The following is a 288,358-nucleotide window of genomic DNA, read 5'->3' as shown; positions in this document are numbered from 1 at the left end:
TTGTATTAATCTAATCTTAGTTAATCCACAATTAGTCAAACCCTTCTAAAAGAGCTATGAATCCCACAACCTTGATCTCTACCCATCGAAATTTGTAAAACAAACTCAACTGTAATTATCCCAAACACGAAATGTTGTATTAACCTAATCTTACTTACTCCACGACTTGTCAAACTTCTGTAAAAGATCTATAGGTCCTATGACTTTGATTTCTACCCACAAAATTTGTCGAATGAACTCAACTATAACTATTTCAAACACGAGGTGTTGTACCAACCTAATCTCAGTTACTCCACAATTTGTCAAACTCCCTTAAAAGATCCACGAATCCCACTACTCTGATCTCTATCCACAAAATCCGATTATCCACAAAATTTGTAAAATAAACTCAACTGTAACTATTTCAAACACGAAGTATTGCACTAACCTAATTTTACTTACTCCACAATGTGCCAAACCCCCCTGTAAAGTGTACGACACCCACCGTTCCAATTTCTACCCAGAAATTTTCTAAAATAAATACAACTGTAACCATTTCAAGCACGAGGTGTTGTACTAACCTAATCTCACTTACTCCACGACTTGTCAAACTTCTCTAAAAGATCCACGAGTCCCACCACTCTGATCTCTATCCACAAAATTTGTATTATATAATAAACCCAACTGTAACTATTTCAAACACGAAGTGTTGCACTAACCTAATCTTACTTACTCCACGACTTGTCAAACTTCCCTAAAAGATCTATGAATCCCACGACTCTGATCTCTACCCACAAAATTTTCTAAAATAAACTCAACTGTAACCATTTCAAGCACGAGGTGTTGCACCAACCTAATCTCACTTACTCCCCAATTTGTCAAACTCCCTTAAAAGATCCACGAGTCCCACCACTCTGATCTCTATCCACAAAATTTGTAGAATAAACCCAAGTGTAACTGCTCCAAGCACGAGACGTACCTCGCGAAATTGGTGCCCGTTGAAAAGAAAGGGTGTACTTCCCGAGCGGCGTTCACTCGTTGCACGAACGAAAGAGAGAGAAAATCGAGCGTTATTTGTTTCACGGAAGTTTCATTCGACCCCTCCACGGCCGAGATTCCATTTCCTTGTCCTAGCTCGAACGAGGAAACGATCCCGTGTTCCGTCGCGGAGTTTTAATTATTCCAAGGAACGCGGCGGGACGCACGGCAACTGCTAACGAGACGGGCACCGATAACGTAAATTAGATGGCGCGCACGGATCGCTTATTAAAGGACAGGCTTGTTAGAAAGCTCGTCAGTTTTTATCGGAATACGGATTGGAAACGTGCCGTGGAATACATTTTTTCGCCATCGGGACGCGGTCCGCTTTTTCGAAACGAAGTCTGTCACGTTGGGGGGTGAGGGGCTTGAAACGGGGGATGGGGGCAGGGTGAACAGGGGTGTCGATACTCCCTCCTCTCCCGCACCCCCGCCACTGGAAAGTGCACGGCCGAGTAATGAAATCGAGAACCCGATTAACCCTTTGCGCTCTACAGTTTGTTTTTTTAGCAGCTGCTACCCGATGCAATTTCCTATGAAAAACACATTCGCGCCCAACTACGTACAGCCGCCTATGGTGATTACGAGACCTCTCGTCAATTTTCAACACCTCGATAACCGAAAACTATACAAAATTATTATTACCGTTATTAACGTACCGAGGGTATCGAAACGAACAAAAGAGGAGAGGGGGAAGAATTATCGCTGCGTATTGTTTCATCGATAATTTATTCGATCGCGGATTATTACACGGGGAGTAATAAAAGTAATAACGGTAACGAATGTACGGCAACAATGTTCCGTGAACAAAAATTTATACCCACGGGGATCGTTCTACGTTTTCTCTACTATTTTGTCATGATTTGTGGAAGAAAAATATCCAGCGTCCCTGAAATCGCGGTTTCATCGTTAACACATCCAGCAATGGGGAGACAAACGATTAGTCGATTGTGGAAAAGAATAAATGTTAAATTTGGGGGAATCGTTTAGTCGGGTATAGATAATTCGGTGGGACCTCGTTAATAGTAACTGGCGTGGTGACAAACGTAGGAATTTTGTTTTCTTATTCTATGTAAAAGAAGAGGAGAATTTTAAGTGATATTCATCGTGGAAACAATGCAAAATATAAGTGTATATTTACTACAGACTATTTACTAGACACGCACTATGTCACATTTACTACCCTTATAGTGCTCTACTATGCAAATATACCTATCCAAACAATTTTTTCCAAATTTCACACTTACACTTATCATAATCCATATGACTATTCAATTGTGAAAAAAAATAAATGTAAAATTAGGAAAAATCACTTAATAGATAATTGAATCCTACCTCGTTAATAGTAACTGTGGCGTGGTATCAAACGTAGAAATTTCTAAATAAAAGAAGAAGGGAATTTCAAATAAAATTCATCGTGAAAACAATGCAAATAGTGTATACTATACCACCAACACCTCCCATTGAAATATTCACTCTCCTATGCTTGCCACTATGTCACATTTACTACCCTTATAGTGTTCTACTATACAAATATACCTATCCGAATAAATTTTTCCAAATTTCACACTTTCGTTTCTCATAACCCACATGACTATTCAATTGTGAAAAAAATAAATATAAAATTAGGAAAAATCACTTAATAGATAATTGAATGGTACCTCGTTAATAGTAACTGTGGCGTGGTATCAAACGTAGAAATTTCTAAATAAAAGAAGAAGGGAATTTCAGATAAAATTCATCAAGGAAACAATGCAAATATTGTATACTATACCACCAACACCTCCCATTGAAATATTCACTCTCCTATGCTTGCCACTATGTCACATTTACTACCCTTATAGTGTTCTACTATGCAAATATACCTATCCGAATAATTTTTCCAAACTTCACACTTACGTTTCTCATAACTCATACAACTATTCAATTGTGAAAAAATAAATGTAAAATTGGGAAAAATCACTTAATAGATAATTGAATCCTACCTCGTTAATAGTAACTGTGGCGTGGTGACAAATTTAGAAATTTCTAACTAAAAGAAGAAGAGAATTTCAGATAAAATTCATCAAGGAAACAATGCAAATATTGTATACTATACCACCAATACCTCCCATTGAAATATTCACTCTCCTATGCTTGCCACTATGTTACATTTACTACCCTTATAGTGTTCTACTATGCAAATATACCTATCCGAATAATTTTTCCAAACTTCACACTTACGTTTCTCCTACCCCACTGCAAATTCGCTCACGATCGTCTTCCACGTGAATCCACAATCCTGCTAAATTCCATAAAAATCGTTAAAATTCGCTTTCCACATACCCCTCGCAAGATCGAAATAAATCGCGAGCAGAAGCAGTCGGTCCCACGATAATAGAGATACTCGGCCAGTGCTTCCCTTATTAAGAGAAAATATCAATTAATTTCACGTCAAGCAGGGGACTGATTATTCAAAGCTGAATGCTACTCGCGGGTGCAGCTAATAATGGTAAGAGCCCCGCAGGGCGCTCTGTATTAACAGCGAATTCTCAAAGCGTGCAACGCGGTAGATCACGGTAGGCGAAGTTCCTCCGTGAGGAATAGAATCGGTCAGAGACACGATACGAAGTCTGGAAAAGGCAGAGGTAGGGCCACGATGGGGGGGGGGGGGGGAGAGAACTGTCTTAGGAGTATGGTACACCGTGGACGCGTCGTCAAAGAGGCAGCTGTTACAGCGGGGATCCCGCGCGGATCTGCGAGGAAAACGCTCGATGAACGCTCCCCGATCGTGGAAACTGACTGTACCAGGCGATCTGCGACTCCTCACCGAGGTCTGGTTCGAACAGGCGAAAGGACAAACTCCATGGGAGATGCCCTGCGAGCAGGGCGAGACGAACTCGGATTAGACACGGGTTATGGGGGTCTGCGCGCCACCCGGCTTTTCGGCTCCCATTCTCTTCGGGATCCGGCTCGAGTGGATACACCGACTGCCTTCATCGACCGAGTTCCTTTTTTTTTTCTCTTTTTGCCATGGATGCGTTCGTTTCGTCGAGAAAATGGAATTCGGTGATTTCATTAGCCCCTCTACGGTAAGGATTGGGGGCATCCACCATTGGGGGCGTCATTTAACTCTAATTTATTCGTTCGATCCGGGAACGATGTTTAGGCTACCGATTTCAGGGGAGATGCATCCGATCCGAGGATACGGGAGGATTGGAGTCACTGATGGAGGAAGAGATCACGGGACCCGGGGTAAATTGGGATCACGGGGCTCGGTGTATCTATAATGAAGCAATTGGAACGTTTTCAGGTGTACACTAATTAATTTTCTGGAAGAAAATTATACTTTACTGTAGATCTCGATTCCAGTGATGTAGTTTCTATTAGGTTGTTCGGAAAGTCATTATGTTTTCCAAAATGGGGAATATATAATTTCATAAAATGTTTATACACTCTAAACAAATCGTGTTTCATTTTCACCGAAAAAACTAAATGACTTTCCGAACAATTCAATAGTTTGAATTTACGGTTTGTGAAAGTATTTTGAAAAGAATTTAATACCTTGGCCAGTACGATTTTGTTCATTTTTTCTTTATAAAATTTGAAAGCAACTAACGATAAGCGTAGACTCGTTATTTCCATTTCAGTGTAATTAAAAAATAAGTGCAGAGCCTGTGATTCCTATTTCGATGTAATTAAAACAAAAATTCACTCTAAATTCACTACCGGAGCGATACGGTAGTAAAAGTGCGTCAACGAAAATTCAATGGCTCGCGATTACGTTAATTAATTTTTTTATAAAATATAAAAAGTGTCTAACGAGAGCAGAGCCCCTCGAGTGCCCCATTCACTCGATACTAAAGTCGCTACTGACTCGAGTAATACTTCGGCGACTTTTTCCGGACGAGGATGACTCCCGCTTGGAACGTTATAGTTCTGTATAATCCGGATTGCTAAACGCGGAGGTAAGATAGGGATGACATTCTTTCCAAGGGAAAATCTTCGTGTTCGTGTGTAATCTGCGCTAATCGTGAACGATGTGAAATTCTTTGTCCTGCGGGATGACGAATCTTCCGTCGAGTGTTGAGTACTCAGTTCTTTTCTTAACAAACTTCGTCAACCGCGCAATAAAAATTCTCACGTCACGGAAAATCGACAAAAATATATATCGAATAACCAAAAACTAATTTCTCGTAAGGAAACAACCTTCGCGCGCAAACAATGGGGGGATGAAGAGACACGAACGAAATTATCGACCACCTCGTTATAACCTCTCGATTACACCCCGGTTAAAGAGTGATTCGAACGAGAGTTTCTTACGCGCGGATCGAGCGTGCAATCTATACGAGAACGATTAAACGAAACAAGAAGAAACGAAACAAGAAGAAACGAAACGAGAAGAAACGAAACAAGGAGAAACGAAAGGACCGGGAGGCGGGCAAAGGTGAACGAGTAGTAGGAAAAACGGTGACGATGCTTAATTCGCTGAAAGGCCACTTATTAGCCGTAGACGCCTCCCCGAGCGGAGTGCACTCGTGAACGTCGCGACTATCGCTCCAATTGTCGAAGACAAAGGGCCTGGGGAGCAAAGGGCACCGGCGAAGGTAAAGGGCGCGCTGCTCTCCGAATAAAACGGCCCATTTGGCAACGAGCGAAGGGTAAGGGCGCGCGAGAGCGAAGGGTAAATATGCAAGAGCCCTCTCGTTCGGCCTCCCCACCGCTACGCGCCTCGATCCCCCCACCCCCACCCCACCTAGGCCCGCTCGGCCGCGTGGGAGTCGGAACGCGAGAGGAAACTTACTTCCGAGGCTTATGGCTCCTCCGCGCAGTTGTGTTATTACAGTCGACCCCTAACTTCTCGCGAGGAAATATTCCCGCGCGCGCGTCGCTACATTCTTTGAAATTGTAACCGGGCGACGATCCACTCTCGAAATCTCCATCTTTCTACCCACCCACACCCCACCTCGATTCACGCCGGGTACTCGGGTGCTTGAAATTTCCTTTTCCTTCGATTTCGTCCCCAGTGGTGCACGACAGGTCCCGTAGTCGCTGTTAATTTATTATCCGCGCACGGTCCAATTATATTCCCGGCCGGCAGCGAGCGAAACGAGGGAAATCTTATAAATACGAAATTTCCAGTAACCGGGGTGGCCCGGACCGGGTCGAGTCGGGTCGGTCCGGAGTATTTCGCGAAATTCCAGCTCGAGAGATTACCGTGAACGGAATTCCGCGAGGGGGCGGCCCTGATGTAAATATGACGCGCGAGAGGGTCCGGGTGGGGGGTGGGAGGGCACCCGATGCTGGGGTGGGGGCATTCTTAACGTGCCACCGTCGCTTGTAAGACACGTATCGCCTCGATACACCCGAATCGACCATTTTTCCAACGGTCGACGACCGGATCCTTTCTATCGGGAAACAATAACTCGTCCGATAATGAAATTTTCTTGGAATTATTGAATACGGATAATAGAACCGGGGAGTGGGGGGAGTGGGGGGAGTGGCGCGGGAGAATTCGACGAGCAATAAACTACCGCCCCCAGACTTCTCCCGCCGGTGCGAGATAGGAAGAAAATATGTATCGACCGCCCCCCGGAAAATATTTTATCGTCGATTAACGAACACGCGGAAGTGTTCGTCGTTTTTTCGAGTAGCGGGTGGATAATTGTTCCGGAGTGGAGAGCACGGGGGAGGGGGGGAGTAGATTAACGCGCGATCCGGGTTCTTTTGATCCGCCATTCTTTCACCGTTTCGGAAGCGAATTAGTCCGTTTTCGAAGGCGAACGGAAAATCGAATTTATATCGGTTTCGCGACGATTGTTGATACTTTTGACGATGGTCCGTTGCGTTAGAGGGTATCAGGAACGTTTGTTCGTTGATCACCGTCGGGTTGCAATATCTAAATTGACTTGGAAACCGAAAGCGTAAGGGTAAGTGTATACACACTAGTCTCGCTCGCTGTTGCTCTGTCTCGCTCACTCCCAATGTACAGTCACACTTACTCTTTGTGTGACATCGACCAGATGCCATGTAATTATTATCGTATATTTTTATTGCACTCGCTCGTGAATTGTGTACAAATTTATGTAACTTTGTTATGTACAAATATAATGCATTTTTGAATACGAAAGTCTAATAGGATTCTCGAGCAGTCTAATAGGAAGATCAATTAGAAAATGTATTCCAAGTATAGAAATGTATAGATCGACCACTTAGAAAAGATTCCTGTGATGGGAGAAGTTTGGTCCAGACCTCCTCTCCCGCCAAACATCACCACAAACTCTAGCTCCTCGATGGCGCTTCATAGTATTCTAAATCGTTCAATCGGTCGTTAGTTTCATTCATTACTTATCAATTTTGAACAATTTATCCACTCACTTTCATCGTTCAATCTCATTCCCAACACTCCCACGCCTTCAGACACGCCTACTTCTTCAGACACACCCATTCCTACAGACACGCCTACTTCTTCAGACACACCCATTCCTGCAGATACGCCTACTCCTTCAAACACGCCCCTTTTCGGACACGCTCTTTTCCCCTTTGGCCATATCCCCTCCCTTTTTGTACACGCACCTTCCCCTTTGGCTAAGCTCTTCCCCTTTTTGGCCACGCTCCCCTTTGATCACGCCCCCTCTCCTTTGGACACGCCCCTCCCCTTTCGAACATACCCCTCCCCTGTTGACCACACCCCTTCCCCTCTCGAACTTATATAAGATTGTGTCATATATAACTTTCACTAACATTCAGAAACATAAATTGCGTAAAATGTTTTCAGCTGGGAATTTTTCAACATAGGATCAGTTTCCTACTATCAAATCTATGTACATTCTAGGCCCACTCGCTGTTGCTCTGTCTCGCTCACTCTCGGTGTACAACCCTATTTATTCATTCTCTTTGAGCGACCGGTTCGACTTCGACCAGATCCCGGATAAAATTATTATCGTACGTTTTTATTACGCGCACGTAAATACACCTATAAATATATACAGTATTCCAAAACACACAAACGTAACTTCGGATGCAAATTCGATACACCAAAGTAAGAAAAATATTTCTTACAACTATATATCCGATACGAGCCTGTTTCAAAAGTACAGCTATTTTCATACTGCACCAATTCTTCGACTATCTCTACAGAAATTGCTCGAACTGGACACCTTTGGCTCGAATGCGGGCTTCCGTGTGCCTTATCCTACACCTCGCGCGTTAAAAACCACCAAGTATTGTTCGAATTCGCTGGCAACTCTCTCTTGAATACGCAGTCGGAATACTTGAACGTAGAAAGAGCCGAAGGAAAAGCTCGCTTTATCGTGAGAATAACTGGAAGACAAAAATGGCTGTAACTCGGGAACGGGGTCATACCGAGCTTATCTTTACACGAACTTCTTTTCTTACTTCAACGTAAGAAGTTCCGTTCCGTAGTGAGGCTCGTATGTTTTGCAATACTCTGTAAATAAAATTGATAGACGTGCAGTTAGAAACGTCGTTATCGAGACCCGATTACCAATTCACTACCGACCCCGCGTTCAAGACCACTCGTTCAAGAACCTCGTTTAAGAACCTTGTTCCACTGGTTGTTGCACGATAACGGGACCCACCGTGACCGTTCGAAAGTTGGTAAAATTCAAGACGAGTGCAGTTCTCATTCGAGTTCCAGGTGCACCGTAACGTTCTTTGTTCGTGGCAACTAAATCCTGGCGACATTCTATGCTCTCGATTAACGTACTGCCTCGCGAGCAGCACCGGCTATCTTCCGGGCTAATACTAATTAAGCGTCGTCACTCATCTTTATTAACGCCCGGCGCGCTCAGCTCCCCTTAGACCGAAACGTACGTATGTAACGTAAAATCCCGCGCCATTTGCGCGACTGTACAACTACGCGCGGAACGTATAACGTTATTAACGTCGGCCAGTATTAACAAACGCGATAATCGTCGAGCTCGGGTGCGCTAACAAACGCGTAATCGTCCCCATCCGAAATGTTAACAAACGTTCCATCGTGGCCCCCGGTTAAAGTGTTGAAACGACCGTGTCGTTTAACGAATTTTATTAACAAACTGGCATCGTTCCGCGTAAAGTAGGTATCAACGAAGAAGTCCCATGGAAATATTAAAATTCCAGCGGCGATTGTACCGCTGGACGAGAACAAACGTTGCACCATTGTCCGTGTTCCCGCGTTATTGAACATTGTGCGTTCCCTGCAATACGATATGAAAATGTGCGTTAATAAATTGCAATCGTTTCGCCTACGGTATTAACAATATCTAATCTCGGTACGCGGGGAGATTAGATTCCGCGAAATTGCAACCTGGTTTAATCGTTGTTTACAGAGACGACGCGAAGGTAGAGCCGATAATCGAGGTGTATTAATAAATTATTACTCGTGTCACGAATATCGGTAACCCGAGAATAATTCGCGTAACGTGAATCGCGAGGTATTGAAAAATTTCGATAAATCCTCGAAAACCTTTACTGATGTCAATCTCTCCAATTTTTTGTGTCATCGAACAAGTCGATGTGAAACATTAACAGAATTCGAAGCCAATTAAAATTCACTCGCCACTCCGAATATTAACAAACATTATTAATTAATCGACGAATAATTAACATATATATATCCGAAAAATACTAAAACTCGCGCAATCCCCACGCCGGTATCAAAATTTCATCGTCCGTGGCGAACGTTCGAAACACACGGTAACTTTTCCACGCAGATCGCAAACAAATGCTCTTTACCTAAAATATATATTAACCATCGCTCGAAAATATCTCGCAAACTGTAAGTATAGTCTCTTGACTATATACCAGCACCGATTCGAGCCCTGATCTCGCGATATATTAAATATAAGAATCTTTCTCGTTCCTCGAGTACATTAAGAATCACCCTAATCATCCCCCTTGGAATGAATGAACTCTCGATCGTTTCGCTGATCGAATTCCCTCGTACGATAGAAATCGTTGCCATCCGTTACCACCAGGGGTATTATTAAAATTGGCTTATTAGAATCGACCGATTCGAATGTATCGCTTGTTTATATTCGATATTGATTTTCTCCGTTCACCCCCCTCGATGGGGGAACGCTATACAGCGAACGGGGTGGCGGTAGTATTCCAGGGCGCATTTTTATGGCAACCTCCCGGCCCATTGTGTCTGCGCGGTCGAGTGACACTTATAATATTTCACGGTGCAAATGCTCGCGGGGACTGTGAAAATGCTTTTCCTAAATTAAATACGAGCCACCGTTCCGCGGTTATCGTTGCTCGCTCGTTTTCTTCCCCGTCCTTTTACACAGCGTCTCTTCTTACAGTATCGAACCCGCCCAACCCCTGTCGACCATCGTCTCGATCGCGTAAATTTTTCGTAAATTTTTTTAGAAATTTTTTTAAAGAACGTTTCGTAAATTTTTTTACCCGGAATTTTTTCCGGAACTGTTGAACTCGCGATGGAAATATGGGAATTGTTGCGTTCGAAGTTTCAAAACCGCTAGATTGACGAAGATTAATACCGATCTCGATGGAACACGCATCCTGATTACGATAGAACATTTGCGAATGTATCGTGATCATTTCGCGGGTTGTTACACTTAGCCACGTGGTGGTTTTCAACGCCCCTTTCGAGTTTCCGGTTGGTGTATCGTTTTGGTGCGCGTTTGGATCGTAAGTTGGTATTCCTCGTCGATCGAATCGCGAGAGCAAACGCACCTGAAATTAAATTTCTTTGAGAAACTATCGACTTTGGATACCGATCTATAGCGTCTTTATCGTGAATATTTATTTAGGAGCGGAGGCTGCTTTAAACGTGGCCTCGAGGATATTTTACGGGTAATTAAACGTTGTAAGGGAAAAGGAATTTTGTTTCGTGAGAGAGAATTATACGAAGAGAGAGAGAGAGAGAGAAAGAGAATTGTGTTTGTTTGATGAGAAGAAATTATACAGGGAAGGTAAATAAATTTTGGTTTTTGTTTTGGAAGAAAAAAATTGTACAAAAAGAGAAGAGGAATTCTGTTGGTTTCGTAAAGAAGATTGTAAAGAAGATTGTAAAGAAAATTGTAAAGAAGGAGAGAAGATAGTGGTTTATTTTTCTTTATAATTTTTCCTTCGATTTAAACGGTGTACCACGGTCGCGTTCATTTTCCGTCACACTATATATTCCTGTAATCGAAGGATTACATCTGCCGGCAAAAAAATGGTAATTTATTACAGCGTTGTATTACTCCGCAACGTTATAAGTTACCACAGGAATATTTCTCCGGTCTCTGCAATACGTGTACGCGTTGTCGATTAACGCGACACGTTTCCATGTAAACCGTTGGAAAAAAAAATTATATTTGGCAACGTTTCAATCCCGCGCACAATGTAATCCCAAATACATACAGCGCTCAGTGTACAGACTTGATTATTACTCCGCTGCTGGAATTTTCATCGCGTGAAAAAATTATATTTCCATCGAAATCTTTTATTCGGCCGACGTTTCGGTTGCGTTTCAAATCCTCGACACAATGCGATGCTACGTATTCTGCACGGTGGCTGTATACCGATTTAATTATTGTGAATTTTTTAGCGAGCGAAAAAATGATGTTTCGATAAAAATCTTTTACATAAAGCATCGCGATCGGTGTATTGACTTGATTACCAAACCGTGAAGTATAGTATTGCAAGTTTTATCAAATACTTCCAATATTCCTGCATTATCGACTATCACTTATTTTGTTTTTTTTTTTTTTTATGAAAACAATTCGAAAAAATAATTTCGTTAAAAATTCTTTTATTCGTTCGATTTGTATTGTAATATCGACTCGAATATTCGTAATCGTTTAATTCGAGTCGCCTCGATATTTTCCGGGTTATCGTTTCATCGACACGTGTTCGAACAATGCTGTTTACGCGATCCCGCGCATTCTGACAAACGACGCGCATGCGTAATCGGTGCTCCAACTTTTCGGGCATCATTGGGGCATCACTCGAGTCACGAGTTATGCGATCGAGACGTTTCACACCTTTGCTTCGAAAACGTGATACCGCCGATAAGATCCTTTCTCTCTCTTTTCTTTTTTCTCGCAATCTTGCACTCTTTCTCTCTTTTTTTTCATTCTCTTGCACTCTTTCTTTTTTTCTCTCGTTTTTTCGCACTCTCTTGCACTCTTTCTTTTTCTCTCTCGTTTTCTTGCACTCTCTTGCACTCTATCCCTTTTCTATTGTTTTCTCGCACTCTCTTGCACTCTTTCTTTCTCTCTCTCGTTTTCTTGCACTCTTTCCTTTTTCTATAGTTTTCTCGCACTCTCTTGCACTCTTTCCTTTTTCTATAGTATTCTCGCACTATCTTGCACTCTATCCCTTTTCTATTGTTTTCTCGCACTCTCTTGCACTCTTTCTTTCTCTCTCTCGTTTTCTTGCACTCTTTCCTTTTTCTATAGTTTTCTCGCACTCTCTTGCACTCTTTCCTTTTTCTATAGTATTCTCGCACTATCTTGCACTCTATCCCTTTTCTATTGTTTTCTCGCACTCTCTTGCACTCTTTCTTTTTCTCTCTCGTTTTCTTGCACTCTTTCCTTTTTCTATAGTTTTCTCGCACTCTCTTGCACTCTTTCCTTTTTCTATAGTATTCTCGCACTGTCTTGCACTCTTTCCTTTTTCTATAGTTTTCTCGCACTCTCTTACACTCTTTCCTTTTTCTATAGTTTTCTCGCACTCTTTTGCACTCTTTCCTTTTTCTATAGTTTTCTCGCACTTTCTTGCACTCTTTCTTTTTTCTCTCGTTTTCTCGCACTCTCTCTCTCTCTCTCTCTCTCTCTCTCTCTCACTTTCTCGCACTCTTGCACTCTCCCTCTTTTTTTCTCACTCTCTTGCACTCTTTCGTTTTCTCTCTCCTTTTCTCACTCTCCCACTCTCTCACCCTCTCTCTCTTCGTTGTTACGATGCAGTTTTTTTCGTGCTCGTCAAGATTTGGAAGCGACGAGGCCCCCCCCCCCCGATTCGTGGAGGTGGGGAGGGAGAATAGAGTTGACGGCCGTTATGGCGTAATCAGTCCTAATAAGGTATGCGAGAGGAGGGTCGTAGAATGGCCACTTAATACAGAATAACTCCGTAATTCCGGGCCGTGACGCGAGGATGACTCTCGAAAACGTCCACTCGCGACGTAGGACGTTCCTCGAGGAATCGAAGCGGACACTCTCGGGCGCGCGTACACCACCAATTACGAATTCGATGCTGTCGCTTCCCGAAATCCGACCTGTCAAAATACATCGCGCGTTTCATACCGGTGTCGTCGACGAGGCGACCAATCGTCGATTAACGAATTGCAGCATCAGCGGGAATTTCGCAACGTTTGACGCTCTCTCTTTTTCGACGTTACCGGGGAAGATTTATTTTCTCGCTCGTGTCGAATCCAAGGATACGGACGTTTTCTTTAATTTTTCGGGGACAATTTTCGAACTTCTCAGACAGAATGTACAGAGTACGTGGAACAAAGGGGGCCATTTGTACAAAAAGTAGACGTTTTCTTGGTAGAAAAAGAATCGATTAACTTTAAATATTGACAACTTGGATAAAGTGAGAAAGAAGACATTCTATTTTGTCAAGGTCCAAGAATTTTCTTTAATTTTTAGGGCAATTTTAGAACTTCTTGGTAGAAAAAAAATTGATTAACTTTAAATATTAACAACTTGGATAAAGTGAGGAGGAACACATTCTATTTTGTCAAGGTACAAGAATTTTCTTTAATTTTTGGAGCAATTTTGGAACTTCTTGGAGAGAATGTACTATATAGAGAACTTCGACTAAAGAGGACCATCTGTGCAAAATTTATATATATTTTCTTAGTGAAAAAGAATGAATAAATTTGCAATATTAATAATTTGGACAAAGTGAGAAGGACATTCGATTATGTCAAGATCCAAGAATTTTCTTAGAGAGAATGTATAGAGTATTTGGAATAAAGAAAACCACCTGTACAAAAAGTTGTTTTCTTAGTAGAAAAAAATTACTAAGCTTGAAATATTAATAATTTAGACCAAACGAATAAGAAGAGATTCTATTGTGTCAAGGTTCAAGTATTTTCTTTAATTTTAAGGCAATTTTGGAGAAAATATATAGAGTATTTGAGCTAAAGGAGACCATCTATGCAATACATATATTTCTTTTTCTTAGTGAAAAAAATTAATGAATTAAGTATTAATTTATTTTTTTTTAAGTATTAAGTATTAATATCTTGGATAAAATGAGAGGAACACAATTTGAAAAAAGATTTTCTTCCACCTCATAAACATTTTTGGTGTCATTGAAAACGAAGAAGATATTTAGATGACCTGCTCATGAATGGTAAAATTGAGGCACTCGTGAGATGTTTGACGATTCAAGAATTTCCTTTTATTAAAATTACAAGAGTGTACGTCATACGTGTTACCCTATAAATGAGAAAATTCTATACAATAAAATTCAATGTACAAGATAAAGTAAGCATCGAAGAAAATAGCGTGTGATAATCGTTTTTCCCGACTAATTTGAAAGAGTTTTACTCGACGAACCCCGGTAGGAAAGCTTCTTACCCAAGTATACGAACATAGGTACATCGAAAGTGCACCTCACCGGGATTTCCGAAACAATCGTGCCACGTAACATCGAGGCGAAACGAACTGCTTACGATCACGTTTCCCGCTACCAGTCGCAGCGACTCGCGGCTTCCATCGACGGAAATATCATCGAAAGAATTTCTGTCTCTCGAAAACTCCCCATTACGAATATTCGTGACAAAGAAACGACGAACGAAGAGTCGTGAAGGCCGAGAGTTCCTTCGAAAATTCCCTCCAACCGTGACAAGGACTATTCAAATATTTGTATCTCTCGATTCGGTTATATTCCTGCAAAGGTAATTACATCACCGGATGTTAACTCAAGAATGGTACCCCGAGAACAAAGCGACCTGTAGTCAGAGATGGTCCAAATCGAGACGAAAATTTCGAGCAATGATTCCACCGATCCGTTATTACTTGAATAAAAAATACAATCTGAATTCTAAGATAAAGAATCTTACTATTTGAAACGAATACACGTAAAAAATATAGATAATTTCTAACCGTTACCACAAACGTAATATTCCTCGAGACATTAACGAGCAAACTTTCTTCTATGTGTACCAAGAAGTTTCTTTAATTTTTGTATGTACGGAGTACGTGCAACAAAGGAGTCCATTTGTATAAAAAGTGTACGTTTTCTTGATAGAAAAAGAATTGATTAACTTTAAATATTAACAACTTGGATGAAGTGAAGAGAAACACATTCTATTTTGTCAAGGTCCAAGAATTTTCTTTGTTGATTCAACAAAGCTGACTTAATGTTCCAAATACAGTATTGAATACTCACATTCGTTGATCAAAGACTGTACAATCTAATCTTCCCAATACAATCTGATCTCAAATTTATAATCTTCCACTGTATTTCCATATTTCCAATAACAACCTTCTCATTAAATATCTCGCGCAATATTCAATAACAAACGTAATCATTTCAATTCATTTCTTCCTGCGAAGGAATTATCGTCGCCCACGAAACACAACTCTCCAAATTTGTTTCGACTCTCCCCTAGGATCCACCGTCACACCCCTAGTCGTACCACCCAAGAACCCCAAAGGGTTAAAGAACCCGTATTTTTAATTCCCTCGGAGGTACCACACTGCTTCGAGACCACGATCCCCGGTTTCCGTCCCGAAGCGAAGGTTAACGTCAGCGGCATGGATAGCACCTTAGAGAACAAAGCACCTGGGGAACACCGAAACTCCAGTTTCTCGACGTCGCTTAATAGAATCGATCGTAACGGATAAAATTGCTTATCAACCGTACGAAGACGGAGCCCCGACGGCGACGAAACACCGTGGAGAACGAAACGGTGAACGCGTCGCGAATTTATCTCGGAAGCGTATTAACCGTGGAAGATCGGGGGCAGCGGTGTCTTCGTCGGAGGCGGCAGGCGCCAAACTCACGGGGCGTCCCGGGCGCAATTTGTTCCTTTTATCTCGGTGTGGCTGTTTCTCCTTTTTCCTTTTCTCTTTTTTTCCTTTCTTTTCTTTTCTTCTCTTCGCCCGGGCGAGCAGAAAGGAAACTACTCACTTAAGATAGGCTATCTGGCCGAGGCGGCCGCTACGGGACCGCGTCGATCCGCAAAGCCTCGCCTCCTACGGGAGTGCATCGAGCACCGCGCGTCGGGGCCGTGGCACGTCATCGTTCTAATTAATTCCAACGCCCCACGCTCGATTGATCAAGATATTGTGGCCGGCGCAATTAGCGGCTGCTCGTTCGACAGTTGATCGATGCACCGGCGCCTCCGCTTCGTTCACGATGGAAACCAGCAGGGAGAGAAAAAGAACACATACCAGCGAGGTACGCGTACGCGCGCACGCATATATTCCAAACGTTCCGGAGAGCGTCTACGTCCTCACCAGACGAGGGAGATCCTCGATCGGGGTGCGTCTTCGTCTTTTCGTATTCTATTCTTCTTCTTCTTCTTCCATTCTTCTGTCCTTCTTCCTCTTTCACTCTTCTGTCCTTCTTCTTCTTCTTTCACTCTCTCTGTCCTTCCTCCCCTCTCTTGGTGGAAAATAAATGACCCTCGAAATTGTAGCGCACGGTGGTACCAGTGTTCCGATAACGCCGGACCACGAGCTATCGCGTACGACGGGTATATCGACTCCTTGGGTCGAGTTGATTTAATTTCCCTTCTTCGATCGGGCTCCTCTTGTCCCTGCTGGTGCGGGGAGGGGGCACAGAATTTTACGAAGGACACGATACTACGACGTTTCCTTCGAGGTCGATGCTATCGTACCTCCCTCACCATCTTTTCCTCCCACGGACCAACCGGATAACGTTGTTTGCGAAGTTAACAGCGAAGTGTACAGAAGTCAATACTTTGGGTTAACGGATAGCGTGCATCGCTCGATCCGCGTGCAACGATGGGAGACAATTATTACATCGGGTGGACGGATCGGTGGGAGGGATGGAACGTGTCTGAGAATTGGGTGATTTTTGGGTGGACGATGGGAAACGAATTTTCGTTTCGGGACGTGTGATGGTGATTTGAGGTGCTTTCGGTGGAATTTTTCAAAGGGAGAGGGGGAAAATTTTGACGTCCGAAGTGTGAATTTGGAAGTTCTTTTCTTTGAAATTTGGAGGGATATTTTTTCGTTCCTACGAGTGAGAAGAATTGTTGAATTGGAGAAAATATTTTTTTGAAAATTGGAGAATTGGAGGAAATATTTCTTTGAGAATTGGAGAAAATGTTTTTTTGAAAATTGGAGAATTGGAGGAAATATTTCTTTGAGAATTGGAGAAAATATTTTTTTGAGAGTTGGAGAAAATATTTTTTTGAGAAAAAATTTTTTTGTTCCTACGCGCGAGGAGAATTGAAGAATTGGAATAAATATTTTTTGGAAAATTGAAGAATTGGAGGAAATATTTCTTTGAGAATTGGAGAAAATATTTTTTTGAGAGTTGGAGAAAATTTTTTTTTGAGAGTTGGAGAATTGCAGCTTTCCTACGTGTGAGGAGAATTGAAGAATTGGAATAAATATTTTTTGGAAAATTGAAGAATTGGAGGAAATATTTTTTGAAAATTGGAGAAAATATTTTTTTGAGAGTTGGAGAAAATATTTTTTTGAGAATTAAAAAATTGGAGGAAATAGTTTTTTGAAAATTAGAGAAACTACTTTTTTGAGAATGGAGAAAATATTTTTTTGTTAATATTCTCTCATATACTGATAAGAGAAACAGTGAGTTTTTTTTCATCTTTGAGAAATTTATTTCCGGAATGAGTTTTCTAAGCTTCTTTGGAACGTTGAAATATAAATTGTAAGGATAATCTTCTGCTCCAGTGAGTAACAAAATAAATCGATGAGAAACTTTATCTTTTTTTTTTATTCTTTATGAATTTTTTTTTGAGAACGTCGAGACGTCGATATATAAATTTTAAAGAATTGCAATTGAAAGCTACTGCGGTACAATCTTTTCTTAACCTCGTGACAAATTTTTATATCGTTATTCTTAGCAGTTTTGGCCTTCCATCAAACTTTACAGATGCTACGATGATATTACGCGATAAATTTAAGTTATGGGTCTGGGTTAGGTCTTTCCACGTTTACGAGAGAAGAATACGATCACCCTATGTTGTACACAGTCTCCGTATAAGTTTATTTGCTCTTTTCTCCGCTCCCTTTTTTCAATCATAATCGACTATAATTTACAACGTGCACCTGTAGCATCTTAACCTTCGAGCGTTCTCCCGTACGCCGCTTCGAGAAAAGAATCTTCAAACTGTACAAACTTTGTGTTTCTAATTTTCGGAGGTAACGAGAAGAATATGAAAATACGAAAACATCGATTATAAAAAAAAAAGAAACTTTAACCACGGAAAAAGTTTTAATCGCAGAATCACATTACTCCAAATAAATACAAATCAAACTTTCCCTTCCATACAATACTTCTTCTATCTTTCACACAATACACAAATATTTTCCAATTACACACACATACATTAAAAATAACACTCGATCAAAACATCAACTTTTACCCACTTGCTTTCCAATAATCTTCAAAAAATAAAATTACCCAAGTGTCCCCAAAAATGCTCATCCCAGAAATCTTTCAGTACCTAGCGTGAAAAAAGCGCATAAAAATGATCAGAATACCCCCTACGGAAACTCAAAAGTAAAAAATCAAACCTAAAAAATAAATTAAAAAATCAAATTCCATTTTCCATACCCCTGTCCGCTACAAAGCCACAAATCTTTCGCGCCCGATGTACAGCGCGCACCGAAACCCCTATAAACGCACTCTGGACTCCCCCCACCACTACGTTCCCCGCGACGTTTCGAACGTCGAGTCGCGCGAGATCCTCCGACCGCGTGGTCGTCAGAATTTTTCCGAACGTTTCGTCCGGAAAAGCCCTAAATTATCGATCGACGGTGGTGGGTTTCGAGCTACCCGCGGACGGGGTTACTTTGATTATTAAACTCGTCCGCACGACCCACAATCCCCCCCCACCCGATATCACCGTGCTCTTATTATTATTCCATTTGCTCGCGGTGGTCGGCGCAGCTCGCCCGGCAAATGTAATTTGCCCGAGAGTATCCTAAAGACGTAATGTTATTAACCGTGCTCGCAGCCGACGCCGCGGCTCTTTTCTGCTATTCGTGGCCCCCCCACCCTGCCACCCACCTCCCACTCCACCCTCTGGCTATTCAAATATTTGACCCGTAGCCGAGTGCGCGCGCTGCTCGCGCGTTTGCGCGCACTTAATTCCGCAGCTTCGGGATTTTCGCTCCGGGGCGATTCAGGGGTGGGGGTATACCCCCCTCCCCCACCACCACTCGTCGCTGAACCCCGATAAAACTATTACTTTGCGACGTTCGGCGATGGGGAGGAGCTATCTCGTACTTTTAAAAGGCCGATCGGCCGCGCGGCTACGACGGACGAACCATAACTTACGACCTCGAATCTTGCTCGTCGGACGTGACCTGACGGTGCAACGCGCGCGAAATTCCCAAACCTCCTGTTGGCCCACTGACGTGCCTCCGGAGGTCATCGTTGAATGAACGAAGCGGACCCGGTTGCTCCCGACCGTGCTGAAACACACCTGGCGAGCTACGGTCACGTATTTGCGCTCGTGGCGGACCGGTGTTTAGACGGACGATCGTCTAAGTGGGGGTCGGTGGTGATTTGAAGGCGATCCGAACGAACATTCGCTGGTAGGGTACAGAGAAGGGTGCTGGAGCAATCGTGGAGGTTTTTTTTAACACGCTTCGAGGTTTTTTTTTTCAATGTGTGTGTATTATTACCGTGGGATATTGTTATTATGATCGAGTCGACTGGTTGTTGGACTTTTCAATAGAGTTCTTCCTCGAAGGTTGCAAATGAAATTGCAGAAAGTATTTGAGAAAGTATTTAAGAAAGTTGTAAGAAATTGGTGGAGCTTTTTTTTCGTGCGTGTATTGTTACCGTGGGATATTGTTATTATGATCGAGTCGACTGATTCTTTGGCTTTTTAGTGTACTTGTAACGAGGTTTTCCTGGATGGTTTTCCTACAGTTCTTTCTCGAAGGTTGCAAATGTAATTGAAGAAAGTATTTGAGAAAGTTGTAAGAAATTGGTGGAGCTTTTTTTTCGTGCGTGTTTATTGTTACCGTGGGATATTATTATTATAACCGAATCGACTGGTTCTTTGGCTTTTCAGTGTACTTATAACGAGGCTTTCCTGGATGTAGAGTTCTTCCTCGAAGGTTGCAAATGTAATTGAAGAAAGTATTTAAGAAAGTCGAGTTTTTTTTTCTTAGATGTATTGTTATTTGTTATTATAACCGAATCGACTGGTTCTTTAGCTTTTCAGTGTACTTATAACAAGGTTAATTCCTGGATATAGAGTTCTTTCTCGAAGATTGCAAATATAATTGAAGAAAGTATTTAAGAAAGTCGAGTTTTTTTTTTCTTGCATGTATTGTTACCGTGAGATATTGTTATCATAACCGAATCGACTGGTCATTGGGCTTTTCAATGCACTTATAACGATTGCAAATGTAATTGAAGAAAGTGTTTAAGAAAGTTGTAAGAAATTGAAAAACAGGTCACTGATTAAAGCTTCTTTAAGATTGGTTCGCGTGTCGAGTATTTTTTTATACAGATATTGTTATCGCATTAATTCTACAGATCAGTTATAATTGGTCTTTAATAAAACTCATTTATGGCTCTTTTAAGAGAGCCAACTTTCCCTTTCTTGTCGATAAACGATAAAATCCACTCGCTATAATTTCCAATAATTTCCAATGAAATATTGTAACATACCGTTGAAAACTTTCCATAAATCGTAAACAATTTCTTTCTCTTATGTATTAAAACCAGCTACCTTTCCCCAAAACCAACATGAACCCATCGATCGAATGAAAGTTCCCAAAAGAAAACATCCACTATTGAAACAATCGAGTCGAAGTCAAAAACGATCAGAAACCTAACAAAAGAACTAGAAGAACACACGAAAAACCATGAAATTGTTAACCGTACACCGAAAGAAGTTCATTGGAAAAAAATAACAAAATTACAAGCAAAATCCTACCCTAAACTCGGGTGTATTTAAACAACAACAATAAGAATTTCACTGATACAATACTAATGGAAAACAAACGACACCAATGACTCTTAATAGCGAGTCTTGGCAGCGAAAGTGTTCGGTTTCGTTCCAACTTGAGAGACACGTGTACATCGTGCCGCGAAGGGTTAATATTTTCCTAGTCGCACGTATGGTCGCGACAATAATTCTCCGCGGGGCGAGGGATGGTCGTTCCCGGTGTTATCACAGCCACTAGTCCCCCACCCCGTCTCTCCTCCTCGTGGAAAGGTCTATTCGGTCGGTGGACCGTCGTGATAAAAGTGTTCTTGGCGGCGGCGCATGTACGCGCCGTATTTAACATTTTATTCCCAGAAGCGTCGCAGTTTTCCGCGATACGGGTAATGCGATAAATTATTCCGCGTTCCGCTTATCTTCGCACCCCCAACCCCCCCTCTTTACCACCACCACCTCCACCACCACCGTCGCTGCCATCACCGCCCCGTTTCTGTTCTCGTTTCGACCGCTTCTTCCGCGTCGTCTTTCTCTACGATTGGTCTCCTTCTCCGTCTTCTCTCTCTCTCTTTTTTTTTCTGCTCTTTTGGCTTTTTTTTTCTCTTTTTTTTCGAGCAAGACGGTCGTGCTCGCTTAATGTCGACGTTATTTAGCGCGCGCGCGTGGGAAAACGTTGCCCGGTTTGAGTTACAACCCGCGCCGAAAAGGAGAACGAAGAGTGTTTTGGATTAACGACGAACGGGGCGTCTGGATTCCTCGGCGCTAGGGCCTCCTCATAGGCTGTCGACTATGGTCGGATTAAAATCAAATGGCCGCTCAAGGACACTTCCACGAGCGTGCCTCGGGACAGTGTTTCCCAACCTGTGTAACCGCGACGCGCTTTTACGTAGCGAGGATATTTTATATTAGAATTCTATCGCGCGTGAGTAAATTTATTTAGTTACGTAAATAAATTCATTTAGTTACTTAAATAAATTTATTTAGTTACTTAAATTATAAGCTTTGTTAAATTTGTCAAACATGGAGTGTTTAGAAATGTTAAACTTGTTAAGAAAATGCAAAGTTTCTCCTAGTAAAGTAAGTAAATTTACTTTTTTTTTCCAAGTATACTCGGCTCTGTTCTATCACGTTAGCGATACGATTATATATATATATGTGTATATATGGATATTACGATCGTGGAATTAAATTGAAAGCTTTCGTCGCTTGAAGGTGAACTGTCTTGCAGCTTTAAAGAAAGATTCCTTTTTTTTTTGTTCTCTATTTTTGTTCGAATTTAATATTTTGAGAACACTGTCCTAGAATACTCGAGCGAGATTCGAAATATATGAAGATATAACGTTTTTACCGGAGCGTGTCCCGGTGCTTTGGCACGTACTTGTCGCTGGGGCGCTCCAATCTTTAGACTTTGTACACGTTTCCACCGAAAGAGGCTTCTTCAAAGCAATGGGTTATTTTTCTCGGACACTAATCCGATTGACTTAAAATGTTAAAACGTACGGTCAGTTTAACATTCTCTATCGTTGCAGGTACAGACTTCTTTTTGTCTAGTTTCTCGATAAACTTTTAAAATTGTCGACCTTCTTCCTTGAAAAATTTGCATTCTTTTCCTTGACAAGTTTAACATTTCTAAACACATCGTGTTTGAAAAATTTTACAAAGCTTAAAATTTTGAGTACGAGGACGCTTGTATTTTTTATACAAATTGAAAATCTTTTACGAAACTTTTCAAAAATATTGTTCAAAGTATATATTTTTAATGTACGTACGAAATATTTACATTAGACTACTATATGTATCCCCTGGAAAAATTTTCAAATATCAACTTTTTTCACCCCAGAAATTTAGTAGTTTTTCTTAATTACGATTTTTACTTCTTTCGTCGACAGAGTTCATAAATTATAGAGTATTGATAGCACAATGATTTTGAACGGTAAAATTTCTACACGCGCTCCAATCCATTCGGTTTCGATTTATACGTATATTATACGCGCAGTTGAAAAACTAATGGGTAAACACGAATGTGCAAAACGAACAGTTGAATAAATAACGAAAATTGCCAACGAGTAACACTGACGAAGTGAGAACGGTGTGTATAACGGTGGTTAATTTAATTCCGTGAAAACATCTGAAGCGGGAAAAAAATTTTGAATAAAGGGATTGCTTGAATCGAGTGCAATACATATTAATTTTTTCATTCCACGATACTCGATTCTAATATTCAAATATCGATACGGTCGAATTGCTTTCCATTTTGTGTGTTGTGGTGAAAAGTATAAAAGTGACTTGTGCGTTGTTTCGGGATCAACGATACGGGGGAAAAAAAAAAATCCAAGCTATAAATATAAAGTCGAGAGCGACGAGGGACTCAATTTTCCGTCGGTGCCATTAATCCTAGAGCAGCTGAAAAGAAGTGTAGATGGGAAATAGATATTGTGGGGATAAGCCTCGGGTGACCTTGAGCAACCAGTTGATTTTGATCCGATTATAGGCGGCCGCTTCGTCGTTGATGGAGTAAATGGAATTCGACCTCCGTCGAATTAAATATTTAAAAGCACATGATTAGTGTGAAATTAATTTGTCAGAAATTCACTACCCTTCGTCGAATTAAATATATGAGTACGTAATTAGTGTGAATTAATTTGTCAGAAATAAAATATATAAAAGTACGTGATTAGTGTGAAATTAATTTGTCAAAAGTACACTATCCTTCGTCAAATTAAATATATAAAAGTACGTAATTAGTGTGAAATTAATTTGTCAGAAATACACTATCCTCCCTCAAATTAAATATATAAAAGTACATAATTAGTGTACAATTAATTTGTCAGAAATACACTATCCTCCGTCGAATTAAATATATGAGTACGTAATTAGTGTGAAATTAATTTGTCAGAAATGCACTATCCTTCCTGAAATTAAATGTATAAGAGTACATAATTAGTGTGAAATTAATTTGTCAGAAATACACTATCCTCCGTCGAATTAAATATATGAGTACGTAATTAGTGTGAAATTAATTTGTCAGAAATACACTATCCTCCCTCAAATTAAATGTATAAGAGTACATAATTAGTGTGAAATTAATTTGTCAGAAATACACTATCCTCCGTCGAATTAAATATATGAGTACGTAATTAGTGTGAAATTAATTTGTCAGAAATACACTATCCTCTGTCGAATTAAATACATAAGAGTACGTAATTAGTGTGAAGTTAATTCGTCAGAAATAACGTAAAGTTTTTCATTCTGAAAATTAAGGTTGAAAATTTCTACATTCCTTCCCGATGAAACAGGTGCACCACCAATTCGAACGAAGTAATTACCTCGAAAGGTCACAAAGTCCCGGAAATACCCATTAATGTATTTCGCTCCTCTCGATGACTGCGATTATCCGAGCTCCGATTACGTTCTGCTTAAAGTAAAACGGTCGGTGAGTCAATGGTGTCTTTAAATAAATTCAATGATTGAATATTTTCAAGAACACTTAACGAGCGTAGTACGATCGTCGAAGAAAACGCTGAACGGTGCTCAACAGTGAGAAATGTTCAAAATTCTGTAAAAAAGAAAAAAAAAACGAAAAAGAATTTTCCTCGAATCTCGTTACCGAATCGAGAATTTCATAAAAGTAAAGCACCACGGATAATCGTTAATAAAATACGTATACTCGGTGCACAAAATGCTCGAATCAGATTCGCCGAATAATTGCTGATATAATCCAATATTTGTATCGCCCTTCGAAGCTCGTTAAGAAAATTAATACATAATTTCGCTCGCACGGTCTAATCGCGTGGATTCGTATTATTTATTATTAATTCATTTGCAGCTCGATTCCCCGCTCATTATTTTCCGTATACAGTTACCGAACGCTCCTCTCTCGTATAATTACAATAATAACGATAACAACACGGAAACATTCGACGAGTCGGTCCCAGCTCCGGTTCCCATACGGCCCAATGGGATAAATAATTACCAAGAAAGCAATAAACCCGCCTCGCATCACCGACTCCCGGTATCTAATCGATAGTCGTTAGCAGCTCCTTTGCTCGGAAGCGTCTATTACCGCGTCTCCGACTTTCCGAGGAAATGATTCATCCGGTCGTGGCTGCCGGCGTAGAATTTCCAATAACGAGCAATAAAAAGTTTCGTCTTGACCGTGGAATAATAACCACCGATTAGCTATCGCCGATACGGACGTTGAAAGCGTCAACGAGTTTACGCGCTGGCATTATCGATGCACCGTTCGCACGATATACGCCCCCGAAAATTTATCGTACCGACGCCCGTCGTCGCGTCGTCGTACCCGTTCCCCCAATCCTGGAACGTTAACAAGCGCGTCGCGTGCGCCTATCGCACAACGAGAGCACAGAGATTTTAATATCTCGTTAAATTCGTCGCGATTCTTTTCAGATTCGATTCGTGGCGCGAATAAATTCCCGCGAAGAGAAATTTGGAAAGGAGGATACGAAGAGAAACGAATAGAAATGAAATAATACGAAAATTGGAGGGAATGTTCCGACGAGAGCTCTTAGGTTAGAGGAACAAGGAGAAAGAAATCGAAAGAAAGATTCTTTGCAGATTCGTGGCGCGATTAAATTCTCGTGAAGAGAAATTTGAAATGGAGGATACGAATAGAAACGAATAGAAATGAAATAATACGAAAATCGGAGCGCAAACGCGAATGTTCCGACGAGAGCTCTTACAGTGGAGGAGCGACGAAGATGCAAGGAGGAGAAAACCGAAAGAAAGATTCTTTTTAGATTCGTGGCGCGAATAAATTCCTGCAAAGAGAAATTTAAAAACGAGAATACGAAGGAAAACGAATAGAAATGAAATAATATCAAAATTGGAGCGAATGTTCCGACGAGAGCTCTTAGGTTAGAAGAGTGACGAAGGAACAAGAAGGAGGAAATCGAAAGAAAGATTCTTTTTAGATTCGTGGCGCGAATAAATTCCCGTGAAGAGAAATTTGAAAACAAGGATACGAAGAGAAAGGAATAGAAATGAAATAATACGAAAATCGTAGCGCAAACGCAAATTTTCCAACGAGAGCTCTTACGATGGAGGAGCGACGAAGGAGCAAGGAGGCGGAAATCGAAAGAAAGATTCTTTTTAGATTCGTGGCGCGAATAAATTCCCGTGAAGAGAAATTTGAAAACAAGGATACGAATAGAAACGAATAGAAATGAAATAATACGAAAATCGTAGCGCAAACGCAAATATTCCAACGAGAGCTCTTACGATGGAGGAGCGACGAAGAAGCAAGGAGAAGGAAATCGAAAGAAAGATTCTTTTTAGATTCGAGGCGCGAATAAATTCCTGCAAAGAGAAATTTAGAAAGAATACGGAGAAAAACGAATAGAAATTAAATAATACCAAAATTGGAGCGAATGTTCCGACGAGAGCTCTTAGGTTAGAGGAGCGTGAAAGGAACAAGAAGGAGGGAACCGAAAGAAAGATTCTGCGTATGCGTGCGTGTGCTCGTAACATTATTTCTTTTTTTTTTTTACAAAACAAACGTGTTTATTTCTCATGGTTCTTTGCTGAAATGGAAAGTGGCAGTTTAATTTAATTAGTTCACGTAACAGATCGTGGATTACAATAAATGCGTGATCCGATGAGCGTATTTACAATAATACACAAGTACAATCGATAAATTGCAAAGATACTTTTCAGAAGTTTCGGAGACGCGCTCGAATACGGGGAACCCCGAGCACTTAACGTACAGGTACAACCGCGTGTGTGTGTGCGCCTGGCCCGCAACCTCGTGTGCTCGAAATAGTGTGCGTGAGTATTTACAACGTTAGATATACACAGTATGTACAAGAGGATCCTCTTCACTTACGGACTAATAAGCGTTTGGGCGACCGTTGCTTTATCCAAGACAGTCGTGAATCTTAGGAACGAGGTCTCGCGGAGAGACGTCTGTCTTTTCTCTCATTTCTTCTTTTGTGCTCACTCTTTCACTCTCTCTCTGTCACTCTTTCGCACTCTTTCAATATATCTCTCGATTGACACGCTGTAGGCGATTCTCTCTCTCTCTCTCTCTCTCTCTCTATCTCTCTCTCTTCGTTGAATCTCTTCTATCGCGGATTTAACGAACGGAACGACAGGAATGAGAACTAGGGACGCGGCGCTCCGTTTCTCGGAGTGGAAAAAAAATATATACGATTATATATTTATGTATGTATATATATATATGTATATTGCATAGTACGAAGTAGAGTTCGTCCCCGAGATTCGGAGTTCGAACGCAGCGACGTATCGTTCTCGCCTTGTCTCGTGTTTCTCGTCGGTCACAGGTACCGTACGCGCTACGATTCATCGCGAGGCAACCATAATCGCGTTACGGGACCAAGACGTTCGTACGAGGCGACCGAGCATCGTTCCAATCGGTCGTACGTGTTACCGGGCCCCATTGCGTCGTACGACGACCGAGAAGAATACAAAACTCCCGCTTCCCGACTGACACGTTATCGCGCGAACGCCAGGGTACGCAGAGCTCCCGTGTTAAATGAATTTCTCGAGGCAAACGCGTCCAACGATCATTTTCTACTCCTGAGAGGACTATTATTAGATCGCCGAGTCCCCGATAATTGATTTCGCGGCGAATCGACCGTCTGGATACACCTGCGCGATCTACGTCCCGACTCGGACCGGAACAATGGAAAAACGGTGACTGTGCATTCCTTGCCCGGACAATCAGGAATCCCCGCGATTTTTAATAAACGACCACGCCGCGTGGAACTCCCCCGGCGTTACCAGGTAACGAAATTTTGTCAAACCGGCACCGCGAACGCGGAAACGTTACTCGAAAATGGAAACGAAAATCGTTATCGAGAGAAAATTGACCAAACGTGTATCCGAAGTCTCGAGCCTCCCTTTAAACGAGTCCGAGTGATTCTCCAACTATTATCGGATTGGTATCGCGGTTCTATTCTTAGAGTCTTCGCGGAGTGATAACTTCGTGACTTCCAGGAAACTTACACGAAACACGAAGAAACTCGCGTCAAGGTCAGCTTCGTTACGAATTTTTCGACGAAACATCGTTCTTTCTTAACGACGAAGTCCACGATCTCGTTCGTTGGAAATCGACGACGAAACGATCGGAGGATCCCGGGTACCCGTGGAAATCTTCGCGAACGAAAATAATAATACTGTGAATCACCAGCGAACTCGACTCGCGTTTCGAAAGTACCACTCCGGAGACGTACGTTCAAGACGGGTGGATCCTCCGATCGATTCGAGCTCCAATTATTCGAAACTTCGATCTCCTAATTACTTCGCGGTTCGATCGGTACAGAAATTTTTAAACGATCGAAAGTCGTGCGCTGTTCGTTACGTGGACAGAAAAGACGCATAAAAAAGAAAAAAAGAAACGGACAAACGGTAGCGTTACGCGATTCCTCCTCAAACCGCAAGACCTCGGGAATCGAACGTAATCGCGTTGTCGATTTGTTCGAAGGGGATTCGTGCAACGATCGACGAGGGAAAAAATCGGGAACGTGATCGGGGGACACCCGTTGCATTCGCGAGACTCTGTCGTCATAATCGTCGTCGTCGTCGCGAGTTCACCGCGCGCCGATCGAACGTAAACTGGAACCGAAAATAAATTAAGGACGCTAGGCAAGAAAGCAACAACTTGGCGGCCATTACGAACGATCGTGGTACCACTCGCGATGAAACTGGCGGACGAGGAGCTCCGCGAAGCGACACCGGGAGGATGGATTTTTCAACCGAGATCGAAGCACTCGGACGTCACGAGATCTCGTGACCGTCACGAATTTGGAGCCCGCGACCCGACCCCGACCCGACCCCACTCGTTCGATCGGCGGATGCGCGCGCAGCCTAATTCTGGGCCAGTCGGCGCGACCACGCGAGCGCAATTTCTAATACCAGTCGTCGAGCCCTCTCAACGGGTTTGGTTAACGGTTTCTTTGAATTTGTAGCGTCTTAGGAAATTACGGAATTATCGTTCAGTTCGAATGAGACACTAATTTGAACAAATTTTGATATCGTGTGATCGTGAATTATTGAAACTGTTTCGCTTTATAGTGTGTTCAGGAATAGGTGTTTAGTATTGGTCGAGTACATAGAAATGTGTATTCGGTCTCTCAAATGTTTTAAACAACGATTAACGTATTTGAAACTTTGAAGGAGAAGAATGTGTCAAAATGCAAACTAAGCTGTGTGTAACGAATAAAAGAATTTTTGTTTGGTCGAACGAATGATTTTCTGTTGACTTTGTCTATAATTATTCTACATCGATAGAGCGACGACTAGGAGTAATTACGATCCCTCGAATAAACTATTTTATACAACGAAAAAATAGATACAGTTTGTGTCTTTCAAATGTTTTAAACAACGATAAACATGTTTGAAACATTGAACGAGAAGAATGTGCCAAAATGCAAACTAAGCTGTGTGTAATAAATAAAAGAATTTTTCTTTAGTCGAACGAATGATTTTCTGTTCACTTTGTCTATGATTATTCCACATCGATAAAGCGACGACTGGTTAGTAATTGCGATCGAATAATCCGGTGATCGTTCCTCGAATAAACTATATTATACAACGAAAATAATAGATACAGTTTGTGCACGGTCAAGTACTCTATCCTCTGATTCTGTACATAAAGAAGAAATGATAGCCAGAATGTTCCATCGTCGATTCGAAGCGACGAAAGAACGTGTCGATAATTGGGACGTTTACCTCATGGGCCCAGATGCAGCGGATGCGCGCGCATCCACTTCGAGCCAGGGTGATCTCTCTCTCTCTCTCTCTCTCTCACTCTCTCTCTAGCGGCAGCGAATCGTTCGGGCCCCAACCACGAGAACAATCGGAATCTACGGTCCTCGTTAACTGCCATTTCCTATAATCGCTCACCGCGTCCCGCTGTATACATACACAACCTTACACTCTGTACAAGGATCGCGCGCGAACGCGCTCGCGTTCTCCCGTCTATTACGTAAAAATAATTACTCGATCACGGTACCGGGTAACGGGTCGCGTTACACGGAAACGTCTTAAATAAATCTGGTCTGTTTCGATCGAGTCCACTCGCACCGAGCCACGCGATCGAGAAAACGATCGTTCGAATCATATACATACGGCACGTTTCGAGACAGTGTCGGCGTTACGTGGAAAAATTAAAAGAAAATCATCTCGAACGATCATCGTTCGCGGTTGCGCGCGAATGATAATTCACTCCTCGTTGAGAAATAAAAGGTTACCTCGTTCGTGGAATAAAAAGTACATTTTCCTCGCTTCGAATTGTAAATACGATAGCAAACAACACCACGGAGGGAAAGAAATACCATCTTCGAAGACCGATTAAGAAAAATACAATCTTCGAAAACCGATTAAGAAAAATACTACCTCCGAAGAATATTAAAAAAAAAGTACCATCTCTGAAGAAGATTCCAAGAACGAAAATCAAACGATCGATTCCCCGGAATACGAAACACAATCGTAACGAAAACCTAACAAAGCATACTTTCGCGTTAATCTCTCTGCAGAAGAAAAAAAGAAAGTGTACTTTCAAAAATAATACACACCGACACTCTCGACGTCCCTAACCTAAAGATCGTACCTGTAACCGTCGAACGATAATTTCCCCCAATCGGGTCTGCCGATTGGAAAACCGCAACGACGCAACTGTGAACGTTCTAGCGCCTCGCGATACCTTCTCCTCGCGAATTCTCGAGCCCGGTAAAATGATCCCCCAACCGACGATCCGCGTTTTCGAAACGAGAATAAATCCGTAGTCGATTTTCTACTGGAAGAGCAAACGGACCGCGAGCCGGATGTATTACTGTACAAACACCTAAAAGGTCGGGGGCGGGCGCGATTCGTCCTCGATGGTCGATCTCAGGCCCTGTCAGAGTTCGTGATACGAGGAGGACGCGTCCGATCGCGCAACGACGCGTACCGACGGTACTAGACGAAGTAAGTACGAGGATTGGCCGGATGCGTGAGTACCTCGCCGGGCGGCGCGGTCGGTACCGGTGGTTCCGGTATGGTGCTGTAAAGATGGCTGCCCCTGGATGAGAGGCTCGCTGGACGCGCGTTTCCGGCGTGTAACGCGCTGTAACCGCTGTGCTGGTGCTGGTGCTGGTGCTGGTGTTCCGCGCCGCTGTCCTCGTCCTCGGTCCTGCTGGACGCCGAGCTGACATAGGTCGACTGCGTGGGCGTGGGCGTGGGCGCGTGCACCGGCGCGACCAAAACGCCATTAGGCTTGGACCAGACGTCACCGGCGGAGGGAGCCGCGGTGTACCTGGCCGGTGTGCGATTTCGGTCGTTCACCTTCTTGCTGTCCCGTCGTTTCCCGACGGAGTCGGGCATGGCGAAACGTAGCTTCTCCCAGAACCTCTTCTCGCCCCACATAACCACCGTGCAGGTCTGCAGGAGCAGTTGGAGCTCGGGATCGCGGGCGGGTGCCTCGGTGGCCAACAACACCACCACGCGTCGTTTCCTCGAGCTGGGTCTGATGTTCTCCAGCGCGGTTCTCAACGCGGCTCGGAACTCGGCGTGTTGCCACTCGTTCGCGAGGAACACCGGCGAGAAGATCACCACTATGCGTCTGGCGGCGGCCGCGGCCGGTGGTACCGCCTCCTGGGGTCTGGCCGGCGGCAGATCGCGCCAATGGAGGCACAACGCGAGCCCGGATTGCTCGAGTTCGGCTGCCAGATACCTCGAGACGAAGTCCTCGTCCCTCTCGCTGTAAACTATGTAACCGTCGTAGAGACGGTCCCGTTCCTCGTCCGGCGGTGTGGTCATCTTACCGAGACGCAGACCGTAACGCGCGTGCGCCCACAGACGCACGTCTTGACGGAAAGCGAACGCCAACGCGACGAACAGACAGATCGCGATCACAGCGACCAAAGCACCGGCCAACAACGGCACGAAGTTACCGCCTAGGAGCGGTATCTCTTGTATACCCCGGCTGACAGCCTCGGTGGACGGATCGCCGCAACGTTTCATCGCTTGCGCCAAGGTCTCGACACCGTCGCGACAGTACATCTTCTCGGGATCGCCGCGGTGCTCGGCGAGCCAGCCGCGCAATTTCGCGGCGTTGCCGCACTCGCAGCTCCACGCGTTACCCTCCAGGGCGACTTTCGTTCGATCGCCGACGCTCGGCAGCGCCTCCCACGGTCGGAAATCGACGATACGATTGCTGTCCAACCGTAACACCTCCAGGCTCTTCATCTTGCGGAAGGTCGTGTTACCGACGGTCGCGATCGCGTTGTGATCGAGATAGAGCTCCGACATACGTTCCAGCTGATCGAACTCGAACCCGCGTAGCTCGCGCAGGGCATTGTCCTCGAGGTGAAGGACGCGCAGCTCGCTCGCACCGTTGAACGTGCAGTTGTGTATCGCCGCGATACCGCTGTTGTTCAGGTACAACACCTCCAGGCGACGTTTACCGATGAACACGTGGCTGCCGAGATCCCCCAGCTCGTTACCGTCGAGATAGATCTCGGTCGCGTCCATCGGTATGCGTTCCGGTACGTGTTTGTAACCGGCGTTCGAACAGTCCACGACGTTCGACGACCAGCTGTGATCGTGGTAACACGAACAATTGTCCGGGCAGGTCATCTCGCAGTCGCACGCGTCGAAGTCGCAGCAATGGCACAACGCGAAACAATGAGCGTCGTACGTGCACAGGAAATCCTTCGGTTTCAACGAGAGCAACGGTCTACGGGGTGTCGCTCTTACGTGTACCATCTCGCACGTGACCAGGTCCAGATCCATCACACGCGGATGTTTACGTTGACCGTCCTCCTCGTTGATCTTCGGCAACCATTCCATGGTGCAGTCGCACAGTATGGGATTGTCACCGATGTAGAACTCCGGTAGCTGTTGGTCGTCCGGCACCGGTTCGAGATCGAGGGCCGCCTCTTCGAGTTTCCTTATCTCGTTCCCGTACAACACCACCTTCTCCAGTCTCCTCTTCTGCACGAAGGTGCCCGCCGCGACCTTGCGTATTTTGTTGTTGTTCAGTACCAAGGTTTCCACGCTGTCCGGCACGTTCGCCTCGGCGATCTCGGTGATCTGGTTGTAGCTCGCGTCCAGCCTCGTTATACGCAACGTGCCCCTCACCATGTAATAATTCTCGAGCTCGCTTATCTGATTCGCGTGTATATCCAGCCACTCTATGCTGGTCGGCAGATGACTGTAGTCGAACCACAGCAGCTTATTGTCGGACACGTTCAGCCAGACCAGAGTCGAGAGACTGGTGAACGCTCCCCGTATCTCGGTCAGCTGATTCCCGTCCAATCTGATCGCGCGTAGCACCGGATTGCTACCGAACGCGCTCTGCTCCACGTGACGTATGTAATTGTTCGCGAGGTTCAACGCCTGGAGCTCCGGTAGCGAGGCGAACGCCTCCCGCGACACGTTCTCCAGTTTGTTGTCCTCGAGTCTCAGACCGCAGAGCTCGGCCAGTCCGTCGAACGAGTCGTTCTCGATTCTTGACACGTGGTTGTTGCCAAGGTCGAGGGTCTTCAAGGTACGTAGCACGCGGACCGCGTACGGGATCTCCGTCAGATAGTTCCCGCTCAGCGACAGATCCTGGAGACCGGTGAGATTGTCGAACACGTGACGGTGCATTGTACGCAGTTTGTTTACATCGAGGAACAGCTGACCCAACGTGGCCAGACCGACCGTGTGACCCGGATCGAATCTGGCGATTCTGTTGTGGGAGAGGGTCAACGAGTCCAGGTTGGTCAGCGAGCCGAAGCAACCGTCGCTCAACGTTTCGATCTCGTTGTGCTCGAGTTTCAATCTCTGCAGACTGAACAGTCCCTTGAACACGTGGGCGTCGATCCTGGTCAGACCGTTGAACGAAAGATCGAGGATCACCAAACGCACCAACCGCGAGAAAGTGTCACGGTTCACCCAACGATTCGTCAATTCGTTGCTGCTCAGATCCAACACCTGGAGCTTGTCCAGGTTGTCCAGTAACCCTGGCGCCAACACGGCCAACGAGTTGTTGCTCAGTATCAGTTCGCGTAGCTCGTGGGTCTTGGAGAACAATTCCGGTGGCAACGCGACCAATCTGTTGCTGGAGACGTTCAGCGCGCGCAACGCGTTCAAACCGGCCAGCGCGTGATCACCGACCACCGCTATCGCGTTGTCCTGGAGTTTGAGCACGGTCAAGCTCTGAAGATTGCTCAGCGTGCGATCGGGCAACTCGCTGAGATCGTTCCCGCTCAGATCGAGTACCTCGAGGCTCGGTGTGCACGACTCGACCCAATCGGAGAACCCCAGCGAGACGATGTCCTGTAACTTGTTGCGCGTCAGATTCAGACTGGAGAGGCTCTGCACGGGACAGAGGAGCTCCGACGGCAACGTCCAGAGATTGTTCTCGGCGAGATCGAGATGCTGGAGGCTGGTGAGACCGCGCAACGCGTCACGGTGCAACTCGAGATTCATCGGTGACCAGTCGCTGTTGTGAGTGCGGACCGAGAGGCTCCGCAAATTGTGCGCGGATGCGAACACACCGCCCGGTAGATAACGAATCTTGCAGTAATCCACGCGCAGCTTCTCCAGCCGCGGTAACGGCGCGAAGAAACCGTGGGGTCCGTCGATCTGGCTCTCGAAGAACAACACGTCGCTGCACTCCAACGCCAGCGAGGCGATCGAGTCCACTTGAATGGCCGAGAGATTGCCAATTAGACCGGGCACGTTCGCGATAGTCCTGACCCTACAGGCGAGCGCTTTTTCACCGTCGTCGCCGTCCTTCTTCCACTCGCAGCCGTTCGGTGCCTCCAGGCTGGTGATGCTACGACATTGTATCAAACCGGGCCGTAGGATCGTCGTCAGACACCAAACGATCCCCAGTACCGTGGTCACGGTGAGACGCGGTCCGCCGCGCAGCATTCTGTCGATCGGTAGCCGGGTGTCGCGTTCACGTCGACAAACTAACTTCGTGCGATCGCGATCCTCCCCCGTCGTCACGCACTCATAGTCACAGCACTTCGGTTCGACCGTACCCGGTCCGTTCCACACGGTGCTCGTGTAACGGGTAACGGACGACACGCGGTGGTTACTGCCGCTCGTACTCCGTCCGTCGGGAGCGGGACACCGACACCGACACCGTAACGTCTCGACGTACGCTCGTGGACGCGCGAGCAACGTAAACACCGATCGCTCGTGAACCACCGTCGCTCGAATCGCGCGAACGTTCCCATGAACCGTTTCACCCGACGGCCGGACAGACCGGTCACGCACCACACCGTCCACCTCGTGAGAAACTACGTGCGCGGTTTACCAGCAACGATACTACCGTGGGAGATGGGAGCGTAGAGCGCGACGTCGTTCCACCAGGAGCGTCGGAGAGCAACTGACTCCGAACACCGAGTCCCTATTCTATCGACGGTCACGCACCCTGCATGACTGCCAGCGTGCAGCTACCCCCACCGCTCGACCCCACCGCTCGAGTTCTGTACCCCCACCCGCGCTGCTCACCGAACGCGCACTCTCCCCACCACCGTGATCGCGTCGAGTTCCTCTCTCTAACGTTGTACCGTGCACACCAGTGACGCCCGGCTGCGAACCGAGCGAGAACGCTCGATGCGTGAGAGCGAACCAGAGAGCGCGTGTATTACGCGCCACGGGCGGCTTGCTGCCTCGCCGAAAGACGCAACAAACCAGCTGACTGACAACACACTACTTACTAGGTAAACACCGAACTGGTTCCTAGGCGTACGGACGCGCATTTATCAAGCCGCTTTCCTACCCTACCCCCCAGTTACGGTGGTGTTCTCCACTCCTCCCTCTGCTCCGCGCGAAAGCTTCTTACCACCGAGCCGATGTTCCGCAGCGCGGGGTTGTCGCCACTTAATGGCTCGACGAACCACGGCCCGTTGCGTTCGACGCTCGAACGGTTCCACGATGGAAGGAACCCCGCGATTTGTCCTCCTCGTGCCCCTGTTGCGTTCGGGGCCCGATTCGCTCCTATCGCTTACCCAGGGAAGTGGGGGACACTGTGGGGGTTGGGCTTCCTCGAACGTCTTTCGAAGCGTCTTCAACCCTTTTCATGAGCGTTTTTAGGTGTACGGAAGGTAGAGAGGAATATGTTTGAACGAAGAAAAGTATTTGGAGCATTTACGTAATGTAAAGTATTTGGAGCGCTATGGATATGTTTAAACAAAGTAAAGTATTTCGAGCGCTGTGGATATGTTTATATAATGTAAAGTAAAATATTTAGAGCGCTGAGGATATGTTTAAACAAAGTAGAGTGTTTAGAACACTGTGGATAAGTTTACACAGAGTAAACTAAAGTATTTAAAGCGCTCTGGATATGTTTAAACAAAGTAGAGTATTTGGAGCGCTGTGAAAATGTTTAAACAAAGTATAGTATTTAGAACGCTGTGGATAAGTTTACACAGAGTAAAGTAAAGTATTTGAAGCACTCTGGATACGTTTAAACAAAGTAGAGTATTTGGAGCTCCGTGGATATGTTTACACAAAGTATTTAGAGCTGAAACGTTCCGCAAAGAATATTTCGCGCGTAGTCACACTTGTCGAAAGTATACAGCACCGCAAGGATTGACCTTTATGTGGATCAACGACCACCCTTTCCGCACTTTTGCTCGAAAATGTTGTACGTCCTTGTTGAAATATCGCGAAACCGTTTTGGTTTCTTTGTACAATTTTCTGTTGATTTACGTCACGCGGAATAAAAATACAAAAATTTAAAATACTCGATATACGATACAAAATATAAACCACTCAATTGAAATTTATTTATTTATTTATTTATTTATTTAATTGTTACTTCGCGATTCGTTCTTGATTTTTTGCTAAATTATTCGATACTTATTTCATAGATTTTCATCAATGTTTGACATTTATGAACATTTTCATCATTTCGTACACGTGCGCTCGTATTTCGGACAGTTTCTCACTCGTTCGTGGATTTTACATTTGCTCCAGATATTCGTAATCAAATTTTCAGTTCCCGTCCTTTGAAACCGTCCTGTCAATTTGTTGTCACAATACGAACCTTGCACAAACGTCCAACGTGTTCTTTGTCAATGCACAAAAAGACTCCAAACGGAGCGCTGCTAAGTACGAGATAACTCGTACCGGGTAGTCAACGTGTTAACGCGATGAATTGTGTTCGAAGTTCTCGAAGCATTGTAAACGACAATTGAGGGGAACGGGCGATAAGTTCGAAGCTTTTGTCGACGAGGGAAGGATTCGTTTATTTATCTCGATTCCTGCTAGTCGATCGAATAGCAACAAACACGAGAGTATATAAGTAAGATCGTATCGCTTTCCTATATTAATTCTCCTTGATGTTTTCACAAATGTTGCAAGAATTCGAAAAAGATCCTACCGACTACGATAATTAACACCTGCCATTAACACGCCTCACGGCTACGATCCAGAAAGATTAACACTCGGTGATACGTCGTTTCCAACGTTAGAAACGCAAACTGGTATCGATAGTCTTCTCGTGTAAATGAGTTGAGAATACTATGCAGTCTCGTGGCAGGTGAAGAAACGTTTACCAGTTAGAGATGTAGGTTAACTCCCTTGCGTGGGAGATAACTGGAATTTTTACGAAAAGTCCTCCTTAAACGTCGATATCGAAGCAACAACTGTTCCTCGAGATGATTTCTGAGATCCAGGGGTAGTTCCATACGGTGAGACAATTGGCGCCATCTATGTTGCAGCTCGAGAACTACCACCATTCGAAAAGAAATTTTCTTTCGTACAATGGGAGAGAGAATTTCTCTTTGTTTCACCCTCTTCATCCAGGAGATACTTTCACACCTGTTTCCATCAACTCGGTAATTATAAATATGATAATTTATCATTGTGAAAAATTTTGGGTTACTTTCCATGATGGTACAAAAAAGACAGATTAAAATTTCTACTTCGTGCTTAAATTCGTCGACGAAATTTACACAATTTTCAAACACTGTTAACGTAATTCTTTCTCGTCTTTACAAATTAGATTCGTGTAACAAGAATGTTCGATCTTATTTTCAAGAATAAAATTATATAAATTCAAAGATTTTCGCGATGAGAGACAGAATTTAGAAATGGAAAACAGGAAAGAAAAATAAATCGAGAATAAAAATTGAAGTAAATACCGGATGGGTGATAATGAAAGAATCTGAAACAACGATACTGAAGAAAGTTTTACAAAATAAAATAAAATTGCACAAATTCAAAGATTAGCGCGATGAGAGACAGAATTTAGAAATGGAAAATAGGAAAGAAAAATAAATCGAGAATAAAAATTGAAGTAAATACCGGATGGTTGATAATGAAAGAATATGAAACAACGATACTGAAGAAAGTTTTACAAAATAAAATAAAATTGCACAAATTCAAAGATTAGCGCGATGAGAGACAGAATTTATAAATGGAAAATAGGAAAGAAAAATAAATCGAGAATAAAAATTGAAGTAAATACCGGATGGTTGATAATGAAAGAATATGAAACGACGATACTGAAGAAAGTTTTACGAAATAAAGTTTTCATTTCTTTCCGGATTAACTATCCGTGTCCGTTCGTGGAACACCGAGAGCTTTATCGCTATCGATGTTCGCCGATAGATGCAATCGGAAATAACGCAAGAATCGATTTCATCGAGCTGGTTTCGAACGATGGGTTGCTCATCTGTCGCCTGGTGGAACACGTAAGATGATGAATCACTCAAAGTGTACCGGAAGAGCATGTGGGATTATAAAGCAGCGACATGCAAGCACAATGACGAATGGAGACGGTCATTGATTTGGGCGCGGGATTTCCACACTTCATTACGTATTTACGACTTGTCGAGGTGATATCACTACGTCGTCCCTGTTTCCTCAGAGATTGACCACCTCGCGCGACAATTGGAATACTCGATCGGTCTGATGCAGAAAAAAGTCCCTTTACTGCGAAAACAAACGCTCGAACGGTAGAAAAATGACGGAGAAAAGGAAAACAAGTGTAAATAACTCTTCAAAGTTGAACGAAACGAGATAAAGGAAAATCTGAATCCACACTGAATCTCGGTGTTCTCGGTTGCGGTACTGCCCTTAGCATCGAGCAAACGGGACACTTCTCTGAAAGTTCAAGGCTCGAAAATAAACGAACATATTGTAACTGTACTGTCCGAAACATCGAATTTTATTTTAACGTAGTTTCGTTGTATCGACGTAATTGAGACACGTCGCGAAACATAGTTTCCTTGGAAAATATAAATTTTCAAAGTACCACCATTGTACACCGTGGCAGCCAACAGCTAGAAACTTCAATTCTATTGGAACAGAAATAGCAAACTGCATATTTACTATTAGTTACTTTTACACCTTATCAAAAATAAACTGTAACTCTACACTTGAAATTTTCCTTTTCGATAGATTCTCATAACTGTATACTATTCCAATAGTAAATTCAACTTAGAAACCATCTCGACAGATACGAGACGTTTCGCGAGATACAGTTTCCTAAGAAGTACGAACGATGATTTAGAATCAGATTCCTCTAAAAATGTTCAATTATATCGCAACAGATCTCCCTCCCGGACACCACTGACGGTACCGATCCCGATACTGCCAAAATTCAACGAGCAACGGAAAATGAACGTTTCCCTGTGCAATAGATCGTCGTTGACGCGAGTACCGGCGTCATTTGCATATGCAACTACTGCGCAACCGAAATGCCCGAATCGCGGTACACTGGTAGGGTAATTCGGGGCGAGTTATCCCGAAGAATTGTTTCCAGGAGTGTGGACGCGTGGACCGTTTAACAGGTTGATTTTATCAACGCCTCGCCAGCACACGGAAACAAGCAGTTACAGGTGGTCCAGCCGGAGTTTACAGTTTCGTTAGATTTACAGCACCGCGGAAGAGGCGGTGCACGTTTCGTGTGACACACTTTCCCGTTCGAGTCGGACACGGTTTCCGCCTCACGGCCCTACGACGACCCGACGACGAGCCATTCTTCGATCGTTCGACAATCAGCGTTATTAAACGGTGGAAAATCGAGCTGGAAGACCAAGCTCGCGTACCGTACAACAGCCGGAATATATTAACGCGTAAATCATTACCCGTTACGGCGGCTGGTCTCGGGATGCAGTGCTCGGAAGCATGGAACTTCATTACCGACAACTAACCGGGCAACTAACGCGGTACGGGACACGGCGACCGTACCACCATCGATCGAAATAAATCTTCCGTTGACAAATATTACGGAATACGCCGTCCGAGCGTAGTTTAACGTAAATAATTCTACCATTAATTCGGTGCCCTCTCGGTACGTCTGGGAACGTACGAGTAAATAAATATTGTGTACCAAGAACCAGTCGAGAATGTATGGAAATGGAGGTAGTTGACGATCGGTGGTGATTGGTCTGTTGGTGTAAGTAAGATACGGTGAAGGAATATTGTGCACGAGGAACGAGTTGGGAAAAGGGAGAGGTGACTTTAACGGGAATATTTCTGATATCCAGAAATACATTGGAACGAAGAAAATATTCAAACGGGGACAGGTAACGAACATTGGTAATTATTCCATCGGGGAGAGAAACGTGTAGAATTTTTCGAAAATCATACAGCGCACGTTCAAGCGGGAAAGTAATTTCGTCAGAAACGGGAATCTGTGTGTTTATAGAGCATAGTTCGTTCCTTCTTGCCTGAAGATGAGAGGGAAAGGAAAAGGTAACTTTTGCCAGGTTTTCCGCTCCATTTGCCCGTACTTCGTTCACAATTTTCAAATGCCCGTAAAGTATCCCCAATCCGGCTCGCGACGCTCGCAAAACTCTCGAGAGCGTTTCCAGGTGAAAATAATTGAAAAAAAAAGAAAAAGAAATGCCCTCTATATTTTAAGAGCGTCGTCCGCGTTTCTCGGTCGCTTACGTCGGTTACAAGCCGCCGCGATCCGCGCTTCGTTACACTCCTCGAGGCCCTGGCGATTTTCAGCAGGCGAAATACATTCTCTCCGCTACTGCCTGGCACTCGCGCGCCTCATCGAAGCACCGTGTGCGCGCGCAGCTCGCTCGACGCGATACCGTCCGACCGTATCCCCACCACCGCGACGATGACGTAACACGAGCACGGATCTTCGAAAACCCTGTGTCGCCTCACGGGCGAAATTTATTCCAAGTTAAGGAACAGGTCGCGAAGAACTTGGTACAATAATGCTTGATATATCCTCTTTAATATCCCGGTCTCGCGTCGACCTCGAACGTTGGAAAATTCTCCCCGGGGAAAGTCTAATCCTTTATTCCCGCGTACGAGGTCCTCTCCTCTACCCACCGTTCGTCCCCACCCCCACCCCCGCCTCTGTAGCGGAGTAAGGAACGGAGAGGACACGTTCCCAACGAAATCCTCTTTGCCGTAGCGAAGTTCGCGCCGTGGATCTTACTCAATGGGGAACCGAACCGTCTGGATGTCGTTCGTTCCCCCTCTCCCACCCCTGTACTCCTCCGTCCGTTCCCCCTCCACGGTACCACGTCCACGGAAGTCGTCTATCGGCCGTTCCGTTTCGCTCGTAAGGATTTCCGTCTCGGTCGCTGGGATCGATCGATCGTACGGGATGGGAAGCAGCTAGCAGGACGACCGAGCGGACGTTGTCTGCACTTTCACTCGGGGTAGAGGGGGTGGGGGTCGTTGGGGGTTAACGACGAAAACTGTACCGTGTCATGGCGCGCGCGCGAGCGAGCGAGCGACCGAGCGAACGCCACATTAGCATATAACCCGAACCGATGGTATCCGATGGAAAGTACCCGGTCCCGTCACGCTTTCGGTCGCTCCGCGGCGAGACATTCCTTCGCGTTTCAACGATAGTTAGAAAATGTGTCTGGCGTTCTACCAGGGCGATCGAAAGAGGCGAGACGAGTCTCGTTTCGACGCGAGACGGCGCAGATTGGCGACGTTTACCCTTCGTTTGCAAAGAAGATGCTTCCCTTCTTTGTTCATCGCGCGTGATCTTCTTGGGTCTGGGTTGTAAGTTTATGTTTTCGGTTGGGGAACCCACCGTGCGGATCGTTTCTCCAGTTGATGAGCTATCGATTGCGAATGTCAGCAGGAGTGGAATTTTCGAGAGGGAGTGTTGTAGGGCTAACTAGGGGATTTCTTGAGGGGATCGTTGTCTCGAGACTTTGAACAAGTTTATCTTTTTACTTAGAAAGGACAGGTGATGTACAATTCTAAGAGACAAGAGCTATTTATTAAATGATTTTGCAATGTCGTTAATTGCATAGCTCTGAAGAGGATTTGTACTATAGGGTGGCTATGGTTCTCTGCGGAGGATCATTGTCTTGAGACTTTGGAAGGGCATTGTCTTCGTAGATCCACGTGACATCTTGTTTACCCATAGAACACCAATAACGTACATCTATGACAGTAATCTACACCAGTTAACAAATTTTCCAATGTCCCCAATCGTACAATCTCGAGAAAAACCTGTATCTTAAAGCAAGGCTGAAAATACTAAACTACCACTGTCTCGGTATATCGGAAGGACATTGTCGTCGTAGATCCACGCGACAAGTAACCATCTTGCCTTACCCAGCGAACACAAATAACGTACAAATCTTCAACGCACCTATCGACAATTTTCCGCGCCCCGATCGTGCAATTCTGACCCAACCCAGACCCTCCAGGATCTTCTTAGACTAAAGACGATCGCTGTTAGATACCGACAGTGTCATCGCCGAACACACATTTTCGAGGGTGACTGTATTCGCGCCCCGTAGCAGCGAAATTCTTTCCAAGTAACGCTTCCGGTACAATGTTCTCTCGCCGACATCCCTAGACAATCGAGCTATCCGACGCCTCGGGCCACCCGGTGTATCGCGGAACCCGGCGTCGGAGTGCACCTCGACTCCCAAATCGTATCTCCGCGAGGGATCCATTTCAATTGCTGGCAGGAGCGCGGAGGGCATCGAAAGATCGCGGCTGATCAAATTCTCTCTCGCGCCTTCCAATCGTCTCGTTCGCCGCATACCAATGACCCATTCGCGACACGTGGCGAGCCAGCGGACGTGTCCGGCCGGCGGCCGATCGTGCGCAGGCCGCGGGGTTACCTGAAACTCGCCCTGGCAGATGCACCGAGCCGAAGACGAGCGGGCCGCTCGCACGCGCGGCAAACGGCGACGTTTCTCGTCCAACGTGCACCGTAGGACGGACGGGTTCGCAGGCGGAGCTTTCGTGCTGGAAAGACCGCCTGCAGACCGCCCCTGTGTGTTCCGTTTCATCGCCGTCAATGTTGCGTGCTACGGGGTACACGGCCGCGCGAAACGGGGGCTCCCGGATGGCGCTGACTCGTCCACAGTCGGTGGAAGAGGTATAGTGGAGTCGCGCCGAGTCGAGCGAGGCGTGAACAAGGTTGCGCACGAGGGAGCAGAACACTCGGTTCCTTAGAATCATAGTTTAGCTTCTTTCCTCGCACTGTCGCAGACTTGGGAGCTAGGGTATCGAAACTACTCGAGAATGTTCTCGTAAAGTTGAGTGCAGATGACTCCTCTAGCCTAGAACTATTATTTGGACGATGTTCTAACTGTTAGTTAAGAATAGGCACGGATAATGAATAGGGATAGTGTGTTTTAGGATTTCAATAGTTTTCAGAAGTTCACCGTGTTATTTCTAACGAGTGTACCGAACTTTGATCTTGAGAATTGGTATGGGCGATCGAGGTGTGAAGAAGGTTGTGTACGACGGAGCAGAACACTCGGTTCCTTAGAATCATAGTTTAGCTTCTTTCCTCGCACTGCTTCGCACTGTCTCAGACCTGGGAGCGAGAGTATTGAAACCTGCTGCTCTAGAATGTCCTCGAGAAGTTGAGTGTAGGTGACTCCTCTAGCCTAGAACTATTATTTGAACGATCTTCTGATCAGGTAGTTAAGAATAGGTACGAATAATGAATAGGGATAGTGTGTTTTAGGATTTCAATAGAATTCAGAAGTTCACCGTGTTATTTCTAACGAGTGTACCGAACTTTGATCTTGAGAATTGGTATGGGCGATTGAGGTGTGAAGAAGGTTGTGCACGAGGGAGCAGAACACTCGGATCTTTAGAATCATAGTTTAGCTTCTTTCCTCGTACTGTCTCAGACCTGGAAGCGAGAGTATCAAAACTACTCCAGAATGTCTTCGAAAAGTTTGAGGTCCTCGAAAAGTTGAGTATAGGAGACTCCTCTAGCCTAGAACTATTATTTGAACGATCTTCTGATCTGGTAGTTAAGAATAGGTACGAATAATGAATAGGGATAGTGTATTTTAGGATTTCAATAGAATTCAAAAGTTCACCGTGTTATTTCTAACGAGTGTACCGAACTTTGATCTGAATTGATACGATGGCGTCGATATTGCCTGCCAAATAGAGAGTCGTTGGGTTCGTTACGAGATATTTTCATCGGGAGTAGTGGAAGTTTCTGATTTAAGACGATCGCTAGGACGACGTTCTGGCTACTGGCTAGCATTAGGCTGACTTTTATAACGCTCGAGAATGGTCACGAGAAGTTTATCATGTCGCTTAAAGTGGCTATCTCGAGCTTTGATCCAAGAAATCGAGAAAGTCTTGCGTCTGTCAACCGAATGGGAGTCATTGAGAGTTCATCGAGAGTCTCTAGTGACTCATTTGCCACAGGACTGTATGCTTGACCAATAACAGATACGAATAGTGTTTTCTTAGGGTATCGACTGGAGTATCACTTCGATACCACTTGAGTATGTGTCAAGGGGTTCGCTATATCTCTTCTACTAACTATCCCAAGCATGTAGTTCGAAGAATCGACATAGTCTTGCAACTGTCTTCCAAGTGGGATGACGAAGTCTTTCGTTTCAATGGATATTCATTGAGAGTTTTAATAGAGGTATCTAGCGCAGGACTATCCCTAGGACTTTCAGTCTGATAACTAACACTGTGTCAATACTAAATAGAAGTATTATTTTCTTAGAGTATCGACTTCTACATTGTTCACGTATCTCCGAAAGGTTGCTCCATTCACCATTCTAAGCTCTAATCCCAACAATCGGTGCAGTCTTGCGCCAGTTCCCAAGCAGGAATCATTGAGTGTTTATTGAAAGTAGATATACATAGATCGTTGAGTGCTCATTGAAAATAAACATATTTAGACCATCGAGTGTTCATTGAAAGCACACATACCTAGTAGACATATCTAGATCATTGAGTATTCACTGAAAGTTTACATACCTAGTAGACATGTCTAGTTCATTGAGTATTCACTGAAAGTTTACATACATAGTAGACATGTCTAGATCATTGAGTGTTCATTAAAAGCAGACATATCTAGTAGACATGTTTAGACCATCGAGTGTTCATTGAAAGCAAACATACCTAGTAGACATATCTAGATCATTGAGTATTCACTGAAAGTTTACATACCTAGTAGATATGTTTAGATCATTGATTGTTCATTGAAAGCAGACATAACTAGTAGACATATCTAGATCATTGAGTGTTCATTGAAAGTAGACATACCCAGTAGATATGTCCATATCATTGAGTGTTCATTGAAAGCAGACATACCCAGTAGATATGCCCATATCATTGAGTGTTCATTGAAAGCAGACATACCCAGTAGACATGTCCACATCATTGAGTGTTTATTGAAAGCAGACATATCCAGTAGACATACCTAGGTCACTAGATGTTCCTTGAAAGTAGACACACATAGATCATCGAGTGTTCATTGAAAGTAGACATACCCAATAAACGCACAACAAAACCATCTCTACGACGACACTCTATCCACCAAGCAACCCTATAATACCAACACCAACCAGCACCAGCATTCCTCCAGCGTATCGACCGAGCTATCGCCTCGTTCGTCGACCAGTTGGTTGTATCATCCCCGTACCGATCGCACCGAGCAATAATCCAAGGAATCCTCGGTCCCGCGCTGTGTCTCCCCCTCCAAGTGGGAGTTCGTTCGGTGTTCCATCGAGTAGCCTCTGGAGGAACCCCACCGTTCCGACGTTAGAACGTCGAGTGAGCCCGGTATCGACAACAAGTCTGGCCCTGAGAGCCCCGTGGCTGAATATTTTAGAGAATCTCGGCGAGAACCATCTTCGCGGAGCTCCCCTAAATTGGCCGGACATCGTGGTTCCCACGCCGGCCGGGCGAACGACGCTGTTTCATCAACGATTTCGCTAACGAGCCTCTATCTATACGTCGGCCGGCCTGTTGGAGGATCGCTCGCTCTTTCGCTCGGGTAGCCGCTCCTCGGGTTCTCGAGTGGAATGGGACAAATATTTAGGTACAAACCAGGGTAGACGTTGGACGATCGTCGGGACGCTACTTACGTAGGAGATCGCTCGTGTTATGAATTCACTACCGCGCGAGTTGTCCGTTTCTGTTCACGAATTCTGAAGACTCCACGGATTCCTGGGATCGTTACGGATCGCGCCACGTTCGAGCGATCCCCGCGAAGATCGCCGTAATTTCGTAAATACCTGGAACGCCTCGAAGACCCTCCCCGATACCCTGTAAATATCTATAGCTCGTTCCGTGGCGAGCCATCCGAACCCAGAACTTGCCCGACAACAACCGACCAACTCGTCGCTCTGTCTACTCGAGCGCGTAACTTTCGAAGGTTTATCGAAAAGACCTTTCTGAAAGAGGCTACTGTTCCGTCGGTGTTACGGGGAGGACGGAGGATCAATGGAGAGGATTGTGAACGATCGTCGCCGCGATTGAATACCACGTTTACCGTGCTCTTTCGATAACCCGGTCAGCGATTTAAAAACAAATGCAGTCCGTGGACTCGATGAAACTCACGATCAAAGCGTTGATACCGGTGTATGCATTCGATAGCGAGGGCATACGTTTGCCAATTCGGCCGGGAAAAGTGTGCACACGCTGGATCAATGACACTTCCGCTAATGAGCCCGTGCACACGATATTTACATTTGAAAAAATTGCCCGTAAACTGGATACATTGAATAATTCGCGTCCTTCGTGTGGAAGGATCGCTGTGTAGAGTTCAATCGACGATAAACACGAAACGTCATTGATCCAACTGAGTCACGAGTGGAAACCGGGAAGCGCGAAAAGATTTTACGAATTGTTAAGAATTGGTGACAAGCTTTTCGGGGGAATAATCAAAGGGTTGTACTGTATTTGTGACTGTTTGGAGCGCGGTGTCCCGCGGTTTAGCACTGTCATTGTCACGTGGTTTTGTTTCACGTGATCCGTCTTGGTATCGGATACAGTGTAACAGAAAGAAACTGATGTTAGGAGTTTTATCGCGACTCTTTAATGGAAGTGTTAATCGAGTGGTTTGTTTGTATTTCAGCTACAAAAAAAAACCGGTTATCTCGAAGAAATTTCTTCAAGCGAATTTGAAAGGGACTCGATTGGCTCTTTTATTTCAATCTCTCGCGTATCTTTACATCCTGCGAGATATAATGTTTTACGTGAAATATTTGCTAAATTTCCTAGGATGTATTTATACATTTCAGAATATTTATACATTGCAGAATATTTATACATTTCAGAATATTTATACATTGCAGAATATTTATACATTCCAGAATATTTATACATTCCAGAATACTTATACATTCCAGAATATTTATACATTCCCTAGAAATAATAAATACATTCCTTAAAAATAATTTATATATTTTCCACGAATATTTATACATTCCCCACAAATGTTTATATATTCCCCAGAAATATTTATATATTCCTCGGGTATAGGTATACATTCCCTAGAAATAATTTATATATTTCCTAAAAATAATTTATACATTTCCTAGAAATAATTTATACATTCCCTAGAAATAATTTATACAATTCTCTAGAAATAATTTATACATTTTTTAGAAGTAATTTATACATTCCCTCGGGATATTTATACATTCCCTAGAAATAATTTATACATTCCCTAAAAATAATTTATACATTTCCTAGAAATAATTTATACATTCCCTAGAAATAATTTATAGAATTCTCTAGAAATAATTTATACATTCCCGAAAAATAATTTATACATTCTTTAGAAGTGATTTATACATTCCCTCGGGATATTTATACATTCCCCAGAAATAATTTATACATTCCCCAGGAATATTTCTTCATCCATCAGAAATATTTATACATTCCCTAGAAATAATTTATACAATTCTCTAGAAATAATTTATACATTCCCGAAAGATAATTTATACATTTCCTAGAAATAATTTATACATTCCCTAGAAGTAATTTATACAATTCTCTAGAAATAATTTATACATTCTTTAGAAGTAATTTATACATTCCCTCGGGATATTTATACATTCCCTAGAAATAATTTATACATTCCCTAGAAATAATTCATACATTCCCCAGAAATAATTCATACAATTCTCTACAAATAATTTATACATTCTTTAGAAGTGATTTATACATTCCCTCGGGATATTTATACATTCCCCAGAAATAATTTATACATTCCCCAGGAATATTTCTTCATCCATCAGAAATATTTATACATTCCCTAGGAAGTATACAATCGTCGTTAGGTACATACGCTGATCCTGCGACCGTAAGATATACATCAAAACGGCCATTTTACGGATACACGTCGAGTCAGGAAATCAGGGAAGAACAGACACCGAGGGGAGAGGCGTTTTCATGGCCGAGGATACGTAGGGGAAGAGTCCCCAGTCCCTGGTACAATGAGGTGCCTTAAATCTCTCCGCCAATGTAGATTTGTACGTACACGCGCGCGGATTTACATTGGAGCATCCTCGAGGGGTGACAGCGGTCCGGATCGGTGTCCGCGAATCAAAATCGAGCATTTGTGCCCCGATGGTACGGGGGGCACAGGCATTGTCGCACCCTGCCAGGATGCCATTAATCCGACACTCTGTGCGGCATCTCGCAATCTGCGATGTCAACGGGGATGTAATATTACTGATTCGTATCACGACCAACGATGGGGACCCATATCTGACTAACTTCTCCGAAGACACTGCATGAAATCACCGAGATTTCCTATAGATAGGATGAATTAAATAAGAAACATAAAAAAATAAAAAAAACGAATTAGGAACATTTAATCGACAAGCTTCAATTTTTTTTTTTTTAATTCAATGCACAGTTAAGGTTTTGAGAAACAGCAGACCTGAATTTTGTTCATCGAGTTGGTCACTTATGTTCAACGAATGCTTATCATGGTTAAAGATTTCAGAAAATATTAGAAATTGAAAAAAATAAAGAAAGTTTGGTTTTTCAGGGATAAACCAAAGGTATGAATAAAAATGTTTAAATGGTATCATTGTAGACAATGGATGTTTATGAAAAGCAACATTTTTTTATATTATATAGTTTTCTCCATTTGTGTCATTTACACACCAAAGGTTTGAATAAGAATGTTTAAATGGTAGCACTATAGACAATCGATGTTTATAAAAAGCAACATTTCTCTATATTATATAATTTTCTCCATTTGTCTCATTTACACACCAAAGCTTAGAATAAAAATGTTTAAATGGTACCATTATAAACAACCGATGTTTATACAAATCAACATTTTTCTATATTACACAATACTCTCCATTTGCATCATTCTCTGAAAAGTTTCACGAAATACATATTTCATCCGAAACATTGAGCTTAGTTTTTTTTAACAATTTCGCTATCTCACTGGCAATCTTTTCTAAAATTCATTCAACTATTTATAAACAAACGAAACATTCTCTCCCGTCTCTATTATTCTTCTGAGATTCGTTCGTATGTACCATCCTAAGTTTGGAGGGTACTTTGCAACAAATTTCGTACCGAACAATTTCGCTGTGTAACCGTTCTAAAATATCGTTAACAACATTAGGTTGCATCCATTTCGTAAGCACTCCAGCACGGCGAAGTGCTCGAACATTTATACCCTCGAAAATAATTGAACGTACGGGCGGAGTGTTTATCGTAAAAACAATGCAGTCGGCTAACAAGCAACCCGGAAACGTATTGCCGATGGCGATAACAATTGAACGATATCGAACGAAATTCATTAAACGGCCCCGATAATCTACTCGCCGCCGCAAACGGGGCATCGTGTAACGAACGATAAAACCTCGTGGAAGCGGTTACATCGATAATGCAACGTAATATTTTCTAGCGGTTTATCTGCCCGCCTAATAAAGCGAAATCGTCGTTATACGGGCGCGATGCACGTGTTTCCAGCGATCGAGCCTCGCGATAGCTGCGCTAATTACTTCATCGTCGTGAAATTGTTCCCGATTCCTTCGTGGGAAAAAAAAAAGAAAAAAAAAGGGTGCATCATCCGGTGAAAAGCGAGAGCGGGTGTTTAAGTCGCGTTCACAACGCTCCGCCTTGCGCAATTTTCCATTAACGAATTTCAACGGCCGTTAATTAATTCCTTGCGTCGGAAACGAGGGTTCGCCGTGGAGCCGTCTTTTTCAGCCGAGGCGGACTTCTCCAACGACTGAAAAGACGTCCAGCGAATTTTTCCTTGCCCGTTCCTTCGAATCGCTTATCTTCTTCGATATTGTGCTCTCGTTCGCGCAGGGGAGCAGAATCTTTTCTAAAATAATTCCTATAACGTGTGTGATTCTGGATGATTCTGTTGGGGAGCGTTCGATTATAATTGCGATGTATTATCAAGTTGTGTTGGAGAGTCGTTTTGGTTTCCAAAATGGAGTATATGTAATTTAGTAAAATGTTTATGTACTTTTAAAAAATTGTGTATCATTGTTACTATACGAGAAAGAAACGAAATGACTTTCCGAATAATAATTATTGCACTGTGGTTGTAACGTTGTTGATAAGGAGGAGTGAAATATTGGGTTGTTTGGAAAGTCATTTCGTTTTCCAAAATTGAGAATATGTAATTTAGTAAAATATTTATGTACTTTTAAAAAATTGTGTTTCATTATTACTAAACGAGAAAGAAACGAAATGACTTTCCGAATAATAATTATTGCACTGTGGTTATTAACGTCGTCGATAAGGAGGAGTGAAATATTGGGTTGTTTGGAAAGTGATTTCGTTTTTCAAAATGGAGAATATGTGATTTAGTAAAATGTTTAGGCATTTTAAAAAAATCGTGTTTCATTTTCACAGAAAAAAATTAAATGACTTTCCGAACAACCCAATAGAATCATTTTATATTGATTTTATAAAGATGGTATCAGAGTAATGGAGCATTAGAATAATATTGTTGAAACTTTTCGGTATTTTATTTGGATCCGTTGAGGAACAAATATGGAAAATTCACTTTGTGTTCAACGATACGAATATGTTGATAAACGAATAATTTCCAAGTGTTGATTTCTGTTGTTCAAAATTACAAAGGTTTCCCATTACTGACGATTCGACGACTTTGTAACTTTTACACAAATTTAAATTTTCCTTATTTATAAATATAATACTTCCGTCTTAGTTTTCAATTCTTTTCAACCCCGTTCCCTCAAAGCAGAACATTCTACTCTCAAATGTTCCACAAAATTGTAACTTTCGCATATTTCGAAACAAAATGCGTACGCTCGCGAATTTGTATTGAATTGTTCGGAAAATCATTTCGTTTTTTTTTTTTTTAGTGAAAATGAAACACGATTTTTTTCAAGTGTGTAAACATTTTATTAAATCATACAATCTCCATTTTGGAAAACGAAATTACTTTCCGAACAATCCAATATTATGTATTCCTCAATTGCTTCGTACAATACATACACTATCGATCGTGAAAGAAATTTCGAATCGTAACATTGAGTACCGTACAAGTACTCATTAACTTACAACATAGAGTATCCATTAAACGATGGACAAAGTACCATTAGTCCGATCTTCGATCGGATATCACCAAGACTCTCGAATCACCGTAAAATAATTTCGAATCGCCGTCTCCAGCCACGAAAATCGGAAGACGGTTCGAGTGGCATCCAATTTTTCGGCATAAAATCAATAGCTGATTCGGACCGCCCGTGGTGCAGGCCCGCGGTAAGCCATGAAAAAAAGCGTAAGAACGCGAATAAAGCACACCGGAGCACCTTGACTATTTACAATGATCGATCGCCGCGCAGCCGCGATAAGGATCGAAAATCCTGTCGGTCGTCGATTCCTTGGCCCCTTCGCGTTTTCGTTATTCGCATAAATCCGATCCATCACGGCCGTGTGCGCGCGCGCAGAAAGAAAGAAAGAAAGAATCAAGTGTCGGATAGTGAGAGAAAGAAAGAAAGAAAGAAAGAGAGAGAGAGAGAGAGAGAGAGAGAGAGAGAGAGAGAGAGAGAGAGAGAGAGAGAGAGAGGTCAGATCGAAAGCTCCAATGTACGTGTACAGTGGTTTTAAAGTGTTCCGAAGTGTTTCGGCCGCAAGAGCCGCGGGACGTCGATGCACCGCTGCGAGGTACACGACATCCCGCGGTTCTTTAAGGCGAAACTCACTGACAACAGCGACGGGGAACGTGTCAAAGTAGTTATAGAACAAGCCTCAGAGCTTGGCTCTCGTCCCGCGCGGCAACTCTGACAGGAAGACTTCACGAGGGGCCCACCCTGTGTCCCGTGATCCCCCTACAATCCCCCCCACCCTGCGCGCGACGCTACCTGAGACGAGGGCGCCATTTTTATTCCGCGAGATGCGTGTCGACCTGGATCTAGGAACGATTCGATGACTCCTATCAGTCCCATTTCTCGAATATCGGTCTTAAAAGATTCTTGGGTCCCGACTTAGGATTGTAATATTATCGAGTTCGGAAAGTCGTTTCGTTTATTTTTGGTGAAAGTGGAACAAGATTTTCTTAGGGTAAAACAAAAGTAAATATAATTTAACTTGATTAATGGATTAATATTAGTTAATTTTTAGAGTAAAAGTAATTTAATAAACATTTTATTAAGTTATGTATTTTAAATTTTGGAAAACGAAATCAGTTTTCGAATAATTCAATATTTATTACGACGAAGTGGCTTGTAATAGTATTTATTACGATAAAGTATAATAGCACGATTGCGCTGTGACAGGGTGATGAAATACTTTACTTCCGGGAAGAATGGCTTACTTCCGCTAACTGGCAGAAGTGGCGTTTAGTATCTTTTTTTTATAAATCGTGACACGGATAGTGATAATCGACGATAAGAATAGAACGATCCACGTGAGGGGATAAGTGGAAAAATGATTTGGAATTTTTTAATATTTTCTTAGGAAACTATATTCGCTTTTTCAATCATTTCTTGATGTACGAGGATTTTCGAGGGAAAGTAGATTGTTTGAGCTTCGAAACGACCCCTTGAAGATTATTGTACGATTATTTTTCACGAAGTTACAGCAATTCGAAGAAGGATAGTATCTCTTGATTTACTGTATCTAATTCTGTCTCAGCGTCACTTTAAGGTACTGTTCTAAGTTGGAAAGAAGACGAGTGGGCGGGCACAGAGGCGAGGGAGGTCCCTCGCTCCGCCTCTCCCCACCACTCCACTGAGTAGCACCAATGAAAGTGACCGCTTCGGCCAATGGTACGCCGCAGCTCCGTTGCGTGGCGGTAGAGGCGGAACTAAGCCACTGCAACCGATCAGACTTGCATTCTTTCCAACTACGAACAATACATTATTGTCTATTATCGTGCGAAGGAGTTTATTAAAATTAAAAGTCATCAGAAACGCTATAGCAAAGTATTACAAAACTTTCGAACAATAATTTTCTAAACCAGAGCACGGTGATTTATTTTTTTCACCATCGAATATAATTTTCTCTTTCGAAAGTCACACAGAGCTTCATTGAATTTTTTTCAAGCTTCCTTCGTTGTTACCTTAAACAAACACCGATTTAGTATCGAGTACCGAAGAAACGAGTGTTTTCCATCCACAGTGTTAACCGTGTCCCCTGCACGGTTTATCGTACCCGTGACTCGTGAATCGACGCTTTTTCCTTTTAATCTTTGGCATACGTAATTTCGTCGGAGCTCGCGTGAGCCACGGGCTGCTCGAAGTTCACGCGTGCACGTCAGATCCACGGGGGAGTGTGTTCGATCGCTAGGAGAGTTCAGGTGGAAGCGAGTTGCCATCGGGGGGTGCGTTTTCAACCCCTTCGGGCTCTGCGAGGATACCGTTCGGTGCATTTGTTTGGTTTAGCAGCGGAGCGTACGCGGGAAACTCCCGATCGTATATATTATACAGGGTGGCTACGCGCAGTGAGATCTCGTAAAATATATAATCATGAGTAATTATTATTTCGAAAAATAAATCGCATGGGAGGGTTTCAAGGGTCAGATGGGGCGTTTGGAAGAGATTTCCGAGCGAGTCGATTTCAGAGGTGGATTTCAAGGTCACCTTCCCTCTATGCACAGAATATAAATATAAAATAAAATAGAGGGTGTCCCGATCATCGCCGGTCGATTTGAATTTCGCGCTATTTTTAAAACGTCGCACCGATTCACCTGAAACTTGACGTGTGTTGTCTAGATAAATGGGAAATTAATCGCGGCAAAGTACACGGTGAAGAAACGCGTGCAAATTGTTCAGGCGTATTGCAAAGTATCGCGATTTTTGAAAAAAGTAAATCGACCGGTGATGATTGGGACACCTTTTATTTCATTTTACTTCTTTATCGCGCAATTTACGAAGACTGTTTCTTCCTATTTTATCTTAATTAATTGAAATTTATTTTCACCAAGAATTACGAGCAACTTAGATTAACGTGCTTTAAATTCTATCTATTCGCAATGAGAGATCGATCGTTGTAACAAAATTGATCGAAAAATCATCTGGAATGTACGTCTAACGAGCAAAAAGTCTGCGCACTTTAAAAGTACACAATAAAATATTAAAATTTCTAAATTAGCTTATTTCAAGCGGCAACTTCGCGCAAAATATGGAAGAATCGAGGGAACAGAGGATCCTTCGAATTGAATTTCGTTTCGAATATAAACTGTCGGTCATCGTCGTCCTTTACAAGAATCGCGTGACATTGAAGTTCTTAACGAGTTCGATTATGAGATTGATTTAATTCACGATTGAATATTGAATGCGATAGAACGCATCGTTCAAAATCAACGAGTCCATCGATTTACCCGTGGCAGCCAACAATAATGATAATGATGAAGATGACTATGACAGTTGAGATGATTAACGACTACGGTCCGGCGCTCGATTCGATTCGATTTGTCTTCGGGCCAACCTCGGGTAAACTATCGTTTAATCGCTTCGCCACTTTCGAACGGGATAATGAATTTACCACGGCAATCGAGATATTTTCGGGAAAGAATGCTCTCCAACTTGATCCTGATCGATGGATCCCACCTATAAAGATGTTAGTGAAAAAGTGGATCGGACCGGGGAATACTGAGATTTAATTCCATCATCGCTCTATCCATCATGTTTTTCCAACGATATTTCGCGGATCGTTTTCTTAGCACAGAGCAGTATTTTATGCGGGGTAAAGTTGTCTAAATTGCATTCTCGACATTTTTTTAAATTGTGATAATATTTTTAGTAATAGAATCAAAAAATTATTTGTACCGATTATTTGTATTGACTATTTGTATCGATTCTTTTACGAATTTTGTATTTAGTAAGCTTAAGGGTTGTTTAATAATTTCAAAAATCGTTTTAAAAAGTTGACACTCGTGTTAGATATTTTTCCAAACATTTTATGCACCCTTTTATTTTTATTTTAATAATAGACCCTATACATACGTCTCACATAGATACTTCTTAAATTACTCATTTTTTTCTTAAGAATCGTTCAGTAATTTCGAATATTATTATACAAATTTAAAACATTGACACCCTCCTTAAATATTTTTTCCAATATATCATGCATTTTTTTTTAACAGCAGGTATCATGTGTCTTACATGTACATATTCTTTAAATTACTCTTTTTTTTTCTTAAAAATCGTTTAGTAATTTCAAACAATATTTTACAAATTTAAAACATCGACACCCACGTTAAATATTTTTTCCAACATATTATGCATTTTCTTTAATAGCACGTACTATGCACCTTCCATGTATATATTCTTTAAATTACTCTCTTTCTTTCTTAAAAATCGTTTAGTAATTTCAAACAATATTTTACAAATTTAAAACATCAACACCAACGTTAAATATTTAATATCACGTACCATGCACCTTCCATGTATATATTCTTTAAATTACTCTCTTTTTTCTTAAAAATCGTTTAGTAATTTCAAACATTATTCTACAAATTTAAAACATCGACACCAACGTTAAATATTTTTTCCAACACATTGTGCATTTTCTTTAATAGCACGTACCATGTGTCTCACATGTACATATTCTTTAAATTACTCTCTTTTTTTTCTTAAGAATCGTTTAATAATTTCTTCCGTCAAATTTCCCGATGTCGTTAATATTTCACCGTGCAGCAACGCGACACGAGACCGTAAAATAATTTAAATCCATAAAGTTTGACATCGGCTTGTACTCTTTACCGGCTAGAAACCCACCGGCCCTTAAAAAATGGTTCTCGTCGTTGAATCGGTTGTAAACCGCGCTCATATTGTCCACGCAAGATGATATCGATCATTTCGGCTAGCGGCCAGTTTCTATTGTGAGTATCAATCAGTCACCGCGCGGACGTTTATTGTAACATTAAGACGCGACGGTCGTTAAAAAAAAGAAAAAAAAAAATGAGAGAAGGAGAGAAAAAAGAAAGAAAAGGCTGCGTAATTTATTTTACAAGTGCCGTGTCCTCTATTGCGGCCATTAAATTTGATGGGCCGGTGTACCGGAATGCCGACCATGCTAGATCCGAGTCAAGGATCTCTCGGAGGACCAGCGAGTATTTGTACGCGTACTCGTGACCAAAATCACTCGCACGGAAACACGTATCCGTGACGTAACGGATACCTTTCTTTTCCGCCGCTCTGTGCAAACCATTTTTATTTAAACACGATAATCCGGAAACTCCGGGTTTCCACTGGAACGGAGATCAACTTTACTTTCGAAATCTTCTCGACCTTACTCCGGACCAAATTCATTCGAAATAACAATTGTACCAAATAACAGATACAAAATATATTTAATTCGAATAATAGATACTCCGATTGAAAATTTGAACGTATTGAAAAAATATTAAATTATCAATTCTTCGAGTCAGTACGTGATCGTTCCAACATCGATTCCCCTGCATCTCTGAAAAATCAATGCACACGTAAAATTGTTTATTACAACAAAACGAACAGTTTCGACAGACAATACTTGGAACGACGTTCTTAAAAACCGTGCAAATAATTAAACAACCCTACCGCGTAAACACTTGTACCATCCCAGGTTCGATATTTGATCCGTCTATTCCCAAAAGAATTTTTCTTCCTCCACCCAATTAGAATTTAATTACGTTTAATACCCAACAATGTCCACAACGATTACTTACTTTCAAATCTCCAGAGCTTACGAATCGTTCGACGAAATAATATCGCGCGCCGGAATAATTAATGCTAACTGTAAGATCGCGATATTGCGGCAACGTTCAGACCGTTTCATACGAGAGAGATCCCGCGATAATTTATTGATGCCGCGGAACAGAGATAGGACAAACATTCGTCGGTTTTTAATAGGTCGTGTGTCCCGCGCAGGGGTTGAAAGACGCATAGGTGGGGGAGAGGGTTGGTGTGCGGTCTCCGACAAATTTTAGTCACGCGGCTTCGTGGGGTGGATAAATGACACTAATGCAACAACAAAGAAGGCACAAGAGTGCATATGGCGGTTTCGATGTTTATTCACCGGCGGTGATAGCACGCTTTACGAACGGAGACAAAGAGGGGACGGAAAAGGGAATGGAGAAAAAAAATGAAAGAAAAGAGAAGAGGAAGAAGAGGTGGAGAGAGATTGACGAAAACGATCCACCGCTGAGTGGTGCCGTTAATAATATCCAGTACACTACAATGGCCACCATGTGGCAGGTTGTTTCGCGGTAGACTGAATGAGGCTGATTAAATTGAAGGGTCGGGGGAAAAAAGGGACCAGACCGGGGCGTGCTTCGCAGAGAAGGGTTGTTACTCGTTTAACATTTGTGTGCGCTGCTCGAGACCCAGCGTGTCACGGTGCTACGGCCATTACGAACAATTATCCACCGATGTCGCGAGATAAAGGTCTCTCGGTTGTGTAAACGCGGCCGGCGACGAAAACGCTCGTGTCTCGGTACAATCGTATCTTTTTCACTCGGTTTGGCACGCGTCGCGCTCGTGGAACACTTTGGAAAACCCGTGGTACCCGTTACTTCGTTTTCATCGGGGAGAAGGGGGGAGGGGGTGAAACTTTTCGTGCGTGTGAGACCACTTTCGGGGATTACGGTTACGAGCTCAACGCGAGCGGTATCGAGGAGACCCGAACGTTGTTCGTGGAATTGTTTCGCGAAAATATTTTAAGGTTGGTCTGTAATGGTTTCACGGAAATTAATGTTTTATTTGGAGTGGACGATTTGTCGAGATATTGGTGGAGAAAGTTATTGTTGGTATTGAGATATTGTAAGTGGTTTCACGGAAATTAATGTTTTATTTCTAGTGGACAATTTGTCGAGATATTGGTGGAGAAAGTTATTGTTGGTATTGAGATATTATAAGTGGTTTCACGGAAATTAATGTATTATTTGTAGTAGACAATTTGTTGGGAATTTGTGGAAAAAGTTCTTTTTGGTATTGAGATATTGTAAGTGGTCTCACGGAAATTAATGTTTTATTTCTAGTGGACAATTTGTCGAGATATTGTTGGAGAAAGTTATTTTTGGTATTGAGATATCGTAAGTGGTCTTATGGAAATTAATGTTTTTCTTGTAGTGGACAATTCCACGGAAATTTGTGGAGAAAGTTATTTTTGGTATTGAGATATCGTAAGTGGTTTCACGGAAAGTAATGTATTGTTTGTAGTGGACAATTTGTCAGAAATTGGGGGAGAAAGTTATTTTTGGTATTGAGATATTGTAAGTGGTCTCACGGAAATTAATGTTTTATTTGTAGTGGACAATTTTTCGGGAATTTGTGGAGAAAGATATTTTTAGTATTGAGATGTTGTGTGTTCTTTAACGATTGAAATAATTAATTTAAGAGCCTGAGTGGAGCAACCGTGGTTGAACATAAATACATTGGACTATTGGTAATTATATTACGGATTGTTTGAAACATTTCGTTGTAGTGTTACTTCGAAAATATTTATTTTATAGGTACTTTGGTTAAGGTGTTGTTTCAAAAATGGTAATTTTATTTCACAACTCGAATTTAACTGTTTCTAGATTCTCAAACTATATTATTTCGGTTACAATGTTGCTTTAATCGGTTATATTCCATTTCATAACTGTTTAAAGACCGAAGAGTTCGAGTACTTCTGGCAGTTAGTTGTGTGGTCTCCTCGAGCAAGAGTCACGCTCTTAAAAAAGACCCTTTGCTGTTCGACATCATCGAGACAAAGAACGAGCATTCCAGGGCACAACAAACCCCCATGCTTGAAATTACCCTCCCTACATCCTCGTAACAGGCTACTTCAATTACAATATTATTATATTTCAAAAACACTCGTCTTATTTTCTAACACAGGTCTCACCCTTCTTACATCCTCAAAAAAAAATTACTTCAGTTACAGTATTATTTCGAAAACACTAATTTTATTTCATTACAATAGTATTGTGTTATTTGGAAAGTTATTTCGTTTTTATTTTGTGGTGAAAATGAAACACGATTTTTGTAGAGTGTATTTTATTAAATTATATATTCTCCATTTTGGAAAATGAAATCACTTTCCAAACAACCCAATATTATATTTCCAAAACATCACTTTTATTTCCTAACTCGAACCTAATTCTTCTCAAATCTTCAGACCACGTTACTTGTGTTATCTCGTTATTTCAGAAACTTAAATTTCATTTCACAACAATTTAAAAACTCACTCGAGCAATCGTCACGCTTTCAAAAAACCCTTTTCGCTCTTCAGCATCACCGTGATCCATCAGAGTAATAAAAAAAAAGTATTATTCCTTTTCCTATTAACATTAGAACTATCGCTAGTGAACGTATTACTATTTGCACCGAACCACATACGTACCTTCGAAATTAGATGGGGAAAAGGCAAATTAATTAACAAATATCGTTGATTGTCTATTTTCATAATTGTCCACAATATTGTAGCCATAGACACCGATAATAATTAAGTAATTTTAATAAGAAATTTAACAAGCCAACTACCCCTTTAGTAATTCTAGTAATAAGTGTCACGACCCCTCTTACAAAATATACCCCTCTTCAATATTACCTTTCCCCAAATCATACCCTGTCAACGTTACCTCAAAACGTAAAATTTCGCACGGTAAACGATTCGAATTCTCCAACTTCCTCCTCGAGCGATCATCGCGCTTTCAAAAAACCCTTTTCGCTCTTCAGCATCACCATGATCCATTAAAATAATAAAAAAAAAGTATTATTCCTTTTCCTATAAACATTAGAACTATCGATAGTGAACGTATTACTATTTATACCAAACCACATACGTACCTTCGAAGTTAGACAGAGAAAAGGCAAATTAATTAAATTGACCACAAATATTGTAGCCATAGACACCGATAATAATCAAGTAATTTTAAGAAGAAAAAATCTAACAAGCCAACTACCCCTTTAGTAATTCTAGTAATAAGTGTCACAACATACCCCTCTTCAAAATTACCCTTCCCCAAATCATACCCTGTGAACGTTACCTCAAAACGTAAAATTTCGCACGGTAAACGATTCGAATTCTTCAACTTCCTCCTCGAGCGATCATCGCGCTTTAAAAAAGACCCCTTTTCGCTGTTCAGCATCGTCGAGACAAAAGAACGAGCGTTTCAACGTCCCCGGAAGAACCAAAAAAATGGTATCTCTTCGACGACACCGGTTCTCCAATCTCGAGCGACGTTACTCCTCGGGGCACAATGGCGGTACGATCGCCATAGAGATTCAAAGTGTTCGCGAGATCTCGCGGCGCCCAGCCGCGTCTAGTCGCGTCGAGTCGCGTCGAGTCGCGTCGTGTCGCGTCCTCCAGGTTCCAGGTGACGAAAGCGTGGTCGGCGACCGTTAGCTCGTCCGTTTGTTCATCGCCGCGGTTATTCATTACCGCGTGCTCGGTCTACTTACCGCGACGTCGGCGCATAGAGAGAGACAGACACCTTAAAAATAAAAGGATGAGCCGCCTCGGGTGGAATGCCCATTGTGAATATTCTTTTCACGGGGCGGGAATTGGCCCCGGCGTCGTCACGACTCGTTTGCCACGAATGTCGTCCGAATGTTGCCGCGTGACAAAACGCGCGAGGGACTTTCTTAAGTCCGCGCGCGCGTTTTGTCACGCTTCATACGTGTATAACCGGGACGAACAAAGGGGGCAACCGAGAGGTAGGGGTAGGTGGGGGGAGGGCCCCCGCGGAATACACCGAGCGCCATAAGGAGGCGACGTTTACCAAAGAAATACTCTCACGCATCCGTCATGCTCCTAAGCCCCATGGCGGCGAAGAAACGTGGAAAAGAAAGACGCACGGGAGACCGACTGAGAGGGGGGGGGGGGGGGTGAAACAAATAAAGAACGAGGGGGACCCGTGGTTCTTTCGGGCACGATGAGCCTGGTTGTCGCGGCCCCGATATTTTAAAGTCGCCTCGAAGAACGATTCGGGGCACTGTCTTCGGTTTCACTTCACCGATCTACCTATGAATGGCCATGGAAACGAGCCCGTGGCTACGTAAGAACGTAGAACCTGGACTCTGAGAAACGTTAAACGACCGATGAAGAATGTAGCGTTACGAAATCGTCAATGTGTGTACACATCCATCCCCATTGTGTTTCGGTGTTTTCTCGTGTCTTTCTGATGGTAATACCGGTAGGTGGACAGGGCGATTTCAGTGGATTCGATCGAAGAGTGAGGTTAGGATTATACGGATCTTTGGCTTTTCTTATATTCTACTCTGCTAATGGAAAGTCACTGGGCTTCGAATCGTTGATTATCGTCGAGGAAGGTTCGTTTAACTTACGATGGATTTGGAATTCCGAAGGATGCTCGAGGAATTGTATTGTTCCATGGGAGCACACTTTAGGTATGGACATGCATGGGGAATGGTGAGTGGTCCGGATTGGGCAACCACTCTCCCAACCTGGACACGAGTGACTTTTGTAGATTTTTGAAATTGTTTGGAAATGTTTCTTCTGTAGTGTTGTAAGAAAAAAATATTATTCGACGATTTTTAATCTTAGGTTTGGATCTGGGTTAGGTCTGGTACTGTGATAAGGAGAATGTGATCGGTGAAAATATTTCCGGTTACGAGTTAAGAAAATGGCGACAATGGTTCAATTTAAGCTATCTTTTGCCAGGTGGATAGAGTTGTTTAAAAAAAATAAGAAATCGGTAAAGGAATATTATTCAACGCTTCGATCTAAGTTTAGGTCTAGGTTAGATCTAACTTAGAAAATATTTCCGGTTACGAGTTAAGAAAATGGCGACAATGGTCTAATTTAGGCTACCTCTTACCAAATGATCAAAGATCCTTAAACAAACAAGAAATGAGTAAAAGAATATTATTCAACGTTTCAATATAGAAGTTTAGGTCTAGGTTATTTCTAGGTTAGGTCTGGTACTGTGATAAAAAGAAAATAATCGGTGAAAAAATTTCCAGTTACAAGTTAAGAAAATGGCGACAATGGTCCAATTTAGGCTACCTCTTACCAAGTGATTAAAAATCCTTAAAAAAATAAGAAATCGATAAAAGAATATTATTCAACGCTTCGATTTTAAGTTTAAGTCTAGGTTATTTCTAGGTTAGGTCTGGTACTGATAAGGAGAAAATAATCGGTGAAAATATTTCCAATTACAAATTAAGAAAATGACGAAAATCCAATTTAACCTACCCCTTACCAAATGACCAAAGATCCTTAAAAAGAAATAAGAAATTAATAGAAGACTATTATTAAACACTTTTCAATCTTAGACTTAGATCTTCCTCAATGCAAACAATTCCATACCGACGATAAAAACCTAATCAAACCAAATTTAAATCACTTACAAATAATTTAAGAAACCCCAAACCCGAAAATCGAAACTCGGTCTCAAATAAAAACACTCTCCCCTCAATTGAAGTCCTCCGAGTCGCGATAAATACTTCCACTCTTCCATTAAAAAAAAAAGAAAAGAAAAAAATTCATTTCCCTCCAGAAACGTAGTAATCTCGCCCCGTTTTCGTAATGATCGACCGGAATCACGCGCGTTGGTGCACCTGCGTACTCGAATCACCCGTGCCCGATGAAATTCCGCGAGCTTTCAGCTTGCTCGAAAGACTTCGGGCCGATTTTCATAAAAAATTCACACGTGGCACGATCGTCGTCCACGTGGCCCCGTGCATTCAAAGGTCGTTAAATATCCGTTCTTGGGACGCGATCAGGGCTCGGTGAGGAGGGGGCGGGGGTGGTGGGGAGGGGGTTGGGGGAGGATATGTGTGCTCGCGCGAAATCCGATGCGAGGCCGAGAGCCGCGCGGAATTCGGGAATGCGAGCGATCCGCTCGGCGCTCGCAGCCCTGATCTCGGTTTCATTGCAGACGGCTCGTGGCGGTGGCGGTGCTCGGGGGAACGGGAATGGGGCCGAAAGGGGCGGCAGATGGGGCGGCAATCGGTTCTATCGGCCGTATGTCAGATGTTCATGCAGATGAGACCCGGCGCGGTCGTGTTTAATGCGGCTAATACTCGCGGCAAACAGCGTGAATCGTTTAGCGAAGCCGCTTACGATCGGGGACCGGCTCGTGATTGCCCTAAAGAGGTTTCATCGCGTGGATGAAACGGGAGGGGGACAGATTTGACTCGTTCGAGGGGCACTCTGGGGTTTTTTAGGTTAGAAAACCATGATGAACGTTTCATTTTTCCTGTGAAAGAGGTAATTGAATCGGGCTGAGTAGATACACTCGCGAGTTGTGATATGAAATTTGGGAAGTAGGTCTTAAATGAACTTTAGTGTGTTTATTATAGTTTGTTTATAATTCTACTATATAGTAGTCTGCTAGAATTGTAGTAGACTTTTTGCTGCAGTTTTAATTTATTTTGATATGAATTATTTTTCCGAAACAAGTATTTATTACTATTTTTACACGGTCTGGGAGCTGCTTTTGATTGCCCTAACAAAGATTCGACTTGTTCGAGGGTCACTCTGGTGTTTTTTAGGTTAGAAAACCATGAGGATCGTTTCATTTTTCCTGTGAAAGAGGTAATTGAATCGGGGTGATATGAAATTTGGGAAGTAGGTCTAAATGAACTTTAGTGTGTTTATTATAGTTTGTTTACAATACTACTATATAGTAGTCCTAGAATTATGGTAGGATGATGGCGCAAAAATATCGAAGTCTTTGAAATTTTGAAAAATATCCAAGTATTTCGAATTTTGAAAAATATGGAAAACTTTAAAATTGTTGATAATATCGAAATGTTTCAAATTTTGAAAAATATCGAAGTCTTTCATGTTTTGAAAAATATCGAAATATTTCAAAGTTTGAAAAATATCGAAGTCTTTGAAACTTTGAAAAATATCAAAGTCTTTCATGTTTTGGAAAATATCGAAATGTTTCAAATTTTGAAAAATATTGAAGTCTTTGAAACTTTGAAAAATATCGAAGTCTTTCATGTTTTGGAAAATATCGAAATGTTTCAAATTTTGAAAAATATCAAAGTCTTTGAAATTTTGAAAAATATCGAAATGTTTCAAATTTTGAAAAATGTCGAAGTCTTTAAAATTTTGAAGAATGTGACAAATATTATTGAAAAAAATAACCTACCAATACTTGCTGCAGTTTTAATTTATTTTGATATGAATTATTTTTCCGAAACAAGTATTTATTACTATTTTTACACGGTCTTGGTGCTGCTCTTGATTGCCCTAACAAGGATTCGAAGATCACTCTGCTATTTTTAGGTATGAAAATAACAATAGCCGTTTTATTTTTCCTGTGAAGAAGGTAATTGAATCGGGATGAATAAATACACTCCCAAGTTTTGAAATATAATTTGAAATAAAATATCTAAATAAAGTTCCATGTATTTATTGTAGCTTGTCTGTGATGACATTTGGAAAATTGTTAAGCATCTGGATAGAAAATTTCGTTAAGATGTTACTATAGAGTGATTATCGTAGTCGTACGATAGTCCTGGTACTGTGGTATTACTGTGTAGTAGTTCTAAAATTGTGGTACTACCATATAGTAGTTCTAGAATTATGGTAATAGTAGATAAAGTTCCTTTTTACTATAGTGTTTTTATGTACGAACGTCATAATCTTTGTTGTTTTATTTTCCCTACAAAAATGTAATTAAATCGAAGTGAAAATTAATAGACATATTCACAGTGAAGAATAATTGAACACTTTGTGAAAAATAATTTAAAAAAAGAAATATCTAAACGAACTTGCAAAGAATACACGTAAGTTTAAAAGAAATATCTGAATAAAGCTCCATACGTCAGTTTCTTTTTAATCTTCTATCGATGCAGTCTCAATTTATTTATATATAAATCATTTTCCCGAAACAATTTTTTATTGCCGTTTTTCTCCGTTCGAAATACGACAAAAGAACAAAGTATGAAGGAAAGTGTGTATATTAAGAGGTTATGACAGGACGACGGACTGGAAAATAAGGTAGCGTTTTTCTTTCCTCGATTTAAATAAATTTATCGAACCATTTCGTTACGCGGTAAGGGAATAAAGTGGGAAGAAAAGTGTATTTATTAACAGGTCATGACAGGATTGCACACCGGAAAATAAAGTAGCGTTTTTTCCTCGTCTCGATTTAGAGAAATTTATCGAACCGTTTCGTTATTTACCACCGGCATTTATTCCTCTTCAATTTCCTCGCAACGATAACTTATGCTCTACGTATTGTTTCTCGATGAAAATAAATTCACCACATATTCGCTCTTCATCGGTGTAAAAAATTGCAACACTATCAGAAAAATCATCGATGGAAGAAGATTGCAAATTGTCAATCGATAAAATTATCCTCAACGTGCTCGTAGAAGATCGAATGATCGAATTGGAAAAATTACCATAAATCTTTTTAAAGATCCAGAATTGTTTTACAAATTGCACAACTTGTGGTATTATACTTGCGTTTCGTATCGAAATAATTTCAGAAATGTTTCGTGAATTTACCAGCTAACTTGACGAAACCTTGTTACAGAAATGGAGATGGGATTGGAATCGACCAGAAGACGCTCGTCCTGGTAATAGATATTTGTTGTTGCTCACACTGTGTGTATAAGAAACGTCAACACATCAGGTAGTACACACTCGGTTTCGCGTGTACCTTTCGTAAATCTGTTCTAACCGCTATGCGATTACGGCCGGCAGTTTGCGGTCTGCCCGGGGACGTTCGCAAACGATCAACGATAAGCGACTTCTATGGGCCTCTTTTTAGCCTCGTTCTCGCCTTTTTGAATTCCTACGAGTCGATGGAAAGAGGTGGAAAGACGCGATAAGGTCTTCACCCCACGGTACTACCAGCGAGAATTTTCCTATTTCGAGTCACGATGGTAATTGCCCGCTGCTCCTTTAAACGTTCGAACATTATCGTACAGAAAATTTCCATTGCTCTCGACTGTGCAACAGAACGACCGAGGATGAACTTACTCGATATTGTTCGAACAGACATCGATATTTTTCGAAATCTTTCTTCGAAACTCGTCGCAGAAATTTTTTACCGGAGAATATTTGAAAATCGCGTCTTTGGATATTTGAATTTTATATGGCTGGAAAAGTGTCGAAGTTTTTGAAATTTTGAAAAATATCCAAGTGTTTCAAATTTTTAAGAATATCGAAATGTTTAAAATTTTGAACAATTACGAAATCTTTCAAATTTTTGAAAAGTATTGAAATGTTCCAAATTTTGAAAAATATTGAAATGTTTCAAATTTTGAAAAGTATTTAAATGTTTCAAATTTTGAAAAATATCAAAGTCTTTGAAATATTGAAAAATATCCAAGTGTTTCAAATTTTGAAAAGTGTTGAAATGTTTCAAATTTTGAAACATATCGAAATCTTTCAAATTTTGAAAAATATTGAAATGTTTCAAATTTTGAAAAGTATTTGAATGTTTCAAATTTTGAAAAATATCGAAATCTTTCAAACTTTGAAAAGTATTTGAATGTTTCAAATTTTGAAAAGTATTTGAATGTTTCAAATTTTGAAAAGTATTTAAATGTTTCAAATTTTGAAAAATATCAAAGTCTTTGAAATATTGAAAAATATCCAAGTGTTTCAAATTTTGAAAAGTGTTGAAATGTTAAAAATTTTGAAAAATATCGAAATCTTTCAAACTTTGAAAAGTATTTGAATGTTTCAAATTTTGAAAAGTATTTGAATGCTTCAAATTTTGAAAAATATCGAAATGTTTCAAATTTTGAAAAATGTCGAAGTCTTCAAATTTTGAAGAATGTGACAAATATTGTTGAAAAAAATAACCTACCAATGCTTGCTCTTTTGGTATAATTTCTTCCTTGGACACTATTTTCATTGTATTCGTGCCATTTAAAAGGCTGAAAGGGACGGAAAACTTGAAAAAAAGAATCGATTTAGAAAAAGTGTATTATAAATCAGCTCGTAAACGACCCTGAACCAATTTATCCGAGACAAAAGAAATTGGAATCGGTCCGCCAACACCGGAAATAATCAAGGTGAATCGAGTTACACGCATGCCTGTATACACACGTGCAATCGCAAATTACGGGTGTACCCTATTTATCTAAACGGGACGCCATATTGTTTAGCGCGTCAATGGATACAAGTTCTCGTTCTCCACAGGAAATCATTATACTTCGAGTGACGACATATTTCTTACAAGGGTCGGAAACCGAACTCCAAAAACGGTTTAATCGGATTCAATTCCTTTTACAACAGAGTACGATTTACAATTAAACTAAACACTAATAACAATATCAGACTTCTACATTTAAACAAATATAAACGAAAATTATAATATCACGTTAAATAATAATATTATCCAGTATATTAAAAGAATACAATCACAATACTAACGTATTTACAAACACAAAATTATTATTCTGCGATCCAAAAAATAATTGCACTTAACTATTACAAACATCTCAACCGTCACAAAAATGCAATTACACCCACCGAACAAATCTCCAAAACGATCCCAAAGAAATTCCCTCAGAAAAAACCACGAACCATTGAACCCCTACTCTGTTATTCCAGCTCGAAAGAAATCGTTCCACTACCCCCTCTCGAAAACCCCACACTCTCGTGGTTCGTAAAGTACACCCCGTCGCTTAAAAACCACCGACAACAAAAAGAGGCGCGCAGCGAGAGTATCGGGTACGGAGGTGATCGCAATTTATCTTTCTCGCACGATCCTCGCGAACTGGCCTCGTACGGAGGCGACAATGGCTCCCTTCGAGATCACAAATTCGTGTCTCGCAGAATTCCGAGAGCTCGAAAGGAGGATCCACGCGAGGACGCTCAAGCACTTCGTGTCGATGGTCGCTCGGTGACAAAGCTTCGCCGGATCGCGTTCGGTAACGGATACCTGACTTCGAAAATCCACGACACAAAGAGACACTGAGAGAGAGAGAGAGAGAGAGAGAGAGAGAGAGAGAGAGAGAAAGTGAGAGAGAGATTGAAAGAAAGAAAGTGGGAGAGAAATATAGAGAGAAAGAGAGAGACACATCTAGAAAAAAAGAGAGAGTGAGAGAGAGATTGTGGAAAACATCTATAGAGAGAGAGCAAAAGAAACTGGGAGGAAAATGTGGAGAGAAAGAAAGAAACTGGGAGAAAAATATGGAGAGAAAGAGAGAGACTGAGAGACACATCCAGAGAGAGAAAGAAAGGAAGTGGGAGAAAAATATAGAGAGAAAGAGAGAGACTGAGAAACACATTTAAAGAAAAAGAGAGACTGAGAGACACATTTAAAGAAAAAGAGAGACACATTTAAAGAAAAAGAGAGACTGAGAGACACATTTAAAGAAAAAGAGAGACACATTTAAAGAAAAAGAGAGACTGAGAGACACATTTAAAGAAAAAGAGAGACTGAGAGACACATTTAAAGAAAAAGAGAGAGTGAGAGAGAAATTGTGAAAGACACTCAGAAAGAGAGAAAGAAACTGAGAGGAAAATGTGGAGAGAAAGAAAGAAACTGGGAGAAAAATTTGGAGAGAAAGAGAGAGACTCAGAGATACATCCAGAGAGAGAGAGAAAGACCAAAAAGAAGAGAGAACAAACGCACACGTTTACACACGTTTGCACACGTTTGCACACGTTTGCACACGTTTGCACACGTTTGCACCGACCGGTGTAAAAATGGGTGAACTGTGGTCTTGGTGGTGGGGGGAAGAGTCTTTCAGAAAATCGTCGAAGCGTTCCCCCGCGGCTTTGGAAAAAGTCAGCTCGGGGCATGAGGCGGACGCACAAAGGCCCGCGCGATCCGATCGACGCCAATATTTTGACAATGCACCGGCCATCGACACCGGGATGGGGTGGGGTGGGGTGGGGGGGGTTAGCTCGACGAGGGATGCGTCTAACCGTGGAATTCAGCCGCGGGGTGGTGCGACATCGTGGCCGCGGTGGCGCCCCTATAGAAAGCTACGGTGTGTCGCTACTTGAATGAAAAACCGAAAGGGCAGGCGAGCAAGGCGGCGACGACATCCGATGTCGTTGGCGGCGGCGGTCGTCGCGGTGGTTTTATTGTCCGTAGATCCACAAAGTATCGGGGCTCAATACCCAACGAAACGCAATCTGGCAAATGTCTACCCCGGGCCAACTGCACCTAACCCCACCCCACCTTTTCTCCACCGCACAATGGCTTGTTGCCCGTTTGTTTATGTAATCCTATTATTCCATATTGTGCCTTTTAAGAAACAGTCGTACAGGGATCCTCACCGAGCGAAAGCGTCCGGAAGAGGGATTCGAAGACGGAAGGTCGATGAGGGATCGGTTTCGACTCGGTCGCACTCGGCTGGTTGATCTTTTCGTTGCTTTACGCGTTCGGGGTTTATTTGCGAACGAACAATCCTCGTTTGGAAACGTTCCGTTGCCACGTGACCCCGTGCGCGAGATTCCATGGAAGCGCATATCGGACGAGGGTTGCTATACGTGTTTCGTTCTCGTACGGAGATTTCGCGCGAGAGGGAACTTAATTTTTCTTTTTTTTTTTTTTTTTTATTCGTGCGAGGAAACCGAATTCACTGAGAGGGTTTATTTTTATGAAAAAAAGTACGAAACGTTGTTAAATGTAAATACAACTTTGTTTTTTTTTCGTTTTTGTGTACACGTTTATTTTTCTCGCGCGCGAACTGTACGTGGTATTGTACTGGGTTCGTTTTAATAATATAATAACGAAAATGAACAACTTTTTATCCACTACTCGTTGAAAAAATGCTTAAACTATTATAGAAATGTATTGCAGCGAACAAATGAAAATTATACGATGGTCGAGACATCGCGAATAAATCGTTGTGTTAATTTGTTATTTGTGTTTAAAATTCGGTGAAATTTACTACGGTTAGCGAAATAAACCCTATGGAAGTCATGGCATGGAAGAAGAAAAGAAAACATTTTCCCAGCAGGTGGTCGTTGATTGAAAACTTTATTATCGAGTGATTTTTGCATTTAGCGAGCGTTCCGATCGTGGACCGTGGAAAATAAAATTTCTTCTCAATTATGATACTTAATTATCGATCTACGACACCGAGCGAAGTATACGTACCGTGTTCGAAAATTCAGACATATTCGATTACGTTTAACTGTACAATTCGGTACCGCCTCGTTACGGGGGTTATTCTCGAATAATTTAAGGGGACACATATCGAGGTTCTAAATTAACCATGGTACCAACGTTCCAACCTGTTAGTACAGTTTCCATGCATGAAACTTTCACCGAAATTTAAAATCGCTGAGCCAACGCGAGCAATCGAACGCGTAGCAACTAAAACGAATATCGAATTGATATTAATTTCAATCGCTATAAATGATAAGATCTTCGATGCAATCTGCCAGTCATATCTCACGTGTTAAAAATACTACACACCGCACTTCTCAAATGAAATAATAATAATTCGAATTACGAGAAAGAAAGGAGAGATCTTACCGAGAATAAAACACTAAAATTATCGATAATTCGAATTACGATGAAAAAGGAAAGATCTTACCGAGAATGAAGCACCGAAATGATCAATCTCGGCAATTTTATTACACAAGTGTCCTTTTTACGAAGTTCTCTAAATAATTAAAATTGGCCACGGTGTAACGGTTCGTGAAAGAAAATTCAAATTCTTGACGCGTCTATTAACGCTGTCTCGAATATAAAGCAGCGTTCAAATTATTACTAGATACCGCCCAAAACCATAGTCATCGTTCTATTTTAAGGGAACCGCTCGGATTTATTTAATGTGCGTTCCCTTTAAACTCCAGCCAGATTTCCCCCGACCAAAGGTTTCGAGTTAATTCAAGTTCCCACTGTTAGAAACTTCAAAGATAGAATCGCTAATAGTACCTCCGACTAATTTTGACTGAGAGAACCATTCTTCGTTGGCACCGCCAGGCGTCGTTTGCAAACCAAAGTGGACCGAGGAAACGCGCGTACGTTCTTCGAGAAAATATGGTTACCCAATCGCGCACCTGGAAATACTTTTTTCAAGACGTTGAACGCTTGGTGGTCACTGGTGACCGGCGCGCCGAACTTACAACGTTTAGAAGGAACGAATTCTAATACTTATTTGTAAATATTTATAATTATTATTAATTATTAATAATACCTTTTATAAATATTTTAACTTGCTTTCTTCGAGAAAATATCGTTACGTGAATCGTACATCTGGAAATATTTTTTTCAAGAGGTTGGACGCCTGGTGGTCACTGGTGACCGGCGCGTCAAATTTACGTTTACAAGGAACGAATTCTAATACTTAATTACTTTGAAACACTATTATTAATTACTAGAAGTACTATTATTAATTACTAGAAGTACTATTATTAATTACTAGAAGTACTGTTATTAATTACTAGAAGTACTATTATTAATTGCTAGAAGTACTATTATTAATTACTAGAAGTACTATTATTAATTACTAGAAGTACTATTATTAATTACAAGAAGTACTATTATTAAGTAATAAGTACACCGATAAAATGTGTAATATTTCTTACAGTTATTTAAATATTAATTAAATATTATTCGTACAAAATATTAAATGTCGTATAAAAAATATTTAGTCTTTTTATAAATATTTTAACTTGCTTTCTTCGAGAAAATATCGTTACTGAATCGTACATCTGGAAATATTTTTTTCAAGGTGTTGAACGCCTGGTGGTCACCGGTGACCGGCGCACCAAACTCAACGTTTACAAGGAACGAACTCTAATACTTATAAACTTTGAAATACCATCGTTTGCGGTGCGATAAAATAACAAGTATACCGACAAAGTATGTAATACTTCTTAAATATTAATTAAATATTATTTTTAAGAAGTATTAAATGTTACACAAAAAATATTTAGTCTTCTTACAAATATTTTAACTTACTTTTTTAAAGAAAATGATTACTTGTCGATTGGCCAACGCGCCAAACTTATTTCTTTCATTATGTTTCCTTAAATCATTTACAAAGAACCCTAAATACGAGTATAAACTTTAAAACAGATCGTTACCTTCTTCTTCTATACTATAATTTCCTTATAAGGAATATACTATATTTCTTTATAAAGTTTATTCCAGTAACCGTGGCAAATTTCACTGATGTCCAAAGACGAAAAAAATCAACCTATAGCGATTTATTCGCGATGTTTATCTCATTTCATAATTTAATACGTTCGTTATAATATATTTCTAATTCTAAGCTTTTCGTCAACAATACCGTAAAATAACAAGCACCTCGACAGAATATCACAAAATATCGAGTCTCAGCTTTCCACTCTACAGTTCGAACAAAAATCCTTCAACACAGAAGAGTCTCTAACAAAACGCATTAACTCCACAAAGTAACAAAGCGAATACTATATATATTGAGTTGTTCGGCAAGTCATTTAATTTTCCAAAACAGAGAATACATAATTTAATCAAATGTTTTCACCCCCCAAAAAAATCGTGTTTCATTTTAACCAAAAATAAAACTAAATGACTTCCCTCACAACCCAACAACTACGAACGAACGAGTCTGCGTGAAGTTCACCAGTATATTATCAATGACCACGCGCCTAACGAGTCATCCGTCGAAGATCTATCACAATTGCGTCTCCGTGAATATTTCTCGCGCGAGTCGACTGTTGGTTGGTTCGGTTGGCTATTAAATTACAGAATTTTGTCACGCTTCGACGGGCCCCAGAAAAGCTTGAGAAACTCCTGGGCCGCGCGGGGTCAGGTATGTCGGGGAAATATATAAATAGGGTTCCCACAAAACGGGCAGAAGTCCGTCGTCGGTTGACAGGCAGCGGGGTGCGCGTTCGGTTCATTGTTGCCTCATTGTTGCAGATTCCTTCTCCTTTATACGCCCGTATCCGACTATCTGCTTCGCTTAAGGTCTTCGAATCGCCGCGAGAACGAGCCAGAGAGAGAAGAAGAAGAGAGAAAAAGAGAGAAAGACACCCAAAGAGGAAGAAGAAAAAGGAAAGAGAAGTATCCAGAGTGAGTGTACCTCCGTTAGAGAAACGCGGCCCTGAGAGTGGAAGGACGTCGAATTTAGCTCTCATTGTGAGCAACTCCGGAGACTGGACACCCCCACTGCGATGGAAATGCCCTGGACGTAAATAAAAAATAAAGGAAAAAGTAAGGAGCGACAACAAACCGCGGGGAGAACGGGCAGCGAGAAAAAAAGATGAGAGAAAAAAGGACGCAGCAGGATCGGTGTGAGAGGCGAGGAATAAAAAGGGTGTAGCCTTTCCTCTCGTCGAGAGACGTTCCTCTATCTTGAAAGAGAAGCAGCGTGTCCGAGACGAATCGTTCGGCTCGAAATCCAACGGTCCGGAGTGTAGAGGAAATGGTTATGTCGCCTATTAGACGACCGAGTTGCACCGGGGGCACCCACTGTGTCGCGAGAAACGTTAGTGGACGAGATGGGGGGGAATGGGGGACTCCACGGATGAGAGGTGGTGATCCACGAGCGTGGACGTCGCCCTTCGAGTCCTACGGGGCAAATTGGTACGTAATGAATGGAGACTTTCATCTTCGTTCGGTGAAAAGAAACGAACAGGAAGGAGGAGACGCGGTTTTTTCCTCGCTGCGCGGGATACGAAGCGATCGCGAAGTCGGCTTCGTGGAAGGTAATTCCCCACGACTCGCTCGGTCTCTCCCGGTCTCTCCCGGTCTCTCCCGGTCTCGCCCGTGAAACGAATCTACGGACATGATGGTTGACCGCGGGAGACTCCAACAACTTGATTACACCTGGACGCGATCGCGCGATCAAATCGCCTCTTTGTAACCGATGTCGGGGGAAAGTCGACGCGAATCGATCCATGCTTGCTACGAAATTAATAAAAAAATAAAGAAAATAAAGAAGAAGGGGAACCACCGTACGTGTGCGCACTTGCGTGCATCTCGGTTTGGCAACTGAGCGACGACAAACGCGCTACGGGGACCGGAATCGTTTTACTCCTTTTGCGAGACACAACGGACAAATTACCATTCGCAAGGGTTGCTCGATCGTTGGAGGTAATAGTTCTTCGTGGCCACCTCCGGTATCGTTTTTTCTTTTCGAGTAAATCCAGGTCCTCGATATTGTGACCGGTCGAAAGGGACTCGAGGAGAGGAAATTTGTTCAATTGGCGATATTTTTGGAAATTTGTTCAATGGGCGATATTTTTGGAGATTTGTTCAATGGACGATAATTTTGGAAATTTGTTCAATGGGTGATATTCTTGGAGATTTGTTCAATGGACGATAATTTTGGAAATTTGTTCAATGGGCGATATTTTTGGAGATTTGTTCAATGGACGATAATTTTGGAAATTTGTCCAATGGGTAATATTTTTAGAAATTTGTTCAATGGGTGATATTTTTGGAGATTTGTTCAATGGTTGATATTTTTGGAGATTTGTTCAATGGACGATAATTTTGGAAATTTGTCCAATGGGTAATATTTTTAGAAATTTGTTCAATGGGTGATATTTTTGGAGATTTGTTCAATGGTTGATATTTTTGGAGATTAGTTCAATGGGCGATATTTTTAGAAATTTGTTCAATGGACGATAATTTTGGAAATTTGTTCAATGGGCGATATTTTTGGAAATTTGTTCAATGGGCGATATTTTTGGAAATTTGTTCAATGGACGATATTTTTAGAGATTTGTTCAATTGGCGATATTTTTGGAAATTTGTTCAATGGACGATAATTTTGGAAATTTGTTCAATGGGCGATATTTTTAGAAATTTGTTCAATGAACGATAATTTTAGAAATTTGTTCAACGGGCGATATTTTTGGAAATTTGTTCAATGGGCGATATTTTTGGAAATTTGTTCAATGGGTGATATTTTTAGAAATTTGTTCAATGAACGATAATTTTAGAAATTTGTTCAATGGGCGATATTTTTGGAAATTTGTTCAATGGGCGATATTTATGAAGATTTGTTCAATGGGCGATATTTATGAAGATTTGTTCAATGGGCGATATTTTTGGAAATTTGTTCAATGGGTGATATTTTTGGATATTTGTATCGGTTGTGTGTACGTCAGTTTGGAAAAACACGTTGTATCGGAGAGGTGGATCGAAATAACAGGTGAAACATTTTTCAAATACGTAGAAACGTGATAAAGATTCGGGGAATATGGCGGTTATGTAACCTAACCTAGTTTTAACGATTGTTTCGATATTTTTGGTATCGATGTAAGCCCTTTCAATAACGGAGAATTGTACGAATGAATCCAACGGAGAGCGTGTTAGAATAATAACGAAGAAAGTAATATTACGAAAAGAGTGTGTATTAAATAGTAATATTTGGAAATGAGGTTTTTTCGCTGGAGCTCGAAACAGGGAATCTAGATGCGTGAAATTAGCGCTCTTAATAACGGACAATTCTGCAAATATACGTGACAAAGTGTGTCATAATAATAACGAAGAGAGGAATATTATAAAAGGTATGGTATATATAAAAGTAGGTACACTAACTAGAAATATTTGAAAATGTAGTTTTTTCATCGAAGTCGAGAAAATCTTAGAAAATGTTATTTTCTTTCTAGCCTCAATGTAAATCTCAATATCGAAATCTACAATTAAATGTAACAACGAGGATGTTAAAAATAAGAAAAAATACAATATTAAGTATAGAAAGAGAGTATATTATATCGAATAAAAATACTCAAAAATGTGGTGTTTTCCACATTTGCTTTCTGACTTCGATGTGGATCCTCTTAATATCGAACAATTCTACAAATAAATGTAAATTTAAAAAAAAATAAAATAAAATAAATATATACACAACGTGTGTATAAAAAATAATGAAAATAAGAAATACAATATAACATAAATTTCAGAAAGAAAGTACTTTGCATCGAATATTCGAAAATGTAGTGTTTTCCATTAAAATCGACTCTTCGTTGAGCGAATAAGAAACTCCAAATCGAAAATCCAAGTTGGAGAATTTCAGTCTCTTTCTGACTTCAATGTAGATCCTCTTAATGTCGAACAATTCTACAAATAAATGTAAATTTAAAAAAAAATAAAGTAAAATGAATGTATACACAACGTGTATATCAAAAATAATGAAAATAAAAAATACAATATAACATAAATTACAGAAAGAAAGTACATTGCATCGAATATTCGAAAATGTGGTGTTCTCCGTTAAAATCGACTATTCGACGAACGAATAAACTCGCAAACGAGGTATCCAGCTTCGTGAACTTTATTCACATCGCCCTGCTCGAAGGCAATAGGAATTCGCCTGCACACTGTTCGCGTACAGTCTGGAAACAGTTAGACGCGTAATGGCTGACTGATCAGAGGCTGTCACGCTGCTCACGCTGTACTTGCAATCAAGACTAATGTAACGACGATCGTGTGCTCCATGGGAAGAACGGATTCGAACGACGCCGAGTGCACCGTCAGTGTTTCGTCATACGTTTAAATTACCACGTGAAAAGAGCTAAACGTTCTGCCTGATAGCGGAATTGCCGAGAAGAATTAGCGTAGGCCATGGCCATTGCCCCTGCAATACGTCTTCCAATGTATTTTCCAACGGGGTTCAGTCTCGCGTGTAATTTAAATGTCGGATATTTGTCGAGTATTCGGATGCAACGATACAGTTCACCATTCGGAATTTAATTACCTGGAGATATTCGAAAGTAATCTAACAGATATATTTTCCTCGGAAACTTCTGCAAACCCAAAACCATGAACTTCGTGGAGTACGCTGTTGTGTTTTATTAACGAAGAAACGTACACATTCTCTTTATTTTTTCGTAGAAAGTAGTTGTGATTGAACACTCGAAACTTAAATTTTGTTAGGAATACGCGATACTGTATCGATTCGTTAACGAATAAATATATGAAAATTTGAGTGCCCGGTAATACGAACTTCTCGATACACAAGGTATCCCAGAAAATTGGATTCAAACTTAAGGAACGTATGAAAAGCAAATCTAAATAAATACAAATTTACATATACGTAAAACGTAAACCATTGTCCACAGAACCGCAACAAAGAAATAAAAACCGCTACAATACCAATTTCTAAAAGTATTCTTTCCGTTACTGTTAACGAACGACACTGGTCACCTGCAACTACCTTTACGTTACTTAACCTAAATGTTTACTTTTCTCAACCTAACGACTTACTCGATAAGTCGTGCGCAGACACGCGATAAACTCTTTTACGCTGTTAGATGTACAGCAATAGTTCAAAAGTTCTCGTAACTCCGGAACGAATACTCGATAATCACGTTCGTTGAAACATTTATCCCTCGTTTCTTTTCCCCGTAATACGAATCGAACTTTAAGCGTATCGAGATCTCGACGCCATTTTGTAACGCGAAACGCGCGGCTCGCGTACACGATGTTTCTCCAGTCGTGGCGCAAACCTCGCGACACCCCCATGATATTTTCACGAAAAGGAATCTCGAAGAAACGTCGCGGGTAGAGAGAATACGGGAACGTGTTTTGGATCGCGAGGACGTATCCACCCGCGTTTGTTTGTGAATTTAAGTAGAGAGCCGGTGTTGAAGATTTCAGACATCGTGGCTCGGTGTTTGGAACGTGTTCCGCAGGCGGTATTGAGTGTCGGTGTCATCCTAGAACTCCTGGGCTCTAGGTTCTGGTGCAGCTACCTGCAACGCTTCTCAAACTTTCCGAAAGCCTTGCAACAAAGAGCGCTGTTTACACCCGGAAGCGTCGCTGTTTGTAAACGAAAGGAAATACGAAATGAATTTCACGGAACGATGGTTTCTGTTTGGTTAATGGCGTTAAAGGTCGATAAAAGATGGTAAAATATTCGCGACTGCAACTACCGGTACCAATATTCAAGGAACAGTCTAATTTTATTTGAAAGTTAGATTGGGCCCAAGGAATAACGGGGATGTGAAAATATTTCAAACAGTTCAATGTTCCTTCTCGTTAATCTCGAAGAAGCTTGTTTACTTCTTTCTTCTACCGTACATTTTCATACTCTTCTGTTTACGCAGGATGAAAGTTTCGTTCTGTGGATAAATGATTCTTATCGGGATAATGGCGTTGACACTAGATGAACGTGTATCAAATATTTTTGTTAGAATGTTGACTATGAGAATCGTTGTTCGACGATTGATTTATTTTATATAATTTTATTTCAACCGAGAATACATTTAATACACAATTTCAAGTGTTTCTTCGTTCTCGTTAATCCCCCAGGAAACTTATTTCCTCTTTCTTTCTTTCTTAGTTTCATTTCTTTCCCTTCTTTGTCTTCTTCTTTCGTTCGTCCCTGGGTTTCAGCGAAGAGGACAGGGTCAAAACGTTTAAAATACACCCATACTTAAACACTATTTAAATGCTCCCTTCCGAGTAAATTATTCCCCCGTTTCGAACTTAACGAACGAATCTCGAAACTGGAGATACCAACGATCGAATAGCCGGTCGATACACCCGTTAAATACTCCAAAACGCACTATGGCTTTTTCTTTTCGTCGATTCCAAATTCAAAAGAGAAAAAGAGACGATCTCGAGATCCCACAGACCCGAAAATTCTTCCGTTTAATTTCACGCGGCATTGTACGATTCCGGCTTGAGAATTTTCGGTAGACCACACGCAAAAAAAGAAGGAAAAAGAGAAAAAAAAAGTCCCCACCATTCTCACCGTGACCAGGACTCGAGGTGTCGTCCCCCGTGACCGTTTAGAAGCGTTTCGCGAGTCCACAAAGTCGACCTTCAACCCCCCCACCCTCCCTCCCAATGAACGGTCCGCAGCATCGATCTTTGGGACCGATGGAAATATTTACTCGTGGCTCGAAACTCACGGGGATACTCGGTGGTTCGGGATGTTTGTACACAACGACGGGGCTTGTTGCGACTCACAATGTGTCTCCGTTCCCTTTCTTCTCTCCGCGCATCTGTGGGCCCACCCAAGGGGCCCGAGAGGCACCTACAGCGCCCCGTAATGCCGGAGTCGTTTCTTCGTCGCGGTGAGGGACGGTGAGAGGGAGGGGATGGGGACTATGGTTACCAGAACCTCGTCACTTAAGCCGGTAGCACGAGGAAGTGAAGTGCTTTGGAAGAGAGGGGGGTAGGGGGAGGGAGAAGGGGGGCGAGAAAAAAAGTTGCCCATTCGAGCGAATCGTGTCGTCGGATCGTGTGGCGCAATCTGTGCCCACGTCGTGGAAACGAACTTTTCTCGTGGGTAGGTATTTCGTAGCGGAAAAACATTGTTTCGATTTACGCGAACAACACCCTCCAACCGTCCCCTCCCTCCACCCTACTTGAAAAAAGAAAAATATACAAGGGGGAGGAGGTAAATTCTCCACGAGAGAATAATAGTTGCACGAAACGTTCGCGTCAATTGGTTGCGAATTTCACGTTGCGAAAAATCCTACTGGGGAGAATGGTGGTCCCTGTACCCCCCCCCCCTTTTCTGCCCCCCTGGAAGAAATTTTCATTCCGTTCGAACGCAGCGTTGAACGTTATTCTCATCCGCGCGACTAGAAGCAATTACAGACGAACGGAGCTTTCTCTCTTTCTCCTTTCTCTCTCTCTCTCTCTCTCTCGCTGCGTTTAAAGTGTAATACAAAATTGAGAGATATTTCCACCACGGTGTAAAATGTTTCACTGTAACTATCGTAATTGCTGCGCCAGTAACCTCCAATTCCCTGACAACAACCGCGGAAATTTTTCAATGCGTTTTTACTTCATCAAGCGAACCATCTGGTGGGAGTAACCTAACCGAAGGGGAGGGAGCACGGGACTGAAAATAAATACGAAAAATATTTATTGTACAACGAGGGCGCTTAGCTTAATTGCAATATTCGTCGATCGGGTGCATCGTTATTAATGCGTTTGCTTTTTAATACCAGAGTATTGCACTCTCTCGCACTCTATCGCACTCTTTCTCTTGCTCTCTTGAACTCTCTTTTTTTTTCTCTCGCTTTCTCGCACTCTTGCACTCTCCCTCTTTTTCTCTTTCTCTTGAACTCTCTATTTTTTTCTCTCGCTTTCTCGCACTCTTGCACTCTCTTTCTATTTCTCTCGCTCTCTTAAACTCTCTCTCTTCTTTCTCTTGCTCTCTTAAATTCTCTCTCTCTTTTTTTCTCGCTTTCTCGCACTCTTGCACTCTTCTTCTTTTTTTCTCTCGCTTTCTCACACTGTTGCACTCTTTCTCTTTTTTTCTCGCTTTCTCGCACTCTTGCACTCTCTCTCTTTTTTCTCTCTCATTTTCTCGCACTCTTGCACTCTCTTTCTCTTTCTCTCGCTCTCTTTTTTCTCTCGCTTTTTCGCACTCTTGCACTCTCCCTCTTTTTTTTCTCTCGGTTTCTCGCACTCTTGCACTCTCCCTCTTTTTTTTCTCTCGGTTTCTCGCACTCTTGCACTCTTTTTCTCTTTCTCTCGCTCTCTTTTTTTCTCTCGCTTTCTCGCATTCTTGCACTCTCTCTCTTTTTCCCTCTCATTTTCTCGAACTCTTGCACTTTCTTTCTCTTTCTTTCGCTCTCTTTTTTTCTCTCACTTTCTCGCACTCTTGCACTTTCCCTCTTTTTTTCTCTCTCTTTTTCGCTCTCTCGCACTCTCCCTCTTTTTCTCTCTCTCTTTCTCGCTCTCTTGCACTCTCCCTCTTTTTTTCTCTTTCTTTCTTTCTCTTGCTCGTACTCTCTATCCTTTTTTCTCTCGTTTTCTCGCACTCTCTTTCTCTCCCTCTCTCTCTCTCTCTCTCTCTCTCTCTCTCTCTCTCTCTCTCTTGCACCCTCTCTTTTTTTCTTTCTCCCGGTCGCGTTAAATACGAAACGGAGCATCGAACACGGCCATTTTCGTGTTTGATTTTCGTTGTTGTTCAAACAACGATAATATTACTGGGAAAAAGCCAAGAAATCCGCGCGCACACCCGTATCTCGAGCTACCCGTCCACGACCTCGGATCTCCACGGTTTACAGTTTATGGAAATCTGCATTCGCGTTTTAATGGAGAACGGCGCAATATTTATTTTCACGGAATGGAAAACACGGTGGAATGATTTTCTTTCGGCGAACGAAACGCGGGCGAGTCGCTTCGCGTTGGATTCTGTTTCAATGGCGGTGGATTCTACGCGATCTTGTTCGGCATAAATTACATCGGGAACAAAAACGTGCAAAAAAATTGGAAATTCTTTTCCTCGCATTTGCGTACGATTTATTGTATTTACGAGAGATTTTCGTTCCACTTCCGTTGCACCTCTCTGCGCTCGTACTGTGTTTCTCTTCAACTACGAGTGTGTTTTTCCTTTCATTTTTATGTTTCACCGGAACATAAACACGCTTCGGAGGTAAAGGAAATAAAAGTACTCACGAAGAAACGATGAAAAAGCCATTGCACTTCTCCAAGTAATCTCAGACGAGCACCAAGAAACATAATACGTCTCTGAGAACCATATACATATATATACAGACGATGCAACATTCAACGCTCACGGAAAATTAACTTCCATTACGATGATAAAAAATCTAATTCACGACACTCGTCGTGTAAAAAATGAAATACAAAAAATAACAAGTTCCATCGCGTCGTATCTGCCATCGACTCCCTCCATCGACTAATAATTATTACAATTACATTTCCCAAATCGTGAAGATCGACTGGACGAAACGAAAAGAAAAAAAAAAGTAAAAAAAAAAAACAAACAAACTCATCCTCGGAGTCGAGATCGTTCGGTGACTCAGAACACCCACGATTTCGTCACGACGAACGCGAACTGGTCGAAGAAAGGTGCGGAAGGATCGGGGCGAAACATAGATGAAAAAAGTAGTTAATTATCGGACAGGTACGCGTCGAAGTCGAGAAGCTGTCAGCTGCGCGTTCTCCCGAATCAATCGCGCGGGAATCACTCCCGTACGAGCGAATTGTTGCACGGTGCTGGCGAACTTGAAACGAGGAGGGGGGGTGAGAAAAAAGAAGGAGGATCGGGTTCGATAAAAACCGGTCGGTCGGCGCAAATCAAACTATTCAGTATTCTCATCGGTTCTGGACGAGCAGAACCGGCGAAATGACTCGACCGTAGACGCCATAGCCGATCACAGAAAGAGGACTCGACCGCTGACCGATGGGTGTTTTATCTCGCGTCTGATCTGACGCGTTTCAAACCTGTTCCAGGAGGTTGAAATTTTTCGAAGGTCTTCCGGCGGCCATAAATATTCCATTTTCACGGGCGAGAGGTTATCGCGGGCTTGTTAATTCTAAAACGTCTAATTTATTCGCGGTGCCCCGTCGGTCGTTCCCGTACGAGTCGCGCGACGCGCGTATTATAATAAAACGTCCGTGAGTGAATTATCGTCTAGCAGGTCTTTAACGCCAACGCCAATTTCGGTTTATTTCTCGCGAGTCTTTATCCCGCCGCGTAACCAACGGGATTAGGACGATTCGGATACCCCGTCCGTTATTTCGTAACGAGATTGTATTATGTCTTTATATCCCTCTAATAAGGCACGGGGCCGCGCAACTGACCGTCGATGGTTTTATTCCGTGACCGCCAGTTGTAATCCGCTTGTGAAATCGATGTAGCCGTTCTCTGATCGCGTAGCGGGAAGATACTCGATGATGCTTGTATCGAAATTGCATTTTTCAGAGGGAGGGGGAAGCGATTTGGAAAATAATATTGAAATTTCGAGTGATATTTTCTCTTCGAGTAAAATAAACAAAAAATTGAAGTTTTTAGTGATATTAATTTCGAACAAAATAAAAAATAATACTGAAATTTCGAGTGATCTTTTCTTTTTGAGTAAAATAAAAAATAATATTGAAATTTCGAGTGATATTAATTTCGAGCAAAATAAAAAATAGTATTGAAATTTGGAGTGATCTTTTCTTTTTGAGCAAAATAAAATATAATATTGAAATTTTTAGTGATATTAATTTCGTGCAAAATAAAAAATAATATTGAAATTTTTAGTGATATTAACTTCGAGCAAAATAAAAAATAATACTGAAATTTTGAATTGTCTTAGTATTCAGAAGGGAGGAAATTTTATAGATCGTGAGAGTAGAAGCATAATAGTTGCACTCTTGACAAAGAGAGAGGAGTGAAGTAAAAAGTAGTATCGGAATTTTTAATTACTTTTATGTTCAGAAGGGTGTGAATCTTGTAGATCGTGAGACTGAAAGTTTGATGGTTCTTGAGAAACAAGGAGGAGTGAAATAAAATAATTGAAATTCGAAATGCGTGTGCAGTGTATCGAATAAAAGTAATACGTTCGATTTTATTATTCGGGGTTGAGAATAGTTCATTTCCTCGGTTATTTAGTTTTCCTTAGTTACAATTCTCTCTCTGAAAGTAATTTGTGAAACAGTAAATAATTCGTTAATATTTTCCATCGAACTGCGTGGCGCACGATTCTCCGCCGAGAATCGTAAAATGTTTGGGCAAGACACTTCTTTTGTGCCTTCGATAGCTTTCAAGATACCATCGTAGGGATGAAAGTTTGAAGGGTAACTTCAACCCCTAAACTCGAGCCACCGCTAAAAAAAATACGTGTCGCTCATTTGCCGGCTGTTCCATAAACTCATGAAGTTGAAAAATCGACGTGGAACACTTTGTGAATGTTACACGCGTGGAAAGAGTTTCGAACGCATCGATTTTTCATAATATTCGTACATCGACACCCTATTACCTCGCCGAGAAGTGCCGTTAAATATTCGTGAGGAAAAGTTTCAGTGTTTTTTTTTTTTTTTTTTTTTACTTTGTGGCGCCGTGTGATCGACGGGATTAGATAAATTCCGATACCTCTTTTGTCACTTTACGATCGGATTACCGTGTCTTTATCCCTTCTAATAAGGTCGAAAGCGCGGACGAACGATCTCGTATACTTTCGACCGCGCGTTTAATTTATGTCGAAAGTTTACGAGATGAAGAAGTCATTAATGTCGTCGTTAAAATAAAAATTTGATAACTTCTCGTCTCGTCCTCGTTAAGATCTAAAAGAGGAATTCCTCTGTTCCAGTTAGGTTATTCTCATGCCCGAGTAACACCGTTTGACGCTTGCATGTATAGTTCGGCGATTTAGAAATGATCCCCGAGGGGCTGGCCTACTGGCGTTAGAAATGAGACGTAGAATTGTGTAGATATTAGATATCGTTTCATAGTGCTTTTATATAGTAATACTTAAGACTATGATAAACATTATCACTTGATAATCGTCTACATATATAGTTTGTCGATTTAGAAAACACCCTTGAAGACACAATACATAGAATAGCGTAGATATCAGTCATAATCGAACACTGTTTAAAAGTGGTAAGACAATATTAACCGATACTACTCGACAATCGTCCAAGTGTATAGCTCAACGAATTAAAAAAGATCCTCGTTGGGCTGGACCTAAACATGCCAATCAAAAAACGGAGTAAATGAAACGTAGAATTGCGTAGATATTAGTTATCATCTCATAGTACTTAAAAGCACTAAGACTGTAATAAATATTATCACTTGACAATCTTCCACATATATAGTTTGTCGATTTAGAAAACACCCCTGAAAGTTACACTCATGCATGTCAGACACAATACACAGAATAGCGTAGATAACAGTTTAAAAAAAATAAGCCCACAGAGAACAATGTTATTTCACAATGACCTACATGTATAGCCTGGCAACCTGAAAAAGATCCCCGAGGGGCTGGCCTACTCACGGAAAGAATGAGACATAGAATTGTGTAGACATTAGATATCATTTCATAGTGCTTTTAAGAAATAATACTTAAGACTATGACAAACATTGTCACTTGACAATCGTCTACATATATAGTTTGTCGATTTAGAAAACACCCCTGAAAGTTACACTCGTGCATGTCAGACACAATACATAGAATCGCGTAGACAACACACTTTAAAAGAAATAAGCTCACACTAAACGATGTTATTTCACAATGACCTAGATGTATAGCCTGGCAACCTGAAAAAGATCCCCGAGAGTCTGTCCGGCGCGTGGTGGGGGATCTCGCGTTATCTATCGAGTCTGGTCCAATACTGTTCAAAAGACTGTACCGTGGACACCGTTTCCTTCGTTACACTTTTTTCTTTCCTCACGCATAAATACATAGCAACCTCTCTCGACATTTTCTTGGCAACTGATTTGAAATTCGAAAAAAACGAATCGGCCCGTACCAACGAACTATTCCCCCTCGCCACATTTTTCTCGATCCGGTCGGCGTCGCTTAGGTGGGTAGGAGGAGGGTGGGAGCGGTCTTAGTTTTCTAAAAAGCGTAATTGTTTTTCTCCGCCGATCGGGCCAACCGAACGTCGCCGATCTTCGCGGTTTACCATAATATCCGGGACATTCGATTTAAATTCGCCGAGGTATGCGCATACGGAGGAGGCGAACTTCGGTTTTTAGACGCGGGCCCGTTTCGTAAAAACGTTCAGACGCTGAAGGAATCCGGGATAAATTTCGCGAACACGTATCAGGTAATCGGGTGGACACTTGGAGGTTTCGGGGTCCAGAAACGATATTTATGCGCATAACCCCGTGCATTTTTGTGGTAATTCGTTCGACCGCCGAGCGAACCGGCCTCGGTGTTTCGCGAACGATAAACAAACCTGGCCCGAGAACGGAAAATAAACCGAGTACGGGAAATTAATTGTCGCGATCGTCGACTACCGTTTCCCGAGATAAAATTAGACACCCTGGAGGATTTCGGGGCACACGGACGTGGCACAAGGTCCGTGGCGCCACCCAAGTCGAGGAATATTTTATTTGAAATTTGCACGTTGACCCCGCCTCTTTGCAGAACCATTCCGAGTGGTGGATCCGCGGTAGAAAAAGAGTTCGAAGAAGCTCGGTTACCGATTGACCCGTCTGCCGAGAAAGCCATTGCAACGAGTAGGGTATTAGTCAACCGTGCACCAAGGAGTTAAGCTTCTTTTCGGATCTACAGTGTACCTTCGGATGTAAACCCGCGAGCGTATAAAATAATAATAATATTTTTATTACATCGTAAAAAATGTATATCTACAGCGTGTGTGTGTGTGTGTGTGTGTGTCAACTTTGCTGCTACGTGCCAACCCCCACTGGGAACACGTTGTACACAGCTGCCTGATGTATATCGGCTATATTTTAACGAAACTAAACGAAATCGAGTACACAATGGGACGAGGATAAGAGGCGAAAAAATTGTACTTATTCGTATCTGAGAGAAAGGAACAAATTGGGGATTCTCGCGCCTATTCGTGAAACCTAACCTAACAGCTTGTTCGTAAAGTCATTTCGTTTTCCAAAATGGAGAATATATAATTTAATAAAATGTTTGTACGCTCTAAGGGTGATCTAGGATATATCATCGATGTCCCATTACCTACTTACAATTGATATAAAACTCATACCGGTAACACTTTCCAATCTGTTAGTATGGCGGGAAAAAATTCTGCCCTACTTTAACACCTGCAAGTAACTTTACATTCGAGAATTCATTATTTTCCCCTCGTATAACACAAAAGGCTCCTTTTTAGTACACCAATCGTCTACTAAAAAAGTGATTCCATCTCCAAATTCGCAAAAGAAGGAAAAAAAGAACCAAATCCCCAAGAAACATAAATGACTTTAAGAGATAACCTTAACGCTCTGGAACATCGAAGAAGCCTCTCGATCTCGTTCGAATTGAACGCCTCCGATACGATTCCAGAGACGCGTACGAGCGCGAATCGAATCGCGGACACCCCGTATAGCGATTAATAATACGGTTCCACGGTGATACGCCCCTTACCAGCGAGAAAATCAATTAGCCCGAACGAGAAATCGGCTGTTGGTCACCGGTAGCGCAGAGCGCGTCGCCGCGCGATCGAGGCGATTAATGATTTAGCTGGATCGCCGTGGGGGACGACGCGGTGGAAGAGGACAGCTAGGTTCGGGGTTAGGTGGCGGGGGGCGGAGTGGGGTGGGGTACGGCGACCACCGAGCCACGGAAACGATCGCAAATAAATCAGCAAATAGTAACCAAGTAAATATTCCGGGGCCCCGAAATTAACCATCGGTGAATGGGTTTAGGGGAAGTCATGACGGTCGCTACGGCTGTTTGTTCTGCCTGGGAAATGACAGCTGACCCGCAATCCCAGTGCTCGGAATCGCTTTGCAGAGAGGGACGCGGCGGGGCAAGGGAGGATGCAGCGGGAGGCCAGAGGGCGAGGAGCTGCGCTCGAGGTAGGCGGAGGAGGGGATGGTGGAGCGCCTCCTCCTCCTCCTCCTCCTCCCTACATACGATATAATGGCACGAAGAGCCAACGGAAATGAATCTTTCCTATACGCTCCTCCGCTAACAGAGTAATGCACTTTTGATTATCCGAACGTTGCTGCGTTTCTCGATCGATGTCCCGCTGTAAAGATCGTAGCGATAAAACGGGACTACTCCTCGACGAGGAGAGTGGAAACGGTAACCCGATAGAGGGCATCCTCCTCGGGATAATCCGCGACCAATCGCGCGACAAACTCTTTCACTTTGATCTTGCTCGTTCTCTCGACTCGATGTATTATCTTCGGTTGGAAAGAATGCCTACGGATCGAGTTTAGACTTCGGAATTGTCTATGGAAGTATTGTTTAAGGTTGTTTTGGATCACGGTTTCAGGGTACGTAACCATCGATGGTGATTAGTATCGGGGAAGAATGATTTCTGAGCAAAGGCACTCTTTGCGGTAGCTCACAGTAGGTGTGAGGTATGTTGTGTAACGATTAATAATTATTATTGCGAAATGGAGATTTCTAGGCAAAAGTATTCTTTTTAGTATCTCACAGTAGGTGTGACGTATGTTGTGTAACGATTAATAATTACTATCGCGAAACGGAGATTTCTAGGCAAAAGCATTCTTTTAGTATCTCACAGTAGGTGTAACGATTAATGGTAATTAATATCGCGAAAGAATTATTTCTAAGCAAAGGCATTCTTTGCAGTATCGCACAGTAGGTTAACGTATGTTGGTAACGATTAATAATTACTATCACGAAACGGAGATTTCTAGGCAAAAGCATCCTTCTTAGTATCTCACAGTAGGTGTAACGATTAATGGTAATTAATATCGCGAAAGAATTATTTCTAAGCAAAGGCATTCTTTGCAGTATCGCACAGTAGGTTAACGTATGTTGGTAACGATTAATAATTACTATCACGAAACGGAGATTTCTAGGCAAAAGCATCCTTCTTAGTATCTCACAGTAGGTGTAACGATTAATGGTAATTAATATCGCGAAAGAATTATTTCTAAGCAAAAGCATTCTTTGCAGTATTGCACAGTAGGTGTGACGTATGTTGGTAACGATTAATAATTACTATCGCGAAACGGAGATTTCTAGGCAAAAGCATTCTTTTTAGTATCTCACAGTAGGTGTAACTTATGCTGTATAAAAATCAATGGTAATTATTATTGCGAAACAACGATTTCTAGACAAAAGTATTCTTTGTAGTACCTCACAGTAGGTGCATCGTATACTGTGTAACGATTAACGATAATTACTATCGCGAAAGAACGATTTCTAAGCAAAAGCATTTTTTGCACCTCCTCACAGTAGGTATAGCGTATTCTAGGCAAAGGCCTACTATTCTGTCTAGTGCTTCACAGTAGGTGCAGCATACCGTATGTGTAACGATTAATGATAATCACTATTGCAAAACAACAATTCTAGACAAAGGCATTCTTTACAGTTCGTCATAGTAGGTGTGTAGCGTACCCTGCGATCGAACTGTTTGGAAATAACTGGATTTCGGTTATTCACTCGGGCAAATAAACAAAGGGAGCACGAAAATGGATGCAATTATTCATGTTACATTTAATACACACAGCTGATGTGTGGCCCTCGTTGTTGTATAGCACACCTTGCGTAAACCCCATTACCATGCAACAGGGCTCCCGTCGCTCCGCCGCCTGTTAATGTACTCTAAATCAGTTGCGACTGGTAAGGTAATTGCTATTAGAAGTAATGCAGTTTGCAATTATTTGGACGGAAATAAAGATGCAAATGTCGGCGGGACAGGATTTCAAGTGTCTGATCGATTCGAAGTGAATTGTAATTAAAAAAAAAGTCTTGATAGACAAACAATAACGAGTCTCTGAGAAACGAAGTAGCTATAATAGAAGAAAATACCCTTAAGGACTCGGTGATTCGATAAACAGGTATTATTTAAAAATTACCAGATCGTTCCTCACGAAGTGAAATAATTCATTGAATAATTTCCGTATAAAGTATCTTTTTTTTATCGGTCACAAATGTAGCACACAAAACGCCCCAATTTGACGTTAAACACGCGAACCGACGAATAAACAGAAAATTTGTCGGTGGCACCGGTAGCAGCAATGCTGGCGGCAATTACACATTAAGGGGACCTCTATCGAAGCGAAAATACCGGGTCCGAAATATAAAATATTACCGAACCTTTGAGGTTATGTTTATGTCGCGTCGTAATTAAATATTCAGTTACCCCAATTTTATGCAAATAGAAGCATTACGATATTAAAGTAACGTGATCAAAAAGTCCGTTTCAATTTTCGGTGAGCGCATAACCTCAAAATCAAATTTTCATTCCGACAATTTTCATTCCGACCTACTCGTTAAAATGATTTTCGTTTCGTTCAGCGATATTAATAACATTCAAATCGATCGTGATCCGAATTTCTCGGGCCAACTGTCAAAATTACATTAGTCTACATTTTCAAAAAACAATTCGAGTCTCCGTATATCGACATTGTTGCTACAACCGAGCTTCACGCCATTTTTCATGCAAACTGGAACAATTTAATGGTCGTTGATAGTTTCCTTATTCGAAACGATAAAAGTAGACTCACCCCGGTTACGTGTCGAAAAATCTACCAACACCAGATGTTTCGTTGTACCGCGTGTTCACGAAGTAATCCACCGTTTCAAATCGTTTCGCATTCCCCGTGAATTCTTTCAAAAACGATGCAACACAGCAAGAGTGGGGGCGGGGTGGAAGAGGGGTGGGGGGTAGCCTCCGCTAGCTATGTTACATAAAGGCATTTCGTGATAGCTTCATCGCTCGCGTGTGCATTTTCCGCGTCTCCGTAGCCGGGAATATCGTTGCATGTAGAAAATAGTCGTCTCGATGCGCACGCTATTGCGAGGAGACTCTTAATGCCGTGGCTTTGGAGAATGCGAATTTTTCGTGGAAACTCTTACGTGCACAGCTAGGCGAGACCGGCTTCCGAGGCTCTTCGTGCTAATCTTCGTTGAAACATTCGTTAGCAACACCTGCGCAAAGAAACTTTCCATATCAACGAGGAAAGTCTCGTGTTTTCCACAAGACGGGGTTGGTGTAGATCATTGCCCAGATTAACCGATTAAGTGTCAAAGTCTTGTTTATTTTCCGTGTCTTGTACTTGAAAATACTTCGTTCGAACGGGGGACAATTATTCCGTCACGAAACGAAAGTTTCACTTCGATGGTGCTACAGTACACGCGCGAAAAGATTGCATTTAGAATTACGAACCCTGTTTTTTCAAGATTCGTCTTGTTATAGGATTAAAAGAACACGGGGAATGATTATTCCTTCGCGAAACGAAAGTTTCACTTTGACGTTGCTACAGTACGCGCTCGAAAAGATTGCATCTAGAATTATGAACCCTGTTCTTTAGAGATTCGTCTTGTCATAGGATTAAAAGAACACAGGAGACGATCATTTCCTCGCGAAACGAATGTTTCACTTCGACGTTGCTACAGTACGCGCGCGAAAAGATTGCATCTAGAATTACGAACCCTGTTCTTTCGAAATTCGTCTTGTTATAGGATTAAAAGTACACAGGGGACGATCATTCCCTCGCGAAACGAAAGTTTGACTTTGATGTTGCTACAGTACGCGCGTGAAAAGATTGCATCTAGAATTACGAACCCTGTTCTTTCGAAATTCGTCTTGTTATAGGATTAAAAGTACACAGGGGACGATCATTCCCTCGCGAAACGAAAGTTTGACTTTGATGTTGCTACAGTACGCGCGTGAAAAGATTGCATCTAGTATTACGAACCCTGTTCTTCCGAAATTCGTCTTATTATAAGATTAAAAGAACACAGGGGACGATCATTCCCTCGCGAAACGAAAGTTTCACTTCAACGTTGCTACAGTACGCATGCGAGAAGATTGCATCTACAATTACGAACCCTGTTCTTTCGAGATTCGTCTTGTCATAGGATTAAAAGTACACAGGGGACGATCATTCCTTCGTGAAACGAAAGTTTGACTTTGATGTTGCTACAGTACGCGCGTGAAAAGATTGCATCTAAAATTACGAACCCTGTTCTTTCGAAATTCGTCTTTTTGTAGAATTAAAAATACACAAATCGGTCTCGTATGCACCTATGGAAGATAACTCTGAACGAATAGAATCCGTGGTAACTCCGGAAGTAATTTCTTCGGGTGCGAACTATAGAACTCGATACGGTCACGTGTACAATACACGTTACAAAACACCAACACAAATTTTTACGGACGTTTCACAACGGACAAGTGTCCAGAGACTGCGGATAGTGGAAATAAAAATCGCCGAGTGAATTATTCGCGAGTGTAATATTTACTTACGAGGGACGTATCGTAAAGAACACGTTTCACGGGAATCGAAGCGATCCCGGGATTGGATAAATACTTCACCCTACGCGAATCTGATACGGTCGGTAACGAAATTGCCGAGCGTGTAGCCCCGAAAGAATTGAATATTCAACGAAGCATTCGAAGTACGAGTTTAACGAAAACGTTTCGGTCGGGATCGGTGATTCCGTCGCGAGCGGAGCTTCTTAAAAATTCTAGGATGCTCATCGGCGTGGGACGTGGCTCGAACGAGGTCCATTTGGCTCGTCGTCACCGGGGCCCCGCTATTATGCGAAAAAAAGCGAGAGAGAGAGAGAGAGAGAAAGGAAGAAAAAAAAAAGAGAAACGAAAGACCGAATCTTATTTTCCATCTAATAGTGGCAGCGCGCTACGGAGAAAACCGCCACGCCTTCCTGGTCACTGTTATGGCGATATAATGCACAGAGACGGGCCGAGACTTTTTATGGCGGTGCGTGCGAAATTTATGTGCAATATGTGGCGCATCGTTCCAACGGAAAGAAGGGTGGGGTGCATGGGGGGAGGAGGGGGCTACGACGGGAGGCGGGGAAGAGAGAAAAAGGAAGGAACGCGCGCGGGAAGTCACGGAACACACGCCGCATAATGTCGACGACAAGAACGTTCCGAAAAAACCACTGAAATATTACAACTGTCGAGATTTATGCAGCGGTAAATATGTTCGCGGTCGTACGGTGTATTTAATTGGATCTTTCGCCCCTCGTACCGCCCCCCGCCCCCCACTACCGCCACTCCCCAACCACCACCTCCCTCGCTGTTTGCAAAAACGTCGAACGCCGATTCGTCGTCGATCGTCGCGCCGGTGTCGTTCATAATCTCGAGATCTGTTCGAATTCAACGATTCGTTTCCATCTGGGTTTTATGAACGTTTTGCTTTCTTTTTTTTTTCCATCTCGAGGGGCAACGAAGTTTCGCGCACAGCTTGAGTTTCGTACTCGATGATCGAAACACGCGTGACGAATGAGAATTCCGAGACACGGGAGGATCACGTTGAACGTGTTGTAATTGTTTCTCGGACCGCTCGAATTTATTTTCGAAAGTTCGGTTCTCTTTTCGGATAAATCGATTTCTCACGTGATACACCTCCGCGAGACATTTCATATTTCACGCGACGAAATCACTTTATCTCGAGCGGGTGTTCAAACACTCCGCCGTGGACCTTCGAACACGTTTTATTCCGCGGTTTCTTTACATTTTTCATCGGGTTTTCGTAGCTGCAGTTAAGTTACTTCCAATCGTAACTTTCACGGGCGATGGGGACGAGGTTCACAAGCTGCTGGAATTCGCGAAGTACTTGAATTCGAAACGATCGAACGTAAAAACTGTTGCAAATACGTTCAAAATGCTCGATATGTAAATTGAATTTTACAGGTTCAACGAACATTATTATTACTCGAGAATATTAATTTCAGAGAAATTGTTATTCGACCGAATATTATAAGTATGATTCTAAGTATGATCTAATAATATTATAAGTTTGATTCTAAAATTGATAGGGATGTTTGTACAGCAATTTTCAATTTTTTTTACAATTTTGCGAATCGATTATTCGCTATAACAAACTTTGACTAATGGAGAAACATTTTAAGAATCTTTGATCGCGCCACAGTTTAGAAATGAAAAAGAAATCTTCCATTTTCCGACTTTTTTCACAAATGCTCTTTGCCCTTACTGAGAATGTTTCTTTTAAATAGATAACTTTTCTCAGAGAAAAGTCGTTCGAAAATTTTTGCTCTGCACGCGTACGTATGCACGTGTACCAGTGACGGATAAAATGAATTCCGAAAATTTAAAATAAATCGCTCCACGAGGGCAGTTTGTCTTTTGATAGACCGCCACAATTAAGGATTAAACGCGGCGAGGTCCGCCATGTTGGGAGCCCCTCGACCGGGCCCATAAACAGGCCCTCCTAATCGCGTTCCTCGCCGAACGCATCTGCTTTCCCACACAAAGGGCCGGGGACCTCTTGTTTTCTATTTCCTCTTGCTCGGCTTATCAGCCGCGATCGCTGAAATCCGGGAGCATCTGTTCCACTCGCGGCGTAGTGCCCAGAGAAGAAACACGCCCGCAAGAAAGTGAAACGATCCGAGAGGGGGTTGGTAAAGGTCCGTGCAATCCGAGGCACGCACGGTTCATTTGGAGAGGTGCAATCTCGCGGTCCAATCGCGGGCGCAGCTTTTTTCTAAGCGCCTGGCGAACGTGGAACACGGGGCGTGTTGCGACCGAGGAAATTCGTGGGCGAAGGAAACGGATAGCCAGCGGGCTGTCGGTCGCGTTATCGTCCTTCTGGATCTCCCGAATCCAGTCGACGATCGATCAGATCGATCCTCGACTCCGCTTGCTCGATCGGACCGGACACGGTGCTCGCGCCAACCGTAGCGATGCGCTCGAATATATAACGCGAGTCTCGGATCGCCACGAATGACGAGAAGGTGACGAGAAGGTTTCGAAAAGTTTTTGAAACAAATTTTTGGGGGTTGATTGTTTCACATAGAGGAATTTGCATAGTGGGGAAATATTTTGAGAATATTTGAGAGAGTGACAATTTTGAAAGTCGAGAAGGTTTTGAAAATTTTCAATTTTTAAAAAAAATTTTTGGAAGTCGATTGTTCCAGATAGAGGAATTTGCATAGTGGGGAAATATTTTGAGAATATTTGACAGAGTGACAATTTTGAAAGTCGAGAAGGTTTTAAAAATTTTCAATTTTTGAAAAAAATTTTTGGAAGTCGATTGTTCTGTGTAAAGGATTTTGCATAGTGGGGAAATATTTTGAGAATATTTGATAGAGTGACAATTTTGAAAATCGAGAAGGTTTTGAAAATTTTCAATTTTTTAACAAAAATTTTTGCGTGTCGATTGTTTCACATAGAGGAATTTGCATAGTGGGGAAATATTTTGAGAATATTTGATAGAATGACAATTTTAAAAGTCGAGGGAGTTTTGAAAATTTTCAATTTTTTAAAAAAGATTTTTGTGAGTCGATTGTTCTGTGTAAAGGATTTTACATAGTGGGGAAATATTTTGAGAATATTTTACAGAGTGACAATTTTGAAAATCGAGAAGGTTTTGAAAATTTTCAATTTTTGAAAAAAATTTTTGGAAGTCGATTGTTCCAGATAGAGGAATTTGCATAGTGGGGAAATATTTTGAGAATATTTGATAGAGTGACAATTTTAAAAGTCGAGGGAGTTTTGAAAATTTTCAATTTTTTAAAAAAATTTTTGCGAGTTGGTTGTTTCGTGTAAAGGATTTTGCGTAGTGGGGAAATACTTTGAGAATATTTGACAGAGTGACAATTTTAAAAGGCGAGGGAGTTTTGAAAATTTTCAATTTTTACAAAAAAATGTTTGCAATTCAATTCTTCGCGACGACGGACTTTGCGTATTGAGAAAATATTTCGAGAATTTTTGACAGTGTGACAATTTTGAAAGTCGAGAAGCTTTTGAAAATTTTCAAGTTTTTTACAAATTTACGAATCGATTGTTGGCTATAACAAACTTTGAGTAATGGAGAAACATTTTAAGAATCTTTGATCACGCGACAGTTTTGAAATTAAAAAGAAATCTTCCATTTTTTGACTGTTTTTGCAAATGCTCTTTGTCTTCCGTGAAATCTTTCTTTTAAATAGATAATTTTTCTCACAGAAACGTAATTCAAAATTTTGGATCCACACGTATGTATGTATATGTACCAGTGATGAACAAAATCTAGATGAAAATTGCAAATAACGAATAAAAGATAACTTTTGCCGCATAATTTCCTCGATAAAAATTGCAGTCTAAAATTGAATCATATTGCACGCGCAACGAATACAATTAATAACCGAATAACCGTTGAATAAACGTTGCAAATAAATATTCGTGGGGAGTTTTCGTTCGTCGTCCATTATTCGGAAAAAAATATCGTGTACGTTCCCAGAGTCGAACGATTCACCTACCACTGCCGAATTAACTTAACAGAATAATAAAGGAATACAAAAATAAGAATGAAAAATATAGAACAGAAATTTTTCATTATTTCACCGACTGCCACCAAATATCAAAAACACGAGACAAAAGAGATTTACGCTTTTTTTTAGACCGACCGATACAAACTCGACGCGAAATTAAAAACGGAAATTTTCAAATATTATTTTCGTAACTGCTTCTAAATATTGAAAACACGAAACGAAAGAAGTATTTTTTTTTTTTTTTTTAAACAGAGAACCGATAAAAACTCGACAAGCTTGACGATCGGTGTCGACCGAAAAACGGTTTTTATAAATTGTCCTTTTTTTTTTTTCGTTCACCCCGAGGTCAAAATGAGTTTGACGCGTCGTATCGTCGAATTGTTCGAGAACATCCAAGAGATTCGAGCGTCTATCACCAGCCAGAGAGATAAGGGGTAGAGAAACGCGTCGAGGGATAGCCTCCCCCATTTAGAAGGCGGTGGGTGGTCGACGAAAAGTTTTGTCGTACAATAAATAGAAGACTCGGGCCCCTCGCATGCAAACGAAAAGATTCGCGCTGGCTTCGGGCTTAGATTCCGCGTTAGGCCGCGACTAATGGCCGTCCACTTTGTCATCCGTATGAATTTATATCTGTCCCTGGGGCTAGAAAGCCGCGGATACTTTTCGTCGATGGAAGTTCCAAGTACAGAGAAGTGGAAACTGGAATAGAAATAATCGTTGGATTTTCGAAAACTGAAATCTTCGAAGGGGAGGAGATTAAATTGTATTCGTTCTAAAATATTCTTTCGAGCGCATCGTTTCTCGAGTAACGATAAAATAAAAAATAAATAAACAAGCACCACTCGTACACTTCGATCGTTATATTTCGATGATTTGTGTAATTGAAATCCTCTTCAGTGACTGTGGAAAGAATTTAATATTCGATCACGTTTGATCGAAATTAATAATGATATTTTATAAATATAATTATACGGTGAAATCTCGGTTATCAATGGAGAACCGAAGTGTACATTTTTGCAATTATAGAGCTTCGTGCAATCATCGAGGTGGTAAATAGTAATGTCGTATAAGAAACGATTGAATATTTTATTAACATTAATATTTAACCGAAGGTTGATTGTTGAAGGGGCATCAAGGTGTATAATGCATTAACATTATCCGTATTCGATACTGATAATTACATTCTTCTTTCCAATTTCATTCGCTGCTAAGTGACCATTCCTTCCATTTGTCAATTATAATAATCGTGGTTTTTCTTTATACAAGGAGGAAAGTGTGAGAAACTTTGTTTAAGGAAAAATGATATAGCAACGCACTCGCAAGTTTCTCAGTAATACGAAATCCGATTGTCGTTCGTTTGTAAAGTGATTATTTATTATACTCGTAAAGAAGTGACTGCATATTGTAAATATAATAAATTCATTCTACGTCCAACGCGCAGTGTTCCGATCATTTTTCGTCGAGCGAGTAAAGTACCTTTAGTCGAACGATTCGTTCGAATTGCGTTTATTCGTAAATTTTAATAAATTCCCCTTTTCGCCGGGACAATTTCTCGTTATTTATCGAAATGATTATTTACTTGGCAATTTAAGTAAAAGCATCGAACATTTCGAACGAAATAAATACAACACCGAACGGGTAATAAAATATACAGTCAATAATGCGAGTAACGGATAAATGTTCATCGACGTAACAAACAAATGTTTGTTCGAGAGAAAGTTAATAACGAATTACGAATAAAACCAGCGAGTTTCATTTCTACGGCAACGAACACGTTCGAGCGACTCGAAAATACACGCGATTATATTTTTAAACGAAACAGATTTTGTTTATTTAACTGAGCGCGTAATTTGCACTTTGAGATGTTTCCTTGAGTTGACTTAATTTTGCGAATCCCCTTCGCGCAACCCCAAGTATGGATCTATATGACCTGCATTCATTTTTAATGATGATTTAAGGGGATCGTCGAGGGAGACATGCACGAAACGATTATTTATTAAGTAATTGAGCTTTGAGTTTGGTTTACGCATTAAAACGTAAGCATCGCGATGATGTAAGAGAATTCGAACAGAGATTCGAAAGAGAATGCAACGTTCGCTTTGTAAATTAAAAAAATGGTAACAACGTTACGGAGAAACACCGAGGTGCGATAATTTGTCCGTAGATCTTTACAAAGTACAAAACATATTAGCATTATTCTCGTATCTCAAATACCCTCGGAATACGATGTACTGCAAGGAGAAAAATGTACCTGTCCCAGCTTGAGAATAATGTAAGTACCATGAGTAAGTGGAGTACGGACACTGTCGAGTAATATTTGCGTAAAATATTGTTCTTTTCACTCAGATTTCTCTCAGGAGTAATTTTTCTTTCTCCGTACAATACATTTGGTACACGATCGAGTTATATACGTACGTACTCTTTTGTGAAAAGAGAACTTCATTTAATATATCATTACACGCAATAATTCCTTTCAGAAGTAATCTTTCTTTCTCCCTGCAATACATTTGTTATACAATCTCATTTCAAGACTCACAATCAAACTCATAATTATTCCTCCGTTGAAGAGAAACGTTTCGCCATCTAAATGCCAACAAACTTACAAAATCTATACTCACGTAAAAATTGGATTTGCTCAAATATTACAATAAATATTTTATTTACCGAAACATTACGATAAACATTTTATTTTCTTCAAATATTACATTTTACAGAACCCGAACGAACAGGAACGATTGGACAAACACCAGCGAATTCACGATCTACCCCCTAAGTACTTTAATCGAGGTACATCCACGAAGCCAAATACCTCGACCCTACCCACAAAAAATACCGAAAAATCGTACGCAGTATTCGAGCACCACAACGCACCCTCCCGCTCCTAAACCTTCTCAAACCCCTCGCAAGGATCTCGAGTCCCTCACTCGCCCCCCACCCCGCGACACCGGTGTATTATCGCGGGCCAATTATCATCCACGATCCACGGAGTATCTATCAGACGCGATCCGCCACGGATCAGCCGTCATCTCCGATCTTGCCTCCGATTCCCCGCTAAATAATGCACTATTCGATTCCAGGCCCAATCGTGGTCGAGAACCACGGGAGGGGATGAGTGCGCGCGCATGCGCACGCTCGCGCGTACTTATAAAGGGGAGACGACGCGTAGACATGTATCATCGCGTACCGACGCTGGTCGAGCGTGAAAACGCGCCCTTATCTCTTCCAGTCTATGGAAAGGGAGGGAGGGAGGGTGTGGGGGGGATCTCGCGAGGGTGAATCGCATATCGTGCCGCGAGTATTACAAATAAATGACGTTCCCGAGGCATCGACGCTCGACGTCGCTCGACGGATCCACGACGACCGCGCGCACCGTGAAACGAGGATGACGGAGGAGGGGGGCGGTGTGGGGGGGGGATGGAAGTCGTTTCGCGCGTGACTCAGCGCCGCGGTCACGCCACCCTCGAAAACATCGCGCCACTTCGATGCCCGATATTCCACCCCCTCCCGTTCACCCTCTTTTGCTCTCTCGCTATCTCGCAGAGCGCAAGGGGGTGCGATGGTGGGCGGGGGAGGGGGGATATGGCGGCAGCGTAGGATTGGAAATACCCTCGCGCGCGCACGGCATGCATTATAGATCCTCTCGGGCTCGGTCTCAGATTAGAGATGGAGACGGGGCGGGGGCGCGAGGAGCAAAAATAGTCCATGGGCTCGGAATGGCAATAGCTTTTACCGGCGTAAAGTCGAGCGTGTGTTTATTTTCAGCGGTGGCCCAAAGGGGGTGTCGGTTGAGAAGGAGGAAGAGGAGGAGGAGGAGGAGACGGTTGGTGAGTGGGTGGGGGGTGGGGGTGGTAGACGCGTCGCGCGTAGACGATACGAGGCCGCTCCTCCGGACGAGGTGACGAGGAGGGGGAGGGAGGGGAGGAGAGTCTCTCTCTCTGACGAATTTTAATGCGGTCGCGCCGAAGAAAAAGTTGCCAAAGGTCTGCTAGGGAACTGGTGTACTCGCGTGTATGCGTGCGTGTGTGTGTATCGCGCGCGCGCGTGCAAAACACCTCTGATCCTCGACGCGACAACAATCGACGATAAATAAACGCGTCTGCGCCGCGGTTAGGACACGGCACGCAATTATTCGGAGGTGCGCCACGGATGAGGACGCGTTATTCTTTACGCGGAATTCGCGCTCGCGAGGCTAGACCCTCGCGGAGAAGGGGAGAGGGGGGAGGGTGGTGCAACGTAACGTCGGGTGCCCCGAGGTCGTTTTATTCAGGGTGAATCACTCTGGATACGATTTTCCCCTTTAAAGCTCGCCATCGCGTATGAGAAACGGCGCGTACAAGTGTCCTCGCTTCGAGGAACGAATTCTTTACCCCGCATTCAAGGCTTGGATACCACCCACCGCTCTTAGCCGGCGTTCGACCGACTCTCTTTTTTCGGTGAGTTTATCGCGCGCGGGTAAAAGCACGCAGACACGTGGCACGTGTACGTAAATTTCACCGAGATCTGGATACTCGAGCGCGTGTGGGAGGTTAGGCGCGGCTTGAAATATTATTATTTTTGGACGAGCCGCGAATTTCGCTCTGCAACAGGAATCGTCATTTTTGTCGTTACCCGTTACGATTACGATTGATCGATAGACAGGCGTGGCTCTCGCGATCAAAATGAGTCTGGACACGATCCCGTTCGGGTTATTTTTAATTGTACGTCGAACGATATACTTCTGCAACATGCGATCGTTCTATTTTTTTAACGATCTGTAACGTTGTACCAATTTCTTACTTGTATGTGTCCGTTACAGTGGAAACGTTTGCGCGAGGTAGTTGTATTCTTTTTTAACTAGGTAAAGATAGATATTTCTTGGAAATGGCATCAGACTTCCTGGAATTTATAAATTCTTGAAATTGATGAGGGAGGGGGAAAATTTGGGGAATGTAAATTATACTGATTTTGTTTAATTTAAGTAACTTTATTTTTATCAAAGAATGTTAAACAAAACATGTGAAACCAAGTAATAATCGTACAGTGGTTAAACAATAGCAGTAGTAGCGATAGTAGCAATAATTTTACATCTACTACAAAAGTATCTGTATTCTACAGAGAATAATTATTGATTCCCAAGGAGTATCAATTACGTTTCCAGTACACTTAAACGATACATGGTCCATTATCAAGATTACAAAATGATGAAAAATCGACGACGAAGACTCATAGGGCAACGATTTTATAGAAAATCGTTAAAAATTATGACAAGCAATCACCAATTACTTGCTACTTCTACCTACACGTTAAAAGCAATAAAAGAAAATGTCGAGACAGATGCTTTCCAATAATCGACCTACACGAAATCTTACCTACCGAGAAAGATCGTCGGATCGCTGCCAAAATCGTTAAGCTCTGAACTGACAATGCCAAGTATTCAATGACAAGTAGCCATTGTTTCGTAACAGTGATACCGTTCTCCAGCCCTGAGGAATTTTCGCTTGCCATCTTCACCGTCGCTCACAATAATATAACAACAGCAAATACCCTCATCTGCAATTACAATGGACCACTTAGCGTCCTATAAATCACAAACCAGCTCTCGCGCCAGACGAATTACGGAAGTCGTTCTTTCCTCGCTACCCGGGATAAGAAAACTTTCTTTCCCGTCCTGTCCAACTACAACTCGTCCTGATCCGGAAACTGCCGCAGAAAGGACAGTCAGAATTGGTGGCTATTTAATTAGCGGCTGGGAAAGACGACAACTTTCCACTATTCACGTCGCCTCCCCTATCAGCGCGAACGAGGAAACTGTACCGTAAATTTCTTCGGACGAATGGTACGCAAGACCGGTTCAATAATTGGTCTCGATGATAACGACGGAGTAACAACGATACTCGGTGCTCTACCAGAAACGAAACCCAAGTATAGGCCCGAATACACGCGAAAGAATCATACCCACCATCGTTTATATACGGTATAAACTTATCTTCGGTTCGAACTTGACTAATTTAAAATTCTTATATTCTACATTGTATCTTCGTGAGAGTATTCTTAATGAATCGCTGAGATTGTCCCGTCAAAAATGAGTCCAAACACGACCCTATTCGGACGATTTTTACTCGCACGCGAATCGAACGCGTAAAAAATTTTCAAAAAATTTTCGAAAAAACGTCTAAGGAAAACTGATCCGAATACGGTCGTGTTTGGACTCAATTTCATCGGAAAAATCTCGCCAATCCGTTGGCAGTACCGTCGCGAAGATACAAGACCAAATACAAAACTTTCCAATTTGCATTAACTTCTATTACACCGATACGTATCTTACGTCGTTTTGAAGTTCAGCGACTGAACCAACCCAAATCTCCCTCGCTGTTACGTTCACTCCTGGCGAGATCTCACCTCGAAATAAAAGACTCGATTCCTAAAATAAATTCGCGACCAACCCCGCATACATGACCCTGGTCCCGTTTTTTTTGCAAATAATCGTCCACCATAGCGTACATAAAGCTCGGTACTCGACGAGTTTCGAGATTTATCGTGAAACGAGCACATCGTTTCGGCCGTGAATGATAACTTCGTTCGCGGTGCGTGCACCCGATAGAACCTAAAACCGACCGAACCGAACTGAAACTTCTCGGTGTCCGCTCGTTTCGTAAATTAATTCGCGTCACGGACGAGATTTTCTTCGCGATATCGATCGCGCCTCGCGATCGGTGTCGTTCTCGTCGCACGGTCCAACGAATAAAACCGTCCGACGGTTGCATCGACGCTGCTGATAAATATGTATCGTAAATCCATACGGAGGGTGGAATTCTATACAGCGTATCGTGCCAGTCGGTTTTTCGATGTAGGAAGGGAGGCGTGAGAGGGTGGGGTGGGGGGTGGGGGTGGAGGGCGGTGCTTTATAAAGTATAATTTTACTGCGCGCAGAGAGCGCGCCGCGCGGCCGCGTCGCTATACTACATTGTACGTTTTATGCGACACGAGCGTTTAACTTTCAAAACCGATCCTTATATCGGAGACATCGGAACGAATCGATAACCGTCGCGGCTCTTTCGCCTCGATTAATCGCCCGTAAATGTTGAAATTGATTTTTTTAAAAACTTACCGGCCTGCTGTCGCCGTTACCGTGCTCGCCCCCCCCCCCCTTCTCCACCCGGAAGCCGCGTTTAATAAACGTACGACCGCGAAACTTTTCACAATTATGAGAAAACGGCGTAATGCGGCCGGCTACGAGCGGGATTCCGGTTACGAGTGCATTTTAAGTAGTTTCGTTGGCCGTGCGCTGCGTAAGATTAGAAAACGGACCCGCGCTTATACAGGGTGACTTGCGAACGACCACCTCGGTTGTCAACCCGTCCCTAATCGGAATCGTGGACCATTAATACGAGACGGTGATCATTTCGTATTATACGTAATCCCAATTTGTAGACCGTTTCATATGTTTGGAGGGAAAATGTGGGTTAAGTAGGTTGAAATAAGTGAGGTTAAATAGGGTGAAGGAGGTTAGGTTAAATAGGGTGAAGTAGGTTAGGTTAAATAGGGTGAAGTAGGTTAGGTTAAATAGGGTAAAGTAAGTGAGTACGTTTATGTACTTTCTAAAGTGTCTGGAGAAATTCTTTTTCGTCGATGTCCTATTTTAAGGCTGTACGCGTATAAGAAGAATGTACAGTACGCGTACGAGAAGAATGCATCTGGAGCTTCGACGATTCCTATTCGTTCAGGACCATTTCAGGAGCGAATGGAATGTGCGTACACTGTCAGTACGTGTTTGAGGAGATGGTTCTTGAAGGTTATGGATCCCTCGTAACTCCAGACGCAATCTTCTCGCGCACGTACTGTGCAATAACGAAAAACACCGAGAAGTACCGCTACGAACCGCTCGAAACCCATTAAAATACTTACTGTTTAGACGTACATCCTCTCTTCTGTAATAGACGCGTACACTAACGGGTGTCGAAACAGCGAACGAACAGTTCGAAATTTTCCTCGAAGTTTTCCGTTGTTACTCGCTTGAAGCTACCCGCTTGTAACAGTTTCCGCTTACTTTGTCGAGCGTCACTTTCTCAATCATCGTCGAAACATTTGAAAATAAGTTTCTCGTAACCGGGGTCACGAAAGTTTTCGCCTTCGATTCGAATACTCGAATTGCGACGAACGCGTCGAATTCGTCGATCGAAGTTATTCTGGTGGTCGACGCCATTTTGAAAAGTACGTGGTCCGTAACGGTTTATACACCGACAGTTTGTCACGAAGATGGTACAGGCCACGGATCCGTCGTTGAACGTCCAAGTTACAAATTTTGGACGACGCTCGTTTATAAATATTGCCCGATAATGTTTGTCGGTCGTTGGATACCTTTAAATTTATCATGTGATAAAGTTAATAAACTCCTCGGCCTCTTTCGTCCCGACTCGCGAACCGTGCTCCGAAACTTCGACTTTGAATGCGCGCCAACCACGGGGCAGGTAACGGTTTTTCCGCCCGGGCGAGCGAAACTTCCGAGTTTATCTTTAATTTAGCACAGTTTAAAGTACTTGGCGAGATATCGACGTTTTGTTTATGGCGCTTAATTAAACCGCCCAGCCACGGGTTTCGAGTGGTTAGCGAGAACCAAGAACGGTGCTGCCACCTACAACGCGATACGCGAAGCGTATTGGCGGGAAACTACGATCGCGATACAGCCAATACGAAAGATACCTACCGTGTTCCCGCGTGGGCGCGCGCGCGCGCGAACGAGCGACCGGTCGACTGGTGTAATTAATTAATCCGTCTGGAAAGTCCAGAATTCCTGTTTCTGTCCCGTTACACGGTTCAACGTTGTGAATTGTGGCCCTGCGCGTAATTGGGAGGAAATAAACTAATCGTAGAATATTCAAGGAGGCAGCGGTAACTAGAGAGACTTTCCGTAATATTAAATTTTATTAAATTCTTTTTTACAAAAACACGAGTCTTCGTTACGTACTTGTAATATGTATAAAAATTAATTTACATGCTCGTTAAAGAGAGAGAGAGAGAGAAAGAGAGAGAGAGAGAGAGAGAGAGAGAGAGAGAGAGAGAGAGAGAGAGAGAGAGAGAGAGAGAGAAAGAGAGAGACAGTTATTAAGTTCGAGTTATATATTATTCGCGAGGAGAGAATCCCGCGTAAGCGTCGTTATAATTTTCAAGTAACAACAAGGGGAAGAAGTATTAATATTACAAGAATTAACAAATATATATAGTTTTTATTACTAAAAACAATTTTTTTCCTCGCTCTGAGCGTCATGCCGTAGAAAGCGTGGAAACGCCGAAACTGTTTCATTTTGCAGGAACGAAACTAAAAAAAATTGTTTTAAAAAACGTTGGATTCTACCTGAAAGCGATTGGGACGAAGGTACTCTTTAATCGTTTAAATGTTTCAAAGCATTCCCTTAAGGTTCCGCGCCTGAAACGCTTAGCATATCCACGCTTCTCGCGTTCAAACGTAACTAGAAATTGTGCAACTAGTCGTGACAGAGTAACATATAGCACCTGAACTTCGGAAACCACCGTAACCGCAAACGACGATTTCAGAGGCCTTCTCGAATCGTGCTGGAGAAGTATCCTCGTAACGCAAAGCTCGCGAAAAGTTCGATGGAGGTAAACAGTCTCGAATTTGTCGTCGATTTTACGGTGACGGTTGTTCGTAACAATAAGAGAAAGGAATGCTTTATCCTCGTATATCGCTATTAGAGTACAAAAGAGCATAGAAGACTTAACACGAAGCATGTGCTGTATCTATTCGTTAAGAGCTCGGTGTAGAGCTACGGGTTAAGGGTTCGGTGTAGAGCTACGCGTTAAGGGATCGGTGTAGGCCTACGCGTTAAGAGCTCGGTGTAGATCTACGCGTTAAAATCTCGATGTAGAGCTACGCGTTAAGTGCTCGGTGTAGATCTACGCGTTAAAATCTCGGTCTAGATCCACGCGTTAAAATCTCGGTGTAAACTTATACGTTAAGATTTCAGTATAGATCTACACGTTAAAATTTCGGTGTAGACCTACGCGTTAAGAGCTCGGTGTAGACCTACGCGTTAAAATCTCGGTGTAGATCCACGCGTTAAAATCTTGGTGTAGACCTACGCATTAAAAGCTCAGTGCCCTCCCCGTGGTTTCTGATTCACTCACACCTCGCAAAAATTACGAATCAAAGTGACCGCGTTAAGAGCTCGCGCGTAGCCCCGAGCTACGAGCTCTTAACGAATAAACACCGCTCATCCACGGAAACGAAATATTCGTGCGATTACTCGTAACGGGCGTCCGTCGGTCAGAGGGATCGCCCGAAATCGTAAACGATTGTGTGCATAATTTATATACACAAAGCACCTCGCGTAATAAAATATATATATATATACGGTGCTCCACGATTCGCGCGCGCGCGCGTCACCGCTCGAGATACGCGAAACGAAACGGGGAAACGCGTTTCACCGGGATTGAATTAAAACGACCCGGGGTAATTGGGATTAACGCTTCGAACCAGTAACCGGGGCGAGAAAGTTTGATTAATTCGGTTGGGGAGCACCGCACGATCTCCAAAGCTAGTTAACTATAATTGCCAACTTTCTCGTGAAAACACGGCCGACAGCGGGCATGGAAAAATCAGCGAGTTAAATAAGGGCCCTATTAAATATACCTTATACTTCCGCCACAATTATGCTGCTCGTTTATATCCACCCACGATTGCGAGAAGTGTAAAAATTAAAACATACTTTCCCCGCGATAATTAACGCCGAAAAATTGTAAGCTTACCGTTATTATTAACTACGAAGAACGTGGAGGTAGCGCGTCGGCTCGGAATTGTCGGGTTACTGCGGGCATTTTTCCGCGGATTTTCCACACGGTACATTCTCGATGATCGTTTACATATTATTTACATTGTCCATGCGTTGAAAACTCCAGCGCTGCATTCCGCGAAGCGAACGAGAGTCTGGGAGATATTGACCGATCGCTCAAGGTCGATGAACAGCAACCCCCACTACTCTCAAACGTAGACTACCTTGACCTTGGTAAGTACCAGTGTCCTGCTTAGAGAACTTTCAGAGAAATATATCTTACGAAGACCTGACCGAAGCGTACTGTAATTTTGTGGTAACTTATTTTGTAACATATATCGCATGTAGGAATAATTCGTTACGATTTCCCTCGTTTAGAAATTCGACAGATTTCGATTAATACGATCAAATTCTATTTCACGTGATTTTCTTTTCAAAAAAATAGTTTCAGAACGGTACAGTACTCTTCTTCGTTGCTTGAGAATCTGTGCTATAGTCTCGTTATTATTGGATAATTTTATCCAATAATTTGCTTCGCGCAAATATTAATCCTACTCGATAAAGTATCTCAAAACCCAATTCAACGTTATAGAGACAACTGTGTGAAGTTGGACGACCAATGTGACCTTGAGCGACCAATCGAGTTCGACCCAGCTACAAAATGGCGCTCAACATCCAAAGTTTAACCCCAAAACTACTCTCTCACTGAACTCGCGTTCACCTTTTACACGATTTCGATCCACATCGATCGTTACGATACGAATGCTCGGTCGAACCTCTTCTCCACGAATTACGGATCGACCCTTAAGCGAGTTTAACCTTCTCCAAAAAGGAACAACCATTCGATCGAAAAAGTGCGGGAAACTCCACCGAGAACAAAAGTCGAAGTGTCTACCCTCGACGATGAAAAATGTCCAAAAAAAAGTATTCCAAGTGTTCCAGTTTCGCAGCAACCCAACGTGTGGCGTCCTCGAGATTCCTCACACCCTAAGGATCCCTCGGTAACCAATCGGAACAGTTGCACCTTGGCCTGTTCCCTCTGCTACCCATCCGCGAGTACACCAACTGTTCGCGATCGTTTCTCTAGTTAACGGATAATTTACTGGCAAGTAAAGGCTAATCTTGCGGATTAGTTCTTTCGTCGTCGCATTGGATCCCCACCACCTCACGTGGAGACGGAGAAGACGATGGAAAGGGAATTGAAGCACCTTGGACGATCTTCCTGAGATGCACGCGACGTGTCCTAGTCCGACTCGGCCATTCAACGAATCGAACCAACGAAATGGGCTTCTATACACGACGATGCCTCCACCGTATAGAATCTGCCATCGATGTCCCTCCTCTACTCCATCCTCCCCCCTCTGGTCCTAGTTCCGCTTGCTGGAGTTGATCAGATACTTGCAACAGTGCGTGAGCAAGTGCTTCTCACCGGTGATGTCGTGGGGCACGCTTGTCGGGCTGGTCGATTCCCTGGTGTAAATGTCCAGTCCGTACTGGCCCTCTTCGGGAAAACTGATCGAGAAAGTCACCACGTCGTCGTCGGCGATCGAGTGCGTTACGTATTTGGAGAGGCGTTTCTCCTCGATCCCGTTCTTGTGCAACGTCGCCATGAAGTCGGTCAGCGGCCTCGACATTCGGAATTGGATCTCCAGCTCACGACCAGCGAACACCAACGCCTCCTACGATCGTTAAAAAAATGAGACTCGGGAATAGAGGGTGTCTCGGAACCGAACGATCCGCGTACGAATTTTCGACGTGTGGAAATGTTCGTCGAAGGATTGGTTTTAGATTGTGGTCAATTTTTAGGAAAACTAGAGATGGTAATATGATATTTAATAGTGTAAATAGAGAAATGACACTAAATTGTGGTCAAATTGTGCTTATAGTGAATAGAAAAGTGGAAGATGGTAATATCGAAAGACGATTTGATCTATATTATAAATGGAAAAATAATTTCACGAATATTTGTGAGAAACCCAATCTGAAATTATATGCGATAAAAAATGTAATCTCGTTAAAGAAAAATGAATAACCTTGAAATTTCATAAAATGCAACTTTAAAAGAAAATCATTTCCTTTTCGTAATATATTCCCCCTTCGAATAAAATTTTTCTTCTGCACTTTTTCACTATAATCAAAACTAAGAGATCAATTGGATTATTCGGAAAGTCATTTCGTTTTTTTTTGGTGACAATGCAACACGATTTTTTTAGAGTGTATAAACATTTTACTAAATTATATATTCTCCATTTTGGAAAACGAAATGACATTCCGAACAACCCAATATATTTAATTATCCATTGAGTATAAATTTCAAAAGCAGGTAAGTTACCCTGAACCATGCTCCGAACCTTCTTATTGCTTCTTATAATTTTCCAATAAGTGATAAAAAAAATTTTCCGATAAATGTTTTCCTTGCTTCCACTGATAGTGTACCGCAGCGTGATACGATCGTTCGATTCTAAAACACTTCGCACACGTTGCAATATCGCACTTTCTCGGGAGACATCGACCTACCTGATGCGTGATGGGTATAAGTCCGAAGAGTCTCGTCGCTTTGGTGGGGCCCCATTCCCCGCTCGCGCAGTCCGGCAATGGTACCATCACTGTTTGCAGCTCCTCACAGGCGATCTTAAATTTGCAGACGCTCTTGAACTTCATCGGTTCACCTGTCAAGTATTCCTTCGGCGTCACAGCGTTCGCGAATATGTCCAGAAGGAAAGCCCCCGAGCATGGCGCGTGTACACGAAACGCGACTATGTTGCCCACCACGGACTGTGAACACCAGTTTTTTAAAATAAGTAACTCTTTTCTCTGGTGCTGGAGGAACGAAATAATAAAAGAAATTTCCTCTTTGGTCAGTAACATTTACTTAAAAAATCATATTCGGTCAAATTTGGAAAAATTACACGTGAACACCAGTTTTTTAAAATAAGTAATTCTTTTCTCTGGCGTTGGAAGATCGAAATAATAAAAGAAATTTCCTCTTCGATCAATAACATTTACTTGAAAAATCATATTCTCTTAAATTTGGAAAAATGACACGTGAACACTAGTTTTTTAAAAATAAGTAACTCTTTCCTCTGGTACTGCAGAAACGAAATAATAAAATTAATTTTCTCTTTCCTTTGATCGTCGAACCAAACGCAAAAAATCCTCTTTGGTCAATAACAACTACTCACAAACTCATACTCGGTCAAACTTGGAAAAATTAACGAATCTCGAGGAACAAAATTTTAACCACCGTTAACATCTCTACTCTACCTCGAGGAAAGGTCTTTGCCCCTGCCTACACCTTTAAAAAAACTTATCTACGTTCGTTAAATTAACATACCCTCTGTCTCACCGCGTCCTCTTTCGGTTCAACGAATTAAACAAATACTTCACGGTGCAATGTAAATATTCCTACGCGACTTATCCAAAAATCTCTACCAAACAGTCGCGCAAAGTATCATTGGTGACGTTTCGAGAACTTGGTCGTATTTAAAATTCAGAATCCATTCTTAGAACCTAATCCACGTATAGTCCGCGTTAAAATTTTGACGAGGGTCTTCAAGCGTCCAAACAGCACCGTTCGATGCCTACACGGTATACCAATATTGGAGGTACGTTATTATTATCGCAAACACTGTACGTTGACACTAGAACGGACCCATGACCGAACTCTTCGCGTGTTCCCTTGCCCCGAGCCAATTAATTTCACTTCCAGGCAATTAATTAGCAGACGCTTAAACTCCCGTTAGGAGAGCACCCCACCATATCCACTCGTCATTCGATTATACTTTTCCAATTATTTCGCGACGAATAGAGCGAGTGGTAATTAACCGTGAGAGAAGTTTCCTTTTCGAACGTGCAATAAACGTCTTTGCTACGACTTCGTTCGTTCATTCGTTCGTGTTACCTGCATGACGAAACGTTTCAGCGACACACCGTCGTATCCGTCCCCGTCGTTGTCGTAAAACTTCAGGTTATAGTGAAAAATGAGGGACGACTGCATGTGCGCCGGCATGGCTATCCTGACGGTCGCGGCCCCCGTAGAATCCGTGTACATAACGGCGTTCGTGTTCGTATCCGGGAAGTAAAGGCCGTACCTGTCGAATTTACATAAATCGCGTCTTTTTACAACGGCGCGGTGCACACACGAACGTGGAACGTGCGTGTGAACAAATTGAAACGACAAATATTGAGATCGAACAAACGCTCGTGCAACAATTTAGCGCCCGCTGTGTTGCCACCGAGACAAGGGGGACAGTTGGTAACACTGAGACGTCCTCTTTCTGGCCTGCGATTCGGCAACAGATTCTTCGAATAATTGTAATTACGGTGACGGTTTAAACTATCGTTCGAACATTTACAAAGTAGAAAATTTACCGCGAGCAAGCAAATGGGACAGTATAATTGTCCTACACGATGAGAGCACGTGAACATATTCGAGGGAAGGAAAAACAATGCCAAAAGAGACACTATAGGGACATAGTTGTTAGAATTGGGAAATCTTAGCGTCCGCGGTGTTCACACTGAGATAAGAGGGACAGTTGGTAACACTGAGACGTCCTCTTTCTGGCCTACGATTCAACAACAGATTCTTTATAATAATTGTAATAACGGTGACGGTTTAAACTATCGTTCGAACATTTATAAAGTAGAAAATTTACCGCGAACAAACAAATGGGAGAATATAATTGTCCTACACGATGAGAGCACGAGAGTGAACTTGATTCGAGGGAAGGAAAAACAATGCCAAAAGAGACACTTCAGAGGCATAGTTGTTAGAATTGAGAAATCTTTCTGGTTTGTCATTGACTATGATTGAATAATTATAAGCACGTTGACGATGATGGTACAATTTCATTGGGAGAAGTATACAATTTTCTGTTAATAAGCATACACGACAATACGATCATCTTGGTATACGATAAATGGTTTTGTTATAATTGTAGTGGTCGTGTGTGTTACGTCTAGAGTCGAGGGACGAGAAGATTGCAATTATTCGAAGATTCGTCACGGTAAAGACAGGTTTGCCTTACCTGAAGAACAACGATCGCACGAAAGGCAGCTCCTCGAAGTCTTTGAGTGAAATCGGTTGTTTGAGCAACTGCCACTCCTCTTGTAGGGGAAAGAACTCGTATATGAATTCCCGCGGGTCCGTCAAGAAATAATGGTCGTCGTACTCGTATCTGCGTAACAGGAAGAGAGCGACGTTTGTAAGAATAATTGGCGGGAAATGTACGGTTGTTTGGCCCGGTGTTAGACGGGTCGCTTCAAGCACGTCACCTCAGGCTATCGTTCTTGGCTTTTGGTTGACCAGGACGAGGAACTTCTTTGGCATTGACGAGATGTCGTGCTCCCCAATTGCATTGAACGAATCTCCAAGCGCCGGCCACGTAGACCGCGTTCCAGCTGTTACGAAATCTGTTGTCCTCGAAACAGACGCCTGGCTGATAACCGGCCGATTTGCTGTAACCCTTTATCACTACGCAGTGCAGACCCGCGTAACTGAAATAACAGAAAACGTTCAGTACTGTATACGAGGTCCTCGTGACCTGGGGTACTCGTGGTTCGGATCTTGGATAACATCTAAGTGTCATCTAGATGTCCTTTCTTAGATAGCCTGGATAACCTCTAGGTGTCATCTAGATGTCCTTTCGAAAGAGTGGACCAACGTTTCGCCGACAATGCAGATCCTATGCAGAGATCCGAAGATGCAAGATGTTCTGTGTGCTGACGAAACGTAGGAACACTCATCCAAAAGGAACTTACAGGAGTTAAAGACAGTACAGCAATAACTCCAGATACGTTAAACTATCGTTCGAACAATCGTGTCGATGATACTGGTGCAAAGTGTGCTACCAAAAATAGTTATAGTCGACCCTGTTACACTTAATAGACTCCTGTAGCGTAAACTACTAAAGTTGTGTATGTTCGGTTTACCTTATTGGCTTTACTTTGCGAGGTTATAAGCGGTGTGCGAGTCTTAATTGATTGGCTATCCTTGACACGGAAACGTGTAGGTATTCTTAAAGATTCAGAGCTTCGTACCGAGGAGAGCCAACTTGTCAGATCTGTCTCTTAACAATGCGCGGTAAAATCTCTGTTACATAATACTGGTTATGTAGCAAGGAATAAAATTAACAAGAGAATGACTGATGGTAGTGGTGGAGGTATACTAGGTAAACAGAACTCCTCGTTGAATTGGTTATCTTGATTATTGCACGAATATTATGGTCCTAATGAGGATATGTATATCTTCCAAATGGGGATAGCCAAATCATCAGGACAATCAGGATTTTCAACCCTATTTTCTTACAACAATCCAGATCCTACTGTATATTTTCCTATTGGGGACAACTTATCGGGACTTCATCGTTTTAGGGGATGCTCCTAAGGGCACGTGAACAGACTTTGGTCACTTTGCGAAAGCATTATTCTTCCACCCTTCCAACCCTAAAATTTGCCCCTTGCGAGCCTAAACCACGAAGAATTGACATCGTTAAGGTGCTCGGTCCCTTCTCGCACCTGCATAGTCGCTTGAACAGAACGTGGTAACTCTCTGTCCCGTGTTTGATCCCCCTCAGCAACCCCATGGGCGTGTCCCCGCGCAGATTTTCATCGAACTGCATGGTGTTCAGATTCTTCACGGTGATCCATCGGAATATCGTCCTCGCTTTTTCTATATCTGATCCGCATCTGCTCACCAACTGCCGCACCAGATCCGTGAACGTTTTCTGGTCTTCTTGAGCTACCTGATTCACGAACAAAAAAGCGTTGATCAATAAATCGATCTCGATTAGAAATTCCAATCACGATCCTAAGTATAATAGGATTCGAAGAGAGTACAACTGTCTTCGATGCGAAGTATTTCTTCCAACCCTAATGTTTAGTTGGTTCCCTGACTCTTTCAACTAGCACGATTTATATTGGGTCGTTCGGAAAATGATTTCGTTTTCCAGAATGGAGAATATATAATTAAATAAAATGTTTATACACTCTAAAAAAATCATATTTCATTTTCACCAAAAACAACGAAATGACTTTCTGAACAACCTAATAAAAAAGGCTTATATACTGTTTTTTCAACGGTGTACACAGTGCCAATAAAATTTATCGAAAAGGATCAAAATTCTTGCAGCAATACTGGTGTTTTCGAAGAATGTGCATTATAGGTACTGTTCACGTGAGAGAAGATTGCATTTGGAAGCATGGCGGGTTCTAAGCTTCAGAGGTCGTCTCCTCAGGTCTGTACAGAACAGATACGCAATCTCCTCGCGCGCGTACTACCTACAGACATTTTTGTCTCCTGTTCCACTTTTTCCAAGTTCCACATTCGTCTCATTTTTCATTACTTGTCTTCCGTTAGACATAAAAATGATAGTAAATATTAAATCCGTATTTCAAATACTTGCTTCAAACTTCCCTTTACGAATGAATTGGCTCCTCGAAAAATTCCAACGTGAACTACTTACCATTCGTTCTCACACTTTTTTGAAACTCTACGTACACTTTTACTTAACCTCCTACACGGTATTTGATCCAACCTCTAAAATTACTAAAATGTATTTGAATTTACAAAAATACTCCTACGTTAATTCCCGTACGAATGTTCACGAATCCGTACATTGTTGCGGTTACGTGTCTATCTTTTCTACCGTGTTCCTCGGTGTATCCAACGAGAAGACGGATCGTAAATCGATTACCGGGAGATCTCTACACCGTAGGAGAGACGGATAAGGTAGCCGTATCGCGAATATATGAAAATATCGACGCCGATTCGAGCAAGCCCTTTAAAATTCCGTGACGGTAACCGGCGGAGCGCGCATCGTCGATATTACATTTACAAGAAGATCCGTCGCTAAAAGGGCGTCCTACGGCGGGGGCTTACCGAAATAGCTATCTGATCCATGTCAGCAAACTCCAGAGGATCATTGTAGATGTGATACTTGGCCAAAGCGGGGGGTTGGGGCGGTGGTGCGCGCGACGGATAAGGCATTGGAGGCGCTTCCTGGGCATAACCATCCCCCTCGTCCAGATACAGGCTCTCCTGACGCATATACTCGCTTCTCGCCTCATTGATCAGCTCCAACATCTCGGAGCTCTGTTTCTCCACCAACGCTGCGGTTGCCGCCCTGGAAATTGATGAGGAGTTACGTTCGCCGGTGAATTTTATCCTCGAGATTCGCTAACCGGGAACTCTTTCTCCGGTGTGCTTCGGAGTATTTTCTTACGAGAAAACTTTTATCATCGATGATCTGTCTGTTCTCTGGTGAAGGAAGGAGTCTGATTCGGGGGCAATTGGACGCTTCGAGGGCACGGGCGCCCGAATTCGTCCACGGGGAGCTCACGGGCAGAGCTACGGGCAGAGCGAGACGCGACGGAGTGGGGAGGTGCCGCTGGAATGGGGAGATACCGCGGGAGTGGGGAGATACCGCGAGAGTGGGGAGGTACCGCGGGAGTGGGGTGCACAAGCGCCTATGGCAGCTCCGCAGAGGCCCCTCGCGGGCCTGTTTCCCCCTCCACGCGCAAGTTGCCTACAATTCGGTACTGGAAGGAAGACGAGCGGAGCATCACGGAGACAACAAGTGTCCCTCGCATGCCTCCCACCTCACAATTAAATAATTCTAATAAACACGATCGCATTGGCCAATAGCACGTTACAACCGGATTGCACGTAGAGGTGAAACTGAGCTACCAAGATCTATCGAATCTTTTCTTAGCCTTGTCTTCTTTCCAGCTCTTAACAGTTCAAACGAGGTCTCGTGAGACCTCTGGGAGTTTCCAACTCCCGAATGCGACCCTATATATATACGCAATGTGTATCCGTGAGCTTCCTTTCGATGGACACACAGTCCTTTCATGGCTGCCTCCTAGTCATCACGCAATTTCTCCACCAACGTGGGTATATCGAGAGAAGGGGAAGTAGATTCACAAGGAGTCCCTACACTGAACAACAACGATCCACGTTGTCAGAGGAACCAAACGATTCTGAAGAGTCACCTACGACAAGTTAGTGTCTTCGAAGTTCCTAGACACGATACGTTAGTGTTGCGTTCGAAGGTAAGTGGGAGAACCCCAAAGGTCTCTTGAGATCTGACCTGGACGAGCAATATGGCTCGCGAGTACACTCGTGACAACTTCTCGTTTGTCTGGTCCCATTTCTGCAATTGCTCCCCACCAGTCTCTATCGCCACTATCACTCACACGTTATTCTTTGCTCCTCGGTCGCTTCACAGGGCAACGAGTCGCGAAATTCTTAAACGTTCGCATTGAAATTCCAATGCCTAGCCCGAGGTTTCGATCGCCATCGAATAAATGACTCCCGAAGGATGACCCCGCACCTCGACGGGAATCTGTAATTAGGGGATTCGCGGTGAATTCGTTCCACGGTTGAAAGGGAAGACAGGGACCATCCGGCCGAACCGCAGCTAACGGTTTAATTTATAACAATCCCGCCCGCTGGCTTCGAATTACCGCGGCCATGCGTGTTTTCTCGGCCGTGTAACCTCAACTTTACCCCAAACGAACCCCCTGCAAATTTGTGCACGCCTGTGTCTAACACGGAGCTACCCTTAGTCAGCGACTCGCTCACCGTAGTCAGCGAACCGAGTAATTCATTTAATTGTAGCTTATATGTTAAACAAAGATACACTGCTGGCTTTTAATTGACCTTAAAGAAATTTCTGCTCACTGGTGGCCGGATCAAGGGTCCACGATCCCATTGATTCGACGATCGTTAAGAAATATCTACCCCTCAACAGTCACCTCTACCGGAGGATTCGACTGGGAACGATCAAGCCTCTTATCCTATTCGAATCATCCAGGACGAGCACCGAGGACATCAAACTCCAATATCCAGCAATTGTAACGTTGTTCGTGATTGAAATGTTTTTTTTTATTGTTGAAGTTCGACACAACTACACCAGGAACACGACCTCGAGACAGTGGTAGATCTGTGCGCAAATATGTTCGTGAACGAAGAAGTGGTAGACGTTGAACAGTGTGGAAGACACTTTTACAGGTAGCAGTACTTCAGACTCGCTTACCGTAACCAGCGATGCGGATAATTTATTTAATTGTACCGTGTATCTTGAACAAAGATACGGTGCTAGGTTTTTTAACAAACCTGAGCGCCAATTTTGCTGAAATTATTCGCAATATTAGAGACGCTCCCGGATGAAGAACGAGAGGATTCGAGGTGGACATGGAACAGTCTTGAAGATGTCTTTGTAGATGGCAGCACTTGAGAGGTTTTTGAAAATGACCGTTATTCGTAAACGGAATTTTGCACTGTTCGTGATTGGAACTCTAACTTTAGGAAAGACTAAAACGATGATTTACATTACACGTGGCGCAAGGTCGTGTTGCTAATTAATAATACACTTTTACCTAAGGAAACAGAACATGGTGGTAGTGTTCCTTCGAGAGAATAAGTTACGATTTCTCCACGATTCTCGTTTCTCAAGAAATTTCTCGAATTCTCGACACCAAGTAATCGAAACAATATTGAGTTCTTCGGAAAGTCATTTCGTTTTTTTCTGGTGAAAATGAAACACGATTTTTTTTTAGACTGTATAAACATTCATATCAAATTATACATTCTCTATTTTGAAGAACGAAATGACTTTCCAAACAACCCAATAAAACGAAACAGTGGAAAATGTGTCCCAAAATAATGAAGAAAAGGAATCAAAGAAATTCAAACAATTCGTATAAATAAACATTCTTTTTCGAGATGACCACCGAAAAGATTCTTCGGACAAGTCGATTTTAAACTGTGCATTGAAACGATAAAAAGAAAAGCTACAATCTCCTCGAATCGATTAAATTTTCAAAAACAAAACACACACACACGCTCTTCCTGAAAATAAACCTTCTCGCGTGAGACGACCGTACGTACCGGTAGTACTCGATGTAATTGTGACCTAAGAATTGCATGGGTCCTATAACCGTGTAAAAAAAAAAAGAAAGAAACCGTCGTTTACGAGAAAAACGAATATACCAATATAGAGAAATTTGTCGTTCGATTACAGGGGGACGCGAGGACAAGATTGAAGGGTTGATCGCGAGCCAGTTGGCGCAACAATGTTGCGCTCTCGTTGGGCCTTGCAACTAACGCGACCCGACCGGGCACGGTATAGAATCAGTTTAATTAGGTAATGAGTACCGTTCGTGCTCCAGCATTTTGCGCGTGAGACTTTCCTTCTTCTTGTCCCTGCGGAGAGTCATGTTCTTCTCCAGGTCCTCCTTCTCCTGCTGAAATTGTTGGGTTCGTACTCTTCCGCCTTTTTCGCGTTCCCATCGCGCCGATAGCTGCTCGAGCTCTTTCTCCCATTCGTCCTGTTCGCCAGAGAAACGTTAATCTTCCACGCTCCCGTTGCACAGCGATGCGAACGTTAATTAATAAGCGAGCGCAACGTTTAACGATACGAAATCACGGGGTCGATCGTTGAACACGTACCCTGAATTCCTCCCGAATCCGTCTGTCCTCCTCCTCGCGATGATGAGCGAATTTCCGGTATAGGTCGTCCTCCTCCTTGCGGTGCTTCATCTCCAGACGCGTTTGCTCGTCCCGGTCCTGTCGATCGTAAGAAAGAATCGTGTAAAAATCAACAAGAGAAGCCACGGTCACGCGATTCGAACGATTCGTAGAATCGCCCGGCACGAACGAGTTTCACCCGAAGACGAGAAGCAATTAAACGTCGGGAGACGTCTTCCTCGGCTATCAAAAAGCTGAAACCGCGCCTAAGCGTTCGATGGCTACGTCCAGTTTTTACGGGGTTTACTTTCACGCCGTGTTTCTGCTTTCTTTCGATCAGGGTCCCGTCGGAAGAAACGACCAGTTCCGTGATCGTTTGCGACAAATTGAGGCGGTGGTGACAAAAAAAAAGGAAACACAAAGGAACGGGTATTGTCTCGAGGTAGCCGGTTTCAATCGTTTCGAATTTCCCGCCAGAAACTTCGAGAATTCGGGGACGCTACTCTGAAAGCACGGAACAGTGGAAAAATGTCTGTGGAAATTTTTGTAGACACTTATAGATAATTTTGTGAGATATTCATTGTTCTAAAATATCTAGATACATTGAATTGGAAAACTACGTAATTTTATGTGTAAAATTTAGTTCGCGTAAAGGTTATGGTCAAATATGTAGGACACTGTAAAAGAATGTATTAATTAATTTGATATCGTTAGTGTATCTTCTTTTTACAATAGTTTCATTCTTCTACTTTTTACGTCTGTTAGAAATTAAACGTTGAATTTTGTACTCTGTACTGTGGCATTAGATCGTTTCGAATTTCGCGCCGAAACTTCGAGAATTCGGGGACACAACTGTGAAAGCACGGAACAATGGCAAAATGTCTCTGGAAATTTTCAAAAACGCTTATAGATAATTTTGTGAAATATCCATTATCCAAAAGTACCTAGATACATTGAATTGGAAAACTAGGTAATTTTATTTGAAAAATTTAGTTTGCATAAACATTAGGCCCAAGTACGTAAGACAGTCTAAAGGAATATATATATGATCACTAATTAATTTAATATCGTTAGTGCATTTTCTTTTTAGTTTTATTTCTTTACTTTTTACATTACTTCGAAATTAAACGTTGAACTTTGTACTCTGTATTATTGTATTATATATAATAGTAAGATGCTCCTCAATTTTCGCGGAAAATTTTATTCTTCGATTTACTAAGTTCGTGATTCGATATATGTATCCGTAGACGACAGATAAATATTTGATATGTACTCGACCTCGAAAAAAAAAATATCCAAAGGCTATTTTACTTGTTAACCTGTCACTCTGTCGTAACGCCTTAAAGGACTTCGGAATTGCCGTTCCATTGCGCAAGCAATTTCCTCCGCGCTCGCGTGTGCAAACAGAGAAGCCCACGCTACAGTTACGTCATAGCGGTGCACGTTATTGCGTGAAATAACCGCAAATAAGGACAATGTTAGAGAGCATTGACATTTCCACGCGTTCGAAACGGTTTTAGAAAGATTTCCAACGGAATAGGAGAGAAGACATTTTGCGAAAGCCCCGTTTACAAGATAAATGTACCGGTCGGTGCTGGATTCACGCACAGACAAACCTGTGCAATTGTCTACAAGTATCCGAACAATATGACGCGCTTTAACTTCCACAAGTAATGTTAAAATTGTTTTTCTTTTTTGTAAAAATTATTTATTTTTACACCGATTGTCGTTTAAATTTTGTTCATCATAAAAAAAAATATGTAATAATATTTTCTACCTGGAGAGAATAACCAATAGTTGAGAAAAAATTATTATAAACGCGTTGTAAATTTTACTTCTCAAAAAAACTATACTATAAGTTCCACGAATTGCAAAAATTGTTTATTTTCGTACTATACGTCGTTTGTTTCTTACTCACTGTTGATAATTCTATTTTTCTATTATTTTTCATCTTGTAATAATATTTTCCACCTAGGGGACAATTACCAGTGTCTGATCATTTGAAACGAAATTGTTATAATTGTTACAAACAGTCGCGAAGAAAATTTCGTTTTCCAAAAAAAAAAAAAATGGTGTCTCGAATTTTCAATTCTCCGATTTACCATCGTCGTTCGTCCGTTTGTCCCGTGAATCTCACTGCTTACGACTGGAACGAGTTAGCAAGAGTCTCGGAGCACTTTCGAGACGACGAGAAAGCGCGTTGCTAATAGGATTAATTCGGTCAATCTGTTTACTCGTCCCATCGAAGAAGTAATTCCCTCTGATTTTTCTTCGCGTGACTGGCTAACCAAGATGTCGTCCAACTTTTGTTTGCGTTTCCCTCGGGTCGGTGGCTCTATGTTTAATTCGCGGCGCGTTCGAGCTAAACGCTCGTGATGTCAATCTCGCTGAAAGTCATACGCGCGCTTTCGTGCGTATCGACAAACTAATGACAGTAAAAGTTTACAGTGTCGATTCGATTCCAAGGAAAGCGCATCAAATCCCTGTCGAGACACGTGTAGACCCCTGTGTGAGCCAAAGGACCCGTGTTGCCCCCTTAATTTTTCACAATTCGTTATTTTTCTTTTTTGGACAGTGTCGATTCCAAGGAAAGCGCATTAAACCCCTGTCGAAACACGTGTAGACCCCTGTGTGAGCCAAAGAACTCGTGTTGCCCCCTTAATTTTCCAAAATTTGTTATTTTTCTTTCTTCGAGCACATTTCAATACTTTTCGTTACACGAATTTCTAGTACACGAACTACAAAAGAATAAAATTTTTGTGTGCAAATATTTACTGCACTTATATTAATAATAGTAATAATAATTCTAAATTAAGATATTGATTCATCTCTGATAAAATATCAATTTTCTATTTTCATGATTTGTTCATTTTCGACGTAAGTCGTGCTCAAAGATATATTTACTAGTTTCTTCAATAAATTTTGTCGTTTTTTATATTGTAAAAAAATACTATGGCACTTGAACTTTGAACAACTGTAAATATACGAATAGTCGACGTATCTGCATGAAACTTCACACATGTTCGTCAAACGGTAGTACCATCTTTAGAAAAATAAAACGACGAACCTAATAGCTCCGTTTCTTATCGAACGACAAAGCTTATCGAGTAACCTATCAATTCGACTTTTTCTCGTGTGAACGTTCTGCTATTTCGACTCTATCGAATAAATATTTATTTTTTATATCTGTTTCGGTTTTCCCTTTTCGTATTCGTGTCTTTTTCATTCGTATTTTTGGGTATATTTTTGCATCGTGTGCGACATTTAATTATAAGCGAGCTATATGTATCGATACGAATGTCTGGACGCGATGGGTCAACAAACGCTGTTCTACCATTCCATCGATCGTTTTAAACAGAAGACGAGAGAATTTCCAGCCAGCATTATCGGACAAAAATACTATAATTATTCACGTAACAGTTAAGAGTTCGGAGAAATTCTTATTTAAAGTTCGATTACCCCGAAATAATAAAACGAATAAAGTTTGCTACTCGACTCTCTGGTGAACAAAAAGCGACCATAATCTCTCGCTCTACAGTTGTCTTAAGCCGTACCCGTAAAAACTGTCATGACTATTTACGATGCAAATGTGAGCTCCGATGAAAAGATTCGTCGAAAAATTGCATTTTCAAAGTATCTCAGCCGAGAACCAGAATGAATTATAGATTTCGATTTCAGCTTAATTAAAGTGCCCAGATATTTCACACCGGTCGTTAATTAAACTTTCATGATTATTTAATAAACCATGTAACTTTATGATTCCGAGTTTACGGACGATAAATAGTTTATGCTTAATTAATTCTCGGTTCTGTAACGTAACGTGCGCAAAATAATTAATTCGATGGTACAGTTTGCGTTTTAAACATCAACTGTCACCGACAAATCCTCAAAGGCGAGCAATAGATGTGCACTGGAACGAGAATAATTAACAATTTCCCTCCATGGAAGTTCAATTATTTAGTTACTTCTCTACTGATCACTGTTGCTTTGTGAAACAATGTTAGTGTATTTATTTTTCTAAAAGTCTTTCAATCAATTACTTTATTCATTTCGATATTTCGACCGAAATTGCTTACTCCCCTTTCACATGTTTATTACAGTTTTCGTAAATAAATGTCACTTTTAAAAGGTATCAATAATTTTGTTCGAGTAATCGTTTATTCTTGATCTTTTTCAATTACCACTGCTTTGTTCTTCCACTACATAAGAATTTCTTTCTATTTTATTCCAAAGAGATATTATTGTTCCAAACAAACAAATATCAATCCAATATTCACCGAAATGTCCCCTCGCCAAGAGTTAAATTCAAAAACCATCCAACACTGTGTTCCACGCTCGATCATTTAACGTTCATCGTGCGATCGTTCCAATTCGCTCGTGAGTCGACTTTTAGCGATTCGAACACAAAGAAAGTATCAGGCTGTCACGAAAGTTCTCTTCGTAATCATCGCGCGTCGCTTTATTTACCGAGCAACATTTAACCTTTTGCAACTCTGTGCGACTCTGACGTCACGTAACCATATATTTACATTTTCCAAGTCTAATTTCACCTTTGTGCTACATCGCGTCATTATACCTTCAAAGCAATAGATTGTCCACCATCTGTTTACAAAAGCTATTCCATAGAATTCCTCGGATCAGAATGAATACACACGGAAGGTTATTTTCTACTAGAATTCACCTTTCAATTCGTACCTCGTTACGTAACCTTTCACAAAAGCTGACGATAATCGATCCTCGATCGACGTCTAGCTTTCCACCATTCTTAACAAAATATCCCTTAGATATTTCTAAAAAAAAAAACCTCAACTCTAAAAACGAGCCAAGAGAACCACCTTGAGTAATGTTTACCTCGTAAATTACACGTAAGAAATATTTAGTGTCTCAGAAGCTCGACTCTGCGAATCAAGTAAGAGAACTTGAACAAAAGACGAGGCTACCAAAAATAAAGAAGAGACAAATGGAAATAGATAAATAGATATGATAAGTTGTTCGCTAAGTTTTATCGTTGGATAAAACTTAAGAAACTTAACAATTGAATATTACACCGAAGAAGAAATCCCAAGTGCGAAATAAGACGAAGAAATGTTTTTCGTCCGGACGAAACGAGAAACTCGACAAGGTGGTTCCCCTGTCGATCATCAGCATCCGTTCGTTCGCGACGAGGGCTCGAGACCACGATCGCTCTTCAACAGTATACGTACACGATTCTCTGTTCTCCTCTCACCGACTCGTCTTCCATTGGTTCGTCGACGTGCACGCGACTCTTTACGCGAGGAACGATTGTCTAATTAACCGTCAAGCGCGGGAGAATAGTACCGCAAGCGGAAGTGATTCTGGTGCCCCGCGCGCGAGCTTTCCTTCGCGTGCTCCGAGGGAACGAGAGAAAGAGGGCGTCGGGACGCGTTCTTCCGTGGTAACAGTTCGTAGTGATGTTCACGAGGACGTTCGCCGCCATTGTTCCCCGGTTGCCCCCGGAAGCGGGTAAGAAAGTCGACGAGCCGCGCGAAACCTTGACTCGAGGGAGGTGGGGGGAAGAGAATCGCGAAAATAGGAGATCGCGGCACGATCTTCTTTGTCCGGAAGGATTTTTGCGACGTTCACGCTTCGCCGACGTCCACCGACGTCCAACGTCCACGATCAGGGGGGGAAGTAGCGTTCTTGCGATCGGCGTAGAAATCGTTCGAGCTCGAACGAATCCGGACGAGGTTCGAAGACGATGGAATCCGCGGTACACGGTTCCACGAATCGTAGAAATCTATCGCGCAGGTGTGCAAAGTGGCTGACCGGTGAAATAAAGTCAATTAACGGAAACGAAAACCACGGCGCACTTTCCCGGGAACAATGTGCTACCTGTGTGCGATTAATATCGTTTATAATGTCTAATATTCGATATTTGTGATATTTGATATTGAGTTTCTTGTAGGGTTTAATATTCGATATTTGTGATATTTAATATTAAGTTTCTTGTAGGATCTAATATTCGATATTTGTGATATTTAATATTAAGTTTCTTGTAGTATCTAATACTTAGTATCTTGTAATACTTAATATTTAATATTTAGTTTCTTGTAGTATCTAATATTCAATATCTTTTAATATGTAATATTAAGTTTCCTGTAGTATCTGATACTTAGTATCTTTTAATATGTAATATTAAGTTTCTTGTAGTATCTAATACTTAGTATCTTGTAATACTTAATATTTAATATTTAGTTTCTTGTAGTATCTAATATTCAATATCTTTTAATATGTAATATTAAGTTTCCTGTAGTATCTGATACTTAGTATCTTTTAATATGTAATATTAAGTTTCTTGTAGCATCTAATACTCAGTATCTTTTAATATATAATATTAAGTTTCTTGTAGTATCTAATACTCAGTATCTTGTAATATTTAATATTTAATATTAAGTTTCTTGTAGTATCTACTACTCACTATCTTTAATATTTAATATTAAGTTTTTTGTAGTATCTAATACTCAGTATCTCGTAGTACTTAATATTTAATAGTAAGTTTCTTGTAGTATCTACTACTCACTATCTTTAATATTTAATATTAAGTTTCTTGTACTATCTACTACTCAGTATCTTTTAATATGTAATATTAAGTTTTTTGTAGTATCTAATACTCAGTATCTCGTAATACTTAATGCTTAATATTAAGTTTCTTGTAGTACCTACTACTCACTATCTTTAATATTTAATATTGAGTTTTTTGTAGTATCTAATACTCAGTATCTCATAATATTTAATTTTTAATATTAAGTTACTCGTAGTATCTAATATACAGTATCTCGTAATATTTAATATTCAATTTCTCGTAATAGATAATATTAAGTATCTTATAATAATTAATAGCAAATATCTTACAAGAAATGGAGCAAACAATATTTAATATTTAATATCTTGTCTTACTGGAAGAAATGGACGAAATGTCACTTAACATTTTTATACGATATTTAATATTTTCCCAAGATTTGTTTCGTTCGAACTATTTATTTCAAGAACAATTAAGTTTCTTGTACTAATATTCAGTACCTTGTAACAGTTAATATTAAATACCTTGTAATACCTAATACTAAATATCAGGTAAGAAATGGAGTAAACTTGACACTTTAATACAAACTTTAATATTTCCTGTAACATCTACTATCTTGTCTTTACCGAAGGAAATGTTCACTTAACTTTTCCACGCGAAATTTAATATTATTCCAAGATTTGTTTCACTCGAACTATTTATTTCAAGAACAATTAAGTTTCTTGTACTAATATTCAGTACCTTGTAACAGTTAGTATTAAATACCTTGTAATATCTAATACTAAATATCTGGTATAAAATGAAGGAAACTTGACACTTTAATACAAACTTTAATATTTCCTGTAACATCTACTATCTTGTCTTTACCGAAGGAAATGTTCACTTAACTTTTCCACGCGAAATTTAATATTATCCCAAGATTTGTTTCACTCGAACTATTTATTTCAAGAACAATTAAGTTTCTTGTACTAATATTCAGTACCTTGTAACAGTTAGTATTAAATACCTTGTAATATCTAATACTAAATATCTGGTATAAAATGAAGGAAACTTGACACTTTTATACAAACTTTAATATTTTCTGTAACATCTACTATCTTGTCTTTACCGAAGGAAAAGTTCACTTAACTTTCCCACGCGAAATTGAACATTTCCCCAAGATTTGTTCCGTTCGAACTATTTCACTCCAATCTTTCTCTAAATACCGAACCCCTCGAGAAACGTTACTTTATTCTTTTTTCGTGCACCGCTAACGAAAAACGATGCGCACACCGCTGTGCATCCACTGGAAGAGAGCGGAGACCTTCGTCGATAATTTGGAGAACGCGTGGGCGGCGTCCAGCGAATCTGGACTGTATCATCGTTACGAAAAGTATTCGTTTCATCGCTCGAGGTAACGGTCCTGTCGAACACGGTTATCGTTCGATTTTAACGAAGCGGAGAGATGCATTCTGTTGCACCGGGCCGCTGTAGAAATTCTCGGCGACTTAAATCGGGAATTTCGATATCGATTCCGAGGATGCATTGTACCGGGGTGATCCGAGGAAACAGAAAGCCTAATTACCTTCGTTATTAGTACATAAATGCACGCGGAAATACCCGACGCGAAAGTTGAATGGTTTAATGAGGCTACCGAGGACGAGGATTACTCCTCTGGAAGTAATTAAGATCCTTATTATTATTATTATTTTTTTTTCTTTTCTTCTTTCTACGCGGAATCTGCGCGCGTAAAACTTGAAATATATTTGCAAATCCAAGCAATATGTTTTCTTTTTAAATTGGTTAATTGCATCGTGATTTCGGATAAGATTTATGCGTTTTGGTCGAGAGAGAAGTAAGCCGGATTCGTAATAAAGCTTGGCTGTTGGAACACGAATCGCGAACTATGATCCGATTGTGGAACATTCTCGAACCATTGATCGTTTGCAATATCAATTTGGTAAAACGATTCGATGGAGAAACGTTTTCAATGAACGAGGAAGATTCAACAATTTTCGATAATATTTCAGATTAGAAATATTCTTTTCTTTTGTGCATCGAACTCGTAGAATTTTATCAACCGATACTGCCAATAATAATATTGTAAAAGAATACACGTCTTGATTTACTTGTAAAAAAATAATTGATAACTATCGGACTGTACATCCAAATAATTACCCATCAGGGTGGTATCGCTACATAAATGGTCAAGTAAAAGTCTTAGTTCAATTTACACGTTATTCAAATATCCCTTAATCGTCTATCACAATCAAAAAAGCACACCACGAAAGATCGAAATCTCTTCTAAAAATTTCCAATCGATCCCCCAATTCGTACCGAAAGAACAAAAACGTTTCGCAAACATCGTTAAAACGATCCCCAACACGAGAGAAAAAAAACACACACACCGAAAGAAAAAGCTCGCGGTTAACCAAGAAAGCGATCGGTTGGAAAGTGTGGAAAACGTTGCAGAGTGCGTTAAATCTACGGGGGAAAAGATTCGTTCGTCGAATGGTACGGAAGCCTAACACACTTCCACCGACAAGAAACCTCTGTTAAGCATTAAATTACGGTATTTCGATCTCGTAATAAGAAAACCACAGGAATCCCTGCAGCGACCCAATAAATTGTACCGGTTGAACCTCGTCGAATCTATCGGAGCGAGAGATTTTCCCTCTTTCTCTTCCCATTTCTTTCGTTTTTTTTTTGTCGTTTTTATTTTTATTTTTATTTCTCGTTTCTTTCGCTTCTTTTTTTTTTCTCTCTCTCTCCCTCCCTCTCGTACACGCCGAGAGACGCGGGAGACGCAGAAGGGGGGAAAACGCGGCACCGGGCGACCCTGCTCGTTGCCCACGCTTAGCTTTCGTTTCGTAAGACCGTACATAGGTGGAACAGACATTCGCGAAATACTATAAATAACAGACCACCGTGAGGCGTTTTGCTGGATGCGCGCGCGAAAGCGGATTGAGAGAAAACGCGCGCGGGCGCGCGGGCGCGCGTGTGCCCCGATAGTGGAGCGACTAGCGGCTCGGCCTTCTTCTCTACGCCTGGCCCGATGGGAAAAGCGGCAATCTCATTTTCATGTAGAGTCCGTCTCCGCCGCGGTACACATTCCTCGCTTGTCGAGCGATTCGCGCATGAAAGTCACGGCCCGACACGGAATGTAGCTCTGCCCGCATTCCCTACGATCGGAAATTCGGGAACCGACGATTTTCCATTAAAATGTACCTACGTACCGTACCGCGTGTTTCCCGCACCGAACTGATACGTAGCTCCGCCCACTTGGTCCGTGGAGATACGCGTGTGACCCCCGAATACGATGAACATACCAGATTTTATCGTAGCGCGAAGGAACGCGACTGATTTCGTGGAAAGGAGAATTAATACGCAATGGTAGTTCTTTTTTTTTGGTGTTTGTTGGGGAAGGGGACATTCTAAGATAGGGAGAACTATTTTTTGGGGAGGGCCATTTTTTGGTATAAGTTGGGGAAGGGAGTATGCAAAGAAAGGGGGAATTATTTTGAGGGGGTCATTGTCTGGTACTTGTTGTGGAAAGGAATGTTTAAGAAGAAGAACTATCTTTGAGGGGCCATTTTTTGGCACACGTCGAGAAAAGTGAATGGAAAAGAAAAGGGGAATCGTTTTGAGGGGGTCATATTTTAGCACTCGTTGGGAAAATTTAATGAAAGGGTGAACTATTTTTTGGAGGGCCATTTTTTGATACAAGTTGGGGAAGGGAGTATTTAAAGAAAGGGGGAACCATTTTGAGGGGATCATTGTCTGGTACTTGTTGTGGAAGGGAATATTCAAGAAGAAGAACTATCTTTGAGGGGCCATTTTTTGGCACACGTCGGGAAAAGTGAATGGAAAAGAAAAGGGGAATTGTTTTGAGGGGGTCATATTTTGGTACTCGTTAGGCAAATTTAAAGAATTATTCAGGGGGGCCATTTTTTGATGCATATTGTGAAGAGGAATATTTTAAAAAAAGAAATGTTCAAAGAATCATATTTTGATCATTATATTTTGATCTAAAAGAAAAGGAGAAATATTTTTTTATCGGTGAAGGAGAAATTAAAATATTCCTGTGAGAGGGAGATGAAACCTAATATGGTCGATCCTAACGATCTCCTAAGTGTGAGGTTCATCGTTAAAAATGAAATAAAATGGAACACGCGGGTTTTGATACGATATTACTGAGAAAACTTGATCACCATGTATAATGATAGCGAAAACGGGTGAGATAAAATATAAATTTGTTCTTAATAAATCAAATCGGACTCAATGTACAGAACTTCCCTCCGATTGGAAATATCGTATTTTTCAAAGAAATTTCGCCTCTGTCTCGGGACAATTTATATAATACGTAAATTATATCGTTACGTGCGATTTATTCAGATCACTGTTTCACGAATATTCGCTTAATACCGTAGTGCATCATGTGAATATTTCTCTGTCGCTCTATATTATCGCATACCCGGTCCAGCTGTGTTTGTAACGCAAACAGAACCAGTGTCTTCTCGGCTTTAATTCGTAAAAAAAAAACAATTCTTCTATATTCTTTGAAAAAATGTTTAAAAATTTTTTAAATTTAATACAAAAATTTCCAATTTTAGTAATACTTCTACTAATATTAACCTTGAAATATTTTTAAAAAGTCGTGTTTCATTTTTACCGAAAGAAACCAAAATGACTTTCCGAACAACCCAATATATTATAAATACAAAAGTGACACTAAATTGTGGTCAATTTTTGCTTGTAGTAGACAGAAAGTGGAAGATGTTAATATCGAAAGACGAGTTGATCTATTAACTTGTTCGGAAAGTAATTTCGTTTTCCAAACCGAAGCATGTATAATTCAACAAAATGTTTATACACTCTGAAAAAATCGTGTTTCATTTTCACCAAAAAAAAAAGAAAAAAAAACGAAACGACTTTCCAAACAACTCAATAAATAATAAAAAATCATTTAACCGAAATTTTGACCGAAATGGAGGATACATAATTTAACAAAATGTTTATACACTCTGAAAAAATTGTGTTTCATTTTCACAAAAAAAAAAAAAGGAACAAAATGAAATGACTTTCCGAACAACTCAATAAATAACAAAAAATCATTTAACCGAAATTTTAACCGAAATTTTGACGGAAATGGAGAATACATAATTTAATAAAATGTTTATACACTCTGAAAAAATCGTGTTTCATTTTCACAAAAAAAAAAAAGGAACAAAATGAAATGACTTTCCGAACAACTCAATAAATAACAAAAAATCATTTGACCGAAATTTTAACCGAAATTTTGACGAAAATGGAGAATGTATAATTTAATAAAATGTTTATACACTCTAAAAAATCGTGTTTCATTTCCACCAAAAAAAAAAAAGAAAAAGAAAAAAAACGAAACGACTTTCCGAACAATCTGATAGCATCCTATCCAGGGACCCCGTATTTTCACGGGCCGAGAATCATAGTCAACGAGGCATCGTAACGACATTTAAATAAAACGTTCACGAGCAGGTACGCGTGTAATTAACCCGGTGCCGCGTAATTGCCGTCCCGTCGCTTGGAATAGGTAACCCGCTCCTAATATGGCGGCGACCGTGACGAATGATTTCACCGACTATACCAATGACTCACCAGATAATAATCGATGGGCTTCTCGCGTGCCTTGCTGTAACCCTTCTGAAGTTCCGTCTGCTTAAGGGCATGGGCGATGTGAAGCGCGCTCGCGTCGAATCTCCCATACTGGTAGCTCCCATCCACGGCATAATTGTGGTTGTACGGCGAGGATGCCCCTCCACCGGCATTCCCATGGAAATCACGATTGGACGAATTCGTAGCCGGCGGTGAACCGTGTCCGTTTAGGTGCCTGGCATAATTAGGCGAGTCTACATTATCGTAACTGCAACAAAATTATGCAACGGGTCTTCAAGGGGGCCAGGGATCCGTCTCCGAATGTTCACGCACGGTGTCTCTCTTCTCACGCGTACGCTGAAAGCGGACGATCGGAACAAGGAACGAGCCAACTGTTTACGCAATTGTCAATTACTTGGCGTTCGTGTGGACTTAACCTATTCCTCCTCCGAGTTTCGAAGTAGGTTCCGCCTCTACCCCCGGGATGATTAGTCACCGCGGGGGTCGGAGGTACCGCTATGGAGATCAATGTGGCGATACTCGGGACTGTTTCAACGAGGGGAGATTCCTGGGACACCTAGGTATTCTCCAGGAAACTTTGGATAATTGTGTCGAAACGACGAATCGTTTGATTATTCGGTTCTCGAGTCTCGAATTTAAGGAAGGAAAATGTTTCCAATGAACGTTGTCCACTGTTTTCAAATATTCGAGAATAGAGAATATTACAGAGAAATTTACAGAGATATTGGTGCTTGAAAATATTAGTGGGGAAAGAAAACTTTTTTTACAAGTTTGTACAATCCTTTGTGTAGACTCGGATTGTAGTCGTGAACGGTACATTATTCGAAAAATGTAAGAATATGAGTCGAATCGTATTTGAAACGTATTCGAATCATGGAAGAATCATATTCAAGTATTCGAATCATAGAAGAATTATATTCAAGTATTCGAATCATAGAAGAATCATATTCAAGTATTCAAATCATAGAAGAATCATATTCAAGTATTCGAATCATAGAAAAATCATATTCAAGTATTCGAATCATAGAAGAATTATATTCAAGTATTCGAATCATAGAAGAATCATATTCAAGTATTCGAATCATAGAAGAATCATATTCAAGTATTCGAATCATAGAAGAATCATATTCAAGTATTGAAATTATATTCAAGTATTCGAATCATAGAAGAATCATAGAAGAATCATTGAAGAATCATAGAAGAATTCGACTCTTCGATGGTAAAAATTATCGAACAATATTTACATTTAACAATATTTGCATTCAAAATGGTACTCTTTTCAAACATTTGTAAATCGATAGGAAAAATCAACAATTTTGTTTTCAAACCCTACACAGCCCTATATAACATACTTTTGAATACTCAACTAAAAATAAAACATACCGAGGTATTCATCCTTTAAAAGTTACTTTCAAAAGTATCTACATTTCGTTCACCCTAGATCCTCATTTGTTTACTACCGCAGGAAATATTTCACGGTTCGATGGTGTTAATTTCCAGTGAAAATTACAATTAAAAATCGCCAGTAGGTCGATCGTTAGAAAGAGTTTTATTTCTCTTCGGTGTGATTCCTTGCGTTTAATGAAAATGCAACGCGAATTCCGAAGCGGAAAAACTGGGTCTCGTTCGGGAAACGTTCGATCCACGTCTTCGCGATCAAAGCGCAAAATGGCTCGATTTCATTTAGGAATCGACGGAATAAAAATCCGATAAACGGTGCGCGTCTCGCGGCCCGGAGAGTCCAGCGATTTTAAATGAATGTGTTACACCTCTCGCTCGTTCTCTCCCGGGGTTCATTCACTCGCGACGGAGCCTCCTCTTCGTCTCTTCATCGCGCTCGTTGTGTCAGCCGGAGGCGACTCGCGAAACGCGGCTACAAGAAATTCTTCCAGCGAGCGCGTAATCCGCGTGCACGCACGCCTTTCGCGTGCCGTTCGACGGAGAAAACGATTCCGTTGCGTACGAAAAACTCGGTACGTAGCGAAGAAAAGGGGGAAAGAAACGGAAAGGGTTGCGAATACACCTGGTGGCTTCATTTATCCGGCGGGAAATTTTTATTCGGGTAACATTTGACAATCTGGGTGGAGGATGCCGATTCTTGTCGAAAATAAAGCATGTTTTTCGAATCGATATGGATGGAAAGTGAGAAAATTGATTTGTTATTGAATTGAGTACATTAATAGATCTACTCGTGCGTAAAAATCGATTTCTTTTTCAATTCGAAGGTACGAATATACCGATACTTGATCTATGATATGAATATTCGAATACTCGGGTATTCGAGTAGTTTTGGAATGGTTGGATGTTTGAATCATATTTAAATATTCAAATTATATTTGAATCATAGAAGAATCATATTCAAGTATTCAAATTATATTCAAGTATTTGAATCATATTCGAATCATAGAAGAATTACAGAAGAATCATATTCGAATCATAGAAGAATTACAGAAGAATCATATTCGAATCATAGAAGAATTATAGAAGAATTACATTCGAATCGTATTCAAGTATTCAAATTATATTCAAGTACTTGAATCATAGAAAAATCATAGAAGAATCATATTCGAGTATTCGAATTATATTCGACTCGTATTCAAGTTCTTGAATTATATTCAAATCATATTCGAATCATAGAAAAATGATAGAAGAATCATATTCGAATCATAGAAGAATTATAGAAGAATCATATTCGAATCGTATTCAAGTATTCAAATTATATTCAAGTACTTGAATCATAGAAAAATGATAGAAGAATCATATTCGAATCATAGAAGAATTATAGAAGAATCATATTCGAATCGTATTCAAGTATTCAAATTATATTCAAGTACTTGAATCATAGAAAAATTATAGAAGAATCATATTCGAATCATATTCGAGTATTCGAATTATATTTGACTCGTATTCAAGTATTCAAATTATATCCAAGTACTTGAATCATAGAAAAATCATATTCGAATCATATTCGAATCATATTCGAATCATATTCGAATCATATTCGAGTATTCGAATTATATTCGACTCGTATTCAAGTTTTCGAATCATATTCAAATCATATTCAAATCATAGAAGAATGATAGAAGAATCATATTCGAATCATATTCGAATCATATTCGAATCATAGAAGAATTATAGAAGAATCACATTCGAATCATATTCAAGTATTCAAATTATATTCAAGTACTCGAATCATAGAAAAATCATATTCGAATCATGTTCGAGTATTCGAATTATATTCGACTCGTATTCAAGTATTCGAATCATATTCGTCTCGTATTCAAGTATTCGAATATTCCAGTAACGAAAAACCCGATAAGTTTCGCCCTGTTTCCCGCGCGTTTATGTTTGCGCGCGCATGCACGAACGTTTACTTTATCTTCTCGTACACAAGGTTTCCCGATCACCGAGGCAAGCCTTCCGTCGATTTATTTTCAATCCCGACAGTGTGTAATCGTAGTAAAATAATGGTTAATACGAACTTTCATTTTACGCGGACGCGGCCTCCTTCATTCCGGAATTAATCGAAACCAAATAGGCTTTACTGCCTTTTCGTTTATTTTCCCGGACGTGTAGTAAAATCTCAGCGATCCCGGCCTCGTTAATCCGCACTTTCCCTCGATTCCCAACGACCTCTCCCTTCAATTAATCTGGATTAACGATGTTTCGCTGAATTTAATCGCGTTACTGCGATTAAATTCTCCCCGGGGTTCAATAAAATTTTGTTTACCCAGACTTACCTTGTTATTGAATTTAAATATTCCTCACGGTACGGTGCAATTTTGTACGTTTAGATTTTCATATAACCGCGAGCGATCTCTTCCCACAATTTTCCCAGATTTCCATTCCTAAATATAGATTTTCAATGGCGTCAATTTTTCGACCGTCTCGAATTTATTCACCCAAATATACATAGAATAATTGTGCCGTGGAGTGGAATTATAAAAATTCTACTTGAAGAGAAAATAAAACTTCGAAAAAAGAAAAGCGAATCTATATATAAACGTAACTCGAATATAATCGATTTTGCCAGCTTGTTCGATACAATCTCGAAAATATACATTCTGCCCACAAAACGAGGCAAAAATAATCTTCCATTATCATTTTACAGTGATGTATCGTTTTGTTTATTTTATAGTTACTTAACGGACATGACGCGCGTCGGTAGCGTAACGTATTATGCCATTTCGTAAGTCTTCGCGCATTAAACTATGTGAACATCTGGCTTAATGTAAACATATGCATATAAGCGTAGCCGATGCTCTGTATGCAGTCTTCTACCAGTCATTGAAATACATTACAACGAGCTGGTCAATATTTTCCAGTTAAAAATGTACGCGAAGGAACATTTACATCAGGCATGGTACGCTGCTCCTCGAACTTCATAAAGGAAAACATACTATGCGACGCGTTGCGAGTGTCGACGAAATTTATGCTAGCATTTATTCCGATGTTTGGACAATTTTTTCGAAATTGGTATCTTCACCGAGGTTCGTATATGATTTTTTGACGCTGGACTGATTTTTGAAAAGTAACTAATTTCTATAGAACGCATGGTTGGTTAATTAATTTAACTACTAGAGAAAGAAAATATCGTACAAGATGGCGACTTTGTCGACGATCGCAATTTTCCGTGCACAATTCTACATATTTTCCTCAATCATGATAAACTGATGTTAAACTGATTTTTGAAAATCAACTAATTTCTATAGAACAGATAAATTAATTTAGTCGCGATAAAAGAAAATTGTAAAAGAAGATGATCTCTCCATGGATGATCAATATTTTCCATCCACATTTTCACATATCTTTCTCGACTACATTTTTTTGTCTTTGATCTAATTCTTTTTAAAAAAAGTAACGACTTACAAAATAGGCGTCGAGAAATTAATTTAACGAAAATTGTACAAAAAGATGGCCGATCAATATTTTTCATCTACATCTTCACATATCTTCCTCGACTATAATTTTTTTACTTTGATCTACTTCTTTGAAGAAAAAAAAAACTAATTACTTATAAAACACGTGTCGAGTAATTAATTTAAAGAAAATCATACAAGAAGATGGCCGATCAATATTTTTCCATGGACGATCAATATTTTTCATCCACATCTTCACATATCTTCCTCGACTACAATTTTTTGATTTTGATCCAATTCTTTAAAAAAAAAAACTGACGTCTTACAAAATAGGCGTCGAGAAATTAATTTAACGAAAATTGTACAAGAAGATGGCCACTCCATGGACGATCAATATTTTTCATCCACATCTTCACATATTTTCCTTGGCTACAATTTTTTGACCTTGATCTACTTCTTTGGAAAAAAAACTAACGACTTACAAAACAAGTGTCGAGAAATTAATTCAATAAAGATCGTACAAGAAGATGGCCGATCAATATTTTTCCATAGACGATCAATATTTTTCATCCACATCTTCACATATTTTCCTCGACTATAATTTATTGACCTTGATCTACTTCTTAAAAAAAAAAAACTAACAACTTACAAACCCGTATCAAGAAATGAATTCAATGAAAATCGTACAAGAAGATGACCACTCCATGGACGATCAACATTTTCCATCCAAATGTCCACATATTTTCCCTGACTATAATTTTTCAACTTTGATCTACTTCTTTGAGAAAAAAAAGCTAACAACTTACAAAACAAGTGTCGAGAAATTAATCTAACAAAAATCATCCAAGAAGATGGCCGATCAATATTTTTCCATGAACGACCAACATTTCCCATCCAAATCTCCACACATTATCCCCAACTACAATTCCCCTTATACAATCCTCTCAAAAACCCTAACCACTTCCAAAACCCGCATCGAGAAACGAATCGATCCAGAATGAAAAAATCGTGCAAGAAGATGGCCACACGGTGAACCCTCCAATCGGAGCGATCGCGCACTCTCCGTCCAAATATTCCAGCTCTCGTATCCAGCGTGCAGGTTTCGTTAAGTAAAAGGTTGGAGCCTACCGCGCGAGATGATCGATCTCTTCCCGGGGACGATCGAGAAGAAGAGTGCGCGCGTATTCCGGTCGGGATCTCTTGGAAACGGTCGCGGGTTGTTTCAACGGAATCGGGTCAGCCATTGACATTCCGGGTGAAGAGCAAGTGCGGTTCTCGCGCGCACAATCGCGGTCCTGACTTTGTTCGAGACATCGTCGGATTAAGGCCAACGCGGCGATGCGTTATGTAACGAAGATGAACGAGGCGGCTCGCGAAGAGCGGAGGAATGACACGTATATAGGACTCGGGGCCGAAGTGTGTTTGTAGGAAATAATTGTCGCGCGAGCGAACGAACGAACGAACGAGCGAGGGAGCTACCTCCGTGAGAAAAATTCAACACGGCCAAGACGTACGTGTAGAAAAGTGTCCGCGTTACGTGAGGAACTTGTCAACTTGTCGCGAAACAACCACGGAATGATTTTTGTTTCGAAGGTTTCTCTCTTGGCAAACGAGTAAAGTGAGAGAAGAAAAGAACGCGGGAAGAAACTTTTCCAGACCTGGGTGCCTCTCCTGGACGCGGCGCGACGCTAACCGTGAGCGCGCGATAAAACCTTCAGACCCCGTTTAATGAATGATCAATAACCGAGGAACGAGCAAGCGGGGCCAGAGGCGCAGCGCGCGGATACGTGAATTTTATAGTGAACTTTCTAGCGGGCTGACCGGGTCACGTTGAGAGTGAAATATGCACCGCGTGGTTTCAGGGGAACGTGTAACTTTATTAACTCGGTTTCAACATTCTTTTTTTGTTTTTTCACGCCGCCGTTTACAATTGGTGAACCGGGGGATAACCGTGTACCGTCGTTCATGGATTAAGAGGGACGAGCTGTATAGTTGAAACTTGTAAATAAATTTCGGACTAACGCGAACCGGTGCGTTTTATCGATTCGACTCGTGGTTTTTGCGCGACGGTTTCATTTAAACGGGGATAACAAATTTTTATCCGACGATAACTCAGATTTCCGGGGACCGGTTCGTTCGGGTTGTTATGGATGTAGAAAAAAAAAAATAAGTGTCTTTTATGATTGAAAAATTGGTATCGTTGAAGATGGCTAAAGAGGATTCACGGTGTGCGTTGAAGTTCGGAAGAAAGTTATCGATGATCGAGTCTCGTCTCGGTGTACGCTCGCGGACGATATCGGAACGCGGTTCGAGCGTATTAATGAAACATAATCGGTCCCGCGATCGTACGGAATTATTAATACGATCGTCCGGCACAAAAGACCCGAGCCGATCGTTTGTACTCCGCTTGATCTCGATTTAACACCGAAGGGAAAGTGGTGAAACCGAACGTGATGCGAGTCGATCGACTTTCCGTGGTATCATTCGAATCCCATTAAAACACAGGAAACGTAAAGGAGAGCTGTTCGCGTTAATTCCCCCGTTGTGTACAGCGGCTCGCGTTTTACGGCCTCACGTATTCTCGCGCGGCCATTAAAAAAGCAAATAGGGACTATGACGAACGACGATCGAATTTTAACGATCCTCGAGCGCCACGATGCGACGATCCACGTCGTCTGGCTTCGAAATCGCGCGTCTCTACGCCGATAAAAATCTCCTTAAGGGGATTGCCTGACCTAGAACTTCGAGAACGGTCTATTTTTCGTGCCACGATTAATCGATCGGCTTGAAACTTTGCACGCGTACGGGGTACACGCGCTTCTCTATCGTGGGAACGATTAACTTTACACGTTACGAACGACCATTGTTATTGCACGGTACGGGTTCGCGTTGTTCGCGATCGGATGGTTTTCTCCGGAAGGGAGACCGCTGACAAACCTAGACGATAACCGCAATCCCGTGGAAAAAAAAAATCTCTTCAACCGTTTCTGTTCGAAAAACCACAATCACTTGGAATCTTGCACGTCAACGAACGACTTGTTTTCCTCGGCTTGCAATGATATATTACTCGGAAACGAATGGTTGGACATTCTTGAAAAAATTCACGGAGAAATTTATAATACGGGTAAATAATCGTGCAAAATTCGAAATCGATAAATGTGATACTTTCTCCGGAATTAAATCGCAAAGAAAGTCTACATTTTCGATCTTTGCCCCGATTGCTCTTTTTACAACCTTGACGCACCAATATATAACTCCGTAATGAACATTCAGAAATTCTTGAAAAAACTCACATAGACTTTTATAGTACGCGCAAATGAGCGTACAAAATTCGAAATCGATAAGTGTGATACTTTCTCCGGAATTAAATCATAAAGAAAGCCTAAATTTTCGTTCTGTACCCCAACCACTCTTTTTACTACCTTAACGTACCAATATATAACTCCATAATGAACATTCAAAAATTCTTGAAAAAACTCACCTAGACTCTCATAGTATACGCAAATAATCGTGCAAAATTCGAAATCGATAAATGCGATACTTTCTCCGGAATTAAATCGCAAAGAAAGCCTAAATTTTCGTTCTGTGCCCCAACTACTCTTTTTACAACTTTTACACCACTATATAACTCAACAAGGAACATTCACAAATTCCTAAAAAAATTTACATAGAAACTTATAATACGCATAAATAAATATACAAAATTCGAAGTCGATAATTGCAATACTTTCTCCGGAATTAAATCCCAAAAAAAGCCTAAATTTTCGCTCTGTGCCCCTTTTACACCACTACGTGACACGACAATGAACGTTCCCAAATTCCCCCCAAAAAACTCCCATAAATACTTCCGGTACGCGGGAATAATCGTTCAAAATTGGAAATCGATGGCCACGATATTTTACTCGAAATTAATCGCATCGAGAATCGAAACTCACAGCTCTCCGAACTACCCTGTCGAACGGTCGCGGCTGTGGGACAAAAAACGAGGGGAAGTGGAAAGGGATTCTAGATCAAGTTCTCGATCGCTCTCAAGCTATCATTAAGCCGGCGTGAAACGTTCTCGCGGCGTAACTCAACCCGTAACCTTTGGAACGGCGATACCGGTTGCGTGCGAACAGCCACGTCCTTGGAATCGTCAAACGGATTCGAGGCGGTCAATTACGCGCGCGTCACGTCCCCTGAAAAGTTACATGTACCCGGGATGTCTCGTGGAACGCGACAGTTTTCCCGAACTCGGCAGCTTCCGTCGACACGTTGCGGACGCGTACGCGCAAATAATAAGAACGAGCGAACGACGACGATGCAGAACGACCGGTCTCGTTTCAATTGCAGCGAGTCGTGCCGCGTGTCACGGGCAACTAATTTCCTTATTACGGTTACTGTTATTCAATCAAGCTGTCGCGTTCACCGGACTTTTGTAAACTCGTAAACGTTCCTCTCGCGTCTTTACTATCCACCGATCGTGTACACGTTCATCGTACGAGGATCGTGCTTAGAAACGAGTGTGTCCTAACGATACTCGCGGATCGAGGGTTTCGTCGTGTGATTATTTCTACTACAGTTCCACGAGGACCTAACGAAGATCTGCTCGTGATTCCAGAGTACGTATCCACGAGTAGGATACGAAATCGATAAGTGTGATACTTTCTCCGGAATTAAATCGCAAAGAAAGCCTAAATTTTCGTTCTGTGCCCCAACTACTCTTTTTACAACTTTTACACCACTATGTAACTCGACAGTGCCTACAAATGAGGAAAGTTTCTGATTGATAGCAGAAAAGAAATGGTGCTCGACGATGGTGGTTCTTCGAGATGATTCTGATTTCGCGAACAAGAATTTTTTGATCCTGATTTCGTAAACAAGAATTTTTTGATCCTGATTTCAAACACTGAACAATTCTCACTGGTTCAGTTCTTACTCGTTTCTGACCAAAAATTGTTCACTTTTTAGTAAAGGGTTACTGCTGAACCTTACAGTCAATAGGAAAGAAATCTTATAGGAATAGCGACGATTTTGCAATTTTAGAAACAGCTTTTCGATTCGCTCGAAAAAAAAAAAAACAGGTTTCCGGTTGAAACGAGTCTTCCGCGTCTAGCCTCCCCCTCGATCTTGACATTTACGCTAGACCGGCCAATGTTTTCGAACGTTTCACGAGCACCGCGTGTCGCAACGAGACAATAAAAGCACTCGATAATATCACCGAAACGAGAAAGAACGAAACGAATCGAGCGCCTTTCGCTCGATCTAGAATCATCCTTTCCGATGTTAATTGATTCGCCGAGCCTCGGCCAATTTCTCACTGGACCAAATTAACACAGTCTACTACCTTTCACGCGCCTCTTGCCGTGCCACGTATTCGTCACACGAGTCTACAATCTCGAAAACGTAGAATCATCGAGCACGGTTTGTCTATCCTTTGGATCGAAGCAATTTTTACGTTTGCTCTTCTCGAGTGTCTTTTCTATTTTTTATTGTGCGATTTTTAAAATATTATTGCATTCATAAATGAAAGGATTTTTCGTATCTTTAATAAGCTAGTATTCTTGGCATAATTTTTGACAAAACGTTTCTTAAACGAATGGTTACCGTGTTGCTAAGAAAATAGGACCACACTCGCTCGGTATCGATACATAAATCGTTCTCGTTCACTATTTTTAACACTTTCACTACGGCACGGGGCGTATAAATATACAATAGACCCAGAGAGAATACACCTGAATGGAATTCAGATTAGTCGTCAGAATTCTTCAAAAAAGGTTACTTCACCGTTACTCGGGACTTCGCGTCACATAAACTAACGACTAATAGCACTACTGGCACACAAACGCAATTTATGGATGACAAGACGGATTTCTCTCCGCTCGGATGCACTCTTTATAACTCCTCGCGATATATTTCATTGAATCTTCGTTCAGCGCTAAGATATCTCCCGGACTTTCCCACTGTTTTCGTAGAAACGTACAAAATGCAACTGTATCCAACCACCGCGTATAAAACAGTCCCTTTGCGCCGTTGTAAAATTATTTTCACCTACTCGAACAGTTTCCAATTTATTTCGAAACACCCCTGAACGAAAACAAAATTTCTGTACTCCGGATAAGCGTGACAAGTTTCAAAGAACGTAAGAAAAATATACTTTAGAAAAAGTATACTTGAAAAATATACGTAAGAACAATATATTTACTATGAGAAAATATTCTTTCGCGTACCCTTTGGACTCTTCGTAAGGTACGCATCCTCCATTTTGGAAAACACTGATCCACTCCCAGTTCGAGACCAATGTACAATAATTTCCAATTGTTCTAAAAAATGTACTACTTGAATCGAAAACCAAATGTCTACACTTCGAAATAATATGATACGTTCCAGAGAAACGTAGCAAGAAAAATTTCACCCCCCTTGAATAATAACTCTCTTTTCCTAGGTTACGTGCCCTCCATTTTGCAAGACACCTGCCTAAATTGAAAACAAAATTTCTACGTTCCAAATAGCTATACAAGATTTCGAACTGAAGAAAAAACAAATTTTCACGTCCCCCTAACAACTCTGTCTTTCTAGGGTACGCGACCCCCTCTTTGGTGAAACATTTACTCCCTTCGAAACATAGGTCCAAGGACACATCGATACCGCCATGATATTAGCTTATTCGGAAAGTCATTTCGTTTTTTTTTTTGTGACAATGAAACACGATTTTTTTACAGTGTATTCTCCATTTTGGAAAACGAAATGACTTTCCGAACTCAAGATAGTGTAAAATGATAAAGAGTACACTGGACCGTGTCGTAGACTAGTCTTCGCTGCGTTAAAATTTATAAACAGTACCAATGGTAGATTGTGTAATTTTATTGGGTTGTTCGGAAAGTCATTTCGTTTTTTTTTTGGTGAAAATGGAACACAATTTTTTCAGAGTGTACAAACATTTTATTCAATTATGTATTCTCCATTTTGGAAAACGAAATGACTTTTTGAACAACCTAATAAATAAAAAAAAATCGTAGCTTCGAGGAAGAACGCAATTTCGACCGAAATTTTAGATCCTCCGTTGGTATAAAATTGTACAAATCTCACGTGGAGAAGAGAAACACGAAAGAGACTAATTATTGATCATTATCACGGTTATAAGACCAGTCCAAGAGACGGTCCAGTGTACTCGTACGAATCTTGATCATTTTACACAATCTCGAGTGCAAAAGTATTCTTTGCAGAATTACACTCTGCGTGTTATACGCGATTCGAAGATAAATAAAATAGAGTGTCCATGTAGAACCGAAGAATAATCTTTGATTAAAAGAAAAAAGAAAAAAAAAGAAACAACAACCCGATACGTAACACGCGTAAACCGAAGGATGAAAAAGGTTCCTTACCAAGGTGGATAAACTCCGCGCGGTGACGCACCGCCGGCTCTGATCTGCTCGTTGACGTAACCGCTCCTCGGCACGTTCAGGGCGCTCCTGATGCCCACGCTGGACCCGTCCAAGGTGCCTGGGCCCGGTTTGGGCACATGGCTGCTACAGTAGACCTCTTTGTCGTTGATCGTGTGCTGGTTGTTGTAGTAGGTCTTCAGGGTCAACTTGGTGCCGCAGATCGCGCACTTGAAGCACCCGGCGTGGAAGAACGTGAAATCCTTCAACGGGCCCACCCTGTCCACCTGGTAGACCGTTTGCGCGCACCTCAGGCACGTGCTCTCGTAGAAGTTCGGCCGATACATGATCGCCCCGCTCGGAGAGAAATCCGTGTCCGTGATCCTGTATCCCCCTTCGGATATCTGCCTCTGTCCCTCAGTCCGCGCTGCACCTCGCTCTGGTAGCCACCGCGTGCGACCTTGGCAGGCAAACAGCACCGAGTCAGCGGAATTGGCGCGAATATCGGTCGGGATCTCACGGGGAGGGAAAGAGCGCCAGAGCGTCGTCCGCCCGCGAGATCGGTAATCACCCGTACGGGGGCTGGTAGGGGGCCTGGGGGATGGAGGGAGACCCGCTCGACCGGCTCGTAAATTTTGAGCGCGGCCAGTGCGGTGGCGCGATTGAGATAGAATGCGAATTGTTACGAATACCGGCTGGTCGTTAAGGATGCGTGTGCGTGTGCGGTGAAGCGCGCGGGGAATGCGTTAGAAAGTGACCCGACCACAGGGGAGGTGGGACAGGAGGGGAAGGGGGGACGGTGCCCCGCGCCCAGTCCCAACGGGGGATCCTCGATCGATAGGGATAATGTAACAAGATTTCTTTCATTTGCGGAGAAAGAAGCATATCATGGAAACACGCCAGCTACCGCTTTCGAGCAATTTTCACCGGTGGAGTTGATTGAAAAATTGATGTTCTTACGTTTGCGTTTTTTTTCGCGCGAGAACGGTACCAACGGATCGGCGAGGCTCTTCCGGTTGAAACGAGTACAAACACGGCTATGTTTGGAGTATTTTTGATTTTGGCGATTTTCGAAATTTGGAAAATTTTGAAATTCGAAAGTGGTCCGAATTGGGTCGTGTTTGGACTCGTTTTCATCGGGAGAGTCTCGCGAATCTATTGGTGATATTTTTGCGAAGATATCGTTAAGTGTTGCGAATATTTCGCGCGCGTAATTCGAGGGTCGTTTTTCGTTTCTCTGTTTCGTTTACACTTCGTCGTTAAACCTCGTCGGAGAGTGTGCGCAAGGTTGAGTGACCTAGCCCGCTTTCAAGCGAATAAGAAGTTCCGAGTTTATTTCTCTTGAAAGCGGAGATTACCGTGCGCGACTCGGAGTAGAACGAACTCCGGTGCATTGAAACGGAACTCAGTGGAGCAACGAGCGGGGTTCGGTATTATGGCTGCAGGAAACAAATGCAACGGATTTCTAATTACATCGTAATAGTTATCTATCGAATAATCAAATTTTGAACGCACAAAGACGCTCCTCCGTTCGCTGTCGATCACGAAAGTCTTTGAACGTTTTCACGCATATTCGTGCGCCGCGGATGATGCGAGAAAAAAAAATTACAATTACAAGCGTGAACATTCGCATTCGATTATACGTGTTTCGCCCCGGTAATTAGACTATTTCAATATGTATGACGAGCATCTACGAGTACACGATTCGCATGTTGCTTGATTTATCCAATTTCGAGACGCGAAAGATTCTTAACTCGCCATCGTTGCCCAGCTCCCACCATTACCCCTGTGTATCAATTAATCAATTATACACCGAAACCATATATCGTCGCATTATGCGTCACCTCTTTGTATTTGAATTTATCCTCCCTTCAATGAGTATTCTTCGCGCAACCGAGATACCTTTAATTGCAAAATTAATCCCGCAAAGTGAATAACAATTTGTCGGTCCCGGTTCCAATTAAGGCAATTAGTCGATACCCGATCGAAGGAATGAAAAAAAAAAAATACACACACGTGCAAACAAAAACACGTGACTTGGCTGTACACGAATCTACCGGGTCCGTCGTTTAGGATTTCTCTAAAAAAAAAAGAAAAAAATCACCGATCGCGAGATCGTTTGATCTCCTTTTTCCACAACGGGATGCAGAAACGTGAAAAAAATGTTTCATAAATTCAACGATACACCAACCCGGACCAAAACGCGTGCTTTTAATTGAGGGTAATTACCGTAATGCAAAACCGCGCGCGCGCGCGCGAATCAGACCGAGGCCGTTTCCTAACCCTCGATAATTACACTTCGCAGGATGTCTGTACACCGCGAAACAGATGGAAAAAGAAACGCACTGAGAAGCTCCGTGCCGCGATAGCATCGTGACCGGCTCGTGTGATCGAACGATAGTTGTAAACGCATCGGTGTTATTAAAAAAAAAAAAAAAAACTATACGTATTTATCGCGCCGCCAACACTTTCCTGCTTGGAGACTTTTGCAACGGTTGCCAATACTTTTCATAGTGGGCGACCACGAGCGGTAATTGCAACAGATTTCACGACCCCTCGCGCTCGCCTAACAACGTCATCGAGATTTTCACACGTGCATATAAACGACATCCTCGTTAACGCTACCTACCCCTCCCTCCATATACGTACAATATATACAATACAATATCCGCGCGAAGAGGGATTCCCTTGATTCCTCGTCGCGCCTAATGCACAGTTCGATGAAATTATACCCCTTGTACAATAATGGGATACATCTTCCCAGACCGAAGCCGATGCGGAAACTTTCTAAATGATCCGTGACTCATTTTTCTTTTTTTTTTTTTCAATCATTACTTCGGTTTCACCGTTCGTATAATCGAGCGTGGTGTTGCACAGACCGATCGAGGTTTCCCTTTTCTTTCCGCGATTCCTCCGGCCACGAATTCTCGTTGCACGGCGAACGGGTACCACAATGGCGGTTACGTCATACCGTTAGCGACCATGCACAACAACACCCGTAATAAACGCGGGGATAGTCCCTCTCACGCATCAACGAATCGTGGTTTTTTTCCAGTCACCGGACACGCGCTGATTCTCTTTTTTTTTTCTCCTCCTACTACTCCACTCCACCCCCCACCCCCAGTTCTCTGTACCCCCGTGGTCCTCGTGGCGCTTCTGTCGCGAGGATTCCCCAACGAGCAACGAAATCCGCGCGGTGGAAACGCGCCCAGAGGATTTTTCTTCCGTAGAACGAGCACGCGCCGCCGTATCGGGAGAAAGCATTTTATTCGCGAACGCGATCGTTTCGTCGATATTGAACGTCGCGTGTCGAGAGATACGCCGATTCCACGCTGCAACCGAGCGTTACCGACTGTGAAAATGTTGTAAAATATTGGCTTGTTCGGAAAGTCATTTCGTTTTCCAAAATGGAGAATATGTAATTTAATACAATGTTTGTACAGTCTGAAAAAATCGTGTTTCATTTTCACAAAAAAAAAAATGAAATGACTCTCCGAACAACCCAATAAATAACAAAAAGTCATGGCTTCGAGGAAGAACGCAATTTTGACCGAAATGGAGAATGTATGATTTAATAAAATGTTTATACACTCTGAAAAAGTCGTGTTTCATTTTCACCAAAACAAAAAATGAAATGACTTTCCGAACAACCCAATAAATAACAAAAAATTGTGGCTTCGAGGAAGAACGCAATTTCGACCGAAATTTTAGATCCTCCTTCGGTATAAAATTGTACGAATGTCACGTGAAGAAGAGGAACACGAAGGAGACTAATTATTGATTATTATTACGGTTTAAAAGTTGCCGATCATTGCAAAGACCTTACTCGGAAAATATTGCAACGTATGGTTACGGGTCGGATGCAACAGAGTTTCTATCGCGCTGGATGTAATCATTTGAAAATATTTTCTATCGTACGGAGATTTCAATTGCGTCGAAGAAGCACGCTGATTTGTTTACAATTTTGCCGAATAGAAATTAACGAGGGAAGAGTAGATTTTGACCTTTCAAAATGTCTACCGCGACGAAGAAAGTAAACATTCGTCCGTTTGCCCTCCTTATGGATTTAAAATCAATAAAAACTCTTTCTTTTCTCACTGCTGGCAAACAGACAATTTTCTACGAAAGAAACGGCAATTAAAATAAGAAAGTCGCAATACAATGAAAAGTGTGTCGAACAAGGAACTCTAAAGAAGAAACCTCGCCATGGGAAGCCATACCAGCTAACTATCCATGCTGAATATTGTTTCTTACTGCAAATAAACGATCGTTCGATTTCTTGAATTTCTAATCTGGAAATTTTCACGTGTCCTTTTATCTTCGTTTTAAATTTAAAAGAACAAAAAAATGTTGATCGAAAGTGACTACGACTGGTACCTCCACTTGCAACCACGGACCGTGTGAAAATAATATGCAACAGTCCGATTACATTATTCGGCCGAGTTAACTAATTTCCATCTGACCTTTCAATTTCCTGACTTTCTAACCTAGAAATTATGGCGTGCTCCTTTATCTTCGTTTTAAATTGAACAAAAAATTGTCGGTCGAAAGTGATCACTGTCGGAACCAGTTCTTGTTACTGAGGACCGTGTAAAAATAGTATGCAACAATCCGATTACATTAACAGCTCCTTGACCGAGCTGATTTCTAACCTAGAAATTTTCGAGTGTACCTTTGTCTTCGTTTGAAATTTAGAGAAAAAAATTATTTATCAAAAATTATTATTCTTGAAATCTCTCTTTGTAAGAGAACTATATAAAAATAGTATGCAACAGTCCAATTACATTGATAGCTCTTCGACCGAGCTAATTTCTAACCTAGAAATTCTCACGTGTACCTTTGTGTTCGTTTGAAATTTGGAGAAAAAAATTATTTATCGAAAATTATTACTCTTTGCAACTCAGAAAGCCTGTAAAAATAGTATTCAACAATACGATTACATTAACAGTTCTTCGACCGAGCTAATTTCTAACCTAGAAATTTTCGCGTGTACCTTTATCGTCGTTTAAAATTTGGAGAAAAAACCTACTCATCAAAAATTATTATTCTTGGAATTTCTCTTTGTAACCGAGAACTGTCTAAAAGTAGTATGCAACAATTCGATTACATTATTCGACCGAACTAATTTCTATCTCCCGAATACTAGGCGACGTGATCTACGCCGCGGAACGTCATGCTCGAGCGACGTCGTTTCTCCAGAAGCGACATCAAGGGAGACGATGCGCACACGGAAGTTGTTGCTGCTGAACCGCAGCCTTTATACGGGCGATAGTGCTCATTCGCCATCGTATTCGTCGGGGCTAACGAAGAAACGGGCTCGATCGATTCGTGTCCCACGCTCGACATACCGGTAGTCGTAAACGCTTATGGACACTCGTAAATTCCATCGGTACCGGGCGTACCCTAATTTTGTCCCGTTTCGTTCATTTTTTTTCTTCTCCCTTCCTTTTGTCCCCCGTCCCCCCTTTATTTCTCGCGAATCGCATTTTTCGCAATTACGCGGGCTTTCGTCGCAGCGTAAATAAACCTGCGATCCCGCTGCGCATTTTAATCGACGTTGCGCAACGTCGGAGAAGGAAATCGTAACGATAGCCCCGTAAAACGCGACGCTTCCAATTACGGGGCCGGACGTCAATTTTCATTCATTGAGTTCGCGCGTGTGGGGCCCTATCGCTGCCAGTGAGAATAGTCGGCGGTAAATATATAAATATTCAGGGTTAGATACTCTCCCGTTATATTTCCCTGCGTTTCTACCGTTTATCTTTCTTTTTGGTATTTACAACTACGACAAAGACGCGGAATAAATAAATTGGGACTCCTCGCCGGTCCCAAAATTCTCAATAGAATCTGGATTGGTCTCGCAGAGACCATTTTCTATCGCGAGACCAAAAATTACATATCGGCATTCCTCGCGCGACAAAAAAGGCGAATTAAATATTCCCCGCGCACCCAAGTCCCAAATTCTCGATAGAATTGGGACTCGTTCTCGCGGCGACGATCTCCACCGTACGAGGCGCGCGAAAGAACTATTTATCGACATTCCTCGCGCGACGAAGACACCGAATAAATATTTCCGCGTTCCCCCGGTCCCAAATTCTCGACAAAAATGGGCCTCGTCGTCCCGGCAACAATTCCCATCGCGCGTCGAACCTCGCGACGCGAAGAAAAAATTATTTATCGACGTTCCTCGCTAACAAAGACGCGAAACGAACATTCTCCGCGTTCCCCCGGTCCCAAATTCTCGTCGAAAATGGGACTCATCCTCGCAGTGACGATTTCTATCTCCGTCCGGACGGACCGAAAATTATTTATCAGCATTTCTCGCCGACAAAGACACCGTATAAATTCCCCCGGTCCCGAATCCATCTCCAGAATCGGGCCTTGTCGCCTTACAGTGATCGTCTTCCGCGTGGTAGGAACACGCGCGGAAAGAACGTCGCGGACGATCTCGCGGGGCGGACCGAAAATTATTTATCGGCATTCCTCGCGCCGGTTTATCACTGGATAATGCTCGGCCGGGTTACCGGTGTCCTCATTCCGGCCCACCTTCTCCTAGGTGTTTACGCTCGACGCACACGTACACACACCGGGGCCCGACGCACGCGTGCGCGCACACGCGGTGGCTACGTAACCTCCGTGTACCCGTACGGGTCCGTACGAACGATAGAAATCATCGTCGCGGATGAACACAACGCTCGAGTGCTCTCGCGTACTCCGTACACGAAATATCGGTTTTGGGACGTAGGAGGGGCCCGACGTTGTTCCGGTACGGAACGTGGCGAGGTGCCCCGATCGTTCCGCGGTATCCCCTTAGTTACTTAACGCGCGAAAGTACCGGTGAATAGCGGACATTCCATCGTCGACTGGTGTACACGTTGCCACAGCGCCCGAGCGGATCGCCGCGGAGATATTCGAAGTTTATCCGCGCGTAGTCGGCCTGGTGGGGAACCAGTTCCCCGTAGGCGCGTCGGATTTGTCAAACACGTGCACCGTGGACCCAACTGGCCGTACTCCCTCCTCACGATCGATCCAAGTGGACGAAAATCCGCCCGTACGGCGACGTGCCCCGGAATCGCGCCGAGAGAAATATTCACGAGGATCGAGGGCGACCGGAGCCAGCGTCGCGGCGAGACAATTGGAGCAGCACGCGGGATTAAAAAAGCGGAGTGCCAGCAAGGCCAGTCTCTCCCCCTCCCCCTCCCCGCGCGCTCGCGGCGTCCCCTCGTCGCCCCACCCCTCCCCCTCTCCCCCACCGCGGAGCCTGGAACGTCACCGCGGTACGAGACGAGTCCCGGGTGCATATACTCACGTCCTCATGCTCCCGCGTTGGTCCACGGGGAATCCTCGGGATGCTCGGTGCCCCGCGCAATCCGAGCGCGGTGTCCCTCCTCGAGTCACGGGCGTCGTACCTTAGCGACTCTTCCGCAGGGAGGTCCGTTCGAACACGACTTACTTTCTATACGACCCGGGGAACCGCCTACGGGGTACCACGACACTCCGATGGGTGAATCGCGCACGATGTCACGGACGTTCCGTTTCCCCTCTTCCGGTCACGGTCTCGCCGTGCATCGAAATCACCAGGTCCGTAGTACGTGGAGGTGTCGCGCGTTGATCCCGTCGCCCACACGAGGTTACCACCTGTTCCCACCCGTCCAGAAGTTCAACGCTGTTCTCCGTGCAGCGTGGCGTGGACTCGACGAAACGTCTCGTGAAACGATCCTCCGTCGATTGTTCCTCGCTGACTCGATTCGAGCGACGTAGACAGAGAGCGCGCGCGCAAGAGCGAGTACGAGCGAGCGAGCCCGCGTATGGCGACCAGCGACTCTCGACCTTCCCGACGAAACGCACCAACGTTTTCTGGCACGAATGGTACCCGTAACCGTGCCCGGAATGAGGTCTCGCCACCAACCGAGGCGGCCACGCGAGATTTCGAACCTGAATATCGCCACCTGCCTCCTTCGACGTTCCAGGAAGGTCTGAGGTGAGAGGGACGGCCATTTTGAGGGACCGTGCTCGCTCTCAGGTGGCGCTATGGTTGGAGAACAACCGTGGCTTACGTGCGACGATCACCGCGACGCCGGTGTGGGTATATCACTCTTGAGCGCGCGCTCGCCAGACGAGGTACACCGGTCTTTTGTCACCTGCGTGCGCTGGCTTTCGCTTCGGGAACCAATTTAGAGGGAATTTTTTTCTGGGTTGCCGGCTTTTCCATGCGGTAAGTGGATACGAAGGGGGGCGGGGGCCTTCTGCGATTGTTTCGGGGGCCGGTACGTGGTCCCGATTCGGTGACTTTCGGTTCCAGAGGCTGATCGATACCGCGACCGGGAAAAAAGAAAGCGGGGAACGGGTCCCGAGGTCTGTTTACCCGAGATCGATGCCCACCGTTTTAGGATATCTCTCCCCACCTACCCCACTTTTGAATCTTTGCGCGTGTATCCTCCACGTCGCCCCCCTCCCCCGTGATCGTTTCGCGCGATTGGAATTTTATCGTCGATAATACGTATCTGCGATCTTCGATCGTCGGTGTCGGTTTTTTTCGTTTCCTTTTTACCTGTTTACACCCAACTTTCACCGACGAATGTTGCCGAATTTGTCGGGAATTGTTCGCGATCGCTGCAATGCCCCCTCCTTGAGGATTCTTTGTTTATTTTTCGACGCGAAGTCGAGAAACTTCAACGATCGTCGCGAGACTCGTTTTAAACGTTCGAAGTTCGGAATTTAATGTTACCAACGAGTCGAATTCGCGACTTTGCTCGCCTTTGTTCGAAACAATGATCGAAGCAACCTTCAGCGTTGTTTATTCAACGGGTACCCTTCGATAGGATTGAAATTGAATTTAATTACACTATATCTTTCTTTTGTCGATGTGCAAACTTGCGTACAATTTGCCACATTCTGAATCTGATGGACACACAGATGCGAACGTAACACTGCAAGTGTTCTCCTGTGAGAATCGAATGGGTGTCTAACGGAAGTGTGTTACAAATTTTTCGAAATGAATTATGCTGCCACAGTGTTCTTTATAATCAACTGTATGTCTGTGGTTAACACTTTGAACGTCACGGTGGTCACTGGTGACCGGCGAGCTAAAGTTACGATTCTCTAAAGCGCTTACAAGACTCTAATACTTGTTATCTATTAAATAGCATCACTCTCGTTAGTGATACTATAAAATAACAAATACATAGACAAATTATCGAATATTCTACTTTTTACAAAGTATGAAAAACTGGCGTGGTCAACTTGTTAATAAAATACTTTTTTGCTATTGTTAATCATTTCTCAAAGCAATATTTCTACCTTTTACCAAGTATGGAAAACTGGCGTGGTCAAAGTATCAATACAATACTCTTTTGCTATTGTTAATAATTTTTCAAAGCAAAATTTCTACTTTTCACCAAGTATGGAAAACTATCATGGTCAAAGTATCAATACAATACTCTTTTGCTATTGTTAATCATTTTTCAAAGCAAAATTTCTACTTTTCACCAAGTATGGAAAACTATCGTGGTCAAAGTATCAATAGAATATTCTTTTGCTATTGTTAATCATTTTTCAAAGCAAAATTTCTACTTTTCACCAAGTATGGAAAACTATCGTGGTCAAAGTCTCAATATAATACCTTTTTGCTATTGTTAATCATTTTTCAAAGCAACATTCCTACCTTTTATCAAGTATGGAAAACTGGTGTGGTCAACGTGTCAATAGAATACTCTTTTGCTATTGTTAATCATTTTTCAAAGCAAAATTTCTACTTTTCACCAAGTATGGAAAACTATCGTGGTCAAAGTATCAATAGAATATTCTTTTGCTATTGTTAATCATTTTTCAAAGCAAAATTTCTACTTTTCACCAAGTATGGAAAACTATCGTGGTCAAAGTCTCAATATAATACCTTTTTGCTATTGTTAATCATTTTTCAAAGCAACATTCCTACCTTTTATCAAGTATGGAAAACTGGTGTGGTCAACGTGTCAATAGAATACTCTTTTGCTATTGTTAATCATTTTTCAAAGCAAAATTCCTACTTTTCGCCAAGCATGGAAAACTGGCGTGATCAACTTGTTAATAAAATACTTTTTTGCTGTTGTTAATCATTTTTCAAAGCGGAGAAAAATCGTGTATCGCACCAACGAGCGAAATTATTCGTAAATTGTTCTTAACCGTACGTTCACGCCCTTCGTCGAGACGCCCATTCAATCGTCGCGATTTAAATCTCGTCGATTTCGTAATTTTTGAAAGTCATTCGTCGAGACTGAATGAGCCGCGAACGACCTTCCTAAACATTTCCCATGCTGCGCTTCGACGACACGACAGATTTGTTACAACGATCTCGCAAACAGAGAAAGGAGATCGAGATCGAGATCGAGGGATCGAGATCGAGATCGAAAGAGAGAGAGAGAGGGAGAGAGAGGGATCAAGATCGAGATCGAAAGAGAGAGAGAGAGAGAGAGGGAGGGAGAGTTGCATTACCTTTGGAAACGCGTGTAAAAATTCCACTTAACGAACGTTACGCCCATGAGGACGAAGCATTGGCGCTCGATCAACCTGCTTATGGTTGTTTTCACTCGGCATACCGAGATATCGGTCTTCGATATCTCGAATGAGATCATTCGCCCGGGAGAGCGGCGACGGAGCCACCGTAGGTGTACGGATGTTTTTTCGCCAGAATGAAAAGCAGGTTGCGCGCTAACGGCGGGTTCGATAAATTATTTAAATGAATTGTTGTCGAGACCGTACGAGAACCCGACGGTTCTCTCCCCGTGGCTGCATTCCAGACGAACCGCGATCGCAACGGTGTGCCCTTTCGATTTAATTCTGCATCGTGAGGGGGGACGAGGGCGGGTGCAGAGGCAGGGAACGACGAAAAAGAAAATGAAAAAAAGAGAACGATGGAATGGCAAGAAATCAAAGTTTTCGCACGAGCCGGAGCCCACGCGTGCGCGAACGTTTCTGCGCACGTGGGAAGTTGAGTTGTAAGCGATGATGCAATTGTGGATATAATACAGATGCAAATACGTGTATAAGTCCGGTAACGGGTCCGCATATAATTACAACTTCGCTGTATTTAGTTTTACGACTATGTAACTTCCAACCTGAATGGTCGCGCCTTTCGAGCAGCCGACTTTCCTCTTTTCTTGGCCAATAAAGGAATTACGCCGAGTGTAATGAGGGCTGATTTTTACTTTCGTCGCGCGTTCGTTCGCTTTCTACGCGTACAGTGTTTGCGATGGGTATAATATTGTGTACGGATTGTTTCACCGATCTAACGACCGGCGTGAAATTGAAGAGAGGATGGGTGTACCGGGGGATCAAAGATGGCTACCATGTTCCGAGAAAGTTACGAGGAATTATGCGAGTATCTGTCGAGGAATGCTGAAGGAAAATTATTTCTTTTATTGTCCAGAATATCGTCCTTTATTTCGACACAATAATATTGCAGATTGCAGGTTGCAGGTTGCAGGTTGCAGGTTGCAGATTGCAGATTGCAGGTTGCAGGTGTACAAATTATTTCTCTAATCTAACGACTGACGTAAATTAAAGAAAGGATGGGTGTAACAGGGGATCAAAGATGGCTACCATATTCCAAGAAAGTTACGAGAATTCATGCGAGTATTTGTCGAGAAATGTTGATGGAAAATTATTTCTTTTATTGTCCAGAATATCGTCCTTTATTTCGACACAATAATATTGCAGATTACAGGTTGCATATTGCAGATTGGAGGTTGCAGAGTCGACGATGGATATAATGCTGTGTACAGATTGTTTCTCTAATCTAACGACTGACATGAAATTAAAAAGAGGATGGGTATACTGGGGAATCAAATATGGTTACCATATTCCAAGAAAGTTACGAGAATTCATGCGAGTATCTGTCGAGGAATGTTAATGGAAAATTATTTTTTTTATTGTCCAGAATATCGTTCTTTATTACGACACAATAATATTGCAGATTGCAGGTTGCAGGTTGCAGATTGCAGATTGCAGGTTGCAGAGTCGACGATGGATATAACACTGTTCGAATTCTTTCTCTAATCTAATTACTGACGTAAAATTAAAAAGAAGATAGGTATACTCTAAGAAGCCAAAAATTTGGGTCAGGTCTGAGACAGGTTAAAATTTGTGATAATTGTACAAAAAGATCATTTCTTGAACATGTCGATTTTTCATCTAAACTATCGATCTGTTGGCCCAGTCACCGTACATTAAGAATCGTTTCTATCTCCTCGCAATAGTAATACAAAGAATTGTTCTGTCGCCCATCCGAAGAACAATTGTACAAATTTCAAACATTCGCTACCAGAAGGACATGAATGACCCATAATCTCAATATTACCACATTACAAGTGTTATCGCGCCCATACGATTTATACCTCCGAACTTGCACAACGTCGAAAAAAATAGAAACGAGTCCCAGAAGTACTTTTTCGTCCTCCTAAATTTCCACAATTCGTCCTTCGTTCCCCGGTTTCCTGATAACCGTCGAATCCCCTCCCAACTCTCTTCATCGATGTAAGAGAAAAAATCGTCCGCGATGCCAGGCGTTCGAACGACGCGACGCGTCGCTGATTTTCACGAGGAGTGCCAGGCTCCCGAGCGCGTCAGCGCGCCGCGTCGCGATATATTTACGCGAACGGGGAGACTTCGGTAAAACGGGTGGCAGCGGTCCAGCAGCCACGGCTACGAAAATAGATTTCGGCTGCGGTAAATGCAACAGCTCCCCTGTAGACGAGCGCCGCCGAACAGTCGGAAGCACAGCCAGTACCGTGACGACCAGTTCCCGAGGAAAACCGGAGAAATCGCCTCCGCGAGGTCCCACATGAATGTGAGTGCCGATCTTCCTTTCACGAAGTGCGTTATCCGGTGCATCGTAACGCCCCCTTCCCCCCTACCGTACGATCTTCGTACCCCTCCCCTCCCCCTACCTACGCTCGGCACGTTACGAGGCACAGTGCGTCTTTTGTTCTCCGCTGACGGGTTTCGTGGTGCATCGGCCTGGAAGTGTTCGAGCGCGCGTCCCGTGATCGTTCTCCTTCCCCCCCACCCGTTCGCTGTCCACACGGTGAACTCTTGTCGGGGAGGGCCCGGTGCCTCTTACGGAGGTATTCACGATTCTCGTGTCTCCGCGAGCGACCAAAGTCACCTCGAGGTACGCCGATTACCCCTTCCCTGTTTTCGAGAGGATTTCACGTCGAAGGAGTGGGGGAACGAATCAGGGGGCGAGAAAAGATGGAAAAATACACGGATATTTCCACCAATTTCACTTTTCGCGCGACTGGGACGAAAGAAGTCCGGTATGAGGCCACCTGGTCCACGTATCCACGGTTGCGGATGTGATACACGGTGTTCCGTGGTTTTGTCCCGGTGCGCGCGGGGGCCTGCAGACCGGAAACTCGAGGGAGATTCGCTCGGGAAGAGCACGCGAACCAACACCTGGACGACGCTATCGAGGCGAAAGCATCTCCGTTCGCCGCGAAATCGCGAAGGGGAAAACGGGTGCACGGTAGACCGCTGTTAGGTAATCGGAGAGGGAGAGGGGGAAGGGGATCCACGACGCGCTCTCGGGGAGTAAACGTGATTCGTGACACGTGTCAGTGGGAACGATTCTCGATCGTCGATTCGCGATCGATCGGCTCGATTCTCGGGAATCGACCAATATCTTTCGTTCGCAAGGTCCACGGTGAATCTAACGGAGAGGACGACGATCCACGCGGATCGAGGATGTTATTACGTAGTTGGAAAAATGTTTTGAGAAGAAACTCTAGCGGCGGTTGCTAGAACATTTGGAGCCGTTCCAAGTTTCGGACTTTTGCAATTTCATCGAGGAATAGTGAGCGCGCGAGCCGATCTCGGCACGGAGTTCTCGTTTAAAATTAACGCATCGGGTATCGTTCCGCGGGATTTTCGCACCTTCGGCGACGATTGTTGTTTTTCTTTCTTTTTTTTCTCTCTCTATCTCTCTTCTTCCTACTCTGGACCACGAGAGTGTTTCTAGACTACGAGCGCGCTCGCGCACACGATCTAAATTTATAATTCTTGGAAATCGGGTGCTTTGTTGCTCCTCGTGGTGGACAGAATAGCAACGTAGAACAAAAGAGTCCGAACCGGTGGGAAGAACAGGAGGGGTAGAACGTTCTAAAGATACGTATGGCTCTAATTCGAGGATCTAATTCACGCCGCGTGGAACTCACGCGGCGGGCACTCGACTGGATTCGCGGAATAGATCTCGTACATCCATCCGACGTCGTTTTCACGTCGATCAGCGATCGTGGATACTCTCGTCGCCGGTCAGATCCGATCCGGGATGCTTCGTTGATCCGCGGACAAATTGAATCGCCCTCGGACACAGCAACGACTCGAGAACCGCGAAGACCCTCGGCGGTTATAGTTTTCGTGCCTTGTGAAAGAATTTCTAATAATATTGAATAACAATTGTGACAATGAAATACTCACGGTTGAACGACAAAAAATTAACTTTCCTCGTGTACACTCGAATTTTCTTTCTCTTTTATCGAATTGACTTTTAAACTCTTATAGAATTTTTCGACATTTTTTTGTTTGACAATATTATGCTTGATCCATTTTAGATTTACAAAGACAATATCAGACAAAATAGTATATTCACGTAATGATGAGAATAAAAATACTATCGGTTGAACGATAAAAAATGGCTTCTTTCGCGTGCACTCGAATTTACTTTCTCTTTTATCGAATTGACTTTTAATCTCTCATAGAATTTTTCGACATTTTTTTTTTGACAATATTATGCTCGATGCATTTTAGAATTACAAAGGCAATTTCTGTCAAAATAGTATATGCACGTAATGATGAGAATAAAAATACTATCGGTTGAACGATAAAAAATGGCTTCTCTCGCGTGCACTCGAATCGACACTTTCTCTTTTATCGAATTTACTTTTAAACTCATAGAATTTTTCGACCTTTTTTTTTCGACGATTACGTTTGATACATTTTAGATTTACAAAGGCAATTTCTGTCAAAATATTACAATTGTGTAATGACGAGAATAAAAATACTCGCGTGCACTCGAATCGACATTTTCTCTTTTATCGAATAGACTTTCAAACTCTTATAGAATTTTTCATTTCCATATTGCAGATTCGCAAAGTCAATCTCTGCCAAAACATTATGCTCGATTCTCGCCAAACTGAGATAATTTAAACACGACACGCAATTCGTCTTTTCTAAATTTTGTAAATTATAATCGTTACACCCGATGAAAAATCACATAAAACATCTTTGCTCCGATAGATTTCTATTTCGTTCCTCGTGTCGATCGAATTCTCCGTACGCTCGAACAACAAATTATTACCAGAGAAATATCATCCCTTGAATCCACAGTTGTTTATCAAGATTTCGCAAATAAAATTCCCAAAATTGTTTCACTCGTTGCGACACGAGTTAAAATTGACAGAAAAACATATTAAAAGTGCAACTGGTGCGCGAAAAACGCGTCGTCTAAAAACATCTACAGGGTGTTCAAACACATAAACCTAACCTCAAATGCAAATTTAGCTCGAACAAGAGAACAAGTTCGTGCAAACGTGTATCCAGTGCGACCTACTTTTCCAATTACAAGTGTCTTTGTCCTGTTCGACTATCTTTACCGAAACTATTCAAAATGGATATCCTCGACTAGAATGCGGGCTTCTAAGCGACTTATCCCGTAACCTCGCCCTCTCGAAAGTACTCTGCACAATTCCATCTCGCTCTCTCTCGAACACTCGGAGTCCCTCGTCAATGATACAACTCTCGAAAGTATCGTAAAAACGATTAAAAGACGCTAACCGATATCGATCATTTTTACACGAATTCTTTACAAATTAACTCGTTCGATTCACCACCGAAGTGACGTTCGTGCGTTCTCGCAACACCGTGTACGAGAATGAAAACTAAATACAACCACGGTACCACGAGGATACGCGTTCAAAGGTTAACGTAATCGCCGATGGAAAGGTTGAATGAATGCGCGAGCATAACCTCGCGCGGTATTTACGGATTCCCCGCATTCGTGTCGCGGCGGGGAAAACATAACGTCGCGTGTCGCTCGATTTTATTTCTAGACACGGAACACGAGTTTTCGTCGCCGAAATAGATAGGATTTTGGCCGCTTCCGGCCGAGGTGTATCGGACGACGACGTCACAGCAGCTTTCACGAGGAGACCGCTCGAAAAATCTCGATTGCGCGTCCAAGAAAATTCCTACCGGCCGCTCGATCCAAGGTGCGATGACATGAATTCACGCACGGCTTTGGCAGCTGCTATGAGGCGTCGACGACGACCACGACGACGACGACGACGCTGCCAGCTTGTCTCGACGCCTCGATTCTAAATTCCGTGTAAAAATGCGGTTACACCCGATAAACAAAAGCTTGGACGCGCGTACGCGAATCCGTCGGCCGCGACGTCGTCGAAGACAACTCGAAGCGGAGGGAAACGAACCGCGATGGAAATAGAAACGTAATCTCGCGTCTTGAAGAGACACGTGCATCACCGGGCGCGTTAATCCTGAATTTCTTCCGTGCGGAAAAGTTCGCCACTGACGAACCACCGAGAAGAAAACACCGACGGATTCTTCCGCGTCTAAAATTAATTTCCCGACCGGTGATTACGAGGTTGAGAGCGTTGCACAGACGTAGCAATAACTCACCGAGACGAGACCAACGATTCTTCCGTATCGAAAATTCATTTTTAACCGGTGATACTCAACGTCGAGAGTGTAAATAACGTTGATACTTGACCGGTGGCCGATTAGGAGAGAAAGTACAGATTGTGGATATATTGTAAAAGTATTTGAAAGTTCCCAGTGATGTTTTACGAGGGTATGATTTATCGATAGATTGAAAAAATAAAAATGACCGAATTGAAAGAAAGAGTAGGAGAAAGTCGTTGAAAATTTGAAACCCGATGAATCGAAAGTTCGTGAAATCCCGATGTCGAAGCTGGTGGTTTCGCGAATACGAAGGAATACGAAAACGTTGCGACGAGCACGTACGTCCAACCTATAAGTTTTTAGGGCGATAGAGCTATAAATTTCGTCCAATTTAACCGAGGTGGTGAACGATCTATGCTCACCGCCGTGGATATTTTACTTCGCGATTTAAGATCGAGACGAGTCGCGTGTTATCGGAACGGATCCACCGATGCAACACGTTCCTTTCGCAAACAGGCGGGAACGTGAAAAAGTGTACACATTACTTAAGCTTCACTTATCTTACGCTAACTGGAAAAATACGTATCTAGATGAGTCACGCTCGTGTTCTCGAAACGATTTTACCGGTACGGTGATCGTTGTCTTTGAAGCTTGGTCAAGCGAAGCAAAAAATTGTTTAAATTGTTCTCGTCGTTGTTGAACCCTTTCTAGATACCACTTTTCTTTTCCAGAACCCGGGAGCTGAAAAATGGCGCCCGATGGCCATCTCGAATCCATCGACCCGGTTGCGCATGGCAAGATCCATGCCCCACTGGGTGCTGGTACGTATACAGGACGTGATTCTCGTATTCTTTCATTTTAATCGAAGGTCGAAATAATTGTGAAACCTTCTCCGATGGTACCGTGTTCAAATGGAACTTTTTTAAACGAAACATCCTCGCGATACATGTCTCGATGAGATCACGTTACTAAAAGTCCTCGAAGATGAGGAAATAGCAAAGATTTGGACCATGATTTTCATTTTGAGAATTTAACATAATTATGTACAGATACACGTAGTTCTAATAGCGACGAAACGTCATCGAAATTATTTTAATCGAATGATTCACGTTTTATTTACCGACAGACCATATACGTAATAACCTCAAATTTAGAGACACAATTTTAATTCGAATAGAATTTATAACAAAAAAAAACTCTTGCTATTCTTCGCTATAAAAATTCTAAAATGTCCCTTGCGAAGAAGAACTGTATTTAAAATAGTTCCTTAGGTGAAAATTATTGCCATCGATTTAACTCAATTTGGAAGTGGTCGACTGGGGCATATATAAGGTGGTTCATAATTCATAGGTGCAAATGAGGTCAGTTCGCTACCGTGGTCGATTTTGTACACCGTGCAATGTCAGAGCTTGAGTACTATCGATACTTGTCTATTAACGCGTTCTTAATGTTCGTGGAGGACACTTAAAACGTCCGCGGTGAAATCCATAACGTCACTCATTGGATGCACGTGTACTCGACCGATCTTCGAATGCATTTTCCGCGAAAACGATGCCCCCGACGCAATTTCGTTATTCTCGGTTTCCGTCTCAACGTCGAGCCATAAAGTCTCACTGGCCTCGTTTGTACCGTGAATTACGTACCACTCTGTATATTTTAACGTCTTCGAGCTCGATCGTGTGTCCTCTTCGCGATATCCCCGCGTTGTGGATCAACAACAATATCTGACAACCAATTGTTTGCGCAAGATGCTTCCACTTCGAACGACCGAACTCGAAGTTCGAATTCAGGGCCTCGAGAATGGAGAAATTTTCCTAAGGAAGTCACCTAAAAAATCGTTTCGTTCGAGTAACGTTGACTTCCAAAGTTACGAGGCTATAGAAAGTAGTACGATAGAAATGATCTAGATCCTCGAGAAGAACAATTTTCAAAACGAGATGTTTTTACAGTCTTGTAACTTTAAAAAGTTAATATCTCTCGAACGAAGTTCGCCGGCGTACTTTTGCAGGAAACTGTCTCTTTCTAGGTCCTAGATTCTTATCTCAAGTTTCGGCCATTTCACCTAAAGAACACTGTACCCTCGAGTCGACGAGACACACACAGTAGACTCTCGATTATCCAGTCCCCCTTTAACCGATCAATTTTCTCAAGAAAAAAACAATTGCTCGATAAAAAAAATAATAGACACATTCCGTGATGAACTTTGTCACATTATACAAAATACTTTCTTCTTTCGGTTTTATTTTCCACCGAATTTTCAAGTACGGGATTTCGCGTTACCCTTTGTATCTTTTCTCCATCGTTCATCCGATCAGCCTATAGACACCGATCGTAGACAAGGGATTGCTAAAGAGAGAGTCTACCGGTATTTTGAAAATCGAGTTAGCCTCGTTTGACGACCATGTGCCATCGAAATCGTCTCAATGATCGTTTCCCTCGTCCCGTAAGGCCCAGCAACAGAAGGAGACGGAGCAGCAACGACGACCACCGACCCCACCGAAGATACCACCGCCGTCGCTCTCCGGGGACTGTGGTGACCCGGACTACGAGATCATCGAATTCCCGACCCGACCGCAAACGCAAAAGTCCTCGACGCCGAACGCCGCAAGGGTATGCAAATGCGCCCTGTGCGGCACCGAGAACGTCTTCGCACGCTGCGACACCTGCAACGGCAACTACTGCGAGGCCTGCGACGACATGAACCACAAACACCCGAAGCGTAAGGGCCACGTGCGAAGACGCATACTCACCGATCACGCGACAAGAACACGACCACCGCTGCCGCCCAAGGGGGAGAACGCTTCGAACCCGCCCCCGATACCGCCGCCCCGACGTAACCGCAAGACTCAGGTAGGATGCATTCTGGCCTGAGGCTTTCATCCCTTTCCGTGAATCTTCTTCCAGGACGACGCGTCGACCTTAGGTACCGCTCGTTTCCTCGAGGCTGTCCGGGATCGGATCAGGGGTTCGCTGAAGGACTCGATTACGATCGGCGGACACCAATTTGCGAGGGTCGCGAATCCAATTTTCTGAACGAATCATCATCATCATGATCATCCACCCCTCCCCCCTCTCCCGATCGCATTCATAGTTCTCCGTCCAATTAGCGTTGTTCGTTTCCCCGATTCTCCGAGGGACAGGCGGTACCGATCGGTTCTTTTGTTTGTTTGTTTTTGTTTTTTTTTCTCTCTTTTTTGCGACTACAAATTTTAAACGAAGACGTGTTTCCACTTGGAACAATGTTCGAGGTGTAATTTCATCGAGGCGATAGTTTCGTTTCCTCGCGAGAGAACCCGTGAACGCGTTTGTCGAACTCGGATCTGTTTCGCGAAGTGCGAGACGACCGTAGCAGGTGACATCGTACTGGTACGGGGGCATATGTGCAAGTCGCCTATCGGGGAACGCGGCACGCTAGACGAGTTGTCGTGCACCACGAGTTACTCGAGTGGGAACACGTCTCGATACGCTCCTCGGAGGGTATCTGTAAACCGAGCGAGTCGCAACTCGTGTCTTCGGCGATTACGATTATCGTTCGATCGACGTCGTTATACAAACACGCACATTCGTAGATTGTTAATCGTTGTATATTCGTTGTTGGTTGTACGTGCATCGAGAGCGGCGGTTACCAGTCGTCTTGCAAACAGAGAAATAGAGAGGGAGATCGTCACACCGAGGCAACGAAAAAAAAAAAAAAAAAAACGATTATTGTTAAGCGCGACGGGGGTGTACGCAGGAAGCCTCGGTGCAAGACGCTGCCCCCACCCGCCCGCCCCCCGATACGCACACAGAGATTTTATTGTATATTTGTCGTTGGCACGTTGATTCAATACACCACGTTACCGCAAAACAATGAAAGAATGAAAAAAACCAAAAAAAAAAAATAGAAAAAAAATTACACCACTGCCGTATTCACTGAACCCGTTCTCACTCTCTCAACCCCGGTCCGCGAAGGGTCAACGATGGGGAGTATATCGAACGTGTGGACGAGGGCGCAGGTCACCTGGACGGAAATGGCACCCTTCGATGTTGTGATCACGCGACGGTGAATATGGCAGGACAACCGGTGAACTCGTTGGACTCTTCGTCGTCCACGATCCTTTTCTTCGTTACTGTGTACATGTTAAACTAGCCCCCCGCAGTAACCCATTACCATTTCTCTCGTTGAACATCGTGGTGTGTGTATATACACACATACACGTATATACACCATACATATTGTACTCGAACATTATTTTCAGCTCCGCGACACCGATCGTCGATTTCTTTTCTCTGCTATTTTCCTCTGTAATTTCAAGGGAAAGCTCTTCGTCGTCACCACGAGTTTCATCTTTGAATTGCAAGAGTGTCTCTTCCGCACACCCCCGCCCCCCACCCCATAAGGAGACAGTTACTTCATTCTGGCCACTAACGCTTTGTTTACCATCGATTTAGCCTAGCCGCAAATATTTAATTTTAGCAACGCTTCCTCAGTTCTGCGACAGGCCGCACACGACCACGGGGACGACATCGTTTTGTTTTTTTATTTTTGCTGTTTTCTTTGTTTCTTTCGTTTTCTTTTTCTTTTTTTATTTTCGATCTCATTCACACGCCGCCCACGCAATCGCAGTAGAAAATCCAACCGACACGGCACCCAGACGAACGCGTACCGAGCTCACGGGCTCGGGCTCGAATTGTGTAATAAAGTTCAGGTTTCCGCGCTTAGGCTAAATCGACGCAAAACCAGGGACCCACGAATCTCTCCTTGATCGAGAGAGTCGGCAGCTTGAAGCGTACGCTACCGAACGCGGCCAGACCGTTATCGGCGACCCACGACGCGAAAACGGTGTCGAAATCCACGCAATCGGTGAACACGACCCCCGCCGAGGGACCCGGATCGGGCACCGATAAAATGTCCACCCTTCAGGTAACGTTCCCTCCTCGGAGGTTCATGGGGTGGTCACCGAGTGACCCTTAGTTACTCGCGGCATGGAAATTGAATGTTAATTTTTTTTTTCTCTGCTCCAGAAAGTGTGCAAGATACGATGAAAGGTGGTGTAATTTGGTTCGAGAGCAAGGATCGATATTTTCGTAATTAATCGATCACGTCGCGAGAGCGTGACTCTCTCGGGGTAAACGGACACGTGTGTTTTTTCTTTTTCATTTAACGAGGTGGTCGTCTCACCTTTAATTGTACATGTTATGTACAACGACGTAATCGAATGATTACAAAAATCGACGTAATCGAATGATTACAAAAATGTACTATATTGCTCGATACATCCTGCACCACGTTTTGGATTGTTTTCACCGCGAAACGCGTGATTATTTGTATCGGTATTGTGTCTCGAAGAAGACAGTTTTTGTTCTCGAGAGCGAATTTCGCTCACCGCGGCGAGTAGCTAAGGGTTGAGAGAGACAGGAAACAAAGAACTACGAATCTTCAGGAAAGGTACAGGAAATATCAGGAAGCGATGCGAGCGCAAGACGCGAATAGGAGAAGGCATACTTCCGGTGACGTTTCGAGGGACACGTTGAACCCGAGGCCGCTGAGTATGGGCAGCCCGAGACTGGCGCCACCGGTCCCGCCCCCGCCGCCCCCTAGATCTATGATACAATCGGCGAGCGTCTGTGATTTAACGTCGCCGCATATGTGGAATCCTGGGATGCATCAGGTGAGCGACGTCATCGACTCTCGGAGATCCTACGTGCAACGAAACGATAGATATTGTTAATTTTACATTGAAAAATTATATTGGATTGTTCGGAAAGTCATTTCGTTTTTCTTTTTTTTTTGGTGGAAGTGAAACACGATTTTTTTTAGAGCATACAAAAACATTTTATTAAATTATACATTCTCCATTTTGAAAAACGAAATGACTTTTCGAACAACCCAATAATTTTAATTAATTCGAACGTCCAAGTTCGATAGAACAGCTACCAATCCTGGACGGTGTATCTATATTCTTCATCGTGTAACGATCATCCTGGACGTTGTTTGTATACTCTTTTATAGTACACAACTATGTAAGTGTTGTTAACTTTATGTAAAAAATGTACCATTTTTCCAAACGTCCAAGTTGGGTAGAAAAACGTTCTATCTATCCGGAACGATACTTGGATACTTTTCTATCTTGTACATACTTTGATACGTATTTATTCGAGTACACGTTAATTGTATGTTACTCGATAAACGTACTAACGCGTTTGATATTGTCTCAGGCTCAATCCATGGCTCACCTAGGTCCCGGGGGCATGCCGATGATGTGGTATCCACCGAACGCCCCATGGGACATGACGATGGGCGGTTCCACGATGAGTTTGAATCATCCAGCGTTGTGGGGATATCCCATGGGATATCCTGCGTCCCAGGTGCTCCCGCCGCATTATCCAGGCTCTCATTCGAGAACTCACAGCCCCGCCAGAAGCTTGAAATCCGGTAGAAGATCGAGGGCACCGTCGCCGGCCCCCAGTCTGAAGTCCAGGAAATCGTTGGCCTCCAGATCGCGATCGAGAAGGTCTCAAGGTTCGCCGTCTGACGCGAGCTCCGAAGATTCTGGGGAATCGGACTTTGACGACCGATTGTCACGTAGCTCCAGGGGCACCAGACGTAGCAGCGTGTCCAGGAACGCTAGGCACAGGAACTACCAGGAGGACGATGGCACCAGGAGTCTGTTGACCAGAAATCGTCGCGAGTAAGCTTATGTTAAATTTTACAGCAATTGGGATAACCCCTGAAGATTTCATTCGAATGGAAAATAAGGAATAACTGGTTCGAAATGATCGATCAAAGTGTATTTGAGGGCGTTGGCTGTCGTGTGACCTGTTGATAAATCACATCTTTTCGTAACAGGGATTCGCGACACTGTTTATTAATATATCTACTCTGAAAAGTGATTCGAATCAAAATGAAAACTAGAATTGCCAATAACTTTTCAATTTATACTTTGTCAAAATGTTCCAGCAGTCAACGTGTTGAAACGAAAGTAGGAAATAGCTGTTCGAAGTACCTAGGCAAATTTGATTTGAAATGAAATTAAGAAATCACTGTTCGTAGAATCATTTGGATAACTGTGTACACTTTCAGGCGACTGATGTCGGAAGAAAGAATGACCAGCACCGAGGATCAGTGGTCCGAGAGTCAACCGAGCAAGCGATATCCAACACCGTCCAGGAACTTCGACGAACTCCAGAAGAACACCCTGAACGCCCGTAGACGTTACGAGCAGGACGATCGCAGACCGTCGAAAGTGGATCCCCGGATCGATCGCGTGCAAAATGGCAGCTACCGACGACAACGGAGCACCGACGACGAGTCCTCCGACCGGAAGTCCACCCTGCCAGGTAGATCCAGAATCACCAGTTCCTCCGACGATCACTTCGAGAGAATGGAGGGTTCCCCGCGACGAAGGGACGACGAGCTACCACGAAGAGCATCCTCCGTGAAGAGGGACACGAGATTGGACGATCTCGAGAGACCCACACGTCGAGACTCCAGAAGGTCCTCCGTGGACAGCGACGTCCAAACTTCGAGAAAATCCTCCAGACGAAACCTGGAGACCGAGAGGATCGACAAAGACGAGATCGATGTTGCTCCTCGCGTCATCAGGAATCAACGAAGTCGCGAACCCTCGCGCGATCGGGAAACGATCCTCAAAAGGGAACCCTCGATGAAGAGGGACACCTCGCTGGACGAGACTGAGAAGTCTCCAGCCAGACGAAGTTCCACCAGGTCGTCCATGGACTCCGACAACCAGAGCATCAGGAGAAGAACACCGTCCCGTGAACCCGGACCCGAGAAACCTCGCGAGACCGAGGACAGAGAGACGTCGCGATCCAGTAGCAGAACTGAGTATCGAGAAGCTGAGAATCGAGAAGCTGAGAATCGGGAGATCAGGCGTTCCACGGAGAAGGAGAAACGTGGCGAGACGATCCCTCAGAGGAAGACGGAAAGTCCAACAACGAAACGTCTGGAAGCAACAACTCCGTTGGAAGTTGTGTCTCCAGCTCCGTTGGAGACGAAAGTTGCAAGTGACTCGCCGAAACACGTACCGGGCGGGTCATCTGCTATGCAGATACCGAAGGAGGAATGGGCCTGCGAGCATTGCACCTTCATAAACAACGTGAAGGATCGTGTATGCGTGGTCTGTTGCAAAACGAAGACCAGCGCCCTGCCACCGTGCAACGAGGAAGCGGACGAGGTCCACGGTGGTTTCAGCGAGATACCGAAGAGCGAGTCCGCGACCACATCGAGCAACCCGAGCAACCCCAGCCCCGATCTCGAGAAACGGGCGAGCCTGTTAAAGATATCGAACAGCGAAGAGAGCGGCGACAGCGGACCCGCGAGGAACAAAGGTAGAGCTAGGCGCAAAATCAGCTTTTCCTTCGGCACCAAATCGCATCAGTGATTTGCAGCTGAGGTACCTGTTGCCCCTGTTCCGACGCCGAGCGTCCCTCCCCGTGTCCCCCTGGCCCGCGGAAGCGTGTTTCTCTGTTTCTTGATATTCTTCTTCTTCTACTTTTTCTTCTTCTTCATTTTCTTCTTCTTCTTCTCCTTCTGTTTTCTCTTCTTTCTTTTTTTTTACGAAAAGATGAACAGTCCCCCTCTCGATGTATACCCTTGGATGAATAATAAAGAGACATGCAAATCGTTTCGTACGCAGCTCAGAGGGAACCAAATGCATAGTCGTATTTGAAATGACGTCACTCTTCCTTGTTTCGTTCGTCGTTCGATCATGTCTGGGTGCGTTATTATTCATTCAAGAGGAAGCTAGTTTCAAGCACGGGCGTGCATTTGGCTTGGTCTTTCATTCCGATCCCGATGGAAACGCGAGCTCGAGGCGCCGCGTTGCCCGCAGCGCGTCCCGATCGTTAAAATTCCAACAAATCCGTACCGTGCCGGTTCGTTGTCCTCTCGTTTGGCTAGACACTTCACCATTCGTAAGTATAATTGTACCCTACCGGGAAATGCGAACCGGTGTCAAATTTCGAAAAAAACTCGAAGCAGCCATCACGGCCAAGAGGAATCCGAAAACATTACGTAAACCTCTTCGAACGTTGATCGGGATCCAAAGAATGCTTTTAAAAAATCTATCGACTCGTCCCGATAGACTCTCGGTCCACCGACAAGAGAGATCAAAGCGGACTGAAATTGACCGGCCGTGAACCAACGGAGGAAACACGAGATGAAAATTCGAAATGCGTGGCAATGAACACAAACGTCGACCAATTGATCCGGCAACCAGAAAAACTCGTGCAAGAAGACGACCAATCCGGTGCACGCTATCCTCGATTACGCTCCGACCAAAATACCGAAAGATTCGCGAAATAACTCGACACCTCATGTTTAAAGATACTTTGTGTTTAAAGACACTTCGTGTTTAAAGACACCTCGTGTTTGAAGACACCTCATGTTTGAAGACACCTCATGTTTAAAGACACTTCGTGTTTGAAGACACTACGTGTTTGAAGACACTTCGTGTTTGAAGACACTACGTGTTTGAAGACACTTCGTGTTTAAAGACACATCGTGTTTGAAGACACCTCGTGTTTGAAGACACTACGTGTTTGAAGACACCTCGTGTTTAAAGACACTTCGTGTTTAAGGACACATCGTGTTTAAAGATACTTCGTGTTTGAAGACACTTCGTGTTTGAAGACACTTCGTGTTTGAAGACACTACGTGTTTGAAGACACTTCGTGTTTGAAGACACTTCGTGTTTAAACACACTTGGTGTTTAAACACACTTGGTGTTTAAAGACACTTGGTCAGTTTAGAAAAATACATCCAGGTGTCCCGATATATCTGACAAATAACGCGATTCTGTTTCCCCGGGTTGGTGCGATTAAACTTACGGTGGTGCACGCGAGACAATTACCATTGAGATGTAAACCCAATTGGAGTGAGTGACGCGATGAATTGAATTTACAGATAACGCGACGCTGGAAAATTCGCCGGCAGTCGTCGCGGTGAATTCGCTCGAGAAATCCTCGCCGGTAGCGAAAGACGCGACGCCGTTAATAACGAAAGATACACCGATGACCGTTGAGGGCACACTGGACACCTCGTACAACGTCGTTACCACGAAAACGAACGCGGAGCAGGAGCGTGCGACGTCGATCGAACAAGCCGCGCTCGGGAAAATTACGAAGAGCCATTCGATCTCCACTGGAACCTCCCCGCCGCCTCAGAGTATCTCGACTCAAGTAAGAGTTTTATCTCAAAAGCTGTACGATTCATTGGGTGGGGGGAAAGAGAAGAAAAAAATTATATTTGGAGGTTCGTTATCCGGAAAAAAAAACACACGACTTTCAGACGTACGACTACCTTCCAGCGAGGGGGAGTACTGGATACCAAAGAACAACGTCAGCCTCCAAGGGTCTATTGTACTACGAGGACAGCGACGCGGAGGTAAAACCCAAGATTGAACGTAAGACTCGATTCGATCCGTTTTGTGGAACGGTTTTATTGTTTCGAGTCTAACAGACATTGGACGGGTAAAGAACGGTGTGTGTAATGAGAGTGTTATCGCTTCGATGAGACCAACCTTGGTGATCTTGCGATCGGTAGAGTACGAGTTGTCGAATATTGGATCGGGCCTTTATTTCTGTCTCTGTTAATTGGTAATTTCATCGTTGAAAGCTGTAGAATGACATATCTCGAGCAGAAAAGAAAACCTAATGTAGAATAGAATGTTTAACGTGCACTCGAAGTGATCAAAATTGAGTTCTTCTTGTACAACTTTCTTAAGAATGCGTGAAGGTTGGGGAAAGAGAATTGTTTGTTATTACCTTTAAGAAATGTTTGAGAAACCACATAGAATTTTGTACAAATTAGAAACGAGAAACAAATACTTGCCAATTTTGGGAATCAAATTCGTAAGAATCGCAAGATAGTCAGATTTTGCTCGCTTTTCTCTACGCATTCCTTTACAAGACAATTCTTTCGTATATACAGTAGTGCTTCGCGTGATGTTCAAGCATCAAGACCGTTAATTATTATTAGCTTGTTCGAAAAGTCATTTCGTTTCTTCGGTGAAAACACGATTTTTTAGAGCGTATAAACATTTTATTAAAGTACACATTCTCCATTTTGGAAAACGAAATCACTTTCCGTACAACCCAATAGTTAGAATCTTTGTTCCATATCGATAGAATTCAAAGACGATGACTAGGTACACAATATTACGAAAAGCTACCTAAAATATCCATTGCTCGAGCCAGAGGTACAAGGTTAAATCGTATCGATACTCGAGACACGTGTGCCAAGTTTCTTCCCAAAACCACGAAGGTTGGTCTGGTCGAATAAACGTGGAAAGCGATAATATCACCATTTATACCGCATAGGTCCCCTAGCCTGCTTACCCGTCTAATTTTCTTTACACACCGCTCTCACATCGATGGACTCGCCGAGTTATTCGCCCAACTTGTATTCGAGTCGCGTTATTAGCAAGAGGCGCTTTTCGAAAACTCGACGAAGTACCTAGCGAGTGGTACGCTACGGCGCTAGCCCGAAAGTGCCTCTTGAATTTTTAATGGCGGGTCTCGAATACGGCGACGCGCACGTAACAGAACGGTTTAATGGAAGGAACCATCCGGAGCGTCTGTTCCAGGAGCAAACCAGATTCGCAAACAGCCCCGACCTCTACCCGCGCTCCAACCAGGAGCAGCTACTCCAACAGTTGATCACTGGACCAAGCAGGGATCGCACCCGACGGAACTCCATCGACTCGACCCACCTTTATTATCGTTCCAGGGTAAAACAATGACGCCTGTGTCCCTCACGGGAATCTTTTGGTTTCTCGCACCCTTGTCGCCCCCCAACCCCTACACGTGGCTAATCCTCGTCTCCGCTTAACAATGATTTTTGTTCACGCGTTCCTGGTAGCCTCGGTGTGAACGTAGGCAGGAATAATCCCTGTGCAAGCGCTGGGACATGTCTCGTCACCCAAAAACCCTCACACCCGAATTTGTTTGCGCTCCCGTAGACGATCGTCCACCTGGTTTGATTGTTGTTAACAATGTCCCAATCTTTGGGGATTCCGGTGAGATTTGATTTACAAAACACACAAATACATATACGTACACACGTGTTCAGATTCACGTTGTTCGGTGGTTTCTCGGATAGAAACCCGATTGATTCGTTACTGCTGCTACTGTTGTTGTGGTTGTTGTTGTTGTCGTCGTCGTCGTCGCACACAGAAGACATCTTCGCGACGATCCCGTTGCGTGTCGACTCTTGCGTTTGCTTCACGTGCACGGAACCAAGGTTCGATTGCCGACGAATCGAATCGATTTCGTGTTCCAGGAGCCCAGCCAGCCGAGATACCTCGAGGCGGGCTCGAGTTCCCAAGGAGTCTCGACGCTGACCCGTCAGGGCTTGGAGATCGTCGAACTTCTACGGGAGGCCGAGAGGCACGGTTACTCGACCGACGACGTTCAGGTGGCTTTGTCACAGGGCGCTGGCAACCCGATCGAATGGCTCAAGGCGCAATGGCCCCATTTGGTGGAGACGGTGCAAGTTCTGGCGACTACCCACGGTAAAGAGCTGAAGGAGAACAACGTGGGCCCGTTGAGCGCTACCGAGGCCAAGGAGGCCTTGAGGTCGGCCAAGGGCGACGTTTGGAGCGCCGTGACCCTCGCGGTTCAACGTCGCCAGCTAAAGGTGAGGGTTCCCCCCTCTTTCTCTCTCTTTTTTTTTTTTCTTTTGCATTTTACGTCCCCCTTTTAACCACCCGGCCGATGTTCTCGTTGACGAGGCGTATGAAATAACTTCGGCAGTGCGAGGAAATAATGAAGAAAGGTAACTTCGCGATGGCGGATGTCGTGAAAGCGCTCGAGAATAACGACGGCGCCGAGGACGCGGCTTTATTCGAGCTACAAAAGAACCAGCTCAAGCCGTTTTTGATGAGGATCTGGGGTCCTCCGGTTGGGGTGGAGAACGACGAGGCTGCACCGCGGGAAGGTCAGAAACTTGTTTCGCGTTTGAACAATAGTTATCGAATTCTCCGCGAGAGGGGATCGCGAACGTTGAGGAAACGGACGGGGTGTGTCCCCCTTCTGAGAATCTTTTCTTTCCTCCGCTTCGCGATCTTACCGCTACCTCACCGGGAAAGTTGAGAAAAGAAAGAGAAGACACCGAACGATTGAATACTAATTGTCTTCTGGTGTCACGCTGGGTTGCTTCGAGGAAAGTTACATTAATTGTAGAACCGATGAAGGTTGACTCTTTGAGCACGTGATACTAGAGATGGACGGTTGTTTGGACAGTGCCATGTATTGAGATATTTGGAAAAATGGCTTTCTGCAATCTTTCGACTCAAGGAACTATACGAAACGGAGTTATTGGGTATTTTTTAAGGAAAAATATATAGTCGAGAGTATCCGAAAGTGGATAATTTTAAATTTTAGACTTGCACATCCAAGATTCTATGCACAAGAATGATGGGAAAAATTCGTGCGTGTGTGTATGTCCTATTATAGACATAGTTGTTTGGACACGATGCGCGTAATCGAATCGAAGAGTCGAAGAACAGTGTCATGTACTGAGATATTTGGAAAAATTGCTTTCTGCAATCTTTCAACTCGAGAGACTATACGAAACAGAGTTATTGGGTATTTAAAAAAAAAAAAAACTGTTGTATAATCGAGATTATCTAAAAGTGGCTAATTTTAGACTTGCACCGTTCGTCGAATCATCGATTCGATTGTACAAGTGTCTCAAAATTTGTGTAATCCAAGATTCTATGCACAAGAACGATGAATAAAGTTCGTGGTTGTATGTATGTCCTATGTGACTTCGTTTATGAGATATAAAAAATCTTGAAAATCGAGTGGACTCTCCGTAAGCAAGAAATCATTTTGTTTTCAAAAGATAATTGATGAGGTTCTTGTGACCATTCGACCAACTAATAATCAGACCAATAACAAGATGTCTCTTCTTTGGAAATGCAAGAATCATTTTGAATATTTTCTTTAAAGGTAATTGGATGAAATACACTTCGTTGTATCTCATAAGCAAAGACACGTAGAATATACCTCACACAAACTGTTTCTTTCATTTTTGGATGTGCAATCAACCTCTGAGGTGGGTATCGAATTACGGGACACCCTCTATAGTAATTGATAAAATTATCAAATCGGTCCTTGAAGGCACATTTGGCACTTTCCTGGTCAACTGGTTGCTTTTCATTGAGAAAGTTATGCAAAGCCCAAAATAGACGGTAATTTATAGAGACAGGTCCGATGAGTGGGTTAGAGGAAGTAGAACTTGATGGCCCAATTGCTGCCTAACCCAGATCTAACCTAGACACTCTAATCTCCACCGAGACCGTTTCACGGACCAGCTTGGTGTCAAGTACATTGCACTTGTCCGATTCTTAAAAAAGATTAGTGGACAAACGACGATCGCACCAATGAATTTATTAAACGCGGTAAATTCTTTGAGAAACCCGATGCTCGGGTCTTTTTCGACCCGTTGCGTCTTCGCATTATTTTTTTTAAATTAAAACTGTCGTAATAGATACAACCAGGTGCTTTAGTCGTTTATAAATTCTTTGAGAAATCCTTTCGATCCTGATGCGATGCTCGGGTCTTTTTCGACCCATCGCGTCCTTGCATTATTTTATCTATAATTAAAACTATCATAACAGGTGCAACTGGTGTTTCCTTAGTCATCTCATCGTGTTATAATTTTAAAAACCTGAGTTCTGTACCATCAGGACATTTATACTCTAGAGACTTTGCATATATACTCGAATGAAAGAACATTTGAAACTTTTTCATTGTGAAGTCAACGTAAAAAAGACGAGCAACTTTCGTAGAAATAATATTTACTGTGTTCGTTACCGGTAAGGAAGTAAACGATTCTGAAAGTTGAAAGGAAACGAAAGAAATTCTCGAAGCAACCCAGTACGGTAACCGGGTCTACGAATGATTCACAATCATCGGTAGGGGCGATTGTTTTAGATGCGGCAGGTGCGGTCGGTGGTGAAACGGGTGTTACCAAACAGGTTCCCAACGTGTCGGACACAGAAGCGAGGAAGCAGGTAATGTCACCAATTGTTGAAAATTTCGTGGCGTTGCAGGCCGACTTTCAAAAGCAACTGGCGGCCCTCAGACAACTGACTGATAACTGGCAACACGATAAAGACCCCCCGAACACTCTCGGTAATAAGCCTGTTAATCTGTATGATGGTAACGCTGACGATCGAACCGTTCTAATCGATAAAAATCTGGTCCCAAGGGCCGCACTAGACCTCGAAGTAGCCGAGGCCGCTGAAGCGCAGAGGAAACGAGATGCTCACGGCCCTGACGAGGAGCCGGTGCATACAACCGTAGACGAAACTAGGCAATTGCCACTGACGGCAGCTAACGCGATTAGAGAAACGTCAGTTGCAACGATAGATCACGATCAGCGCGCTTCCGCGGCCGAGACGGTCGGGGTAGAGTCCCAACAGGCCCCGTGTCTGTTCGGTGACTCGTCGAAGCGGAATTCACTCGACGAGAGAGCAAAGAACACCTCGGGATCGGGGAGAGACGCGAATCGATCGAACGAGTCACGAACGAATGACCTCGACGTGGAGAAAGATAAAAGCGACGATGGCAAGATAGCGTGCACCAACGCCACCGTGAAAGATAGAGTCGAATCCGTGGCAAACGATCCGAGTAACGTGAAAGGGAACGTGGAACGAGGAATGAACACGACTGCCTCGAAACGCGAAGAAACGCTTCCGTCGCCCGTTAAAGAAAACGGGACCCCGTCCGAGGAGGCTCCGAGTCCTCGTCAAAGGACAGTGGGAGCAGATAAAGCTTCTCCTGCTTCGCGCGAAAGCTCGAGCACCCCTCCGCGATCTAATCCATTGAAGCACGGTTTGTCGGAGGGTAAACACGGGAGTCAAGATCCGTCGGGAACCACCGCGGCTGAACGATCTAATTCCTCGAATCAAAAGGTGTCACGGGACGAGAGGACACTTCAGGATGCGACAGGAGCGATTAATGCTCCTGAACGACCATCTCGACGACCGACGAGCGTTTCAGAGCCTATAGACAGGAGCCAGGAGACGCTGGAGAGCGACGAATCGATCGTATTGTCGGCTATGTTCGCGGCCACTTCCCCTTTACCCGACAGATTGAATACCCCTCTGCGATCAATGGACTTGACGGAAAGTAAACACGAGATTCAAGATTCGCTGAGAACCGGAGGAACTGAACGATCCAGTTTGCCGAACCTGGAGGTGTCACAGATCGTTCAAGTCGTTACAACTTCCGGGAAACATTGTCAGGGACGGACGAGCGTTTCGGAAGGTGTAGATAAGATGCAGGAGACACCTGCTAACACAGAATTGATCGTTTCCCAGTTGCCGGAGAGTTTGACCAATCGTCTGCAACCGGATCTATCGAAGGAAGGGCTGTCAGAAGTGATTAAACTGGAGAGTCAAGATTCATCGCGAACTAGCAAAGCTGAACTATCTAAATCTACGACCCAAAAGGTGTCGGAGACCCTCAAAGATGCAACAATAGCCTCTCAGGGAGAGGCAAGTGTTCCAGAACGTGTAGACGAGACGCGAGCAATACTCGAGAACAAAATCATAAATGCTTCCGTCCCTTTGAAAACTGATCCAATGGAACAAGGTTTGTCATCAGGTTCACCGCTGACTAATGAAGTTGAACGATCCGATTCCTTGATCCGAGAGACCCAAAAGGTGTCACAGACCCTTCAGAATGCTACAACAGCCTTTCAGCCCTCTCGGGAAGAGACAAGCGTTACGGATACGACGCGAAGAACGCTTAAAAGCGAGGAATCGATCGCCCAGTCGGCCGCGAGCGAAATCCTCGAAAAACTACAATCGTCGCCGATTACACCGGAAGAAGCTTCTCCGACAGCCCCGCGGAAGAGCGGCGAGACCCACCTAGCCACCGTGGAGGCATTGATATCCGCCGTTAAATCGCTACCCGAGCAATTACTGGGCCCGTTCATGTCGGCGATGCAAATGCTATCGCCGAGGAAGTCCATCGAGAACGATCGACCGGGCGTCGCGACGTCTCTCGAGATTGCAACCGTGCCGGAGACGCCACAGGGTGAACGGAAGGAGTTTCCGTGCCTCGAAACTCTCGACGAGGAGGCTTCGCGGAGAAATGGGTACACGAAGAGCGCAGAACTTGGCCCGGTTACGAATGAAATCGCCGCAGCGGTGGGGATGTGCGTCGCGGCGCTCGACACAATGAGGTCCACCAAGCACGAAACGACCGACAGCGACGTGAAACGGCTCCAGGAACTCGAAACGGTACGTACCAGCGAAAAAGACGCGGTCGTTCTAAAAGAAACTAACGTAAAAGAAACACTAACGTCCGGGCGAGGAAAACTCGACGTGGTCTCGAAGGACCTGTCGTATCACATGCCGGGAACTGCGCAATCACACCGCGAGGAAACAAAAGGGACGAACCAGGCTAAAGTAAGTTCGCGAAAATGTTCCTCGGAAGTTGCAGATGCTAGTGACCGAAGAGAGACAGAGAACGGTGCGTCAGTTGCTCGCGAAGCTTTCGACACTTTCACGGCCGGTGCTCGTAGCGATCATCTCGACACCCATTTCACTCACACGCAAGATCGATCGATTAACAACGCACAATCATTCCCAAAGGAAGCCACCGGCTCTTACGCGATCGATACTCGAGATTCTAACAACGTTTCGTTAAACGATTCGTTCGTCGTTCGTACGACCGAGGAGAAAGGAATCATTGCCACGCAATCGTTATCCGACGGGACGTTAACCGCGGATGCTCGTGAATCATCCGACGACGGACGGACAACGCGTTGTTCGCTTATTCCAGAGATTCGGAGCAACGACGATAACAACGTGAAATTAATCGATGGCGGCTCAGACTCGGATAGAAATTCTACGGAGAATGCAATTACAGTGGCGCGCGGTTCAAGCGCCGGTGAATTGACTAATTCGATCGTAACACCCTTAACCCCAGCTTTTGATGCTTCTTGCGTTCTTGAAGTTCGCGAACCGGCTCCCCGCTCGACGATGGTGGATCACGAGATTGCCGTTCAAGATTCTGAAGTTATCGCGCGGAGCATTCTCGGGGATTTCCACATTCCTCCCGAGGCTTCACTGGATCCCGAAGATATGCGTAAAGTTCCCTTGGATCCAACAGTTTCCGGTGTCGAAATTACCGAGGATTCTGAAATTGACGCGGACATTTTCAAGGACGCTTGTAGCACCATCGAGGAAATTTACACGGATCGCGAAACTTTCGACTCACGAATTACCGGGGATTTCGAAATTATCGCTCTCAAAGTTGTCGAAAATTCGATAATCGTTACACGAAAAATTTCGAAGGACCAAGAGATCCTCGGTGAGATCTCTGAGAATCTCGGAGCTCGAGAAGTAGCCACGAGTCGCGGAGCTTTCGTGTCCGAGGATTTCGAAATCCTTGGGAACGACATTTCCAAAAATTTCGAAAACATCGAACGCGTTTCCCGGAAACCTAACGACCATACTCGCGAAATTCCTACTCGTCCTGAAAATGTTCTTCAAGTTTCAGAGGATCCTGAAACTATTGTCTCCAAGGGTTCTGAAGTATCTATAAATTCTCGAATTGCGAGCGAAGCTTCAGAAAATGGAGGAACAATTGTACGTGATCTTTCCACTGATTCCATAGTCATTATAGGAGAAGTACCCAAAGATCCTCAACTGTATGAAATTCCTATCGATCCAAAAATTGTTGCCTCTGAAATTTCTGATAATTCGGGAAGTAAGACGCATAAAATTCTGGTTAACGGAACGTCTAATGGTCCCAAATCCACTGTCCAAGAAATTTCCAAAGACCCCAATTTTGTTGTTCATAAAGTCAACAAAGATTCGAAAACCGAGACACATGAAATTTCTAACAAGCTCCAAACGATAGCCAATGAAGAAGATTCTAGGAATTCTAAAGTTCTTGTTCAAAAAAATTCTATCAATCTCGGAACTCCTATTCAAGATATTTCTAAAGATCTAAATACTATTGCTCAGGAGATCATCCAAGATTTTAAACCAGAGGCCCAAAGAGTTCCTACAGTACCTCAAATGATAATTCATGAAATTCCCAAGAATTTTGAAATTCTTGTCAAGGAAATTTCTAATGGTTCCAAATCCACTATCCAAGAAATTGTCAAGGATTCCAATTCTGTTGCCCATAACGAGTTCAAGGATTCGAAAAATGAGACCCATGAACTTTCTAACGAGCTCAAAATAATAGGCAATGAAGTTTCGAAGAATTCTAAAGTTGTCCATGAAATTTCCAACAATCTCGAAACTCCTATTCAAGACATTTCTAAAAATCTAAATACTATCGCCCAAGAGATCATCAAAGATTTCAAATTAGAAGCCCAAAGACTTCCTACACAACCCCAAATGATAGTTAATGAAATTCCCAAGAACTCTAAAGTTCTTGTCAAGGAAATTTCTAATGATTCCAAATCCACTATCCAAGAAATATCCAAAGACTCCAAATCTATTGCCTATGACATACACGAGGATTCGAAAACTGAGACCCACAAAATTTTGAACGAACCTAAACCAATTGTCCACAATATTTCCAAGTGTTCCGAAGCTGGTCCCCAAGAAACCTCCCAAGATCTGAACAATGTTGCCCAAGAAGTCTCCATGAATTCCAAACCAGAATTGCATCAGATGGGGTCCATGGATCCCACCTACAAAATTCCCAACGAACCCAAAACAGTTTTTCTTGAAATTTCGAAGGATTCTAAAACTGGTCTTCAAGAAAACATTCAAGATCCCAACTGTGATGTCCAAAAAGTCTCTATGGTTCCTAAAAGAGAGATCCATAGAGTTCCCAATGAGCCCAAAACGATTGTTCTCGAAATTTCCAAGAACTCTGAAACTGGTCCCCAAGAAACCTCCCGAGATCCTAACACCGTTACCCAAGAAGTCTCTATGGATTCTAAAACAGAGACCCATAGAGCTCCCAATGAGCCAAAAACGGTTGTTCTCGAAATTTCCAAGGACTTTGAAACTGGTCCCCAAGAAACCTTCCGAGATCCTAACACTGTTACCCAAGAAGTCTCTATGGATTCTAAAACAGAGACCCATAAAGCTCCCAATGAGCCAAAAACGGTTGTTCTCGAAATTTCTAAGGAGTCTGAAACTGGTCTCCAAGAAACCTCCCGAGGTTCTAAAGCTGTTACCGAAGAGGTCTCCATGGATCTCGAAACAGAGACCCGCATAGTTCCTAGCGAGCCGAAAACGTTTCCTCACGAGCTGTCTAAAAGCCCGTTGCACGTATCCGAGAAAGTAGAACAGCCTATCTCTGTTGCATGCCACATTCCTCGGGCCGGTGACAGGATCGATACGCGTCCAATAACTTCCGCGAGCGGGTCGCTCGACTGTGAAGAGAATCCTGCTCGACTCGATAGTCAATTGGAGCCAGAAAAGAGTAAACAACCGGTATCGGTGTCCATCGAGCAGCCCGGCCGGGCAACAAAAGACGTCTCTTTGATCGATGTCGAAAACGATCCGTCGGTTATCGAGGAACTGGATTCCTACATAGCAGAAGGACCGGGTAACTCCAACGACGGATCAAAGAACGAGTATCCTACGTCTCTGGCCAACGAAGAAAGGCTTTCAACGTCCGTGCATCCAATATCGGATAAAACCTCCGAACCACCACCGACGAATACCGAAACGACTACTTTAAACGACTCTCGTATCACCGACTCGAGCTCGCACACATTGAACACCGAATCCACCGCTAATAAGCTAAACTCTAACATAATTCTCGAGCCTCCCGTCGATTCCAACATAGTCGTCGACGCGAACAGAGGGACCACTGACGAATTCGATACACTTGACACGATTCCTGACGTTTACCCCGATTTCGATGCGCTTGGAAATTTCGACAAATCGGTCACGAAGGATCCGAACAACAACGCGTCCAATTTAACAACCGGTGACGGTGATTCCAACGTGGTCGAGGAAAACGAAATTGCAAAGGAAGACGCTAATTTGTTCACAAACGACGCCTCGGACCTCGAGACATCCTCGAGGGAAGACACCGGGGTGAGTGATTCCGTATCAAGGACGAAGATAATAGATCCGAGCACGAGGAATCCTAACTGCGTACCACCTGGGGTGCCAGAAATCATAGAGATTCAGATATCAGAGTGTCCGATGATAGCGGTGAACGATTGCGCGCCGATAAAGCCGTCAGAGAGTGCGCCCGACGTCCCACCGGTCGGCAGATCGGTAGTATCGATGGGGTACCACCTGGAGAAGAACGGAGCACTGGAAGCAACGTCCGGTGAAAGTGCAATGATCACCGAGAACGGTGGAAACGGAACGGAGAAGATCGTAGCTCTGGGAGTCGCCGCGAAAGAGAGATCGAAATCACCAGGGAAGAAGGTGAGCAAAAGGAGGTCTCCCGTGAAAGTGATCAAGAAAACCACGGGCATACCGAGACGAAATTTTGGAAAGTCGAGCCCGAAAGAGGCGATTGTCGCGAGAGCGAAGGACGTCGCGGCGGAGATCACCCGCAGATCGATCCTACCGAGTCTGACCGCAAAGAGGGAGCCCTTGGCGAAGGGAGTAGCGAAAAACGTCTCGTCGAGCATCGCCAACAGAACGAAAACTCCAAACGTCGTGGTCCAGAAGCAAGTTCCGAAGAAACCCATCGTTGCGGTGGGTAACACGGAGAAACGATCGAAGATCTTGCGAACCATATCCAAGGGTTGCGAGCAGATCAAGAAAACGATCATACCCGCCCAGTCCAGGGACAAGAACGCTGGAGTGACGAGCGAGAAGACCAAAGAGAAGACCAAAGAGCCTCCGTCCAAACCGAAAGCTTCCTTCTTCTCGAGGATCCCGGTCTTCACGGCTAGATGTCGTCCCGCGCGACAAGTCTCCAACAGTGTTCGGTCCACTGGGTTGAACAACACCTCGACCAGGGTACAACAACCCGCGAGAAAGATCGCTCCATCCGGAAACTCCTCAAAGACGGAATCGCAAACGGTGAGGAGCTCGGATGAGACCGATAGGGGTGTCACGAGGAAGAAGGTTGATCCCCCGGAGGTGTTCGAAAGCAAAACGATCGCGAATCGAGATAACGGGAGAAGTAAACCAACAATGGTTGAAACGATGGTTGAAACGGTGGTCGAATCGAACGAAGTGACGAGTTCCATCGATTCCAGCGAGGAGTACGAGGAGGACTCGGAGGTGGACGAGTACGAGTTGGAGAGTACAGGCGAGTCCGAGATGTCGAACACGGAGGCACAGTTCTCCGACAGGAGCCTGGAGAGCATGGAGGAACTGACCGACGCGGAGATAATGCTCCAGGAAACGATCAATGCGATCAAGGCGAAGATATCGGACCCAGAGTTCGAGAGCGAGGGGATCAGTGACGCGAGGAGCGAGGAGGACTCGGACGACGCGGAAACGCGCGCGATCGTCGAGGTGTCCAACGATTTGGAGGACTCGTCCGGGGAGGAACGATTGGACGAAACGGACGAGACCTCCGAAGACGAGACCCTGAAGGCGGACGATCCACGAGTGTCCTCCAACGGGAGTCAACAACGTACCCGGATCTTGAGTAACCAAAGAACGAGGAAACCGGACGAGGTTAAAAAGACACCTAAGAGCGGCAAGTTCACCGATCGCTCGTCCACGAGGCACGAGCGGTCAACAGTGACCCCTAGAACAAGGGAGACGACCGACTCGAGTGTGTTAACCAGAGAGAGGTCCACGAGACCGAGGAGGAGGGCCGAGCAAAGTAAAATGGACGCGAGAAACGGGACCAAAGCAACGAAACGCGGGCCCGAGAAACGAACGATGAAAACGGGTCGTAGAGCGAACGAGGACAGTGATAGGGGGTTGGATCAGGGGGGAACGTCAAAGAAACGGTTCTCCCTGGTGGCCAGTTGCATACGTCGGTTCGAGGGCGAAGAAAAGACGGAAAGGGATTACGTGGAAAGTAGAAGCGACTACGTGACCGCGGCTGGATCTCCCAAAACGGAGAGGGAGGTCAGTAAACATCGGTTGTCGACACCGTGTCCCAAACCTGACAGGCCAATGTCTACAAACAGCTCGAAATGATAATCAAGCGAACAGAAAACGGTTCCGGGATTACCCTTTTGGGCGACCACCACCTCTTGCAGTCCCTTAACCCTGTTTTGATTGTAGTTTTAAGCGCGCTTACCGATTCGCGATCGCTCGATCACACGAGGTAAGTACTTATTTGTTTTCATGTAATCCGTGACTAATTTGCGGGGCTGCTTTGTTCGCTCGTGAATGTTCGCGCGACAACGGCGTTCAGGGTTGGAAAGTGTCGATCGAATCGTGATTTCCAAGATGGTGTACCGCGAGGGAAAATCTTGAATGAAAGTTCGGATAATTCTATCAACGTTCCACGATGAGAAAGAAATATATATATACATATAGATAATGTTTGCGTATTAGCTACACCGGAACTCGTGGCACGACGATACCTTTCCATCGTTCGATCGCTTCGTCTCGAGAGGTCACCTCAGGATCGAGGGAGCATCGAGAATTCATTCCGGCGCGCTTCATCGTCGCTCATTAACGCATCGTAACGTTCCATAATCATTCTTCCACCTTGTAACGAATAATCAGTCTGGTCACTGTCGAGACATTTCAAGAGCTCGTTTCTAGACGTTGGTGTAGTCTCTCTATCGGTTCTTTTGCATGTCGCTCACCACTCGCATCGCTCAGTGCATCCTCTGTTCAAAAGCATACCAGGTCTGCCACCTTCATAGACTCAGCATCAGTTCCATGTGATTCTTCTCTTCGTGATGTTGTCTTGAATCAACCGTGTTGTGCATTGACTCCACTCGAGTTTCGATCGTGAACGAACACGATGATCTTGAGAAGTACTTTCTTGCATGCGCAGAGAATTGCTCGACGGCTGTTAGCAGAAGGCAAAGCGGCGAACTACGACCAAGCGGAGGTCGCAGCCAGTCTATTGGCCCTGAAGTTCGGAGATGACGAGGCCCTCCACGCGGCCAAAGAATGTTCCAGCGTGGAGGCAGCGCTGGCTTTCCTACAGCAAGAGTGCGAGCTCTGCACGGGTCGCTTCGCGATGAGTCAGGTGAACGATAATACAAATAATATAACATTCGATTAGACTTACAGTGCAGGTACATAGCTACTAGAATATCTACTCTCGGTTCTACGACGAATTTCACACAAATTCCTACCACTTTGCTACCATTGACGTTCCCTTTCTCACGTATACACCCCTCTTCGAAATCAATCTCCGAAGACCGATCATTGAAACGGTTCACGATGGAATTATTGCAACTGACTTGGAGTGTTCGTAACAACGTCAAGTCAGAAGCACACAGCTTGCAACTCGCGGTGGTCTCGGCCACGAAAGTTTCAAAAATTCGATCCCCGTGCACCAACGAATGTTTCAACATGGAGGCGGCGCTCGCGATGAGTCAGGTGAACGATAATACAAATAATATAACATTCGATTAGACTTACAATGCAGGTACATAGCTACTAGAATATCTACTCTCGGTTCTACGACGAATTTTACCCAAATTCCAACCTTTCTCATATGTATACACCTCTTGAGAATCAGCCTCCAAAAACCGATCGTTGTAACGGTTCACGATGGAATTATTGCAACTGACTTGGAGTGTTCGTAACAACGTCAAGTCAGAAGCACACAGCTTGCAACTCGCAGTGGTCCCGGCCACGAAAGTTTCGAAAATTCGATCCCCGTGCACGATAACGTCCCCGTTTACTTTCTCCATCCCAGATGGTGTCCATGTTGAAGTGCGTGCACCGTTGCTGCAACGACTGCGCGAAGAATTACTTCACGATCCAGATCAGCGACCGAAACATCACCGACGCGGTATGCCCGTACTGCAAGGAACCGAATCTGAAGGACGCCACCGAGGACGAGGTGCTGGAATATTTCAGCAACCTGGACATCCAGCTGAAGACGCTCCTCGACGCGCCTATCCACGAGCTGTTCCAGAGGAAGCTGCGCGATCGAACGCTGATGCAGGATCCGAATTTCAAGTGGTGCATTCAGGTGTTCCCTCCTCGCAGTATATACGACCGGTCTTCCATTGGGTAATCGGTGTGTAATGTGGGTCATCATCGGTTTCAGTGTTCGAGCGGGTTCTACGCGGATCCGGATCAGAAGCGATTGATTTGTCCCGATTGCCGATCGGTTACGTGCGCCTTCTGCCGAAGACCGGTACGTGAAGGCGTTGATCGTCTCGAAAATTAAGCGAACATTGCGCAACACTCGGCGCGCAAACATCCTCTCAAGCAAGTGATTTCACTTTCAGTGGGAGAAACAGCACGAAGGAATTACGTGTGAGCAATTTGCCGCTTGGAAAGACCAGAACGACCCGGACAATCAGGCCGCGGGGTTGGCCAAGCACCTGGCGGATAACGGCATAGATTGCCCTAAATGCAAATTTCGCTACTCTTTGTCTCGGGGAGGTGAGATTTTCCAATTAACATCGCCAGGTTCTCCATCTTGCTCGATGAAGTTTTTCATTTCCCCCCCTCGTAACGTAACGGTGGGTACCTTGGATGAGCGAGAGGACTGGGTAGACGTCCCAGGGGCCTCGTATCTTTAACGACGAAGTAAATTCTGAATTTTAACTACCTTCCCCGTGTGACAATTTTTCGAACATTATTCAAAATTGGATTCTCTCTCCCCTATGATTCTACCGTTCGAAACCTAAAGTTTCTCTCGCGCGACAAATGTTCATTTCTACTTCGTTAACGCAACGTTGGATGAAAGAGTAGCCTGGGTAGAAATCTCGAAGCTCGTTTCCTCGATAACACTCATTTCCCGCTCGATTTTATCCGACTATTCGTGACGGATTGCTGATAACTATAAATAGATTCGTGTCCACACCTATAAATTCATTCGTATCCATATTCGAGAATTACACAAAATGGAATTATGTTCTCTCGGACGAATCCGCGATTGAATCGAGTACCTTTCACATTTTTCGATTCGTCCAATCGGGACTAACCCTTTGCACTCGGGGCTTCTTTGCTACCAGGAACCGACGCCTCGTGAGAATCCTTCAAGTCGTAAAATGAATCTGGAAGGGCACATTTTTGTATACTTCGCGTACCTGTGTGTTCACACTCTACAAAAACTTGATATTTCAATTCCAATTTGAATTCCAAACCACGAACTTCTCCCGGATGGAGAATCATACACCGAATTTGGTGACGACCAAGGATCTCCTCTCGAGTCCAAAGGGTTAAACGCGGAGAGTCAAATCTTCGATGTTCTACGAATTGAATTTAAAAAAAAAAATTTCACTCTCTCTCTCTCTCTCTTACGTTGTCGTGATTGAAAAGTACCGATGAAAAATTGAAAGATCGCAAACCCTCCGACGCAGGTTGTATGCATTTCACGTGCAGCCAGTGCAAGTACGAGTTCTGTTGCGGTTGCGGGAAATCCTTCATGATGGGGGCGAAGTGCTCGGTCAGCCCGTATTGCGCAAAACTGGGCCTACACGCTCATCATCCACGGAACTGTCTGTTCTATCTACGCGATAAGGAGCCCGCGCAGTTGCAACAGTTGCTGAGAGATAATGGAATCGAGTACGACACCAACGGCCCGGCCGGGGAGCGCAAGTGCAAAGTGCAGTTGCAGAAAGAAACTCCCACCGGCGTTGTAGACGCGGTATGCAATTCAGACGTCGTCGAGGGACACGCCGGGTTGTGCAGGTAACTCGTTACTTCCCGTGGAATTATTTCCATTATTAACGCCACTGTTTCTTTATCATTCAACGACCCCCTCAGCGTGAGTAGAAGAACGACGTATGAAATGTCCTTTTCTTGATAGTAGATCGAAAACACTTGAAACGAGACACATTTACCGTTTGCGAAACTTTTACCATTTGTATCTGACTCAAGGACACTGAAGTAATAATCGATGTAAGATAAATCCGAGAAGCGAGATAAGATCGTCATCTTTTCTAACTTAAATACGTGGAAATCGGTGAGGAATAAGATTGAGGAACGAGATAAAGTTTCGTACATGAAATTTACAACGGTTGAAGAATCCAAACATTTTCTCTTTAACGGTACCAATTTTCCAACGACAAGATTCTAGTCGACGGTGTGAAATTTTTCACAGAGAGACCTCCGATTCTTCTCGAGTCAGCGTGGAAACATTATTCGAGGTTCTCGAAGGTGCTCCTCGAGTTGTCCGAGGACCTCTCGCGTCGAGTCGTCCTACCAAGTCCCCTGACTGTTCTAAAGGGACATTTCGTACGTCACGAACCAGTGTCGCGTTAAAATGGACTAGAGATATCACTTTACGTCGTGTACTCTCAATAGAGGATCCAGGGGATCGTGTTTCCTCGTACCCCTGTCGGATGATCGACCAACCGTACGACCCCACTCCCTACACACGCCTTTGCGAACGACCCAGTCGCCTCTTAACGTATCCTTCCGACGTTCAAGGACCCATTACATCGAATACCTAGTCCGAAAAATTCGTGAGACCCAACTGGAACCGCTCCCGTTGCTAAACGTGGACGACCTCGAAACATGCGTGAGACGCGCCGGGTGCAAGTTACCACCGAATTGGTACGGCCGTGACCCGGATCATTACAGGAGAGACTTGGCCGAGGTAAACGAAGAAGCATCGTGCATGGCATGACTAAATTCTGGGTACTTTTCCCCCGCAGGCAGCACTACATTGAGTACTTGGCGGGCCTGGTACTGAAGGGCAGGCTGGACCCCGTGGCAATCTTTGACTTGAACGATGCCAAGCAAGAGCTGCGCCGTCGGGGAAAAGTTCCCCCTGCAAAGGACCAGGAAATGTCCGAGCGGGATTATCTCGAGGCGTGCATTCAGGTGACTAACAACTCCTCTCCTGCACTCCTGGCCCGACACACTGACCGAATTAACAAACACGAAATGCACGAAAGCGGACCTCCAGGCATGACTTTCGCAGCCGAAACGCTGCGCGAAACCGCGTTTTCTAAAAAAGAAAAGAAAAAAGAATGTTCGAAGACAAAGTGTCCAACCCCGTAGCTTAGAATTTGATTTCCAGCTTGTGTAATCGCAGTTGCAAATGCCTATCCTCGTTGAACGAAAGTTTTTCTTGTTCTTTTTTTTTTTTGTTTTCTTTTTGTCACCCGACTGGAAATATTCTATGCAATATCATATTGTATGCAAAATATTATATGTGATATGTAGTAATATCGGAACATTTTACAGGTTGTACGGAAAGAGATTCCATTGGAGTGATAGAAGAGGAGATTGATTAATATGCGACTTTGTACGTGACTCACACCCTTGATGCATGTGTTGTATAGTGTATTTATTTTATTATACGGACAGCGATGTAGAGAAGAATTTACAATTAAAGTAAACGAAAATTAAACGTTGTGTAATATTTAATGTGAAAAAAAAACAAAAGAAGTCAATCTCGTAGAAGTCAAGCGACAGAGGAATTGTAATAAATGAAAGTCAATTTTTTTTGTAAGCAATTCGTGTCGAATATTTTTTAATCGATTGGTAACAATTTGTAGTATTCGAGCAGTTTTATAAAAATCGTTTAATAAATCGATTCTCAGCACAATTCTGTTAAAAAACTTTGTAGGCTTTTTCTTTTCGACGGTGTTGCACCTTTGTTCACGATATCACTCAATCGACTTATATTTAATTTTTTTATTTTCTGAGTTGGTGTAATAAAGTTTGTATTGCTTTTTAATCTTTTTGTGCTGCTTTCATTCGATCCTTCCACGATACTTTCCGTACTTAAATTTGAAATCCCAGAAATCTTTAAACCAGCAGTTTTGTCTTTAGTTCTTCTCTTTTTACGTTTCTGCGAACTTTGAATACTTTCTGCGTTAGGTTTTTGTACTTTTACCCTTTGCGGTTTGTCGAACGGTATTTTTGTATTTTTTAAACAAACTGAACATTTAAGTACTAATTTATTCATTTTATTTTTTAAACACTTTTGTACTAAACTTGTACGCACTTTGGGTAGCCTTTTGTCATTGTTATTCATAGAGGTTATAATTTTTTTTATAGATCTGGACAATGGTTTAGCACGCGATATTCGAATATTATAATTCATTGTATTCCAAAGCGATCCACAATATTGGCACATCACTGCAGGCCCAAAATGGTTAGCTGGCAGTTGTATTCCATAGCTTAACCTTCTACACTTTTGTCTAAGATTTAAGAATATTAAACATTTAATATGTGCTACATCGTTTATCTATTTAAATTTTAATAATAATTAACAAAGAAATACATACACAATTCTGAATGTTATATTTATATTTAAACAATTGTGTAAAACTTACATGTAAAATGTTTGTAAATTCACATGTTGAGAACAATTCAATTTTGTAATGAATTGATTCACATTCCATAAATGTGTTATTTTTTCCATATCAGGTATTTAAGTGTACAAATGATAAAAATATTTAAAAAGTTACTATATTTCTCTTGAGTTATTGGAAAATATTGATATGGATCCAGACAATATATCGCTCATAGATATATCATTAACGACACATACTGGGACATGAATGTGTTTTTATTGCTTTATTTGTACATTTGAATGGAGAAAAGTGAATGTAACAGAACAATAAATATAAAGATGCTTTCTCTTTCAAATACAAAGTTTATTGATCCTGAAAATAATACACAGAATGTGTAGAAATATTTAAAACCTTTTATTTGATAACTATGAATTAGTTATGTAATTGGTCTAGAAGTATGTTTAGCATATGATATAAACAAACACAGTACATGAATTTTTATTTCTCATATTATAAGAAAACATAACACCAGTAGTTTTATGAATTACGAATTATTCCAATATATATAATCAAATTTGATTTACCATATAACTTACCATATAACAAACTTTTGAAAAGTCGCGTACGTGTTAAGAACCGCAAGAGGAAATGATCAAATCGCGTTAAAGTGTGTCAGTACGGTTGATGATAAAATGGTGTTATGTGTCGTAAACAGATTACACTAGTTTTAGTAAAAATCGTCGATTTTTACGATATCGTTATTAATTAAAAGCGATCATTGTTGTGTTAGAAATGAAAAAAAAACAAGGATAACCTCAAAATATGAATACTCAGAGACGTCACTATTATATTGAATAACAGTGCAGCCAACGTGTGAAAATGTTAAAGTGCCTCTAGAATTCCTAAACCAATCTATTAGAGATCCGCGATGTATTAATACTGTGTATATCTGCTTACAAAGGCGGTTTCTGTTCTATATACAGACAGAACCGCGGAGGGTGTCAGAAAAATTTGTATTTTGTCATCCTTCTCATCGGAGTACCGGGAGTACTGTCAAACACTACTTTAAATAAATTGCTGTCGTTTAGGGGCAGAGAACTAAACATGGGTGACGGCACGGATGGCGAGCGACAACTGTTGTTAGCAGATAACGAGAGTATTACTTACAGTTTACACGGCAGCGATGCCACAGGTAAATAATATTCGATCTCACTCGCGAAAGGATTAAAGAATTGTTTAATCCGATAGCTTGTTTCATGTCTAACATCGTGCTTCAGATGAAACACAAACGACTGTGAACACAGTATCTACAATAGGTCCTGATGAGTTACCTCCTTCATATCAATCACTTCAACCAGATGGTATGCCTATGGTTACTTGCAGAGTATGTCAGGCTATGATAGATATATCTGCTAAAAGAGACCAACATGTTGTTAAATGTTGTCAGTGCAACGAGGCTACAGTATGTTAATAAATTAATTTATTATGCTACAAAACTACATATCAAAACTAAAAGTATTATTTTTCTAGCCCATACGAAATGCACCACCAGGAAAAAAATATGTACGTTGTCCTTGTAATTGTTTACTAATATGTAAAAGTTCTTCACAACGTATCGCATGTCCAAGGCCAAACTGTAAACGTATTATTAACCTTGCTCCAAGTCCAATCACACCACCTGTTCTTTCCATGCCTGGAATGTGTAGGGTAGGTTGTGCTCATTGTCACGACACATTTTTGGTAAGTTTAAACAAGCAGCATACTGCTTTATATATAACTAGTTTATAACAAATATTGTATTCTTTAGTTTAACACATTGCATAATGCTTTGGCCCAATGTCCACATTGCCGAAAAATATCTTCCGTTGGTCCAGACTTTGTAAGAGGTCGAGGTATTGCATTCTTGATACTTGGAATAATAGCCTTAGTAGTTGCAATAGGTGTGACTGTAAGTACCTTCGGAATATATTTACTTATAAACATATTTAATACACTTTTAACTCATGTGTATTCTAGAATAAATTCAAATACTATTATTTTGTTTGCAGGTTGGGACATATAGATATGTTAAAGGTAAAGGTGGAATTTATGTAGTGTATGTAGGTGAGTATTGTATTCTTAATTTTAAGTGTAAATTTTATTTCTTAGCTTTCTGAATGGAATGCATTCTAAAACTTGTGTATTATGAAAATCTATGTAGTTACCTACAAATGTTTTTAATAATTTTATTATTTCAGGTGCATTTTTAGTGGCACTGTTGTGCTTAAGACGCAGCATTTATTACTGTACAATGAAAATTAGTTTAATAGAAGGTCCCATGTAGTCCCCTAAATGACAATCATTAGCACTTCACAAACCAATTCCTCTAACGTCTATGTCGCATATATTTAGATCAAATGTTTATAGTAATGAGAAAAACATATAAGTCCTGATAGGACCTAAATAATGAATACATCCTTACATATACATATGCAAGTCTGTATTGATAACACTGCTCGTATTGATAACTATTCTTGCATATGTATATGCAAATGTATATGATGAACAAAGAGACGTGTATCCGGTATGTGAGACATTTTCATATAAGGTAATCTATCTAGAATTACTACAAGAAGATGGGGGTGTCCATTTTAAACACAAGGGATTGTTCCTCTGCACTTTTATATATAAAAGCACAGGACCAATGCAACAGCCCCATTATATTGTTTTCGTATATTAAAGTATACTATATATGCTTTCTACATCTTCAATAAATATATAAAATGCACATAGGTATAAACATAAATAAAACATTCTCGCATGAATATTATTCCAATTATAAACTGCTATACATACAGCTGCATAAATTGTGTTTACAAAATCATACTTGCATTGTCGTTAAAGTATCTTTTACGTTGTACCGTTGTAGTATCTTTTAAGACATTTTTGGATTTATGTATTATTTGACATGCAAGTGAAATTATATAACAATATACATTAAATGTTATCATCAATTTTATTATCATTCTTATTGCATGGTCCAAATTATTATGTTATAATAAACATTTAAACATCTATTTTTGATATATTGATATATTACGTTATAAGGGTTTTTCTTTGTTTTTTCTTATCCTTACCGCCTTCGCACAACTTTCAGACAGATAAATTGAAGAAAGCAAAAAAGAACTAGAAAACTAATTCTTTTATTTATGTAGTAACGCAATAAATTATAGTATAAAATTGGCAACAGAGCAACAGTGCCACTTCACTATAGTGAAGAACAGCAAAAAGCCCGTTGCTACTGATAGGTAGAGATTCTCTGCGCAGGGCTACAACTTTGTATCTAACTTTTGAAACAGTGATTTAACTGGAACTAAACATTTTTCTGGAACTAAACTCAATATGGCAGCTCATAAAGTGTACATTGTGTGTATTCATATAATAAAAAATTTCCCCACCACTGCATACTGTCGCGTGTCCGAGAGTTCGGCGAATCGAGAAGGGAGAGTGTAAAGCTTCCTCTCTCGTTCTTAAAAGTTGCAAGTAGACGGCTTACAAACCGATCATCCTTACGTTTAAAGATAGAACATTGCCTACGATTTGTAAAACATAAGAAAGTATTGTAATAAATACAAATATTAAAAAATTTGTTTTTACGTTTTGCATCGTGTCACGACTCATCATGTTCCTAAAATATTTAAAGTTCCATCTGTGAGAATGAATGGAAAAAAAATTTGTTTGACATTTTTCTTTATTACAATAGTTTTCTACGTTATATAAATAAACGCGACACTCAGTCAGTCAAGCCGTCTATCAGCAAATCAGACTTTAGGTCTTTCGAAAGTCTTATACTCTCTTGACTCACCCAACTGTTCGAAGTGCTGAACTCACGAACATACGGCTCTTGTATTGATAGTGGAAATACATGGTAACCATTTATGTCTTATCTGGCCACTATGACCAAATTGACATTCAAATCACTTAGTGCTTAGTCATTTGTAAGATTAAGTGGTAAAATAAAAACGTCTTCGTTCTATGACGTTTTACTCAATTGTTTAATTTGCATCCACATTTGCTAATGAAGTGATGAAGTGTGCGAGTCCTGTGTCGAATCTTTTTATAAACCTTATCACTTTTCTAAGAAACCACACTACGACGGCCCCTTTGTCCTGGACAATCAGTTTTCATTCGACACGAATGATCTCATAGCATCGAACTAACACATAGTATCGATTATCCGCATTTTTTTACAAGTTTTTCTCAACATTTATTCATAGAAATTTTGTTTCATATTACAATTTCATACATAAAAATCATGTGGTCACGTATGTATCCATATTGATATAAATGGAAGTATTATATTTAAAGTTCATAAAATATAATTTGAATTATCTATAAATGACCATATTGAATTTTAGTTGAAAAATTCGATTCATGTAGGTGGCACTTAAAACACTTCTAAAAGTTAGATATAAAGTTGTAGCCTTCTGGCTCGGCAAAATAGATTAAAATGACACTCCATTAAAATTCGTAACTGTAGCTTTAATAAAGTCATTAACTACGTGGTTTTTATTACTTTCTATACATACCAATTTCTATTTATAAGTTCAGAAATATTCTAGTTTCATAGAGATCTCATTTATTCGGTCAATTAGTATAAATTTTAAATATTGGAGGCCTTTTCTGTTAGTGTAATTAACGTGAAGATTATGAAAATAAATATAAACCATTTTGAATTTAAAAATTTGTGCATTTGTTCTGTTTTATAGGATTCCTAGTTATTGAAATAATTATAAGACATACTACAAAATCTAACTCGCTTATATTTGATTTAAGAACATTAAATAATATTTTCGATTGTAAAATACTTTCATTTGTTGTTGCGTATCTGACTTGAGCTTTTTCTAGTAACTTTTCCTGAAGCGCCTTATACATGTATCACACACGTGTGCAACAAAACATCGTTTACCGCCAACAGTCAGAATGATCATACCAATAAAAAGGTATTCCTCTTTGTACTAACAAATATTAATGAATTATATTATTATATTATATTATATTATATTATATTATATTATATTATATTATATTATATTATATTATATTATATTAATATAGCAAATAATGTAACTGACAAGCTTTTTGTAATTTTATAGAGACGGCGAACTTGAAGAGTGGGCGATTATCGAATTACAAGGCGATTTAAAATTTGATTCCACAGATACTACAAACAAATACATTGGAGACTTACATTTTTCAAAATCTGGCATGCCGATATTCATAATTGGTATACATGTATTACATGGAAAAGAAGTAACACTTCCAAAACCATTTGCTGTTTTACAAAAGATAAATAATGAAACAAATAAAACAGATAATTTTGAGATAAAAACTGAGTACATTGTAAAAGCTATTGTAACAAAGAAATTAGTGTTTAGATCAAGACCAAAACCTGTTGTAACAAATGTTCCAAAATGTAATTAAACTTATTTTTCTTAAAAATATTGTATTGTTTGTAATTATTTTTTGTACAAATAATTTGTTATTGATAAAGAAATTTAAATGGATTTAAAAAACATTGTACTTTTATTTCATTAATATCTTATCTTACTTAAGAGTAGAAAATATTAACCTAAATTGAATTATAAATATAAATGAAGTTAATCCTTCATTTCTCCTTCTTCATCTTCTTCTTCTACACCTCGTATGTACATTACATTATTACATCGGATTAGAACTTCACCAAGATTGCCTGTACAGTTTCCATCTATGTGTTCCTCTGTGTTAGCTAGTTGCAAATTCATATATCCATCGACCGATACAAGATATCCTTTGTATTCATGGCCCCATTTTAGTTTTACCATTACAGGTTTACCAGTCAAACCATTTAGAAATGGTTTTGGATTTATTGGCATTGTAGCAGCCATGGCGTCCGTTTTTATAACTTTCTGCAAAGAAATATTATATTGTACTATAAATGAAACATAAATATCAATCTATCAAATTGTATGATAGATGATAGATGATAGATAAGATATATTGGATAACAATAATTATTAATAATACAAATAAAAAAAACTTACGTAGTAGATACAATAAAATTACATTATTTCAAATATTATGTGATAAATATTTAACTAAATATTGAGGTTAAGGTTATATGTATAAAATATTATCCATATTACAGTAGTAAGTTGTAGTAAGCGTAAAATCGTGATATTGTTTGTCTCTTATAATGTAAAATGCGTATACTTACGTACTTAAATAAAAAATTGAGGAAAAAGTTTGAATTCTTGGAGTTGCGTGTTACACACAATCGCTGTTTGAAGTAACCTACAACTAGATATTATAAATGACTGCCACTACACTAACAAAATAACCCAATTCATGTTACAAAACTTTCTAAGAATTGTTGCGTGTAAACATGATTGCAGTTACTTAAGTTATTTATAAATTATTATAATTGATATAATTTCTTGCAAATATAGTTGCAGATATAATTTCAGATACGGAACTTTATGTGTCTAGCCTAATTAGAATAAAATATTTATCTCTCATGTCAAAAATAATTATATTCCATTAATTATGAATATTCTACCAAAGAAAAGGTATAACTAAACTTCCCTCAAATATATAGTTAATATTATTTTAATCAATGTACCACAAATTATCAAAATTCTTTTTTTTTTCAGGTGGCATGTACGTACCAAGGAAAATATTGCTCGTGTACGACGAGATGAAGCAAAAGTTGCAGAAGAAGAAAGAATCAAACGAGAAAGAGCTCAGAAAGCTGTAAATATGAATCAGAATAAACGAGAAATTTACTATTGTTTGTATATATGACAAATGCAGCTTTTAATTTGAAAAATGATTGTTTTTTATTAGGAAACAGAAGCAAGAATTAATTTCCTGAGAGACACAGCAAGATCAAAGTATGATGGACGAGAAGAAGTAACAAAGATTGAAACGGTTGCATCTACCTCAAAATGGGAACACGTTAATCTTTTTGCTGATCTTGAACAAGGAAAAATTGATTATAATAAACCTAATGTAGAACATGAAAAGGAAAAGAAAGATGAACAAGAAAAGTATGAAAAACAAATTGGTTATCTCACATATCTTGGACAAGACACTAATGAAGCAACAGGAAAGAAGAACTGGTATGAGGAATTACCTGAAAGGTTAAGGGATACAGAGAAAGATGTAGAAGTACATGTAAAAAAGAAGGTGTTGGATGATCCGATACATGATATTAAAAAGTACTTAAATATTATGGAAGCTGGATCTACAGAGAAATCTTTGAAAATGAAACCAGAATCAGCTAAACGAGCAAAGCATGATTCAGAGGACAGTGATTCAGATTACAAAAATAGTAGACCTTCCAAGAAACATAAACATAAAAAATCTAAGAAACAAAAAAAGGAAAAACAGAGTAAAGAAAGATCAAATATAGAAAAATCAAATATTGACATACAAAAATTAAGAGCAGACAGATTATTAAGAGAACAAAGTGAAAAATTAAGAACTGAAGCATTGTTAGCTAAATTAAGAGGAGATCCAGTTCCAGTAGTGGCACCTGAAACACCTCTTAAGCCTACTATCAAACAAAAATATAATTCACAATTCTTTCCTGAAATTGCTAGACAAAATGCTGAACGAACACCAAATGTACACTCAATGAGGGAATAGTGTAAAGTGTAAGTTGGACTTTATTTTATAATTGTGGAGCATTTTTTATTACTTAAGCATTGAAAGATTATTGTCATTATAATTATGTAAACATCTACACGTGTACAGATGTTTAAATAATATTTTATAAGATCTGTGTTCATTTACCAGTGATGACAATAAAGTATTAATGTCATCAAATAAAAACTTCCCAAGAAAGTTCTATTTTATAAAGTACAAAAAATATACTGTGCTTATAAAATACAAATAAAAAGAAGTTAGAACGAGTCATTTTTTAATCATTGTCGAACGAAATGTCGGGTATCCCTCGCAAATATGTTTGATTATGCCAAATTTCTCAGTATCACGTGATGCAAGATGGTGGAATATCACGGATCTCATGGATAATGCGTTAAAATTTGACGTTTATGTCATTTTTTCAGTATTCTTGCTTATCGCTTGACTTAAATTTTTTGCTCGTAAGTAAAACTCTTTTCTTCTGTACGTGATGTAATTAATATATCAATTCGATATTTCAAGTTTCGTTTGAAATCTCGAACCAGACGCTTGCAACGCGCGAGTTGCTTTCGCGAAATATGATTTTCGAATTTGAACAGCTGTGAATGTACTTGACTACAAAAAGATGACAGTTTATATAAATTTATATTTCATACTGTAAGAAGAGAACAGCTTCGCTTTGAATGTTATTATGAAAATTACATTTTTAAGTCATGTTACTGATCGACCTTAAGATAACCTCTCCGCTAATTTATACGAATACCGCCGTTTTGAAATACGATTTCGAGTGGTTTTTATAAAAACGTGAACTTTATAAGCACATTTACATTTGGCACATTTTGAAAAATATTTAAATTGGAAAGGTAATGTGTAACCTAAACAGACATAAATATCGAAAATTATTTAGCTGAATAGAATGCAATATGATCTATATATGTATGTATATTTAATAGTTCTATAAGAATGTCTGTTGGATATAAACAGTACCTTCTGTTTGATATTATTATGTGATAGTAAATTTTAATTTTTAATAGTACTTTAAATCTTTTTATGATAAACTAAAATAAGTTGATTTTTTTCATTTGTAATTGTGATATCTTTATGTATTTATATTTCAGGCAAAATGTTACTGTTAATTTAAATATCAAACATTTTTACCGACATGAGTTAACCAAATATTATTATCACCATGAATGAAGAATTAAGCGTTGAAGATTCTTCATATTTAAGTTATGAAATAAATGGCACTAGATATATTTTGCAAACAGTATCAGATCCTACAGTTGACATAGTAAAGATTGCATCAACTAATGAGGAACAAGATACAATCAATATTATAGATGAAACACAAGTGGAAAGTGAAGAAGAATCAGTTTCTTTAGTTTGTTTAGATGGTCAAGTCTATGTATTTCAAAATGGTGAATTACAAGAATTAGATTTTAATCAAGTTATAGATCAGAATGATCCACGGGAAAGAGCAGTTTTGTTATCTAAAGAAGTTGATAATTGTGAAGCCCAGTATATTACTAATGAAGATTTAGTAATTGGTAATATCGATGAACAATCCCAAGAGCAATATGAAGTTGTCACAGAACAAAATGAAAAGAATTTTATTGTGGAAAAGCCAAATGTAAATGCTAATGATTTTGTGGAAGTGGTTACAGCATTCAAATGTAAAATATGTACCTATACAACTCAAGATAAAACACAATTATTGCAACACTTTCAGAAAACACATGTAAATCCAAAAATGGATATTGAAGTGAGTTTCTAAGTTTCTTTTTGTATATGTTTAATATTCATACTGATACCTTCATATTTATATTTTACAGATAAAAGAAGAATCGAAAAATACAGATGATGTAAAATTGTTATACATGTGCGGTGAATGTTCTAATTGCTTCCCTTCCATAGAAGATTGTAAAGAACATATGATAAATGTAATTGTTCAAGATACATTTATTCTACTATAGGAAAATATCTCCACTATATGTGGAGAAAATATATCAACAATTCTTGTTTTAGGATCATCAATTGACAGATACAGGATCTAATAAAGGTGGCAAAGAAAATATGACAGATGATTCTAAAAATTCTGGTTTATTGGATGAGTGTATGGGTGAGAGTGTTGAAAATAATGATATAAAACGTCAAGTTAAAATTCAGAAACCTTTAAGTTCTGAATACATGCTCAATAAAAAAATGATTGAATTAATGGAAAGAAACATAAAGTGAGTAAATTTTTATTAAGCTGTTGAAAGTATAAATGTCTTTTCTTTATTGTATAAATTTGATACTTTTTAAGGTGTTCATATCGAGGATGTCCCTACAAATTCTCTACAGAGGAAACAATGCAACAACATGGTCTTTGTCATACAGAATCACAAAATGGAACAGCATTTAAATGTACTGTTTGTCGCGATATGAAATTTACCAAATGGAGGCAATGTAGCCTACATTTATGGAAAAAACATCAAATTGGTTAGTATTCCAGAATTTGAGCAAAAAGTACTAAAAATATTCTATGTGCGCTAAATGTTTTTCTTTTAGACATAGGTCTATTCACGTGTAAAATATGTAAAGCATATAAAAGTGCAACAATGGTGAAACTTTTGACTCACATGCGCGTGCATAGTGAGACCCGAGAGTACGAATGTTCTGAATGTGGTAAATGTTTTAAACAAGCCAGTCAATTGCGTAATCATAGAGTAATGCATTTGGATCGTAAAACATTAGAAGTAACACGTTGGTATACTTCAAAAAAATGTGATATATGTGGGAAAACATATGCAAATTCCAAATGTTTGAAAAGTCATATTCAAGCAGTACATTCGAAGTTGCGTCCATACGTTTGTAATGTTTGTGGACATTCTAGTGCTAGAAAAGCAATGTTGCAAATGCATTTACGTCAGCATACTGGTGATAAACCTTTCAGTTGTGAGCTGTGTGAATATAAGTCTGGAGATCACAATACATTACGACGTCATATAATGCAACATACAGGTATGTTTTGTATAAATGAAAGATTTCAAGTAATGTGCATACATATCCAGATTACTACAAGTGTAAGTAATTGTTGCAGGATTCAGACCTTACAAATGTCCACATTGTTCTTACACTGCAATACAAAGTAGTAGTTATAAAAATCACCTAAAATCTAGGCATCCTTTACTGTCTGGTTTATTTACATGTGATTTGTGCCCTTTTAAAACTGTTAAAAATGAAAGTTACATACAACACGTAAGAGATCATGAAAAAGGATTGATCAAAGCAAATATGCAGAAGAAAGGTATATTTAAAATTTTTTTTTAAATTTCAAGTATTCATATTTTTAGATGGTAATAGAAGATTTTGTATTGGTTTATTTAGACGGTGAAAATGTTGAAGTTTTTCCTGGTAATATTGCGGCAGCGCAATTGATTTATAGCTGTTTGGGTGCCTTCTCAAAAGTCGGAGATACTTTAGAAGCAAACTTGATGTCTTCCTCAACGTCTGCAGACGGTACATCACAAACGATTACGATACAAATACCATCAAAACACCTTGAAGGTTCACTGCCAACGAGAGAAAGTGGGACTAAGAGTAATTCATCAATAGAACAAGAAGATGAAGAAACAATGCATTGTTTTTTAAAAATACCAAGAGAAGAAGAAGAAAGTATAGATACTGGTGGTATAACTATACCTGCAGAACCCGAAGAATCAGGTGCAACGACAATTAATGTTGATACGTGAAAATACAAAAAGTTGAGTTACTAAAAAAAAAATATTTCTGTATGTTTGAAAATACCAGAAATCTACACGTCGGAAGTAAATGAAGAAATGCTAGTCATATGTTACTTAGATGATACAAATTAACTTGTTCTTTTTTGATAAAAAAAAAAAAAAAAACTAGAATTAATGCTATAATTTTTAAAAATACTAATTGTGATACTATTTTTGAAATTGTATATCGTGTTTGCGACGAAAATATTAAGAATCTAAATGTTCTATTCAATACAAAGAGTAATTTTTGTATCTTATTTAAAAAAAACGAAATCATTAAAAATTTGTAATTATATAATTGAATCAACAATTTTACGATCATGTTAATTAAAAAAAAATTTTATTTTGCTTTTAAGGAACATTTTACAATCGGAAAAATTTAAATTAATTTGGGATGTTTTTGTCTCAAAATTTATTAAAATGTTGAAAGTAGTATTATATACTAGAACACCTCTAATATTTTGAATATATTTATTGATAATTAATAGTAAATTAGTAGAAGTGTACATAAAAATTGTAAAATAATAGTGTGAAAACCGTTGTAAAATGTAAATTACAGTATCTCACATGGTTCATAGTAAAATTAAAATAATATTTTACATGATATACTAAAGAGAAAATGCTGTAATGTATTTGACTGAATTAGTTGTCAGGTAAAAATAACACTTATTATTACTATGGAAGAAGGAATTTAAGATTTTCAAGAGTGTTCATATATTAACTGTTGAACTTCACAAATACGTCCCCACAAATTGAGATTTCTATATCAATTTGCTTAAGTGCAAAATTTGTGAGAATGGTAATTAATAGAATTATAAACACGTTATTCTTAACAAATTTAGTAGAATGATTTAAAAATATATCGGTAAATTATAGTATACAACAGATGTCTTTTTATATGCATTTTGTAAGGTGTTTCATGTGAAATAAAAAATACTGCTTCTCTCGGAGTAACCTAAGCAAATTGATACGAGTTATTATTTACAGCTAGTGATTCAAGAAATGTGAGAAGTTCCTTTTTTTCAAGCAGCTGATGTGGATCTTCTCTTAAATTACACATCATATCACAACTAACAGTCCTTGGGCAGTTCACCATAATAAGCTGTTAAAGCTATTAACTTTCGGCCAAGAAAGTTCTGTTCCACTTCTACACCACAACCTACTCCAGCTAACATGGCAAGCTGTAATTTGTATATATATATATTTATATGTACATATGTAAAATACGAGGTAAATAATGTGTAAATACGTCAGATACGTGTGGAATTCCAAAATTAAGATGTTCAAATTTTTAAAAATCCTAAATTACCTGCATAGTATCTACATTTCTAGGTAGAAAGTAGGCCACGTGATTTGTGATTTCCCTTGCTATTTTAAAAACATTTATTCCGCCAAAGGGTTGCATAACGTTATTGAGATCAAATATATCATCCTTAACATAATCAGGTCCTCCCCAAGGAGGACTTAGAAATACAACGTCTGCGATTAATTTTGGTGCGAGTTGAAGAAAATCTCCAACAACAAATTCTATTCTGTCTTCAACACCATAAATCCGCGCGTTGTTTCGAGCAAGTTCGATTTTAATTGGATCTATATCTATCGCTAGTACTATAGAAAAAAAGGAATTTATTTTGTACATAAAATATTTATATGCAAATAAACGTACCTTTTTCACATGTAAAAGCAAATTGAATAGCGTTTCCTCCTGCACCACAGAATGCGTCAATTATAATATCGCATTTACATCTTTGTGCTACGTGCTCGGCAATTTTTTCTGGTGTCACAGAAAACCAACTCTCTGAAAAAAAGAGATTTTATTACTGATATTTAAAATATACATAAACATGAATAAATGATTTTTTAAACGTTTCAGTTTTAATCCTCAAATGATGACAAATCTTCATTATTTTATAAATACGAGTAAGGAACATACCACGATCCAATTTAACGCCTTGATCAAATTTGCTAAAAAGCTGATACCTCTTTATCCAATACTTCATTAATGTTTTGTCATTGTCTATTTCTAGCGGGATATTTATATTTCTTTTAGATTGCTTCCTTCGTTTTTTCTTTTGTATCTTTCTCACAGTATCTTCATCTGATAACTTTATATCTTGTATTTCGTTGTAATTATATTTTTCATCTATGTCCATATCAGTATTTGATGTATCAACTTTCTCATTATCTTGAATAGGAAACTGATTTTCTAATATACATGTTGTGAAATTACTATCATCTTGGTCAAAGTATGCATTCTTGTCTTCTTCCATACTTTTAAAGACATCATCCTGTTTATCCGACACATTCCATGAATCACTCGCATCATCAATTTGCCTTTTGTCTGCGCCTGATTCTACCGAACTTGTGCTTGGTTTGCTAAATACAAGTCGTTTTATTTGCAATTTTGTCTTAAGACTAGGATCGCACTCTTCATCAGAACTTGACGTAAATTGTGCATTGTAGGAACCTTTTTCAGAGGGTTGTAAATCCGTTTCTGCTGAGGATATAACTGGGCAGTACGACAGATAATGTTTTACCTTTAACAAATAGAATAAGCGAGCTATTTATTCTAAAAATATTTTTCTATTCGATATTAATGAAAATCTAATTTACCTTGTCTATAGTGTTAGTAATTTCAACTCCATTATCATCAAAGTAAATATGTTTGTTTATTGGTTTGGGTCTGCAAAATTTCATTTTTAATTGCCTATTTTGTAATCTAACATTTCTTTTCCTGTATACTACTTCTCCTTGTAATTTTGGTTCCTTGTGACTTTCATTGAATGTGTAACCCATTAATGAAAATGCCTTTTTCACTGCTTCCAGGTCCTCTCCTGTTTCGTCATAATCGGCCTCGTGGCTGAAAGAAAAAGGTACATATAAATTTTTAACAATTGTTTACTTATTTCAATACGTTAAGGATAAATAATAGCGTACCTTCGTTTTAATGTTACAGGTTTATCTTCATTGGGCTTATCTCCATCTCCCCTGCTAGAATATTTTCGTTGAATATTACAATCGCTACTAATGTTATTAGAAATAATTGCATTATTTTCGTTTTGTGTAACCAAAGTCTGATCGTTGCCTTTACTCTCGGTTAAATCTTCATTTTCACTGACTTGCTCGTTTTTATCTTCTGTAGACGCATTTGTTAAATTTTGTATAAGCATTCCTACAGAATCCATTATTAATCGTTTTTTCCTTGTCTTTTCTTTTTTAAAGTAAGAATTTTTGTTCGACAAGTTTTTACTTTCTGAAATATTAACTTGATTAAATGTATCTGTTTCTCTTTGCACATAATCTTGATCTATACTTTCGCCGCTTTCTTCTTCATTATTAGCTTTTCCGCAGTAACTTTGGACGCTGATTTCACACTGCTCCCTTTTATACTTTTCTACAAATAATTCATAGTGTTTTTGATATTGCAATTGGAAATTTTCCTTCCATAAATGCTGCCAATACCTATCATTGTCTTCTGTCATGTATTCATTGTCTTGATCGGAACTACTGCTCGTTATATTGCTTTCGATAGAACTGGTTACAGAACTGATGAGACTAGATGAATGCATAGAAATGGAGTCACAGCTAGAACTAGTAAGAGTCATTTTTGTAACATTTGTCATGGAATCTGACGTTGCGTTTGTTTTGGCTATAGATTCGTTAATGGAATCACATCTTGTTAAAAGTCTTTCATCTTCTGCATTAGATTGTTGATTGTAGCTTTCTTCTATGCTAAAAGGACTTAATGGATTCCACCCATCTCCAGTTTCAGGCGAAGTTTCAAGATTTATAATCTTCCTTCTATTTTCTTCTGCATCTTTATCATTGATTTCTTGCTTGTTCATATCATCAAATGAAAAATTAACATTATACGTATCTTTTGTTTTTCTTTCATTATCATTTGTATTATTACTTTTACTAAATATTCCTTCAAAATTTGAGCAACCAAGTTCACAATTTTTGTGCGCTTGATTAGGAAAACATGTATTTTGCTCTGAAAATTTCTCTATAGTTTCTTTCACTTCCAACTTCTCGTCTCCTACCAAGGAAACATTTTGTTGCAAGTATTCCGGGTTTATGTAATCTGCATATTTTGCAATCCAAGATGTCCAAATTAATTGTTCACCATTTAAAGACCAATATTTTTCCCATGCAACATCCATTTCACTTTTAGTTTCAGAATACATAATATATGGAGAAACATGAGTATTATGATCATACGAATATTCAACATTTTTGTGGTAAGTTTGTTCATTATAGGCTGAAACATTTTTCAAGGTGCTTTGTATCTCAGAATCTTTGTCTCCCAAAATAAACGATGGACTTTCTAAATGAAATTCCTTTTCGTTACAACTGGATGGATTAATACTTAAAATTTTGATATTTTCTGCAAGATGATAATACAAAGAGTGAATGTCTGTTGTTTCAAATTCAAAGTCTATGTGCTTGTTTTCTTGATTTTGTGGAAGTACATTCACTTTTTCAAATCCATCTTCCAGTTCAGTCTCTGTAGTTTGGAAAGTCTTTTCATACGATGCCAAAAGGTTTTGTATACTTTTAGCCTCGTGCTGATCATGATATTCGGATAGGTCCGCACCCGAATCAGATTGGTGCAGACCCAATTTCTGCGTAAGAGAATGCGCGGCAGATCGATGAGCAGAGTCACGAACAGAGTCGTGTTCATCTGTGGAATAATTGTTGTCTGTGTGTGATGCACTGCAGTAACAGCTCACTGGGTCTTCCTAATTTTAGGATGAAAAATATGTGTTGGTTCAAATAAATATCTAATACAATACTGCAATATCAAACTAGCTGGAATTAATTCGATATTTTAGTAAAAAAAAAGGAATGAAACATAATCTTACATCGTGCTTCTCGATAGATTGTGCTTCTATGGTAGACCTTTTGTGAAGGTCTAACATTTCTCCAACACAATCACCCTCAACATCTTCACCTTCGCTCGCATCTTCTAAAGCAAGGACATTGTAAACTTCTGGATTTCTACAAATTAAAAAATAATAAATGAAGCATATTTGAGAGAAACATAAATTATTAAATTATTTTCATATCACATTTCTTTCTTAAAAAGATACATCTGTGTATTTTATATTTTTTAAGCATCAAAAATTAAACACAGACCAGTATCCTGTATCCTTATTTTTACTTATTCTCAGGCGGTATGCATTGTTTGTTTCCGATACTTCGTGAACTCGAACGAAGGAGTAAAGAAACAAGTTTATTAATTGCTAATTGCTATAAGGTCATTTTTTGAACGAGAAAGAGAAATGCACGATATTGTCGTACATTAAATACATTTTTAACAAAGCAAAACAAAAATATATATTTTTCGATAAAAAAAAATAAATCGTGACCCAGGTTATTTGAGTGAGTGTCAAGGTTAGGTCATGTGTCCCATTACTGATCGATAAACGTAAAGATTTTTTTATTTTCTAAAAGACAATAAAATTGATATCAGTATGGGAAAAAATATCGACACCGCAACGTTTGAAAGAATAACGAACGCATGCTGTGCGGATCTATTTACCGAATAAATACTCTGCTGCAAAGACAATGAATGTAAGTATCAGGGTCAAAAAACTCTGAGTTTTCCCCGATGTACACGTCGGCTAAGGGTTCCCAAAAGTGGTCGCTCATGCCGAAAGAAAATCTTTAATTGGCTACTTGTTCGTGAATTGTCACAACACCCACATGTCTCGCGCTTAGATTTTTCCAACACCCCCCATGTAAAAACAATCCGCCATTTCTTCGACAGAACACCATCGTGAAGTTGTGCGCGGTTATTATCACCACAGACGAGGTACATCATAGATTAGCATCCAATGGAAAAATGCGATTCAAAGGGCCCTACATCCTCTTACCATTTCGGTGTCACGAACAATGTTATCAACTTAAGATACAATATTACAAAACTCATAGATATAGAAAATACAGACGACATATAAACTAAACATTACAGGCAATGTTTTTTCATATCACACGGATTTTAACGATTTCCGTATCGCTACCAACGTTATCGATTTGGACCGAAGTATAATTTCAGTGGCTATTAAGTGTATCAAACGAGATGGATTAAAATTAAAAGCGACGAGAATTAATTATATTAAAAGTAGAAATACAAATGAATCTCTAGCATAGATCTAAAGAAATGGAAATATCATTCCCGATCTCTTTAAATTGTACCATCTTATGTATCGGCAAATTTGAAATCGAACGAAAAATTATGTCCCTTAAAAATCTTGCAATTCTCGTAAAATTCCAAGGGCTAACGTTCCACGATCCAACCATCGTTTCACAATTGTTATCTGTAGTCGTTAAAGCGACTCATTTCTTCTACCACGATCTTGATCGATATTTCAGATACGATGGTAAAATCGTTCAGGATAAGGAACTCGTTTTCAACGACGAGTCGTAGTGTGGTGCCCTCTGTTAAAGTAGTACCCTCAAGTACAGAATTACGATTTCCGTCAGTGCTCATATACATGCATACACATCATTGCAGACCTAACCCAAAAGTATATGTTTAAAAACGTTGAAAAATAAGAACAGCATCGATTCAGACACCAAACAAACACAGCAATACATTGTAATTCCACGACAAGTGAAACTGAAGCAATTGCAGGAAAAAGTTTCGTGAATTCGTATTCCACCGGAATTGTTCGTGATAATCCACCTCAATTGTCCATTGAAATACAGTAGATTTTCACGAGTATTTTCCAGAGTGTTTCACGGTACAGTTCGAACGAAAATTTCGATCACGGTCTTCGAAGGGACCCGACAGATAGCGCTATCTCGCGGGATGCTGCGCAGTCGTGGCCCCGAGAACGGAGCAATGGCGTAGGCGGCGATCCATGTGATAAATTAATTTTTATAGCTTCGTGGGTGGCGGCTCTTTCTATTGGTCGCTGATCGGGCACCTCCCACTTCGAACGACGTAACCTTCTCCTGGTTTATTCCATTCAACTGTGATACCGCGATATACCATTTGTCTCGTTCCAAACGAGTTGGCAAGGGAACGGCGGATGGGTGTAATTGAAATACATTCGCGGATCTCTCGGCCAACACGGCGCTCAACAAAGGCGCAGCCCGCACGACGCGATTTTTAACGAAGCGTTACTTTTAAAGAGGATCCGACGTAATCGAGCGCTTCACCATCGTTCGCGTTTTACGACGCCACGTCGTCGTTCGATGGAAATTCTAACGCGTATTGCGCAAAGATTAATACGATATTTTTCATCGTCCACGGTTGCTCGTACCCGGCCGTTGGATAACAACACGTACGGTTTCGTGGATCGATTTTATTCCTTGGAATTTTATTATTCAATTACGAACGAAGCACGTTTCCTCGATCGAGGAAACGAGTGTCTCGATATCGAAGGAGCACGGATAAACGGATCGTTAACGATTTACGAACGTTAAAAAGAATTATTAACACGTGTGACATCCTCCTGTTACACACGATGCAACTTCTTTCTGTTTTTTTTTTCTTTTTTATTTCGATCAAGGATTATTCTTCGGTTCTACATCGACACTCTATTTTATTTATCTTCAAATGATAAAGATTCGTACGAGTACACTAGATCGTGTCGTAGACTAGTCTTCGCTCGAGAACTTCAAAATAGAATAATTTTTAAGAGACATGAAAAGATCAGAATGGAATAATTTTCAAGATACTCAAGAACTTCAAATTAGAATAATTCTTAAGACACTCGGGAACATCAAAATAGAAAAAAGAAACACGATTTCTTTAGAGCGTGTAAATATTTTATTAAATTATATATTCTCTATTTTGGAAAACGAAATCACTTTCCGAACAACCCAATCAAATTACACAATCTACCATTGGTACTGTTTATAAATTTTAACGCAGCGAAGACTATCTTTATCATTTTACACTACCTTGAGTTTGGAAAGTCATTTCGTTTTCCAAAATGGAGAGTATATAATTCAATAAAATGTTTATACACTCTAAAAAAATTGTGTTTTGTTTTTACCAAAAAAAAAAAAAAAACGAAATATCTTTCCGGACAACCTAATATTTCAATGTCGGTTCTTTAATGTCTAAAGCGAGAAATCGGAACAACAATTCGAAGAGCACGGTGATATCTTTCGGATACGTAGGCGTAAGTGAGATCACATTATTCGAGTGTACTGCGCAGAGGTCGTAAATTGCCAACGAATTAAACGTTTCATCTCGAATTCGACGCATTTTCGTTATTGATTTATCTACAAGTCTATCGCACTACGACTATCGCGAATCAGAGATACTGAAACAGAGCGAGACGAAGCAACAACGACGATTGGGAACGCATTGGCGTAGACACACCTGAAATATTGACCATCAGCGGACCAAAAAAGTTCCCTTTGGTAACAGAATCTCGATAATAAAATTTCGCTCGTATTTGCGGTAAATAATCATGAGTTTGCAACTCCTTGGAACTCCTGGAACGATGTCTCATTAATATCCTACGTATCGGAGCTGCTCAAATTTAAAAAAAATTAAAAATCTTCGTTTTCAAAGCGTGCTATACTTTTGTACGGATTTCCATCACAGATATCCTTAATTTTGTAAATATCCACGAGGAATTTTCTAACGAACCAAGATCATTGTATACACAATTTGGTATATTTCTCGCGAATTTGGAGATTCTACTCCTATGCTCAGCACTCAAATATGGGTAGTCCTGGTGAGGATTGGGTGGAGCAAAAGATCTAATCCTCTTCGTCCTTTATCGTTCAAATTGTAGTGACTTACGATTTCTGTATAGTATTCTACGCATATTTGACATCGATTTATAAAAAAACGAAACTCTATAAAAATGTCATTCAACATTTTTTATTTATTTCTTTCACCTAGATTCGATAACAACTCCACTTTGGCAACACTGTGTGTTTGTTAATCCTCTTCCTCTTTTATCGTTTAAATTGTAGTGACTTACAATTTCTATATAATATTAGATTGTTCAAAAAATCACTTCTTTGGTTTTCTTTGGTGAAAATGAAGCTCTAACAAAATCGTGCTTCACATGTGTATAAACATTTTATTAAATTACATATTCTCCATTTTGGAAAACGATATAATAGTATTCCACGCATATTTGACACCCATTTATAAAAAAACGAAACTCGGTAAGAGAAAATGTCACTCAACATTCTTCATTTATTTCTTTCACCTAGATTCTACAACAACGCCACTTTGACAACACTGTTTGTATTACGAAGAGAATGTGTCTTTAAAGAGCCGAGAGGAGCATCAGGATCAATCCAGGAGTCGTTTCTTCAACTTCGGACTGTACCTTTGTTACAGTTGCGGGGAACCGCCGCTAGGCGTCGTCGCGTCGCGACGGAATTTTCTAACGAGCAGTTTTTCCGCGCGTGGCTTCTGCGACGGGGAAATCGCGTCGAACGACCTCTCATTAAATATAGATGGTTATCTCGATATTTACCGTACGGGAAAATGCACTCCCTCGGGGAAGTTTATGAACCGTCGCCTCGTTACAAAGGTTAGGAAATGTTTTCGCCGCCGCCGGTGGAAAGTTTATAATTTTCATTGCCGGTCACGGCTCGTGCGATTTCGCGCACTCCGCAACTCGGTGGAGCCGCGCAATCAATTCGGTGTAAATGACGCGTGTACGCGACGAAGCATTTTATCGGTGAAATTTGTCATTCCGTGGTTCCGTGGTCTGTGGATAAATCGAATGGTTGTTTGTTTTTCTTTTCCCTTTTATTTTCTTTTTTTTTTTCTTCTTTAAACGGAGGAATCGGTATTCGGTATAAATTAGTGTCCGCGAAGATCGGATTGCGCGAGAAGGAGCGACCGGATAAAGCGAAGGTTAATTTTGAAAATGAGGAATTCGATTGGTCGGCGTTTGGAATTTATTGTAGATGTATCGGTAACGAGGAAAATATTATTTATTCGCGTTTCCAATCGAGATAGATTGCTCTTTGTGAATTAAATTCGGGAAAGTGGAATAAGTAAGGGATAAAGTTATCTTGAGGGTTAATCTTGAAAAAGTATTCGATTGGTCGGCGTTTGGAATTTATTGCAGACGTATCGGTAACGAGAAAAATATTATTTATTCGCGTTTCCAATTGAGATAGATTCCTTTTTATAAATTAAATACGGCAGAGTAAGGTAAGTAAGGGATAAAGCGGAGGTTAATCTTGAAGAAGAATTTAATTAGTCAACGTTTGGAATTTATTAGACATATTGGGTGTATTAAATACATTAGACATATTGGTAACGATAAAAATATTATTTATTCGCGTTTCCAACTTACATCGATTGCTTCTTGTAAATTAAATACGGAAAAGTAAGGTAAGTAAAAGAAAAAGCGAAAGAATCTTGAAAGAAGAGGTTCAATTACCAAGGGTAGTCTGTGTTTAGAGTTTTGGAAGCCCCGAATCGCCATCGCGAGCAAACGAGCAATTTTACTATTCGTTCGTCTTTTAATGGAACTTCGAGAACAGAAACACTCGAATTCGTTTCGAATAATTCTCGAGTCGCTATTCCAGTATCGTTCGAGGGCGAAAATAAGCAATTAGAATTCCGAGGAATTGGAAGTTAGCGCCGTGAGCTCGGTGCCAGCTGAAAAAACCCATTAGTCAGCCCGGAGGGTTTGGAAAAAATGTTGTCACTGTCAATTTGTAAGACGGGGAATCTCGAAATTTCGACGCTTACCAGTGGTTACAAGCGGTTACGAAGTAATAAAATCGTGAGAGCGTAATAGAGCTCGGGTGATTTCAACGCGCGGCAAGTTGCACCGTCAGACTCGACGTGTTAAAACGGTTTGGCAAAAAGTGGAGACATTTTGTTTGTACGTAGTTAGGAACGCACAGTGCGTTAAATAAAATTATCACGAACGTCGCGTATTCCGTAATGGATGGTTTTTCGAGCGATCGGCGCGCGAGGTTATTTGAGATGCGAAAATAAAACGCGGCGTCTTATATCACCGAAGTCTTTTATCGTTTAAAATTATCCGAAGGAAACGTACGTTCGATCAATCTTCTAATTATGAGTTACTAATAGAGCTTGTGGTTCGTTCTTGTACACCTTCGTGTTACATTTTCTCGTTCCGGTGGTAATTTTTAGTTTTATTTCACACATCGACCGAACGCTTTCTTTCGTTACATAATATACACATTTTATTTCTCGATACAGATCGTGCTGTATATCGATAGTTTTCAAGACAATTGATATAATTTAACACTAGATTTATCAACCAAAATGACTGGCTTCGGCTGATTTTACAAAAAAATTTATTTGAAATTCTACATCATATTTTCAAAAGACGTTATGACTTTTCTATTCTAGATATTTTTGCTATATTTTCGATCATCGATTTTCCTGAGATACACATGTGGAACACTTTAAGATACTGGAATCTACCGGTAGTTTTAGTGTTAGAAGGCTCGTTGCAACTATAATACATTCATTTCACCTTAATTTTCAAATTGCTATTATACTTATTCGTTCTCCATTATTTGTTCCAATTGGTAACGAATCAAAGAACATCGAGCATTCAAGATGTTCGTTCGTTAAAAAATCTCGGGAAAATCGCACTCCTTTTCCCAAGGTACCACCCTTCAATTGCAATCCTTATTCTCATTGTTAGATAATTTACATATTTTATTTCTCGATACGAATCATTTTCAAGACACTCGAGAACTTCAGAATATTCGTTTTTTCGGAAAGTCATTTCGTTTTTTCTTGGTGAAAATGAAACACGATTTTTTTACAGTGTATAAACATTTGATTAAATTGTATATTCTCCATTTCGGAAAACGAAACGACTTTCCAAACAACCCAATAGAATAATTTTCAAGACACTCGAGAACATCAAAATAGTATAATTTTCAAAATACTCGAAAATTTCAAAATAGAATAATTTTGAAGACACTCAAAAATTTCAAAATAGAATAATTTTGAAGACACTCGAAAATTTCAAAATAGAATAATTTTCAAGACACTGAGAAGACGTCGAAAGGCACGTTGCATCCAGAATTACTTAACTCTAAAATTAAAAAAATTACGGCAACAAAGATCATCCAAAATCGAAGATCTTTCGTCGATAAAATCCCCCTCCCCCGAGATGATACCCTCAGTTTCGAATTCTCGTCCCCCTTTCGAAATTTCGTTCCACCCGCAGCCGAGAATCGCGGGTCTCGAGCGCAACGCACACAGAGTGAACCGCTCGTATCCACGGAATCGCCGCGCGAGAGCAGCGCCGCCGTACGCGCACACGGCAGAAACGAGAGAGAGAGAGAGAGAGAGAGAGAGAGAGAGAGAGAGAGAGAAAGAGAAAGAGAAAAAGAGAGAGAGAGACGAGGGACTCTGGGAGATGGATGCCGCGAGCGAGATCGACAAGATCGGTGGAAACGGAGTCGAAGCGGTACGAGAGAGAGAACAGGGACGGAACGTACTGCGCGAGAACCGACGACGAAGCAGAAGAAGCGGCAAGGCAGAAGCAGAGGAGGAGAAAGAAGAGGAAGAAGAAGAAGAAGAAGAAGAGGCAAACGCGAGGGAAGAGGTCCCCCGGCAGAAGAAGCGGGCCCCGAGGAAGCTGGGAAGAAGCGGACCGAGCGATTGAGTGGTGGGGGTAACGGGGTGGGCGGGTGGGGGAGAGGAGCGAGAACGAGAGAAGGCCGCGGTAGTCCTTCTCGGTCTCGCGTGCGAGATAAGGACGAGGCGGACAAACGGACTGACGAAGGTGGCCAGAGGTAGGGGATACTCAGTCTCGCGGCCACGTGCTACACGAGCGCACGCCCCGAGCCGGCCGGTGGTCCAGCCACGTCTCTCGTCCTCTTCTTCGTCGTCCCGTTTTGTCCCACGCTTCCCCTCGGTTCGCTTCCTTCTTCACCCCCTTCTCCCATTCTTCTTTTATACACCGACTCGCGTGTGGTTCCTCTTCTCCTCGTTTTCTTTATATTTCCTTCTTTTTTCTTTTTTTTTCCCCCATTCTCTCTCTCTCACTCTCTCACTCTCTCACTCGCTCTCTCCGTTCCCTTTTTTTCCCCCCAGTAATTTTTTTTGTTCCCTCGTCCACCGTGCCTCGTTCATTTTTTTCTCATTTTCGTCGCCGGGGGACCCGCTCGGTGTTTCGCCGCGCGATCCAAGCCGCCGCGCCGGGATCGAGCGGATTCCGTGGACGCCGCTCGAGCGCGTCTCGCGGTGATCGCGCGCGTGCGTGACTTCCTCGAAACGTTGGAACGAGTTCACTAGCCCCCCTACGAACGAAGAAGGGCGGTGATCCGCGGGTACGCAACAGGGAAAAGAAATACGGACCAGTGCTCGTGACGTCCCGTGACCGAGGACCGGGTTGGCCATCTGCACCGTGAACAACGAGGGAAATCACCGAGTGACGCGGGTGTTGGGATCGCCGCGTGGAATTCACGTTCGACGACAGATGGGGGACGAAAACGTGGTTACGCGGCGTCGAGGATGGTGCGCGCACGGGCCCCGATGTACTCGCGTCGGCGACCACTGAGAGGGCACCTGGTAGCGGGCTCGATGACGCGGGGGATCGCCGATCGACGCGGGAGGACGCACGACTGAGACTCTCCAGGGGGAGAACTTGTCGTCCTGGCCGATGGTAGGTGGGAAAACTCGCGCAGTCCGCGCGGAGGAATCGCGAGGAATCCCCGGGCGAAGCTCCGGGTACCCGATGGGTCGTTAGTGTCCGTCCTGGGGTCACCGGGTAGCATTGGGTTCGGTGGACCGAGTGTTTTCGAAGCTGTGCGTCGAGGATCCGTCTTCCGGAGGCTAACAACCAGGGGGTTGGTGTCGAGGCCTGGAGCCTCGATCGGGTGGAGGAGTGTATTCAGTGAGAGTTCGGGAGTAACGAGGACAGACAGTTGATCCGTCGATCTGAGGATCGAGACCCTCCGGGTGGAGAACCTTGGTTGTCCTGGTAGGTTGGGTAACGGGGAAAATCGCGGAGGAATCACTGGCTGAGGCTACAGGTACCTGGTGGGTTGTTCGTTCTTGGTCCATCGGAGTGTTTCCCAAGTTGTGCGTCGAAGATCTGTCTTTCGACGAGACTGTTCTTGTCGAGATCGATGCTTCTGGGGGGTGATCGAGGCTCCCTGATGGGGTGCACGAAAGTGTGTTTGGTGAGAGTTCGAGGGAAACGAGGATCGAGACTCTCCGGGGAGAGAATAGTCGTCCTGGTGGGAAGAAGGAATCGAGGAATATCCTTGGGCGATGTTAGAGGTCCCTGGTCGGTTGATCGCGTTCATCCTTGAGTCATACGAGAGCATTGGTTCGGGAAGAGTGTCTTCGAAGTTGTGCGTCGATCTGTCTTTCAGAGGGTACAAACCTGGTCGAAGTCAGGGTGTAAGAATCCCCGAGGCCTCGACGAAGGATCGAGGAGTGTACTTAGTGAGAGTTTGGAGGAAACGAGGGTCGATCGAAGTTGTGCTTGTCGATCTCTAGCAACGACGTTATTATTTACGGTTTATAAATCGAAACGAGAGATCATTTTTTACCGGTGGAACTCGTTGTCCAGGACACTCTGCCTTAGACTCGGTGTCGATGTTTCGAACTTCGTGGATTACTCGTTCCTAGGCTTCTAGGTTGCTGTGATTCGCTTTACAAGTCAAGACATTGGGATCAGGATTCGGGGAACCGTTTATTCGTTTCTAGTAGTGATTTATGTAGTGATACGCAATAAAGTCACGAGATACTAGATCACTGGGGTCAGAATTCAGGGAACTGTTTCTTCGTTTCTAGCTCTTTAGTTGCGATTCGCTGTAAAATTGTAGGACAACGAGTCGTTGAGATCAGGATTCAGAGTACCGTGTTTCGTTTCTAGGTTTCTATTCCTACGATTACTCTACATAGTGATTCGCAATAAAATCGTAAGATATTCGGTGGTTAGTGTCCTCGTTCCTAGATCTTGGCTATTCTTTACGCAGTGGTTATAGAATTATAGAGCTCAGAATCCAGGATCCTATTCCTTCGTTCCTAGTTCTCTGTTTCTTTGATCCTCTACCCAAATAATTCGCCATAAAACGATAAGCCACCAAATGACTGGTGTCCTCGATCCTAAACCTTTGGTCATTCCCCAAACAATGCTTACAAAATCATAGAACATTGTATCGTTTAGCTCAGGATCCAGACTACTGTTCCTTCGTTCCTAGCTCTCTGTTCCTGTAATCCTCTAGCCAAATAATTCGCCATAAAACGATAAGACACCAAATGATTAGTGTCCTCGATCCTAAACCTTTGGTCATTCCCCAAACAATGCTTACAAAATCATAGAACATTGTATCGTTTAGCTCAGGATCCAGACTACTGTTCCTTCGTTCCTAGCTCTCTGTTCCTGTAATCCTCTAGCCAAATAATTCGCCATAAAACGATAAGACACCAAATGATTAGTGTCCTCGATCCTAAACCTTTGGTCATTCCCCAAACAATGCTTACAAAATCATAGAACATTGTATCGTTTAGCTCAGGATCCATACTACTGTTCCTTCGTTTCTAGCCCCCTGTTTCTTGGATCCTCTACCCAAATGATATGCGATAAAACGATAAGACACCAAGTGGTCGACGATGGAACGTGTCCAGAATTTAGGGGACCGTTTCTCTCGTTCCGAGTTCCCCCGGTCGGTGGCTGTGGCGACGATCCGCGATAAAAATCACGATACCTTGATCGTCGTCGATCGAACGGGATCAGGATTTAGGGAACCGAAGTCGAATTCATCAGCCGTGATATCCCCCCGCTGGGTTTAACGAGCCAACTAGCCGCTGGCTAGCCACAACGAAAAACCAATTCGGGGCGTCTCTCTCGATCCACCTTCGTTTCGCGCGGCACGGACGATTAATTTGTCACGACGTACGGGGCACAACAATTTCAACTGTCTGCAGTCGGTGCCATGATATCCGTGTGACGTGCCGCTCACAACCGGTTCATTAAAGCTGCAGCCGCTCGTCACTCATTGGCTGCCACGGGTTGGCAGCGATCGTGATGTTTGCGATAGAAAAAAAGAGTGGATCGAAAAGAGAGAAGCACGGGAACATTGGTGGGAGTTCGGGTAGGGATGTCGGGTGTCACGGTGGGGGTGGGGGTGGGGGAGGGGAATCGCGGGAGGGGGGTGGCGATTGGAGAAAAAGAAAGGTGGAACGATACACGGGCGATACTTTTGACGCGAGTGTTTCACCTTTCAATCATTATTATTGCGAACGTCGTTGCCCGCGGAGGACGGGCCCCGCCAGGGTGAAAAAGTTTGACGGACAATTAGGATATTAATGATGCGTGACGGTCTGGGAAAGTCGAAAAAAAAAAGAAACGAGAAGAAGATTGGTACGGGAGGCTCGAACGTCTACGAAATCACCGAGTCACGTTACAAATGTACATTTCGATTTCGGAACGATTTTTATTCGCGCGGATGCCTCGATATTGGTGTACACGCGATGTTATCGATGATGTTGACGAGGCCAGTGTCTCACCGGGCAGTGTCTCACGTGTTCCCGCGCGTTACTTTTAAACGAATGCACGACCCCTGGACTCTGCCCGCCGGTGAGCAATAATCACGTTCGAGGTTCGATTTTTCGTGTTTCTTTTGAATTTGGTTCCGCAGTCTGTTCCTTGGTACGTGATGGGTTGGACACTCTCGAGGATAACCGTATACCGGGACTGGTACATTTTATTGCGAGAGCTGGGCGACGTTATTCGCGTAGACGCTGCTGAAAGGTCGAATGGGAGATATTCGAGACACAAGTTGAACTTTTGTCGTTCGAGGGATCGAATACTTCTTGTACCCCTGTGCCAATGATTCATGATCTTTTTGAGCTCGCGGTAAATCTCGGGTGAATATTCTTAACCTTCTTGGGCTCGAAGTTTACGGAGAATGAATCTTTTCTTTTAGGTGTACTTGGAACAGAATGGAACGTTACCGAGTACGATTTCAGAGAATTAGAAAATTTTTAATGAACTCGATTCGCTTTCGCGAGATCAAGACATTGTTATTAGGGTAAAAGTGAATTTCATCTTTGGAGAGTTCTCTTTCATCAGGTTTGCTTCTCGATTTGGCATAAATCTGATATCGTTCGATGCGTTTCTTTCCTCTACACTCTATACTCGCTCCTCGACGATTATTAATCACCGTTAATGCAGTTTGCAATACAGTGGAAGCATTACAGCATTTCTTTCGATCGATTATTATCTTTATCGTATCTTTAGAAACAACGCTCGAACGATATTGTCCGACACGTGTATACTCTACACTCTATACTCGCTCCTCGACGATTATTAATCATCGTTAATTCAACACCGTTAATGCAATGTGTAGCGCGGTAAAAGCTTCTTGCATCGTGTCTCACAATTTACTATATCTTCGGAAACAAAACTTGAAGCATATTGTTCGACACGACACGTGTCTTTATACTCTACACTCTATACTCGCTCCTCGACGATTATTAATCACCGTTAATGCAGTACGCAGCCCAGTGGAAGCATTACAGCATTTCTTTCGATCGATTATTATCTTTATCGTATCTTTAGAAACAACGCTCGAACGATATTGTCCGACACGTGTATAATCTACACTCTATACTCGCTCCTCGACGATTATTAATCATCGTTAATTCAACACCGTTAATGCAATGTGTAGCGCGGTAAAAGCCTCTTACATCGTGTCTCACAATTTACTATATCTTCAGAAACAAAGCCCGAAGCGTATTGTTCGACACGACGCGTGTCTTTATACTCTACACTCTATACTCGTTCCTCGACGATTATTAATCACCGTTAACTTAACACCGTTAACGCCGTGTGCATCGCGGCGGTAACGTTGCAACATCTCTTTCAATTTATCGTATCCTCGAAAACAAAGTCTCGACGATATTATTGTTGAACGCGGTTCCTTTTCTCTACACTCTACGCTCGTTGACGAATCGCCGCGTCATTAATAGCTCCCCGTATTCGTTTCCAATATGGGGAATTCGTTCGGCGACCGGTCGAGTGGAATAATTCGCCGTCTTCTCGCGTTCAGTTTCTAAGATAGCGCCCGCTGCTAATCCATCCTGCCAGTCTTCCAAAGAGCGATGTATTACGTTTGCATACACGCGGTAACGCGGTGCGCAGGTAAAAGAACGATTATTTCAAGGACTGCAAACTTGTTACGGCCGTGGTAACGATCCACGGAGCCTCTGTTCTCTTACAGCAGTCGGTATGAAAATATCGACGAGCGAATCGTGCACACCAGTCGCGTTCGTCTTCGTGTTTTTTTCTTCTTTTTTCCTTGTTTTTTTTTCTTCTTCTCTCTCCTCACTGTTCCTCCATTTTAACGCGACCTACAAATCGCGATGGAAACTGGAAACGCCGTTTCCAGTCGATGGACGACACCGTCGCACGAAACCGGGACAACGACGAACGTGAACAAGTCGGAGGCTGATTCTCGCCTCCCCACCCTTCCATCCAAGCTCGTGAATATTAATCGCGGGATTTAGAAAATCAGCCAGGACAGAATTCCGTCCGTTTAATTTCCCGCGGATCGGATTCCTCGAGGAATTACTTATCGAGTTAACCTTTCGGGCTGCCTTTACGACTCAATCTTGATACGAGTAATGGAACTCGTCGATTTAGAAGCCGTGCACTGTTTCGGTGGACGAAAAGTTCACAGAGACACTCCGCAGTGTGTGGAATTTACGTTGGCAACGAACATTAATAATTACGATTTGGGGGTAAACTTTTCCGCGATTCCTTCCGAGGATTCCACGCCTAGAGGCGATGGAATTTCAATTCCCGTCGCGACGAGTATTTGCACACTCGGACCCTCCTATAACACGGTGCGTACGTGTTGTATGGAAATCATGTCGAGTGAATCTTAAACGACGAGAACACTCGTGGTAGTACGGGGAAAGCTAATTGAATTTCCAGCGAGTATTTAGACACTCGACTCTCCTGTAACACGGTTCGTGTCGAGGGAAACTTGGACGATGGAAATGTTCATGCTGTACGAGGGTCGTCCAAGTTTGTCAAATCTCTACGAAAATCGTGTTGTACGAGGGTCGTCCAAGTTTGTCACGTCTCTACGAAAACAGTATTATACGAGAATCGTCCAAGTTCATCAAGTTTAGTACCAGTGTTCTATCTGAACCATGATTTTTAAAGTATCGTGCCATAAGGGGGTTAGAGTATCACGGATTCGTGATTTTAGGATTCCACGAGAGCGTCGAAGCGATCGTAATCGAAGAGAAATTGTATTTTATCGAGCATCGAACTCGACAAAACTTTCGAATGTAGGGTTGAACGTGTGCCTCGTCAATTCGACTCTGTCCTCGTAGATGATCGTGAATCATCCACGGTGGAATCCACCGCGAGCGATTCAACCGGCGGATCGCTTATCATAGGAGGAATACACATTTTAACGCTGAGTTAATTACGGCTCCGTGATCCTAAAAGTTTTAATTTCACCCGCCCGTTAAACCGTAACGACATTGCGATCTTCTTACGGGGTTCGGCGCGGTACCGTGGCTCCATTATGGAAATTCATTTCGTCGCGTTATATTTCCCACATTAAACGAGAACGTTAGCCCGCAGAAACGGGGATTTATAGGACTCGCTTCGCGAGGCAACGATACATACAAACCGAACCGGTCTTCCGCGGGTATATACGACTCTTAATTAATTTGTCATTATTTAAGGAAGACGTCCCGCGATAAAATTTACCAGACGTCACGGCGTCGAGGCATACCTACCAGTCGTATTTCTCGCTTGTCGTTCATCTTTCAATCGAATCGATATCCTTCGGACAACCGAACAAGTCGAATCTAACAAGAAAAAGTGGAAAACCGCTTCCCGGTTCATGCATCATTCGAATTTTCTTTGGTCTCCATCCGATTGGCTCGCGTAGACCACGAGCGTGTAGACATTAATCCTGTGTCGCGATCTCTGCTTTCGATTAAAATTTTCCAATATTTTAAACACGCGATTTCTATTGTGGCGGCGCACCAGGAGAAGAAAATGGCGGTTCGCACGTTTGACACCTCGATGCGGATGATGTTGCTTTCCACGCATCGAAATCACTCGTGTAGAATTTGTATCGATATTACGCGCACGATATTATGATTTCTTAGTCAAGGTTCTGCTGTACTTCAGCGATGTCATTTATTCTATTCGAGAAGGTCTCATTTTTTGCGGAACAGTTCTAACACACAAGTTTGGACATATTGCTTCCTACGCGTTGAAATCACTCGAGTATGGTTTCTACCATTGTTAAGTGCACGATATTATAATTGTAAGATTCGTTTAGTCAAGGTTCTGCTGTATTATTAGGTTGTCCGGAAAGTCATTTCGTTTTCCAAAACAAAGAATATATGTGATCTATTCTGTTCAAGAAAGCTTCATTTTTTACAAAACATTTTCAATACCTAAAGTCTGGAGAAATTCAAATCGAACAATTTTGTTAAAGTTCTACTATTTCACTGGCTCGATCCATCCCATCAGATAAAACTTCTTTTCTCATAAAACATTTTCAACGCTTTTAGTTTAAAAACGTTGCAGATCTCACGTTTCACGATTAAGGTGTCATTTCGATTATTTCAATGGCGCAATCTATCCCATCAAACAAAGCTTCTTTTCTCACAAAACATTTTCAACGTTTTTAGTTTAAAAACGTTACAGATCTCACGTTTCACGATTAAGGTGTCATTTCTATTATTTCAATGGCGCAATCTATCCCACCAGATAAGATTTCGTTTTCTCACGAAACATTTTCAATGATTTTAGTTTAAAAACGTTACGGATCTCACGTTTCACGATTAAGGTGTCGTTTCCAAACAAGCGTTAAAATTCAAAGGTTCCTCGTCTCGTGGAATACGAGTCTCGAAAAAATACGCCTTTTAAATGGCGTCCAACTCCTCAGAAGTGTAATCTTTTCGCGAAAATTGACACGAACTCGCGACTCGACGCAGAAATCGTGGCGCGTGAGCGCCAGTTTTCTTTCCTTCTTTTCTCTTGTTTCTTCCGTTTTCAGTTTTAACGAATCGAAAATGAAATCTCGTTAATCGGAAGCGGGCACGTTTACACGCGTCGCGGTTCACCAGGCGTACACGGGTTCGGTTCCCGCGCGCGGATGAAATTAATACGTGGTCGGCGCCGTAATTAGCGCTCGTATTTATGCGCCTCTTGCGAGGCGGGCTCCGTTAACATGGTAATGGCGTTACACCGCTGTAAACACGACATGTTATCTCGACTGACCCCAGCGAGATTCGCGCAAGAAATGGCGGCCGTGGATGCCTCGTGTTTTCGGGGCGACGGAAGCTCGCGTTGCGTACCAATTCTGTTCTAATTTCCATTAAATCGACTCAAATTCTTGCTTAATTCTCGAAGTACTTTCTAAGCGATGAAATAGTTTTTTTTTTTAGTCAGTTTGTGTCGAAATTGCAAGATCGTCTCGAATAACTTTGTCTCGCTCTTCGAAGGACAGTAGAGTAGGTTGATTCCTAATATTAGGAATCAAGGGTAAAAATGGTATTGTATTCGAATCGAATGGTATTATTTTCAAAATTAGTAAAAGATTCATCGTTGACAGGATCGAGATTTTGTTTTGAAACAGTTTTTCAACGTTAAGAGTACTCGAGATTCCGTCTTCACCGATTAAAGAACATTTTATTCGGAATTAATGCAATTGAATTCTTCTCGAGCACCTCGTGAATGATCAGATTATTTAATACAAAATAATTTATCATGAAAGTGGAACACATCGACGATACCCTTAAGTACACCGATGTTCTTGACTTCCATTGTTCGTATCTCGAACACTTCGTTTTTCGTTTAAATCATCCACGACCATCGAAGTAATACTTCTTCTCGAGATACTGTCTTCACCGGTGGCACACTCGAAGAACGCTTCGGTCGGTGTAATAATATTCGTATTCGAGTACCTCGAGGTACGATCAGATTATTCATTCCCAAATTATTTGCCACGAAAATGGAACAAATCGATGATACATTCTCGTATACCGATGGTCCCCGTTCTTTCTTTTATCGTTTCTCGAAGACTTCGTTCTCGTTTTAAATCGTTCGTGGCCAACGAAGTAACATTTCTTCTCGAGATACTGTCTTCACCGATGATACTCTCGTATGTACCGATGTTCTCGTCTTCGTTTTTATCATCTCTCGAAGACCTCGTTTCCGTTTTAAATCGTTCGTGGCCATCGAAGTAACATTTCTTATCGAGATACTGTCTTCGCGTATGCTACTCTCGTATACCAATGTTCTCGTTCGGTATTTTTGTGTTTTTTTTTATCATCTCCCAAAGACTTCGTTTTCGTTTAAATCAACCGTAGCCATCGAAGTAACATTTCTTCCCGAGATATTATCTTCACCGGTGCTACAGTTTAAGAACGCTTTGTTCCTAACCCGTGTAATAATATACTCTTTGAGCACCTCGCGAAGAAATCGATAATACATACCCTTACACCAATGTTCTCGCCCTTCCTTTTATTATCCTACAAAGACCTCGTTTTCATTCGAATCATCGACATTCTATCTTCGTTGATCTCTTCGAGTGCCTCGCGAACATTCAAATTTATCCCTTAAAACTTACTTCTCATAAAAATTAAACAGTTAGCCACATACTCTCTCATACCAATACTCGTTTCCATTCAAATCGTCAAACATCTCTTCTCGACATTCTACCTTCGAGTGCCTCACGAATATGAGAGATGATACTCAGATTCATCCCTTAAAATTTACTTCTCACGAAAATTAAACAATTCAGCCTTATTATATTTCCAAATTGTTAAACATCTCTTCTCGACATTCTATCATTGTTAATCTCTTCGAGTGCTGAATATTCAAATTCATTCCTTAAAAATTACTTCTCCCAAAAATTAAACAATTCAGCCTTATACTCTCTCATACCAACACTCTCATCCTCCCTGTAATGGTTTCTTAAACACCTAGTTTCCTTTCAAAAGGTCAAACATCTCTTCTCGACATTCTACCTTCGAGTGCCTCACAAATATTCAAATTGATCCCTTAAAACTTACTTCTTTCAGAAATTAAACAATTTAACTACCCACTCTCTCATATCAACACTCTCATCCTTCTTGTAATGCTCTCTCAAACACCTAGTTCCCATTCAAATCGTCAAACATCTCTTCTCGACATTCTACCTTCGAGTGCCTCACAAATATTCAAATTCATCCCTTAAAACTTACTTCTCCCAGAAATTAAACAATTTAACTACCCACTCTCTCATATCAACACTCTCATCCTCCTTGTAATGCTCTCTCAAACACCTAGTTTCCATTCAAATCGTCAAACATCTCTTCTCGACATTCTACCTTCGAGTGCCTCACGAACCCTAAAATTCATCCCTTAAAATTCACTTCTCCCAAAAATTAAACAGTTCAGCCTTATATTCCCTCATACCAACACTCCTTTCCAAATCGTCAAACATCTCTTCTGGACATTCTATCATTATCAATCTCTTCGAGTGCTGAATATTCAGACTCATCCCTTAAAACTCACTTCTCCCAAAAATTAAACAATTCAACCTTATACTCTCTCATACAAACACTCTCATCCTCCCTGTGATCATCTCTCAAACACCTCCTTTCCGTTCGAATCGTAAATTTTACCTCTCGATCCGACAAGAAGCTCTCATCGCGCACTCGCGACCGGTGGTTCCCCGAAAATATTCGAAACCCCCCGTTCGTGATTCCAGTTCACACGGTGTACCGACAACGAGCGAGGAAGCGGCCGGTGGTCCCGGTTTACCGTGATCGTGAGAATCCGCGACGCCCGACGAAATTTCCAACGACGGCGGCGACGACGGCGGTGGTTGTAGGACACGCGCGAAAATGTCGGCCCGCGACATCAAACACGGGACAGACGGCTCGAGGGACCGGCGCGAACGGTTTACATCGAGAGATTAAAGAACATCGAATGGACGTGGGCGATTTGTCGAGCTCGGTAGGATTGGCTGGGAGCGGATCCATCCCTGGAGCAACGGGTGTTGGTATCATTACAAGTACGACATCCGCCACTGCGGGGTGGTGGACGCCTACGTCGACGATCGCCTCGGCAGCAGCCAACACCGACGTGGTGAGTTTTTCTTTCAACATCTTTTTCTTTTTCTCTTTTCGCGGTCAGTGCATCGTATCTCGTTGTCGAATCCACGGGCTTCGAGGATCCGACGCTGTGCACGCGTTCGTGGATCCTCGACGAGTATTGATCACTTGGTTATGGTTCTTAGAAACCGTGACACGAATTAATAATTTTGTGTCGTTGGGTAACGAGGGTGTCTTTGATAGTCTTGGGGTTCTGTGGTTAATAATAGAAGTGGGAGAATTTTTCGAGAATGGATTTTTAAGGAGAGAAGTGAGACGAGTTTTTTTTTGTACAAAGTGTATTTATCGTTGAGTATTTTAAGGAACATGAGAATCAAGGTTTTGTACGGGTTTTAATTAATTTGCAATCGAATTTGTCAGAATTGACTCCGTGGTGGGTAATTGTTCATATTTCCAGGTGAGTTTGTTTATTCGAAAGAGAATCTTTAATTTTTTGTATAATTTTCTTTCGTTGTATCATTTGGTCGTTTTAAATACCGAAGAGTATGATTCGAAATCGAAGTAACCCTTTTATAGCTAATTTTTTCTATTTTGGTAGATTTAGACGAGGTTTTACTATATGTATTATTGAACATTTGTATAGTACGTGAAAACTTTGTGGAAAATGAGCAAATATTAAAGAAGTCTAGACATTGTCGACTAAAAGTTTGAGACTACTGTACAAGAAGTACGTTACGCGGAATTGTGCGATTATTCGTTGAATCATGCATATAGAAAATTATTTTTGTATCATTCGGAGTATCTTACTTTATTACGGCAAGAATATATACTGTTATAAAATAATTTTATGCCCACGTTTCCCTCGAATAGCTTTTTCTTCGATTTCTTTGCCGCACGAACAATTCTAAGCATCTTTTGAATTAATTTTTCGATCGTATCTCGAGTAATGTTCGCCCAAACATTCGTTTAACAATTTTCACGAGTGTTCTTTCGACGTTGGTATTTCTCGATCGTCGAATATACGCTACGGGAGGATTAACTGGTTACACCGACATTTGTGTATAAAACAAAGAGTACACGGACGAGGAACGGTGATAAAGTGATCCGCGCTGTTCGTTTCTAGACACGGATTGAAATAACAGAATCGTTAGAGTCACGTTCCGGTAATTATGTTATACAGTGTAATAAAGAACATGGAGGTACCCAAACTTTTGACAGTGTACAAGCTTGCTCGCGTAAAACGCACTCCGTATTAATAAGCCTCGTTATACACCGTAGGGTTAATTTAGTACCTCTTGCGACCGGAATGTAAACTTCCATGATTTAAATTATAATTATCTCTTTTGCTCCTACGTGGACTCTTGAGAAAACAGAAGAATCTCGGACGTTTTAGATATTTTGTTCCTACGTGAACTTTCGAGAAAATAGAAGAATCTCGGATGTTTTAGATATTTTGCTCCTACGTGAAGTTTCGAGAAAACAATAGAATCTCGGATGTTTTAGATATTTTGCTCCTACGTGAACTTTCGAGAAAACAGAAGAATCTCGGATGTTTTAGATATTCTGCTTCTACGTGAACTTTCGAGAAAACAGAAGAATCTCGGATGTTTTAGATATTTTGTTCCTACGTGAAGTTTCGAGAAAACAGAAGAATCTCGGATGTTTTAGATATTCTGCTTCTACGTGAACTTTCGAGAAAACAGAAGAATCTCGGATGTTTTAGATATTTTGTTCCTACGTGAACTTTCGAGAAAACAGAAGAATCTCGGATGTTTTAGATATTTTTCTCCTACGTGAATTTTCGAGAAAACAATAGAATCTCGGATGTTTTAGATATTTTGCTTCTACGTGGACTTTCGAGAAAACAGAAGAATCTCGGATGTTTTAGATATTTTGCTTCTACTATATGTGAATTTTCGAGAAAACAGAAGAATCTCGGATGTTTTAGATATTTTGCTTCTATGTGAATTTTCGAGAAAACAGAAGAATCTCGGACGTTTTAGATATTTTGCGCGCTACTTTTATGATCAGAATTATAATTATAATCGTTTCCGTGTATCTTGCGTCCTTCGTGAACGATTCGTGAAATTTAAGGAAGTTTTTGTTTCTCGTGCGCAATATCGTGCAAGATTGTTAACGTGAAACTTGCTTTGTATAAATATCGCTACTCTAGGGTTAATTTACTGCCTCTCATCCTCCAGAGTGTCAAAATTGTAATTATGTAATTATCCGCGTGGACGATTCGAGAAAACTGAAAAACGTTTACGCTATTTCTCGGCTCATTACACATATTATAAAAGGTTATTAATATAAAAATGAGTTCGTGTGAATACTCATCGCTACCGTAGGACTAGTGTAGCACCTGTTAGTTTCCAGAATGTCAAAATTGTAATTATATAATTATCCACGTGGACGATTCGAGAAAACTGAAAAACGTTTCTGCTATAAAACATTATAAAAAGTTGTCGATATAAAAATGAGTCCATGTGAATACTTATTATTACCGTAGGGTTAGTTTAGCACTTCTCGTACCCAAAGTGCCAAAATTAAAAATTATCCATGTAAACGATCCGAGAAAACCGAAAAACTTTAAAACTTTTACTATTTTCCGCGCCACTACATACATTATAGAAGCTTATCAATACAAAAATGAGTCCATGTGAATACTCATTATTACCCTAGGATAAGTTCAGCACCCCTGATCCCCAAAGCGCCAAAATGAAAAATGATCCACATAAACGATCCGAGAAACCCGAGAAACCTTTTCACTATTTCATACATTAAAAATGAGTCCATGCGAATACTCATTATTACCCTAAGCTAAGTTCAGCACCCCTGATCCCCAATGCGCGAAAATGAGAAACACACCGCGCGTACGATTCGCGAAAACGGAAGAAAACGTAAACGCTGTTTCGCGTCGCGGATCCTCGACTGAAGGAAAAATCACCCGGCACGTGGTAACCCTGCTTCAACGGCGTGAAGGCGAATCATCAGCCGTGTAACGCGAGGAAAAAGATCCCGCGGTTGGCACGCTACTTTCATTTCACCGTCGAGTGCCATTCGTCATCGGCATTACCTTCGCGCGTTACTTAATGAGACGTCTCCGCGGATGCGGGTGTGCGATTAAGCGGCCCGTAGAGGGTCGAATCACGGCTTTACCACGAGAGTGGTGGAAACGAGAGACGGCGATAGCCTATCCTCTTGCGACGGGAGAAGGAAACACCGAACCGAGCAGGCCCCTCGTGGAACGTTATTCAGTTCCGTTGGAGTGCAGCGGCCGAGTGCAGCGGCCGAGTGCAGGGATTAGAACCGAGGTGACACAGCCGCGTCATCTGTTGGACGTTTAACCTTTTTTTTTTTTTCTTTTCTTTCTTTCTGCTTCTTCTGCACCATCCTTCGGCCGTTCCCACAAGAAACCATCAGCCGTCTCACCTAGATACCCACGGGCTCGGTGAAACGGGAAAATTCATTTTTGATGCATCTTGTTCGATGTTCAATCTTGTTCGCCAAGATACATTTTTGATGTCACTCGTCTCTTCTTAAGCATCGACCACGCGCTGTACACGTGTGCAGTGTTCAAGTTTCGGCCGAGAGGGTCGAAGAGCGTCCAGCTGGGACAATTAACGGAAATTATGAACGATTTCTAGCCAGAGAGACTATTCATTGATTTTTTATACGTTCTTGCGCTCGGTATCGGAGTACGCGAGATTTGGTTATCCTTTCGGCGTAATTTTTGATCGAAGATTTAAAAATGGCGGTGTATTTCCGCGAGGTCTTTCTTGAGTCTCGAGTCCAGTTTCAATGCTCACGTGTTATATAGTATATTCTTCTGCGGTTGGTATCTTTGACCTCGATCGACGATCTTCCAACGATGACCTCAGTCGATGATTTAACGCACCGTGGAAGATCAGTATTTCTGATCAGTCATCGAAGACACTTGTCTCGGTGTTGCTCTCTCGGTTGTTCGGTTTCGCGGGATTTTTCTTGCGGACTTTTGTTAAACAAACTCGCGAACGTGACGCTTCACAGACGAGTGAGGGAGATCGGATCTTTGGAAGCTAACTGCGAGCAAATTTTTAAAATATTTCTACTCGTCCACCTAGCACCCGGATCTTCCATTTCTTAATCCTCTTGTCTGATTTTTTGAGATACTTTCTCCGTAGATTATTACTGAATAAATTCTCGAATGAAACAATTCGAAATTAACTGAAATAAAATGTAATAAATATTTTCACGTATCCAGGTTTACTCTCATCAGAGGTGTTGCCCTCAAGTCGACTCAACATCGACGTTTTAATGTTCAACGTGCACAGTCAAACCCTTCGAAGCCAATTTCAACACTAGATTTACCAACCAGACAAAACAGCCAGTTTCAATTACAATTACAATGAAAATTGCTTAAAATTCCATAGTATATTTTTAAAAGACCCGACTTTATCTACTCTACACACATAATCAATTCCACAAGTTCCCTTTTTTCTCGATCATTGGTTTTCCCGAAATACATTCAAAAAACACTTTAATTCTTTGCACTCGAAGCTTTTCTGTTATCAGAAACTAGCACCTCGATGAAATCCTTCGTGTAATTAATTTAAAACGGAACATTTTCATTTCAACATTTTGTATACATATGTATACATATTACAAGAAAAGAATAATTGAATTTTAATTTCAATTCCAAACCACGATGGTTTTCCCAATTGGAGAAAGTACACCGAATTAAGTGGCGATCGAGGATCGTCTCTCGAGTGGAAAGGGTCAATGTACCAAAATCTGTCGGTAGTTTCACTGTTAATACAATATTTGTCCAATAAAATATTTCCTCGAATCCATTCATGCTCTCATTAGAAGTTCTTCTTCCTAAAAACAATCGAAATGAAATTCTAGAAACATTTCTATTCGTTCGTATATAGTCGATTGTGTGCTCTCATGACGTATCAACGCACGAAGAACGTCCCTCTTGGCGAAGATCGGCTCGTTTGCGCAAGCGCGAACCAGATCGCGCACCCTCCTCGCGCGAACAACATCCACTGCCTCCTTATCTATCTCCTTAGCGATTTACCTTTCTCGTTCGGTCATCCTTTCTCGTTTGATGGTCGCCAAGGCTGCATCCTGGCACGCTGGTAACGACTGGCTAACTAGGTTTTAATAGGAACACGGTCTCGCAACCGAATCGAACTACTCGGTCGACCATCGAGGGAACACGAGAAACCTTTTTTACCAGAGTGTCGCGTCACGTCGCGTTCCGCAGGGATTCACAGCGAGTCGTTCGGTGATTGGCGCTCGTGTTCGCGTTCGATTCGAGCGGAATCGGCGCGTTGCGATGCTGGATCCTTCGTCGTTCACGGATCTTCTGTCTCGATCGGTGATACATTGGGTTGTATCGGAAAGTAATTTCGTTTTCCAAAATGGAGAATATATAGTTTGATAAAATGTTTACACGCTTTGAAAGAATTGTGTTTCTTTTCTTCTATTTTGAAGTTCTCGAGTGTCTTCAAAATTATTCCATTTTGAAGTTCTCGAGTGTCTTAAGAATTCTTCTAATTTGAAGTTCTTGGGAATCTTGAAAATTATTCTATTGTGATGTTCTCATGTGTCTTGAAAATTATTCTATTTTGAAGTTCTCAAGTGTCTTAAGAATTGTTCTATTTTGAAGTTCTCGAGTATTTTGAAAATTATTCTATTTTGACTATTTTCACAACCTTTCTATTGTACTGTGCCCCAGTTAAGTTTCTGGTTTAAGCGTTTTAATCGTCGAGATTGCGAGACAACTGAAAACAATTTCTCCAGAGGTGATGTAGATGTTGTTTCACGGATGGTTGTTAAATACTCGATGATCGATCAGACGTTACCAAATGCGTGCAGCGATCGTCGGTGTAGAAATGGTTGATGTTTCGGCCCACGATATGTTGATTTTTTTTCTCAAGAGAAACACGTGTTTACGATTTTTCTTTCAAGAGAAACATGCGTTTACAATTTTTTTCTCAAGAAAAATACGCGTTTACAATTTTTCTCTCAAGAGAAACGCGTTTACGATTTTTTACTCAAGAGAAACACGCATTTACGATATTTTTCTCAAAAGAAACACGCGTTTACGATTGGCACACAGGTTGCTTCTAAGCTTCGATCGTTCGAAATGGCCACCGGTTTCTAAGCGTAACCCCGTGTCGAATCTTTTTGTTGCAGATGAATCAGCTCTGCAGGGTCTGCGGAGAGCCGGCCGCGGGTTTTCACTTCGGGGCCTTCACGTGCGAAGGTTGCAAGGTCAGTATCCCTCCATCCCTCCTCTGACCTCTAGAAGAGCCGTTTGGTCTCTTTGGACAGTCTTCTCCGCTTCTTGTTCTCGCGAGTGCGGAGCAGCGGGGAAATTGTAATATACTTGGAGGCGTGCAACTCCTGACGTTACGATTACCAGGAGTTTGCGCTGATCCTGTTGACGGATTGGTCTCCGTGGCTGTGTTGTCCCTTTCGTTTCGCGTTTCTATCGAGCCACGTAGCAGGTGCGAGCCAAATGTTTCGGCCGCTCGGGGCCACCGAGAGTAAGTAACCCCCACTTTGCTCCACTCCTTTGCTCCACCCATTTGCTCCACCCCTTTGCTTTAAATTCTCTGTAAAAGAAACCGAACAGTGAAAGATTAAATGTCAAAACTGCTATTGATGGACAGATTTGCAGTGCAGTGACATTTTCTTACAAATCACAATGTAAAACCGAAGATACTTTGTGGGAAGTGGCCTTGAGCGATCAAAATATTCGTGATTTCGGTACAATCACATTCTCGGGTTACACGTTTCAATACTATATGTCTCCATATTCAAGGAATATCTACTGTGCGTGGATGACAAGAAGTCTCGCGAGTCTAATTGGTCGAAGTGCAATACGCACTTCGTCTCTTTCGGCCGCAGACACGCATACTGATTGGATCGAGCCACGAAGAAAGTATTGGGTCGTTCGGAAAGTCATTTCGTTTTCCAAAATGGAGAATGTATGATTTAATCAAATGTTTATACGCTCTAAAAAAATGTCATTTTTCATTTTCACCAAAAAAAAAAAAAAATGACTTTCCGAATAAGCTAATATCATGGCTGTATCGATGTGTCCTTGGACCCGTGTCTCGAAGGGAGTAGATGTTTCGCCAAAGTGGGGAGTAATCGATTTAACCGTATCATGAGCGCAGTACATCTCACGAACCGTGCACAGTAGGTAACCCTCGCGATCTTTCGGCCGTTCAAGGTCACGCACGGGGATCCACCGATGGCAAATCCGAATTCCATCTCTAACGATCGTCCCCTCGGTCTGTTTTCTGCCCAAACAGTCGTTCTTCGGGCGCACCTACAACAATCTAGGCAGCATCTCCGAGTGCAAGAACGGCGGTGTGTGCGTGATCAACAAGAAGAACCGTACCGCCTGCAAGGCCTGCCGCCTCCGTAAGTGTCTGATGGTCGGGATGTCGAAGTCCGGCTCCCGGTACGGTCGTCGCTCGAACTGGTTCAAGATCCACTGCCTCCTCCAGGAACAGTCCCAGCAGGCCCAGACCCGTCTAATCAAGGACCCAAAGTCCGCGTACGAGAAGGCGTTCGGCTCGCTGGACGTGGCGAACAACAATACGAACAACAACGAGAACTCCGGGACCACGAGCGCCGCGGTGGTCGGTATGGTGACAACGACCACGACCACCGCGAACAGTTACCATCACCATCACCACCATCAACAGGACCGTTACCCGAAACGGGAGGACGCGGTGGTGTTGAGGCCCCAGGACATCACCGGTCAACTGAGGACGTCCGACATGACCGCAAGACCGGGCCAGGATCCACTGTTGAGGCCCGTGGACCTGGTGAGGGGACCCCACGAGTTGCTCAGGCCGGAGGTCTCCAGGTTCCCGATGTGGAGGAGTCCACCGTTCTTTCATCCGGCGTTGACGCACATGCAGCTACTGAACGCGCCGTTCTTCCCGTTCCAGCAGCGGTTCATCGTCCCTTACGTTAACCAGGTCGGTGCCACGCAGATGGTGGCCAGCCTGACCAGCTCGTCTAGCGACAGCGTCAGTCCAAGATCGACCCCGTCACCGAAACGCGACGAGGACGACAACAACAGAAACTCACGTGACGGTTGCCCGGAGACGGACAGCGGATGCACGAGGACACAGATGGAGGCGGCCTACGACAAGAGTCTCGCGTTCCTTAGATCACTGGGCCCGGAACAGGACGAGCCGATCGACCTGAGCATGAAGAGCGGACGCGCGGACGGACGGGAGGCGGACACCGGTAGCACGGAAGAGGAAAGGTCGACCGACAGCGAGGACAACGAGCTCCTACAGGACACGGGGCCGCCTCTCGATCTCACCAGAAAGACATGACCCCGGAGCTGCGCTGAGGACGGCTCTCGATAGGTAAACGAGACCCGGCTCGACCGGGAATCGATGTACAGGCGTCGCTCGCCGATCCACGGGGGAACGCGCTTGCCTCGTCGCACAGAGACTTATTGTTGTCTCTAGAGGGGGACCAACGGGGGCCTCGGTAACGAAACGAACGAAGAAATAGGGGGTGACCATGCGAGGAATCGGCTCGCGGGAGGAGATCGTTTCTCGAGCGAACCAGAGGGAAATGTTTCGCCAATCGGGGCATATTAGAGTCGATGGTAGATGGAAGCAGTTAGTAGAGTTTCGAGAGATTCGTGGAGAGTGCTCGAGGATGAACGAGACGCTGAAACATATAGGTGTAAAGGACGACACTTCCAGATCGAAGGTGAAGAAAAACGTTTCGAGGAAGGTGGAGATTCAGAGTTTCGGTGGTTCGAGAGATTCCACGAGGTATGCTCCAGGATGAACGAGACGCTGAAACATATAAGTATGAAGAACGACACTTCCAGATCGAAGGTGAAGAGAAACGTTTCGGGTAGATTTGGAGGATTTTCAGCGCCTCGAGAGATTCGCGAAGAGCCGTAGGTCCTCGAGGAAGAACCGTCGAAGACTCTTTTCCATTGAAGTGTTTCACGAATCGGTGAATATTCTTGATCTCCTCGAGTGGAGGAACATCAGAGTAGGTGTACCGAGAGATTCGTGGACGAAGAAGTCAGACCCTCGTGTCACGAGGAACCGAATCACGATGGATGCCGAGGCTGAGTGACGCCGAAGAGAGAGGGTGACCTTCCTGGTAGGGATTCTTCCGTGTACGGTGAGAATTTTGAGGACTTTTCGCGAGAGATCGACGGCTGGGGTTGGGTCAGAGGCTCGGTGAACAAAGAAGGGGGATAAAAGGTGAGAGGAGACAGCGCGGAAGAGCGGACGTCACGAGGTGCGCGCGAGCCTCGCGCAAATGACTTTACGATCGGCGATCGGATCGACGTAAAATTGCTCAAGTCCTCGGTATTGGTCGACGCACACCGACACAGGTCCCTTTGGTCGCCGCGGACCCCGCCAGCTGCTCGTCGACGGACCGGCCGAAGATCAGCTCGATACATCCCTCTCGCCAGCGTGATGTACGACGAACGATTGTGCCTTAACCGGTGCCTTTGAGCTCCGCCACCGAGCGAGAGAGTGCCAGTAATAAAAAAAAAAAAGAAGAAAAGAAACCACGTGATAGTTTAACGTTAAATAATATTACCGCGCTCGCGCGTACGCGCCGGGCGGGCGCGCGTGCGCGTTTCGCTCGCTGCATCCTCCGTGCACGCGTCTTGTACCTGTACGTGTACACGGGGTGGAGGAAATCACCAAATCGATCTTCTCACCGTAATTCGGGCCACGAATCGTGGAAATTTCGTTGGACGATACGATTTTCGATAAACCTTCGGAGCAGATACTTTATCCCTCTCGTGTCTCTTTTCTATGTAAGTTCTTGAGCTTTGAACATTCGTTGCAAATTTTATCCAAACGGTAGGTCATCTTTAACAGGATCATCTGATACAGTTTGTTTGCGTAGTTTGCTTAAACGGTAGGTCACCTTTGATGTTTTCGTCCACTATAATTTGTTTTAGACTGTAAATTTCAATGTTATCTTTTTTAAATGGTAGGTCACCTATGATGTTTTCCACTATGGCTTGTTTTACACCGTAGGTCTCAATGTTATTTTTTTTAAACAGTAGATCACCTATGATGTCCACTATGATTTTTTCTAGACCGTAGATCCTCAATTATTTTTTTTAAACGATAGGTCATCTTTAACATTCTCATCTAATACAGTTTGTTTGTATAATTTGTTTAAACGGTAAGTCACCTATGACGTTTTCGTCCACTATAATTTGTTCTAGACCATAGATTTCAATGTTATTTTTTTTAAACAGTAGATCACCTATGACGTCCACTATGATTTGTTCTAGACTGTAGATCCTCAATTATTTTTCTTAAACCGTAGGCCAGCTTTGACACATTCATATACTGTAATATTTTGACAGGTTCTCTTCAATTTCTTTATCCGTAATAATTTTTTAACTTACAAGGTTACTTACAAATGACGCGCAGAAATTGTAAGTTAAATCGAAGATGACCTTGAAAACTTACCGTAAAGAGACGCGCGAAAGACGAGCGAATGTTGTCGTCGGGTCCTTCGAACAATCGTATCGTTAACGACAAAGGCCCACTAATTACGAGGCAAAAATCGAGTCGCACCACCTTGTGTACAGATATACGTACGTTTGTGCGCGTGGTGCGTCCATTGTGTAAACGCGTGTGCAGAACCGCGATCGAACAGAGCGATCGGGGGACAGCGGAGAAGTTCCGCGCGATATTGTTCCCTCGATCCTCGGGAATGGCCAGTGTTTTCGTTAAGCCGCCTTCGCATCGAGATTTTCGTTTTTATTTATGTCCAGCCCTTTATTTAACGCGATCCAGTCACTCGTGACTGGTCAGTTTCGCGTCGCGGACACCCGGTATGCGCGCGCACCGGATCGTTCTTTTTCGTCGATTTCAAAAAATAAAAAAAGAATTTTTTTAAAAATGTGCATCGTTGGAAAATAAGACAGTGAGACTCTTGTTATTTGTCGTGGTTTTTCACTCGAAAATTGTACGGCTGCGCGAGAATCCGAAAATTTCGGATCGAAAGATGCGAATATTATACTTGGAGAATATTTTATTCGTTGCTGCTGGACGCTGGAATTTTCGAGCTCGATGTGTTTTCGTGTTCCGTGAATAAAAAATTGGAAACCATTAACCCATCAAACGAACGAATAAAACTATGGAATAGATTTTTATAACTTGTTCGTGTTCCTCGGTGATCGTTTTTATATTACCGACATTGGAAAATGGACATAACTCGTGTAGAGGGAAAGATAATATTTTATTATTTTCTCGGTGTTGGTACTCGCGGTTACAAGTTTCTTTGAGAAATAACATCGAGGAATATTTTATTTTCAATTCGAATATGCAAAACGTATCTACACTTTCTCTGGTCGCGATTCTCTGCTGCAACGATATTACCAGCATGAGAAAATGATCGTCCATTTGTAACTTGTGTAACAGGTACGGGAGGATATGTCACTAATATGCATCGATGTACAATTTTAATACTTCTGGGTAAAAGATTCTCCGAGAAATACATTTCTGTTCCATCTCCATGCAAATCGCAAGATTTCTTTGCATTCGTACAATAAATTCAAACGAAACAAACGCACAAAAGAATCGTGCCTCGATAATTCATAGACGATTTTGAAAATACACCTCGATAATAAGTACCGTAAAATACCAAATGGTTCATTGGACACTTGAAGCTTCAAAACTAAAAAATTCCAGCGTCCGTACCACAAAATGGTTTCCGAAACCTCGACAATCTCCAATTTTACGTCAACAAGAAAATACCTCTAATTTCTCGACCCAACTGGTGAATTTCAGGTTCTCGCGCACCTCATCTGTTTTGTACTTAATTGTTGTACAAATATTCATCGAACGTCGAACTGCTGCCACAAAATGGCGGAAAACGATATATAAGAGAAGACGAAGCAGAGGACGATCGCGATCGAGAACGCGTGCAAATACAACCGAGTGTTCGGCGAAAAAATACGAAGTAAAAATAAAGAATATTGTATAGCCAATATGTGGCGCCTTGATCGTCGTTCATTAAATCTCACCTCGATCATCGTTTCCCTTACGCGTACGCCCGCAATCGCGTACCTCGAACTCGAGATGGTATTCGATTACTTTCGTCTCGCGCGTCTTTCGCATTCCGAACCGTCGGCGCGAGCCCGAGCGGGCCGAGTACGACCGTTTCGCGACGAGCGCGCACGGACACGGTGTACAACGTCGCGGCATCATCGTATCTCCCGGGTTATTTATTTACTAATAAATTTGTCCGCCTTGATGTACTACGCTTAAACACGTTTTCCCGATAATTCCGTTCTAACGCGATGTCTCGAACGCGGGGAAACGCCGCCGCCGCCGTCGACACTCGATGATGTCGAAGACGCTCGAAACGGCGTATTCCTCTTAAAAGTCCCGGTAATAAACACCCCGGTGCTTATATCGAGGATCGTCGGGCGTTCTAGGAACAGTTTGACCCAACCGTGACACCGGAACTTGGCGAAGGTGAGAACGAAAAAAAAAAAAACAAATAAAAAATTTAACTTTGCGTCGAGGTCACGGTTCGGAGAGTTGCTCGAGCTTGGTGCATTCCTTGGGTCTTTTTTGACCCGTCCTCGCGTCTTTTTCTACGGCGAAAAATACATCTCGGTAGAGATAACCGAGAGCTTTTTATATTTTTTAGGTCCTTTTGTTGTTTCTCTTATTGTGAAGTTAGAAGCGCGAGTTTCACGCTTTGTACGGGTCATTTTTGACCCAAAGCTACCTCAATAGACGTAATTTCGTGCTTTTGATATTTTTAAAGTTCTCCTATCACATTATAAAGCTGAAAGAACGAGTTTCGCGTTTCGTTCGGGTCATTTTTGACCCGAAGTGCTCGGAAACCTATACAATCTCGTTCCGTTACGAAGTTGAAAATACAAGTTCCACGTATTCGGGCTAATTTCTTCTCAAAGATCTCGAGTGCACAGTCTTCGTTGCTACAATTATAAACTGTTCCATACATAGTATACATATATAACATAAATTCAAAATTACTAGAAAACGTTCAATTTTCGACTCGCCTCCAGTACTCTCCTACCCGTCGATCCTTCGATGCTTCTTCGCACCGATCTCGATCTACAAATCGTTCTATATACCCGTTCTATATTCTCGTGAATCCAATCCAATCCAACGCTGTCGCAGCATTTCGTAAATCGAGATTCGCGCGACAAATTTAATCGCGGAGAGAACAATACGTCGGCTCGAGAAAGGACCCGATAAACGCGCCAAGGTTAAGAGAACGACACCTGGGCCTCGTATCGGAGGGCCCGGTCGACGAGGAAGCGGGCCCCGTGGACCTATCATCCTCCCGAGCCCGTCGCCCTCGAGCGTTTATTGCTAATTACGTTGGCCCGGAATCGAGGGAATTTCACGGTCCACGGATAATATATCATAAGTTGCGATAATTTATGAACGCGCGGCAATGAGGAACTGGAAGGCGAACTGGAGGCAACTGGACTCTCCGCGATTCAACGAGCGTGGATCGTGGACGGTATCGCGTTTCTAATGCGATTCCGCGGCGATTCCATTCCGCGCCGCGAACGACCGACCGGTACCCTTTTTTCTTCGTACGTTTCGTGGGATTTTATGCGATACTCCCGACGCAAGAACCGCAACCGCTTATTTTCTTATCCATCGTACGGCTCTAGGTGGAGGCGGTGAGGAGGGTAGGTGGGGGGCAGTTCTTCCACCTCCAACAATGGAAACGCGTTTCCTCCGATTTATTATCATTTCTCCTCCTCGGATCTATAAACCGGGCGCGCGTAATACACACCGCATAAATCTTCGCCGCGCATTCTCGGTTCTTGCGCGCGTGCTTCGACGCAAGGTCGTGACTTACACGAACGAACGGGGATGCTCAGAGGAGTGGGGAGGGGCAAAAATCGTAAAATCATTACGACCTTTTTACACTACCAGGGAGTTTCGAGCGTCGATCGAGGCGAGTGGGACGACTATGGGATGCGAAAGATCGACTTTTCGTTGAGCGATTGTTTTTTTTTTCTTTTTTCTTTCTTTCAATTGGAAACGACGTGGACAATGCACAGCTGAGGTCAACGAAGAAATGTACCCGTTCGAAAGTTTGAAGATCATCGAAAGTTTGAGGAGCATCGACCTCGTGTCGTATTTGAATGGCCCCCTCTGTAGTGTTTAAATGCCTCGTGGGAAGTCGAAAGTGAAACGTTTTGGAAAACGAACAAAAAAATCGCGAAAGTTCGAACAACGAATATCATGCATTGAAACTTTTTTTAAGAGTAATTTCAAAACTGTGGACTTAACATTAACGCGGAGGTGGAAGAATGTTTTTATCGTGCATCATGATTTAAGGCCTCGCATTGGCGTAGCCGCTTGTCGAATATTTCGAACGAGTTGACACGTATACGATTGAGGGAAAATTATATTCGACTAAAGATATTTTATTTATTCTTTTTTTTGCGATAGGACTCTTTTAAATCAATATTTCGGTGGATTGAAGTTTTTATGTAGACTCCCTTTGGATGCTTCTTCGGGGATTTCAATTTCTCTTGCTCTTTTATCGGTGTGTGAATTTGTACACAATTCGCCACGTAGCCGTTCGGTACGTATGTAGATCGATTTGAACGTAACGTTAGAAGTTATTGCTTGTATTATCGGAACGGGTAATTTTCCGGTGAGAATTGCTGTGTCGGATTGTTCAAAAGGGGCGACACCGAATGCAGTGGAACGTCGAGTATTGGAAATAATCGGGAGGGGGAATACGTTTTCCGTGCAACAATTTTTCAAAGATCGAATCTTCGAGAAGAACTATAATAATACCCAGAGCTAGTGCACAAGTTCGAAGAAAACTTCAGTCTTCTTCCGATAAGAATCAATTTTAAAAAACAAGCCTTTTGGTGTAATTGGATTTCGCTGGACATATCCTTGGAACACGAAGATTTTATCGTGTTCAATCTCTACGACTTTCTTCGAATTGGAAATGATCGAGACAAAACACACTTTCTGTACAAAAACGTTTAAAAGATCTTCAAAGTGACAAATAATACATAGAGGTAGTGCATAATTTCAAAGAAAAATCGAAGAGAGGACCTTGAGATTGGTCCTCAAAGTGGACAAATTTTATCATTCTTTTTCCAATAATAATCCTTTTCGAATATCAATTTTACTAGGTGTTCACTCTGTACGACTTTTCTCGAATTGCAAATAATCGAGACAAAGTACACTCTCCGTACAAAAACGTATAAAAGATCTTCGAGATGTAAAATAATACATGGAGGTAATGCACGATTTCAAAGAAAACAGATCGGTCCTCAAACTGGGAATATTTGATCGTCTCGTCTCCTTCTGATAATAATCATTTTTAAAAATCAACGTTTTTTGAGGCATTCGCGATTCTTCCACGGCTGCCTGGAGATTTCAATGACCGAGTACGCGCGGTTTCCGCGTGTTCCGTCTCCGTCGCTTTTCTCTTGGACCGTTCGAGAGAGAATTCACGAGAAGTGACACAATCGGCAGCGTTCACCTGCGTGCACCTGCGTGTATTCACGAGCACTCGTGCCCGTAACCCCGGACGTTAAAATGCCTGGGACTACTCGCTTGTTGACTTAGGTGGGACGAAGAAGTAGGGGCCCACTCGATGTCCGTCGAACGAGCTCTAGTGGTTTCTTGGCCCGACGATTCAGGTTTCCGAGGATCTGACCGCGCTACACGCGTTACGGACGAAAAAGCGCTACCAACGCGCGAGGACGTGCACGTACACGCGCGCGTACATTTATCGAGGGAAGAGGGGGAGGGGGCCCGAGTTCTTCGATTACGTAAACTCGTCAAACCGACGATTTTTTTGGGGGTGGTTTCGGACCGAGCGAAGCTGAAATTTTAACCGAATTGCGCAATTGCTTGGGTAACGTGTTTCTTTTCCTTTTTTTTTTTTTTTTTTTTTCGATGGAAGAGATTCGGTCTTCGACGGAATGGAACGTGGACCTTCGAGGAAACCAGTGTCCCGATTCGAAATGTCAACACGGGCTAAATAGATGTACCGTGTTCCGTTCAGGAGTGTGCGAACGAATTTTATTTTTAGAAATTCTGTATCTCGAGGTACCGGAAGTATTTCAAATGCTGTTCTCTCTGGTTGGAATTGAGTAAGTTGGGAAGAAGCATAGGGTATGGGGAACTTTCGTAAAAATGACTCTTAAGGGTGTTGAGATCAATTTTATTTTTGGAAATTCTACATTTCGAAGTATGGAAGTACTTAAAATACTATTCTTTAGGGAATTGAGTAAGTTGGGAAGAAGTATAGGGTATCTTTCAGGGAAACTTTGGTAAAAGTTACTTGGAAGGGTGTTGAGATTAATTTTGTTTTTGGAAAATCTACATTTCGAAGAATGGAAGTACTTAAAATACTAATCTTTGGATGGAATTGAGTAAGTTAGGAAGAACCATAGGGTATCTCTCGGGGAAACTTTCGTAAAAGTTACTTTGTAGGGTGTTGAGATCAATTTTATTTTTGAAAATTCTACATTTTTAAGTACAGAAGTATTTGAAATACTGTCCCACGATTAGAGCTTAGTAAACTGTGAAGAAATTCGGGCAATGTCTAGGAAAAACTCTCATTAAAACATTAGATAAATTTAATTTTTTAAAATTTTATATTTCGAAATACGAATGCATATGAAATATTGTTCCATGATTAGAACTAAGTAAACTACGAAGAAATGTGGGGAACATCCTTAAAATGAATTTGATATTAAAAAATGTATTTCGAAGTACAAAATTATATAAAATATTCTCCTGTGATCGGAACAAAGTAAACTGCGTAGAAATCTGAGCAATGCCCGCTGGACAAACTTTCGTAGAAGTGTGAAATTAAATATTTTTCGAAATTCTACAATTCTATTGTGTTGCTCGGAAAGTCATTTCGTTTTCCAAAATGGAGAATATACAATTTAGTAAAGTGTATATATATATACACTCTGAAAAAATCGTCTTTCATTTTCACCAAAAAAAAAAAAAAAAACAAAAAAGCAAAATGATTTTCCGAACAACTCAATAAAATACCAAAGTATTTAAAATACTGTCCTGTGGTCAACTTGGTTAAGCGAACCGCGAATAAATCTGGGTTATCGCTCGGGGAGACTTTCATAAAGGCGAGTTGGTGGCGTGTCGAAATATTTCCTGATTTTTCGAAAACGTCAGGCGTGTTTCTCGATTCGTGGCAACTTCCCGTAAAAATTTGCGTACGAGATGCAGATCTCGGCGAACGACGCTAGATCCTGTTATACGACGCGAGCACAGTCTAGCTGACTCGCTTACTCGCTTACTCGCTCACGATTCTATATTTCACGCCTACGTAATTCATACCGTGAGCTGATGACTTACGATGTTTACGCGGCCGAAGTCACGAGTACCGCGTCTCAAAATTCCCGGGACACGTATACGACTAATATCGATGTCGAAATTAAAAAAGAACGAATTACCTTACTAGACCGTTGTTAGAGGTAGGTACCATCGATAAGCAAACACCCGAACTCGACGGATAAATCTCTCCTTGTAAAGCACCTGTGGCGCCGATTCAAGAGCGCCGCGAACTCTCTACCCCCACCACACTCTCCTACACCACAGTTCCCTCCTTTTGTCTCCGAACGGACACTGGTTACTCAATACATATATATTTCTTTTTATCCACGCGTTATGTAAATCCAAACGGAACAGTGGACCCGTCAGTTCAGTCGTAAATTAATAAAGTCTCTCTTCGTTGAAGAAGTAGAAAACGGATGGATACGAAGGGAGGAGTGAGAGCAGAGGAGAGACCGGAAGAGTCGGAAGGACCGGTTGTTCGTCGAGGGGGCGCCCCTGGTCCCCCTGTGTGAATAGCGGTACCCCCCGAAGGAGAATCGTTTTCGTCTCGATTCTTCAACCCTGATTTGCATTCCGCCGCGTATTATCAATTTCACGTCTCGTTCGTCTAATTGCCGGAGTCTCCCGTGTACGTCCCCACCTCCTCCACCTCCCACCCCCCGTTCACTCTTCCCTTAACCGTCTCTCTGCCTCGTGCTCCTCGATTCGTCGTTATCGCGGCCGGTGTGTACGTTCCCGTCGAACAGGTAGTAATACCGGGACGATTTTTCACGATTCGCGCTGGAATATCAAACGCGTGATTGCGTCGCGATACCGCGGCGTGCCGAAGCGCGGCAAGAAAACCGAGGCTGACGAATCGCGACACCTGCGAACGATTCGAAAACACACACCGACGCGTGTTTTGTTGTTTCGGTTCTACGTTGACGACCGTGGAGACCTTGATTCCGTCGGTTCGCGAGCCCGACGGCTTCCTGGAAGGAATATGCGACGCGCCGCGACGACATTACGGATAAAAGCATTTGTAACCGCGAGACGCGCGTCGCAGGTGTCCGATAATCGCGCCGTTATACGTCGTTCGTTCTCGCGGTGGACTTTTCATTTTTTTTTGTTTTCTCTTCTTCTGATTCTTCTTGTTCTTGTTCTTGTTCTTCGTTGTCGTTTTCTTCTTCTTCTTCTTCTTTTTCTTCTTTTTCTTTTTCTTCTTCTTCTTCTTCTTTTTCCTCTTTTTCTTCTTCGATCTCGCCTTGAAATTTCAATACCCGCCAGGTTTTTGCACCGAGTTTCTCCCGATACGTTTCTGTTACAGGGACGCGTTCGATTTAGGGGCATACGTCGATCGTGCGACCTTCTTCTTGCAAAATCGGCGAGATCGTGTCCATTTCGGCGACGCGCCTTCGCTGAGAGCGTTTAAGGTGATATCGTTCGCGCCGGGTTTATAAATTGCGTTAATCTCGGTTTGTGGAACTAGCGAGCTCGCGGGAATTCTTTCCAGAGAGAAGAATTTTAGCGACGCGATGTCGAGCGAGGTTTAGGTTTCATGAAATACGGTGTTTCGTTCGTAATTGGATTTCGTTTGTTAGTTTGTACGATGGGAGTGTTACTCGATGTGCGATTCAGCGGAGTATCGAGCTCTTATGCTCTTGCTTCAAAGGCGAGGGTCGAGTGATCAAAATTGAAAGAAATTGTCTATGTATCTTCACTTATTGATCAATTTATCGGCTTGAAATTTTATTCAGTCGTATTTCTGTGTATTGGGTTGTTCGGAAAATTATTTCGTTTTCCAAAATGGAAAATATATAATTTAATAAAATGTTTGTACACTCTAAAAAAATTGTGTTTCATTTTCACCAAAACAAACGAAATGACTTTTCTAACAATCCAATATATACTTACTCTAGGAGGTAGCTGATGCTCTATATACTATACCTCTATATACTATATATAATACTTTACAAATTCGAAGGAGATTTCATCGTTAATAAATAAAGTACAAGTACTAGTAAATTGTAACTAAAAATTTAGTCCACTCGAAGTACCATTTAAAATAAAGTAACCAAATGGAGTTCTAGCGCCACTACCTGAAACAAAGTAATCGAATGGAGTTCTAAGTCCACCATTTAAAACAACGTAACCAAATGAAGTTCTAGCGCCACCATCCAAAATAAAATAATCAAATGGAGTTCTAGTTCCATTATTTAAAATAAAATAACTAAACGGAGTTCTAACTCTACCATCTAAAACAAAATAACAAAATAGAGTTCTAATCCACCAGCTAAACTTCTAACCTCCTCCAAAAAATTCACCATAACCATGTCACCTATCTCCTGTACATCCTAGTCCCACAAGGACGTTATCAAAGCTCCCTTTTCCAAGCAACCTGACAACCCATCGAAAATCCAAGGTCTTAATTATCACAAATTCGACAACAATCCTCTCGTCGTTGTACCTCTCGTCCAAGAACGCATCTCTCTCTTTCTCTCTGTTTTAACGTCGATTTCAGTCGGAAGGAAAACGCCTGGGCAATAATATCGTGGTACACCCTGTACAGGCCGTAGATGGCAGATGCTCGGCGCGAGAGCGTAAGAGGGGCCATTACACGCGAGTGCGTGAGGTAAAGAGGTTTACTACACCTGTGGCCTGTGGGCTTGGCCGGTCGAAGCCGTTAGCGCGCGCTGCGCGACGAAGAGGGCGATATAGAAAACCCCGGTGAAAAGCAACCGGCGGGAGAGAGAGAGAGGGGGGCACGGCCTTAAGGTTGACAATCCGGGGTCACCGTGGGACCGTCCCATTGGCCGTCGGGAAATTCATGTGTTTTTCACGGACATCGACGGCACGGCGGAGGGGAGGGGAGGGGACCGGAGTCGCGTCGAGCGTTTCGAGCGGACGTTTACGAGCGTTTGACCCTAAGTAAGTGTACGCCTGGGAGCGCGGGAAGTAGGGGAGGCGGAAGAGGACGACGTGGAAAGGGAGAGAAGTCGCTCTCTTGCGGTCTCGCTAATTGGGCCCGTTGCGCACGCACCGCGAGTCGTAAGAGGATCCTCGAGTGGACGTAAACCCCCGTATCCTCGGCGTAACTGGAAAGCGGGGTGTCTCTCATTGAGCGTACAGACTGACGGAAGCGTCGAAAGTGCGAACGATCTGGTTCCAAATGGAATTCCGAAGTAATCTCGATTTTCTTACTCGAACGTTCATACGTTGAAAAATGGATCCCAATGGATATTTTTCAAGCTCATTTTTTACTTAAACGTGTGTAGGTTGATAACTGTTCCAATAGGTACTTCTCAAGCTCATTTTTTTTACTTAAACGTGCATAGGTTGAAAAATGTCTCATAGCATGGATACTTTTCAAGCTCATTTTTTTACTTAAACTCGCATAGCGTAAAAAATGTCCTAATGGATATTTTTCAAGCTCATTTTTTTACTTAAACGTGTATAGGTTGAAAATTGTTCCAATAGATATTTTTCAAGCTCATTTTTTTACTTAAACGTGCATAGGTTTAAAAATGTTTCAATGGGTATTTTTCAAGCTCATTTTTTTACTTAAGCGAGCATAGGTTGAAAACTATTTCAATGAATATTTTTCAAGCTCATTTTTTTACTTAAACGCGCATAGGTTTGAACATCCATCGGGACATATTTCAAGCTCATTTTTTTACTTAAATGTGCATAGGTTGAAAAATGTCGCAATGAATATTTTTCAAACTCATTTGTTTAAGTCGTGGGACAATAATTCATCGTTCAGAGAAACGTAAAGAAATAGAAATACTCTATTTCTATACATATATATATAATCTAATTCTAATTCTAACGACACGAATATCATGGCGTGGGTCCGAACGGACCCACGCACCGTCTTACGCACGGATCCACCTCACGGGGATTAAATAATGGTACATTATAGACTAAAAGATAATTTACCCTTATCACCTTACAACTTTGTTCAAATATTTCCGAGTGTTCCGAAGCATTCTAAAATATTCCAAAGTATTCCGAATTATCCTAAACTTCGACCCTATTCTAAACTTGACCACCTTGTACAATCTCTCGCGACCAAACGAACGCTAATACCTTCCGTCGTGATATATTTCGCGCAAAGTCCGTGCAATTTGTCAAGGGACAATTTCGTTTACCCAAATACGCGCGGCAAAAGTTATATCGATCCATAATTCCTCGCGGCAATCCGTTCGCTAATACCTCAATGGACAATAATAAGTGGGATTAGCGAGAACACAAGACTGGTTCTACCGAAAGGCCTCGTAAATCGGTTATTGATGGTAACACGTCGCGTAGATTAATCAAAATTAACAGCGGCCGTTTCAGCGATATTTGCATGATTCGTCGTACGTTTATCGGCGACATTTTCGTGCATCGTGTAATATACGATGCCGCTCGTGGATAATAATGTTCGGCCGAAAACAGGATAAAGAATGATTAACCGATCCGGTTCGAATGCTAATAATTTCGATGTTAATCCTACTTTAATACAACGGTCCACGAGTGGATTTCCAACGGTTCGTTCCACGGTTTCATTGGTGACTTCGAAGCGACCGTTCTCGAACAGGAGCCATTGCGATACTTTGTTATCGCGGGTAAGTATAATTTTTTTTTTACGACGAGACAGTTTCGTGGAGTAAAATCCGTATTGATGTCCCAAAGTATCGATTCGTTGTTGTCGATGGATCGAGCACGAGATCACCTCCCCCCACCATCGTCTTCGTAAAGCTTGCCATTTAATTATCGTCGCGCGCGATGACCCGTTCAGCTGTGTCATCCGAACTTTCTTGATCGAAAGTTGCTGCGTAGGCGCGGGGCCCGCTTTCGAGAAATCGCACGGACGATCGTTAATAAGAGCCGCATCATCGCGCGTCGGACTAGCCGCCATCGTGACACTTGACAAATATCTCGTTTTTTGCGCGCGCTGAATGTATCGCGGGCAATTACGCGCGAGAGAGAAACGAATAAACAACCCACGGTTTCGTTCGGTCGAACGTTTCGAGGAGTATTGGTCCTCGTTGGTAACGAAATATCGAATCTTTCCACGGTCAATATTGATATTGTTGAATTAGACGGATACGAGCGTTGTTTAAACTGGTTTGGGACTTTTTCGATACGAGATTGTCTATGAAAATCGAGGGAGTGAATTGAGATGAGAATATGCAAAGTTTGAGGAGGGTGAAGTGTCTATTAGAATTAGTCGGTTAGAAGTGATATTTGAATAGTTGGAGCTTTGAATAATCTTTGATACGAAGATATCTGTAAAAATTGGAAAAATAAGTTGGGAGGAGAATATGGAAAGTTTGAGGAGCGTGAAGTGTCTATTAGAATTAGTCGCTTACAAGTCATATTTAAATAGTTGGAGCTTTGAATAATCTTTGATACGAAGATATCTGTAAAAATTGAAAAGATAAGTTGGGTTGAGAATATGGAAAGTTTGAGGAGGGTAAAGTGTCTATTGGAATTAGTCGGTTAGAAGTAACGTTTAAATAGTTGGATCTTTGAATATTGTTTAATACAAATACATTTATAAAAATCGAGAAAAAAAATTGCGATGAGACTATGATAAGTTTCAAGAGGGTGAAGTGTCTATTAGAATTAGTCGGTTACAAGTAACGTTTAAATAATTGAAGCTTTGAATACTTTTTGATACGAAGATATCTATAAAAGGTTGATACGAAGTTATCTATTGAAAAAATAAGTTGCGATGAGAATATGAAATGATCGAAGAGAGTGAAGCGTCTATTGGAAATAGTCGGTTAGAAGCAACGTTCGAAACTTCGAATACTCTTTGATACGAAATAATCAATAATACAAAATTCGGGAAAGACAGTTGCGAGGAAAATACAAAAATGTTACAAAGGAAGAAGATAAATGTATAAATTTATGAGACACGCGTTAACGAACGAAATTGTTTGTTAATCTTTAACTCGATAATTGCTAATTACGGAGCGGAAATTCTAGAGAACATTCTTCAAGAACTAGTGAGCGCTGGACCAACATCGCCACACTTGACACGTATCACATTTCTGCCGGATGGATATATACAAATAAAGACAATCAACATTTAAAATGAAACTCCTCGAGCCACTATTTGGATCCTCTTCGGTAACGAACTATTGAAATTATCGAACTTTCGCCTAACTGATACGAAAATAATCACACGTAAACGATGTTTAAACCGTCGAACTTTCGGCTCGTTCGTACAAGAAAACAAATGTTATCAAATTGGGTTGTTCGTAAAATCATTTCGTTTTCCAAAACGGAGAATACATAATCTAAAAAAATGTTTATACCCTCTAAAAAAATCGTCTATCATTTTCACTAAAAAAAAAAAAAAGAAAACGAAACGACTTTCCGAACAACCTAACAATTACTATATAACACAAAACTTGAAAAAAGTTTTAGAAGAGTTGTAGAAGAACCCATCGAGTCGAATAATCTCCGAGAAAGGAGATAAATGTACAAATTTATGAAACACACGCGCGAAGGACTAATTTGTTTATTAATCTTTAACTCGTTAACTGGTTGCTAATTACGGAGCGGAAATCCCGAAGAACCTTCTTCGTCGAAGAGCGTGTAAACGCGCGCCCGCTCGCTCGCTCGGTCTACCTCGCCTCGCCTCGCCTCGCATTGTGCGCCCGTAATTAATCGACGATCGTGTTACAAGCCGATGTCGGGTTCGCGAACGCAGATTCAGGTGAGACTTGAAGAAATCGTTCGAATAGACCGCGGTATCTGTGAATTCTTGTTATTGAATCGCGGCCATTTATAAGCCTGGAGGGTTCGGCCGCGATAAGGGAATTCTGCGGCAAACGATGCGCAGCGAGAATGTATATTTTTCGAGTACAGGCGCGTTTCGTTATGCGCGGCGTGCCCGGTCGGGGAACAGCGAATCGAAATGGAATCCAATTCCGTGGGAATAACGTTCACTCACGGAAACGGGCGTCAGGGTACACTGCTATCTCCGATTACACTTTCCACGAGGCGACGTACCGGCCACGATGTTCATCGAACGACACCGTGGTAATCGCGTGGAACCCGCGCACGTCCTAATCGCGCGAACGAAAAAAAAAAGAAACCGTGTCCCACCGCGAGTGTGAACCACCGTACCGTCGATTAAATCGAACGTCGCGGGACATCATATTTCACGGCTGTCAATTTAATTCGAGCCCCGAAAAAAAGAGAAATTACGCGCCTCGAAAATCCTCAACGGACGGAGAGCTCTCCTAAATTACCCGTTACAGCGCACCGAAGAAGTGAAACTTCGAGCGTGTACAAATATAGACGGTTAACCAGCGCCGCGAGATCTAGACCAGGTGCCCGAATTCAAGGAATTGGCCAATCGGGTCGGCTGAATAAGGATTCGAGTCAATTTACATCGTCATGCGGAACTGCTACGTATATGGAGGTGTACTAGAGGTATCGAAGGGGGAGAGGACTTTGACTCCGGAGCACGAGATACACCTGGATTAACGAGTGCTGCAACGAGTACGCAAGTAATTATAGTCCTAATCGTTCCACTTAACGATCTGTTCGATCGATTCGCTGAACTGGGATCTTTCATCGGGAGGGAGGGGGGTTATCTAGTGTCGGAGTGTCGTTCGGATGGGAGTTGTTCAAAGCGGAGTTAAATAACACCCGAATTTGTTGATCATCTGGAATCTCGTACGGTTGACGGATGGTGTTACGAACAGTCGGTGGTGTCGGTTTCTTGCAATATCTGAGCTTGCAATTGTCGATTTCCATACCGGTTAGACTCGCGTTAGATACTTTTGAATATTTAGCAAAACTGTTAACCTTCTAAAATCGTGTACCATTGGCTAGAATATTTTAAGCACTCGGATATGTCGGCTCTGACCTTTCGCTCGCTGCAACTATCCGAGAGTTCTCGAAATCGATCGATCGATCGATCGATCGATCGAACGAACTAGGATCTTTCATCCGACATTATCGATCGCTGGCCCGTTCAATCTTATGATAAATTCAGCGTTAAATATCTTCCAAAACTGTTAACCTTCTAGGACCATATATCATCGGTCTCGGTGTTTCAAGCACTTGGGTATATTTAGACTTATGATAAATCTCTTTAGCACAGCGTTAAATATCTTCCAAAACTATTAACCTTATAGAACCATACATCATTGGCCTCAATGTTTTAAACATTTGCGCGTCAATGCTTTCCTGTGGGCTTCGATCAAGGCTAACACGCGCTCCTGCGATTCTAAAAAGTTTTCAAAATTGATCGATTAGGTATTATTTACTGCTCTACCACCTGGCCTTATGATAGATGTCCTTGATTCAGCGTTAACTATCACCCGAAACTGTTAACCACCCCAAGAGCCTACTATCATCGATCCTGGTATCTCAAACATTCGTGTCTCCTTATCAGTACGGACCTTTCGCCTTAATTGTCCGAACCAATGGAATCACCAAAAGCAATACATCCTTCTGTAGTGTTCAAGAGTTCGCAAAATCAATCGATTAGGTATTATCGACTGCTTTACCACTTGGTCTTGCGATAGATCTCTTTAGATCAACGTTAAACGTCATCCAAAATGTTAACCCTTCAGAATCATACATCATTAGCCTCAATGTTTTAATTGCACACCTATGTGTCTGTGGGCTTTGACCAAAGCCTTTAGAAGAGAGCATTTACACTCTCCAAGAGTGCTCAAAATTGATCGATTAGGTATTACCAACTGCTCTACCACTTGGACTTACGGTAGATCTCCTCAATCCAGTGTTAAGAATCTCTCAAAACTGTTAACCACCCTAAGAGCCTACTATAATCGATCCTGATGTCTCAAACATTCGTGTCTCTTTGTCGCTACGTGTCTTTCGCTTCGCTTGTCCGAACCATCAATAGATCCTGTAGTCCCCAAGAGGTCTCAAGACCGATCAATTAGATACTATCGACAGGTCTAACACCTGAACTTACAATGTCTTCAGCCCAGCGTTAAGTATCACTCAAAAACTATTAACCACCCCAAGAGCCTACTAACATCGATCCTGGTGTCCCAAACATTCGTGTCTCCTTATCGCTACTTGTCCTTTGCTTCGATTGACCGAACCATCAATAGATCCTGTAGTCTCCAAAAGTTCTCTAAGATTATCAACTGCTCTACCACCTGGACTTACGATAGATCTTCTCAACCCAACGTTAAACATCACCCAAAAACTATTAACCACCCCAAGAGCCTACTACCATCGATCCTGGTGTCCCAAACATTCGTGTCTTCTTATCGCTATGTGTCTTTCGCTTCGATTGGCCGCAACACCAATAGATCCTGTAGCCCCCAAGAATTCTCAAGATCAATCGATTAGGTACTATCGACAGGTCTACCACCTGGACTTGCGATAGATCTCCTCAATCCAGTGTTAAGCATCACTCAAAAACTATTAACCACCCCAAGAGCCTAGTACCATCGATCCTGGTGTCCCAAACATTCGTGTCTCCTTATCGCTATGTGTCTTTCGCTTCGATTGGCCGCAACATCAATAGATCCTGTAGTCCCCAAGAATTCTCAAGATCAATCGATTAGGTACTATCGACAGGTCTACCACCTGGACTTACGATGTCCTCAACCCAGCGTCAAGCTTCACCCAAAAACTATTATCTACCCCAAGAGCCTACTACCATCGATCCTGGTGTCCCAAACATTTGTGTTTCCTTATCACTACTTGTCCTTCACTTTTCTTGTCCGAACCATCAATAGATCCTGTAGTCCCCAAAAGTTTACTAAGATTATCAACTGCTCTACCACCTGGACTTACGATAGATCTCAGCATCACCCAAAAACTATTAACCACCCCAAGAGCCTACTACCATCGATCCTGGTGTCTCAAACATTCGTGTCTCCTAGTTCGCTACCTGTCTTTGTCCCAAGCGACGAAACCACCATGGCTACACGATCGTTCGTTGAGTTCTCGAAACCGATCGAACGCGTCGATCGAGAGGAGACCCCGTACGGAACGACGCGTCCACGGAGTGTCGTCCGTGTAAACGGGACCATTAATAAAGCGGCACGGTCGGACGCGATAAGGACCCTCCCGCGTGCCGCAGAACCAACGCCGTTAAGGAACCGTATAGTCCTCGCGGCGGGAATGCCGTGTGCGCGTCCTTTCGCGCGGACTACGGTAACTTATTCTCTGTCTTTGTGGGCGCCCCTTTTTGCGAGCGCTCGGGCTCCGGCCGCGGGGATATAGGGTTAAGTGGGTGCGACCCCGGGACGCTAAATAATATCGAGCTGTGCCATCTACCGAGCACGTAGCGCGCCATCTTGAAATATTACGCCGCGGCCGCTTTATTATTCGTTTATGCGCGACTACTCTCCGTTCCTCCCCGCTTTTGCCTGAGATCGTTACCCACGGCTCTCTCTCCCCCCCTCCGGGGGCGAATTCCACCGTGGAGAGCGCCCAGAACGGGGCTGGAGGGGGCCCCGGAGGGGGGATGGCACCGGGACGCGCGCGTCGCTCGCGATACTTTTCGGGAGCCGTCTCGGCTTTTTTAACATTAACGCCCCTCCGCGTCGTAAATCAACGATTCCGCTCTCGGTACCACTCGTGAAATATCGTACCCCACGACGGACCACTGATGCCCCCCTCGTGTCTTCCAACGCGCGCGCGCAGGGCCCCCTCTCTCTCTTTCTTCCGAGCGCGGGAAAATTAACGACTGCGAGTTTCGACGACGAGGACACCGATCAACGCGCCATCTCGAGGAACCGTTTTGGGTATCGAAAATTATTTTCTGGAGGGTGGGGGAGGGGTGTGTCATTTTAAGAGTTTGGAAAGATTGTATTCTTTTCTTCTTTAATATTTGTGCGAAAAGTTTGGGAGAAAATTTGGAGAATCGAGATTAGCATTTTCTTTTCGGATTGAGAATCCTTTCTGGAGTGATACTAGTAAATTTGGTTAAATCTTGTAGGTTACGAGTTAAGGTCTCGTTGAAAATATTGTATTCGTGACAAATATTTGATATCTACGGTGATAGTCTGTATATGTATATTTTTTACGCTAAAGATTCTTTTCGGTAAGTGGATGCGATAATATTAAATAAAATTCCATCCATTTCCACTATGGCGGCCATTGTGTAGATAGCGTAGCTACTGTACTAATCCACGGAATTTAATCTGTGTCTCATATTCGCGCACACAAAACATTCACAATCTTTTCAAATAATCTACAGTGTACTCTTTTTAAAAAAAAATATAAAAATTCAACATTTCCCGACCAAATTCTATTAAAAAGCCACTTTCCACAGATGACAAAAATACTCTACAAACGTCTCCGGATAGATTATTTTTATCATTCTAAGTTTTGGTTGAAACGCACCGGGGTAATTTATTTACAATTCTCCCCTCTATTTGCAATTTTATAGATTCTATATCGGTCGAACAACAATTCCAAACGTCATAAAGCATCTATTTAAATAAATTTGTCCAATACACACACTCCTTTACTTCGACCCGAAGCACAAGGCAAATTTTGCTCCAGGGGTCACACCGACTTAGAACTCTCTCAGATAGTCCTTTGGGCCCTTTTCTTTCGATCTGTCGCACAGGTCCTGAAGTTCAGCTAGTTAGAACTCTCCTCGCGACGCTTCTATAGGTCCAATTGAACCCCGATCCGAGTGTTTGTCAGTTCGGTGTCAAGAGTGCACGGGAGCCGAGTTGGCCAGCCTCGAATCGCTCGGGTGGCGTTTTAAAGGGCCCCGAGTGAGGCCCCGTTCCGAGCGCGTAGTTATAAAACAACATTGACAAGACCGAAGCCAGCCTTGGAACTCCGGAGATCCTCTACGGCAGAATTCGAGAGCAAACATGGGCGCGATCACAGACGACCGTTTTCGACATCACGACACGAAAAGCACTCTGCATTCACGGGGCCCCCTCCCCACCATCTCCTCTCGTCTCCTCGTTCTCGTTAGTATATATGCTTGTACTCTCGAGATTGACATTTGAATTTCAATGAGCCGCGAGGTCTACAGTCCGGGTGTTCTTTCTCGTCTTTCGAAACGACCACGAAAGGGGAGGGGGCAGGGTGGGGGTGGGGTGGGGGGTCCGAACGGATAGCAGCGCGGCCATTAGTCTCGCGGGGGCCCCCTCGTGAATTTCGAACGAAACGAAAATTGCTGGTAACACAGCCGATTCCGTGAAAAACGGGATATTTGTCGTCGAACCAACGATGGATCGAGTCAGGTGTCCTGGAAACCACTGGTGTTAATCGTGCTAAACGCCATCGTCCGTCGCGACTCCGTGGCCCCCTATTTTGTCAACGTATCGTCCGAACAGGAGGGGGAAGGATCCCTCGGGGCTAGGGGTACCTGAAATTTCGAGCCCGGATCGCGTAGAGATCCAGAAACGTCGTGACAAGTGGTACACGATAAAAGAAAATTTCGGTTCTTCCACAATTTAAAAAAAAAATGAAGTTTGGTGTATATTAAAAAAGTTCTTAGTCGTAAAGGGTTGCCTTTGAAACGATCACGTGATAGTGATAATTTTCCGTCCCAAAGGTTCCCCGAGACGTAACAAATGGTACACGATAAAAGAAAATTTCGATTCGTCCACAATTAAAAAAAAAAAACTTAAATTAGGTGTACATTCAAAAATATCGTCGATAGTGGTAAAGGATCGCCTTCGAAACGATCATGCGACAACTTTCCGTTCTAAAGGTTTCTCGAGACGCAACAAGTGGTACACGATAAAAGAAAATTTCGACAATCCACTTCTTAAAAAAAAAATTATGTTAAGTGTATAATAAAAAAGATCGTTCTTAATAGTAAGAATCGTCTTTGGAACAATTACGCGACAATTTTCCGCCGACAACTTCCAAAAAAATCGAGTCCTTGTCCTCTGAAACGCAAGTGGTATACGATAAAAGAAAATTTCGATTCTCCAGACCTAACCGTGAACGTGATGGTTCTTCGTGATTTTTCAACCAAATTTTCTACAATACAACTTTCAGACTACTGTACTCCGTGTTGTCAGATTGTTAAATAAATACTACGGACTCTTCGCATATTTATCCGATTATTGCAATATTTTTTCTTAGTTAAAATACAGTTAATAGACTTGTATGACTTTCTTCCGTCTCTTTAACAGATATCGATTACGTTGGAAAAATGCAGAGTCCTTGGATGCGAAATCGATTCGATGTTTCACTATTTACTAACACATTGATTGCCCACACAAGAATACAAAGTTAAGCCAAAAGAACATACACCAAACTTGGCGCGAACGACAACAGTGTCGTGTGCCCTTGGCGACTCTCGACTGGGAACAGAAAAGCGAAAAAGAAAAAACATCCAAACCTTTGAGCACACAGCGAACGACCCTTCACCACCAACGTGTAGACAGTCCCTAAAACCAACAACTCCCATTCGCTAGCGACATCTGGCACGCTCTACATAATTATCGACTACGTTCCAACGTCTTCAACAACCCTACTCGACTCCCCGTCCGATTCGAGACCAAGTCACCAACGTAACCCTACCCGAGGTTGATCCATCGATTCGATAATTCCTCCGCGAACGATCAACGAACCTCGTGATCGAAGAGAGGCGTTTTCCCCGCGTCGAACGACTTGTTTCCTCTTTGTTATCGGGTGCAGTTACGGGTAAACAGAATTCCAACGACGGTGTATCTCCCCCCCTCGCGTACAGTGTTCTCCGCGGAACGCAGAAACCAGGTGTTCACCCTGAAAGGTAATAGCCCCGCGAGCGAACGAGCGAGCAAGACGAAGCTTGTATATTTTCTTTCCTTCAAACTCTCCACGCGCGGCGGCCGCCTCTCGAGGCCGTTGGACATTCGAGGGATTCGAACGCGCGGTGACGCGAGATCGCGGGCGAGCAAACGACGAGTCCCGGATTACGGTGCTTATATACGTTTACCTAAATGGCGGGCAATTAGAAAGACGGTAATGAAAGTGCCAGTCGAATAGCGCGTTTCGCCGCTTCACCAATAAACCGTCTGCTTTACGGTACGCGGAGTCGGAGACTCGGGCTCCTCACCTAAATTTCCCACAGTCGGCATTAAATTCGTGCTGGGGCTCTCTCTCTCTCTCTTTCTCTCATTCTTTCTCTCTCTTTCTCTCTTTCTCTTTTTCTCTCTTTCTCTCTTTCTCTTTCTTTCTTTCTCTCTTTCTCTCTTTCTCTTTCTTTCTTTCTCTCTTTCTCTCTTTCTCTTTCTGTCTCTGTCCACTCTGAGAGCTCGCGCGCGCGAACACACGACCCGGTCGCAGCCCCGTCCGACTAACTGGATACTTATTAATTAAGGATAATTGCAGGGGTTTACGATATCGTCGAGATTTCACGAGTACCCGCGCCCCCGACTCGCTTTTTCGACGGTACCTTTGGTTACGTCGTCTTTGAATCACTATTTTCTTTATATGTAGTGGACATTTGACTCGTGCTGGAACTCGTTTCGATCGAGTTGGACATTTTTGCACGGTGATGCACGAAGGTACAAAACGAAAATGGGTAACGAGGGGGATTTGTGGGAAAGTGTAACGAGAGGGATTTTTGGGAAATTGTAACGAGTGGGATTTGTAAGAAATTGTAACGAGAGGGATTTGTGGGAAATTGTAACGAGAGGGATTTGTAAGAAATTGTAACGAGAGGGATTTGTGGGAAATTGTAACGAGAAGGATTTGTGAAAAATTGTATTTTTAATGACGGTTTCGTGGCAAATTGTATTTTTAACAATGGTTTCGTGGCAAATTGTATTTTTAACAATGGTTTCGTGGAAAATTGTATTTTTTGAATAGGTTGTTTTTGGAGTTGTTCAAAAGATGTGGGAGATGTTTCGTTAATGTCTGAAACTTGATGTTTCAAATTGAGGTAATGGAAAGAGGGTATGTGTAAATGAATTAAAAACTAAATATTCCTAAAAGAATTAAGTTATACAACTATTAAAAAAGATTGTTTCTCGTCGCAAAGAATCGCCTTCGAAACGATTATGCAACAATTTTTCGTTACAAAAATTCCTCAAGGCGCCAATTCTTCTCGAGACAAGTGGTACACGATAAAAGAAAATTTCGATTCGTCCATATTTTACAAAAAAAATTACGTTAAATGTATAATAAAAAAGATCGTTCTTAGTCGCAAAGAATCGCCTTCGAAACGATTACACCATAATTTTCTACCTTCACCGTCCACAATTTCCAAAACAATCGAGTTGCTCTTCCCCGAAACGCAACAAGCGGTACACGATAAAAGAAAATTTCGGTTTGTCCACAACTTCCAAAAAAAATTAAGTTACACGAACATTAAGAAAGATCGTTCCTCCTTGCAAAGGATTACGCGACAATTTTCCATCCCAAAGGCTTCCTAAGACTTTTATCGTGGTACACGATAAAAGAAAATTTCGACAATTCACTTATTAAATAAAAAATTATGTTAAATGTATAATAATAAAGATTGTTCTTAGTAGCAAGAATCGTTTTTGGAATGATTACGTGACAATTTTCCGTACCAAAAGTTCCTTGAGACATTTATCGTGGTACACGATAAAAGAAAATTTCGACAATTCACTTCTTAAAAAAAACTTACGTTAAGTATATAATAAAACAGATCGTTCTTAGTCGCGAAGAATCACCTCAGAAACGATTACACAACAATTTTCCGCCGACGAGTTCCAAAAAAAAAAAAACCGAGTTCCTGTCCTCCGAAACGCGACAATTGGTACACGATAAAAGAAAACTTCGCTTCGTCCACTTCTTAAAAAAAAATTACGTTAAGCGTATAATAAAAAAGATCGTTCTTAGTAGCAAGAATTGTTTTTGGAATAATTACGCGACAATTTTCCATCCCAAAGGTTCCCTGAGACTTTTATCGTGGTACACGATAAAAGAAAATTTCAATTCGTCCAGTTCTTAAAAAAAATTACGTTAAGCGTATATAATCAAAAAGATCGTTCTTAGTCGCGAAGAATCGCCTCCGAAACGATTACTCAATAATTTTCCACCAACAGCTTCCCAAAAAACCGAGTCCCTGTCCCCCGAAACGCGACAATCGGTACACGATAAAAGAAAACATTCGCTTCTCCCGCAACCTCCCGAAGTAAGAATCGAGTCACGTTGCCTGGATACGGAACAAGTGGCGCGCGTAACCAACGACGCGGAAACTCCGCGTTCAATTTCCGCGAGGTTGGGGCCCTCGTAGCTCAGCGTGCCCCGATAAAATCGACGTTAAAAAGCTCCCGCGTCTGTACAGTTCCGAAAGAGCAGCGTGCGCGCGGCTGTTATCGTGAATTGAGCGCGTTCCGCGGCCGCATAAGCAGCCCCGGTACACCTGTAACTCCTCTTCTTTATCTCTTCCCTGGGCTCTCGCTCCCACTTCGGGGATATCAGTTGCTGATCGATTCAACCTGTGGGTGGTCTCGGCCACGGGTACGTGCTGTAACCCTACTCTCGTCGGAGGCTACCCGGTGTCTCGAACGTTCCGGTGTTAATCGCGGGTTGGGGTGGGGGCTGCGGGGTGGTGGAGGGAAGAGGGAGCGGTTAAGGGTGGGGGGAGCCCCGATAGCAACTCGAGGGAACGGTGCACCGAAGATCGAAGGAGTCACCGGTGCGCACACCGCCTTTACGATTCCCGGTTGCCACGTGTTTTATGGCATCGTTCGTTTACAGCGAACTACTCGTCGACTGGTAGCTCGCGCGAGAAAAATCACGACTCCGGGATTCGGTCGGCGAACCGCGATATAATTTCGTATAAATTTACCCCCCTCCCCCTCCCTCTCCACTGCGCAACCACCACCACCGATCGATCGGTGACGATCGTCGATGACAAATTTCGTGGAAGCCGCGAGGCAGACGTGCGCGTTCGTTCCTCGAATGGCGCGAGCTCGAGGACGTCGCGACGTTCGTTTCGATGTTCGTTCGAAGATGGAACGAGCACGGTGTATCGTCACGAGTATGGTTTACGGCGTCGTTGGTACAAAGTCGTCGAGACGCAGCCTCGAAACGGTGAACCTTGGTACCGAGCAATGTGTATCATCGAGAGGGAATTTCGTAGCGCGAGACGATTCGTATCGATCCATGGAAATGGAAAATATTCCGTAGTGTGTTGTCGCGAGTAGGCGAGATCGTTGGCGATTTTCTTTTTTTTTTAGAGGCGAACGAACGGTCCACGACTTGCTTTTGCACCCGGTACGTGACGAAGGTCGTAAAAGAGGTTCGAGACGGGGGCGTGAAGACCTGGAAACAAACGAGGTACAAGGGTGGTAAGCTACACTCTTGCGTATCGGATGTGGCTCCCCTAATATCCCTCGGGGATCGTCGATCTATGGAATCCGTGTCTTCCATGCCACGGATTGCTTCGTATCGCGAGTTTACCGCGCGGATGATTCGTTTACCTTTGATCTCGCTTGAGGAATTAAAATCGAGCGAAGGAGTGATGAATAACAGCGATGAAAATATATCAGAGACACTGGTTACGATTATACCGATCGTTTGCTAAATAATACACAATTTTTACACTCGGTTGTATTAGTTTCTATATTCACTTATCCATTCTTCCGATAAATCTCCATTGATATTTATCCTGCAGAAATTACCATCTAAATTTACAAAATCGATTTATCATTATTTTGATTACGAGTTACGATCGAATCGCGCGTAATATTTCCACGGAATATTAAAACCAGTTTCAATTTCACTCGGAGTGATATAACCTCTCGAGAGTGAATTTTAAAATACCAGTTCCCGGTCGTAGAATTTTGTCGGTTCGCGGGTCTTCTTTCCGTTACGGATTGTGGTACGCAACGAGCTTGAATAATTTACGGTTCAGATCCCGGCGACTGAAATATCGTGGATGAAAGCACGTCGGGTACTTCCACCGAGCGATATAAATTAAGCCTCCGGGTTGCCGGTTACTCACCCGGTGCATTATGGATTGCCGTTACCTAGAAGATATAGTCTCGCCTTTATCAGGTTTAGATCACTCGCAATGCTCCGCCGAGGCGTATGCAGTTCATTAATCCGTATTTGCGATAGGCGTGTCATGCGTGCAAATCGTACGAGCGTTCCCCGTTGAGCACTCACTTTCGTGCCCGTTCCACGGAACGAGAGGCCGGGTCACCGTATCTCTGAACGCAATTAGCGCTGTCAGATCTGAATCTGTCATTTTCACTTCGACGTTTCAATAGTTTCCCTTTCGTTCGCCGCGGTACCGATACGGACAAAGTATCGTTATTCGTTGGAAAATCTTTCTTTCGCAACCCGCGCAACCCGAGATCCCGTTGTTAACGAACAATGGAATTACTGTTTCGAGCGCGATACCGAGAGAATTCGAGGCTATAGAGGGTGTCGTGTAATCGATTCTGGTGTACGAACGATTTAGAATTTATTCGGTGGTCGTTTGTACAGTGGAATTACCATCGTGAGATATGGAAGGTTGGGCGAGTTCATTTTATTTTTTAACGTTCGAGTTCTTGTTCGCGTAACCTTAGGGATTTTGGATGGAAGCATTCGCACGCGTGGGATAAGCGATAGTAATGTATTGGTAATACGGTAATGTATTGTTTTCTTCGCTTTGAATATCTCTTTGAAAGCAGAAGTGCTTCGAGAGGGCTTTGAAATATTTTGAAGAGTTGGAAGGGTTTGAATGTCTTTAAAGTATTGTAGGTATCGAATGTCTTGAAAATCTTGAAAGTCTCGAAAGGCTTGGTTGTCTTGGATGTTTCAAATGTCTTGAATATTTTGAATGTCTTGAAAGTCTTAAACATCTTGTATATCTCGAATGCCTTGGAAGTCTTGAACATCTTGAATATCTCGAAAATCTTGAAAGCTTTGAAAGTCTTGAAAATTTTGTAAGTCTGGAAAGGTTTAAATGTCTCAAATATTTTGAAAATCTTAAAAGTCTTGAAAGTCTTGAAAGTCTTGAAAGGCATGAATGTTTCGAATGTCTTGAAAGTCTGGAATGCCTTGAAAGGTTTGAATGTCTCAAATGTTTTACATTTTTGAATGCTTTGAAAGTCTTAAACATCTTGAATATCTCGAAGGTCTTGAAAGCTTTGAAATTCTTGAAAATTTTGTAAGTCTTGAAAGGTTTAAATGTTTCAAATATTTTGAAAATCTTAAAAGTCTTGAAAGACTTGAATGTTTCGAATGTCTTGAAAGTCTGGAATGCCTTGAAAGGTTTGAATGTCTCAAATGTTTTACATTTTTTAATGCCTTGAAAGTCTAAAACATCTTGTATGTCTTGAAAGTCTTGAGTGTCTTGAATGTCTTGAAAGGTATGAATGTCTTGAAAATCTTGAAAGGTTTGAATGTCTTGAAAATCTTGAAAGGTTTGAACGTCTTAAAAATCTTGAAAGGTTTGAATGTCTTGAAAATCTTGAAAGGTTTGAATGTCTTGAAAATCTTGAAAGGTTTGAATGTCTCAAATATTTTGAATATCTTGAATGCCTTGAAAGTCTGGAACATCTTGTATATTTTGAATGTCTTGAAAATCTTGAACCTCTTGAATGTCTCGAAAGTCTTGAAAATTTTGTAAATCTTGAAAGGTTTAAATGTCTCAAATGTTTTGAAAATCTTGAAAGTCTTGAAAATCTTGAAAGACTTGAAAATCTTAAAAGTCTTGAAAGTCCTGAATGTCTCGAGTGTCTCGAAATTATCGAATGTTTGGAATATCTCGAAAGTACCGAAGGTATCGATCATTCCGTGTATCAAATGACTTTAACGCGCCGAATATTTTACCAGTTTTCGCAGGCCATCAATATCCCGATACGATCCGCGCACGTGTGGAACGTCGCGTTACGCGCGTCTGTCCCGGACTCGAGGAAGCGGTTTTAACGAGACGCCGAAGTTCGTCGAAAATCGCTAATAACGCGCAGTGGCCGGACAGCAGCAGGTAAGTAGCCGCTGAGAGGAACGCGGATAATACATAGGCGTGTATCGCCGGGTACGACGCGATGCCGGCGAAGAAGAGACACGAATACGTCGGTGGCATCGCGTATAACGGGGAATGTGATTAGCAGCTGGTTTCCATTGCGTGACGAGCGGACCACCCCCGTGGTGGACGCGCGCACGCATCGACGACGGTTGACGCTCGTACACCCGGTACGTATCGTCACGTTCACGCCGGGAATTCGTAACGCGAGGTAGATTATGGCCGTGGTGTCGTACACGTGTCGTATCTCATCCCTGTATCGTTGCTGCCGCGTCAAAAACGTTAGAGTCGAAGGGGGTCCTACCGAGAGCGAGCTTTTTCCTCGTAGCGTCGTTATTGAACCGTCGCGCCTCAAAGAACACGACCGACGTCAACCGGGGATTTTTACTTTCCAGCTCCACGTGACGTGACGTAATGGAACATGACTGGAGGTGAGCTGAGGTCAGTTCTGCTGAGGTCTGGCGATATGGAATGAAATCTGGTGAGGTCTACTGAGGGGAGATGAGGTGAGGTCTGGTTAGGTCAGATGATATGAGGTGAGGTCTGGTCACGTGAAGTGACGTCAAGTGAAGTCTGGTGAGGTCTACTGAGGCGAGATGAGATCTGGCGAGGTCTGGCGAGGTCTGGTGAGATCTGGCGAGGTCTGGTGAAGTCTGGTTAGGTCAGATGATATGAGGTGAGGTCTGGTCACGTAAAATGATGTCAAGTGAAGTCTGGTAAGGTCTACTGAGGCGAGATGAGATCTGGAGAGGTCTGGCGAGATCTGGCGAGGTCTGGTGAGATCTGGCGAGGTCTGGTGAGGTTTGGTTAGGTCAGATGATATGAGGTGAGATCTGGCGAGGTCTGGTAGAACGAGGTGAGATCTAATGAGGTCTGGTAGAACGAGGTGAGATCTAATGAGGTCTGGTAGAACGAGGTGAGGTCTGGTCACGTGAAGTGACGTCAAGTGAAGTCTGGTGAGGTCTACTGAGGCGAGATGAGATCTGGAGAGGTCTGGTGAGATTTGGCGAGGTCTGGTGAGGTCTGGGTTAGGTCTGGTAACGTCTAGAGAGGTCTGGTGAGATAAGATGAGATTTGGTGAGATGGGAATTTTCAAATTCTTCTTTCTCAGTTTCATAGTACCGATACTCCGAAGTTCTTCGGAATTTCTCACACCGCTACGAGACGTCAATTCGTAATCGTTACCATTATGCTCCTCCCATACTCGTAAACATATTCACAATTTCTCTAGAATTTCGTACACTTCGACATACCGTGAATCGATAATCCTTACCGCAATACCCCACCCGAAGAATCTCGTATTCGTACGATTCGTAACCAATGAATCCTCTTCCCCCTCCAAAAACACGTTCTCGTTTAATCTCGCCACCTAATCGTAACCGTCGACGATCCCGGTATATGAATAAATGTAAATGACTCCGTCGAAGTCCCGTTGATGGCTACGAAACTGGCGTTTCGAATGCAATTAACGCGCGGATCGAATGCTACTCCCAAAATCCATATTCGAGAGACACGAAAAATACCCTCTCCCTCTTCTGTATGTAAAAAGTTTCTCAATAAGAGCGATAGAACTTTGAAACGAAATGAAATCACAAAATATATAATACGGTGACGGTTGTTTCATTTTGAATCACATTCCATGACGTGTTATACGCGAAGTTTAATATCGTTTAAATGGCCGTCACGATTGCATTTGGTGGGACAAACACGAAAAAGAAGTTCGAGGAATACGCAATTCTAGAGAACATCATGGATAAATTTGGATTCTCGACACTTTTCCTTATAGCAGAAATATTCTCTTCGTTTCTTGAACTACGTTGACCTTATCGATATATCTTGGAATGGGTTGCGATCAACAACCGAATTTGTGGCATCGAATATTTTCCTTGAAAGATTTGTGAGCTCTATTAGTCGATTAAGTGCACTAATTTATTAAGAATTTCAATAATAAATTTTAATCGTTTCAACACGTTTACCAACTACGTATCGATCCTCGAGGATTCGTAAAACGTTATCGAATACACATGTCGCGCCACTCGGATCATTTATTAACAAACGTGGCGGTTGTGAAGATTCAATGCTCTATGGCTCTATCGGAAAACCCTATTATAGAAAAGATCTCCGTTTCATAATTTTCCACGCGAGTATCGTAAGCATTATGAAATACAACTGTAACACGATTCCATATAAATTAATTTATATTGATAATTCGGTAATAAAAGTGACGGTCGTGATGATTCAAAGCTCTATCCCTCTTATCGGAAAACTCTATTATAGAAAATGTCTTCGTTTCACCAATATTGTAAGTATTATGGAATACAAATGTCACATGACTTGGATAATTCAACAACGAATATGGCGACTGTGATGATTCGAAGCTCTATTGCTCTATCGGAAAACCCTATTATAGAACACCTCTCCATCTCACGATTTTCCATGCAAATATCATAAAGCATTATCAAATACAAATGACACGAATCGGATAACTTAACAACAAACATGGCGACCGTAAAGATTCGAAGCTCTATTGCTCTATCGGAAAACCCTATTATAGAAAACTTCTCTATCTCACGATTTTCCACGCGAATGTTGCAAAACATAGAATACACATGTCGTACCACTTAGATAATTCAACAACAAATATGGCGATCGTAAAGATTCAAAACTCTATTGCTCTATCGGAAAACCCTATTATAGAAAATTCATCTCACGATTTTCCATGCGAACGTTGCAAAACATCGAATACACATGTCATGCCATTTGAATAACTCAACAAAAAATATGGCGATCGTAAAGATTCGAAGCTCTATTGCTCTATCGGAAAACCCTATTACAGAAAACCTCTCCATCTCATGATTTTCCACGCGAACGTTAGAAAACATCGAATACACATGTCGTGCCACTTGGATAACTCAACAACAAATATAGCGACCGTAAAGATTCAAAGCTCTATCGCTCTATCGGAAAATCCTATTACAGAAAACCTCTCCATCTCACGATTTTCCACGCGAGCGTCCCCCTCTCTCGGCGCTTGCGAGAACCGTGGAACGACTCGGCGTTCGAGCACGAACGGAGCCTAATCATACAACACCGGGCACTCGGTTCCGTTCCCTCGGATGCGTGTACCCGCGAGTTTCTCGCTCCTCTGACAGGCACCGCGCCGCCGCCGTGTACACACAATACCCTCGACCTGTGCGCTCTAACGGTGAAACTTGGGAGGATTTCACGCGACGCTCGCTCGCGGAAATCTTAATTCTCGGAAGAGCAAGAACGGTGCCCCGATCACCGGGGATAGAAAGGCGCACAAGCACAACGACCAGGGGAAGGAGAGGTTAGGAGAACGCCGCCGCGAAGCTCTCATCGTCGGAAAGAGGGAACCGTAGGAGAGGGGGGGTGAGGACGAGAACGCAGAACGAAGAGAGAAGGAAAAAGCGAGAGAAAGACAGACACACAGAGAGAGAGAAAGAGCAAAAGAGAGAGAGAGAGAGAGATACACGAGCCCCCAGCTCGCAACGCCCGCTGGTTTACGCCGGGATAATACAGACAAATCGTAATCCCGGAGGCACGGAACCGGCGCCGATTAATTTCGAGATGAGCCCTGTCAAAATACAGGCACCGCCGTTAGGGCCGATGCTCCCACGTACACGGAGCTAATCTTGACTAATAACTGTCGCAACTGCGCGCAATAGGGTAAAAAGAGGGAGAACCTGTTGAACTCACTACCAGAGCCACGACAAGCGCGAGCGAGTCCTCGGGCGATGTGTGGACCGTGGCGGTGTGTTTATGGCGCGGACACTCGGCTCCCTTCCTCCTCCCTCTCTTGTTTCCCCCCCCCCCTCTGCACCCCTCTGTCCCCCTCTACGTCGTCTCACGGCCGCGGATACGTCCATAGATCAGAGATTACCGGGATGAACCAATCGCCTTTCCTGTTTCAGAATTCATCGCGGACAGGAATGCGTCCTGGCATTAAACGTCGCTCGGTCCGTCGATCGATCGGTTTCTCTCGCCGCGTCCTCGGACCTCCGGCTGCCATTACGATAATCGTGCGACGACGTCGGTCGGGGCCCCGCGTGGATCGGTAACGTGGGAATGTCGGCCGGGGGCTTCCCGTCGTAACGCTTACTTCCCAGCCCCGGGAGGAATTTTGACTTGAACTCTGACTCCCGAGCTGGCCCCGCGGTGCGAGAAACCGATTTTATTTCTTTTCTCTCGATTTCTCGCCGGCCGGCACAGCCTCGGGTTACGAATCCCGCGGGATCAAAACTACCATATCGGCGCGTGGAACGATTCGATGTAATTACGGACCAAGTTGTCCCGGGAATCGTGACGAAAGCTTGGAGAAAGGTAACAACCGTAGGTGAGAGTGCTGGATTTGGGTTCGATCAGCAGTAATTGGGAGGTAATGAACGCGGAACGTTGAAACGGTCTGTGCATTATGGAACACCGTTGTGGTAGACTTCGATGCGTGGTTCGAGTAATTTCCGAGATAGTAAATATAGAGCAGCCCGATGTGTGCATTTGTTTCTGACGCGAGGTTGATGTAATTCGTGGGATAATGGTTATTGAGCGATACGGTGCCTCGAAAATCATAGGGACACTTCGTAGGTACATTTCTAATATCAGGTTAGAGCGATTGTTTAGGTATCAAATGTGGAGCACTGTGGTGCTGTTGTATTCTTCTGTAACGCGAGGTTAGTGTAACTTGTGAGATAATGAGTGTAGAGCACTATAGAGCCCCGAAAATTATAGAAACGCGTGTTAGGTACGTTTCTAATATAAGGATAGAGCGATTTGTGAGGTATCGAATGTAGAGCACTGTAGTGCTCCGAAAATTATAGAAACACGTCCTAGAGCACTATAATGTCCCGAAAATTATAGAAACACGTTGTAGAGGATTATAGTGCCCCGAATATTATAGAAAGGCGTTATAGGTACATTTCTAATATAGGGCTAGAGCGATTTGTGAGACAACAAATGTAGAGCGTTAAAGTGAACCGAAATGAAAAAAACACCTTGTAGGTATATTTCTAATACAAGACTAAACGATTTGTATGATAATGGATGCAGAACGCTACAGAGACCAAAAACTGATGGATATACCATTTGACGTCTTTATTGTCCCATAACGAAACGAGCAGTAGGAGAGAAGAAAGATGTAAAACGTGTTTTACAACCTAACCCGGAATGTGCAAAGCGGATCTGTCACTGGAAGATCTAACAAAACGGGTCGTGAAGAAATGGAGGTCCACGATCGTCGTTGATGCGCGTTATGGGTTTGCAAGGCGTTACGTCACCTCTCTGGGATCTTGAACTATAGCCAATTGGTTGGAGGAGGGAATGGAACTCGAATTAAAGCACCTGGTGTACATCGACAACGTACTCCGAAGGAGACTCCAAAAGAGTGATCGAACAAATGCAAAGATCAGTACCGAAATTAATTTTGGAATCTAGAATGAATGATGAAGGTACAGGGGAAGAGTCCGATAAACACTGCGAAGAGACGATGAAGAAACTATCGTAGAACAAGGATTAGCTGTACAAATATCTGGCCATTTTCAAACGAGTTTATCGTCCTCTTCGTGTAACGGATTGCAGTCCCACTTTTCGAAAATCCCACCCCCCTTTCTGAAATCGAATTTAATGTAAAAAAACACAGGAACGTCCACGAGAGAAATTTGTATTAGTCTTTACTCGAAACGAAATCAATAATCGTCGATCAATGATACTTTAGCAATGTCGGCACCTAGCGTGGAAATATTAGTTATCGATTGACGAGAAGTATAATAAATACAAGAAATATAAGAAAACTGTCTAAAAAGTGTCTAAAGCACAGAGACATATTTATGCCAAATATATTTTTTACTGCAAAAGTTTAGGTACCAAATGTGGAGCACTGTGGTGCTATTGTATTCTTCTGTAGCGCGAGGTCAGTGTAATTTGCGAGATAATGAATTCTCGACCGAACTTCGAACAGGTAATTTTAAAGCGAAACAAGCAAAGAAACAAATAATTTGATCACCGTGTAATACATTCTGTTAGACAGTGCATCAGAAATAATTCCACACTGTTCGATACGGTGTTCAAGAATAACGAAAAATTCCGTACGGCGAATCTGAACGTCATCCGGGAGCCATTCTCTCCGGATCTCCGATGCAACGTTCTGGAGCGTAAAAGGCTGAACTCGACCCGCGAGGAAACGGGGAGGTGCCGTTTCACGAGTCGAGAAAAAATTGCGACGAGATTGCGTCGATTATAAAACACCTGGCCGCGAAAGGGCACTCCTCGAACGCGGACGGATGAAAAAACGAAAACTAAGTAATGATAATTGTTCGAGCAACATCCCAGCTTTCCGTACGTACCGTCTGCAATATTTTGTTCTCAAGATCCCGCGGCGATCGCGTGCATCGCGATAGAACATAACGCGGCGCAATAAAAACTTCAAGCACTCCGTAATTAAACGAGCACACAAACCTTTCGGTCACGCTAGTTCTTACGCGGCCAGTCTCACAATAACTCATCGATAGGCTTAGCGCTAAACAAAACGTTGTTTACGAGCATGCAAGTGGAGTTCTGTATCCCCATTAAGAACGAACGGGGTCCGTCGGTCGATTTCTCCGTAGAGGGTACATGGTGAAAATCGCCAGGAAGTCGCCGGATCGATCGTCTCGAACCGGTAGCGATAAGGGATCGGTGGAATTATCGATCCATGGAGAAGCAGGTCAGGTTTTATCGCGAATTCTGTGCTCGCTTGGATATTTCCTCCACGTCGAGGGATCGAACCGATTGTAGATTTGTGCTTCGTTCGACTTCTGGTGTCGCGGATTTTAGTTCGAAGCTGTGGTTCCATATAATGTACAGTCGGCGTCTGAAAAGAATGCCGGTGGGGTTTATTTTCTTATGGGAGTGGAATACGGCTCTTTCGGTGGGATAGTGTGTATAGTGAGAATAGATCAAGTTTCCAGTGTGACAATTGTTTGCAAAAATTGGTTGCATATAATGTACAGTCGGCGTTTGAAAAGAATACCGGTGGGGTTTATTTTCTTGTGGGAGTAGAATGCGGCTCTTTCGGTGGGATAGTGTGAGTAGATGAAGTTTCCACATGTGACAATTGGTTGCATATGATGTACAGTCGGCCTCTGAAAAGAATGCCGGTGAGGTTTATTTTTTTATGACAGTAGAATACAGTTCTTTCGGTGCGATAGTATGTATAGTGTGAGTAGATCAAGTTTCCACGTGTGGAAACTTAGTTGCATATGATGTACAGTCGGCGCCTGAAAAGAACGCTGGTGGGGTTTATTTTTTTATAAGAGCAGAATATGATTATTTTGTTTCAAGGAAACATTTTGGTTGGTGAGATAGTATGTATAGTGGGCGTGGATCAAATTTCCACGCGTGACAATTGTTTGCAAAAATTGGTTGCATACAATGTACAGTCGACGTCTGAGAAGAATGCCGGTGGGGTTAATTTTTTTGATAAAAGCAGACTATCGCTCTTTTGTTTCGAAGAGGTATTCTGGTTGGTTGCATGGTAATATAGTACGCGTAAATCAAGTTTCCAGTGTGACAATTGTTTACAAAAATGTTGTATATATACAATACTTTTCTTAGAGAATTTAAGGAATAAACTCACCTACACTTATATTACCTCTAGGTGACGTAGAATCAATTAGAGGAAGATACTTTGTCCCACTCTGGTTCCCCCAAAATGTTCGAGATTCTCAAGGGCCCATTTAATATACATAAACTTCCGTATAACAGTTGTTTACAAAATCACCGTATGTTTGGAACTTCTTTTTGGAAAATAGAAGAATAAACTTAACTATACCAACATCAACCCTTTTCTCCATAAGGATCAGTTATCCCTCTGAGGCCCGAGTACCATACCCAGAGTTTCCACGCGTGTCAGTTCTTTACAAATATACCACATGTGCTTTATTTTCATCTAATAAATCAGGAAATAAACTCAACCGTACTTAAATTATCCTCAGCTGACCGAACGTCGGTTACAAGAAGTGTCTCGCCCCCCTCTGGTTCCCCGAACGCACTGTTCGAGACTCTCGTAAATCCACGAGCGATCCACGAAGTACCAACTCGTGACAATTGTTTACAAAAATGCTCCTCGCCTGTTACCTCTTTACCACAGATCGATAAACTCGATCGTATATCCATATTACCCCCTTTAGAGAATCAATTCCACGGACGTATCTCGTCCCACCTCGTTTCGCGAAACGCGTCGAGATTCACGAGACGGGGGGGCCCCCGAGGCGGCAAAATCGTTCGAGGCGCAATCACCCGTTAACCACCGCGTTCCCTCGAAAACCATGACGCTGCGCCCTTACGTGATCGTCGTTTGTCTCTGATGCAGGATCCCGCACGTACGCGCGTGCGCGCGAGCACGAGCGAGCGAGCGAGCGAACGAGCGAGGACTGCTGCTCAACGAAGAACGCCGGGGGGATCTAGATCGAGATCGAGCAACGGGCCAGCAGCCAGGCACGGCAGCAAATTGAGTTCAACGATGATTCGATCGCGTCTCGATCCAATATGCCTGCAATTTGCGAAAGAAATCGAGGCAACGATGCATCCACGGCCGAGTCACGCGCTCGTTACACACGCTCTCCTCTCTCCCACTTTCCCTCTCTCTTTCTCTCGATACTTTTGTTCGGCTACCTGGGCATATTTGCTATTCCAGGAACTTCGTTGCCCCTGCTCCGATGCGGATTAATATCGCGTCGATTTTCAGTTACGCTCGAAATCGTACGCGCGTGAGAACGCCACGAACTTCGAACCGACCATACCGAAGGGAAAACGACTCCGATGGCGCTGCAAACGTATGAAAAATGAAGGGAAGGTCGCGCGCCGAGCGGAATCGATCGTCCGGGCATCGATTAAACCCGCGATCGAAAGAATCCGTTCCCCTGTCTCCCTGCCCACCTCTTCGGCACCACCCCCGCGGTATATCTACGGAATAGATCTCTGTAACCCGGCGATCCGAGCGCGGTCGATCGAGAGGATAGTTCTCCGTGGCGAGCACCGGGGACACGTTTTATAGGCTCGATCGAGATCACGATCTCCCATATATTTTTCCCACCTTCCCACCGAAACCTCCCCTCTACCCCCCTCTTCCCTATCGCTCGTTGGACAGCAGCGGGGAGCGCCGTAGAGAAGAGAGCGCCGTAGCGCGCGCGCGCGCGCGCGCGAACGAGTAGGGGAGGTGAGGCGGAGGGGCGGCCGGTTGTAGAGAGCAGAGAAAAGCGAGAGGCGAGAGAACACGCACGGAGGCGAGAGGAGGACGCGAGCGACGTGGCCGGAGAGGTCTCATCGGCCACTTCCCATGTTAATATCCGGTTATGCGTAAGGTATGGAGGCGTACGGCCAGTTTGCATGGAAACTAAGGCATTACCGTCGTGGACCACCGGCGTCGAACCACTCGTCGAACGGCCCTGTTTGCCGACACCTCGGGAGGACGACTCTCCTCCGTATTTCCCCACCCCTCTCCCTCCCCTACCCCCGCACGATGGATCCTCTCTCTCCTCGGGAGTTCTCTTATCGACCGCCCTCCTTTTCTCTTTCTCCGCCGCTTTCACGGAGAGCCTCGATTCCGATCCACGGACGAAGAGGATGACGAAGAAGAGAACGAAGAAGAGGAGGACGACCACGTCCGCGGATCTTCAGATACCGCGAGGTATCAACGACGGATCGACGTGGTTTTTTATCGGCGTGGGGCTCGTCCACTCGGGACCACCGAGAGAGGGGGTAGGGGAATTTTCGGTGGTATCGCGACCAGAGTCGATAGACGTTTCGTTTATTTCCAGTCGTTACGAGAGATAGGACCCTTCGGGAACGGTTTCTCGTCGGACGTGATCGAGCGCGCGTGTGTTTCCTTCTTTTTCGCGGTTCGTTTCACCGAGGGGGACGAAGGAGGATGGTGGAACGATCATTTCGAGGTTCAGATTTGTTGTATCACCCGAAAATATGTAACGTTAGCGGCCGAAAACCTGTTCGTTCGACCGTTTCGATAAAGGAAGAGGGAACGATATCAACGGTGACGCCGGTCATGTCTGTCCCGGTGCTTTTAAGCGGTCCTTTTTCACGGGGCGGCGGAATTGAAAGGAAATTTTTCGGAGCGGTCTTGATCGTTATATTGGGTGTAGATTAGACGTGGGTCGTCGATTACGGGTTTAGGCGACCCGCCTCCCCCCACACTGAGCACCCCTACCCCCCTCTCCTTCTACGAATTTATTCCGTGCGCGTCGAACCGGACCCCCGAGATACTTTCCAGGTGATCCTTTTTCAGCCGTAGCGCGCGACTTTTGCGCATAATGGTAATTATCACGCGGGTACCATGCGTCAATGGAAATCGTCTACATCCGCTCTGTCGTTGAAATCACCGTCGTGCTTCAATTTCGATGAATTTCAGTCCTCGAAGGTTCGGGTGAAGGAATCGTCGTCTTGAAGGAAATCGAAATTGAAAGGTTGTCCTTTTCTTGAGTTTTTCTGGTAAGTACTCGGATTGGGTATTTTTGAATGGAGCAAATAATGGAAGAGTTTTCCTGGATTCTTTATTTCGATGAGGAAAAGTTTGAAAATTTGTGTAATTTAACTAGGTGTGAGTAATGTGTCCTAAGAATAAGAAGATAGTAAACTGGGGTTGAATGGTCTGTGTTTCGCAAGAAAACTGATAACTAAAAAGATAAATTTCGTCCCAGTTACCCGTACAGGCTATCAATCTTCCATAAGAACTGCTCTACTTTAAAAGATCGCGAGATTATCAAAGTGTCATTAATAAATTTTGACACAACTACTCGTACAGATTACACTATCGACAATATTTCATCCCAGTCACCAGTACAGACTAAAAATCTTTTGTAAGAACTGCTCTACTTTAAAAGATCGCAAGATTATCGAAGTGTCATTAAAAAATTTCGACACACCTACCTGTATAGATTACACTATCGTTATTAATTCGTCCGAGTTACCCGTAGCAGCTAGAAATTTTCCATAAGAGCTGCTCTACTTTAAAAGATCGCGAGATTTTCGAAGTGTCACTAATAAATGTTGACACATCTACCCGTATAGATTACACTATCGCTATTAATTCGTCCCAGTCACCCTTAGGGGTAACTCCCATCGATATTAATTCGTTACAGTCACTCGTAGAAGCCACCAATCTTCCATAAGAGCTGCTCTACTTTAAAAGATCGCGCGACCATCATTGTCACTAATAAATTTCGACACACCAACCCGTATAGATTACACTACCGCTATTAATTCGTCTCAATCGAAGCTACCAATCCGTAAAGGCTACCAATTTTCCATAAGAGCTGCTCCACTTTAAAAGATCGCGAGACCATCATTGTCACTAATAAATTCCAACACACCAACCCGTATAGATTACACTATCGCTATTAATTTATCCCAGTTACCCGTAGAGGCTACCAATCTTCCATAAGAGCTGTTCTACTTTAAAAGATCGCGCGAAAATCAAAATCTTTAATACTTCGACCCAGTTCTCCGTACACATTACTTCCTCTCGCCGATGAGAGATCTTCGCGATATTTCGCAAACTGCTCAACCGAAAACGTACGAGATCTTCGTCAACGTTGGGTTAGAAATATCCGGTTCACCTGTCGACGAAGTCGCATTCGCTACGGCCCTGTCTCCGTGACACCTATGCCCCTCTGGCTCCGATCTAAAAGTCTTCGGCGCCCACACTCGGGTTCCTAGGCTTAAAGAGGTTCAAAGTTCCCTCCGTGGTCGTTTACGCCTTATTTATTCTCGTAATTTACTCCCACGCGGCCCTTGCACGCCGGCAATTTATTTTACGACGATCATATCTGGAAGTGGCTGGCGGAGTGCCGCCCGGGTCCACCATACAGGTCTAACCCCGTGTGCCACGGGTTCACACTCTTTTTCCCGTGACGCGGCCTCGAGGCCGGTAGTTCCAGAAAACCCTTGGAGCTCTGTTTACGCGAACTTTTCATTTCTGTTTAATAACATTAATGTCTTTATTACGTCGTAAAGTATGCCCACGGGGCGGTGTAAAAGCTTTGCTGTTGGAAAGTCTAACCTATAACGACGCAACGAGGAGGAGGGGGAGAAAGAAAGCGCGGGAAAAAAGAGAAAAGAAGGTTATGTAGATCAACTCTTTGGTTATTAGCCACGTGATCGTTTAGGGGTTATAGTGTTCGATTTTATAATGTCGAGGAAGAGAAAGAGACAGAAAAAGAAAAACAGAAACAAAAGATATAAAAGTATTTTTTTTAAATATATAGTAACGTCACAGTAACTTTTTCGTTATTAACCAAGAGAACCTTGAGGAATTATTCTACTACTCGATCCTGTAATGACAGAGAGATTGAATTTTCGTTTTCTTTAAATATAGATCAACGTCGCGTCAACTTCTCGGTTATTTGTAAAAAGTTCAAGAAGGTTTGGCCGTTCGAAGTGGGGAAAAATTGATCGCCTTGTTTATCAATTTCGCATCTACCATTGGAGCGAAAAGTCAAGAACGTGATCGTGTTCGAGCAGAGATCTCTCGAGGAACGGAAATGTTCGTTATGTTTCTTATTACGATTTCCTTGTCGCGCGCTTTTAGCCCAATCTACCGAAAACAATTTCGATTTTAATATTTTGCGAAAGAATCGGATTATGAAATACGCAAAATATACTCGGACAGAGATACCCTTCGGTTGGAACGAAGTAAAAGTCGAATCGGGGCGCATCTCTCGCTATGGTGAAATCTTACGTGAAGGAATCGCCATAGCGATCGTCACCGCCGGAACGTACCGTAATTTTCAATTGCGCGTGTTTTACGGCACTTAAACGTCACAGTTTTTGGGAAGATCGACGCGCCGTCGGGCTCGATTCGGCCCTCGATTTCTCGTCGGTTGGAATATCGTTGTAAATGATCGAGAAAAATTGTGTCGTTCGGGGAATATTGTTGCGCAATCCGTACGACGAGCGCGCAGCTGCTGTGCGTTGGTTGTTGTTTAAATCGAACGTAACTTATCGTTTTGGGGACGGAGTACCTACGTCGATAAACCGAATTTCATCCAACTCGAAGGCGCAACTCTTGAGAGTTGTTCCTAATTTCTTAATTGTACATAATTTTAAACGCATCGATGGTGAAAAAATAATTTTTTCCTCGAGAGAAGAAACAACAATCCGTCGACTAACTGTTGGAGGACTATATTGGACTATACTGAATTATACTGGGTTATACTGGACTAGACTGGACTAGACTGGACTTAGACTGGACTAGAGTGGATTAGAGTGGACTAGAGTGGACTGGAGTGGACTAGACTGAACTTAGACTGGACTAGAGTGGACTAAACTGGACTAGAGTGGACTAGAGTGGACTAGAGTGGACTAGAGTGGACTAGAGTGGACTAGAGTGGACTAGACTGGACTAGAGTGGACTAGAGTGGACTAGAGTGGACTAGACTGGACTAGAGTGGACTAGAGTGGACTAGACTGGACTAGAGTGGACTAGAGTGGACTAGACTGGACTATATTAGACTATATTGGACTATATTGGACTATATTGGACTATATTGAACTATATTGGACTATATTGAACTATATTGGACTAGACTGGACTTAGAATGGACTTAGACTAGACTAGACTGGGCTATATTAGTCTATATTGGACTATATTGGACTGTATTGGACTATATTGGACTATATTGGAATTATACTGGAAGTGAATCAGATGTGCTATATATTTAAGGTTCATAGTGTCAGAGTCACAACGAGTGACGTGATTGTTTCTAATTTCTTAATTGTACACAATGTTAAAGATACTGGTGGTGAAAGAATAATTTTTTTCTCGAAAAAAAAAAATAACAACCCGTCGACTTATTGTTAGAAGACTATACTGAACTATATTGGACTATACCGGACTAGACTGGACTAGACTGAAAATAAATCAAATGTGCCATACATTTAAGGTTCATGGTACCAGAGCCATGTCGAGTTACACGATTCAGAACAGTTCATACTCTACTTTCGAGTTTTCAGTTCCGTTAAAGCAGTAGAGCAGTCATAAGACGACCCAACAGTGAACTTTCTCGCGATTGCAATTGCTGGAAATTGGAGTTTAGGTTCTCCCGTAACCCATAGAAGACCATTTACTTCGAGTTAAGCGCGCACGCAGCAAAACCTTTAATACGATTACTTTTCTACAACCGTTATCTCCTCGCGTACACGATTTACAACCAACTTTGTTATCGATAAACATATTTTAAATATCGCAGAAATTTTCAAACTAATCTCCGTCCGACCGGTCACCGAACGCGTAAATTAACCCACATCTTTCGCTCGTAGATCGTTCCCGAGTGAGAAAACGTACGACGCTCTTAAACGACTCACGATCCGTCGCGTTTAACCAGTAGCGGGGCCTCTTGAACTCGCGGGTAGGGATTGACAAGAGAAAAAATTACCACGCTAATGAACCCACGGGCTTGGATGACCGACGAACCCGCTTTCTAAAAGATTACAAGAGCCACGTTCATAATTTTCCGTTTTACTTCCTCCCAGAAGCGTGTACGCGGACGTGTGACTGTTACGCGACGTCAAAATCGGACAAACACCGCATTAGTTCGGTCGATCAATATGGACCGTTTAAATTACAGACCGGTTGGTCGATGGACATTCCGGATGTGACGATCCAATTACCCTGCGCGTATTTATATTCATTCGTTTCACGCCCGGTCGGACGTTTATTCCCGGTCGCGTGCGCGGCTTAATGAGCCGGGATCGCTCGCGGCGCGCGAAAAAATGAACGAAATTTATACCGAGAGGGGCCCGGCATCTCGATCACGGTCCTCCGGGTCCAGGACCGTGCACTGTTTTCGTGACGATAAGAGTCTTATCCCCCGATGGAATCGCGTTCAAGTCCGACCGAGCCAAGAATGCTACGCGCGACTCCTGGAAATTGGAGTTTAGGGTTCCGGATGACTCGTATGCGACGAGAGGACTGGTTATGTTAAATACGATACCGGTGAGTAGATAAGTCCTGATCTACCGATGGAGTTATTGGCGTTGAAACTTTGCTACTTGTTAACTCTACGGTGTGCAAGTGCAACAGTGTGCAATTCATAGTTGGTGGAATTGTGTTAGACTCTAGTAGCTAAGATTAGCAAGTAGTGAAGTTTCTTGTCATTGCAATTGATGGATGCTGGAGTCCAGGGTCTCCTGTACCTAGAGAAGACTAGTTAAGAGTTAAGGTCTCTGATAATGGTAGATACCGAGAGGTGAAATATTTTTGTAGTTTGTAATCTTTCGATCATTGGACTATGAGCTCTTCGATGTGGAATTGCATTGAATCGTCAGAAGTGAAAAGAACGCAAGACTTAACATCTTTGCAACTTGTTGAAAACGTAATCTTTGCAACTTGCTGAAAACGTGATCTTTGTAACTTTGTGAAAACTAGAACCTATGATTTCCCTGACCCCTTAGTACTGATAGATACTAAGAGGTACTCTGTTCACTCGACAGTTAAAATAGGAACACTATCCAAAGTTCTTGATCCCAAACGTAACAAATTCAATTAACTATATCGAACTCTATCATAATTTATTACACTACTCCGAATTACCATAGCGATATCATTTTTGAGTACAACAAAGAGCAAGACACCCAAGAGGAATTTTCATAGATGCAGTGTACATTTAACAGTTTAGTTATCTAAATACATACCATTAGAAATCAATGGTACAACTACGAGAATTGATATTAGAATCCTTACTGCAATTGATATGACTTTTTTAAGTTCCCTAAAACAGTTATTTCAAATAACAAATCTTCATAATTCTTTCAATAATTGAAATTGATACTATGATAGTTTCCAATCCCTGGCTTATATGAATATTAAGAAATTTATTGTCAGTAATATTATAAATCATAAGATCGACCCATATTTATGTATGCCCAGTGCTCCAGAGCACTCATTAAAAATCACAATACTATCGTAACTAAACCTGTAACTAAACCTACCTATAATCACCATAATGCCTACGTATAATACCTATACTACACCTACGTATAGTCACAAAATTACCATAGTGTGAAAATCGCTCTCGATATTTTCAAGATTCAAGAGAGACTTTCATAGCACTCCAGAATATTCATTATAAATCACAATACTATTGTAACTAAACCTACCTATAATCACCATAGTACTTAAGTAGAATACCTACGTATAGTCACAAAATTTCCATAGTGTGAGAATCGCTCTCGATATTTTCGAGACTCAAGAAAAACTTTCATGTTGCTCCAGAGCACTCATTAAAAATCACAATACTATCTTAACTAAACCTACCTATAACCACCATAATGCCTACGTATAATACCTATGCCATACCTACATATAGTCACCAAATTTCATGTCACATTGTGTGAAAATCGCTCTCGATATTATCGAGACTCAACAAAGACTATCATGGTGCTCCAGAGCACTCATTAAAGATCACAATACTATTGTAACTAAACCTACCTATAACCACTATAATGCCTACGTATAACACCTATACTATACCTACCTATAATCACCATAATACCTACGTATAATACCTATACTATACCTACCTATAATCACCAAATTTCGTGTCACGTAGTGTGAAAATCGCTCAGGATATTTTCGAGACGAGACAAAGGGAAGAAGTAATCCCGAATCGAGTTCCCGATCGTCTCATGGAACGTCACGATGGATCGTCTCGAGGTATTCGCATCGTTAACGGAGTGTGTGTCAGCGACGCTGGGAGCCAGTCGTTTCTTGTTTCGGCGCGCGCTGATAAAAGGAGTCCCGGTAGCGATTCGAGGGTGCTTTTACGCACCGAGAACAGGATCCTCATACATCCCGGCCGGGCAGGCGCTAACGGGCGTAAAATGAATTATCATTTATACGCGCGCGGCCGGTCGCGTGTAAATTTGCGTTGACGGTGTCGCGGCGGCGGCCGCCGGCCGTTGTTCGAGCCCCACTTCGCACCTTGGCGTAAACGGTGACCACTGTCGGATACACGCTTATTTATTCCAATACGTAGCGGTGGCTTTATGGCGGAAAATTAGCGAGGGTTACACGCCGGTGAATGCCGTCGTCGCCACTTAGACTACCCGATGCATTCAAGGCTTCTTTAATGAGCAACGACACGCCCTCCTTAGCGTCCTTTAACACCTCGCGACCTCCTTTAAAGAGCGCCTTTTTCCTCGAGACGAGCTTTGAACGACGACGCGTACGCCGATAGGCCACCGTGAAAATTCGTGCCTTGGCTTTCGACCCGACTGCTCCTACGTGCTAAAGAGACAAACCCCCCTCCATTCAGGGGTCGCTTGCATTCCGGTTGCGTCGATGTCTCCGGGCGTGGAATTCCGCTGGCGTCGAGAATCCTAGATTTTTTACCAAGTAGTTGGCACGAAGGTTGTAATCTTTATGGAGCGTTCGGGAAGGTTTAGGTACGAACGGTGAGTCGACACTTTCACGAATTCGAACGACAGGGGAGTGATTTTCGGATGATGATTATCCAATAGATATACGAACTCGTTGGTGCAACATTTTTTCTTTACACTTGGGTCGTTTGATTTGAATTTGCATCGAGAATCGTAGATTGTCTAGACAAATTGTAGATGTTTGCTAGCAGTTGGCACGGAGATTGTAATCATTACGTTGTGTTGGAGAAGGTTTAGGTACGAAAGGTGAGTCGATATATTTACAATTTTAATTCGTAGACGAGAGTGTCTATTTTAGATCCGAGAACACTCCTGACGAAGAGTTGAGATAAGAGCTACCTAATCGGAGTACAATCTCTGTAAAATATAATTCTTTCTTTACACTCGAGGCGCGTAGTCGTTTTGGCTATTATCGATATCTCTGGAACGAGCGAGTCGCAATGGAATTCCGTCTACGTGGATTTTTAAGAATTGTAAATTCTTCTGTAACTCCTCGCCTCGAAAGTTATACGATGTGTAATAATTTTTCCCATTTATAAGAATGTTGAGAAGATTTACCTCCGAAAGGTAAATCGATGTTACGAATTTGAGCGACACGATACTTTTCCTCGTACTTGGCGCGTATCGTTGTTGCGCGCGTCGATGTCACCGGATGAAACTTGTAACGCGTATAAAATATTGAGAAGGTTCACGCACGAAAGTCGAATTTCGATACTTTTATAAATTCCAGCGACGAGTGTGTTTCCATTAGCTTCGAGAGTAACGCTGACACGTTCGAGATAAAAACTATTCGACGCGAACTTCTACGCGGGCAACTCTTTTCGGGCATCGAAGTCTCCAGAGCGAATTATATCGCGACAATGGAACGTAATTGCTGGAACCGAACGCCCGACAGACATTCATATTTAATCGCGCGATATCTCAATCGTACCGCGCGCGAACTTACAAAACACCGTGTGGTTCAACGAGAGGTCGAATCGAATTCTTTCGCGACTCGGCTAAGCTCGAAAAGGCACGGTCGTAACACACTTACGCTTTTTTGCACCCATTACGTAAATTCAGCGCTCCCCGGGGCCGTTCGTCCGACAGATTTCGAGGGATGTGTAGACTTCTCGTTGCCGCTGACAGAGTTAAATAGCGTTCGCTGACCTTTCGATGAACCACGATCGCTAAAAGCCTGTTCCGCGGGACTGACTTAATAACTTCTTCAAAAGCGGTATCTTAGTTTCGCTAATCCTCGTATTCTCTTTTCATTCCTATGACAATCAATAACTCGCGGTGCAGTGTGTTTGTGACTGATCATCGGAGGGTAAGAATAAACATTCGTGTATCCAATTGACAACTGGATATATACGAGAATGCGCGTGATTGATTCCGAGGTTTTGCGAGCTATTATATCGCGCGCATACTTCATCGTCGACTTACACGCGCTTACAACCACCGTAATAGAATTTTTCCCAGTTAAAACCGAACCGCGAGAGTCCTTGGGGGATCTCTATCTGTTTCTCATCTCTTTCTCTCTATCTCTTTCTCCTTCTTTCTCGTTTTCGATCTGTCTTCGTTCGGATTGGAGTACCCGGAGGAAAATAAAAATTCGTTCAATTGGAAGATTTCGTAAACGAGAACGCGCGGAGAACGCGTTAGGTTTCCCCGAAGAAGTGTTCGCGATGGCGAAGAGGAGGTTGCGGCCGTAGAGGTACCTGTACCGCGTCTCTCCGTTAAGTTACAACGACTGGCGCTTAACCCCTGACACGAGGTACAATGGGCCGGACGAGACTCCATAATTGTTATTTTAATAAGCTAATTTTCGCGGCGCTCGAGCGGAGCAAAGCGCGCGAGAAGGAAAAAGGGGCACCGACCAAACCGTGGGGAGGGGAGGGAGAGAGAGAAGAAGGCGTTGGACAGCCGTGGCAGGCCGACGGGGAGGGGAAGGGGATGGAGAAGGTGCACCGGGTATGGCCCCATCGACGGCCACGTCGGACGTGCCGAGATTAACGGCGGTACTTCCGAGGGTCTCGACGATTTACCCGTAATAAACGTAGCCACGCTTCTTGCGCCGCGATTCGTCCTTCCTCGTGCCCTTTTCCGCGAAACTCTCTCGCCCTTGCTGGGCTTCGGACGCGCGTAAATACACGTGTCATTCTCTATTTCGATATCTGCTCACCGTGGCATTCCTAGATCCGTAACATTCGAGGATCGACGCAGGTCAATGCACGCAAGTTTTTTCGAGAATTTTTCTTTTACGGAGAACAGTTTCGATAAATGTGAAAAATAAAGGATTGTAGAAAGTGGTCATATTGGACCCTCGTTTGGAAGTTTTATCTTTCTATGAACTTTTGGGGGATTTTTTTTTATTTGGAGAACAGTTTCGATAAATGTGAAAATAAGAGGATGGTAGAAAGTGATAATCCTGGACCCTCGTTTGGAAGTTTTATTTTTCTATGAACTTTTGGGGGATTTTTAAAATTTTGAGAACAGTTTCGATAAATGTGAAAAGTAGAGGATGGTAGAAAGTGGTCATCTTTGACCCTCGTTTGGAAGTTTTATCTTTCTACCAACTTTTGGGGGATTTTTTTATCTGGAGAATAGTTTCGATAAATGTGAAACAAAGATGGTAGAAAGTGGCCATCTTTGCCCTTCACTTGGAAGCTTTATATTTCTATGAATTTTTTTATTCGGAGAACAGTTTCGATAAATGTGAAAGAAGCCTGGTAGAAGCTGGCCATCTTTGGTCTCACTTGGAGGAAATTTTTACCAAATGTTTCAAATGTCTCACAGAGGAATTGTTCATTCGCGTATAGAAAAATATACCAAACTTTATTAGAGTATTTTTTAATTTAGAAAACAGTTTCGATAAAAGCGAAAGGAGGCCATTGGAAAATGGCCATGTTTGGTCTCCATTCGAAGAATAAAATTTATGCAGGTACTTTGAAAATTGAACAAAAGGGAACGTAATCGTGTCTTGTATAAAATATAACTTGTCATAAATTTCAGAATGATCACAGACAATTGTGACTCTTTCCTATCGTAGCTATGAACCTAGAAGACGAAACACATGGTTCAGGCAAGTTCGATCGTTGTCAGATCTAGGACAGAGCTTGGATCAATTTTTAACAACATTCCCATAGATTTTCGGACGAGTAACAAGCATACCTTTTCGTTTCTTTTTCGTTCCGTTCTCGAAGTACCTGCGTGAATTTTTCGTTCTCCGGGCAGGGTCAAGAGCGATCATTTTTCACCATCCTCCGTCTCGTCGTTATCGAGATCCGAAACTTCTCGTTCGCTGCACCGTACCTGGTACGCGTACGCAGATTTCTTGTTCCGCGGAGTTCAATTTCTTAACATAACTTGACCTTACGGGCCGCGGCTCGCCGCAAGAACATAAACATAGATTTCCCGTAGGGAGATCCGTTGGATCCTCACCCAATCGGCCGGGCACGACATTTATCTCGTTACAAAACTTCCCATCTCCGCGCTGGAAGATCGATAGGGTTTTCTGGCTTTATCAGACACGCTGGAAATCCATAATGCCGCCTTCCGCGACCTATCTCCCCCGGGGACCGTACTTTTCAATCATTGCGAAATGTGAAAGGACTCGGTCGCAGCTTTATATGGTTTTCAGTCTCTTATTATCTGCGCGCGGGTAGATTCTATTGTCAAACGCGACCAGAGAAGGTTAAATAATGTCACAGCTTATATGGCAACGGGATCTACCATTCTCCGTTGCGTGAGGACGCCAAGTCTACGCTATTGAGGGGGAGGGGGGAAGCAGTATCATATTCTCCGGTAGAAAAAATCCGTCAATGTTCTTGCAATTTTTCTCCAATGATAAACAATAACCTACACAAATGCTTCGCGTGTGTTTCGAACGTACATACCACGAACAACGTTTATGCCAAGTTTTGTGAAAAAATGCTAATGCGTGTATAAAATACACGCCTCTTCGTATCGCTCTATCCGAATTTTCTACTCGCACGATGGGGTTGGATTACTCCGACCGTAATGATCCGAGTGGAATGAAATTAGAATCTTTAGGAACTACTGTAGATCGAACTAGGAGAAACTATTGTAGATCGTGGGTATAGTTACTTCGACTCTAACGATCTGAATGGAATAAAATTAGAATCTTTAAAAATTACTGTAAATCGACGCTATAGTTACTTCGACTCTAATGATTCGAATGGAATGAAATTTGAATCTTTAGGAACTACTGTAGATCGTGGGTATAGTTAGTTCGACTCTAATGATTCGAATGGAATGAAATTTGAATCTTTAGGAACTACTGTAGATCGTGGGTATAGTTAGTTCGACTCTAATGATCTGAGTAGAATGAAATTAGAATCTTTAGGAACTACTGTAGATCGTGGGTATAGTTAGTTCGACTCTAATGATCTGAGTAGAATGAAATTAGAATCTTTAGAAACCACTGTAGATCGTCGTTATAGTTACTCTGACTCTAATCATCCGAGTAGAATGAAATTAGAACTTTTAGGAACTACTGTAGATCGTGAGTATAGTTACTCCGACTCTAATGATTCGAGTGGAATAAAATTAGAATTTTGAGGAACTACTGTAGATCGACGCTATAGTTACTCCGATTCTAATGATCCGAATTGAATAAAATTAGTATCTTTAGAAACCACTAGACATGGTGTGATCGAAAAGAAACCGAATTGTGTTTATAAAAATGTTACTATTCGACAAACCAAAATTTGGCTTCAGTCCTCTTTGAAATAATTCCCTTCTGCATTAGTACAGAAATTCCAACGGTGCTGCCATGCCTTAAACGCTTTTAGGAAATCATTTTCTCCTGTTGCGATTGATTTTCTATTTCATTCACAGTGTAGAAACATTATTTCTCGAGCTTGGATTTCACTTCTGGAAATAAAAAGTCACCAGGAGCTAAGTCTGGTGAATACGCGAAGATCTTCGTTACAGTTCCACCCAAGAATTTTTCAAACTATCAATTCTATTAGGAACGGTTAACTTGTCACGAATTTACTAAGTGTACAACTTTGTTTCCGCCGTTTCCGATAGATGTCTATAGCGACAAGTACTGGTCGAGATAAATAAACCATAGATGTCGCAAAATAAACTTTGATCATCTATCAATACAACCCTATAGAATCATTAGTAGATTTGTGTCTGCATCGTAAAGTTACTCTCAATTGAAAACATCAGTTCACGAGTCAAATTCCCGTCATTTGCGAGAAACTTTAATTTTCCACTTCGGCGCAAAGAAATCTGCAACCGAGACTCGTCGAACGCTCTCGAGCACTTATAACGAGGTCGTAGTAAACGAAAGACTTATAACGGGGTCGCAGTAAACGCGTGGCGAGCAGTTTCAACGTTTCGAGAACAGCGATGCAAAACATACGAAGAATCTAAAAACGATTTCCAGTCCGTGAAAACTCAAAATAGAAAACACAGTTCCTCACGTGTTCCCCCTCTCGAATCCCCAAGTCCCAAGTGCCTTGTTCAGGACCCAAGTAACCAAATCCCAAGAACAGGGATACTCTGAAGAGAACCGAGCATCGACGAACGACACTAGCGACGCCCGGTGGCAATCTCGAGAACCGATCGTTCGGGAGGTAGCGGAAAAACGATCGGGATCGATGTCGATCGGGACGAATCGCGATGAATTTATCTGTACTATGTACTATACGCGTTCCCCTGCACGCATCAACGACGACGCGGCGCGCACACGTTCTATCCACGCCGCCTCCTCCGCCTCTACCTCCACCGCCTCCGCCGCCGCCGCCGCCGCCGTGGAGGCCTCGCGGCGTATGAGTTTCAGCGGGAGGACGTTCACTCGCATTAACGGCTTATGGGATTCCTGCGTAACTTATTTACGATGACAAAAAAAAATCGAGGCTCCCCCGTCCGCCTATAATATACGCTCAAATCCGCTATTCTTCAATTACCGCTCGTCTCCTCTCTATATACAGTATATTCCCGCGGTTTTATCGTTCCGTCCCTTTCGCGTTCTCTTCGTCTCCACCTTTATCCGCGCCTCGGTCGCTCCTCTTCTCTATAACCTTTTTCTTCCTCGAGCGTGGTTCGTTGTGCATGCGTGTCTCTCTTTCATCTTTCTCTACCCCCCTCTCTTTCTCTTTCTCTCTCTCTTTCTTTCTATCTGTCTTTTTCTCTCTCTCTCTCTATCTGTCTTTTTCTCTTTCTCCGACCCCGAGCTGGTATAGCTTGCGTGAATCTGAACGCGTGAGCGCGTACAGTACGGGTTACCCGAGGGGGTCAGAGGTCGGGTACCGTGTAAGAGAAAGAAAAAGGGGTAGAGGTAGATGGGCGTGGTTCGTATTTGAAGTAGAATCGACCCTCCACCTTCTATCCCTTCGACGGAGATTCTTCCCGGCCACGAGGGGGGGAATACGTCACGGAATCCTGCGCTATTGAAAAGAATTATTCATCGTTCCCGCCATTCTCGTGTCTCGCGCGGACTCGCGGGCCCCCCTCCCCTCTACCGAGTCCCAGTCGACTCGGGGGAGGAACTCGGGCCCCGCGTTCGTTAATTTACGTCGTTAATCGACGCAGTGAATTTTCGTAACGATCACGGGGAACGCACCGGACCGGAAATTAGAAATCTCGTAGGAAATGGTTCGATGAACTCGCGATGGAACGGAGGAGTGGAAAAGAAGGGGGCGGCACGTATCGAGAGCTCGAGAGGAACTTTTTCTGAGGTTAGATCGTACAAAGGGGGTCGGTGTTGCGATCGGAGGGGGGTGTTGTTTACAGGTGTCAATGGTGAGGATCGTTTTGTAGACGAAATGATTCTTTTGTTTTGGTTTATGGAGGGTTTCGATGAATTGTTGTTACGCGTCGGGTGGGTTAATCTTGATGTTCGATTTGATGGTTGATGGACTCAATGAGGAACATTTGACAGGAAGAAACTTGGACTGGGAATTTAAAAGTTACCTTAAGGTTTTTTTTTTTAATTTTAACTTACTAAACTTTTCTTCGTGTTTTTCGTTCGATTCTTACGTTATTTATCATTCTCTGTACTTTACTCTGTAGTTGTATACTGAAATAATATAAAATAGACAATGTATGCTTATTCGTCTTAAGAGAAAGAAAGTAGATATTCAATGGGTGAATCTTTGTAAATAAGTTCACTCTTCAGTAGTATTAGTTGAGATATGTATACTTCAATAGGTAAGTTTCCATTCTTTCTTTCTTTAGTATTATTCCTTTCATAAAATTTCACACCATTTTCCCTACAATCTCTCCTGACCTCTTCACCGACACAATCATTACAATCTTCAAGCAAAGGTTGATACTTCACACTTCAAACTTACAAATTTTTAATCATAAATAACACTTACTGTACTCACTTACGTTTTCACAATTTTCTGACAATTACCCTCTACGCACAAAATTGCACAGACCATACTTCATAGTCTATTTCGCATTAACGTAAATTTTTCACTATTTTCCACTATATTCCACCTTATTTTACATTCCCCTTACAATTTCATTTCTCGAGAGGATAGAAATTGCTCGGAGAGATTTTTTTATTGGATCGTTCGAAAAATCGTTCCGTTCTTTTCGGTGAAAATGAAACACGATTTGTTTAGAGTGTACAAACATTCAATTAAATTACATATTCTCCAATTTTGGAAAACGAGATAACTTTCCGAGTAACCCAATATTTTTCAATAATTAAAAATTCCGCTCGAGGATCGTTCTCGACACCCTGTTCCTTTCTCAAATATAATCTCTCATGGCGCTTGGTCGTCGCGAACGCTAAATAATTCATTCAAAAACGCTAGAATATAGTCGAGGAATCGCTAGAACCTCGTCGTGTCACCGCACCTCGACTTTCGTTTCTTTGGTGAAAATGAAACACGATTTTTTAGAGTGTACAAACATTCCATTAAATTACATATTCTCCAATTTTGGAAAACGAAACTTTCCAAGCTACTCGACACTTATCAATAATTAAAAACTGCGTTCGAGGATCGTTCACGACACCCTGTTCCTTTCTGCGATGTAATCTCTCACGGCGCTTGGTCGTCGCGAACGCTAAATAATTCATCCAGAAACGCGTGGAGGAACCGCTAGAACCGCGTCGTGTCAACGCGCCACGGCGCGCGCTATCGGGCGCGAAGAGAACCGTGAAACACGCGCCAAGACGCCGCGCGCGACACGAAAGAACACGATGAAAATGCATGGCGCTGTCGGTCTTCAATCCCGTTGACAAGAGTGTCCGTGGTAACGATCGATAATTATCGACGTGCCGTGCGCGACTCGAATGCCGCGGATACCAACGAGACTTCTTCGGCGACCATAGTCACCGACGCCGCGGAATCAAACGAAGCGTAGAACGAAGGGACTGGTGAACGTCACGTGGAACGACGCGAGGGATCCTCGCGACGAATCGATCGCCCGGGTCCTCGAAAACAATTAAGGGACATTCATTCCGGTCGGGACGCCGGATACCAAGAAACGTTTCGTTACGCCGATTCTACCGCGAGGTTTTTCAATAATTAAAGTCTTATATCCTCTATTAATCTGCATAGAGAAGTAGACAAGCCTCGTGTAGGTTGGAGATCGGGACGATGGCTCGACGATCGTTGCTAATCTACTCGATCGTGGCGTATGAAGTAGCGATGATAATAAGAACGAAGAGTTTATCGATATCTGTTAATGTACGGCTAACAAACGGTTTTATCGAATGCATTGCGTCGATGTAGCACAGAGACGTTCGTTGCGAAGGTAAGTCGTAATGTGTGAAATAACAACTACAGAAACAATAATAAGAACAACAGCAGTAGCAGTAACAGAAATAAGAATGACAAAAACAACAATAGCAGCAGTAATAGCAACGACAGAAGCAGAAGAAGCAACAATGATAAAAACAACAATAGCAGCAGCAACAGTAACAACAAAAATAATAATAGCAATAGTAATAATGGGAGTTTATAGAAATCTACCAGTGCAAAACTACCACAATTGTATCGAATGCATTATAATTATTAATATAGCACAGAGACGATTATTGCATAGACAAGTCATAATGTATGAAACAACCACAACAACAATAACAACAGCAGCAGCAGCAGCAACAATAATAATAATAGTAATGGTAATAATGGAAGGTTATAGAAATCTACCAGTGCAGAACTATCACAATTGTATCGAGTGCATTATATTAGTACAACACAGAGACGATTACTGCAAAGAGAAGTCATAATGTATGAAACAACCACAACAAGAATAACAGCAGCAACAACAACAACAACGACAACGACGATAACAACAATAATAATAGTAAGTTAATGAAAGTTTATCGATATCTACTAGTACAATACTACCACAATTATATCGAATGCATTTCCTTAATATCGTACATAAACAATTATTATAACAGATAGATACATACATAGGTAGGTACATAGATTGTAATATATTGAATAATAAGATACTATAGTACCTAGGTACTAGAGA

At 42.3% G+C, this 288,358-nt stretch overlaps 11 protein-coding genes across 17 annotated transcripts; 6 read left to right on the top strand and 5 right to left on the bottom strand.

Annotated features, from left to right (window-relative positions):
• Positions 1–30,884: 30,884 nt before the first annotated feature.
• Positions 30,885–35,405, bottom strand: LOC143148197 (toll-like receptor Tollo). The gene has a single exon (XM_076314255.1). The coding sequence runs from the start codon at positions 34,976–34,978 to the stop codon at positions 31,034–31,036; it is 3,945 nt and encodes a 1,314-aa protein (XP_076170370.1). The 5' UTR covers positions 34,979–35,405; the 3' UTR covers positions 30,885–31,033.
• A 69,785-nt stretch (positions 35,406–105,190) lies between these two features.
• Hil (peptidase hillarin) lies at positions 105,191–150,706 on the bottom strand. 2 transcript variants are annotated; one of them, XM_076315882.1, is made up of 12 exons: positions 150,086–150,706; positions 142,780–143,236; positions 130,539–130,803; positions 118,364–118,480; positions 118,070–118,242; positions 114,791–115,034; positions 113,428–113,654; positions 112,186–112,407; positions 111,939–112,088; positions 110,813–111,002; positions 109,429–109,686; positions 105,191–108,590 (listed from the first exon to the last, which is right to left on the bottom strand). In XM_076315882.1, exons 2-12 carry the CDS (start codon positions 143,121–143,123, stop codon positions 108,279–108,281), a joined length of 2,502 nt encoding a protein of 833 aa, XP_076171997.1. In that variant the 5' UTR covers positions 143,124–143,236; positions 150,086–150,706; the 3' UTR covers positions 105,191–108,278. The 2 variants fall into 2 exon arrangements, with proteins under 2 accessions (XP_076171997.1, XP_076172004.1); XM_076315889.1 differs by having other exon boundaries at positions 130,539–130,770.
• Positions 150,707–155,476: 4,770 nt separating this feature from the next.
• Lubel (Linear Ubiquitin E3 ligase) lies at positions 155,477–188,160 on the top strand. Its single transcript, XM_076315825.1, has 21 exons — positions 155,477–155,602; positions 160,182–160,271; positions 161,899–162,300; positions 164,153–164,353; positions 164,874–165,101; positions 165,649–166,121; positions 166,514–167,781; positions 169,358–169,632; positions 169,742–169,837; positions 171,039–171,182; positions 171,734–172,090; positions 172,207–172,390; positions 174,379–182,447; positions 183,334–183,531; positions 184,210–184,488; positions 184,567–184,656; positions 184,751–184,907; positions 185,831–186,161; positions 186,903–187,028; positions 187,130–187,298; positions 187,665–188,160. Exons 1-21 carry the CDS (start codon positions 155,486–155,488, stop codon positions 187,692–187,694), a joined length of 13,284 nt encoding a protein of 4,427 aa, XP_076171940.1. The 5' UTR covers positions 155,477–155,485; the 3' UTR covers positions 187,695–188,160.
• LOC143148928 (uncharacterized) lies at positions 187,755–189,597 on the bottom strand. 2 transcript variants are annotated; one of them, XM_076315761.1, is made up of 3 exons: positions 189,319–189,597; positions 188,762–189,094; positions 187,755–188,626 (listed from the first exon to the last, which is right to left on the bottom strand). In XM_076315761.1, exons 2-3 carry the CDS (start codon positions 188,848–188,850, stop codon positions 188,020–188,022), a joined length of 696 nt encoding a protein of 231 aa, XP_076171876.1. In that variant the 5' UTR covers positions 188,851–189,094; positions 189,319–189,597; the 3' UTR covers positions 187,755–188,019. The 2 variants fall into 2 exon arrangements, with proteins under 2 accessions (XP_076171876.1, XP_076171884.1); XM_076315769.1 differs by having other exon boundaries at positions 189,537–189,591.
• Positions 189,598–189,728: 131 nt separating this feature from the next.
• On the top strand, positions 189,729–191,534 carry LOC143148944 (type 1 phosphatidylinositol 4,5-bisphosphate 4-phosphatase). The gene is made up of 6 exons (XM_076315793.1): positions 189,729–189,914; positions 190,000–190,184; positions 190,253–190,462; positions 190,530–190,670; positions 190,771–190,825; positions 190,960–191,534. Exons 1-6 carry the CDS (start codon positions 189,827–189,829, stop codon positions 191,043–191,045), a joined length of 765 nt encoding a protein of 254 aa, XP_076171908.1. The 5' UTR covers positions 189,729–189,826; the 3' UTR covers positions 191,046–191,534.
• Positions 191,535–191,871: 337 nt separating this feature from the next.
• Positions 191,872–194,532, top strand: LOC143148936 (chromosome transmission fidelity protein 8 homolog). Its single transcript, XM_076315781.1, has 3 exons — positions 191,872–193,026; positions 193,610–193,704; positions 193,858–194,532. Exons 2-3 carry the CDS (start codon positions 193,685–193,687, stop codon positions 194,183–194,185), a joined length of 348 nt encoding a protein of 115 aa, XP_076171896.1. The 5' UTR covers positions 191,872–193,026; positions 193,610–193,684; the 3' UTR covers positions 194,186–194,532.
• On the bottom strand, positions 193,505–195,161 carry Smf (small ribonucleoprotein particle protein SmF). 3 transcript variants are annotated; one of them, XR_012992649.1, is made up of 4 exons: positions 194,962–195,159; positions 194,334–194,649; positions 193,953–194,036; positions 193,505–193,719 (listed from the first exon to the last, which is right to left on the bottom strand). XR_012992649.1 is itself a non-coding variant. In XM_076315812.1 (2 exons), the coding sequence occupies exon 2, from the start codon at positions 194,626–194,628 to the stop codon at positions 194,362–194,364; it is 267 nt and encodes an 88-aa protein (XP_076171927.1). In that variant the 5' UTR covers positions 194,629–194,649; positions 194,958–195,161; the 3' UTR covers positions 194,265–194,361. The 3 variants fall into 3 exon arrangements, 1 of the variants encoding a protein (XP_076171927.1); XR_012992648.1 differs by having other exon boundaries at positions 193,953–194,649; positions 194,962–195,157; XM_076315812.1 differs by lacking the exons at positions 193,505–193,719; positions 193,953–194,036 and having other exon boundaries at positions 194,265–194,649; positions 194,958–195,161.
• Positions 195,086–196,591, top strand: LOC143148921 (leukocyte receptor cluster member 1 homolog). Its single transcript, XM_076315750.1, has 3 exons — positions 195,086–195,309; positions 195,394–195,493; positions 195,587–196,591. The coding sequence occupies exons 1-3, from the start codon at positions 195,287–195,289 to the stop codon at positions 196,388–196,390; spliced, it is 927 nt and encodes a 308-aa protein (XP_076171865.1). The 5' UTR covers positions 195,086–195,286; the 3' UTR covers positions 196,391–196,591.
• On the top strand, positions 196,263–201,839 carry LOC143148909 (uncharacterized). 2 transcript variants are annotated; one of them, XM_076315729.1, is made up of 9 exons: positions 196,706–196,848; positions 197,506–198,149; positions 198,220–198,327; positions 198,413–198,618; positions 198,693–198,868; positions 198,938–199,390; positions 199,470–199,676; positions 199,757–200,132; positions 201,139–201,839. In XM_076315729.1, the coding sequence occupies exons 2-8, from the start codon at positions 197,577–197,579 to the stop codon at positions 200,119–200,121; spliced, it is 2,088 nt and encodes a 695-aa protein (XP_076171844.1). In that variant the 5' UTR covers positions 196,706–196,848; positions 197,506–197,576; the 3' UTR covers positions 200,122–200,132; positions 201,139–201,839. The 2 variants fall into 2 exon arrangements, with proteins under 2 accessions (XP_076171853.1, XP_076171844.1); XM_076315738.1 differs by lacking the exons at positions 196,706–196,848; positions 201,139–201,839 and adding an exon at positions 196,263–196,398 and having other exon boundaries at positions 199,757–200,388.
• Tgs1 (Trimethylguanosine synthase 1) lies at positions 200,682–205,904 on the bottom strand. The gene is made up of 8 exons (XM_076315715.1): positions 205,697–205,904; positions 205,017–205,152; positions 203,089–204,893; positions 202,765–203,011; positions 202,085–202,688; positions 201,818–201,949; positions 201,461–201,759; positions 200,682–201,332 (listed from the first exon to the last, which is right to left on the bottom strand). The coding sequence occupies exons 1-8, from the start codon at positions 205,804–205,806 to the stop codon at positions 201,222–201,224; spliced, it is 3,444 nt and encodes a 1,147-aa protein (XP_076171830.1). The 5' UTR covers positions 205,807–205,904; the 3' UTR covers positions 200,682–201,221.
• A 7,009-nt stretch (positions 205,905–212,913) lies between these two features.
• LOC143149290 (uncharacterized) lies at positions 212,914–232,559 on the top strand. 2 transcript variants are annotated; one of them, XM_076316515.1, is made up of 4 exons: positions 212,914–213,761; positions 223,849–224,228; positions 230,381–230,458; positions 231,508–232,559. In XM_076316515.1, exons 2-4 carry the CDS (start codon positions 224,070–224,072, stop codon positions 232,549–232,551), a joined length of 1,281 nt encoding a protein of 426 aa, XP_076172630.1. In that variant the 5' UTR covers positions 212,914–213,761; positions 223,849–224,069; the 3' UTR covers positions 232,552–232,559. The 2 variants fall into 2 exon arrangements, with proteins under 2 accessions (XP_076172630.1, XP_076172639.1); XM_076316524.1 differs by lacking the exon at positions 212,914–213,761 and adding an exon at positions 213,793–214,079.
• The last annotated feature ends 55,799 nt before the right edge of the window (positions 232,560–288,358 follow it).

This window comes from Ptiloglossa arizonensis, chromosome 1, assembly GCF_051014685.1.
Source record: "Ptiloglossa arizonensis isolate GNS036 chromosome 1, iyPtiAriz1_principal, whole genome shotgun sequence".
Classification (NCBI taxonomy): Eukaryota; Metazoa; Arthropoda; class Insecta; order Hymenoptera; family Colletidae; genus Ptiloglossa; species Ptiloglossa arizonensis.
Note: the sequence above shows the minus strand (reverse complement) of the source record. Positions and strands in the feature narration are given on the sequence as shown.

Coding starts and splice junctions, on each gene's coding strand:
- LOC143148197 (XM_076314255.1), bottom strand. CDS start 34,978: ATGCTGCGCGGCGGACCGCGTCTCACCGTGACCACGGTACTGGGGATC.
- Hil (XM_076315882.1), bottom strand. CDS start 143,123: ATGTATCGGCCGAACTTCTACGAGAGCACGTGCCTGAGGTGCGCGCAA. Junction 118,481..130,538: donor AGCCCATCGATTATTATCTG/GTGAGTCATTGG, acceptor TACGATCGACAG/GACCGGGACGAGCAAACGCG. Junction 109,687..110,812: donor TGAAACGTTTCGTCATGCAG/GTAACACGAACG, acceptor TGGTGTTCACAG/TCCGTGGTGGGCAACATAGT.
- Lubel (XM_076315825.1), top strand. CDS start 155,486: ATGCAACAGCTCCCCTGTAGACGAGCGCCGCCGAACAGTCGGAAGCAC. Junction 167,782..169,357: donor CGGACCCGCGAGGAACAAAG/GTAGAGCTAGGC, acceptor TTGAATTTACAG/ATAACGCGACGCTGGAAAAT. Junction 186,162..186,902: donor GGACACGCCGGGTTGTGCAG/GTAACTCGTTAC, acceptor CCGACGTTCAAG/GACCCATTACATCGAATACC.
- LOC143148928 (XM_076315761.1), bottom strand. CDS start 188,850: ATGGAAAAAATAACACATTTATGGAATGTGAATCAATTCATTACAAAA. Junction 188,627..188,761: donor AATTTACAAACATTTTACAT/GTAAGTTTTACA, acceptor CTTAAATCTTAG/ACAAAAGTGTAGAAGGTTAA.
- LOC143148944 (XM_076315793.1), top strand. CDS start 189,827: ATGGGTGACGGCACGGATGGCGAGCGACAACTGTTGTTAGCAGATAAC. Junction 190,671..190,770: donor TAGTTGCAATAGGTGTGACT/GTAAGTACCTTC, acceptor TTTTGTTTGCAG/GTTGGGACATATAGATATGT. Junction 190,826..190,959: donor AATTTATGTAGTGTATGTAG/GTGAGTATTGTA, acceptor TTATTATTTCAG/GTGCATTTTTAGTGGCACTG.
- LOC143148936 (XM_076315781.1), top strand. CDS start 193,685: ATGATCATACCAATAAAAAG. Junction 193,705..193,857: donor ATGATCATACCAATAAAAAG/GTATTCCTCTTT, acceptor GTAATTTTATAG/AGACGGCGAACTTGAAGAGT.
- Smf (XM_076315812.1), bottom strand. CDS start 194,628: ATGGCTGCTACAATGCCAATAAATCCAAAACCATTTCTAAATGGTTTG.
- LOC143148921 (XM_076315750.1), top strand. CDS start 195,287: ATGAATATTCTACCAAAGAAAAG. Junction 195,310..195,393: donor AATATTCTACCAAAGAAAAG/GTATAACTAAAC, acceptor TTTTTTTTTCAG/GTGGCATGTACGTACCAAGG. Junction 195,494..195,586: donor GAGAAAGAGCTCAGAAAGCT/GTAAATATGAAT, acceptor GTTTTTTATTAG/GAAACAGAAGCAAGAATTAA.
- LOC143148909 (XM_076315729.1), top strand. CDS start 197,577: ATGAATGAAGAATTAAGCGTTGAAGATTCTTCATATTTAAGTTATGAA. Junction 198,328..198,412: donor GTAAAGAACATATGATAAAT/GTAATTGTTCAA, acceptor TTCTTGTTTTAG/GATCATCAATTGACAGATAC. Junction 199,391..199,469: donor TCATATAATGCAACATACAG/GTATGTTTTGTA, acceptor TAATTGTTGCAG/GATTCAGACCTTACAAATGT.
- Tgs1 (XM_076315715.1), bottom strand. CDS start 205,806: ATGAGCGACCACTTTTGGGAACCCTTAGCCGACGTGTACATCGGGGAA. Junction 203,012..203,088: donor CCTGTAACATTAAAACGAAG/GTACGCTATTAT, acceptor TTTTTCTTTCAG/CCACGAGGCCGATTATGACG. Junction 201,333..201,460: donor GAAATGTAGATACTATGCAG/GTAATTTAGGAT, acceptor TACAAATTACAG/CTTGCCATGTTAGCTGGAGT.
- LOC143149290 (XM_076316515.1), top strand. CDS start 224,070: ATGGACGTGGGCGATTTGTCGAGCTCGGTAGGATTGGCTGGGAGCGGA. Junction 224,229..230,380: donor CAGCAGCCAACACCGACGTG/GTGAGTTTTTCT, acceptor TTTTTGTTGCAG/ATGAATCAGCTCTGCAGGGT. Junction 230,459..231,507: donor TCACGTGCGAAGGTTGCAAG/GTCAGTATCCCT, acceptor CTGCCCAAACAG/TCGTTCTTCGGGCGCACCTA.